The sequence below is a fragment of the Equus caballus genome, chromosome 1 (genome assembly GCF_041296265.1).
Source record: "Equus caballus isolate H_3958 breed thoroughbred chromosome 1, TB-T2T, whole genome shotgun sequence".
NCBI lineage: Eukaryota > Metazoa > Chordata > Mammalia > Perissodactyla > Equidae > Equus > Equus caballus.
This window is the reverse complement of record NC_091684.1, coordinates 187,607,154-187,895,511: the sequence shown is the minus strand read 5'-3', so window position 1 is coordinate 187,895,511 and position 288,358 is coordinate 187,607,154. Positions and strand designations below refer to the sequence as shown.

The 288,358-nt window shown below is 40.2% G+C and overlaps 2 protein-coding genes and 2 long non-coding RNA genes across 7 annotated transcripts; 1 reads left to right on the top strand and 3 right to left on the bottom strand.

Annotated features, from left to right (window-relative positions):
* Nucleotides 1-55,063: 55,063 nt before the first annotated feature.
* Nucleotides 55,064-243,557, bottom strand: TTC6 (tetratricopeptide repeat domain 6). Its single transcript, XM_023622813.2, has 32 exons — nt 243,439-243,557; nt 232,793-233,716; nt 182,431-182,499; nt 177,615-177,836; nt 172,256-172,389; nt 167,858-168,052; nt 154,856-154,997; nt 144,182-144,286; nt 136,554-136,646; nt 133,827-133,901; nt 128,256-128,629; nt 121,991-122,453; nt 121,550-121,679; nt 120,490-120,662; nt 118,686-118,822; nt 101,273-101,442; nt 98,660-98,780; nt 97,095-97,245; nt 94,077-94,159; nt 93,065-93,141; nt 92,466-92,626; nt 89,413-89,547; nt 87,785-87,934; nt 86,797-86,937; nt 85,405-85,518; nt 82,226-82,345; nt 76,834-76,907; nt 69,150-69,360; nt 66,151-66,303; nt 65,130-65,300; nt 56,072-56,297; nt 55,064-55,626 (listed from the first exon to the last, which is right to left on the bottom strand). The coding sequence occupies exons 2-32, from the start codon at nt 233,699-233,701 to the stop codon at nt 55,490-55,492; spliced, it is 5,616 nt and encodes a 1,871-aa protein (XP_023478581.2). The 5' UTR covers nt 233,702-233,716; nt 243,439-243,557; the 3' UTR covers nt 55,064-55,489.
* Nucleotides 243,558-255,936: 12,379 nt separating this feature from the next.
* On the bottom strand, nt 255,937-258,248 carry LOC138925181 (uncharacterized). Its single transcript, XR_011441057.1, has 2 exons — nt 258,032-258,248; nt 255,937-256,493 (listed from the first exon to the last, which is right to left on the bottom strand). It is a non-coding gene; the product is annotated as an uncharacterized lncRNA (long non-coding RNA).
* A 296-nt stretch (nt 258,249-258,544) lies between these two features.
* FOXA1 (forkhead box A1) lies at nt 258,545-264,691 on the top strand. Of its 2 annotated transcripts, none has more exons than XM_023624206.2 (2): nt 258,545-259,172; nt 261,507-264,691. In XM_023624206.2, exons 1-2 carry the CDS (start codon nt 259,101-259,103, stop codon nt 262,836-262,838), a joined length of 1,404 nt encoding a protein of 467 aa, XP_023479974.1. In that variant the 5' UTR covers nt 258,545-259,100; the 3' UTR covers nt 262,839-264,691. The 2 variants fall into 2 exon arrangements, with proteins under 2 accessions (XP_023479974.1, XP_023479965.1); XM_023624197.2 differs by lacking the exon at nt 258,545-259,172 and adding an exon at nt 259,243-261,098.
* Nucleotides 264,692-270,921: 6,230 nt separating this feature from the next.
* Nucleotides 270,922-288,015, bottom strand: LOC106782232 (uncharacterized). 3 transcript variants are annotated; one of them, XR_011441044.1, is made up of 3 exons: nt 287,670-287,917; nt 274,662-275,580; nt 270,922-274,372 (listed from the first exon to the last, which is right to left on the bottom strand). It is a non-coding gene; the product is annotated as an uncharacterized lncRNA (long non-coding RNA). The 3 variants fall into 3 exon arrangements; XR_011441048.1 differs by having other exon boundaries at nt 271,689-274,372; nt 275,386-275,580; nt 287,670-288,015; XR_011441043.1 differs by lacking the exon at nt 270,922-274,372 and having other exon boundaries at nt 274,474-275,580.
* Nucleotides 288,016-288,358: the final 343 nt, after the last annotated feature.

Sequence of the window (288,358 nt, the reverse complement as noted above, 5' to 3'; positions counted from 1 at the left end):
CCTAGAATATTTTCCTCAATCTATAGTCTCAGGTATTTTTTTTTTCAGATCCAGAAACGTTTCTTTATATATCTTTGACTACACACTAATTATAGTTTCTACTTTATTCATTTAGTCTCATTCTCAAGAGTACTAATTATTCATAGCTTCATATTCTGTCCCCTAAATCTATCACTTTCTTTCTTACAATTTTTTTTCCTGCATTATATAAAAGATTCGGCATTAATTATCCCCAATGCGGATTTTAATTCTGCAATGCAGTTTTAATTTCTATGGCTTCTTTTCTCAACACAGTCAGTTCTTTTCTGAGCTTTATCAACTCTGCCTTTGAATACTCTTTCATAGACATCTTTTTGCCTTTTAATAACTGAAAGCAGGTGCATTCTAAATTTTCTTCTTTTACGAGAATAATCTTTCACACATACTTTTTTAATAGTACTTTGTAGCAGTGAGTACTTTCTATGCTATATAGGGCTTTTAAAAAGATTCTGTCTGGTGTTTTTGCCCCTTATTTGTACATCTTTGAATGAGGAGAAATTTTAACCATGTCTGGTGGTGACCGAGAAGCAGCTCAGTCTTCTCTTTGTTCCCACTGATGTTCCCAGCTCTGACGGCGTCCCCCTCTCAGGCCTTCCCCTGAATATGGATGAGCACAGTATTCCACTGTATGAATCTACTACGACTTATTTACCTCACCTTCTATGATATACATTCGAGTTGTTTCCAGTTTAGAGCTAGAAATATGTCTTCTAGGGTACATATGCTTAGCCATAAGCTATATGTATATGCAGCTTTTGCAGATCCTGTCAAATAGTTTTATAAGCAATGTATGAGTGTTTCAGTTTCTCCAAATCCTTTCTAATTTTTAGTATTGTCAACTTATTTTCTATTTTATCCATTCTTATAGGTGCATAGTGATATTTCACTATTTCATTTGCTTATTGGCCATTTAAATATCCTCTTTTGTGAAGTATCTGCTCAAGGACTTCCCTGTTTTCAATTGGATTGCTTGTCTTTTTCTCATTGATTTGTAGATGCTCTTTATATATGAAGGATACTAGTCCATTGTCAGATATATTTATTGCAAATTTTCCCACTCCAGAGCTTATTTTTTTTTTTTTTTGCTCTCTTATTGGAGATTTAAAAATTTTTTGTATTGAAATAATTTCAGATTCAAAACAATGGCAAAAATAGTAGAGAGCTTCTGTATACTCTTCATCCAGCATCCCCTAATGTTAACATTAATATTTAAATAGTTCAATTATTGAAACCAGAAAATTGACATTTAGACAATACTACTAACTAATCACAAACTTTTATTAAAGTTTACCAATTGTTCCAGTAATGTCGTCTTCTGTTCCAGGATCCACTGCAGAAATGAACATTGTAGTTGGCTGCCATGTCTCCTTAGTCTTCCCCAATCTGTAACAGTTCCTCAGTCTGTCTCTGTCTTTCATGACTTTGAAACTTTTGGGGAGAGTACTGCTAGTTGTTTTGTTGAACTTTCCTCAACCTGAGTTTGTCTGATGATTTCCAACAATTAGATTAAGAGTATGCATTTTTGGCAAGAATACCACAGAAATCATGTTGTGGCCTCTCCGAGAATTATATCAGGAGGTACAGAATGTTACTATCTTGTCACTGATGATGTTAACTTGATCACTCTGTTAAGGAGGTGCTTGCCAGATTATTCCTTTATAAAGTTATTACTTCCCACTCTGTAATTAACAAGTATCTTCTGGAGAGATGCTTTGAAACTATACAAATATCTTGTTTTGCATCATACTTTCACTCATTAATTTTAGCACTCATCATTATTCTTTTCTGCAACAATTATTATTGTATTGTATGCCTAATAGTGATTTTCTGTTTCTATCATTCCTTTTTCACTACTAATTGAATTTCTATAGTAGTGAAGAGCTGTCTTTTCTCCCCATTTACTTACTTATCCAATTATTTATTGATATAACTATGGTTCATTGGTATTTACTTTATTCTATGAGCTCTAATCCATTACTATCATACTATTTGCTTCTCAACGTGTCCCGGATTTGACCATTGGAAGATCCTTTTGACATGTCTTCATCTTCTTTTTAGCACTTCATTTACTTTTGGTGCCATAAGATGTTCCAAGTTCTTTTTGTATTTTTCTTGCCCTAGAACCAGAATCAACAATTTCTCCAAAAAGCCCTATCCCCTTTTTATTGAATAATGGTATTTAGAAACCAATATCTGGGTCCTAGGTATGCTCATTGCTATGGGATTGCACTGGTTCTAGGCGCTCTCTGAAGACAAAGCTAGAAAATACACATATATATACATTCACACATCTATATTTATTTCTGGATTTGTCTGAATTTATGTGTACACATATATATTAAAAATCGTTAAGTTCATATTAATACCTCAGTCCACAATCTCTTTAGCTCTCTCAGATAGGCGTGTGGCACAGCCCTCTCCCTGAGTGGTCCCCTTGAAGAGCCCTCATTAGGACTGGGTTTAGAAGATGGCAAAGTGCCCACCCATCCCAGATTAGGGCAGGAATTTATACCATTCTTACACACTACTTCAGACAAAACTTCAGTACTCTCCTTGCAAAATCTTCTCTGAGGCGTCCAGGAGATGCGGAACTCCTTCTTAGGTCCACTTCCCTTGAAAACCTGCCTCTGAAGAGGCTCCCTCTCACATTTCCTGTCAGTGTCTGGCATATTGGCACATAATCCAAACTGAGGAACATAAAGCCATGGACTAGCGGTTTATATACATGCTATAGATTTTCTCAAGGATCTGGTTGGGGACAAAGAAGTAGCTTCGGCTAAATTAGAAAGCACTTGTGGTCCAGGATGGGAGGAATCTCCTGACTCTGGTAACTGGTTAAGATGGGACATACCAACGGGCACCGGTGGTTAGCTTTCCTACAGCTTCCCAGTTGGTGATGCACAGATCAAGCTTCTTGATCCCCTCACAACAGTTAGAGGCAGCTCTTCCACTGTTGGCAAATCAGAAAATCATTTCTGCATTTCCCTGACACAGCCTCTGCAATTGCATGTACTTTGACGAATATCTCAATGGAGAGGTTACGGGGTAAATTAGACGTAATGAGTTGGTCATCATCACACATTAGAAATTTCTGTATGTGTTTGGGTTTTTTTAAGATTGTTTTAGGTCATTTTTTAGAAACATCTTCAAGATGGAGGAGTATAAAGGGAGATGAAAATAATATCAGAAGCATGCATAATTAGTTAAATTTTAGTCTCTCTTGGGTAATTTCTCAATCAAAATGTATAGCTGTTCAAACTCTATAAGTGGTTTCTTGTAATTTTTAGAATAAGAATAATAGCCGGTTCACTCAATACTGCACGGGAAGTTAGTGGACAAGTCCCATTGAGCATGGGCAGTCAGTTCTTCAACGTTTGGGGCTGTCAGTAGTCATAGAATTTCTGCTTACGGGGACGGTTTACCAACCTTTGGGCTGTGACTGAAGAAGCCCCTTCCCCATAAGCAATGAGACAGGGTGGCAGCTGAGGTTTCCAATAATGATGACAAAGGCCAACCGTGATGGGAACAACTGCTGTCGATGCAGCTTGATGTTCACCTTTCCCTGGCAGAGTGGGTTGCTAAAGGATGAGCTGGAACTTCTGTCTCCTTAATTTTTACCTTGATAGGCTTTCCATCTTCCCCCTAAGCATCCCATCTCTCATTCCATCATGAATATGGTGGATGAAGGAAAAACATTTCCTAAATTGAATATAGACAGAGTGCATCCATATTTCTAACTGTATACTTGCTTACACACAAGAGCATGGCTAACAAGCAGGAAGTTCTAAATAGAGATGCTGAGGCATCAATGAGCTGTTTACTTTCTCATGTCATCAATTATCGTGGCCAATAAATCAATTGTTCTGATTGGCTCCCTACAGCACTGTGTAGGACACATTTCTTCATACATTGATATACTGCCATTTATCATTACTCTTTAATTATCATCGTAGGGCCAGTTTCTAGTACCCAGTGAAATGCCAGTGCTTCCGAAGTCAACTAGAACCAAATCTTCCTGTATCCATTTTTTATTAGCAATTCATTCACTTAACTAACATCACTACCATTTACTAACTTTTATTCTAAGCACCATTCTAGGTTTTGTAGTGATTATATTATAGTCCTTGCTTTCATAATAATACAGGAATAATTATTATTTGAGCTAGCATTTACAAAATACTGCACAAGAAGCACAATAAAATGGCACAGAGATACAGAAGTAGGAACAAGTGCTTCCATCTGAGAAGATGAGATTGGGAAATGAAAGAAGGTCACTCCTAGTAAATGGAATAGCATAGAAAAATACATGAATATCCAAAGAATGGCAAGTAGCACAATTTGAGTGATGGGTGGGGCATTTAACACTTAGAAGAAGATGCAATTTTGGAAATGTAAGTTTGAAATAAATCAGGGGAAGCTTTGAATACCAGCCTAAAAGGTATGAATTTTCTTTTGAAATCTCTGCAGTAAATAAACTTCGAAATTTTATTTACTTAAAAAATCCTGACCAAAGATTTCTCAATTATTCTCTATGAAAGAATTTCTTATTTGCAAAAACGAAATTGTTTTCAAAATCTACAGAGTTAATTTCCTGTAATATCAATTGGGTGACTTTAAATACATTGAAATCTTTCATTGTCAGTAAGTACATTATGTGTTAGACAGCGACACCTAATGGTAGTATGCTATTTTACAGCCAATTCTATGACTCGGGAAGAACGCAGACAAAAGGTGAAGAATAGTGTTAGGAGAGGCTTCCGGGCAGGGAGCCTGCCCAGTACTGCGGAAAGCGGCGCGATGGACTTAGCCGAGGGCGGTGAGAAGAGATGGCAGGTGATGGGGAAGGGCCCAAATTTCCTGAATTACTAAGTTCCAACACAGCACCAAGTATCAGTCAGCATTTGGGGCCCTCCATATCCATGTTCCCTGCATCTGCCAGCTGACAAGTCTAAAGTATTTCTAACTAAGGATAGTATGAGTGTAAATGCACATCTCTCTAATATTAGGTTCTTCCAGGTCCCCAGGTATGAATGCAGGCGCACCAACCCAACAAACCCCAAATGTCCAAACATTGTCCACCACCACACATAAACAATGAGAATTTATAAGAACTATTTTACATTCTACTACTGAGAAAAGAGACAATATGACAAAGCGTTATCAAATGTTTTGCCACCTCCAGTTCAAAGGCCACTGCAGTACCTGCCTACAGAGGTCGCGGCTTTGTGCTGGAGGATCTTGTCTTCTGATGACATCTTGTGACTACAGCGGGGGAGGATCCCTGCTGGGATAACCGTCCCGAGCACAGGTCGGGACAATCTCAACCTACTAGAAAGGACGAGAGTCTCTGTAGACTCACACAGTGACCAAGATAATGTTCAAAGTCCACATTCTCCTGGCCGCCCTCTGACACCGGCAAACTCAGAAAGAAACCGTGCAGTCATTCGAACGATAGGAGCTTAGTTCTCACTCCTCTCTGCCCGCGTGTAGTATGAAGACCTGCCATTCCTCCAACTGGCTGGACTCCAGGCTGCTATCCAGTGTCTCCTGGACTTGAGGAGAAAAAGTAAAAGTTCATGCAAAAAGCCTGGGTCATTTTAGGTTCTCAGTTTGTCAACAGCACAGCTTTCCACTCACATCTTCAAGTCCTACAAAAAAGCAAAAGAATTAATCCTATGTGCTTAGATGATTCTAAGTGGGTACACTTCATTTCAGCTTTGAGCTCAGGTTTTACAATTTTAGCTCACATGATGACTTTGAATTTTATTTCTGTTGAGATACAAGTTTGTGGATATAATTCATTTTCCTAAATGGCATTAATTTAATGGCATGTATTGAATGTCTGCTATGTGCCACCACAGAGTTAGGTAAAAGGAAAAGGCTGACAAAGTCCAAGTATTCTTTGTTTCCAACACCAAGTGTTTGTTTTTCCTCTACATTTGCATCCTAGGAAAGTACTCATGTGCACATCACATTAAATCTATTAGCTTGACATGCTAGATTCACACTATAAAATGGCTAAAATATACTTCCAAATCTTTCAATTTCTATTCCTGAACATATGAAAGCAAGGGAAACATCAGAGGGAGAGAAGGACGTTCAAATATACAGGCATTATCCTAAGACATGTGGCCTGATCATTGACCGGCAATGCAAACAGAAATATTATCGTTGGATCTGGAGGGATCTGATGAGAGCAATCAGGGTATATGGGCCTCAACTGCTTTTCGCAGGCCCCAGAGGGACGGAACTAGGTAGAGGGAAAGACTTGATGTTTCCCAAGGTGGCCCTGCCTGCTAATGGCCCTGCCAGGACAAGCTCCTTGGTGGGTTGTACAGAGAATGGCAAGCGGGATCAGTGCTCCCAAGAGGATGCCTACCAGCCACCCCACCACAGGGTTCCTTCCAGCTGGTCAGAAGCCTACCTCCTCCCTGACACCACATATCCTAAAGGGACTGATTCTCCCTCCATCTCTCCTGCTCCCTGACCTCCAGCAGAATAATGTTCCCAGGGAGAGTCACAGAAAGATAGTGATACCTTTGTTCACAAGTTTGTTAATTTCCTTTAGCGTGAACCCCAAGCCCAATTTGCCTTCTTCTCTACAACCACAGCTTGACAATATCCCTTATAAAATTAGATAATAAACAGCCACATGAAGTCCATACCACATGACTATCACACATCAACAAGAACTTTTCAACCTTTCTCGGCCACTTTGTAGTGCATGAATTTCTTACGAAAGACATATAGTATGTTTCTAAACGCAATCTGTATTTTTCTGTCCTTTGACTATGAATTTAGCCCATTTGCATCTTACATGAAGGGAAATATACATACCTAGACCCTTTTGACTAGTTTTAGGCTTACTATTTATTATTCTTTATTATTGTAGATCCATCTGTCTATGGAGCCTTCCAGACACACTCACTCTAGACCAGCACCGTCCAATGGAACATTCTGTGATGATGAAAATGTTCTCTATCTGTGCCGCCCGATTCAAGAGCCCCTAACCACAATGGCTATTGAGCACTTGAAATGTGGCTGGTGCAACTGAGGAACTGGAATTTTTATTTTATTTATTCTTAATTTGAATTTAAATGGTCACGCTACCACATTGGAAGAGTACCTAGAAGCTTTTGTCCAGCTGGGCTACTGGGAGAGGAGGGGCCCCACTTGAGAGGCAGAGGCCAGGAGCCTGGGGCTGCCACGACTAAGTCCAGCCTGCTTTGCGACCAGCCAGCGAGCAGAGGAGGCTCCAGGTGGCAGAGAGGAGAAGAGAGCTGCCAGTTCGAGTGGGCTCTGGGCCAGCTCTCCAAGTGTCTTTTGCCTCTTTGCAGATTCCTGGCATCAAGGGCTTTGAAATGCCTCATCTCCAAGACTCTGAAGGTTTCCACAGCACCGAGAGTCCTCTCAGGTTTCTTGGGATCCCGACTTGATGTCCTATTGCAGATCATGGGGAGCCAGCCCCCTCCCTCATGCATCCTGGGCTTCCTGCTCTGGCTCCTGGCCTTAAACTCGAGCTGTGGCTCTCAAATTTCAGGAGACAGTAGAATCAGGCCATTCATCAGAACCACACATGGCAAGTAGACAGGCGAGCTCCTTTTCAAGAGGATCCAGACGCTTCCACTGGCTGGCCCTGAAGAAGCCACAAAACCCTGTGATCTCACCCCAGGCTTCGAGGAGAGAGAGCCCTCTCCATTTCTCAGTTGCTCAGCTCTTGCCCAGCACCACCGGGGACGGCAGCCTTGGGCGCTCTTCCGAGGTTCTTCCTTTAGTTGTTATGATGTTCCGGAGGAAGTGGGAATGGGGGGCAGTTAAGCCTGTTGTATTCCAAGAACCACCTCCAGCAAATTCTCTGAGAAACTGTCCCATTGTAGCCCTAACTGCCTGCCCAGGGAATGACTCAGGGGTACTAAACGAAACACTGGGCCGTTTAGCCTAGGTTCCGGTGCCTGTTCACCCAGTTGGGAAGGGACCCTTCTGAAACTTTGCTTTTCTTACATTCCACTTACGGCCATCTTCTCAGCTCTAAGGACAGAACCACAGGGGACCTTACTCTGCCCCTCTGGCAGCTCCCTTTCTGCCCTTCTTCGTTTTATCTTTTGGAATATGCCCTGTTTCTGATTAACGTTTTAGAACCACAAGGAGGAGAAAGATCTTCTAGTCCTGGGAAAAAGAATCCCAGGACGGACAAATAGAAGCCGGGCGTGCTGCCGCTGTCCCATCCCACATGGCACAGAGCACTAATCAAAGAAATCTTGTCAACTGAACCTGGACGTGGCCTTAAAATCTTTCTCGACAGAATGCTTCAGGCAGCCTCTTCACATTCAATCATAAACACGGTTGGTGTCACACCTTAAGCTTGTTTGCTGATCCAACGTTAAATGATGTCAAAGTAATTTGTGGCAAAACTAAAACTGAGACCTGAACTCACGTCCCCTGTTTCTCAGGCCATTGACCTTTCCCCTACGTCACAGTGCTGTGTTTATGTTCAAATGTCATGCTTTACCTTTTCCCAACAAATATCCCATTTGGGTTAAGTTTTCCAAAAAACATCTAATCATATTTTTGTCTTCTAACCTTTTTTTTCTTGAATAATACATTTACAGGGTTTCAAAATAAAGCAATATAAAGGTATACCCTGAGAAGTCACGCTCCCACCCAGTCCCCAGCCACGCCATCCCTCCACTTTTATTAGTTTCTTGTTTATCCTTCCAGGGTTTCTTTGTGCAAATACAAGCAAATCAAATATATATTTTCATTTTCTTGTCCTGGTTCCACACAAAAGGTAGCATATTATATACAATTTTAGCACCATGCTTTTTTTTTTTAATCTTAATAATATATTCTGGAAATGGATCCTCCTTACTTTTCAGCAGGTACATAACCACATTACCTTTGACATTCAGGTCACTCAAATAAGACCCACTCTGTATGACATGTTTTCTTCAACCCTGCATTTGTCCTCGAAGAGATTTGATGCCAGAATAGAAGGCTCCCATTTTTTGATGTCCCGCCCCCACAGTGAGGAGTGTACTAGTTTTTAATTCATGTTGATTCCTGTAAGCCACTGACTGTCTCCATCAAGTATTTCCCCCAGAACTTTTTCAGAAAGCAAATCTCATTTGGCTGATATTTTCTTCGTGACTCCAGGCTGCTTGATTTATTGGACAGAGATAGTAATTTATTTTGAAAATAAAGTGATAGAATGGGGAAATTTGTAGAGCTAAATATCACATATTTTGTTTTTCATACAAGTTTGAAGTGCAAATCCGTGGAAATTCCATTTGTAGGACTAAACCAACAAGCCCAACGTAACATTGTACAAGAACTCTTATGATGGTGGTATTTTGATTAAAGTGCACTGGAAGATGGAAGAAAATGGTAGATGAAAAAAAAGATGGGCAGTTCACATCTAAGTGGCCCTTTTTGCATAAATTTAAAGATCATCATGATCCTCCTCACAATGTAGGTGAAGTTTTTCTATTACCCAGCAGATATGGCCAACATTGTTATTTAGAAATAAATCTTATTAAAACCAGCACTCTTTTGAGAAACATTTTTTTTAAAGCACAGAAATACATAGAAAGTATCCTAATGGCCTTGAGAAAAGATTGATATTTTGGAGTTGCCAAGTACAAACCTGAAGGCTTCAGAAGCGATTTTAAGGCCGGAGCCTGGTAATTAGCAGACACACATCTGCTCCTGAAAGTGCTGTCGGTTCCACTGTTAGAACCCGAGGATGTTCTTGCCTTTAGGGGCTTGTTGGAGCCCCTTTGGATCTGCTCCTGAGTTGACCCACTGGACCTGGCTCTGATGGGAGGGACCCGAAGTGCCCGCCCTTACTCTTCTATCAATTGCCGTGAGTGGGCGTGCCTGGTCCATCACAGGGAAGGGTGGAGTCTTTGGTCCAGGCAGCATCCTGGCACTTTCTGATCTTCATTCTCTTCTATACAGGTACCAAGTACTGCTGCATTTTTCAGCTCCTTTTCATTGCCCTGATAATAAACAATGCCCTTCTCTCTAAGAAAGCCAGCATCCGCATGTGAAAAGAAAGACTGCGGACATTATACAAAGCAAAGAAACAGATATATATCCTATTTCCTTCACAAGACATCTTTAGATGGCCATTTTCTTAGAAGAAAGGCTAACAAACCCCACCGAGACACAGTGTGGATGCAGAGAAAGAATAGCAAGGCCTTATAGCTTAGATTATTGATGCCAGAGAAGTGGAGACACCACAGGGAGATTATTTTTGCCTCCTTCCTGTCACTGCTCCCCAGAGAGAGACAGCTGGGCCCCTGAGAGGAAACACAGCAGGCAGTGCAGCTGTGTTTGCCCCTGCAGGGCCCCGGAAAGGGCGGGAACCAGTCAGTCACTCTAAATACTAGCCAAGAATATTAGCCTTAACAGCACTGATCGGTCATTTATTCTTCCTCATGTACCTGAGCGCTTAGTGATCTGAACCTTGGGAGGGAGCTGAGTAACAGTTCACTGCTGGACCACCCATCTTGACTTTCGAAGTTGCTATTGTTTTTACATTACCTTCAAGTGTTGTCATTAGGTTGTGAGCAAAACCAGTTTTCTTAATCATCGCCAATCTCCCCAACCCTTCTTCACTAGAATAAGATCATCAACAGGCTGCCCAAATCGGCCATCTGAGATTTAGTTGAATAAACAACACCTCAAAGATCATTTATGGCTGCAGCAGTCAGCCTCCAATTTCATCTAATTAGAAAGCGAGATTATTTCCCTAAATCCTCACTAATATTCCGAGTTGACAAACAATGAAGCAATCCTGATAAGGAGAAGAAATGAGTCTCATAAAGCCACCACTTTTTTGCGCCCCCTTCAATAATCTGACCACTATGCCCCGCGTGCAGATTTGAGTGTCAAGAACAGAATCCATAAGCATCCGTCACAACAGTCATTAGCCAAGAAACTCCCCTTAATCTTCTGAAGCATCTTAACTCTGGGGCCACCATCGACCAGGAACATTGCTACGCTTTTATGCTGGAATTCTTAAACACTCAGGAACAGAGACAAATCCTGCTTGGTCGCTTACCATGAGAGTACTTAAGTGTTTATTAAAGTTAATTTCTCCCAATAAATTATAGCTGACTTCCCAAAGATGGTATTTCTCAAAGACAGCTACGAAGCATTCAAAAAGAGCAATCAATAAGATTTCACGGGGAAACGGCAATCTGACAAAGCCCGCTCTAGCTTGGTAACTGGCAACTCTTTTCATCCCTGACATCTGTAGATATGCCTATTTTGAGCACACACAAGGATATTAAAATAAACGTAAAATGGTGGACACAACGTTGTCAAGTGTGCTACACAAGAAACAGGATGGGAAAAGACATGTATAAGAAATGCACAGACCATGGGGTAAAGAATGGAGACAAAAATTGAGTGAAAAGAAGAGAGGGAAATGAATAGAAAGAAGTCAGAAACGAGGAGGAAGTTTAAAGGGGGAGAGAAACCCTGCCGGGGCGGCTTCACAAATGGTGTGTGACCACTTACATACTCCACGAGGGGCCCTAGGAAGTGATTGATGGACTTTTGTCCCAAAGATCTTATGCCCAGGGACCCTGGCAAGGCCATTCTACACTTCGACTTACTTGGCAGGATTATTCTGGAAGGGAAAGGGAAAGGCCCTACTGGGGAAGCAATAAGAAAAGTGATGTCCAGGGGGATATTGGGAAGTTCTGGGCTTCCTCTCCCTCAACAGAAGAAGTTCAGGTAAGGTCCCTTAACATTTGTCCTCAGCAAAATTAAATGTGTCACCCTCTCCTGCTGTTTGCAATGAAAGGAGTACAATGGGAAGAGTTTGCAGGCTGCTTTCTGGAAACTTAAAAGTGTCTAGCAATTTATTTTAAAGTTAATTACTCACTTTGAGGTGTGCAAACATACATTTTCTAGAAATCTAGGAGAACAGCTAAACCCTTGATTCTCTCAGGACCAATAGTACAACTTACTAAGGCAAATGTCAGCAAAGCACAGAGGGCCTGTCTGCTGTTTTCCCTCTCTCCAGAGTGCAAAGGGCACCCCAGCAGGGGTGTGGAGACCTGTTTATTTTTCAGCTAACACAGGTGAAGCTATCCGGGGTGGGGTCAGATCTGAGCTCCACTGTATAAGATCCACTGTGGCCCACACCTGTTTCCTGTCCTCTAACCTCATGTCAGGCAGGCGTTTGTGCTCTAATTACCAAACGTGCATTTGTCAACTTTGCCAGACACCTGAGAAGAGCCCCAAGATGCTAAAGAGCAGGTCAAGGGGCCCACCTTGTGCTGGGGGGCAGCCCGCCTTGTGAGGAGCCATCCCTAACTTGCCAGAACTGAGGACCTTTTTCATAGCCAACGGTGATTAAGCACTCCACGTGCCAGGGTTCTGAACGCTGCATGTGTATCAACTCGTTTATTTCTGACAACTGCTCTGAGAAGTAGTTACCCATTTTACAGGTGACGAAATGGACCCCCAGAGAGGTTAGGTGGCCCCAGGCCTCACCACAAGTGGGTGAGGGGTGCGGTGTGTGAACCATGGCTCCAAACTGGGCTTCCCTCTGTGACACTGAGCTACCGTCTGCCTGCCTCTCTCTCTCCTTTTTGAAGCCTGCTGGTATTTTTCCTTAAGGTTGTCCCCCAAGGGCTTGGTTAAAAAAATGTTTTAATATGTTTTACCATTGTCATCTTCTACTAAACTTGTAACTTTTCCAAATGTTTTTGTGTCTTTCCAGTATTTTGCTTTTTACTTAAAAAAAAGTACTCAGGTAGTAACTATATAGTCCCCCTCCTTCCTGCCTCAGCCTGTGCAATCAGACTTAATTCCAGAAAGAACCAGGGGTAAAAGTTTGGCGGGGGGCGGGGGTGGGGGTGTCTGTGTGTACCCTTCACAGACACACACACACACATCCCTTTATAACATAAAGGCGTTAAGTCCAAGATCTTGCTATTTTCAAGAAATAATACGTCTGGAAGCTCTTTCAACACCTACGCAGACGGACACGGACGTCATTCTTCTAAGTGATGCAAATAGTCAGAGCTCACCTTATCTGAGGGCGTCCCTGGCCTTCCCAGATATAACAGCACCCCCTCCAGGCTCGGCCCTAACTTTGCTCTATTTCCTTCCTTCTCAGCCTTTCTCAACCCCAGGCGTATACTTATTTGTTTATTGTATATCATCCACCACTAAAAGCTAAGCTCTAGGAGAGCAGAATTGTGTTTCTTCACGGGTATATTCCCAGCCCATAGAGCAGTGCTGGCCCTCAAGACTCCATTTTTGAATGACTGCTGTGACATTACCCTTCAAAGAGACTTTATATAATCACAACAGTATATGCGTGCCCATTGACCCACATCCTTGCTGAGGTTTTGTGTTCTAAGACTTTCACATTTTTGTTAATCCAGTAGCTCATTTTAATCAACGTTCCCTGAAAACTTCCTGAGTAAATTAGCAGTTCAAATACTTTCTCCTTTGGCAATTGGATTTGATTTCTCCTCACCTATATGAAGGAGCTCTTCATAAATGCTGGGCGTCAATCCTTGGTATCTTCTTATGTGCTGAAAACATCTTGTCCTACTTTGTGGCTTGGCTGCCACTGGTTAGGCACGGAAGCTTTGGCTGGTCCTCAGGGAGCCCCGCTCCTGGGTGGAGACCAGAATTCTATGGACTCAACGTCACACAAACTGTCTTGTTCTGGATGACCTGGGCCTTCCCCAACCACTCACTGACCCACCCTCAATAAGGAGGACTCCCAGGACTGTGCCTCCTCCAAGGCCTTGTGAGAGCCCCATGCTGAATTAGCTGCTGGCCAGCACCAGTCAAGTCAAGAGAAAACATTGAAGGAATATTGGAGGACAGGCTGCCCAGCCGCCCTTTAAATATTCTATCCAGCCTCATTCCCCAAGAACTGCTTTCTCCACCTCTGCTCTCTCGGAGTCGCACGAGCTGACCCCCACTTATCCACCTTGCTGGTTAACAGATGTTGCCCGTGCCCTTGGCCAATGCACCAAGAAAGCCCCTGGCCCACTGAGTGTCAGCAGCTAGCAAATCTGGGCATTTCTCTCTCCCTAGTTGTGAGCTTGCCAAGACTCAATTGCGTTTTTTTCTCAAATCTATTTATACTAGTTAATTTTGTTATTATAATTTATAATTTGGTTAAATATTATATGAAGTGATCAAAATGCGGGTGAAAAGAGATTAGCTGCTTCTGTGGAAATTTAGTTGATTGCTTTGGATACGCTCAGTAAATTAGATGCTAAAATTGCTGTCACACTAGATTTATATTAGACAACTGTAAAAAATTGGGAAATTTCCAAAAATGCAGAAATTTAGAATCATTTCTCATTCAGAAGGCATTAAAAAGAAAAGGCCCTGGCTCTACATCAAAAGATAGCTAAATGACTGCCCCTTTAGTTATAATAAAATGAATATCGCATGCATCATTTTTTAATGATTTCCTGCTTTAATGCACTTTTCTAGTAGCTGACCCTACTCAAATTATACTCTGCAGACGGCAGCCGCAGCAGCAGGGGAAGCAAGGTATCAGGCCCGCCCCAGACCTACTCACTCAGGATCTGCATTTTAACAAGCTCCTCAGGTGACTGCGTGCACATGGCACTTTGAAAAGAACCAATCTACAGTGTTTTCCTCTGTTTTGATAAGGGACATTAAATAAATCTGTGTGGTTGAGGCATTTTCTGCATATTACTCAGCCTATGTCAAAAATTTCTTTTCAACTTTGTATTAAGAAAAGCTTTGCTTTTTAAATTGACCATTCTTTTTCACCATTCACCAAAATAAACTCGAAATGGATTAAAGACCTAAAGGTGAGACCTGAAACCATAAGCCTTCTGGAAGAAAATGTAGGCAGTACACTCTTTGACATCAGCATTAAAAGGATCTTTTCGGACACCATGCCTTCTCAGAGAAGGAAAACAATAGAAAGAATAAACAAATGGGACTTCATCAGATTAAAGAGCTTCTTCAAGGCAAATGAAAACAGGATTGAAACAAAAAAACAACCCACTAACTAGGAAAAAATATTTGCAAGTCATATATCTGACAAAGGCTTAATATCCGTAATATATAAAGAACTCTCGCAACTCAACAACAAAACATCAAACAACCCAATCAAAAAATGGGCTGGAGACATGAACAGACATTTCTCCAAAGAAGATATACTGATGGCCAATAGGCACATGAAAAGATGCTCATCATCGCTGATCATCAGGGAAATGCAAATCAAAACTACACTAAGATATCACCTTACACCCGTTAGGATGACAAAAATATCTAAAACTAATAGCAACAAATGTTGGAGAGGTTGCGGAGAAAAAGGAACCCTCATACACTGCTGGTGGGAATGCAAACTGGTGCAGCCACTATGGAAAACAGTATGGAGATTCCTCAAAAAATTAAAAATAGAACTACCATAGGATCCAGCCATCCCACTACTGGGTATTTATCCAAAGAGCTTGAAGTCAGCAATCCCAAAAGTCCTATGCACCCCAATGTTTATTGCAGCACTGTTTACAATAGCCAAGACATGGAAGCAACCTAAGTGTCCAGCAACAGACGAATGGATAAAGAAGATGTGGTACATATATACAATGGAATACTACTCAGCTGCAAAACAGAACAAAATCATTCCATTTGCAATAACATGGATGGACCTTGAGAGAATTATGTTAAGTGAAATAAGCCAGCGAGAGAAAGATAATCTGTGTATGACTCCACTCATATGAGGAATTTAAAATTATGGACTAAGAACAGTTTAGTGGATACCAGGGGAAAGGTGGGGTGGGGGGTGGGCACAAAGGGTGAAGTGGTGCACCTACAACATGACTGACAAACATTAATGTACAATTGAAATTTCACAAGATTGTAACCTATCAATAACTCAATAAAAAAAAAAAAAGAAAAGCTTTGCTTTTTAGAACTGACAGTAATAATTATCATAATTATCATATCAATCTTACTTTCCTTTTTGATTTGGCCACAAGGAAGCTCATAAACAGAGTTTTTACTTGGCTGGGTCATCTATCCTTGTCTTCCTATTTTAATTTGTATTTTCCCTAGAGTGATAGTAGTTTTTATTTGTTTTATTATTTCATTGTATATGTTTATGTTTCGTGAAATTTACTTACTTTGTTATTTTCCCTAACATGGAGTATGGAGAAGAGCAGGGAGATGAAGAGACAGACACTTCTCAGCCTAGCACTGAAAATTGAACTGAATGTGATCCCACCCGCCTTCCTGAGCTCAGCTCCTGCCCCCCGCCCCCATCTACAAACATCATATTCTAGCCTGACTTCCATCACCCAAACATCCTCTTCCTTTTTTCTTGAACTCTCTTTGATCTCTGAAAGTTCAGTCCAAATTAGACCTCCTTTTTTAAAGGTTTTCCCTGGTCATCCCAAAGCAAAGGTTCTCTCCCCTCTAAACTCCAGAAAGCACTGTGTTGGTGCTCCTGGAATACAAATCCACATTTAGCCAAATATTGTGTCCAGTTGCATACGTGGCTTGAAGTGTACTTTGAGGGGCGGGAACACATACCATTTGGGTACCCTGAAGTGCCTACTGAACAGTAAATGCTCTATTAATGAGTGAATAAATAAGTGGGTAATAAAATGAATTAAGTACATATGATGAGAGTTTCATTTGGCTTAAATTGTAAACAAAAACACAATTGACGCAGGTCACCAGTCTGGTCAGTAAAACAGCCCGCTATTTTTACATTTTCTGCTTTACTTATCATTCAAAGGAATTCCTAACCCAGGATTTGCTTGGGCATCTGAAAACTTTACTCAAAATCTATCAGACAACAAGCACGGATGAGGCGAACTTTCAGCCAAGCCAAGGGGGTGCTGGGATGTGCGGCAGGGTGGCTCAGGTGTCTGTGGATAGCATTTGCACGGGCAATAGAACATATCTCCATTTTTACCCAAACCACACTGCTCATCTGGGGCTTCTGGAACCATTTCTCAAGACCCACAAGCCTTTAGCCAAGACTTTTAGGGTCAAAAGCTCCCCACAGACTGTCTCACAGGAATCTGCAGGGGGACAAGGTGACACTGACTTTGGTGGCTGAGAGATGGTGCAGCACAGAAGCAGACAGACAGCCTGGCACACAGCCAGCCAAGAAAATGGGACATCTGCGTGTGAGCCAAAACGTCCTGCTGACCTTGAGCTGGAGGAACGACCTTCTGGAAGAGACCATTAAAGGGCTCAGACTCCCTAAGCAGAGAAGGAACTTCACATCCAAGTGCAGCAGAGGGGCCCATGCCAGTCACCAGCCTGGGACGCAGCAGGAATTAACAAAGTCAACTTTGTGAATTAGGGACACCGAGGACAATAAAGTTCATCAATTCTCTTACCTCCTATTGAGATCAATACTGTCTGACAGAAATATAATGCAAGCTACAATTGTAATTTTAAATTTTCCAATAATCACATAAAAAAGTTAAAAAGAAACAGGTAAAATTAATTTTAATAATATGCTTAAAATAATAATACTAAGCAGCTATATTTAATCCAATATACCTAAACTATTAGCATTTCAATATGTAATCAATATCTTAAAAATCATTAAGATATGTTACACCCATTTGACCCACTAAGTCTTTGAAATCCACGTCTCAATTGGACTAGCCACATTTCAAGTGCTCAGTAGGCACACCTGGCTAGTGGTCACCATATTGGACAGTGCAGACTTTTAATAGTGAAAATATGAAAGTGGTAAATTAAGCATCTATAAATAATAGGAATGGTGCTGGCTTTGTAGACCAGGGCATCCCACCTGTATTTCTCCTCCTTGGCTAGCTCCTCACTAGGAAAATGTTGGTAAGTAGTCTCCATCTTACAAGTGTGTTGGGATGAATGTATGCAGTTCCTAGCATGACATGGGGCCCGCAGGACACTCAATAGGCGACAACGTACTGATACCATGCCGGAGAGAGGAAGGACCCCAGTGCCAGCTGCAGTGAGAGAGAGACACCCGCTGAAGGGAATCAGATCCTCTCACTTTTCCCGGTTTAAAGTCACAATAATAGAAGACAAAGAAGACAGTTTCATTCTGATTTTCTCTAACCTTACAGGATGTTATTCCATTAGCTTGTATTCCTTTTATGAGAATACACTGATGAGAGGAATCCATATGTCACGTTATCATCTTCAAATCAAGGAGTCCAAACATTTTGAGCGTGCACCAAATCAATATTTGGAGAAGGCGGAGGATAAATACCTTTCACTGAGGAATGTTTCACCTCATACGCCCACGCACAAAATGATGTCATGATCAAGAAATTTAAAAGAAAGTGGCTCGTGTCAAAGAGCTGAATAGAATACTGGCAAAAGTTCAGGCTTCTTGGGGCCAGGTCGCTACTGAATTTAACATCTCGAGTCCTTAAGTGTCCTTTTCTCTTCTGTCATTGGTGGGTGTAGCTGGGTTCTTGGGAATCCAATCCACATTTTTGCTGTATTAAAAAGTAGTACTGGAAAATATCTCAGAAGAGGGGAAAATGAGATTAGGCATTCAGGAAGCAGGAAGTTGTTCTAGAAGCAGAGAGTTGCTTTACATAAATTTTAAAAGATTGGCAACAGATGTTAGCTCAGGTGCCAATCTTTTTTTTTTTTCAAGATTTTATTTTTCCTTTTTCTCCCCAAAGGCCCCACCCACCCGGTACATAGTTGTGTATTTTTAGTTGTGGGTCCTTCTAGTTGTGGCATGTGGGACACGACCTCAGAATGGCTTGATGAGTGGTGCCATGTCGGTGCCCAGGATTCAAACTGGAGAAACCCTGGGCCACTGAAGCAGAGTGCTCAAACTCAACCACTCGGCCATTGGGCCGGCCCTGCTTTACGTCAATTTTAATGAAAAAAAAAAAAAAGAACAAAACCAAATTGTCAAGAGATGATTGTGAAGAGAAATTTCCTGGCCTTAAGCAAAAGGAGAATGGAATCAATTAGATCAGTGAAAGTGGGTTTTGGGAAATATAGGAATTCACTGTCCTCCAGACAAAAATCTAACTCAAAACAATTACTAGAGAGCCTGGGGAAGCATTTACATTATGAAGTAAAGACACAGGATGCAGGGGGGCAATTTCTCAAATCACTGTGCTAGAAGGAAAAGGGAATGGGTTTCAACGCACAAGCAGAGCAGGCAGGTAAGAGTATGAAACTGGAGAGGAGATACCAGAATGTCTTCCTGGAGGACAAAATTGATTAGAAGACAACAATAGTCTCTCCTTTCGGAACAGCAATGTAACTTTGGGGATGCACCAATAAGAAGCTGGTGGAAGTCACCAAAGTCCTCAGAGAGGTCAGATGTGAACTATGGCTAACTGCCTGCATATGGATCGAGGAAGAAGGGCTGGCGGATGCTGGAGGATGCTGGAGGATGCTGGAGGCTGAAGGAACAGAATGATGCCCTCCGTGGTAGAGCGCAAAGAGGAATCTCACCTACGGAAACATTTAGGACAGGATTCTTTTTGGGTTGACCTTGTTAACTGGTAATTATTAAACATCTTTCACATTCCCTTCTCCAACTTTCCACCTTTCACCTTTTCTTTTTTCTCTCATGGTTGCCGTTGACAACAATTCAAGAAGAACCAGCTCTTGCATCCTAAGAATGAGGAAATTCTACAGACCCAACATGTCAAATGGTTAGAAGGTGTAGCTGGTGGGGGAAAAAAGACACTTTGGGAAAAATTCCTTCTATTTAGCAAAATTAAAAATAATGTTTCTGTAAGAATGATTATTTCCTACATGTTGTTTTTTCTTTAGGAATTTCTGAACTGACACGAATTTTCCAAAAGACTTGTAAAAGTTGTTAGCCAGGTTTACAACAAGTTTCACCACATGGCTCCTTGAGGTCAAAAGCAGTAAAACAGAGCTCTTACAGAGAAACTGCTCTCCCCTCATGTTGTTTGGCACAGCCACGGTTTTGTGCCTCTGCAGCCCCACAGGATAAAGCCGAGATGGACTCCCCAGACAATCTCAGTTTCCCATGGTTTATCATTTACACCTACTACAATGTCACGCATTTCAAAAATGCTCTGGGTCTTGCTGGCAAGTTATCATATCGGGACATCTGGAATTAGTAGGGGAAGTCATTCCCCAAAGCAATAGCTTTTAAACCTTTTTTTAACTTCCGCCTACAATGCAAAATAGCTTTTATATTGTGACCCCCGCACACACATATATAAAATACAAGAGAATCATGAAATAATACTTTATTACTTTATTACTCCAGATGCATGCTGAAATTTCAATCCCAGCTCTATTTCGTTAAAAAATGAATAAAGCAAACTTGTTGCTGCCCACGATATGGGTCACTGCCCATTAATGGGTCATAATCCCGTTTGAAAAAACACTGGCCTAAATGCTGTGATTTCACTTCCCAAGCTGCTCTCATGACATGTCTATTTGCAAGGCTTCCACCATCTCGTCTCATCTCCCTATCTTGTGTGAGTTCCCACCTCTCCTAATATAGCTTTCAAAATAATATAACAGCTTCCTTTTATTGGGCACCTACAATGCAACAGTTTCCGCACTAGAGACTACATGTATAGTATCTCTTACTAACAACCCTGTGATGAGAGTATTGATTTCCTTCCAATGGACAGATGAAGAAACTGAGGCTCTGGGCAGCTGATCCAGTGAGTAAGTGACTGAGCTAGAACTTGAACTAAAATGGGTCTGACCCTGGAGCCCTTGCTCTTTCCACTGGAACACACTGGCCTCCAAGTGCGTGTCTCCTTACTGCCCCTCCACTCACTCTGCCTGAAGCCCGTCCCTGTCCACACTGTTCCCCTACCTGGAAGTCTCTTCCAGCCTCTTCTCCCAGCAGTTCACATCTGTCTACTTGTATCTCTGGCCCCAACTCAAACCCTGCTTTTTCCAAGAAACCACCCAGGCGATGTTGGCCCTTGTTCTCCTCGCTTTTAACTCTGGGAGGCAGTAAATCTCAGAGGTTAAGCTCGAGCACTGGAACCAGACTGCCAGTTCTGATGCCAGTTCAGCCACATAGAGTCTGGCGATGGTGTTCACCTTCTGCGCCTCCACTTCCTCTTCTGCAAATGGAGACAATAATTGCTCTCATCCCATTGGATTATTGTCAGGATAAGTGAGTTAATGGGCATAGAGTGATTATACAGAAGCTGTACATAGTAGGTGCTTAATAAATATTACTATTATTCAGTTGTACCACAATGAGACTTCCTTATACCCTGTCCTATCCCTTGATTATTTGCTCAATATGTATAGATCGTATTTCTTTAACTAGAATGTAAGCTTTTCCTGGACAGGGCTGTACCACATTTATATTACAGCTGTACCCCAGAGTTACATAGGACCAGGCATGGCATATGCATTTAGCAAATAATCAGATTTAGGCACCACAAAACTGGCCAATGCCAGATGAAGAAGTTCTGCTTTTTGGCAAAGGAACGGCCGGTGAGGACCTGCTGGCCTTCACATTTCTGAAGGTAACCACCGGTCACCTGTGGAGATGGTTTCCCTAGGAAGACTCACCAGGACGGTTTTAAGTTCCACACGGCCACGTGCTCTTGGGGAACTCTGCGGTGCGGATGCTGCCCTGCGCTCTGTTCGGTGACTGAGCTGATATAAAAGTCACAGATTATGTACTGAGACTCGGATGTGCAAAATTAACATCTCTTTGTTTTTCCAAAACCGATGTTATTTTAGCTGTTGAGCCTTTATTTCCACTTAAGTTTACTCAATCTCTTCAGATTTAAAGCTTTCGTTCTAAAGGCGATTCTCTCCGCTCACTTCCTTTCCTCTCTTTCTTCACCAGGTTCCTGCGCCCGGAGCCAGGCAAAGATGGAAAGAGAAACAGGCCGATAAACTCCGGACGCTTCTTGCAGCTCCGGGCTTTTAATGAGCCCTTGAACGTGGCTCTCAGAGGTTGGTTTGTTGTATGGGCAGAAACTAGGACGTTTTAAACTCACTCCATGTAGCCACTTTCTTTACTCCTGGCTTTCTTTTTTAGCTTCACCCGGTTTTGTTCATTCTGCAAACCCCTGCCCCCACAAGGAGCACCTTTCTGTAAAGACGTGCCGGTCCCCCGCCTGCCTGACTTCGGCCACCCATCCTAGTGGAAACACATTTTTCTTTTCTTGTACACAGACACACAAAATAGCATACACAAAAAGACACAAAGAGAAATCTCAGAGGGAGAAGCACCCAGAACATCTGAAGAAAATCACATATTTTACTGGATTTATTACCTTTTCTGAGAAGTGGAAGTGTGAGATGTCTGAGCTATCTGCCGGCAGGGGACATGTTTCTGTTCCACCAGGAATGCCCTTACTGACTTTGATGGCACCCAAATGCTGGCCTCTCTTCTAGAATTTCACCTGTTAAATGCTGAGCCTCAGAACGAGGTTCTGCTGTCTTGCTCCCGTATTTGCTAATCTGGAAGGAAAATTGGCGGGAAAGAGGAAATATGGAGAGAAATGACTGCTCCCTGGGGAGCAGCAATTTTTTATTTAGAAAGTGACTTGAATAGGCTTCAGCTGAGGGATAAATCATCCTCACACACTACCTGCCCTATTGACAGCTCACAGAAAGTTCTGGAAAAGACTGGACCCTCACTGGTTGCTAAGAATTCTTGGAATTACAACCTGTCATTGTGTGATTTCATTCCAGAATCCCTCAGTGTGTTATATGGCATGTGCTTATTTGGCACAAATAGAAATGTATGAATCAGTGGACAATCAGCCAGGTCTGAGGATTTCACAGCATCCTTGGAAATATTGGTAGCAGGCTAAAATTGCCAAATCAGACTCCTGGCTTTAGCCCAAAGCAATAGGTACTGGTGTGGTCAAGGTAGTTCTAAATACGAATGCTTTTAGGAACTACACACCCACTTTGGGTTTTGTCCTGAGACTGGTTCTCCCCGGCTTCTTGAGACATCTCTGAAGACCATATCTTACCTCCAGCCACGAACTCAAGTGGCCAATCAGTGTGGCTCATTGCAGCCGGGGCTTGGCTGTCCACAGGGCTTATGACAAAGACAGACGTTTAAGTACCACATGTCAGTGTTATTAATGTCAAATAAATAGTTACATATGTTAAGAAATCTTAAATAATGTACTTCTCTAAATTAACAACTTTTCAGTAATAACAGAATACAGAATCAAAGAAAATAAAACTTAGGTACAGAGTAAAATCTTTCTGACTCATACCAATTTTATTTGCCTCCTCTCTCTCACAGTCTCTGCAAAGTATTTTAGAAGCAAATTCCATTTCTAATAATAGATTAATATTCTTTCTTCCATTCTGCTGAAAGTTAGAGAATTACAAATGCCTGCTAGTCAATTTTCAGAGTTTCTAAATAATTCACCTGCTCCTTCTAGAATAGTGTGAGTACTTCCTCCTGAAGTAAATCTCTTTTGAGCAAAATCATACTTTTGAGATCCTTCTTGTCAAGACAGAACTCTCCCTATGAACTTCCCTTCCCAGTAATTCTATCCAGGGTTGAACCGGCACCAGTGTCTGCTTTAAGCCAAGAGAAAACTATGCTTAACCTTTATATACCAGAGGCTTCTTTTCAAAGAATAAGCATCATTTGACAGGGAGTCAGAATACATTATGGGAAAAACTTCAGAGAGACTACATCAAATCCATTCACTGAAGCTTTGGAGCAGGGAACTGGCTGTGGGGACAAAAGGACCTATTCCAGGGAATTGTCACAATATGGGTGGCCACAGTCTGCAGTCCTGTGCTGATGAGGGTGGTGAAGGATGAGAACTGGGTGTCTTCCCATCTCACTGGGTGCAGCAGCATGCAGTCGGTCCCAGAACCTGGGTCTGAGCAGTCGAGCTCCCGAGAGAGGTCACCACTGAGATGAGGAGAAGGAAAGAGCGAGAGAGGGATGAGGCACCCCAAGGGCTCAGAGCCAACACTCGAACCAGACACATACTCCCCAAAATGGTGCCAGGCCAGGAGACTCAGGGTCAGCTTCAACCTGCACAAACAGCGTGCTGGTGAGAATGAAAAGATCGGTTCACCTCATTCCCCTGCGTTTAACTCTCCGGCGGCTCCCGTGGTTCTTATGATAAATCACCAAGACGGTCCAAGTCCTATTAAACCCACAGATTTGACCTTGACATACCTCCCAGGCCCCACTCATGGACTCTCTCTCTTCACCTTTGCGCTGCACCCACGGTCACCTGCCTGGTCCTCCCACTCAGCACCTGCTCCTCTCTGGACCCTCTCTACCTAAAATGCTCTTCCCCCCACAATTCCCCAACTCCGATATCCTTTAAGCATCATTTCTTTGTGGAAGACAACCTGCTCTTCCATAACCCTACACGTCCTCTTTAGGCGCCCAATACAACGGTTATTAAGTCAGAGTCTGTTTAATGGCTGTCTTCCGCATTGGACAGGAAGATCAATCAAAGCAGGAGCTACATCCGCCCTGAATTCCCAGCACCTGTGCCTGGCTCATAGTGGGTGCTCAGTAAACCTTTGCTGACCGACTGCCTGAGAATGAATGAAGTCATGCAGAAAACATGGGGGACACTTCGGTTAGTGATATATTCCATTTCTAGCAAACCCCAGACTAACGTTTCCTAAGCACTCATTGTAGTTATATATAGAGATTTTCAACAAATTAGATCTTTTAAACAAAACAGATCTTTTAAAAACTTATAGAATAATTTTAGTCTATCTTTGAAGCCAAAATATGACATTTCTATTAATAATTATAGGAGGAAAAGAGAAAATATGCAGAAGGATTAAAATACTGTCACACAATTTATGTGCTCTGCCTTCCCCCCACTTAGTTTAGTGGACGAAGTTAATGTTAATTGTGAATTTTTTTAATTTGGAATTCCGTGTGTGCTACTTCCTTCTCTCTGTTATTGTAGGCAGCCGTCCTGGCAGAAAGGGAGCAGCATAAAGCATCTGGGCCAGAATTCGTCATTCCCAGGTGACAGGGCTGGACAGGTATTCGAGAGATCAGAGACAATTATCAAGTGGACGAGATTGATCTGGATTCTTTCCTGACGTGTATTTGAATTTGATCTAGAGCAGCGCTTCTCCAACCTTCATGTGCCTATGAATCACTCGGGGGCCTGGTTGAATTGCAGATTCTGGTTCAGTAAATGCAGAGTGAGGCCCAAGATTCTGCACTTCTAACAACCTCCCCAGTAAAGTCTATACTGAGGCTTCAAGGATCACAGTTTAAGTGGCAAGCAAGAGCCTAGAACAAACAGGACTAGACAACACAGATTGGCACAGGTCAGAGGGCGATCATGTCTTGAAGCAAATAATTTTTTTCACTGAGAGAGAGTGTCAAAAGTGCCAAATGTAACATATGTTAGTGGCTGGTGGGGCCAGGACCTGAAGGGTAAACAGCAAAGACCATCTGTTGCCAGCAGAGGGCAGCAGAGGGCAGGGTAAATTGCACAGGACTTTCCCCGCCCCCCCCCCCCCCCCCCCCCACCGGTCAAACACCCTGGTGGCAATTACAATAAAGCTCAAAATAGAGTGCGGGTAAGAGGGCAGCTGGAAAAGCAGGACCCTGGAAGGAGATGTTCACACGAACTCACAGGAGGGAGCACTTTGTAGGAGAGGAAAGAACCACTCATGGAGTTAGGAGACCCAAGATCTAAAACGCTGAAACCAATGAGCAGAGCCTCTGGGCCAGCCACTCACCTGCCATCAGCCTTGATTCCTGCACCAGTAAAACCGGAAGTGCAAAGGGCGATCTCTGATGGGCCTTTCCAACCTTCGCATTCTGTGATCAGTGCTTCTTGTTCAGGCTTTGAGGAAACTGGAAGGGTCCCTGTCCTACAGGCAAAGGATGGGGAGTCTGAGAGAGGATGGAGGCCATGGAGAGGTGGCCGGTCACCAGGAGAGGCTCCGGGGCACGTGGACGGGCAGTGACTCAGTTTGGCCTGAAAGCCAGGCTCTGTGGAGGCTTTGGGTTTTTCTCCTTGTTGTTTATTTTTTATTTTTATTTATCAAAGATTACATACAACTTGCAAAGAAGACTAAGAGGCTTGCAACCGGAACAGTCCCCCTTGTCTTCCTCATCCTTTTCCCCAGAAGCAACGTCTCTCATCTCTTTTACTGTTTCTTCTCCGTATTGGCCTCCACATTTCCAAATAATATGTACATCGCAATCCTATACTCAAATCATTAGCTATTGCCTTTTTTGACTATGGTGATTAGGACATTATTGCAATTATACCATCTCTTCCTCTTCTTTATTTTCCAAATATAGCTTATTTGGGGAGTCATATCTATATTCACTATTTCCATTATTATGACTATAGAAATATCATTCAAGTAACACACTATGTCAAGCAGTGTACTGTGACTGTATTCAATCTCCTATACAACTTTTGTTTATCCTGGAATTAATAATTGTCTTGTCTTTGTATTTGCTTAGTTCACTTTGACCGTCTGACTAAATTTCCCGCACCCTCCAATACCCCTGTACAATGTCTCTTCCGAGGACAGCTTTTCACGTAGAGGAATTTGTCAGATTATTCTCAGCTTCACATTTTTTGTGTTGGATCCCATGTTTCCTGGATCCCACCCTTCCTCCTCGCTTTTTCCCTCATTTGAGTGGAGCAAGTCCTTCCGTGACGCCCACCAACCCTTCTACCGGGGCCTCTCCCAGCGTTGCGGTTCGGCGGCGCGCTCTCTAGTACCGTCCTCCAGTTCTTCCCTCGGGAAGAACTCATGGGACCAATGCTTCCTAGGTTTTGGCATGATCCTGACAGCGGGTCTGAACTCTTTGTATCTGGAGGTAAGGTTGGCTAAACTGCTTAGCTTTAATTTTCTTTCCTTGTTTATCTTAATTATGTTATTCTGTTGTTTTCTGGCAATACTCATTTTTCTTGAATGGTCTGATGAAAATCGATTTCCTTTCCCTGACACATGAATTGTGATTTAGCCTGGATACCCCCCCGGGATTTTTTTTCTTTCTCTCTTTCAAGTCCAATATGCTTACTAGACTGTGTCTCAGTGTTGACCTTTTTTGGATCAGTTTTACCAAGTATTTTCCCTTTTAATCTGAAGATTGAAATCTTCTTTTATATCAGGAAAGTTCTCCTGAATTGTAGATTTCAGCATTTGTCGTGCTCCATTTATTTGGTTTTCTTCTTTGGGGATTCCTGTCATGTGTATATTGGATGTTCTTTGCTTATCCATGTGTCCATCCCTTTCTCTCAACTCCTGTTTCTCTCCTTCATTTCTTACTGATTTTTAAAATTTTTCCTTTTTCACTCTTGTATTTCTTTAAAGCAATATCCACTGTGTTTAATTTGCTTTTGTTTTCCTCCTGGTTTTGTCATTTCCGAAATTTTTTTGTGAATTCTGCTATTTCTCATTTAAATGCTCCTTTTCTCCAATTGTCTTATTTCTGAGTTTTCCTAATTCTGTTGTTCTCTCAAGGTATCTATAAATTTCTCTTAGCTTGTTTTGAAGTATCAGTTTACAATTGTATCTGCTTTGTGGGTACATTTTTCTGGAATCTTTCATTAAGTGGGGACATTATTCTACTTCTTAGTCGCCTTTTTTGAATAACTTTGTGTTGATCCGCTCACAATCCTTTCGTGTTGCTCATTTTTCCAACAGATGAATTTCCTGTTCTTTTAAAGAAGGAAGGATGAGTTGGCTCTTCCAGTTTCAAAGCACTAGAATCCCCTTTTCTATTATTTTTGAAGAGAGAAATATATGTCCTTGAGCTTTCTGCAGTGTGCCTCCTCTGTTCCCCTCTCCTGTTTTCCAGCACTTCTCATTCCTTTGCCATTATTATTTCTACTCTCAGCAGTTTCCCCTCAAGGCAGAACTTTGCCTCTGAAGGGAGCTTTGGGTTTTTAGTTTCTAGAGTTGGTAGAACCCCGACTACCCCAGATAGTCTCCCGTTAATTGTGATCTCCAGCTCAAGTCACCGTGCAACTCAGACTCTGGTACGGGAGCTCCAAACGCTGTGGTCTCCGCACCGCATCTTGCCATAAGCCCGGAAAGCGTGGAGCTGGATTCACACTAATTGTCTCACCTGCCGCTCCCAGGGTTTCTGGAGAATGTGTCACTTTCAGGGGCCAAGTCAGAAAGGATTCAGGGAGACTGACAATAGCATGATTTATAAAGCTCCTTGACTTTCCCTCCACGCAATAACTGACAGAATAACCTGAGTTTTTAAGTTTTTGCCAGTATTATTTCAATAGTTTGCCACTCGTCAGATCTGTGGTTTTGGCTTTGCTCTCCTAGCTGTTCTGTCAGAGTACCTGGGTTTGCGGTGTGTCTGTTATCTTACATAATCCACTCTTTCACCATTTGTAAATAGGGTAAAGAATAACACCACAGAGTTATCAAAATGATGAGGTGATGTGGACAGTGAAACTAATGAAATTCCTATGACTTAACTTGATATGTAAAAAATTTATAGACTGTAAAATGATATGCCATTGTTAGTTATTTCAAAATAGATTTATGAAATAGGTGAAAACCTATAATTTTATGTTTAGTGGCATTGTTTTCACCTAATATGCTATTTTTTTTCTGCCTTTTCCCACCAGGATGTAAACTTTATAAGAGCAAAGATTTCTCCCTCGCCGTACCTTCACCACCCGTACAGTGCCTGGCTGACCGTAGGCGCTCAGTGAGCACTTGATGAATGAATGAATGATTTGTGCTAACTTTGCCTTAAAGCGTATTATGCAAAGGATAAAACAAATGTGCAAAAATTAAATTATGAGGCCATTGTTGAATTGGGCCCGTGTAACATGCCCTGCCAACCCATTTCCTCCAGCATTTCAGTTTGCTTTGCATTGATGCCTAAAAATGACATTGGCTCCCTGACGGTAGGGTAGGGACTCGGCAGCACAGTGCCAGCAACGGCGGCGGCAGCATTGCACTCCACGTCTCCACCCGCCAGTCCAAACTAGAAAGGGCTTGAAACAACGTGGAGAAGAGCTGGGCCGAGAACAAGGAGCCGCACTGTCCTTCTCTCGCCGGTGTTTATAGAAGCCTGGAGGTCTGTTTTTAAGTAAATAGACTTGCTTTAATGGAGCAATCTGTCAAAATAAGCCAGGCTGCTCGGAGGGGGCTGAGAAGGCACAGGAGGGCTCCCCTCTCCCGTGGGAGCTATTTATTTGAGGAGGATGACAAATGAGAGCAAGGCAGAGGCTGCGGTAATGACCCTCAAAGCGAGAAAAATAATAGCGTGTGGCTTAGGATGGGCTCATCTTGACTCGATGTCTGGATGGGTTTTGTGTGTTTAAATAGCCACCCTTTCCATTTGCATCTCAAACGCTCTCGAGAAGGAGCAGACAAATGCAGAACCCTCACCAGGTGGCTTCTCCTTAGTGGGTTTTGCAAGAGCAGGGGAGCTGCGATTAACAGATTAAAGAGCAAAAGTTTAGTCTCTACAGGTTTTCTCCCTCCTAACTAATGGAGGGGTGGCAAAAACCACCAATTTGCTTCTTCACCACACCAGTGCTTGATAAATGAGTAACGTTTTTACATGGTGAGGAAGATGGGGTGGGGCGCGGGTGTAGAGAGGCGTGGGGGAGAAATTAGCAAATACTCACAGAAGACTCATATTTTGGACTCTACTCATGATATTTGCTGCTTGTGAAACTACACAATGAAGGACCAGGTGTAGTTGGACCCTTTTAGTTGATGCCAGAACCTTGAATTCTTTGGAAAGAAGAAAAGGATTTAGCGTCAACTACAAACGCTTTAATCAAGTGGCTTTCTTCACATACCATGAAAGCATTTTGAAACAGTCAAGTAAAAAAAAAAAATCCTTATTTTCTGAAAATATAACCTGTTAAACACCAAGGACGCTGCCAGACCAAGTCCCATCAAGTAACAAGGCACAATAAGAAGCTTAAAAAGGGTAAGGATTAAGTTACGTTTGTACAAATAAGCTCATTTCTGTTGTTCGGGTCTCAACCCTTAAGTGATCCTACCTCGTGCAGTGCAGGGAAGGTGTACCCTCATTCAATTATACGTTTAAATTCTCAGTGTGGGTCCCAGTGGGACCCGGAATGTTCCCAGGGCTCACCACCCTTGGGAGACAAACAGCAATACAAAGTTTGCCCGCCCATTGTCCCCACCTGCAGGGACTCCCTCACCCCACCAGCTGCTCCTGAGCCACCCTGGACCGGCTCCCACATGCAGATGAGAAGGCTGCACCTGCTCCCTCTGCATGAGCACAGGTCCTGCCCCGCTGCTGGCGCCTTCTGAAGGATGCCATTGCCAAATGCCACTCTTGCCCCCGTGCTATCCCCAGGCTTCAAATCTGCAAAACACACCAGTGGCCAAAAGATGCACATCCCCTTCCAGCCTCAAGGTGAGAGCAGTGCTGGTTCTACACCAGAAGAGGCAAGAGGGCCTCCTTCCAGCACAGGGCCCACATTGTTTCTGGAGCCTCAAAGCAGCCTGGCTTGTGCCCCACATCGCACAAAATCTCTCGTGGAAACATCTGCATCCGCTTCTGCCTTCTGCTCCTCTCTCTGCCCGTCTCAGATCTAGACTGAGACCCCAGGAATGGAATAAACCCCCCTCCTCCATCACCCAAAGGGTACAGATACCCTTCTTCCAAGAAAACTTAAAGTCCCCATGCAAATGAACTCTGTGTCTTCCCTCCCATTTGACAGACATGCCAAGATAGACCTGCGTCTTAACGGGAGAGTGTCTATCCTGCCTCACCCTGACTCTCACACCCAAGTCACCCAAGTGCCAGGTCCTGTACATTTTTCCTTTGTAAAACGTCACCCTGACCCTTCCTTTCCTGCATCATCTGCCACGGTCTTCATTCAAGCTTCTTATCTCTCTGATCCTGGCTTGCCTCGGAAGTTCACCAATTAGAATCATTGCTCTGCTAATTCATCCTGAAAACTGCCGCCCAAACAACGACCCTTCACTATTGCCTTGCACACATAGGCTTTTTGCTGTAGTTTCTGTCGATTGGCAGTATGAATCAGGAATATTAAGCGGAGAGAACGCTGGGCTTGGAATCGGTCGCCTTGGGTTCAAATCATAGCTCTATGCTTGAATAGCTTTTGTAACTTTAGTCAATCACTTAATTACTTTGAGCCTAGATTTCACCATCTGTAAAATGTGACATTAATATCTGCATCATAGGGCTATTATAAGGAAAAATTAAATAATGAGTATGAAGTGTTTTTTTAAATGTGAAAATACAAATATGAAGAATAAGGTTACGGAAATCCAGACACTTCCCTTGGGAACCAGAGTCCTCCCCAAGCTTTTCCGACCTTTTCTCCAGTTCCTCCCATTTCCGGCCCTCCTCCTGAGCTCATCGATCTGTTTCTTGCCCTTTAAATGTGTCTTTCACTTCCAGATAATGCTAGTTGCTGGAATAGATAAACCAAAATGTCAGTGGCTTAACGCAAGAGAAGTTTATGTCTCACTCACTTAAAATCCCAAACAGGTGTTCCTACTTGCGAGGTAGTTCTCCTCCAAGTGAGGATTCAGGGACCCAGGATCTTCCATCTGGTTGTTATGGGCCAGGCCTGGAGGTGGCACATGTCAGAGCTGAGTCACACGACAGCTCAATAGAGTCCAATAGAGTCCAGGGGAGTGTCCAGCAGAGGGTCCAGTAAGAAGAGGACACAGGTTTGGTGAACAGCCATTTACTGTGTGCCACCACCCCAGACACACAATTAGAATCTATTTCCCAGAATTTATTCTCCAGATACATCCTCAAAGACCAGCTCAGGCCTTGCTTGGTTCATGAAGTCCTTTTGGAGCAAACTAGCTGATGATCTTCTTCTCTAAACTCAAACTCCTTGCAAATATTAATTACACTATCCTTTGACTCATTAGCTTCATTTTTGTTAAATCACAAAGACTTGTATTGGATCTCTTTGTTCTCAAACCATTTAAATCTGACAGCACCCTGTCTGATGAAATACTTCCCTCCATCGATAGCCATGATTTCGGACTTTCGCCTGCCTACCCAGCTCTATTGCTGGCAGAGGTTTTTTTCCCCTGAATAACTGTGAGGGTCCCCCGGAGGAGAAGGATTCTTCTGGGGAAAGTGGCTGGGAGGCTTTAGTCAGGGCTCAAACCTCAAGGCCAGGGCGCACTGGCTGGGGAAGAAGGCAGCCTTAGCCCTGAGGTGTCCCGAGTAACTGAAGCCTCTTCAGCTGTTAATTTAGACACAAAACTTAATAGAGTTTATACTTGTTCGTGGCCAATGATCCATGGTAGGAAGTGGTAGTATTGGCTATAGAAATAGTAGTAATAATAAATAGTAGTAATAATAGCAATTAAATATTTAAAGCACTAAGGTTGGGAATAGTGGAGGATGTAAAAAATGTCTCTGTTCACTTTTTATAGTGTTCATTACTTCATGTAATCTGTTTTCTCCCTAAAAGTGGCAACATGTATAGTATTCACTCATCTGTTCTTCATTGCTGTGGGGAACAAATGAGACTCTGTGAGATGAAAATAAGAGTATAATTTGGAGATGAAAGAAAATTAAGAAACTGAATTCAGCAGTAATTGCTTACAGAATTGCTTACAGAAATTCAAAATATGAAAAAAATTTACCAGAATTCCGAAAACCCAACTGCAATTGTAAAATAGCCCCCTTTCCCTTTCCTCTCCTTTCCTCCACCCTGGAGCTTCTCAGAAGCCTGGCTGTCACAGGACAGTTTGGAAATCCCTGCTTTGAAATCTCTAGAGAAGCCCAGGGGGTCGAGCTCATTGCAGCCAGGTAGAGAAGCATGCCTGTGCTCCAGGCAGAGAAGCTGGCTCAGCCCATCCTTTTGAAGAGGCACCAACCTCCCTTCTCGTTCCGCTGCTGACAGCATGGAACGGTGTAAACAAGAGGCTCCTTCACACGTATTCATGCGGCTCAGCAGCTGCCGTGCTGACGTTCCTCAGCAGATGTGCAAGTGCCCGGAGACAATTAACCGATGAGTCACGCTCCACGCCTCCTGCTAAGGCAGGCTGCCTGGATGTGCGTGAAAACATATTTTAGAGGTAGCTGATCTTCCCCTTTGGTTGAGCACCAAGTCAGAAGAGGCATGGCTTTGAAGTGCTTTCTGTCTCAGTGGATTAGAGGTATCAAAAGCAGCAGCTCCACAAACCTTTTAACAAATATTTACAATGCTGCACTAAATAGCCTCCACCGTACCTTAACCTTTGCAGTCTTGTGAAATGCTTGCCAACCTCCCTGCCAAACTCAGGCACTTGCCAGCGTGGGAGAGAGGGCAGCAGCTCAAAGGAAATAAGGTACAAAACAGGCAGGCAACCACGCTCTTGGCTGGGAAGGAGAACGAGGCCTTTTCTGCTGACCCACCTGTGGCCAGGGACTCCTTCTCCAGTCCCCAGGCCACCGAGGGGCACCTGAGGGATAGTCCACTTTCTCAACTGGGGTGTTGGAAGGACGTGTTCTCTATGCACCACAGTGAAGTCGTGGGACTGCACTGAAGCCAACGTTTCCAAATGTACCCACAGGTGGCCGTGGCCAGCACGAGAAGGACACAAAACAATAGGCTAAACTGCAGAGAAGAGTGGCTTACGAGGCTGTCGGTATTTTCCTCGGAAGACTGTGACACTTGCGTGGTTTATGATAAGCCTCCCTCATTGGAATTCTTTGGTTGCTTCTAAAATGTATGTTAAATAGATGACACTGATGTATTTTTTATTTTTAAGACTTCTCACTGTGAGCACAAAGATCTCATAACACAAATAGACAGAGAAGAAAAGGATAAATGAAAGAAGCCCGCCCAAGGGATACCATGGTGATGCAGCCCCTGGCTTCTCTCCGTCCCAACTTCTCCGGGCTGTTGCACCTCACCTGTTGAGTCAAGCCCAAAGGAGATAGAAAGGACACTCAGAGCAGGGGTCAGCTTTGGCGAGGTGCCCCTGGTGGCTTTCATCAGCAACAGAGGCCTCCAGCAGAGAAGTTACCAAAGGAACAGATGACACGGCCATTTGTTCATGAAGCCCCATGACATCGTACCTAGGGATCCCCAGAACTTACTGTGAGACTCTGAGGGGACCTAGACGGAAGCCCCACAGCAGTGATAGAGGCAAGAGCCCAAAGGATGCACTAGACCATTCACGGGACCACCAGCTCTTACCTCCAGCTGCCGTGGCTCAGGAAACGCAAATCGAAGCAGGTGAGCTCAGAGATTTAGTGGCTAGGGTTGTGGTCAGGCATTTCACTCGTTCATTCATTCATTCAGCAAATGTTTAGATTTCAAGGCACTGGGTTAAGTACTTTGCAAAAGAAAATAAGTTCCTCATAGGTCTTGCCATTTGAAAGCTTGCACTAATCCCTCTGTAAGTACACAAATATCTATACTATGGGTTAGAAATGGGTCATTACATAGTCACAGATAAAGTCTGCATTGGCTCCAGCGGTGGAGAGACACGATCTCCGTACAGTATTGGGGGAATTAGGAAGGATTTGTGTAGGAGCTAACGGGTAGGGTAAAATTAGTGCATGCGAAGGTGGTGTGGAATGTTCTCAAGGAGAACAGTGTGAGTGCTGGTATTGAGAAGGGAAAGTTTGCACATGCTTAAAAATAAAAGCAGGCAGTTCCATTTGACTGGGCAATGGTGTATAGGAAAAGAAATAGTGTGAAACATGGAAGAGAAGCAGGATAGTCAGGAAACGGAGGGCTCAGTGTGCAGCCCGAGGAGTCTGATTCTCAGTATAAAGTAATGGGAAGTTGAAACCGAGGATGAAGCACTTGAAGATTCCCTGGGTTAGGATGAAACCATGCCTGTAGCCACAAGGTTAACGTGGGAAATAAGGTAACCAAAGTTTCTGAGCTTGCCCTGCAGAACAGCAGAGGGACCTCTGCTAAGAGAGTAGCTTGAGGACAGCCCCCGCCTGACTAAGCATCATGCAGGAGCACTGAGAAGCTAAAATGACCACCTGTAAGCTTCACGGTGTAAAGATCCACCACATGCAACACGTAGACCCCCCCCCCCCCGAGTTTGCGCGTGCGGCCCATGAAGACATATGAAAGACAATCACCACCGCGCAGAGGACTCAGAACTTCAGCTCCCAAGGCCAAATGTTCTCCTCCCCGTCTTATTCTCATGATATGCTTTGGAAAAACGCTTAGAACTACATGTAGGCAAGCTAATCTGTAACCGGTAGAAAGAAGGACTTGTTAGCAGAAAATTTTTGTCCTCTGCCCAAACTGCTCCTTCTGTCCCAGATAAGGAAGTAACTGAGGGTTTCTTACATTCCTCAGGAATGTCTCCTTCAGCAGATCCACTACAGAGAGGCGCCCAGCGTTCTGTGGTCATCCATCTCCTGACGCTCCTGAGCCCCCTCCCCAGCCCCGTTTGCCTTATATAAGTCATTTCCAAATCAGTTCCCTTAAGGTGGGATTTTTAGGGTAACAGTGCACCATCTTCTGATTTGCTAGCTTATTGCTTATTAAAGTTCTTTCTCCAGCGCCACCTGCTTGGCCTTTTATCTTGCAGCAAGCAGATCCAGCCCTTGCTCCGTAGCAAAGGCACTCAAGATTCCTTAGCAGAAGAGTGACTTCATAAGATGGTTCCTTCAGGAAGATTTATCTTTGTTTAATAGCCAAGAAAACTCTTGTCTACAGGGCCAGGTTCATGACCACACTTTATAGTAGCTCCTGTTACAATAATATTCAGTAGCATGAACAAGCAAGAAGATAGCTTTTAATCCCAAACTTATGTCTTCCTACTAACCAGAACACTTGCTCAAGCTACTGGCGTTTCTGTGTGCTCAGGGAGTGAAAACTAACATAAACAACAGCCTATGTCAATCACAATTAGGAAGGTGTGCCCACTGGAGGGAGGGGCAGATCAGAACACACCAATAGCTAATTGCGATATATAAAATGATTCCCACCCAGGCTTACCAACAAGGGGGACATCCTCCGGGAGGCCTTTGTGGATGCCCCACATCCTCTCCTCACCTCAGATGGATGAGGGGGCCTTCTTCCATAGTCCACAACCCCTGGGCGTATATTCTTAACTTACTCAAACAACTTACAAAGGCATCAATGCACAACCTCATTCCTGAAAATATCTTTTTCTACAGGGGCATTTTTCTTGCTAAATATATAAAAATAATAGTAATAGCACATAGACATTGTGAGTCTTATTTTAAGGCCTTAAATATATGATAAACTCAATATACTTTATTTCATACATTCTAAGATAATGAAATGGAAACAATGGCCCTCATTCTGTGAAATCTAGCCAAAACCTGTTAGTTGTACTCAAAGATAATAATCTCTATTTAAAGAAAATGCTCCCATGACTCCTACGGCAGTTCATGAATATTTTTTTGTAATTTCAGACTTACTTTATAGTTTAAAAATAAAAAGGACTTAAAAGTTAAATGTAAAGTTGTTTCTCTTTTCAGAAAAATAGAAAATACACCTTTATTTTAGCAAAATTAGAAAAAATATATAAGCAAAGCAAAGAAAAATCTTTAATCCCGTAATCCCACCATTCAAAGATAATGACTAATCATACATACTGTACGAATTCTCTTAGATACATATGGAAACAATAGCATACTTGCACATTATTTTGTAGTTATATTTTGAACAATATATTGCGAACATTGTTCTATGGAAATATATTTAGCTACTATATACAGTACTTTGTATAGAGAAGTAACATTTTACTGTATAAATATAACATGATTCATTTAACCTATGTTTTTGTACGTTTAGGTTGTTTCCGGTTTTTCCACTTTAAAAGCAGAACTTTTATGTGCATGCCGTCTAAATATTTGCTTACATTTGTAATCATTTCCTTAGAACAAATTTAAAGAAGTCTAATTTCTAGGTCAAAAGATAGGTATTTTTTAAAGGGTTTTGGTGAGTATTGACGAATCTTTTAGAAATCTTAGACCAATTTAATTTTTCTTCTGCAATGACTGAAAGTGGCCATTTTCTTGAATGCTGTATATTATGATTATATTTCATTATTTGCTTATTTGAACATATTGTAATGCATACTATGCATATGATTTATTCCTATTTGTGTTATGTTCTTCGCCCATTTTAAAATTTGTATATTTAGGATTTTTCATGCTTATGTTTAACAACGCTTCATATTATTTTACCATTTTTGTGCTGTTTTTGATATAGAGCAGTTTAAATTTGTACATGGCCAAATTTATACATCATTCTCTTTTGATGATTTGTGGATTTGTTGTCAGGTTTAGAAAATCTAGCACACTCAGAATTATACAAATATTCATAAAAATTTTTTGTACTATTCTTAAAACTTTTTGACATTTAAATTTCTTTAGTCCATTTTATTTTGGCATGTGGTGGCGAAGTAGTGGTTTGTGACTATGTGTTTTGCAAGTGGATAGCCAGTTGTTCCAACACTATTTGATAAAGATTCCATCCCTTTTCACCATTGCCTCCCCGTTATTTTTACCACCCATAGACTAATTACCATCCATCACCACACACGTGCCCCAATCACCCCTATCACCCTCCTCCCTCCCTGCTTCCCTTTGGTAACCATGAATCTAATCTCGTCTCTATGTGTTTGTTTGTTTGTTGTCGTTTTTATCCTCCACTTATGAGTGTGTGGAATACAGTATTTGACTTTCTCCATCTGACTTATTTTGCTTAGCATAATACCCTCAAGTTCCATCCATGTTGTCACAAACAGCAAGAGTTCATCTTTTTATGGCTGAGTAGTATTCCATTGTGTGTATATACCACATCTTCCTTATCCATTCATCCCTTAATGGGCACTTTAATTACATACCAAATTTTTATAGATAAATTGGCCAGTTTGAGGATTTTCTATTTTTTCTTTTAACCAATATTCCATTCCTCAGGCAACACTATGCACTTTATTTTAGCTTTATAATACCTTGTAATATTTAGTATGGTATGGTGAGGTCCTTGTGATTGGTTTGTTTTGTTTTGTTCAAATAGAAATTGTGCTAATCTCACCCATTTATCCTTTAACATTTTTCAGTAAGTTATGAAATTTTCAACCATTTAAAAAGGCACATAGAATAATAAAATACCCACGTACCCACCATGCCTGTTAAGGTTCTTTTGAATTTATTTATACCCTAACTATGTATGTAAATATATACATTTATGCAGCATTTTTTTAACTTTTAATAAAAATTATGCTTTGAATATCATGTTACTATTTTTTGTTGATGTTGTTCAATATTATGTTTGTGAAGCTTGTGCAACTAACACATGTAGCTCCAGTCTTTCTTTTTCATTGCTTCGTAATATTCCATTGTATGAATGGAATGTATCATTTAAATTATCTATCCATTGCCTTGTAGATGAAGTTTTATGTAGTTTCTTTTGCTGTGAACGTTCTTGTCCCTGTGTCTGTATATACGCGTAGGAATTTCTGAAGGAGATATACTTATGAGTAGAATTGTTGAGTTGTGGGATGTACACCTCTTCAACTTTATTCTAAGGGTTGTCCCAGTGCTCCCCAGGGTGGTTGTACATTTACTTTGCTACTATTGATATATAAGAGTTTCGTCACTCCACAGCCTCACCAGAGTTTAATGTTTTCAAGCTTTTAAACTTTCGCCAATCTAATCAATTTATTCTTCCAGATGAACTTTAGAATTGTGCTGTCAGTTTCCAAAAAAATAACTCTTTGAGATTTTTAATAGAATTTGTAACTTCATATATTTATTTGGGAAAATTTGCACCTATGTATATAATATGAACCCTTCCCATCTCAGAACATGATTTTTCTTTCCAATGTTTTCTTTTGACTCTTTCTAAAGTTTTGTGCTTTTTCATAGTTGTTAACATTGTTTAAGTTAATTCATATGCATTGCATATTTTGCCACTATTGTGAATGAACTCCTTTTTCCAAAAGTTGATCTTTTAAAAGCCAAAAATTTACTTTATTCTTTTATTGGCTTTGAACTTAAGTAGATTAGTGCCCCTAAAAGATGGAAAATATGTTAAGAACAAATAGCTGAGCATATCCATAGCATTATCTAAAATGTCAAATAAAAGGTCAGCACTGAAATTAAATTTCAGTACTATTAGAAACACTGCTAGTCCCCTTCATTTGATCTGCCCCACTCTCCAGAAACCCTATTTTTTTTTTAAGTCACTTTCAATGGCTCCTCCTCCTAACAGGCTGGTAACCTCAAGTGATCTAGAATTCATCACATGGAGGGGTGTGCAGAGGGTGGGCTATTTCTTTGGGAGCCTCCTCTCTGGGGCACTTTGCACCGTCTCACAACACCTTACTGAGTTTCCCTAGCAGTTGTAAGGGCAGCTTAATCCTTAGGTTTAACCATATGCTCAAAACTCAAGGATATAAGAGAGGGTAGGAGTGAGAATGGAATCTCCTACATCAAATTTCCTCCCTTTCTCTCTGAGCATCCACCTCTTCACCAATAGGAGTTATCTACCACTTACTATGGACCAAGGGCTTGATCCGATGCTGTTGGGCTAAAGGAGAGAATATGGAAAGAGCCCAAGACATGCTTCCTATCCTCAAGGATCATGCAGTTTAGCTGGCAAGAGGACAAATGTGCATGCAGAATTAGAGAACAAGTCAGTACCTCTGAAGGGTACTCTTATTTTTTCTGTACTACTCTTAGCTGCATCCAGTTATAGATAGATAGGCAGACAGATGATAGATACATAGATACATAGATAAATGAGATAGAGATATATAAAATATTTGGGGTATTTTAGTTTCTGTGTCACTCTGTGAATTGGAGCAATGTAAAATATTCTTCTAATACCACAACTGGATAGAGAACCTAATTTAAGGCTGCTGTGTCTCATAGCCAGTACAAAGGACGCCATGATTCCCTTTGGGTTCTGAGTGTGTTGCTCCTGTCATCGCCACACACTGGCCCTCAGCGGTGGGCGGTTCTGGACTACAGCACATTCCTCCCCGGAGATATTATGTTGAGTCCCCAGCTCTGTTTAAGCAATCTCTGGTGTGAAACAGTAAACTAACCAGCTTTTCAGTACTTTGAAAGGAGTAGAAAAAAAAGTCCAGAACCCTGTGTACCTGGGATTAATTTTACCTCTGTTTAAAAAAAAAATTCTTCCCTCCAGCCCATTGCTTTAGAATGACACTTGGAGTAGCATCTAGTGAGAGAGAGATTAGCCTGTTCATTCGTCTTGCATTGTGGTGTACATCATTAAAGATCTAAATACAAAAGACATATACACAGTCTTGAAAATTAAAAGTAAATTGCAAGCGATTTTGCTTCTTCAGAGGGAGTTAATAGTATCACATTCCTTAATCTTTTGTAGAGGATTTACAAAGTAGTTTCATAAATATGATCTCCGTGAATTCCCACAACAACCCAGTCGGGTAGGCTGAGCAGGTAATATTATTCCATCAAATCCATCAATCTTAAGGCTAGAAGGGGGGGCCTTGAAGACCAATGCTGCAGATAAGAACACAAGTTCAGAGCAGCTGAGTTAACACAACTGGTAGAGTTGGGACTAGAAAACCTAGTGCTGACAACCAGACCCACTGACTTTCTACTCACCGTGATGCCTCATCTGTCTCAAGTAGGGAAAGCTGAAAGTGGTCATTTAGTCTGCAGATGACCACAAGGGAAGGAAAGAGGGTGAGGTGCTCGAGGGTTTTAATGGTAGAACGTCTCTGTTTCATGACCACATCAACTGAGACCCCCACGTTCGAGGTACAGAACTTCTTAAACCTGCTGTGCCTCACATGCCAATGTTACAGCTGACAGAAGCGATAAGCCCCACCTTCAGCCTCTCTAACTCCAAGGGAACATCGTCTCCCAGTCAATGCATCCTACCTGGCTTTCTCGGGGGAATCCCTAGGTCTGGAATTTCAGAATCTCTGAGAAGAAAGGTCATTTCTAAGACTGACTGTGAAGCATAGGAACCAAACTTAGTCCGAAATCTTGAAAGCCCATTAAAACAAATGCCACCTAGAATGGGACCAAATTTTACAGTATTCCCCCAGAATCAAAGCCAGGGAATATCTCCACAGGAAGGATAAGTTTCCAGCCCCTGCCTCCTTGGACTAACCCTTGTGTGAGCCCATAGATGTACTAACAAGACTAGACAACATGACAACCAAGCAGGGAAGGGGGTGAGAGACACTTTATTTTATCAAGAGACCTCTGTGTCTACCTTCACGTTAAACAGCTGACCTGAGAAACGCGAAGGTGAGAGGTTGCCCAAGGACTGTCCCACAGCCTCCCTCCCGCCATGAGGCGGGGGACTGCGTGGCTGCCTAGCTAAGCTCTTTACCTGGCAAGTCATCAGGCATCTGGGACAGACAACTGGGTCACCATGCCCCCATGACATCAACACTGTTCAGACACCAGAGCAAGTAAGACAGGAATTTGATCCAAAGATTGGTTTTGGAGAACCATACTCAGACTGGAAGGCTGAGCCCCTGAAAAAGATCTGTCTCGCCAGCTGGCCAAAATAAATATGCTCAAAAATAAAAGAAAGGGGGAGAAAAGCAGATTATGAATAGTTTTTCCAGACATGCAATTCTAACCCTAAGTCCAGATATGCACTTTAGAAAAAAACAAACTACCCTAGTCATTTGAACTATTTCATCTCTGGGAACAGCTTTATTTTACTTTAAATTTGCTTTGATTCAGAAAACTGATGCAGAGTGAGATCAAGGAACTTATATGCATTTATGGTGAAGTTTATTATTCTGCACACTGAAGCACATTAATGCCAGACTGAAGGGCATGGCGTCTGATCATTACCGATAGCAAACACACAGACAGCCTTCTGCATCCCGGCAGTTAGCGCTGACGTTTTATTGTGAATTACTGAGATCCATGCTCACATTTTAAATTCTGTTTCTTGTTTGAGAGGTCAAATATTTTTACCCAAATATTAAGTTTAGTTGTTTCAACAAACACGCATCAAATGCCTACTCTGTGCTGTACAATCCATTACCGAATCCAGGACTTCGTGGTTTTTACGTTGAGAGGAAGAAGAGGAAAAAAGTGAAATTCCCCATGTAAAAATAAAGCTTATAAGAGACTTGACTGTTTACATGCTAATCTTCATGTAACTCAGAAAAGTGCATATAGAATTCAGAAAGGTTTTAATCCTCCCATTAAGAAGAGATGGGTATTATTTTATTTCTGTTCATAATGAACATGGCTATCTTATTGTATTTTGAAATGGTAGCATGCATTGGTTGTTTTCAATCCCACAGTCTCAAATAAAGGCAACATCAGTGAAACAAAATTATTATGAATAATGTATTATTATGTGCTAGAAGTTTAACAGAAATGGTATAACTGGTAAGTAGACCATTTAAAAGTAAAGTCTTCAACAGTAAAGAAATAATTCACCCAAATACTATAATGTTATGTAAAATGGAAAAAGATATTCTCATAATTAACTGCTCTATTCCCTTGTTCTAATACTCCCGGGCATCAGAGAGCAGAATGTTTACATCTGATGCTACCATCTGTATCCTAAATAGCCTTTTAATGACACTGTTCTTCTTTGGTTAAATTATGTCACATAAAACCTCCCAAAGAAATGACAAAGGGCACAGTAACGAACAAGACACATAAAGTTCCCAAAGTCCTTCCATAGCCTCGCTGACACCCTCGTCCATTACTGAGCACACTCTCAAAGCAGCCACTCTGACCTTTCTAATGAACATCTTTTGAGAACCACAACTGTCATAAAAGGAAAAAGATCTTATTAACCAAGAAAGTTCAGATCCCATGTAAGCCTCACACATTAAATATTGCATAATCCATTCACTAGGGAGCAAGATAGGTCAATATTCTAAGTACGGTAATCTCACATAAGCTTAAATGAATGTTTTTCTATTTGAATAATCATGACATACTTTGAACCCTAAATTATGAGTAAATACTTTAATACAAAGCACATAAATACTTTCCCTTATCTTTGACACTTTATTTAAAACTATTAACTATGCCTTTGATGCCTGACCCATTTACACATGTTCTATTATACACGAAATTGAAGAAGAGACGCCTTCACTCAGGTACCACAGAGCATAACTAATTTTCTGTATCAAAGGATATTTATTCTCCTTCGTTACAAATTGAGATAGATTGGCAAGGAACTCAGGAATATCAGTCTTTATACAACCTGCCCAGTTTAATACCAAATTTCTGTATTTAAAGAGCCAAAAATATCTTGTTTTGAAAAGTCTCAAATCAAAGAAATGTGGATTATATGGGGTGAATAATAACAAAAACTTTGAAAAACAAAGCCACTCACGTTGTATTGATGTTGCATCCATATACTTCATGTGTTTAATTATGTCTTAATACATGCTTTACACACATCAGTGATGTCTGGTTTTGTGGTAAAGCTCAGATTCATTATGTTTCTTTAATAGTGTCAAGCACAAAATGATGCTGATTTAGTAGGAGCCTTTGATGACGGTTGCAAACACACAGCAGAACTCTCAGTTACCACAAGAGCATCTTGCAAAAAAAATTTTTTTAACAAAATAAGCACCAATAACAAAGATTTCAGCGGTGTCTTGTCACTATTTTTAAGAACTATTTCAGTCAGAAGGAAACTCTTCTGAGTAATGCAGTACTTCTCAAACTTGAGTGCACGGACAAAGCACCTGCAGATTCTAACTCTGGTTCTAGGGTGAGGCCCAAGATTCCATGTTTCTAACATTATACCCAGGTGAGGCCAGTGCTGTGGGTCCAGGAACCACACTTGGTGTAGCCAGAGGAGAGAATTATTTCTAAGAAACCAGTAAAAAGCCTCAGCACCTTACTGGAGTGTTTCTTGGATTTTAATAAGTTTTACTCTAGAGATAGTCATCCCAGACTCTACCTACCCTGTCAGCTAGATTAAAGAATGACCATCATTGCTGTGAAGATAGATCCTTCAAATGGAAAATACAAAGCAGTAACAGGCTAGCTCTAATTTAAGGGAATTAAATTCATCCTTCTCCCATGGAAACATTCATTCATTAATCAGACACCTGCTGAGCATCAGTGAGGCGCCACTGTCAGACAAGACAGAATGAAAAAGGGCACGAACCTGGTATTTAAAGAGTTTGCAGTATGGTAGAAAAGATGAAACATCTTCCCTCAAACACAAATAACTGCCCCTGGATGTAGAAAGGGATCCTGTCCTAGGGCGAGCGAGAAGCAGGGCTGCTGGGAGGGCAGGAGGGGAGACCCACAGTTGTGTGAATCAAGGCTTCCTGAAGGGCGTGGGCGTCACCTCTGGAGGAAGAGCTGAGTTGTATGTGCAGAAACGGAGAGGGAGGAATGGGCCACGCAGGTACAGAGAGAAATTTTGGTGTTTTGATTAACATTTTTATTTCTACAACCAAAATGTTTAACATTTAACATTTTGGGGCATGTTTTATTGAAAAGTCATTCAGGACTTCAAAGATCAGAGATTCTCAAAGCTCTAGGGTTCTCAAAGTGGGGTTTCCGAACCAGCAACATTAGCATCACCCAGAAACTCCCTAGAAATGCAAGTTCTTGGTCCCCATCCAGGACCTACTGAATCAGAAACTGGACCAGGGCCTAGAATTCTGTTGAAACAAGCCTTCCACAAGGAAATTGGAAAATCACTAGACCAGACCTTCTCTGCTTCAGCATAGACAGGAATCTCCCTGGGAGCTAATTGAAATGCAGAGTCCTGGGCTCCACCCAAGAGAATCTGATTTAGTACAGTTAAGGTAAGGCCTGAAACATGCCTTGGCTTTTTGTTTGTTTGTTTTTTTTTTTTGCTGAGGAAGATTGGCTCTGAGCTAACATCTGTTGCCAATCTTCCTCTTTTTGGTTGAGGAAAATTCACTCTGAGTTAACATCTGTGCCAATCTTCCTCTATTTTGTATGTGGGTTGCCACCACAGCATGGCCACCAACAGGTGGTGTAGGTCTGTGCCTGGGAACTGAACCTGGACTGCCAAAGGGAAGCAGGCAGAACTTAGCCACCAGGCCATGGGGCCAGACCCATGAAGCATGCATTTTTAATAAGCATCCCAGCCTATTCTGACACAGGTGGAGCACAGACCCCATTTTGAGAAACAGAGTTAGAATATAGTTTCGGGGGGGTGAAGGAAAGAAAAAAGGATGTGAAGAGAGAGTCAACCAAAACAGGAAGGAAAGGAAGAAAGAGAAAGTAAAGCAGCTTTATGTGGATCACTATGAAATCAGCCAGTAAGGAAAGAGTTGGATTCTAAACGCTCTGGAAAGAAAATTAGATCCAGAAAGCTGATACGGAAATAACTCACACATTTCATAAGTTTGATGGACAGTTCTGTGAAGGGTTTTCAATAGCCGTAAACAATTCCTCTTTCATAACAGAGGTCTCTGAGTATGACTCCTCTTGACATTACAAGTGTAGAGAAATCACTTCACTTCTCCCCCGCTTGATGCCCAAGAATTTGATAAGCCATCATCATTTCTAAAAGACTGTCACTTATGGGTTGTGGGTCACAGGAGAGACAAATGGCAGAAATTACTCTTAAAGCCTGGTCCTGTTTAGAGAGCTGGGTCAGCATTAGCCATTTCCTCTCAGAGGGTCTTTTCTCTTTCCTATAAACTTTCAGGGATAAATCTCAGAGAGACCTAGTATCCAGAAAATAAAATTCTGGCTCAGTAGAAACTACAACTCTATAGCATAGTGAGGTTAATTGCTAGGTTTTAGGGTTGAGTTTTATCCTCTAAGCTTCCTCATTTTTAAAACAAAAGTGAATCACCGATTTTGTCTAGGTTATTCCAAACAGAAGAGAAAACGTGGAGTTCCTGAAATTCTCAAGGAACCGTATAATTCCTGGGATGCCAAAAGAGAGAGTCTCCAGGGCACAGACCTCTCTGGACCTGCAGGCTGCAGACAGCAGCTCTCCTGCAGGACGGGGCCACGGGGTCTGTCCCCCATTAGGCAGCTTAGAATCGGGGTAAAGAGCAAAGGCCCTGCAGCCAGATGGCCCAACTCCTTAATTCATGTGTGACTTTCAGCAGACGACATAATCTCTCTCTGCTTCAGTGTTCTCATCTACAAAATGGGCATGAGGGTCATAATAAGTTCTGGTCTGTTTGCAATAATCAAAGAGATGATGCATATAGAGCATTTAGAAAAGGTCTTGACAGTTAATGTTTTTATTGACACAGCTTAATGTTGACACTTAGCTTAAATGTTTTTATTTCACATATTTGATGCATAGAATGGATCTAAGTAGACATGAAGATGGCATTTAAAATATTAAATAAAAACACATGTATCATTGAAAGTACTTTGAGAAATGAATTATTTTACGCCTAGTTAGATCAGAATCCAAAAGAACCTCAGAGAGAGAGGCTTCAGCCTTCTTTATCCAGCTTTGTTGATATTTCCATCCCAAAGTATTCCTGAAACAATGAGTTTCTCAGACTTCTCGGGTAGCCTGGGTTTGTAATATGGCTCCTCCATTAAATGTGGGACTTCAATAGCCACCTACTCTCTCAGCATCCAAGTTTCCACCTCTGTAAGATGGGCTCATGAGCACCTGCTGTGGACGCAGCCTCCGGAGCAATGTTGCTGCGGTGGTGGAGGCGGCTGCCGTCTCATGGTACCCGGCCACGGAGGAGAGAGAACGCCGGCCCCTGTGGATGGTGGCACATCCCAAAGCAGCCAACCAAAAGGGAGAGAAGTGGCCAAGTCTTGCGTATTTCCATTAAGATTCCTGCGAATTTTTAAAATTTTATTCCATGACACAGCTGTCTTTTTATGTAAAAATGTTTAAATTGCTTTCCAGTTAAATTACTTAAATTTCTCCCTCCTCTGCCCCTCTAACACTCCTCAAGTAAAACTGACACTCCTTGGCTACCCACTTCTTTCCCTCGTGACAAGGACATCCCAGGTTCAGAAAGGCAAGAGGAAAGTTCTATTCAAAAATCACATCTTCACAATCAAGCTACAGTGAGAAATCCAGCGTGTTAAGCTATTTTCTGGATTGCCAAGGATTTCCATTTCTCATACATTCTTCCCTCACCTTGTCTCTTCATCACCAAAGAGCCAATATAGTAAATACACGGCATAGGAATGGAAAGCAGGAGAAGCAATATGAGGGAAGGCAGGCTTCCGCGGAGAGGAGAATGCGCTGCAGGGCTATTAAACAACTCATCCATTATTCAGGGTAAATGACACCCAGAAAAACTGTGTGGAGATGTCTCCCACACTTCAAAGGCACAGAGCTGCACTATAGAATTTGTAAATTTTCTGAATAGGACTCTAAGACTTTAATAAAGTCATTGCTCTAGAATTTTTAAGGAAAAGAGAGCTCATCTTTAGTTTTTGTGTAATAAAGCACCTTAACTTAGACACTAAAATTCTTATTTTGGTCTTCAAATTCAAAGGAGAGATTTGTTCCTACCTGATAAAGCAAACATACCTAGGTGGCTGTCTCCCAGTCTAATGAAATCAGAAGATTGTGATTTATATCAAGCTTTTTTAAAAAACTTACAATTGTCTAACAGTCATAATGCCATAAATATTAAGTTAAATTCCCAATTACTTTTTCTTTATTTAAATGTAAGTCGAGCTAAGTTGATTTATAGACTTACGTGGGTCTCCTATGGGAAGGTTATATAAAAAAAGAAATGTTTCATGCAACATAATTAGGGACCCATTCCTTAGGTCTTAGAACCACGTAAGTAAAAACAATAAAGTGCCAAATAACAAAATATATATATAGTAACAATAAATGGAATTTAACCTGTGAACCAATTGAGGTGAGATGAAGGAGTATTTTTCTATTTGGAATGTAAATGATGCTTTTTCCACTTAGTGATTGGTTTCTTTTAAGCGATGGTTACAAAATTGCAACCATTCTCAGCATAAACCAGTAGTCTCTTAAGATTCCTTTCTCCGTTAAAATCTGTGTCATAAAGTTGGTAGACCCGTTGAGGCCAAGTTTTCGGTGATTAACTTTGTTTCTTTTCCTCAGGCTTCGCAGAGCTTTACTCTTCCAGAGCTGTACAGCACAGCAGAATCACCACACGAGTGCATGCAAGTGAATACCTTCTCCTTCTGCAAATCAATTAAAATTGTAGTGCTGGGAAGATAAAAGGTCTCAATTGGTTCACAGGTTTAGACAGCAAATTTTATATTTTCCTTGGAAATTTAAGTGACTATGATCGTTACTCTACGTATTTTAGAGATTTGTTTAAGGCTAAGGTTTTTCAAAGAGATGGTTGTGATGCAGACATGGACCTGGGATGCTTTGTGGGCAGGACCTGCCTGAACCAGCTGGGCCTCTGAAGGGGCCTGTTGGCCAGCTCTAGCTCAGAGTCCACTGGAGGCGCCCGGGGGAAAGGGCACCGTGCACCTTTTATGGTCTTAAAAGTTGCCTCCAATAAGCTACTTAACTTAGGGGGCAGGAGACATAAGTGTATATTTTTCCTGTTATAAAACCAAGACAGGGGCCAGCCCCATGGCCAAGTGGTTAAGTTCACGTGCTCCACTTTGGTGGCCCAGGGTTTCGCCGGTTCGGATCCTGGGTGCAGACATGGCACTGCTCATTAGGCCACGCTGAGGTGGCGTCCCACGTGCCACAACTAGAAGGACCCACAACTAAGAACACACAACTATGTACCGGGGGGCTTTGGGGAGAAAAAGCAGGAAAAAAAAAAGATTGGCAACAGTTTGTTAGCTCAGATGCCAATCTTTCAAAACAAAAACCAAGACATGCTCGATGATTAGAAAATAAAGAAATCAGAGACTGCAGAAATGTCAAGTCAAAAATCCAACTGAGGTTCTCTTAAACGTCTCACACCCTCTCTACTAACAAACTCTATGCCAGCAATCCCATCCTCCCAGGTGTTCACAGTTAAAGGCTGGTGTATAAAAATCACTTAAGACTTTTTATGAAATATAATAAGTATATTCTACATATGCATAGTTTTAGCATAAAATGGAATTATACCATAAATATTGTTCTATATGTCCATATGGAAAGCCAAACTACCACTAGAAGGTGTCTTCGCTAGAATAGAGTCAGAAGGAAAAGAAGTACACAGAGTTGAATTGCCTTAATGGTTTAGCAGATTGAAGCTAAGACAATGGGATGCTCCATTTACTCTACGGGAATTTGCCAACTAATAAGAAGTCAAAAGATCAAAATGTTCTTGTCTACTCTTTAAACCACCAGTTCTGCAGACAGAGCCAGGAACGTGCATGTAAATGTTTGCATTCTGACCATTCCCTATCCCCATTCTGGGTTCAGGACACACTATGCCCCCTGGATTAGTGCAAACTTTCTTAGTAAAAGGTAGTAATTAAAAATTTGTTATAGTCTCTTATTCACTCTACTTGATTGGGTTATAGCTTGATGATGTCATCGCATCATCCATTTATACAAATGACAATGATTAGCTTGAGAGGTTGATGCATCACGACTGCAGACATTTCCCCCTGGTCACCTTGACAGAGTTGTTTTTCAGCGACCTTCTTGTTGTTTTTACAGCAGGCTGATCTCATTCATTACATCTTGATTTTTCCTAATTTCATTTTCTAAGGTTATTCATCTTATCTTGTAGCCCTAAGGGTGCCCTGTGTGTGTGTGCGTATGTGTATGTGTGTTTGTGTGTGTGTGTGTGTGTGTGTGTGTGTTAGGCATTGTGAAATTCAAAGAAGATACTGAGGCCTCTCTACCCACAGGAAATGTTGAATAAAAACAGCACTGACAGTGCATGTTGTTATTGCTTTGACCTTAGAAGATTCTGGGCTTGCCTAGAATCTCACAGGATCCTCACTTTATCATAGAAATGAATAGTAAAACATACATCTGCAGTGTGTCTGGTCATAATGTCCGGCATTATGCATGTCCAGACCTGCATTTTATTTAAGTAAATTCATCAAATATTTATGAAGTACCTGCTATGTGCCAGGAGCTGTTACAAGCATTAGTGATACAACGGTGAACAAGACACACCTAATCCTTGCCTTCGTTGAGTTTCTGGTCTAGTGGGGAAGACAGCGGTTAAACAAGGCTATATAGATGTAAAGGGTGTTCCAACAGAGCAGGCAGCAGTGCTGAGGAAGCGGAGAGCAGACGGATCTAGCCACACTCCCGGTTAGGGAAGGAGTTTGTTCCCGAGAATAGATTAGCCAGGCAAAGATGGGTGAGGAAAAGAAGAGTTGGTGAACATCGGGACCTCATACTAGACGGTCATCAGTGCCTGTTATTTTTGGAAATCAATGGTTCTCAGACATTGACTAACAAAATATTTTTTATGCCATTGGAGAACTTCTGGGAGCAAGACCTTGCTACAACAGGCTACGAATGTAGACTGAGGCTCTCAAAACAAGACTGTTACTTCTGGCTCTGATGTGCCCAGCCAGGCAACAGCCAACCTCTGCTTCTTGCTCATTCTCTCTCCCTCACCCGTCTCAACAGGTGTGACGTGATTTCCTCTCCCTCACTCTGATTGCTCTTCCAGCTGCACCCATCAAGCAACAACACCATGGAGCAAAATGTTTCCCAAAGTGTAATACAAGTAACACTGGCATAAAAAGAGATTAATTTAAGTAGAACAAGGACAAACTCTTTAACAGCTATACATTTATTTTTGCAAATTCCTTCTTTTTAAATAAATTCAATTCAATTTTATTTAAACTCAAATTTAAATAAATTCGCTAGTCAATTTAAAGGAATATATTGAGTAAATAAAAGTGAAACAAAGTTTGGGTAACATCATTATACTAAGGGTGCTCTAAACTGATCCTTTCACCTTGCTGTACCTCACATTTTTCTTCTGCAAAATGGGAATAGTAAGACGTGCCTCACCGATAGCGGTGAAATGAAAATACCCTTAAGCCATAGCTGCATTTCTGGTCATGGTAGATTTTTAACAATGACAATTGCCTCTTTCTTCCCTTTTTTACTGCCTACATACTGACCTTTCTACTGTCATTCCTATCTGGCCTTTACTATTAAAGATAAAATGTAGGATATTGTACACTGACTGCACTTCAAATGAAAAGCTCAAGATAATCTACTTCTATTAAGCGCTCATCTAAGGCAAGGTTAGATACGTAGATACGTGGACATAGACATAGACATAAATTGCACATATATATGCCAGAACAAAAGAAGTGTTAAAGACTGGAAATCCTTTTTCTGCCCTAATGATCATCAGGCAGACAAAGAGCTTTAATGTCATCATGGTAAAGGTTGTTTAGTAGTCTATGAGTTTATCTTGTTTTAATTTTCTCTAGGTGAAAAGGAGCAGCAGGAGCAGAGGCTTTTAAATAGAAAGAGGGTTGATTCTCAGCCCGTTTACTAGCTGTGTGACCCTGACCATACAACTCGATCCTCCTCAGACTCAGTTTCCTCACCTAACGACCCCTACTGTTACAGGCTGTTGAGAAAGTAGAGACAATGGACGTGAAGCATGGGACACTCTGCCTTGATTAAAGTACGCGCTAAAAATCATGATTATCACAGTTCTTATTTTCAAGTTTATCTACTGCCCATGACCAAACACATAAATAGCTCATTGCAGAAAAGATGCTATTACTCTTAGTCCATTCATGAGAGAAGAAAACCCCTGATTTTTTTTAAAAATGTTGGAAATGCTATCATTCAGAGTTCAATTCTAGATAACAGAAGCCATTCTTGTAATTTTAAGCAGAAAGAGATTTCACGTAAAGAAAGGGGTGCTCACATCATTGTTGGAAGGTCTAGAGCAGTGGGTTCTAGGTGGGGCCATCAGAACAGCAACGCAAAAATGGCCAAACCTGGGGAGACGCTGCTCTGCCATTAAAAGAAAGGTGGGAAATCAAGAAATGGGCACGGAAGCTACGGGCTCCCGGAAAATGTACAATCCATCCAGGGTCAGGAAGCCAGGCCATGACGGTCAGCTGCAGAGTGGGGTTGCTAGATGCAACAAAGGACGCCCATTTAAATTTGAATTTCAGATCAACAACAGAATTTCTGTTAGAAGTGTGTTGTATACAATAGACAGGACACACTTGTTCTAAAAAAATTGTTGTTGATCTGAAATTAAAATTTAACTGGGTGCCATGTGTTTAACTAGGAGTCATGAATTACTCCTCCTTTATCTCAAATTCAAATTTAACCAGGTGTCCTGTATTTTATTTGCTAAATCTGACAGCTCTACTCTGGAGCCACCCAGCCTACCAGCAGAAGGCACACAAGGAGCTGGAAGGAACATGAGACGGGCAATCACTCTACCACGATAGCTACAGAATAACATTGATTCATCACAGTGGAAACTTGGTTGATATTTAACAAATACATCTTGAGCATCTGTTATTTGCCAGGCAGTATAGGCACTGGGGATACGGCACTGAACAAAAAAGACAAAGTCCCTGTCCTCATAGAGCTTATGATCTAGCAGAGAAAAAAATACAATTAACAAAAAGCCCTGCGCATTACGGAAACCCATAAAATTGAAAGCAAAGACCATCTATAATCCTAGCACTCTTCTTCTGTCTTGACGTGGAAAAAAAAGTCTCCCTATCCTTTCTCCCTCCAGTTTTACCTCCCAGAGATAACCATCAGTAAGCCGCGTGTGCGCCTGTACGTGTATTGTAAATAAACAAAGCCTGATCACCAAGTCCTGCAGCGGTGGAAGGATAGAGGCTCGGGCATCTGCCTAAGGGGTCCCACCGTGCAAATTAGAAAAGGACGGAATCCAGACCCCTCACTCCTCTTCCCTCAGGTCCACAGTCCCTGATTCAGCTCCCATGACCTTCCGGAAGTCACTTTCTCCCTTGATCTCCATCCTGCTGTTTCTCCTTCACCTGCCTTGGATCTTCTCAGTCAGAGAAGAAGTAACTCAATCGGAATCAGAGTGGAGCACATACAGGGCAGAGGAACCTCTCTCTGGAGAGTATTGATCAGTTTTCATAAGCACAACTTTTATTTGGTGATACGAGAACACCCCAAGTCCACTGATGTGAGGATGGAGGGAGACAAAGGGAGTGAAGGGGATACGCTCCCCGCCCCACCCCTACTTTCTCTCACACACACAGTTAAGTCTTAACTCCTTGTGTTGTTTTAACTCTTTTAGCCAGCATTAAGGATTCTCCATGTCTGACTCTGACTACGTGACCATGTTTTCCTCCCACCATTTCCTCAAGACAACTCTGCTCCAGCCACTCTCCAAACCTGCTTTTTTGTCTTCCCACTTTTGCATCTCTGTCCTGACATTGCATCTGTACGGAGGACCTTACTATTCCACGCCTCTGCCCGTGAGCACTTACCCCACAGGGATCCAGCTTCAGCCCCTCCTCCTCGGTGATGCTGTTTCAGACTCCGTTCCTCCAGAAGCAGATCTTGAGACAGGGATTTGAGTGCAAGGGCTTTATTTGGGAGGAGGTCCCAGCAAGCTGGTGTCGGGGAGGAAGAAGTAAGGCAGGGAAGGGAAAAGCTAACAAACGGTGTGTATCGAGGAGGTTATATGGTGGGCAACTGGGGGGCTCAGCCGACCAGGAAAGTTAGGGACAGGTATCCCCCAAAAGTGAAGAAAGCTGAAGTGTTTGTCCTCCAGGTCCCACCTGTCACTTGCTGAAGGCTGCTCCTGTGACCGGAACTCCCCTGCAGTTCTGGCTTGGCCCACGTGTGGACTGAGAAACACCTCTGGTGGAAAACAGCAGGTGCACGCAGTAGGATGCTGTCAGTGCACACAGAACCTGGGGGTGCCCAGGACACACGGACCTGGGACACATAGCATTTGGCAAGTTAGACGTGGTTTGCTCCATTATGCTCTCACCACCCTTGGTTTGTATCGTTCCTGCCTCACGTTATAAGCATTTGTGTGTAATCAGAAAAAAATATTAAATTTCTCAGTGTCTCAGCCTAGGTTGCCCCAGAAAGCAGAGCCAGAGGCAAGTGCTTCTGTGCTAGGACTTTATCAAGAAGTGCAACCCAGGAGGGCAGGAGAGGTGACAAAAGGGAGTGAGGCAGGGAAGACAGAAGCGCCCATACAGGTTCAGGGACAGCTACGTTTTGTATTGGGCCACCAGTAAGTGCACCCTGACGGCTTTCTCTCCCAGGACCGCCCTCCAGGATGCTGTGGGAACTGAGTGTCTAGGACACTCCACCAAGCAATGGAGGGGCGAAGAATCCATCTCCCAGTTCCTTTCTCCCATCGTCGCAGGTTCACTGGACTGGGACTTAGGTCCTGCATATCTGCGGTGCATGGGTAGCGGGTGCACTGAGGGAATCCCACAGCCCCCGGCACCTCAGCATTAACAGAGACGCCCCAGGGTGGCGGGCAGGTGACGTGCAGCTGTGGCAGGAGGCAAGGGGCTGTCTGTGGGTGCATGAGGTTAGTCTGAATCTCATCAGCGGCTGGAGCTGGGACTAAATGGTCTGCAGACAAGTGAAGGCAAGAGCATCTGAAGTGGCTTATTAAATGTGGCTGACTCCCAGCTGAAATAACTCACTAGGGAGGACCCAGTCCTCACGTGGACCCACATAGCATGTCAAGAAAATTATGCTGAAAGAACGTGAAGCATCCCCATAGCAGCCTACAAATTACAATCAACTTCCTATTGCGAAAATCTGGTGAAGCAAACTAAAAACAAAGAAGCTGAGTGGACAGAGGTCTTCTTTCCAAAATGTCCGATCGTGGTGTAAAGAGGTCTCTGAGGAGCTGGAGATGGACAGGAAGATGGAAAGAAAGAAGGAAAATAAACCGAGTGGAGCAAATTGTGTGAAACCTCATTGTTCTCAATGAGATAAAGGAACGGAGTTTTGCTGTTCACCTAAGGATCCATCAGAGACATTCTGTGAAGAATTTTTAGCTGTTTTATTTTTACTTGCTAACTTCTACGAAGCACTAATTTTAAGTGTGTACAGATTTTTTATATATGTTTATGAAATTTGCATTGAAGCGGCGGAGGGAACTATCTCAAGGAAGCGGGATGCTCGAAATGTTCCTGGATGCTGTCCTGGAAGGGAGGCACCACGTGAAAGAGGCACGTTTATCTGATGGAAGAATACAGGCCTGTAGAGATATTGTTTAGAGGAAGAGAGAGGAAATGTACTTGACTTCGATCTTTCTATAGCCATGGGCTCCATATTTATTGTTTTTAATCTGGAGACTGTTAAATATGTTATGAGTAGGTATTGATGAAAAGGTCGATGCCACATCTTCTACAACCATGCAGTAGTATTTCAAAAGGAGTTATTTTACTTTAAAGAAAATGTTTAAAGTGTTGATATTCCTTAAGAAATACTCACTTAAATTCTGCAGCTTATGAAGAAATTCATTTTTTAGTTATTCCAAATATGCAGAAAATGATCTGAAAGTTTTATAATTTATATAGAACATAAATGTATTGTTAAAATGTATTAAAGGGTTACACAGATAACAAAATATAATGAATACGACAATGAAGATAGTGTCATCTTTTAAACAACAAATGAGTCTCGATTTCTGGAAGAAGAGCTGTGTGAACCACGCCAGAAGCCAGTCTATGCAATCATATCACTGAGCCATATTCTTGCAGATCGAGCGCTCGGGTATAGTCAGCCATAGCGTCCTCGATCAGCCCGATTTTGCCACGAACTTCTGCTCTAAGATTATACACCAGAGCATCGTTAGGCTTCAAAGACAGGGCTGTAAAAGAAAAACATTTCAAGACATGTTTTATGCTGGCACTGGAAAATAGTCTCATTTTTTAAAAAATAAAATTTCGTAAGAACTTTAGTATCACTTATTTGAAAACATCTTTCTTCAAATGTGCATAATTATTTAGTCAAATTAAATACATCGAATCTCAGAAAACTAAGTTGGGGAAACACAACACAACGTCTTTCTTTGAAAGGCTGGCATTGCTTGTGGATGGTTTCCCCAATAATTTTTTATATCTCAGCTCACCCATGCTTTAAGTTATGGCATAAAGGAATTTATATTGATTACATTAAAGATATGATCTATAAAAACATTAATTCCTATGTAAGTTTATCCAGACCAATAGACCTGATCATTTTCATCTTTTGTTATCTAAAATAAGCCCCTCAAGCACTGTATTCCTACCCAAACAATTACAAAAAGCACACACCTTCAGTTAGGTCTCCCTCAGCCAGCTCGTACTGCTTTAAGCAACAGTGCAAGTGTGCTCTGTTAAAATATACTGCAGCCCAAGAGGGGCAGTTTTTAACTACATTTGCAAAATCTTCTTCTGCTTCTTTGTATTTCTTTAATATTGTATTTGCAATAGCTCGATTCATGGTAGCATATTCATTTTCTGGATCAAATTTTAAAGCCTTTGAGAAGTAGTCACTGGCCTGTAAATGTGAAGATAAGATAATTTGAATGTATTTTAATTGGCAGCTGTATAGCAATTTGAAGTACTTTTACTCTTAATTTAAAATTAAGGCCAGCGAGGTACCAAGGGGGCGGCGGAAGCATGTCATCCCGGCAAATGACGACAAGGAACACAAAATATGATATTAAAACTTGCCAAGAGTTGGTCTGCTTCTCGTTATCACCGTGTGTCAGCAAATCTAGATACTGTGAGTGATAGGGCGCTCCTCCCTGCTGCGGTGACACGCTCCACTCCCCGCCCCTCCAATCCCACATCCCGCACTGCACCAGAAAAAGGTAGATTATGGATTAGAAAAGGTCCCAACAAGAAGATAAAATATGCTAGAAAATTAAATTTTTTTCATGTAAAAGCAGAGTATCTAAGTGCTAGCAAGAGAAATAAATTTTAAAAATAAGGTTCTAAACAATACCGAAAAGGGATAAAAACTCAGTTACACTATGAAAAGTTATGAAGAAGGAAGAGAGAGAAAAAAAATAGCTTGTCAAGAAGACCAAAGACTCTAGATTATTCGTTACTCATCACTGAGCTGGAAGGGACCCTTCAAAGTGTGGTCTGTAGACCAGTACTGGGGTCTTGGTTGGAGAATCATTTGCTTACAGGTCAGCCCAGAGGTAAGTACAGAAACTGAGAGTGAACTATCAGTAACTTCTACAGCATTTTGACGTGGCTGTGACATGGCAGCACATGAACATACTTCTAGTAACTCATTTTTATTGTTTTAGCAATGTATTAATCAACAACTTATCGGAAATTTTTTTTAAAAAACTGACCCTTCACCACAAACAGCAGCAGGTGCTGATTCGACATCTACTACTCAAGGCAGCAATCTCTCCTCTAACTCCACGATGGATGAAAATTTGGCTCCTACTTTAAAACTTACCTTAAAGGAAAGGTCATTTTTAATAATATGGCTTGTTCTCTCCAAGTCCCTCCCACTCGGTTTTTTCCAACACACCACAGTGTTGCTTCCACCTGCCTCCCCCTGTTCTGTGAGTTCTGCTCTTGTTAAGTCTGCAGATGTCATCAAGCCCCGTGGACATTTCCTAGTTCTTTTCTTTCATGACGTCTCTGTGGCATGGACACTCTTGATCTCTCCTTCCTTTTTAAAACTCTCTCTGTTCTTGGGACAGGGTGTCTCCCTGGCTTTTCTCCGACCTCTCTGATCATTTTCTCTCGGTCTCCTCCACTGAACTACTTTTCTCTATGTTTCCCAGGGATTTGCCTTCAATTCACTTCCGTCATGGGTGAAATGAAACACAGATAGCATGGTGGCCAGGAGCCCAGACCAAGAAGCCAGATTTCCGGGTTCAAATCCTGGCTCTACCACTTAATATCTGTCTTTAGGTGAGTAACTAAAGCTCCTTTTGCCTCAGTTTTCTCATCTGTAGAATGGAGGTAACAAATAGAACTCTACTTCCAGTGTTGCTTTGAGGACAAGTGAGGTAATATGTAAAGTACTGAGAACGATATCCAGAATACAGTAGGACTCAATCAATTATTATTAAGTCATTCTTTCTCAGTGTCTACAGATGAAGACACAACATAGCCCCCAGTTAACACTCCATGAACTTTGCTGCCTCTGCCTTTTGAGAGGCAATTAGATCGAGATTGTATAACCCATCTCTCCCCTGATAGAACTACTCTATGCTGCAGATAAGTGCAGTTTAAGGATCTGTTAAGGCGGCAGCAGAATTGACATCCTTCTGTGAAGAGCTCAAAGAGAATTTACTCCTGAACAGAAGGCTGGACTCACAATCGTCAGAAATGAGGCAAGGGAGTAACTCAAAGCAGGGCCAAGGCTTTCTTCAAAAAGTAATTTAGGCTTCATTTTAATTCGCCAATAAATGATCGATCAATAAAGGCCACGCTATTCTACATCAGAGAAGCATGACTTCAATCAGGTAGGAGCAAATGCCTGCTTCAGCTAAGAGAAGAGCACTCAGTGAAACACAATAATGTGCTTAACTCTGAACATTAACTGTCTATCATAGCTTCCAAAGTACGTGACTTAGAAGATGAACGCCTATAAATGTAACGGGGTTCCTTGCAGTATAGGAGTATTAATGGTGACGCGACTAGAGGCCAGAGACACCTGCCACAATGGAGGGCCCTGATTTTTTAACACTTGATCTAATACTCTCATATCCATACTTAATTAGAAAGCAGATCCAGTTATTTTTTAAAAGTCACCTGTAGTTCAAGATGCATGCACGTAGCCCGTCCAAAGGTGGTTAAAAATCATTAAGTCACTAACTAACGCTATAAGAAGCCAGAACACATACATGTTTTCACCCTCTAGAGATTACGGGATCTGCTGAGGGACCCTAGAGCACCCTCACACAGCTGAATGACTGTTCTCGAAGTCTGCTTGTCTCTGGAGGAAGGGTGCTCTGTGAATCCTACACATCCAGGATATCAAGACAGAGGAGTGGACACTTTTTAGGTAAAATATTTGCCCAGCTTATGTGTCCCCAGTTTGGAGGAAATAGACCCATACTAAAAAAAAAAAAATTAAAGATCAAACTACCTTTGGATCTAACCAAAAAGTTTTGCACACGATGCCCACAGAGTTATTAAAGACAAGTTTAGAAGGCGAGGGTCTCCCCCTCATGAGGATCTCAGACATTCATGGAAACAGAAAATTGCCCTGGGCATTGCATTTGTCTTAATCTCATTAACTAACTCTGTGATGTGGAGAAACCTTGCTAGGACCTAGCCAGAGAGTGCTCTGAGCTTGATGAAGTTGAAGGCAATAGACCCAATTGTCAGCCTGGGAAAATAGTAACCTCCCAGCTGTTCACTGAGATCTGAGCTACGACAATCTCCTTCACGCCTAACAGAATCAAACCTTTGATAACTCTCTGTCCCGCCATCTAGCTTCACCACTGAAGTCAACCAGGCTCATCACAGGGGTCAGCAAGCTGTTAGGGTTATGATCTAACTTTGGGAAGAAAAAAGCCAAGCCAAGGCAACAGCAGTAGAAACAGAATAGAGCGGACATATTTGAGAAAAAATGAAGAAGCAAAACTGATAAGATGAGATGACGGATTAGATGAAGGAGGGTGATGAAGAGAAAGTTATAGCTGACACTGATTTTTTACTCAGGTGACTTTATGGAAGATGACATCTTGAATTGGGGAAGGGTTTATACCAAGAAGAGCTGGACTAGGGGTAGAGGTTATAAAGATCAACTCAGTTTGGGCTCTAATGCACTTATAAAATATCCAATTTTAGTGACTGGTGGTATACATGAGTTACGAGCTCAGAAGAAAGGTGCAGGCTGACATGGAGTAAGCCATGGGTATAGTTGGGTGTTCTGAGTAAGGAAATGTAGGGAGAAGAAGGAAGAGCATAACTCCTGGCCCTAAAGAGCTTACAGTCTCATTGGAGTGAGGAGATAAGAGATCGACACAGAGAAACAGTTGTAGAGCGACCCAAGGCAGTACTCAACCGGTAGGGAAAGAATTATGCACAAAGCAGCATAGAGTCAAGATCTCACTTTAAATTCCTACCCACAAACCTAAAATGAGAACTTAATGCTGTCTGGTAATCCTACGACCCTTCCCTAGTGTGTTCACCCTACCACTCTCTAAAAACATTATTTCACATTTTCTCTTTTCTCTTCAAAACTCCTAGCCACCCTGTCCCCCTTTTCAACTGCCCACGCTCACTCTTAACTGATAACTGATACTTGTTTGCCATGGAGAAAATATGTCCATAGCAAAGCCCACCATCAAAATCTACCAATCTCCATACGATTGTGCCCCAACTCTCTGCCTTCCCTCGTGACATAATGGACAGAGTGTCCTGCTCCCTGCAGAGGCCACCCCTGCAACTTCCACACTTCAACCTCATCAAACTCTCAGAGATCTTGATCCTAATTATCCCCGCCACTCTCTCCTACACCAACAATTTCTCTCTTTCTTCTAGATCCTTTCATTAACACAGGAGTATGAATCAATATTCCTCATATTTAAAAAAATAAAAAATAAGAACTTCTTACCTCACTCTGGCTATTACTCCCATTTCACTAATTCTCTTCACAGAAGAATTTGTTTTTTGTTTTTTGTTTTTTTTAAAGATTGGCCCTGAGCTAACAGCTGTTGCCAATCTTCCTCTTTTTTCTTTTCTTCTCCCCAAACCTCCCCAGTACATAGTTGCATATTCTAGGTCCCTCTGGTTGTGCTATGTGGGACGCCGTCTCAGCATGGCCTGATGAGCGGAGCCATGTCCTTGCCCAGGATCCGAACCAGCAAAACCCTGGGCCACTGAAGTGGAGCATGCAAATTTAACCACTCGGCCACAGGCCCGCCCCTGAAGAATTTCTTGAAACATTTGAACAGTCCAATTCTTTGCCTCACATTTTCTCCACAACCCTTTCCCTTCAAAGCTCTGCCTCCACTGCTACTCCAACGATGTTCCTGCCAGAGTCATCAACGACCTCCTCCCCACTCCTCTTCCTCGCCTTCTCAGCAGCATTTGACACAGGACACTTTTCCCCCCTTAGAGCCCTTATTTTGGAGGTGAAACCATTCTCTCCTGCTTTCCTTCCCATCATCCAGGCTGTATGCTCCCTTCTCAGTCTACGTTCTGGGGCCTCCTCTCTGCTTCACTTCTGAACATCAGCCTTACCTCTGGGCTCACTCCTTAAACCCCTTCTCTCCACCTGTACCATCCCTCAGGTGATCTCACATGGTCCCACACAGATGCTAATCCTGAGATAATCGTGCTTCCATGAGACTGTATTAGACGTTTATCACTACTACTATTTTCTTGTTCATTTCCTATTTCTTCCTCCAATAAAATGTGACTCACATCAGAAAAGGAGCCTTCCTTATCTCGTTCAGCTCTGTATCCTCAGGGTCTTTGGTACTGCCTAGCACTTGGCAGGGATATCACAAACATGTGGAGATTGAAAGAAGGATGAGCTAAGACGAATCAGGAAAGGTTTGTGGAACTTTTCCAGCAAAATATGGACAAGAAACATAGCCTCTTGGCACATAAAGGTGCCCCAAAGATCATTTTATTAAGGGGTGTGGTGACATCATTGGGTGATAGAGAAGAATACAGAGGGGACAGGTCTCAGAAAACACAAGCGACAGAAACAACTTTGTAAAATGAGTACGTTGTCTTGGAGGCAAGGGCTGTGAAAAGTTCTGAGAAAGACAGAGGCTGTGGGAGAGGCCTTCCCGAAGCAGGCTAAGCTGGAGGAGATACACTGTAAAGTCCTTTGCTACAGCAACAGAGGGAGCCCAACTTGGAAGGCTACCACGGCATGTCCTCCCCGTTCCCGCAGGACTCTCTGCTATCTGTCCAGCAAAAAATTTATCTCATACAGACGTGAGTAAAAGAAAAGTAATTTGCCTGCTTTCATTGTAAAAACAAGGATGAAAAATAACAGCTTAATTTCTAGAAAGATTATAAAAATTCCCCCAGGAAAAACTATTGCCACAATGTAGATTAAAAATTATTACATAACATTTCAAAATGAGCTAAGAAAAAAAATGTTGGGGAAGCAATTGCATTTAAGAAAACAATAAGTCAGAATTAAAGGATCTCAGAAAAGAGATGGCCAGGAAGATACGACATGGAAATAGATAGAACTGAAAAAAAAAAAAATTAAAAAGAAACCTGAATTATAAAGTCCATGAGGGGATAAAAGATATCTCAGAAAACACAGTAAAGATTTAGAAGAGACTTGAGGAAAAGGCAAAGAAAATGAAACAGAAATCAAGAGATAAAAGCATTTGAGAAAAAATATTTGGTATACAGAACTCAAAGGACATCCAATATATATAGTAATTGGTATTTATTCCCAATGAAGAAAATCAAAACAATGAAACAGAAAAGAATTTTTACACTGAATTCAACAAAAATTTTCTGAAATCTACATATTGCAAATGTACACTGTGTACTTCATAACTTTGATCCCAAATGGTCAACTCTAAGGCATACCTTAGCAAAACTTTTTGTTTAAAAAAAAAAATCTGTGGTTATCTTGACAAAAAGAAGTCACTGATAAAGGAAAAAAAAATCAGGTTTGATGAGGCTTTTTGACCCCTACATACAACAGCAGAAAATAGTGAAAAAATACCTACAAGACACTCCAGGAAAGAAAAAGTGAGGCAAGGATTTTAAACCCAGCCATGCTGTTACAAGATGTAAAGGACACAGGCAAACTGCTATGAACATGAAAACATTCACAGACCATTGTTCTCATGAGCCCTTTCTCTGGACTCTACTAGGGGACTAATTTCAGACAACCAAGAAGTGATTGGCTGGGAGGGAAACTGGCAAAAAGCCTGGTGATGAGGATTGAATATACTTAACTGGAGAACTAAGACAAAAATGTGAAATAAGACTAACAAAATAGTAGGCAAATATTCAATCCTCTGGCAGTGTAGGAATCATGAAACTCACAACAAAATGGGAGAAGAGAGACAGTAGGAAGTAAGCGGACACAGTAAGCTCAAGCATATTTAAGAATAGAAATATAAACATTTTTTTAAAAGAGAATTCTATTAACTAAAATTGCGTAAGAGATGAGAGGGAGGAGCAATGGAGGAAGAGATTAAAAGGTAACTTTACCGTTGTTCATAGTAAAGAAATTAAAGAAATAAGGAACTAAGGGTATAGTTATTTTTATAAAGGTAATCACTAGAGCAAAACTCTAAACTTTCCTAAATATCAGAAAAACTGTGAAAAAAATTAAATAAAATAGACCACAGGATAAAATATTTTAAATATATATAAACAGGAAATATGACATAAAACAACAGAACTGAGACCAAACATATTGATCATGCCAAAATGTAAATGGGCTTAACCCAGCTATTAAAAGGTGAATGTTCTTAAATCAGCATCTAAAGCAAAACCCAACTCTATGCCATATAAAAAGAAGACCTAAAACAAAGGATTCTCAACACGAAAATAAAAGGAAGAGCAAGGTAAGATCAGCACGAGCAAACCTGTGAAAGCAGAGGACTTCTCAGATAAAGCAGGACCTCTGCCAAAGAACACTGAAAGAAACCGAGAAGGGCATTTGTAAGGCTGAAGGCTACAGTTCACACTGCGTATGCAATATGTATGAATATCTATATATGAAATAATGTAGCAGCAATTTTCATAAAGCAGAAATTACAAGAGATGTAAAGAAAACAATATAGGGCCACACTAATTCTGGGATACTAGAATAAAGCTTTCCCAGACCAAGATAAACCAAGTGGATAAAAAGTATGGATATAGGCTAATTAAAAACATAATTAAGGGGTGGCCTGGTGGCATAGAGGGTAAGTTCATGAGTGCCACTTCAGTGGCTTGGGGTTCATGGGTTCAGATCCCAGGTGTGGACCTACATACTGCTCATCAAGCCAGGCTGTGGCAGCATCCCACATATAAAATAGAGGAAGACTGGCACAGATGTTAGCTCAGGGACAATCTTCCTCGAGGAAAAAGAGGAAGATTGGCAACAGATGTTAGCTCAGGGCCAGCCTTCCTCACCAAAAAAAGAAATAATAATAAGGTATATTTTAGACATATACTTTTAGCTCTACAGCCTGATACTAGAAACACTTCTTTGGAAAGGCCCCTAGAATATTAAAAAAAAAGTTGCCATGTATTAGATCACATTAAAATTCAATAACTCCCCAAATTAGAAAATATAAAAGCCCTTACATCTGGACATTTTAAATACCCTAACACTTTTTATTCTTTAGTCAAAGGGAAATAAAATTTCAGGTGCAACATTTTGGGATAGCAAACAAAAATAAAATCATTACAGACCAAAATATGTGGGATATTGCTAACAGCACCACTTGGGAAAATGCATGACTTCAACAACTTATCACCAGACATGAAAGGGAGAAATAAATGAATTAAGCTTTGTACTCAAAAAGATAGACCAAAGAAAAGCTAAATTGAAGAAAAAGAACGAAAGAGTGACCATAGATTAAAAAATGAAAATTCAACTTAAAGTTTGAATTCTGTAAATGTATTACATGTTACAGTTCAAATAAAATAAATTCAAAATATTTCTTAAAAAATCTAATAACCCCCTACTTTTATTTCAGACATTATGAATTGAGGTCCAGAGAGATTAAGAAGTCACAAAACCAGAACATCCGTATCTCCTTAGTCCCAAACAAGTGCTCACAGGACTGAAATTTAGAAAAGGGAGAAACTGAGACGAGTTAGATAATCACATCATGAAAGAGGGTCCTGAAGGAAGTCTGAGATTTGGCTAAATGGCGGCAAAGAGCAGAGGATTCCAGGCGGGGGCTGGCGAAGATGGATAAGAAGGCAATTGCTGACTTTGGGGATGTCCCAAACAACGTTACCTGGACAAGTGTTGAATGGTTGGTGATAATGAGGAGAATAAATCCAAAGAGGTATAACATTTAATAAATAACTATAAACATTTTTATGAAAGGAACATTTTTTTTGGAAAAAAAAAGAAGAACTAGGGGCTGGCCCAGTGGTGTCATGGTTAAGTTCGTGCACTCAGCTTCAGCAGCCCAGGGTTTGCAGGTTCGGGTCCCGGGTGCTGTGATACACACGGCTCATCAAGCCATGCTGTGGCCACATCCCATACACAAAATAAAGGAAGATTGGCATAGACGTTAGCTCAGGGCCAATCTTCCTCACAAAAATAAATTAATTAATTAATTTAATTAAATAAAAAGAAGAGCTAATGAATGATTAGCCTGAGATGTAAGGATTGCATTTTGAAACTATATATGACAAAGAAAGCATTTAGTGTCAAAAAGAAACTCTTAAGGGAAACTCACATTACCTGGGAAAACTGCCTGTGATGAAAGTAGATATTTCCCGCGTTAAAGTAAGCCAGCGAGTACTCAGGGTTTAGAGAAATTGCCGCTTGATAGTCTTTCATTGCGTTCTGTTGTTGACCCATAAACTGATGAATCACACCACGGTTTGTTAAGAATTCTGCCGTTGTATTGATCTGCAGTATAATAGTAGGAGTATTTAGCATCTGGGAATAGTATTTATCTCCGATTTCATGTCTGCAAAAATGAACGTTATGAAATCTACTTGTGGGAAACTAGTAATTTTATAGTGCAGGTGAAACCCCATTAGAACAAATATTTTGAGAAAGGACTTGATATGAAGTTGGTTTAGTGTCAACACTTTGTTGAGTTGGTTGCAATAAAACAAACAGGCTTAGTGCTTTACTCAGCTCCTTTCCAACGCACAGACACAGAGAGAAAAGCTTTACTGTTTAGCTCTGTTAAGCTGGAGGAGAAATTAAGTAACTAACATGTTTATCTGTCCTATGTAATAGCAGTTATCTTTCAGTTCTTTCCTTTTTCTTGTCTCAAAGATTACAATATCTACGCAAATCTACAGAAACAAAACCCAAAATCTAGGGAAAAAAAAAAAAGGAAGATTTTCTATCACTGTAAACAAACCCTAAGATTTTTATTTGCCATTTCACTACAAAATAATCTTGGGATATACTTTATTCTTTTTTCAGTTCCTTCAAACACAGAATATTATGTATTGCATTCTTTTTTTATTACAAAATAATATTGATGTCCCATGAAACTACAAATGGCATTTAGTGAGAGGAATCAACATTTATCAGGAATTTGTTTTTTGAACTTTAAATACATTTAGGTTATAAAATTGGCAAGCCATAACTCTACTCCAGGAACCTCCTGGAAAAAAAAAAATAGAAGTATTATATTCTCTACAAGTCACTTGAAAAAAGTATCAGAGAACATCTCACTTGAAGTAAGCTATTGATGGTGTTAATTTATGCTAACGACACTAGAATCTAAGTGGATGTTTACCTTTATGGCAGCATTAATATCCTGAATTGCAGCAGAATTGTCGCCCATCTGAAGACAGACCACAGCTCTCCCTTCATAGGCCAGGTGGCTCTTTGGATCAACTTCTATGGCAACGGTAAAGTGGTTCCAAGCTTTCTGGAATTTTTCTTGGGCCTAAAATAATTTTCCATTTACATGAAGCAGCAAATAGTCCGTAACATGACAAGTGTCTATAATTCTAACTTAATCAAATAAAACCTTTACTAAAGATATATAGTGCTATATCTAAGATACGCTAAACAAGGAAGTAGGCAGTTCTGTGAAGTACATTCAATTGACCTCTGAATAATTTAAGCTGAATTTTAATTAATTAAAAGAAATCTAATTGTCAGAGTCATCTCTTATACCAATCTTGGACAACATAAACTCACAGCCACCATGTGAAACACCAGTGCTTCTGACAATCATCACAAAACGTACATTGAGCTCCACACGCACAGGCAAGGATTGTATTTACTTGCTTGGCATTGAATCTCCAATTACACATAATGAATACATAATAAAACAAATATGTGTTCAATCAATAGATGAATAAACAAATGGTGTTATATCTATTTTGATAAATTATACAAGCGTCTGGAATTTTAGGATCACTATACATACTCCATGGAAAATGCATGTAAATCTACCAGGCATCCATTTATACCAACCTTAGCACCAACCAGAAAACCAGACAAAAGGTCAGAAGAGGGAGACTGTTCATCGAACGATGTCAGAGTGTTTCCTAGAGAAGACCAGTTGGTGACCAAATACCTCGTCACAGGACGGCAGCACGTTGATAAACTCAGCCCGGTCCAGGGTCCGTCCTTTACTCTCGTGGGCTCAAAATCTCAACCTGTCAGAATCTCAGAAGCTGACTCACATAAACCAAGCTGAGCCCAGTGACTTTTGCAAAAACTAATAAGCAATGTAACTAATAAGATAACTAGACACAGTTCTTTAGCCAGCAAATCTTTTCCCTCAGGGTAAATTACCTGGAACTCAACATTGTGATCACGAATTCGTTTGATAAACAAGGAACCAGGCAAATTGAGATTAGGTTGTTACACTATTAAACAGCAAACAACCTCACAATAAGATTTCTGTCTTCTCTTCCTGACGACGTCTGTTTGGCTCACTTCTAGATCCCGAGTGCTAGACACATGGTGGGGGAATCTGTACGTATTTGTTGAACAAATCGTCACTCCTTCCCCTGAACAGGGCTTGGATGGGCCCTCTAACTCAGCTTTTCCAGGCTTTCCCTTCCTGATTCCACCCTTCCTCATACTGCTGTGCTTTTCGATCCTCCTTCAGGTTGCTATCTACCTGGTGAGATCTTCATAAAAACACAAATCCGATGTCACTGCTCTCGTGAATGATACTCACATTTTTAACTGGTCTGCAAGGCCTTCACCTCTAGTCATCGTTCAATTCTCTAGCCTTATCCCACATCACTCTCCCCCTGTGCATAGCGCTCCATCCACTTGGGCCCTCTGTCTCTTTCTCAGAAGAGTTTCTGGTGGGCTGTTCCCTCTGTCTGGAACTCTGTGTCCTAGCCCCAACTCCTGCCTCTGACCAACGACTAGTCTTTCAAACCTCAATTGGAACGTTAATTTCTCAAAAAGCCTTCTCTTACCCCTTAAACAAAGCTAGGTTCCCTTGTTACACGTTATCCTAAAACCCATCCTTTTCCTTTGTTGCACTTATCACGAGCAGTTAAATAATTATTCACATGGTTGCTTGACGTTCATCTCTCCACCAAATGAACCAAGTACATTCCATTCACTGCTGTATCCCCAGGCCTGGGGCGGTTCCTGTCCTATATTAGGCATTCAGTGCGCCTTCGGAACGCAATGAATGCTGAAGTTAATGCATTTTATTGGATTGCAAGCCCTGGCTGCTTTGGGAGTCATCATCCTGTCTCTTTAAATTGACTTTGCAAATTTCTACGGCGTTCCAATAATGGCTAATAATTTTATGTTTAACTCTCAGAAGGCAATCTTATTTCCCTTATTAATAAGTTCTTGGGCATACCTCACTGCAACCACCAATCCCAAAAATCACCTCCAATGTTATTAGTCTCAGATCAGCCAAACTCACTTATTTTTAAATGAAAAAAAACAAAAATCAACTTTAATGGCAAATTATTAACAGGAATTTCTGCAAGTTACAAAAATTCAAACATACTTTTTGCCCATTGTTTAACATTTTGGGTATTAAAAGAAGATTTAAGATTACTCAGTTCCTTTTCATGAATATAGTACTTTAAGCACTTTATTCCAAAAATGTCACTACATCTTTTATTAGTGTAAATTAGTGTGAATAGGTTGGTGGGTGCATGGGTCCCGTCAGAGTGTCCCAGAAATCACTCAGAGACTGACTTGGCCCTGCAGAGAGGGCCACGCTTGCATCTTGCTGGGAGGACAAATGCTGGTTGGTCTCCTGCCCTCCCAGTGTGTTCTAATTCACTGCCTTTTGGGAAGATGAGCTGAATTCAGAAGTCCCCATACAGTGCTTGTCTGACCCATCGCATGGCTGGAGTCCACTTCAAAACTTTCATACATTGTTTATTCTCTCTAGCTTTTCACTAATTCGACAGGACAAAACCTAGGGAGCGCAGGTGAAGCTAGTGAAACAAAGGTTAGCCAGATTCTTGTATGTGAAACTCATCAGGCAAATTCAACAGCTGTCTGTAAGTGTCAGGGGGAAGGAAGGAGGGGTTCAGGCATTAAGGAAACAGGTTCCAAGATCCTCATCTCACTACACAGCAGGGCCCCAGGCCTGCTCCCCAGGGAGGCTCCTGTACCCAGGAATGAGACCCCTGCTTCCCGCTGCTGCTCTGGATACTCACAGCAGGGGAAAGGTCAAGTGTTCATAACCAAAGGGATAACACTACCCCCATCGCCAGTGAGGGCCAAATCCATTCTCTCTCTTGTCCAAAAGGTGCTTTCACGGCCCAAAATCAAACTATATAATATTACCTGCAAGTTATAGCCTAAACTAATTCTGGCTTTTGTGTACGCTGGATTGAAATGCAACACTTTCAGGAAGTCCTTCTGTGCTTGTTTGGTGGCTTCATCACGGCCATACTCCATGTAAGAATTTCCCCGTCCAACGTAAGCATCCAGAAAATGTGGATTAATTTTAAGAGCCCAAGTGAAGAAATCGACAGCTTCTTCAAATTCTTTATTCCTGAAAATAAATGAGAATATCGATGCTTTCGGGTGAGTTTTCTAAGTGCTTTCCTGTAGATAACTTTTTCATAAAGATTTGCATTGACCCTAATAGAAAACCTTTCCTTTTTCTTGTCCATCATAGGAAGGAAGTATGTAAGTTCATGTGACGTAAGGAAGTCTGATAGGGTCTCTGAAGATTTTAGTAAAAGGGGAGAGGAGGGTAAGAGCCGTTTTTATAGCAGAATATGCTGGGATGATAGTCTGGAGTTCTTTTTTCAGAATTACAAAAGTCTGAATGGCAATCCTGAACCAGTTTTTTACAGCTATCAGTGGCCAATGTAGAAAAACATGTGCTCTTATTGACAAAATACACTACTTAAATCAGACTAAAATAAATTTATTGATGTGTACTTAATATTGCCCTATGCAATGAAAGGAGCCAAATTTTCCTTACATGGAAGTCCTTACTTCAGATTTCTGTGAAAGCAGGCCCTTTCTTTGTGGAGAGGAGGGAGAAAAAGAAGTAAGATGCATTTTATTTATTAACTTGTGAATACATGCGACTAAATGATAACTCTGCCTCTCCCCTAATGACTCTCTTGTGGTGGGGTGAGGGCTGTTGAAGAGATCAAACATTCGTCCATGGGCAGAGAGTTGCATTTCCATCTCACATGCTTATTTAACAATTATAGTTAATCTCCATTAACATGGAGAAAGTCGAGACATTTTTTAAAAAACAGAATGCAGGAGCTAACATCGAGAAACTTGCCAGGTACTGTGCTAAGTGCTACGTAAATATGCTGTTCCACTGAATCCTTCCAACGACTCTAAGCTAGCTGTAATTTTCTACATTTTATAGATTAAAAGAAAATGGCTCAGAAAAGTCTGCACCTAGTAAAGAATATAGTAAAGAGCATGCTAAGGTTGCACAGAGTAAATGTCTGGGATTCAAACTCCGGTAAACCCTCCTCCAAACGCCGTGCTTTTCCGCACGGTCGTCTCTACGGCACCTTCCTCCCTTTAACGACACCTGCAGCTGGCGCACGAGCGCTGGCATCTCAGCAGAGAGGCGGGAGGAAGGCTCGGAGTCAGACCTAAGCCTGAACATGCAAGTTAATACTGAGCTTTCTAGGCTGTCACGGGGACCCAATGCGAGCATCTGAAAGACACGTAGCACAGGGACCTGCACCCAGTAAAGATGATTATCTTCCTTCCATTCCTTTCATTCCTTCTCCAGAAGATTTCAAAATCTAACAAGATGCATCACTTCTTCGCCAATTTTTCTTTTACAAAACACATGGAACCCAAGATAACTGTTGTAGAAACTATCACTTCCTGGCTGTTACCCAGCAGTATCTCTTGAAACACGTTTCCCAAACTTCAGCCCCTCCTTCGTGGCAGTGGCTCCACCTACAGTATCATTTACTGAACATTTTTCTTTAAGTCAAATCACTGTTTTATTTAACTAAATCTGTTTTAAGAGACAACTTAATTTCAATACCATAAATAAAAATCAGTGCCTCATGCCATAAATAGAAGGCAGTCACAAAAATAAATAAATTTTGGAGCTGGATACTGTAGTCTGCAGAACACTGAACCTGAGGGCTGCCCCATCTATCACCGTGTTGGAAAGATGTTTAAGACTAGCTCTTAGCTAAGGCTTTCTCCTTGATGTATTCAGAAGGTTTGTGAAGGAATTCAGTTTGAAACTGAAAAGCAATTAAGTTTCTCACAATGTAACTTAGTGTTTTTTAATGCTGTCAAGTGAAAGAGAGGAAGGATTAACTAACGATCATGGAACAACTGACAACTGGCATTCACAAAGAAATAAAGTTGGATTCTCACCTTACTCTTTACAAATTCCGGATGGATCCAAAAAAATTTTTTTTTTTTTTTTGGTGAGGAAGATTGGCCCTGAGCTAACATCTGTTACCAATCCTCCTCTTTTTCGCTTGAGGAAGATTGTTGCTGAGCTAACATTTGTGCCAATCTTCCTCAATTTTGTATGTGGGACACTGCCACAGCAAGGCTTGATGAGTGGTATGCAGGTCTATGCCCGGGATCCAAACCTCCAAACCCCAGGCCGATAAAGCCAAGTGAGTGAACTTAACCACTATGCCACTGGGCCGGCCCCGCAAAATTTTAACGTAAAAAATAAAACCATAAAAGTATCAGAAGAAAACATGCGTTTATGGGGGGAGAAGGCCTTGATTTTTACAGAGTCAAATGTATCAATATTTTCCTTTATGCCTTCTGGAGTTCATGATTAATTTGACTTAAAGCAAAAGTAAGAAATCCTGTAGGTTTAAAAAAGGAGTTACACCACAAACAAAACCAAACGCAAAGGACAACTGAGGAAGCACCACATAAGGGAGAATGACTAAGTTCCCAGCTTTGGGAAGAGGCCATGCAAATCAGTAGGAAGGAATGACAAGTGGCCCAACCAAACAGGACATTTTCCAGGAAGGAAGGAAAGGTCACACAGTCAGCAAGTACAGTAGTCCCCCCTTATCTGAGGTTTCATTTTCCATGGTTTCAGTTACCTGTGGTCATTAGCAGTCCAAAAATATTAAATGGAAAACTCCAGAAATAATTCATAAGTTTAAAATATATATATATATTTTAATGCTTGTGCACACCATGAAAAATAATTGAGGTACTCATGATATTTGCTCCATATTTTGGCAAACACTGCTCAAAAGTGGGGCATCAAGTGCTCTCATCACACAGGAATCAACAGGAAAGCTTGGCTTCCAACGTCCCAGACAGGCGAAGGTTAACATTCACGTACATGAGCCAGGTGGTAACTTCTGTGTTCTCTCTGTGGATTCTCACTAAGAAAACAGAAGCTCACTTCCCTCAAGTAGTTTACGAGACAATTGTGCTTCTCTCCTGATAACTGGCACCATTTCAGAAGTAAAAGTTCACTGAATATTGGGTCGCAATGCCTGTAGCTGCCTTCTCACTGTATTACAGAAATAATGCTAACATAGACAACAAACTCTTATCAAGAATAATTAAACAGGCCAAAGCAATGCTGGGAAAAAAGAACAAAGCTGGAGCTATCACACTCCCTGATTTCAAAATACACTACAAAGTTACAGTAACCAAAACAGCATGGGACTGACAGAAAAACGGACACATGCATTAATGGAACAGAATTGAAACCCCAGAAATAAACCCACACATCTATGGACAGCTTCCCTTTGGCAAAGGAGCCAAGAACATACAATGGAGAAAGGAAAGTCTCTTTGATAACCCTTGTTGGGAAAACTGGACAGCCACATGCAAAAGAATAAGAGTAGGCCATTATCTTACACTATCCACAAAAAATTTAACTCAAAATGAATCAAAGACTTGAATGTAAGATCTGAAACCATAAAACTCCTTTAGGAAAATATACGCAGTACACTCTTCGACATCAGTCTTAGCAGGATTGTTTTGAATATCGTGTCTCCCCAGGCAAGGGAAACAAAAGAAAAAATAAACAAATGGGACTACGTCCAACTAAAAAGCTTCTGCACAGCTTTTTTGGAAAAAAAGCTGGATAGAAAAGATGGAAAGGAAGTCATCCACAAAAGAAAAAGACAAGCCATCAACTGGGGAAAAATATTTCTAAATCATATATCTGATAAGGGGTTAATATCCAAAATACATAAATATATAAAGAACTTATACAACTTAACAACATAAAAACAAACAACCTGATCAAAACATGGGCAGAGGATACAAACAGACATTTTTCCAAAGAAGATATTCAGATGGTCAACAGGCACATGAAAAGATACTCAACATCACTAATTGTTAGGAAAATGAAAATCAAAATTACAATGAGATATCACCTCACATCCATCAGAATGGCTATAATTAATAAGACAGGAAATAACAAGTGTTGCAGAGGATGTGGAGAAAAAGGAACCCTTATACCCTGCTGGTGGGAATGCAAATTGGCACAGCCATTATGGAAAACAGTATGGAAATTTCTCAAAAAATTAAAAGTAGAAAAACCATATGATCCAACTATCCCACTTCTGGGTATTTATCCAAAGAACATGAAAACACTAATTCGAAAAGATATATGCATCCCTATGCTCATCACAGCATTATACACAATAGCCAAGACTTGGAAGCAACCTAACTGCGCACAAAAGGATGAATGGATAAAGAAGATATGGTCTATATATATATACAGTAGAATACTACTCAGCCATAAAAAAGATGAAATCTTGCCATCTGCAACAACATGGATGGACCTTGAGGGTATTATGCTAAGCAAAATAAGTCAGACAGAGAAAGACAATTACTGTATGACTTCACTCATACGTGGAAGATAAACAAACACACACATAGATAAGAAGGACAGATTTGTGGTTACCAGAGGGGGACAGGGTGGGGAAAGGGTGAAAGGAGTAAAAAGGCATGTGTGTATGGCTACAGATGGCAACTAGACTTTTTGGTGGTGAACAGGACGCAGTCCATACAGAAGCCAAATATAATGATGCATGTCTGAAATTTGTATAATGTCATAAGCCAACATCACTTCAATAAAAAGAAATAATAATTAGACTAGTAATTCTGTATAAAATGCATTTATTTGATGTTTTGTTGTGCTCAGGATTTCTATCTATGAGTAGTGAATTATTTACTTACGATGCATACCTATGGTGACCATGTAAACCTAAATTTCCATGGCAGTCCCAGTTCTCACATTTTTCCCATAAATCATTGAAATGCTCTTAGTATACTGACATCCAAATTGCATTAGATACACTGAAACCTCTTGCCCATAGGGAAATTAAAAATCCTTTGTGAGTACATATGCCAATATACAGTTTATAAAATATAATCTCACCCTTTGTATAGACTAACCAATTTAAAAAGAAAAAAAATGAGGCAATGAATTGAAGCTATTTTTCTATACCTATCTAGTTATCAGCACTAATGTTTAATGAGCTAGTCTGTTCAGAGTAAGTGAATAATCACTAAACCTTAAATCTGGAAAGGGACCTTGAAAGCCACCTTGCAAGCTCTTCAAAGCTGATAATGACTGAAAATGAAGACGTGTGTATCACAAAGTATCCTATAGGCTGAGGCTCTTGTTAATAATCACATGGTGCTTGGACAGTGGAAAAACATGGCAGAATATCTGTGTTGTATCTGGATACATGTTCACAGAGATAAATTGTTAAGCATCAACTCCACAAATATAAAAGTCTATCAAAATAGTTTTTCTAAAATAAAATGTGTTTGTATAAATCTAAAATAACGTAATCACTGACAGAAAGGGTGTGGTTCTCATTTCAGTGTCCGTTAACTCCGCATCGTGTGCTGAGCCCACAGGTGAGGCCACAGGCACAAAGGCCCACCGCATTTTCCACATTAACCACATACGCGACCAGATGTGCTCTACCGAGTTGTACAAATAAATCATAAATACCTCCCAAAACTAAAGAATGTAGCTTGCAGAGTCAAAGATTCAAAAGTATTTTATGCAAATGTAAGAATAGTAAAATAAACGTGCTGAAGTAAAAAGTGGGGTATATGTAACTGAGTCATCAGGCTCTCCTCTGTGACATATTTTAAATCTGAAGGTGGCTTTCTCAAAGATCTAAAATTTAACTCTAGCAGAACACTCTCAATGACCAAACTGGGCAACAAGCGGGATATTCAGCCTAAGGAATGTTGTCTCCTAGCAACCACAAGAGTGAGAACCAGAGATACACAAAGGCATCCTTCAAAAGTCTGCAACCCCATGAGTTCAAAGATCAAAGTCCTAAAATTTAAAGATTCCTTCTTTTAAAAGAATTTTCCAAATGGGAAAATCTTTACTTTCTCCACTCTAAGATGCCAATAGCGAATCTCAAAACTCACAGACCACGCCGCTGCGGTGTAAGCACATTACAGTTTACCTTGAAAAGCAAAAATATTTTCCTGAAATACATATAACCAATCCCTGAACATTCCTTACTGTTAAATTCAGATTTAAACTCTACTTTTATTAAAGGACAATAGAGATTCCAGTCGGCTGATGGAAGTTGGTTATTTGGAATTGCAAAGCAGTATCAGCTTAAGGAGGCTCTGCCATATATACCCAGTGATTACATTTCATAAAAGAGACCGGAAACCGGCACACAGAGAAATTTACTGACTCTAATAGCTGCTAAACACAGGACCGAGGTTGAGAGAAATTCTGGAATCTGTTTTCAGTTTTAAGAGAATGCAATGACCTCAGACATTTTCGGTCTGCACTCACCCACCAAAACAAACACATTAGTCATCATTATTGCATCTCTTTTTAAGAATGACGGTGACATAAAGACATGGATTGTACACAGGCTGCTGGTTTAAAATGGACAGTGGTGTGACTAGGTTTTGCTGTCTGTGCAAAATTAAAGGTCCGAGGGCAGTTTAGGCCTTAAAACCCAAAGACAACTTCACAAATTCCAGTTATTATATTACTATGTTCATAAAATTAAAAAATCTAACTCTCGTAGGGAAATATAGCTGTACTATCTATGCCTTAAAACAGGGAAAAAAAGAATGTCAATTTCCTAAATAATTCAAGCGATGTCCTATTGTCTAAATTGGATACTCACACAGCCTAGTCTCCCGTCCTAATTTCCTCCTCCAATTAACCGCTATTGCTCCTCTCACGAAAACTAGTGCTGTAAAATATCACTTAACCAAATACATTTTATCCCACATTAAAACCATCACATGCTGGATCTCTGCGCTTTTAAAGGTAAAATGACCAGAAATTAATATTTAGATGTCAGATGTACATGCAGAAATATAAACATTACCGTTATCCAAATGAATCTCCCGTACTCTAATCTCATCTCAGAGCAACTTTTAAACTGGTCACCTTCAGTGCCCAGCCTTACGTAACTGTCCTTTCTCCCCTTCTACAACTTACCTATTTTTACAGTAATCCCAAAAACAGGTAATAATGTTTTAAGTAATATGTCTTTGTAGATTTTTGTGTACTATGTAGATATTTACTGGCATTGTTTTAAATGGTTTTAGCTTTAGAATATCTTCTAAAAGACAAAATTTTCTCGGAAATAAAGTATTTTTTGAGACCACCCTCTCTTCCAGGAAAGAAACTTTTTAAAAGTTAGTTCCACTTTATGAACAAAATAAATTACTTGATTTTATTTGTGTATATTTCAAGCTATGTGTGATTTTATTCTGTATATTACCAAGGTCCTTTCCCAGTCAGTGGCCTTGAATCAGATGGACACCTCAGTGCCGGGATGCAGATGTTTACGAGCTGACTTGGCTAAAACAGTTTATTAGACGATAGAAGGGTACTGATGACACACTTGGGTGTGCCCCCACTCCTATACAGGGATTCTTTCTGTTTCTCCCCATTTTTTGTACTCTGTCACTTCCACAGCATTTTCCTCTGTTTTTCCTGTTCTTCTATGATAATTGTCAATTTGACAGTCCCGCTTGCTTTCACTTGAACATAAACTGCACTCCGTACCTGTGATGGCATATGGCAGTGGCTTGACAAAGGCTCACACTAGTCTTGCTTATCAGTGCAGCTTGCTTGAAATCCTGAAACAGTTTTATAAACTTTTGTTAATTTTGCAACATTATCTTTGGTGCTTTCTTAAACTTCCTTCTAACTTTGAGTCTGCCATGAATATACTTAACACAAGCATTAAAACATACATGTTCCTAAAACTTTTTTTTTTCCCTTTAGTATCACATCCAGTAAGAATGGACGGATCAGAGGAAACCCATAACTGGAAACTCACGCAGAATTGTGTGCTACTGGTCTCCACTTTTCCTGAGCTTTTGCCTGCTATGTGCAACAAGGTACTTCATTTAATTTCTTTTTATTGTTTTTTTTTTTCCAATCACCACCACCGGAGACTTCCCTATCCAGATGGAAATGGAAATTCACCTGGAGAGAACCTTTGGTGTGATATGACTAGAGGACAAATAGGTACCCTGGACCCAGGGAAAGGGCATAACTGGGCCTTTCAAGTGGATTAGCTAAGGCTGCTCCAACAATTGGAATCCATGCTTCCCAGGAAAAGTCCATCATTTTGTCCAGGGATCCCAGAGACCTACTAAGACGGAGTAATGGAAAGAAACTCTGACCCCCAGATTTAAAGTTAGGGAGGTCACCTGGGATGGACTCGAACACCCCTGGGGAAGAGGTTACTTAAGAGTATTAAAAGTGCTAAGTCTGCAAGAGTTCTTGCCTCTGTGGCTCCAAACACTGTCCTCTGTTAGGCACCAGAGACACACAGTCCGAAGCTCATAAGCTTTTCAAAGCCCTACAAAAATATTTGGAAACCTGAAGCAAAATAAGAACATCACTAGGCTGAAATTAATACAATATTTAAATAAATATCTACATATCAAAATGTCACGTCAACTGCAATGGTTCTGCTTTTTCCCAGAAGACAGCTTCGGCAGGAATATTCAGGGGTCATTTTGGCTGTAACCTCACTTGACCAAGCTAAACAGGGGGGAGCACTGTAACCTCCTCTGCAGGGGCAAAGGAAATCCCTCCAGATGCCCTTCCTGGAAGCTGGGACACTGGCACTCTACAGTCTCAAAGGGCAAGTGGCAGAGTTCTGCTTTCTACTCACCTGGAGAGGAGCTGACCATGCGAGCCAGTCTCCCTTTCCCTCCCCCAACCTCCTCCTTCCCCTCCTTGCTCCTTCCACAGACCTTCCCAGTTCTACCAGAGGGAGGAAGCTGGCTTTTTATGGGGTAGAACGAGTTTTCTGCAAATACTAGGGGTGGCAGAAGGAGTAGTGGGGTCAAACTGAGTGCTCTGGGATCCTACTGGAGGAAGAAGGTGTCAGTCACAGACCAATCTGTGAACGTGGACTCCCCACTTAGATTCCTGAAGCATATATTGATACTAAATGCAACTATTTGGAAGAAAATAAGAAACTTATTGCCTAATAAATATAATCTAATCAAACATGCTACCAGATAACTCCTTTAAGAGGATTGTTTAGCTAAAATGGAAGCAAACCAACGAGTATACGTGAGATTTATGACAAACGTTTCCATTAATTTCGGGAGTTGCGAGGAGTGATCACTAACTTAAAGGCCAAGAATTCAAGCTTAGTTTTGTCATCAGATACTTACAAAAGTCAACTTGTCTCTACACACATAGTCATTACTATACCACATGGTAATTAAGCCTTAATTATCAACAATAGACATAAATGATGACGATTAGCACTACTTAGAATAAAGCTAACCATAATTTTTATGATTTTTCTCTTCTGCATTAATTTTTCTCTAATATTAGGATCATAAATAACCACACAATGTCGCTCATATACAAAGCAAATTCCCTCCGCTGTCATTTCCTCAGCTGATGAGTTTACTTGTGAGGACCCTCACCCACACTGTCTGCCTTTCTGTGTCAGAGGGTGGGCCCCTGACAGCATTGCTTCCCATCCCCTCAGGAAACTCGTTCCATCATATTCCTGCTGTCTTCTGTGTCTTGTCTCACTGCCCGAACTAAGATGCCTTCCCTCAACCCTCCCTGCCTGCAAACCACACATGGCCATGTCTTTCTAGTGCCTGTCACCACCAATCTCGCGGAAAGCATGGTTAACACGCACTGTCTCCAAGTGCCCAAATTCCATCAACTTCTTATTCTTGTTTAATAAGGCCAGCTTTATTTTGTAATTTGTAAACTGCCTCTAAAGAAAATATTTCTTCTTATTATTATTAAAGTTTAACTCATATATATGGTGTATAGGTTCTAATAAAACGAGAAAACTTACAGTGCTTAGAGTGATCCCTGCTCCACCTTTTCTTTCTCCCGAGTCCCACTCCCCAAACGCAATTGCTTTTACATCTTCTTGTTATTTCTTCTGCTATTTACCTTCAAATTTCTAAATAACATGAGTATTATATTATGTTTAACTTCCAACATAGGAGAGCGTTTAGCTATCTAACACCATCACTCGACACACTTCCCCTCCTCCCACCATCCCTGCATATCTATGACAATTTGTTTGTTTTAGTTTCTGTTTTACCTTCCTCAAGCACAGGATCCTTGGCTACCCATTCATATTTAAGTTTGAGGCATTAAAATCTGGAAAGGTAGTTTTGAGCACCTGAACATCTCTTCTCCACTATCTTTGACCTTGTGGAATTACATCTTTTTTATTCCTTTACTATCTTCCGGGTAGGTTTCCAAGAGGACAAAGAGATAAACAAATGTTCTCAATCCAACGAGCTTAACCATTAACTTCGTGACCAACGCCAGTCTAAGTGCTGCACTCTGCTTCCTAGTCAAGGTGTTCCTGTGAAGGTCAGACAGCTGTCACTTAAGACACGAACTAAGATGTTTTCAGCTCGCAGCCTGCTTGGCCTCTCTGTTAATCAGTCATTCCCACTAAAAAGTTTTCCCTGGGCGAGTTTGAAGACCCTGCCCTCTCTTGGTTCTTCCTTTAGCTCTCTTACTATTCAGTCTTAGATTCCTTCATTAGTTCCTCCTCAGCTTGCATCTTTTTTTGTTCAATTTTTCAAATTAATTTTTTTACTTTACATAGAGAAAATTTCACTTTTTGGCTTTTAATTAGTGTTTGTAGGGCATATGTTTTTCCAGCCTTTTACTTTTACCTCTCTACATCATTATATTTAAAGCGCATTTCTTGTAGCCAGAATATAGTTGGGGCTTTTTAAAAATCCCAATCTGACATTCTCATTATCTTAATTGGCATATTTTGACCATTTCATTAAATGTAAGTACTGATATGGTTGGATTTAGGTCTACCATTTGTTTATTTATTTTCTGCTGGTCTCCTCTGTTTTCTGCAGCTTTGTTTTCCCTTCCCAGATTTATTTTGGATTATTGTAAAATTTTTTGTTCCATTTTAATTAATCCACCATCTTTCTGACTGAAGAAGGCACATTTGAGCAGGCATCTGAAATGAAAGGAGGACATGAGCCACACACAGATCAGTAGGAAGAGTGTTCTATGCATAGGGGATAGCTCGTGTGAGGACCCTGCGGCAGGAAGGAAGCCTGGCATTTCCGAGCAATAGCAAAAGAGCAGAGTGGAGTGACCTGAGAGGAGAAAAGAAGAACGTTTGATGGTGAAGTCAGATCAGTGAGCAGGAGTCAGATCACGGAGGGTCGTGATTGGCCACAGTCAAGAGCTCAGATTTTATTCTAAGAGTGATGGAAAGTCACTGGAGGGTTCTGAGCAGAGGAATGACTTGATGTGCTCTGTGTTTTGGAGAGGGCTCTGGCTGCTGTGTGGAGAACAGCATGTAGAGGGACAAAAGCAGAGGCCAGCGAGGAAGCTCCTGCTGTCGTCCAGGGAAGAGGTGGTGGAGGCTTGAACTAGGAGGACAGTCGTGGCGAAAACGAGAAATGACTGAATTCAGAATGTGCTTTGAGGGTAGAGCTGACTGGACTTGCTCATGAGTTAGATGTGAGGCGTGAGCAAAGAGAGGGCTCAAGAATGATTCCCGTTAGACCATGAGCTCCTCGAGGACTGGAAATCTGGCATATTTATCTTCACATCTTCAGTGCCAGTACCTTGCCTTGTCTGAAAGAACACAGGATTTGGAATCAAGTGAGACCTGAGTTCCAATATTGCCAGTACTTTCTGGCTGAAAGACTTTATTTAACCTCTTTTGAATGTCAGCATCCTCTTCTATAAGTTACAATCATAAATCACGCAGCATTGTTGAGAATCTGGTAGGTAGCAACTGTGCAACAAATAGAGTTAATGTTGTTGTGAAGGACTCAGGAAGTATTAGATAACACAGGTCTCACATTTAGCTCTCCAGCGGCTGAGGTCCTTTGCTCCCAGTCCCAATTTCCTCCCTTTCTTCACCCCAACACCGGTGCCCAGAGTGCCATAGCTTTCTTGCCTACTCCAAACAAAGTCCTTTAGCTCCCCTAGCAGAGGAAATTCCGAATGGTGTATCTCAAAATCAAAACCTAAAGAAGTGCAACTCTTGAAATTACATTTCAGCAGAGTGCAAACTGCCTAGAATAAAGTTTCTCAGGCACTCCTTAATAATAAGTCATTCTGTAGGGCAGAATTGCAAAAGAGGACTCCAGAAGCAGAAAATTCATACACGCCATCTTTGAAGGTGAGGAAAATAGGAAACACTCCATGACATAATGTTCTGCTGTGGCTCCTCAGAAACAACGAAGCCCAGCTACCATTATTTCACTGCAAACTTCAAATTGCTATTTAATTTTTGTCTTGTATTTCTTAATCTTAATTCCAAAGTTAACTTTAAAAAGACAATACAAATAAGATAAAATTAAATGAGAATGCAAATTTTGCTTAATTATTCTATAAAGAAATACTTTTTAAGCCACATGTTTCTTTTTGATATATTGCAGATGCTGTCTTCTACCGCAATTCTGAGTGCCGGTTCCTACTAACTTAAAAATCTATTCTGAGGAGCCTATTGTGAGCAGCTATTTTCTGCCCTGTGCAAAAAAAAATACATTTATTTTGATATATTTTTAATGAGTAATGAGGAAAATTGTGAATGAGAAAGACCACCGGCCAGCAAAGTAAACGATACATAAATTGATTTATTTGCCAAATAATAGAATTTTGTGTGTAAACAAGATACTCCCTTGGGGAGGTATAGTCTTGATATTTCATCAAATCAGACACATTTATTTTTTTTTTTACATATTGGCTATTTATCTGTAATCAAAACAGTAAAAATACACATTTTTTGCAAAGATTCTAGTAGTCGTTCAAAGTATTTCGATACAATTCTTGCTGAAGTTGAGTTATTGCTCATTAATATTGACATTTGATATCGAGAAAAACTTGCTCACTATTTTCAGCAGTGAACCTGCAAAATCAGGTGGGTTCATTTTTACAAGGAAACAGGAAGTATTACCTCTAACGCGAAACTGTACTGCTCGAGCTCTACGTAGATGAGTCCACGATTAATGAAGGTATTTAATGTCACCGTTTCTCCAGCATCAAGAAGCAGCACAATTCCATAATCCGTTAATGCCTAAAAATAAAATAATCACTGACAACCTAGATTCAACCCCTTACAGCCTTACTGTATTGGCCATAGACAAATGTGTTTACGCCCAAACTAGGACCTCATAGCTAGTTCTTTAATTTGACTTCTAACTTATGGCCAAAAATCATCATTTGTTACCTTTCAGGCATCCCCTAAACTAAACATTATGGATACTGCCGCGTTCTATGAAGTGGCGCGGACGGTGACTGCGCTTGCGCCTCACGTGTTATTTGTGACTCCTCCTAAGTATTTTCATTGTCTGTGGGTGGGAAGAGGGGACGTGACAACTTCCTCCACTCAGCGGTTTCACCAAATGACTGTCGACATTAACACAGAGCACTTGTTACATTTTGAAATTTAATTTCTTTTTAGTGTTTTACTGTTTTCCTCACTGAAACCTGAGTTCTACGGCGGCAGAGCCTGCCCGTTTTGTGCTCCACCGGAGAGCCAGTCACGAGCACCAGGCCTGCGCATAACAGGCGGTCCGTAACCTTTTGTTCAGTGAATAGATCGTGAATAGATGAAAATGAATCTTAGCAAAACTAACAAATAAGCTCTTGCTTGAAAATTACTTCAAAATATTTTGATAGGTATACTTGTTTTTTTTAAGCCATTAGTCTAAGCTGAGAATGAATCAACGAAGAGGATCTTTCTCTATTACTCTCAGCTTTTTTCTTCCTTCAGTGAATAAACAAGTTTTTACTGGTCATCTACTCTGCACCAAGTAAGAGGAGCACCCCGAATCTGAGTTGGAGCTGAATCTCTTAACTGGTTTTCCCACTGAACATTTTGTCCAAAAATGCCACATGGTTTCATCAGAAAAGGGCCAAATCTTACATGCCTATAACTCATGATAACTGAAAACGCAAATAAAGAGTATTTTACTGTACACTCATTGGTCCTGCTCTAGTGTTTCATGATTAGGCACTCAAGTGTCTAAAAGAATTGTACAATTAAAGATCCTATAACGTACACTGTGGCCTAACTATCAATAAACATTGCCAGGGCTGCGAAAATAACTCATAATACCTGTAAAAACAGAACAAAACTAGGATTTGGGTACTTTTTCTTTCACAGAATCACAGAATGTAAAACCTCTAAGATGCTTTAAAGATCCACTAAGCAGCTGAATAGTGGCACAAGAGGAAACAGAAGCTGGGAAATGAGACTCCATGAAGGTCAGCGAGCAGGATTTCTTCATGCCTCTGCTGTTATTACTAGCTTTTCAGTCTTGGGAAAGTTACTTAACACTAAGCCTCAATTTCCTCATCGGCAAAATTGGGATATTAACAACTCATCATACTGTTGTAAAGGTCCACTTAAAGATATTTAGATGGTATGTTGGTAACACATTCAGCCCCAGTGCCTATCACACAATAGCCCTAAGTAAGTGGCAATTGTTATTGTTTTTATTAATATAGGGTGGTAAGAATCAGAATTCACCTTTTCTTAATTTTTGTGAAGCCAGATCTTGGAAGAACGCCTAGGTTCCTTTTCTGCAGAAAGTTACTTGGGTTCTCAGTCTAATGATGGCAGGAATGCTGAGAAACAGGTGGAAGTAGATAAACAGGGAGGAGGCGATGCTGTTAAATGGCATCCGGTCCCCATGCTGGATGTCGGTTGGTTTTACAAAGTCACCTACAGACTGTTAACTAGAAGCAAACCAACCTGTGAACACCAATACACTCTCTACGCCCTGTGTGAAGTGGATGCGTTTCTAACCTCTCCCTACTTCCGTTTCCTCATCTGTAAAATGAGTTGTTTGGATGAAATGCGTTGAGTACGCAGCAGCTCTGAAATAGTAATACAGAATTATTCTACTCAGGTCTCTAACTAGAGAGGTAGTTGAGGTAGTTTTTCATTTTCCTTATTCATAGAGCACTGGCTCTGTTACATATCAGAGATAACAAAAATGGGAGTTCCCTGCCCCCACCAGCCCATTGTTTGCGGCCTCCAGTTACCCAGAAAAGGCAGGAGTGGGTGTGGGGAGGGAGTGGTCAAAGACACCTGCTGAGCAGGTTACTCTGATAAACGGTCCTTTAATTAGCTCCTAGAATCTTAACAACTCCTTTGTTAAAAACTAGTTATTCATTTGTCAGCATTTCTGGAGGAAACCTGATAGTCTGGTTACTAGGAATTCTACATCCTCTTAGGCAGAAACAGTGTTTCTCAACTTCTCTTCCATAGCAAATAAATGTCTAAATCTCTGAATGTCTTAAACAGACTGAACTGTGCCAGTTTCAAGGAGACCGAGGGAGTGCGTCCACACGGAAAGCGGGGACACGGTGTGCTGTTTGAAAGGAAGGCTTCATTGACTCCACGTGGACAGAAACGAGGAGGGGAGGCAAGTGGACAGCTGAGAAAGAGAGCAGGCCAGGGCACTGGGACCATGGGGCAACTGGCCAGTGAGCAGTCTTGACTGGAAAAGGACCAAACCGTCATGGGGAGGGGAGAGAGGGGCGAGATTAGCAAATAAAAAAGAGGCTTGCACAGGGAGAAGCTGGACGAGGACAAATAGAGAAAAAGGTGTGCTGCGGCCGTCCGTTAGGGCTTCGAGATGCACAGGCAATCCTGGTCCCTGTTCCTGGAGGTGGAAACCATCATTCAAACACCCTGCTGTGTCTGTGGTCTGAGCACTGTACAAAAAATACCTCAATAAACTGTTCGAGCTCACGTTGAGATTTCTCTGGGGATCACTGCTGAAAAATTCTGCAGGAGTGGGTATCAGCAGGAACGTTTACTCAAATGAGAATTATGTCATCTACTTTTATTTATATATGCCTCCAAATATTCCTATAAGCATTGCAAAATTAATTTTTCATTTGACATTGCAGGCATTGTTTAAGAAAATTTAGTGAGCACTAACAAAGAAATTAAGTATTCTTTGAAATGGTTCTTTGGTTTCTCAAGTTTTTTGTGTGTCTGTAATTCCACAGGGGTTATTTTTCAAAACTATAACAGAAATAGTAAGAAAATACTTTACACGTGCTTTACAAGTGTTTACAAACGCTTGAACGTGTTATTTACCAAAACGGTCATCTTACCATTTGAAGTTCACCTATCCTGGTGTAACATAACGCTCTGTTATAAAATGCTACATAACTGTTCTTGTCCATGTTGATGGCTGTAGTTAAATCTGTAATCGCTAGCTTGTAAGTCTACAAAGAAAAAAATAATTACGTGAGAAAGGTTAATGAGGGACTGAAATTCAAATGTAAAATAAATTCTTGATTCTCAGAGAGTTTTTGCCCACTCATTTAACCATTCTGTGTATCATCCATGAAATTAAGATAATCAAGCTAATTCTTCAGAGTTAATTAAGATCTCTTGGTAGGAATTACTATTAGAGTTTCTCTTACCTGTAAATAAAATTCAATATATAAACAGCTTTAATTTCGACGATTATATCATTGCCAATGTTGCTGTACAGCAAGGAGAAAATTATACGTGCTATTGGTAATGGAGCAGCAAGCCACATTCACCCAGCACACATTCACCAGCGCTTACTTGCTTCTGTCACTCGTCCTGTCACATCACATAATCGTCATGTTTTCTACCCACGTTCTCCTCTGCTTCCTCTCTGATGCTCCTCTGATACCCTAGATCATCCATTTCTATAGATAGTAATTTTCATGGAATTAACATGTAATGCAAGGACTTACCTTTGCTTTAAGGTATTATTTGCAAAATATTTCATATGAAATAGCTACAAAGAAAGGTCAGAAAAGAAAAGTAGAGAGAAACAAAGTATTCCAGGAAGTATCAGATATCAATGGTGCTCCTCACACCCTTGGATCCAGTCAGTTCTGTTTAGGAATCAATCATAAACTCAAGCAATGATTTTGTTCTCAGTGTGTATAACCATATTATTTAAAATAGAAAAGAATTTAAAAGAACTCAAATGTCCAACAATAAGGTAGTTAAAAATAAACTATGGTGAATATTATGCAGTCATTAAAACTGGTATCTTCAAATATTAAGTGTGAGAAGCAAGGCACGACAGAAATTATTTAAGTAGCGTAACCCCAATTTTGGAAAATACGTATCATATATTCTTAGAAGGAAAAAAAAAGACTGAATGCAAATGCACCAAAATGCTCTCAGGAATTGTCATTTGAGGGTGGCATGTGATTTTAATCTTCTTCTTTATTCCCCTCTGTATTTTCCAGATTCCCTACAATGAATATATACTACTTTCTTAATACAAATAAATTGTGTTATTTAAAATGTACATGTCAAAAATAAATATCACTATGTTGTGAGAAACTATGCGCTGAAATCCCTTGCAATGCGACAGTGTCAAGCAGCGTCTGTAGCTCAGCCATTCACACCCTGGTGATTCCCCTCAGAGAGAAGAAAAGGAAGGGAGTCCCCACTTGGCATCTGAGCACCTGCCCACTCACAGACTTCAGGAAACAGGCAGGACGTCGCCCCACCTTGTTGTAGTATTTCAGAACTCCTCGGGAGATATAGGCACGCACGCTCTGGGGATAAATCCTGATGGCTTCGTTACAGTTCAAGATTGCTTTGGAGTATCTGCCTTTCAAACCATAGAAGGCTACTCGGCTTAAATATGCCTTTTCAGAGAGAGAGAGGAGGGAAGCAGGAAAGGATGTTTTAGTAAAAGCATCAATTCTACCAAAATACATGGTAGTCTGAACAGATCTATGCCACCCAAAGACGGTTTAAAATACAGTCTTTTTTTCCACTCTCTTTTATTAGAAAAAATTTCAAACATACAGAATAATTGAAAGAATAGTCCAGTGAAGGTCCATATGCCTACCACCTGGATCTAGTCATTATTAACATTTGGTAATATTTGCTGTATCTATTTTTTTCTGAACTATTTGAAAATAAGTTGTAGACATCACTATACCTCACACCAGGTTTTCCAGTATGCATCCCCTGTGAATAAGACATTCTCCTACACAACCACACTACCACTACATAGCTAAGAGAATTAACTGTATTTCCCTAAAATCATCTAATATTTAGTCCATGTTCAACTTTCATAGACTTTTAAAATTGGGATCCAATCAAGCTTCACCCATTGAATTCTGTGTTGTCTCCACAGTCTCTTATAAGGCAGGAATAAACGTGTTAGCAAAACAAGAAATAAATAAATCAATAACGGTATATAAAATTATAATTACTAATAGGTTCATTAAAATATTAACAATATTTTAGATATATCACAATTCATAAAGCACTTTTACATATGTTAATATCCCTGCTGGAAATAATATTTTTAGTTCAAGGGGAAATACAGATATATGGATTACCAAAATGGATTATCATAGTTAGCTGAAAAGTAGGTATAAGTAATCAATTATCTCTAACTAATAACAGTGACATATAAAGGATGTAATAGCTGTAGCAAATTGAACTCACTCTCCAAATCACTGCAATTGTTCATTTAGATACCTGGTAATGTTTGGGATCGAGGGTAATTGCACGATTAAAATCCAGAATCGAGTTATCCTTGTGGAGTTTTACCTTACAAAGCCCACGTTGATAAAAGCATTCTGCAAAATCAGGATTTGCTTTCACAGCTTTAGTAAACGAATCTAAAGCCTAGAAGAGTATATTGTTAAAAAGTAAATCATTTAGTGAGTAGGGCATATTCATTTAAAATGTTAATAAATTACCGTATATAACTATTGTTGCAAAGTTTCACTCATTTTTGGTCATTTTAAATACATTTCTCCCAGTGACACTTGTAGAGCAAAGAAAAGTTATATTTATGCACAAATCAGGGTTATTATTAAAAATTTACAAGTCCTCTTACTCCCAGACTAATGTCTACATAATCCATGTTGTTAGATTACAATACTTTTGGAGGTGTAATTTTAATTGTTATTCTTCATATTGTATTTCTTCAAAGAAATCGCAACCAGCATATTTATTTTCCATGAGAGTCTAAGCACCATAGCAGGTACCATGAAATTTCAGAACAACAGAACTCCAGAATTTTTCCCAACATTGTAAAGCAAAACTGGGTTTGCTCTGTTCATCTAAAAGGGCTAAAAACTTGAAAAGATTTGTAATTAATCTTACATTTATTGGAATTTCTTAATGGAACAACTAATCAAATGTAACTCTTTTTTTTCCTCTGATGAGGAAGATTGGCCCTTAGTTAACATCTTTTGCCAATCTTCTTCTTTTTGCTTGAGGAAAATTGGCCCTCAGCTAACATTTGTGCCAACCTTCCTCTAATTTGTATGTGGGACGCTGCCACAGCATGGCTTGATGAGCAATATGTGGGTCTGCAGGCAGGATCCAAACCCATGAACCCTGGGCCACTGAAGTGGAGCATGAGAACCCAACCACTCCACCACCAGACCAGCCCCTCTTTTTTCAAGGCTATGGAGATGCAAGTGTTGGAACCTTTCCACCTCTAGACTCTAGGACTATAAGGACTGGAATGGTGTGTGTGTGTGTGTGTGTGCGTGCGTGTGTGTGTAGAGATGGCACTGTGGAATACTCCACGTGAGCCATTGGAAAATATCAGTTATTTTACATATTTATCATATCATCCACAATTTTGAAGTGGAGAATTGTGTAAGATAGCCTAATATTGGATAAATACATGACAATTGAATCAAGCGGTTTTCAATGGATCTGGCCATCTTAATAATTAATTTCAATCTGATTTGAATTGTTCAGTTGTCAATAGGAGAACTCAGTGTCCTAATCATTTTCCGTTTATTCTACGTTACATTGAAGCACTCAGTTTAAAGTACTTACAATTTAATAAGTAAATTCATATTAATGTGATGGAATTATTTTGCTATAATAATTTCCTACAGTTAGATTTATTGTTTCGGTAGGAAATACGTATTAGTGTTTAGAATGTTGTTAACAAACAAGCATCGAATAAAATGTGTTGAATAAATAAAACAACGTAGTAGATATTGCAGTGTGCAGATTGACTGTAATAAGCCAAGCTTTGCAAGAAGCTTGGGTCTAGTCATTCACTGTATAGAAAAAGACCTGAATACAAGCAATTTCTAAAATCACAAATAACCTATGTTCTTAAATAGAAAAAATACCATTTGTAAGTTGCCTTCGTCCATGTAACAAAGACCCAAGTTATACAGACAGTCTGCTGAAGCCGCTACGGCATTTGGTCCTTTATCTGAATGAGAAAAAACTTCCAACGCCTTTTTAAGCATTCTCATGGCTTCCTATAATGGTTAAAAAAAAAAAGGGGGGGGAAGAGAATGTTTCTTTTTCATATTTATTTAACACGGCAGCCTTAAATGTTGAAAGGAATCCTGAGCACGCTGCCCGACTCTCATTTCTCATGAGGGCACAGGCACAGATCTTGTTAGCGCACCGGGAGACGGGGACCCGGATGTGGAGTCTGACCGCAGCGAGTCGCACAGCGGGGCCCACCCTACAAGATAGTACCTAAGCAGGCTTACACAGGTGGACCTCTGGAACTGTAATTTCTAAATTCTAAAGGCTATTTTCTTATAGTCTTAAATCAGACAAATTTATAGACTCGTTTATGACCAATTTCCTAGTAATTTCCTGAAGGGAACACTGGGCAGCTATTAGTAAAAGATCTCCAATGACAACTTCTGATGGGGTTTTAATCAACCTTTATTTTGTCCTGCTGTGCTCCTAATGGGATTCCACTGACACTAGAAGATAAACTAACATCAAAAGTCACCCATTTAGGGGCCGCCCGGTGGCCGAGTGGTTAAGTTCGAGTACTCCACTTTGGCGGCCCAGGGTTTTACCAGTTCGGATGCCGGGCGCGGACAGGGCACCGCTGGTCAGGCCACGTTGAGGCAGCGTCCCACATGCCACAACTAGAAGGACCTGCAACTAAGATACACAACTATGGGGGCGGGGGGGGGGGGGCGTTGAGGAGATAAAGCGGGGGGGGGGGGGGGAGATGTCTCTTCATAAAAAAAAAAAAGTCACCCATTTAGACTACTTAGTCAAAACAGTTGAAACTCATTAATAAAAAAAAATTCAATTTTCCAGATAGAAATGTCTTTTCATAATTAATCAATGTATATATCTATATGGAAATACAAATACTTGTGACTCTTTAGCCCATTTTCTTGATCATATCAAATTGCTAGAGAAAGAATGCGATTTAGCCTGGATATGTTGTGTCCTCTGTGCATTTACTCCACATGTTTACAGCCCACCTCAGCACCCATCCTTCCATCCTCACTCTCAGCACATGACCTTGCCATAGAAAAAACCATCACCTTCTCACTTCTCCTTTTTACCTTTCAATGGGTCTCTATCTTCCTCCATTTCCATCTTTTTCTCTCCTGTCTTTAAATGGTCCCCTTTCTTCTCCTGTTCAGAGCTAACTCCTCAAGCTCTGTCCTTCACCCCAGCTCCTTCTGCCTCCCTGAGCACAACCTGTTACTTCCTTCCTTTTTTGGCTCTCTGTCCCTGTGCTGAAGTCCATAAAGTCTTCTGTCTCATTCAAAGTAAAATGAACACATCTTCACTTCCTCCTCTAGGGGATCTCCCACCTCCCTCTCAGGAGGGTCTGGAGGGTCTTCAGGTAAGGCAGGTATACATTCTGAAAACAGTACTGTGGCTGCTGTGTAGATAAAAGCTTGGAAGAGTGCAACATTGTTCTGGACTAGGATAACGACCACAGCAACAGAGAAAGGAAGTGGATTTGAGAGACATTTAGAAAGTAGAACCAAGAGAACATCACTACTGATTGGGTGGAAGGGGACAATCAAAGGAGACCCCAAGTTTCTAGCAGAGCAACGGGGGCGCGGGGGAAGATTAAGGTAAATATAAGAGTATTCTTAGAAGGAATGCACTATCAGAAAGGTGTCAGTTCTCCCTAAAATAATCTAGGGATTCAATACAATTCAATCACAATTCCAATAGGGTTTTTAATGGATCCTGACAAGCTGAATTTAAAATGTATATGGAAGAGTAAAGGCCCAAGACGAATCAGGAATTTCCTGGAGAAGAATATGGTGCAGGGACTTGCTCTACAAGATACCAAGAACCACGATAAAGCCAGAGTAATTCAGACATGGTACCACTGGGCCATGGATAGAAAAATTGACCAAAAGAACAGGATAGAGTGCCTACAATCAGATCCACACATACATGAAAACTTATGGTATGATAGATGTGACACTTCAAATCTTTGGGTTAAGGAGAACATTTCAATAAATGATGCTGGAACATCTGAATATCCATATGGGGAGAATTGAAATTTTATTGTCACACTCCAAAAAAACCAATTTAAAATAGAGCAAGTTCTTAAATGGAAAAAGTAAAACTTTAAAACCTTTAGAAAAAAATATGGGAGAATATCTTTATGACCTTGGCTAGGGTCGGGCTTCTTAAACAAGAATTTTTTTTTTAATTTTATGACAATAAAACAAAATGAGATATATTTGACTACATTAAAATTAAGAACCTCTGTTCATCAAAAGACACCATAAAGAAAATTAAAAGACCAGCCACAAATTGCAAGAAGACACATGGCACACACATAACCCACCAAGGATTAATGTACAGAATTTATTTTTTTAATGCCTAAAATTGATAAGAACAAAACAAATAAAAATGTGTATGGGAAATTTATAGAACAGGAAATATGAGTGGCTAACAAACATATAAAAATATGTACTCAAACTGAGAAATGTGAATTAAGACCATGATGAGACATCAGTTTTTACCCACCAAATTGACAAAAATAAAGTCTGACAACACCAATTATTGTAGAGGATCCAGATCAATAGGAACACTCACACACTGCAAGTGGGAGAATAAATTGGTGCAACCCAATGGAACAATGTGTCATTTTGTTGAAAATTCAACATTCACATTCTCTACATACCAGCAATTCTACTCCTAGGAATCTATCCTGGAAAACTACTCTCCCTATAAACAAAAGACATGAAAAAGAATATTTATAGCAGCCCTACTCTTAAGAAGAAAAAATAAATAAAAGGAAACAACTCAAATGTTAATTAACAGAAAAATCAATCAATAAATGCTATAATTTAGTTTTGTAAAAAAAAATGTAAGCAGTGATTCTAACACAAAATAAAATTTCCATTAAGTGGCTTAGTAAATGTTACTCAAGACTTCTCACCTTTCTTCTCTTGGCCTTCATTTGGGTTTTTGCTAAGAGAGTGTACGTGGTGATATCCGGCCTGTTCAAAATGAGCCCATCCAAGACCTGGATGGCCTTGTCGTGGTTCTCACAAAACGAATAAACGAGCGCTTGCTGTATAGGGCTCAACTTAATGAGACCTAGAAGGAAAGGAAACTCTATCAATACCTTTGCCAAGGATCTAGGATTTAGAATAGAATTATTTTAAGGAATTCCTTGATTCAATAGGAATTCAATAATCTATATTTATAGTATGAATTAACAAAGCAATATGACACTAAAATCTATTTGCTATCAACAGATAATAAGACTTCCCAATGACAAACAAAAAAAGTCAAAATGTAAACCTGGTGTTTCTGATAATAATCCCCCTCACAAAATTCACTGTGTTATGGAGCATTTTACTAACTGATTATGTACATGTGAAACTGAAATTTTACAGTTTCAGAATCTAACTTTGAATTTCAAGTGACCCCTTCACCTCATCTGTACACAGCTATCACAACAAGTATCAAAGTTTTAAAGAGGTATTACTTTTTAAACTAAGACAATTATAATTTTGCATTAATTATATTTACCTTTGTTCATTTCTGCTACTTGATAAATAGTGAACTTGGCAAGATCATAGCATTTCATCATAAGGAGATATTGTCCTCTGGAAGAAATAATACTTTTTAATTCTAAGTAGTTAAAAGTAATTTTTCTAAAACAAAGTTTCCTATAACCAGTTACTTAAAATTTTACAATTATAGTACATTCATTCATACTTACGTATGTATGATATAAACAATGTGAAAATTATATGCATTTTATAGAGTATAAATAGACCAATTAGCATGGAGATGTGATCAGAAAACAATTTAGGAAATGTGAAGCTGAAAGGAAAATACTCAAATCTTTTTGCAATGATCTGTATTTAAAATGTTTTACTCTGTTGCTGAGAAATTATTAAAAGATAAACATAGTTCAAGGAACATAACAGGGGGAAGTATTCACCTAAATTGATAAACTATGACTCAAGAGTTAAAAGACAAAGCAAGCTTTTCTCAGACAGCATTGTTCCAGTGCATTTTTCCATGTCTGTGAGTCTGTTTCTCATGTTAGAGACCAGAACGTTTTTGGGTAGTGATAACTCATAACTCGCAATGGGTTCCTTTACAGCAAGCTCGACTACATTTGAAACACAATTCAATGTGTCATTTTTCTTTCACTGAATTAGCTGAGGTTTATGTTTGATACCTCTGTGGACACAAACAACTGTTCAAAACATGTTACCTTACTTTCATGAGCTATGTGATAGCTATATAACCAGTAGTCTAAAACAGCCACAAAGAACTGAAAAACAAATCCGTTGTGTTTTGATATATGGATAGAGCAAAAGGAAAGACCTGGTTATCTTATATTATAAATTATCTTAAAGTTTAACAAAAACAATCACTACATCTAACTTGATGGTTGGGAGATGGCCATTGCTGGGAGATTAAATATAAAATGAGGAGACTGGAAAGACCAAGAGAGAACTAAGATCCCAACAGCTAGCTCAGAGGCTGAGTTATCCAAGGAGAATTCTGTCTATTTCTATGCTCATACCTGATTATGTATAATTGGATTCCATCTGGGTGAAGGTGGATCGCACGAGATAACTCTCTTACTGCCTTTTTCAGTTTATGCAGCTGTTGAGTGATAAACAGAAACTTAACTCATAATAATACTGCTTGCTTCCTTTCTGAGGTTTATCCCCTCCCATCTTTCAATACAGAAATTTTGCAGGAATATCTCCTAATACACATGCTTTTCTTAAGAATCATCAGAGCAAATGGAATTCAGAGAAGTAAAAAAAAAAAGTTGGCGATGCAAAGTCTTTCGGTTTTTTAAAACCATTTATCTTTAATTTTGAAGAATAATTACATATACCCACATATATATTATTTTACGTAAATGTGATTATATCATACATTCTAGTTTGTTTTCCTTTTTTGTTTAGCTTTTCAGTTTTTCTCTCTCGACCATAACACCTTTTTCACCAAACTTTATCCAGGTTAATAAACTAGCAAAGGAGGGTAAAATAAAAAGGAAACAATTCCACTTAAAAATAAGGAAAGTAAAACAAGCTTGCACTTAAATTAATAAGTAAATGAATGAATAAAACAAATACAGGATTGATGAAAAAACAGATCTGTTTAAAATCAATATATAATGAAAAGTAAACATTGATTCTTTCCTTAACACTGTCACAGAAGTACAATCTGGATTTGTACAAATTTGGGAACAAAAATCTATTATCATTCGGGATATTACAAAAGGAGGACTACTCAGATCCCAGCAAAATGAACCTGGGGCAACAAGGACTCCTCTTCGTATGCTGATATGGTGACACAAAGAGGAGAAGGCACGAAACTAGTGGGTGCAAGGAAGTAGGCAGTATCTGTTGAAATGGTACAAACTGTTTAGAGAAAATAGTGGATGGAGTCAAAAGACAGAACCCAAAAGGAGAGAGTCTGAGACGTGTTTAAATAAATTTGAGAATTTCTGGGGAACTTCAGGTCTGCTCTTCTCAAACTGACCTGCTCAGGTTGGTGTAATTAACAAACCATCTAGTCATATGTCAGCACTGCTCCACCTGTTCCAGCTATACATATCTGTGCATTGAGGAAACCTTGGTTGGGAAAGATGGAGGCTCACTCTCTGATCTTTACAAGCTGTCCTGGGGTTGGACTTCTCCAGGTGGCCTTAGATTGGGTTCACTATGGAGGCTGAACCCACACAGTAGGCATATGTATTCTTCTCTATATATACAGAGGGTTTCATTTGTAATTGTCTTATTTACATGGGATCATATTGTACATACCTTATACTCTTCTGAATCTTGCTTTTCTTACTCAACAATATCTCATGGAAATCCCTCTAAGTCAGCTGATATAGTTCTAATCACTCTTTTTATTGATTACATAATAGTCTATGGTGTGAACACAACACAATTTATTCAACCATTATTGTGTAGAGATTTTTGCCTCTCAGAACAATGAGTCTTTGAATATATGTCCTTACGCTCTGCTATTACGCTGGTGCTTTGCTTCCTAAGTATGCTCAGAGGAAATTCTAACTTCCACAGGAGGCCTCAACTCCATCAACAGGGAGTTAAGCAAAAAGACCACACATCCTTCCCATCCCTTCCCCAACAGAGGTAAAGAGCAAATTTTCACTGGGGACAATACTAAACCTTCCCTGAATCTTCTACCACCATCATCAGGAAGGTAAGGACTTTGAATGGGACTCTGGTCACACTGGGTCCCAAGATGTAGACAATGGAGAACAGAGCCTCCAGCCAACTCTCGGTGGACATGCAGCTTTTGCAGGAAATAACCTCTGTTATTTTAAGATGGTGATTTTAAAGTTTTGTTTGTTGTTGTTGTTGTTTTTCCACAGCATAACCTAGCCTATTCTGGCTGAAACCAGTGTGAGTAAAGGACTGTAGGGGAAGAGGGCAGAAAGGTGAGGAGGAGCCAGTTCACGTGGGCTCTAGGAGACCTCGGGATTTTGTAGGATTTAGCTTTTATTCTGAGCGCAAAAGGAAGCTGTTGAAAGGTTTGGGTCAAAGAAGTGAAATAATCTGACATGTTTTAACAAGATCACTATGGCTGCTCTTTTGAAAATCCATCCAAAAGGAGTGAAAACAGAAGCAAGAAGACCAGGAGGTCACCAACATAATCCTTGTGAGAATGACAGTGTCCTGGAAGGGGTTGTTAGCGGTGGCGTCATGGAAAGGAACAGCTCTTTTGAAAGGTGGAGACAGCAGTTAACAGTGTCTGTCTCTGGAGAGTCAGATTTGATTGGAGTCAGGAAGACCTTTTACTATTCATTGTATTCATTTGACTTTGTTAGACTAAGGATATATTACATTCTTTTACTTAAATAAGTTGTAAAATTTGAACAAAATTTAAAGGAAAGTATGAATGAGTAGGATCCCATTCTATGCAAGGATCCCGTTTTATGAGCCCACCCACTTACACACGCACACACACAAACACATGCAAACACACATATACACAAACACAAACAAAAACCAACACAGTCCAAAATGTTAATAGTAGTTCTCTCTAGAGAATGAAATTATGGATCACTTTTAATTTATTCTTATTTGCATACATATATTACATTCAATAAGTATATATTGCTTTTGTAATAAGGAAAAAACAGGTATTACTTAAAAAAATGAAAGGGCCAGCCCCATGGCGTAGTGGTTAAGTTCACGCACTCTGCTCCAGTGGCCTGGAGTTCACAGATTGATATCCTGGGTGCAGACATACACACCACTCATCAAGCCATGCTGTGGTGGCATCCTACATACAAAGTAGAGGAATATTGGCAACAGATGTTAGCTCAGGGACAATCTTCCTCACCAAAAAATAAAAAAGACAAAACTTCACACCTCATCATAGAGGCGTCATAAGCGGATAATTATAGTTAACTATATCTACTTGATATTTATTGCTTACAAATGCATTAGCCTGTGTAATTAGCTGAAAAAGAATACATTAATATATTTTAAATTGTATTGAACAAATATCTAGAAAATTAAAACCTTTAAAAAAATCAAACTTTAAATACCTTATGATAGGTTTCTGCTCGACAAATATAGCTTTGAATATATAAAGGATCAAGTTTAATAGCCTCAGAAAAATGCCAAATGGCTTCAATGTAGTTATCCAAGTGTAGCAGATATATGAGGCCAATATTTATATAAGCCAAACTAACAGTTCTAAAAAAACAAGAAAGCAAAATCTTGTTAGACATTTTAATTATTCCACATGTTCTCCAATTACAAATGAACCTCATGAAATATATACATCAATATATATCAGGTTTTTTTTTTAATGTTTTACTAAAGCAAAGTAAAACTCTCTCTATTAAAAATGATAAACACCTTTATAAAATCCTTAGGAGGGAATCAACATTTGCAGAGTTTGTGCTAGGAAGAGAATTCCTGAAGTCTCCTAGACTCTCAGCTATACTTTACTCCTCCTTGACTTAATCTGGACTTATCCTGAATTACAAACATAGTTTCCCTTAACTCAAAAGTCTTCGCCTCAGGCTATGTTAAATTCACCATGAGTAACAGTGAGAAACAGTAATATTCTCAGGCTTGGGGTTAAAAATCCTCTCCACATAGGTATTAACCCAGTCTCTTTTCTATATCAAATAAATGGTGTTTTTCTCTCTCAAAATCAAACAATTTTCAATACAGAAATGGCCTTAGAAATTACTTTGTTCCATGCCTCTATTTCAAAATACACGTCGTACAGCCTGACTTGATCGGAGCCCAGACCCTGTGCCTCAAAGACAGCAAAGTTCCTACTACCCATTTTTTGGATTTTTTGTAACTGAAACTCTTTTCTTTCCCTTCCTAGCTCAAAAATACCCGAAAGAAAACCACTGTGGCCATTATGGAGCCATGCTCCATGACTTTCCTGAGCCATGCGGGAAGTTTACCTTAGATAAGCTTAGTAAACAGTAGGCTGCTTGGCATGGAATTGGCATGGTTTGTTATTCTTTCTGACACCTTCTGTTTTAAGGAATGCTTCATGGAAAAGAAGGGGAATTATTTAATTAAATTCCGTGTTTTACAGCTTAGCTTTCTGACTAGCGTGTGTAAATTTCAGTCAGGGTTTCTTCCTGAACCTGCGTTCTAATGTTACTGGCTTTTTTCTTTTGCTTTACTAAGCAAAATGCAGTCAGATGATCTAAATAGAGGGTTCCCTCCTCTTGAGCCATAGGCTGTGCACAGCAGTGATATATCCAAGCAGAAGAGTCTGCCATTTTAAAACTGGAAGACAGTTTTGCATAAAGTTAACTTCCAAAAGCTCTAACCTGGGCATCCCCGAGCTGCTCTTAACAACTTGCTGATTCTGTTATTCACAGACTTAACTCCTCTCAAGCCCAGTCAATGTGTAAAATTTGCAAAAGCATCTGAGGCAAACAGATGTTGAGAACAGGTCTTATTTTAGAAGCAACCTTGCTCTTAGAAGCAGTATTCCACTTCTGGGATGACGTTATAATTGTCTCATTTTTACAAGGTTATTAATAATGAGAAGGAAAAGCATTTTCCTTTCATTCTGTTTTTTTCTTAATTTTATCCAAAAGTAAAACGAGTAAGGATGAAAAGAAAAACGTACCTGTCTAGAGAAATAACAGTTTCGAAGTCACAGATTGCCAGCAACCAAAGTTTTTGATCAGCATAGAGTATGCCCCGATGCAGAAAACAACTCAGATTCTCATAGCTGTCATTTATGAGAGCTTAAAAATAGAAGGGTATCTCTTAGTCAGGTTCTGAATGAACATATCTGAGTTATGTTTTAGTAAATACCCTTCCTACTGCTTATTCTTATTTTTTTAACATTACATAAAATAAAGCATCTACAATGAATGTGCTTACTTGGAAAGTGAAAAACAGTATTCACATACAAATGTATTTGTTTATAAGTAACAACGTGGCTATTGTGGTCCACAAAGTCATTAGAACTGGAAGCCATGCGGGTGGTAATCGAGGACAGTCCACTCACTTTACAGATGAAGACACTAAGGTCCGAAGTGGCTGGGTACATTGACCATGGTGGTGCTGTAAGTCAACGGAAAGATGGGCCTAGAAACTTCTGACTCACTTCAGTGAATTGCAGTCAGAAGGGCCCCAGAAAGACAGGAAGGCATTGCTGCTACTGGCCAAAGAACAGGCTCTGGTACAAGGCCAGATGGGCAGACGGCAGAGGTCAGGTTTACACAGACAAACCAGGACAGGCAGCCCAAGGAGGCCACGCCAAGACAAGCAGAACTCGGAGTTAAGGCAGGTAGCTTGACTACGCATGTCCCGACTAACAGAAGCACGGGGCAAAAAGAAGCTCCCCTCAGTACTCCAGGTGTGTAGCTCTCATCAGCAACCAGTCTAGAATCATCTAATGTCTCCTCGCTTACCCATTCCCCCTTCGCTTTCAAGAACGTGCCAGTGGCTTAGATGGGCTTTCCACAACATTTGATCCATGCCTTCTAAGCTTCTTAAGCCCATTCTGGCTAAGAAGGGAAAGTTTTGCCAAAAATATGCATAATGCTCACAGTCTGGCACACAAATAGTCACAGCACTAGATGTGGGGAAGTTTCTCTAGTAGATGCAATAATCATACAGATTAGGTAAATAATCACGTGAAGGCAGTCTGACTGCTCAGTTCACAGTAAACTATTAGAATTACTTAAACTCTCTGTGACTCAGTTTTCTCATCAGTAAAATGGGGATGATAATAGCACCTACTTCATAACATTATTCTGAACCTTAATTGAGACACTCCATATATAGCATTTCGAATAGTGCTTGGCAAGTAGTAAAATGCCCAATAAATGTTAGATGTTAATCTTAGCTTAGAAAAACATCAAAGGTCCTTTTTGATTGTGGAAGGTAAAACTCCTTGGGCTACCCTACGGGAAAAGATTGAAGCCAAAATCCAGCTGGTCTGCTCCGAATAATTAAATAACTGGGATTTTGTATTATTGTGATAGCCTAGAAAAGACGGGGTGAGGAGCCCAAAACGTGGAGAAGAGGGAACTAGGAGAAAGAGGCCCTTAGAGAAGACCAGGGAACAAGGCGTTCAGCCAGATGGCAGATGGACAGAGCTAACAGAGTGAGATATGCTTCCAGAAATAAGGTGTGTGACCTTCAATTTTAAATTGTCTGTGCTCACTTTACCCTTTGAACCCTAAATCGTTCAGTAATGGACAGGAGCCACAAGAAGTGAGTGGGTGAGCAAAAGTGGAGAGGCCATCAGAAAGCAAAAATTAGATGCAAAGATTGCAAGAGAACTCAACAGGAATCCTCAGCTTTCTCCTCCAAGACTCCTTGGAAATAGAAGGGAGGGCACTAGACTCTTCTGGGCACAAACGATAGGATTTGAGTGATTTTATTTGAAAATTCATGGGAAGGGGACTTCAGACGGCAAGTGGACTTAGAGATAAGTCACAGTCATCTTGGATCCCTCCCTGCGGAGCGACGCATTCTCTCTGGAGAGTCTGATTGTCCCCTAACTCTAGATATTGTCTTGTCCAGAATGAGGAAGTGCTAGCACTTTGCTCCCAGGTGAATACAGCTCTGTTGGAGCGTTGGGCTCTGGCTGGAATTTGCCAGTCCGAATGGGCTAATTTATTCAGCTGAGGACTGTTTACTGAGCACTTACTCTATGCCCACAATTGTGCTGTGCATATTCATATGCCAGGAATGCACCGATAGAAGGTCAAGCGGAAATGGCCACTTTCAGCTGTTGGCGTCCTCTACCTACTGAGGATTCTCAAAGTCTATTTTCAGTTTAAGGGTTAAAAAATTCTGAATTCGACTAATCCATGGGCTGGGCCTATGGAGTAGGACACAGCCCACCAGGACAATTTATTGCCATTTTAGCAAGCTGACTAGGAAATAGACGTGGATTTCCGGAAATATCCTCCGAACTCAATATATGGAGATTTCATTGATATTATATTCTCCCTTTGCCACAGTTACACACACATGTAAATACGCACACTCACACACACTAAAAGCATGTATTCGAAACACTTAGCTAAACCATTGTTGCTTATAAGTATATATGCATATATGTACTATATAAACAGATATTAATATATAAGAATATATATTTACTATATAATAATACACATATTACATTAGTCATCCCACGTTAATATTCCACTCCCTGGAAGTGAGGTGCTGAACCTCAGATCAAATTCCCATCTCTGTGCAGTCGAAGGGAAAGCACCTGAAACGCTGAAATCCTGGAGCGCTCTGAAAGGGTTGCACTTTCTCAATAAGCAGGCCCTGTTGTAGAAGGCTACCCAGTTGTTAGGATCCAAGTGAATGGCAACAGAAAGATCCTGAATTGCTTGCTTATATAAGCGCCGTTTAAAATACGCTCTCCCTCGGCATGTCCTAGAAAAAGAAAAAAAATCATTTTAACAGGTATTGCAAAAAACATGTATTTTCTTTTTTTGGCAAACATATACAACTAGTCTTATATTTGAATAACAATTTGTGATTATTTCTCCTTGCTTCCCAAGAGTGTTTGGTCATGATGTTAATAGCAAAAAGGATATGAACTTTTTATAAATAAATCAATTATACTTTATCATATATATAATTATATGTTTATTAGTTATATGCTTACTAATTTTATTATATTTCTTACTTTTACCTTACAATAAAATAGAGATGAGATTTATTTTTATTACTTGTTGAGTACCCAAAATGTTAGACTCTAATTTATAGAAGATTGTTCTCTAGAAAAAACAGATAATCCATTTTGAAGGAAACGGGCCTCAGCGAGTAGAGTTCTTATGGGATTTTTCTCTGGCACTGAAGATCCACCCAAATAAACGGGAGGCTGCTCTATTATGGATAAAACTATTGTATCAGTTGTGTGAATTGGATTCTGTCTCCATTAACTTCTGACTTCAATTTTGAAATTATCATTGACCTATATAAATTCCTGGAAATCTCATTTTTAATCATTTAATAATGTAAAGGAAATTAGCTTTTAGAAATAAAATAAAGAAGACATTTAAGAAAAAAAACAAGAGGAATAAGCTAGTAGGTTGCCTGCTCTGAAGAAGTTAAAATAAATCCAGGAGAAGGATAAATAGAGGTTCAAGAAAGTTAGATTATGAAAGCAATGGTAATCTGGAGAAAAGCATGCAGCCAGTATGTTAGCAGACAGGTAACAGTCTTTCAAAAGCACTAAGCATCCTGAGACCCAGGACATTTTATCCTGGAGCAAAATATTTTTTACCCTATTATTTTTTTTTAAAGATTGGCACCTGAACTAACATCTGTCGCTAATCTTCTTTTCTTTGTTGGTTTTTTCCCCTTCTTCTTCTTCTCCCCAAAGCCCCCCAGCACATAGTTGTATATTCTAGTTGTGGGTCCTTCTGGTTATGCTATGTGAGATGCTGCCTCAACATGGCTTGATGAGCAGTGCCATGTCCACACCCAGGATCCAAACCGGCGAAACCCTAGGCCACTGAAGCGGAGCATGCGAGCTTTACGACTCTGCCATGGGGCTGGCCCCTACCCTATCTTTAAGAAATGTCTTATGTATTTTCTATTGAATACGAGAAATTTATATTTATTTTTAATTATTTCTGATTGCTAAAGAATATTACTAATTATTTTTCAGCATATATATGATTCTGAACTTAAAATCTTACAGAATAAACCTTTAGTAATATTTAGTAATAACCTTTAGTAATTGACCATTAAAGTCATGGCAATTCTTCAAACACACTGACTTTTGCATCTGTTCCTTCTCTCGTTTCTACTGCTTTCATACTTCCCTCTCATCAACTCACACCTGGGCTAGTAGTTTTACTCCATTCCTAGCTGTAGAGTGATCAGATTTGATCATCACATAATAAAGATCTTTTTTCTCAAAAACTTTCAACAGCCCCTATTGACAATGGGATAAGGTCAAATTCTTTAAAATGGCACATAAGGCCCTCCATAAGATAGCACTGTCTTATAATACCTTGAATTGACCTTTTTGCTCTTCTTCAATTAATTCGATGCCTTCCTACCTAAAGGTAATACCCCTTTAACTCAAGAAGACGTAGACAACCAGAATAGACCAACAACTAGGAAAGAATTTTGAGCGTTTCAAAAAAGTTTGCCTTCCCTTCAAAAGGCTACAAGCTGGGATAATTTTAGAAGTAAGTTATTTTAAACTTTCAAAGAACAAAAATTGTCCAATCCTAAAGGACATATTTCTAAGAAAAGAAATAAATGGAAGGGTTAATTTATCTTGAGAAAGTAGTGAAATCCTAAAATCAAAATCTGACTACAAAAATAGTGAACACTCTTACAATGAATATAGATGAAGATTCTTAAAGAAAGTTAAGACAAAAAGAATTCAGTATAGTTCAATAATATTCCCTCTAAACATATATGATGGCCAAGAGGCATTTACCCTTCAAAATTAGAAAGCCTATAAACATGAGCATCTTATAAGTAGATCACAAGAAAAAAATTAAATAAGAAGAAAAGGATAAAAGGATACTCTCTTGAAATAATTAAAAAACGAATGGCTCCAAAATTACAACTATTATATTTTCTGGTAAAAAAAAAAAAAGCATTTTCATTAAATTCAAAAGATGAAGATTCCTATTATCACTAACATTATTTTTAAGTTAAAGTCAATGCAACAATAAAATGAGTTGGGGGATTAGGGGAGAGCAAAAATGGTAGAATAGAGAACTCCAGAACACCATCCTTCCAAAAAGGCAATGAATAAGCTGGCAAAAACTGTCATAATCAACTTTTTTGGAACTCTGAAGTCTAATTAAAACTTACGACAACCAGGGGAAAGCTTAATAAAGGGGAAAGAACTGCTGAATTTTGGTAAGAGAGCTCTATAGTGTTCTAACTTACCCTATTACCCTCCCCCACTTCCCAGCTCCACGGTGGCCTTGAGGACGGCAAGCTGCATTCCTGGTGCAGGTTGCTAGTACAAAAGGGAGCAATACAAATCTCGTTCTCAAAGAACTGTGGTTATGTGTTTTGACCTGTCTGGTGGATCACTGAAAGCCTGGTTCAATGGTTTCCCTCTGTTTTGTCTGCCTTGGAGCTTCCTTGACGGTATTGATCAAAAGCATTTAAAGGTAAATGCATTGACTGCTGCCACCTGGGGCACAGGATAACAGCTGGGGCAAGCAATAGACAGACCAAAAAGCCTGGGAAGGAAGAAGCTAAAGAAGGAGATACCTGGGGGAATGAGGGTTTTGGAAAGTTTCCACATATTCCAGGGACTCTAGAAGGCCACCTGCAAGCCCAAGGCTGGAAGCATGCACAGAAAAGACCTAAGAAGAATGTAAGCTCTCACCTGAATCTGGCTGATTCAGACTCCATGAAAGCAGGAAATGAAAGCTAAGGCATTGAAGTTGTAACTGCCTGGGTAAACACTGAAGGAGTGCCCCAACACAAAGTCAATCTGCAAAGACTGAGAGAAGCATTGTTGTTGTTGTTGTCTGGCTACAGGAGTTTAAGGAAACCTTGGTCAAATCACTAGCTGACAAGTAAGCTAACAGAACAGAGACTTCAGTGGCCACACACGACAAAGAATATTGACTTTACAAAATCAGTTCAGAAAAGTCACTAAACAAACAACATGAATGACAAGAAGCAGTGACAACAAATCCTGGAAGGGGAGAGGGTGAATCCAATATCCCAAGTCACCACATTATAATATTCAAAGTGTCTACTTTTCAACAAAAAATTACAAGTAATGCAAAGGACCAAGAAAGTATGGCACATTCACAGGACAAAAAGAAATTAATAGAAACTGTCCCTGCGGAAGCCCAGACATTGGACATACTAAACAAAGACTTTAAATTAACTGTCTTAAATATGCTCAAAGAGCTAAAGACAACCATAGACAAAGAACTAAAGGAAACTAAGAGAATGATATCTCAACACATAGAAAACATCAATAAAGATAGGGATAGATAGAAATTGAATGATAGATAAGCTATAAAAAAAGGAACCAAATTGAAATTCTGGAGTTGAAAAGCACAAAAACTGAAATGAAAAATTCACTATCAAGTTTTAACAACAGATTTGAGTAGGCAAAAAAAGACTCAGTGAACTTGAAGTAGGTCAATTCAGATTGTCCAGTCGGAGAAGTAAAAAGAGCGAAAAAGTAAATAAACAAGGCCTGGGGGACCTAAGGAACACCATCAAACATACGAACACATGCATATGTTGCAAGTTGCAGAGGAAAAGGAGATAGCAAAAGGGTCAGAAATAACATTTTAAAAAGTAATGAGTGAAAACTTCCTAAATTTGATGAAACAAATAAGTCTATGCATCCAAGAAGCTCAAAGATTCCATGTAGGATAAACTCCGAAAGATTCACACAAAGATGCCTTATAATTAACCTGTCAAAAGACAAAGACAAAAAGAGAATCTTAAAGCAAGAGAAAAGCAACTCATCATGTACCTGTGATCCTCAATAAGATTAACAGTTGATTTCTCATCAGAAATCTTGGAGGCCAGAAGACAGTGGGATGGCATATTCAAAGTGCTTAAAGAAAAAATTACCAACCAAGAATTCCACATCTGGCAAGCTATCCCTCAAAACTGAAGAATTTAAAACATTCCCAAATAAATAAAAACTGAGGGAGTTCATTGCTGGTAGACCTGCATTACTAGAAATGCTAAAAGCAGTCCCTAAGCCTGAAATGAAAGACATCAGGCAATAACTTGAAGCCATAAGAAGAAATAAAGAACACCAGTAAAGGTAACAAAGAGGTAAATACAAAAGCCAGTATTATAATATTTTTGTTTTTAACTTCTCCTTTTTTCCTATGTTACTTAAAAAGCGAATGCATATAGCAATGATTACAAATCTATGTCAAGGTATATACAATGTATAAAGATATAATTCACGACAATAACAACATGAAGCTGGGGGTGGAGCTACATATAGGACAGTAACATTTTAGTATACAATTGAAACCAAATTGCTATTAAATTCTAACTAGATTGTTGTAAATTATCATTTTAATTGTAATCTCAGGGTAACCACTAAGAAAATAGCAATAATATAGAATAAATAAAAGAAGTGAGAAGGGACTCAAAATGGTACACTAGAAAAGAAATGAATTAAACACCAAAAAAGGCAGTAATAAAGAAATTGAGGAAAAAAAATTATACAATACATACAGAAAACATATAGAAAAATATGGTATATAGCAGTTAGTTTTTCCTTACCAGTAATTACATTAAATGTAAATGTATCAAACTCTCCAATTAAAAGGTAGATATCACCAGACTGAATTTTTAAAATAACATAATCAGCTATATGCTGTGTAAAAGAAACCCAATTTAGAACCAAAGACACAAATAGGATGGAAAAAGGTATTCCATATAAATAGTAAACAAAAGAGTGCAGGAGAGGCATTACTCTGATACCAAAGCCAGACAAAGACATCACGGGAAAAGAAACCCACAGACAAATATCTCTTGTGAATACAGATACAAAATCCTCAACAAAATACTGGTAAACTGAATGCAAAAGCATATTAAAAGGACTATATACTATGACCAAGTGGAATTTATCCTAGTAACAGAGGGGTGATTCAACCTATGTAAATAATCAATGTAATACACTACATAAATAGAATGAAGGGGGGAAAGAACCACATGATAAAGGACATTTTTGGAAAACTCACAGTTAACATCATACTCAATGGTGAAAGACTGAAAGATTTTTCCCTAAGATCAGGAATAAGACAAAGATATCTGCTTTCCCAACTTTTATTCAACATTGTACTGGAAGCTTTAGAAAAGAGTAATTAAGCAAGAAAAATAAATAAATAAAAGGCCCCCAAATTAGAAGATGAGAAGTGAAACTATCTCTATTCATAGATGATATAATCTTACATATAAAACTCCTAAAGAACTCACAAAAAAACTATTAAAGTTAATAAATGAATTCAGTAAAATTGCAAGATACAAGATCAACATATAAAAATCAGGTGTACTTAAATGAAACTAAGAAAACAGTTGCATTTACAATAGCATCAAAAAGAATTAAATATTTAGGAATAAATTTATCCAAAGAGGGATAGGACTTGTACACTGAAAAATGTAAAACATTGCTGAAAGAAATTAAAGGTGACATAAAAAAAGACACCTCACGTTCCTGAATGGAAGACTTAATGTTGTTGAGATGGCAACGGTCCCCAAAGTGATTTATAGAATCAAAAATGTAATTCCCATCAAAACCCCAACTGCCCTTTTTGAACAATGGAAAAACTGAGACTAAAATTCATAGCAAATTCATAGAAATTGCAAAGAATGCCAAATAGCCAAAACAATCCTGAAAGGAAACTAAGTTTAAGGACTCACACGCCCCAATTTCAAAATTTAGTACAAAACTACTATAATCAAAACAATGTGGTACTGGCACAAGGATAGACATACAGGTCAATGGAATAGAATTGAGAGTCCAGAAATAAACCTATCCATCTATGATCAATTGATTTCCACAAAGGTGCCAAGACCATACAATGGAAAAAGAATAATCTCTTCAACAAATGGTTCTGGGACAACCATGTAGAAGAATGAAGTTGGACATGTACCTCACAACATATACAGAAATTAACTCAAAATGCACCAAGGTACTAAATGTAAAAGCTGAAACTACAAAACTCTTAGAAGAAAACTAAGGGCAAATCTTCACAACCTTAGATTTGGCAATGCTTTCTTAGATATGACACCAAAAAGCACAAGCAACAAAAGAAAAAAAATAGACAAATTGGACTTCACCAAAATTTTAAGCTTTTGAGCATCAAGAAAATTAAAAGACAATCCACTGAATGGAAGAAAATATTTGCAAATGATATCTCTGATAAGAGTCTAGTGTCCAGAATATATAAAGAACTCTTACAACTTAACAGCAAAAGGCCAAACAACTCAATTCAAAAAATGGACAAAGGAATTGAATAGACATTTCTCCAAAGAAGATACACAAATGACCAATAAGCACATGAAAAAATGTTTAACATAATTATTGGGAAAATGTAAATCAAACCCACAATGAGATACCACTTTATACCCACTAGGGTGGTTATATTCAGAAAAATGGGAAATAACAAATGTTGATTAGAATGTGGAGAACTGGAACCCTCATACATTCCTGGTGATAATGTAAAACAGTGCAGCCAGACACTTTGGAAAACAACCTGGTAGTTCCTCAAAAAGTTAAACATAGAATTACCATATGACCCACCATTCCACTGCTGAGTATATACCCAAGAGAATTGAAAACAAGTATTCAAATAAAAATTTTTACAGCTATGTTCATCACAGCATTATTCACAATTACCAAAAGGTGGAAACAATACAAATGTCCATCAACTAATGAATAGATAAACAAAATGTGAAATATGCATATAATGGAATATTATTCAGCCATAAAAAATGAAGTACTGATTCATGCTACAGCATGAACGAGCTTTAAAAACATCATGCTAAGTGAAAGAATTCAGACACAAAAGGTCATATATTATATGATTCCATTTATATGAAATATCCATAATAGGCAAATCCAGAAAAACTGAAAGTGAGTTGGTATTGCCAGGGGCTGGGCAGAGGGAGTTATAGGGGTGACTATTTAAATGAGTAGGAAGTCTCCTTTTGGGGAGATGAACATATCCTGTAACTAGGTGCAAGAAAAGCATTTGACAAAATCCAGTACCCACTCATGATAAAAACTCAGTAAACTAGGAGTAGAGGGGAACTTTCTCAATTTCATAAACTATCTATAAAAAACCTAGAGCTAACACATTTAACAGAGATAAATTCAAAGCTTTCCCATGAAGATCAGGTACAAGACAAGTGAGTCCCCTCACGCTTTCAACATCATACTGTAGAAGTCTTTGCTAATGCAATAAGGCAGGTAAAGAAAATAAAATGTATACAGATTGGAAAGGAAGACATAAAATTGTCTTTGTTCACAGGTGACATGATTATCTATGTAGAAATTCCAAAAGATTCAACAAAAAAACTCCTGAAGCTAATAACTTATAGCAATGTTGCAGGATACAAGGTTAATATAGAAAAGTCAATTGCTTTCATATGTACCAACAACAAACAAGTGGAAATTGAAATTAGAAACACCATATCATGTATATTAGCACATTATACATAGGTATAAATCTAACAAAATATGTACAAGATTATGTACAAGATCTATATGAGGAAAGCTACAAAACTCTGATGAATGAAAACAAAAAATTAAATAAATGGAGAAATATTCCATATTCATAGATAGGAAGACTCAATATCGTCAAGATGTCAGTTCTTCCCAACTTGATCTATAAATTTGTCACCAGTCATGGATTCTGAACTATTTCTCTTGTCTTGTCTGACCTATTTCTCTTGTCTCACTGAAAAGTGCATGAGTTTCTTTCTCTAATGCCCTTGAGGTTGTTGGTTTCAGCTATGTTCCAGGAAGAAGATCTGAACACCAACTGCCCTGAACTGGTTCAAACTCCAAACATAAGAGTGATGCCTGTGCAGATGGGCAAAATGCACAAGAGTAGCCACGGCTTTGTGAAATTATTCCCTGTGGTCTCCTTTGGTTGATGCATGCTGCAAATAAAATTTTACTTTGTGTGACAACTAATTCTGGTGAAGACTATGATTTCAACTCACCAAGAAGCAGACCCACTCTGGTCCTTAAACAGATTCGATGCAATCCAAATAAAAATTCAGCAAGGTATTTTATGGATATTGACAGACTTATTCTAAAATTTATATGGAGAAGCAAAAGAACCAGAATAATCAACACAATATTGAAGGAGAAGAACAAAGTTGGAGGACTGATTCTGCCCTACTTCAAGAATTACTATAAAGCTACAGTAATCATGACACTGTGGTACTGGTGAAAGAAAAGATCTATACAAATAGATCAATGAAACAGAACAGAGAGCCCAGAAATAGACCCACATAAACATAGTCAACTGATCTTTGACAAAGGAACAAAGACGATACAATGGAGCAAAGATAGTCTCTTCAACATATGGTGCTAGAACAACCAGACATTCATGTGCAAAAAAATTTAATCTAGATGGACTTTATATTCTTCATGAAAATTAACTAAAATGGATAATAGCTCTAAATGAAAAATACAAAACTATAAAACTCTCAGAAGATAACCTCTTCTTGATGACCTTGGGCAGGGTGATGCCTTATTAGATATAACACCAAGGACACAACTCATGAAAGAAATAATTGATAAGCTGGAATTCATTAAAATTAAAAACTTCTGCTTCATGATAGACAACATCAAGAGAATTAGGAGACAAGCCACAGAATTGGAGAAAATCTTTGCAAAAAAAAATATGATGCAGGACTGTTACTGAAAACATACAAAGAACACTTAAAACTCAAGAATAAGAAAACAAACAACCAGGTTAAGAAATAGGTCAAAGACCTTGACAGACACCTAACCAAAGAAGATAACAAATAGCAAATAAGCAAAGATGCCGTACATCATATGTAATCAGGGAAATGCAAATTAAAACAACAATGATATCTCACTATATACCTATTAGGATGGCCAAAATCTAGAACTTTGACAACACCAAATGCTGGTGAGGATGTGGAGCAACAAGAACTCTCATACATTGCTGATGGGAATGCAAAATGGTACAGCCACTTTGGTGGTTTCTGACAAAACTAAACATAGTCTTACCACACAATCCAGCAATCACACTCTTTTGGTATTTACCCAAAGGAGCTGAAATTTATGTTCACACAAAAACTTGCACACAAATGTTTATAGCAGCTTTACCAATACTTGACAATACTTGGAAGCAACCAAGATGTCCTTTGGTAGGTGAATGAATAAATAAACTGTGGTACATCCAGACAATGGATTATTCAGTGTTAAAACTAAATGAGCTATAAAGCCATGAAAAGACATGGAGGAAACTTAAATGCATATTACTAAGTAAAAGAAGCCAATATGAGAAGGCTACATACTGGATGATTCCAATTATATGACATTCTGGAAAAGCCAAAACTCTGGAAAAAATAAAAAGATCAGTAGTTGCCAAAGATGGCAGCGGTGGAGGAGACAGAGGAAAAAGCAGAGCACAGAGGATTTTTAGGGCAGTGAAAATACTCTGTGTGATATTATAATGATGGATATATGTCATTATACATTTGTCCTAACCCAAAGAATATACAACACCAAGAGTGAACCCTTAGGTAAACTATGGATGATGGGTGATTATGATGTATCAATGTAGGTTCATCTTTGGTAAAAAGTGTGACATTCTGTTAAATGATGTTGATAATGGGAAAGGCTATGCACATATAGAGCCAGGGGATATCTGGGAAATCTTTCTACCTTCCTCTGAATTTTGTCTTAAACCTAAAACTGCTCGAAAAAATTAAGTCTAAAGAAAGAAAGAACAAAAATTTTCTGGAATGAGATACAATGTGTTGTAAATGTACCAATAGCCACTGAGTTGTACACTTTTAAATGGCAAGTGGTGAATTTTACTTCAAAATAAAAAGTTTGGAAGTATAAATTTTGAAATTTCAGAGACAAAATTAACAGTACTTGAATTTAATTGGCTTGTCTACATATAAAATCTATTAGTATCAGCAAAAAATATTTCAGCACAGATAAGGGAGTTAATTAAGGTGGTCAATTACAATTCAAGATTCAAAAAAGCATTACTCTCTTAATTAACAGAAATAAGTACTTATAAAATGCTATGAAAAACTACCTCATTCATACAAGAAAAAATATATTTAAAAAAACTGGGACTGAAATTTACTCTAAAATGTACAGGACCTATATGAACAAAACCACTAAAGTTTATTGTAAATTTATAAATATTTGGTTTAAATTTTTTTAATGTTTTAAAATATTTTTAAGAAAGTGATTCTAAAGTTCACCTGGAAGGGAAAGAAATATACGTAATCCAGGAAAATATAGACAAAAAAAGAATAATGAAGGTACATTCCCTGAAACAACAATTAAAATGATATATTAATATAAGAATAGGAAGATAGATCAATGGAAAAGAAAAATATATCACCATATATGTATGCAATTAATGTGAAAAATTAGCATGTCCAATCAATAGTGAAAGGATTGTGCAACAAATAATATTGGATAATTGATTCTCTATTTGGAAAAAAGTTATCCCTACCTCACAATATATATAAAACAAAGTGTATATGGATTAAAGTTTGAAATTTTTTTAAATTAAACTCTTATACAATTAGATACAACTGTAGGTGAACTGTTATCTGATCCCAAAATAGAGAATGAATTTCTAAACATAAGAGCAAAGGAAGAAACTGATAGAAAAAGACTAATAAATTTGGCCAAACACAATTTTTAAATTCTTTATATTAAAAACAATACACAAATTTTAATGAGGCAAATGACAAACATTGTACACAGAAAAATGCACACATAAAGTGCACAATTTGATGATATCTAAATTTAAAAAGTATATAGACAAGACTAATAAAGGAAAAATTATTCAAAATGTCAATAAATATATTTTTGGTTCAGCCTTACAGAAATGTAAATAGTGAAATATTATTTTAATTTATCAGACTGGCTGAAACTTTAAATGATTATAAAAATAGAACACTCAGTATTGGTGAAGGCATGGGGAAATGGACCTCCTCCTTAACGATAGTGACAGTGTAGATGGGGACATTTCAGATGTCAACTTGGTAATAATTATTAAGAATATTAAAAATATCCATACCCTTTAACTCAGTAATTCTAAAGCTAAGAACTTAATCTAAAGAAGTAATCAATGACATAGATGAAAGTTTATGACCAGATGATCATCAATACATTATTTCTATCAGGAATAAATGCAAGCGATCTAAATATCTGGCAGTGATGAAATAAATTACGGTGCACCCACAAGAAAAAATCATAAATCCATTAAAATCATAGTCTGAAGCGTATTTAATGCCTTGAGAAAATTCTCACAATATACATCCAACTAAAAAGCTTCTTTCTGCACAGCTCAGGAAATCATCAGCAAAATGAAAAGACCAACCCACTGGATGGAAGAAAATATTTACAAATCATATATCTGATAAGGAGTTAATATCCAAAGTATGTAAGGAACTCATACAACTCAATAGCAAAAAAAAAAAAAATCCAACAAAAAATGGGCAGAGGATCTGAATAGACATTTTCCCAAAGACACACAGATGCCAACAGGCACATGGAAAGATCCTCAACATCACTAATCATCAGGGAACTGCAAATCAAAACCACAGTGAGATATCACCTTGTGCCCATCAGAATGACTGTTATCAAAAAGACAAGAAATAATAAGTCTCGGTAAGATGTGGAGAAAAGGGAACCCTCATGCACTGTTGGTGAGAACGTAAATTGGTGCATCCAGTATGGAAAACAGTACGGAGTTTTCTCAAAAAATTAAAAATAGGGGGCCAGCCCAGTGGCTGAGTGGTTAAGTTTGCATGCTCCACTTCAGCAGCCCAGGGCTCACAGGTTCAGGTCCCAGGTGCAGACCTACACACAGCACATCAAGTACACATAGCACAAGGATGTGGTGGCATTCCACATACAAAATAGAGGCAGACTGGCACAGACGTTAGCTCAGCAACAATCTTCCTCAAGCAAAAATAGAGGAAGATTGGCAACAGATGTTAGCTCAGGGCCAATCTTCCTCACACACACACACACACACACAAATTAAAAATAGAATTACCATACGATTTAGCACTTCCACTTCTGGGTATTTATCTGAAAAAAACAAAAGCACTAATTTGAAAAGATATATGAATGCTATGTTCATTGCAGTGTTATTTACAGTAGCCAAGATCTGGAAACAACCTAAGTGTCTATCAATGGATAAATGGATAAAAAAGATGTGGTATATATACAATGGAATACTACTCAGCCATAAAAAAGGATGAAGTCTTGCCATTTGCAACAACATGGTTGGAACTTGAGGGAATTATGCTAAGGAAAATAAGTCAGACAGAGAAAGATAAATACCATATGATTTGACTTACATGTGGAATCTATAAAACAAAACAAATGAACAAACAAAACCAAAATCATAGATACAGAGAACAGAACAGTGGTTGCCAGAGGGGAAGGAGCTTGGGGACTGGGTAAAATGGGTAAAGTGGGTCAAGAGACACAAACTTTCACTTATAAAATAAACAAGTCATGGGACTATAATGTACAGCTTGGTGACTGTAGTCAATAACATCGTAGAGCATCCTTGAAGCTTGCCAATAGAGTAAATCCTGAAAGCTAACTTTGTATGATGATGGACGGTAACTAGACTATTTGAGGGATTGTTTCTCAATGTATACAGATATCAAGTCATTATGTCATACACCTGAAGCCAATATAATGTTCCATGTCAATTATTCCTCAATAAAAAATTTTTTTAAAAAAATGAGAGATAATAGAAATAAGCCTATTGGAGCCATAGATATGTAGGAGTTGCCACACACATTTTTAAATAACTGCACCTATAATGTTCAAGAACATACAAGACAAAATTGAGAATTTTGGCCAAGAACTGGAACCTTTAAAAAAGAACAAAATGAAAAACCTAGAACCGAAAAGTATGATTGGAATTAAGAAACTAATGGAGGAGCTAAATCACATATTAGACACAGCTGGAGAGAATTAGTGACCTAGAAGAGAGGTCAGAAGAAAATATCCAAAATGAATCAGAAAGAGACCAAAAAAAATGGAAGATACAGAAGGGATGGTATGAAACCAAAGGATATAGTGAGAAGGCTTAACACACATATAATTAGAATCACAGAAGAAAAGGAAAGAATGTGTCAGAAGCAATATTAGACAAGACAATGGCTGAGAATTTTTCAATACTCCTGAAGACTTTAAACCACAAATTCATGAAATTCTATGAACCATAAACACAGTAAGAAAAAAGAAAAGCACTCCTACGCACAACACAGCAAAACTGTTGAAACCCAAAGATAATGAGGAAAGTTTAGAAGCAACCAAGGAAAAAGATACACGACCTTCAAAGGCACTGATTGACCACTGATTTCTTTGCTAAAAAAATCTCGATGACACTGAATTGAAATACATTTAAAGTGCTAAAAGAAAATAACTGCCAATCTAGGATTCCATACTGAGCAGAAAGGCAGAGACAATCTTTAAGAACAAAGGTAATAGGGGCCGGCCCCGTGGCTGAGTGGTTAAGTTTGCGCACTCTGCTGCAGGCAGCCCAGGGTTTCGTCGGTTGGAATCCTGGGTGCGGACATGGCACTGCTCATCGAGCCATGCTAGGGCGGCATCCCACATGCCACAACTCGGAGGACCCACAACTGAGAATATGCAACTATGTACCGGGGGGCTTTGGGGAGAAAAAGGAAAAAAATAAAATCTTTAAAAAAAAAAAAAAAGAGCAAAGGTAATAAAGATATTTTCAAACAAAAGTTCAAATGACTTGTTACTAGAAGATTGGCCCTAAAGTAAAGGGAAATACGGAAGGAAAATTCTTCTAGATAGAAGATGATAGATGCAGAGGAAAGTACAAATGGACCAAACACGACAAACATTGTCAACCTGGTTAAAAAACAATATTCCATTACATACCGTCTTCCAGAGACATTTTTAAAACAAAAGTAATATAAAAAGTTTAAAAATAAAAGATTGAAGAAACATATAACACGCATATATTAGCCATAATATCTGAGAGTAAAATGTTGACATCTTTCTCTTTGAGACTGGGAACAAGATAAGGATGCCTCCTATCACATTTCTGTTCAAGAATACGATAAGGAAAGAATGGGGTGGAAGGTGTAAAAGGTATAAAGATTGCAAAATAAAACTAGTCTGTTTTACAGATGATGTGTTTGCATATGGAGCAAATCCAACAGAATCTACAGATAAACTATTAGATTTCATACGTTTAACAAGAATGCTATATATGTTACAAGGTCAATATACATTTATCAATTGTATTTCTATATATCAGTAACAAAAAGTTAAAAATAAAATTACACTAAATTAGTACCTAAAATAACACAAAGCAATACCAAATATCCAGGAACAAATCAAGCAAAAGATGTATATAAGTCTTCTTTACAGAAACTATGAAATATTATTGAGTAAAAGGACTTAAGATCTAAAGAAATGGAAGAATGTACCACATGCATAGATGAAAAGACTCAATATTGTTAGGATGTCAATTTTCCACTGTAGGTCTATAAATTCACTGCAACCCCAATCAAAACACAAAGGAGTTAACATGGAAGTTGACATGCTGATTCTATTGGGTTAAACCATATGAAATTGTGAAATTTGACTATCTTGATCTATAAAGAAGTCAATTTTCATATATTTCAACCCAAACCAATATATTTGGAAATGGAAAAAGTCGAGGAAATCTCTGACAATTTTCAAAGATCAAAAGAATTGTTCTACTGGACTTCAAGACGTATTATGAAACTATAGTATTTAAGACAATATAGTACTGATGCAAGGATAGACAAAAAGGCAAAAAAGTGGAAAAAGGGACTCAGAAACAGATGCGTCCATATGTGGATCCTCATTTCTTACAAAGTTAATGCTGCAAAGTAATGAGGAAGGGATAGCCTTTCTATTAAATGTTTCTGGGAAAATCAGATATGCAAATGGAAAAAGTGAAATCTGGTCCCTGCTTCACAGTATATACAAAAATTGACTCCAGGTATATTGTAAATCTAATTTTAAAAACAAACAATAAACCTTCTGGAAGATCATATAGAATATCTACATGACATAGGAGTAGGAAAAACTTTCTTATAGAATACAAAGAGCACTAACCTTAAAGAAAAACATTGATAAATCAGACTATATTACATTTAAGAACTCTGTTGACCAAAGACAATATTTAAGGAGTGTAATAACAATCCAGAATGGGGGGGGAAATTGCCGCAAATATAACCAACAAAGGGCCCATATCAAGAATATATAAGAATTCATGTAAATTAATAAGAAAAAAAAGAAACCCAAGAGACCTGAATGACAAAAAAGGAAATCCAAATGGTTAATAAATATATGAAGAAGGCACAATCATGTTAGTAACTAGGAAAATGAAAATTCAAACAATGAGATAATACTACACTCCCACTAGCATGCTAAAATTTGAGTCATAATAATACCTAGTGCTGCGTGGAACCCACACACACTGCTGTTAGTACAATCACTTTGGAAAATTAGTTTGGCCCTACTGCTGAACACTCGCATCCCCTATGAACCAGACGTTCCACTCCTAGTTGTACATCCAACAGAAACACATATGTGTGTTTACCAAGAGATAGGTACAAGAATGTTGAAGGAAACAGTATTCATAATCACCAAAAACTAGAAACACTCAAATGTCCATCAACAGTAGGCTGGATAAGCAAATTGTAACATGTTCATGTAACTGATTATACAAAATATAAAATGAGCAAACTAGAGCCAAATGTAATAGGATGTAATATTCAGGGAAAGAAGCTAGAAGTGAAAGAATACTGCCTTATGATTCTATTTACAGAAAGTTCAAAAAAACAGGCAAAACTAAACTATTAAGGTTTAGGGACACATACTTATGTGAAGAAAAAACAGAGAACTACAGGGAAGCAGTTAAAATAAAAGTCAGGGGGCCGGCCCGGTGGCGCAGCGGTTAAGTGCATACGTTCCGCTTCTCGGCGGCCCGGGGTTCACTGGTTCGGATCCCGGGTGTGGACATGGCACTGCTTGGCACGCCATGCTGTGGTAGGCGTCCCACATATAAAGTGGAGGAAGATGGGCACGGATGTTAGCTCAGGGCCAGGCTTCCTCAGCAAAAACAAGAGGAGGACTGGCAGTAGTTAACTCAGGGCTAATCTTCCTCAAAAAAAAAAAAAGAGAGAGAGAGAAAAAAAATAAATAAAATAAAATAAAAGTCAGCACAGTGGCTACCTTCGGGGAGGAGGCAAAGGCACAAGGGGCTCTCCAGGGGGCTGGAAACGTTTCCTGACCTGGTGATGGTTACACGGGTATTTGCATTGTCCTAAGTCATTAATCTGTACATTTGTATTTTGTACACTTTTCTTGATGCATGCTTTATTTTACTATAAAAAATTTTAACACTGAAAAAAACTTGTGAGTGAAAAGAAGAGCAAGAATGAATACACATCCATTTTTAAACTTCTTCGAAACAAAACTTAGATTAAAAGAAAAGCAACAAAATAAGAGTTTTAGTATGCACAATAAGGGTGGAAGAATAAAGTTTAACATCCAAGTTACAACAAGATGTCACAGAACCCTATGTGAACAGCTCTCGGTACTCAATGAATACAAAGAATATGAAAAAGAAATTCAAGAAAAACATACAGGCCAATAGTTTAAAAATTGATAATGTAACTAATATTCAGGAAATGCAAATGAAACAACTCTAAATTGTCATTTTATGCCTATTAAATTAAATTACCCACTCCTGTTAGGGTGTAGGTAAAGGTTTTCACTCACAGGTTGCACTAAAATTGATTCACTATTTTTCAAGGGCTGTCTGATGTATTTCAGGCAATATTCTTTCCTGAGAATGTATTTCAAAAATAATAATAATTTCAAAAACTACATCTAACATAATTCTCACCTTGCTTGAGAATTTTGGGGATCTATATCTAACAAGGCTGTGAAATCCTGTGTGGCTGCAATCCAGTTTTCATTTTCGTAGTAAAACATCCCACGTTTCATTAAGGCATCTGTTCTTTTGGGATCATAAAAAATACACTACATGGGGTGTGAGGGTAGAGGGGAGACACAAAAACATATCACACAATGAAAAAAAAACCATGAAGTATATAATCCCATAGCAAATTAAGTGTACTACAACCACATTTTTAACTTCAGATTACAAAAGAGCAAACTACTTTAGGATACCAAAACTTTCAGATTTGTATTTAAAGACCATGTCTTTAGAAAGTCTATTTATCATCAAATTCTAGAAAGGGGAGGTTTTCTGAAAGAAAAAAAACCTAACAGCATATACAAGAAGCCAAGGCTTTGTCCACTAAAATTTTTACTGATAAAACTTCATAAGTGAATTGTTCAACTAGAGTAGGGTTACGTTGGATCTATCACAGCATTTTATCCCAATTAAAGATGATACATATTAGACCACATCACAGCTGAGTCAATCAAATCAAATATGGATTAACCTAGTCCCTAAAACGTGGAAAGAAAGAATTGGTGTTGGCATGGCTCATTCATTGCACGTTGACGTACAAAGCAACAGAGTGAACACGTTAAATCCCTGTTTATGCAGTTGTAAAGCTCCGTGCCTTTTGATAGCGGGGGAAAAAATTGAAGCACAAAGATTACCAAATATTTTAAAACAGGAAAAAAAAAAAGCTTGTTTGACCTCAAGTTGCTGCATTAATTTTAAACCATTAGTGCCAGATGGAGGAAATGAACAGAATAGATAATCTAAAATTTCAATATCTTCAAAAGAGATTTTTGGCCACTTTTAGACCAGAAGTTACCAAAACTTAAAATATTCTCTGGAACCAAAAGAATGTCAAGTATGGGCTATCACAGATTAAGAAACAGGGTGGCTAGTAACATGGAAAGCTAAATTATTTAAATAACTTCTAAATTCTCAATTGTACTAAGAATTTAGAGATAAAAGGCAAGAGATCAAGGTTACTATTCTGCTGCAACGAGGGGAATATTTTGCCTGACTCTAGCTTCCAAGTACAATTTAGCTATAAATTCACCTCCCCAAGGGAATTCCCTGATATCGCCCAACCAAATATAAATTACCTCCCCCATCATCTTTATCTCCTTCATAGCACTCATCATAATTTGTAATTATATATTTATGTATGTATTTCTTTCTTAAATATCAGTCCTTTAAACTATAGCCTCCACGTAAGCAGGAAACATGTCTGTTTTATTCACCAAGATTTATCCACTACAGTATACAGTGTCTTAGTCAAGAAATATTTGTGAATTAATGAATGAATGAACGAGCAAGTGAGCACAGCTCTTTGAGAGCAGACAGTTCGCTGCAGAAGAGAATCAGCTATATCTCAAGAGTCAAGAAGTGGAAGATCATTTTCTCTATTGTTTGAAGGGAAGAAACAATTTTCAAAGGTTTCTTTAACCACTGTTTCACTGTTCAAGAGGAGACAGCTGGAAAAGTCAAGTCCCGCTCCGAGTTGTCTCGATGCTCCCACACCCAACCCTTTGACATAAATCCATTCATCCACTAATAATAAAAAACATCATTGACATGGTGTTAATATCAATTCCAATAAGGAATGCTGTAGGTCGTAATCTATAGTAAATAAACTTTGATTATATAACCTATATGAAAGAATCAACAATTTCTGTATTAAGATGAGAAGCTTATGATTTAAAATACATCGATGGTAGCTTTATGTGATACAGCTTACTTTAGAAAAGTCATCAATGGCCAACACCTTGTTTGCTATTTCATGCATCTCACCCCTCCTGAAATACATATCAGCATCCATGGGCTTACACTTAATTGCCTGGGTATAGTTTAGAATTGCCAAAGTAATGTCTTCTTTTCTCCTGAAAATTTCTGCCTTTGACAAATATGCCCCTAATAAAAATTAAAAAGGTAAAATTTAGTGTCACAGTCCTTCCATTAACTACAATAATTTTAAAAGATTAATCCCTGTCTATCCAAAAGTATAGTCTTAGGATAATCTTTATCTATTATACCTTCTTAACCATTTAAGTTTTTTTTTTTAATTTCAATGATGCAAAATTTATTCTCAAGGGCAAGATAAATACTCATTTATTGTTAGAAGCACTTTCAATTTCAATTTGAAGTGACAAAAATTACCTGTTACCTTTTCGTATGTCTGAAACATTTCATAATCTTTTAATGTTCACAATAAAAAGTAAGATTTTGATACCACAAAATTTTATGGACTTTTACAGAGATCGGCATAGATCAAAACACATTTATTAAGCTCATGTTATATTCTAGGGGTATGTTTGGGGTGCTGGGGACAAAAAGATGACTATGACCTTTTCTCATTCCCCAAAAGTTCCATGTTCAGTCATTGAAGTCGGTGAGAGGACGGTACATCAGGGTAAATGTATAGATTTCAACCAACCGAGAAGTCTTAGGAACACTACAACTCTAATTCAGAGATTCATGGTCAGGAAAAGCTTTGTGAATCACTTCTATAACTAAAATTTTTAAGTTCGTATTCTTCTTGTGGGATGAGCAGTAAGGAACCAATTTACTGTAATGTATACCAAGTACATTAGCATTTCAAATCATGATGAATATTTTGAAAACGATATAGGATCATAGAAGTCCTAAGTTTACAATATCAAGAATACAGTTAACTTAGGAAACTCACAACCATTTTTGGAGACTTATATCTATTGATTTATGTATCTTTATAATATCACTAAATGGTCAAAGCTTAAGTAAAGATGTAAGTAATAAAACCATCTGCAAAGATAACCCACCTGCATTATTTTTATTATGTTTGTTTATATAATTCAAGTCATCCAAAGCATCGTTAATTTTGTCTTGGAAAAGATAAATGAAATGTCGGTGCCAATAGGCATTGAGAAACAATGGCTCCAAGAGTATAGCCTAGAAAATATATGTATAAATTCAACTAAAGTTGATTTATTAAAGGAAGATATTCTATCAAATAAATTTTTCAAACACTATTGATCCCAAAGTCTTTGTGTGTGTATAGCATAAAATAGTAACTCCCAATCTGACAAACAAAATCCAGGGTTTCTAACATAAATTATTTGAAAATGCCAATAATTATAATTTCACAATCCCCACATGTATACTACAAATATTTATTGTTCAAAATTCTAGTAAAAATTATCTATATAACTATAAGGAAGCATAAATTGTTAATATTGTTATTTTGATTAAATAAAACTTACTGCCTGTAGATCATTCATGGCACTCTGTAACTTTCCCAGTTTCCTGTAAATAGCTCCACGCCTACAATATGAAAATGCAGGATATTTTGTCTTATCATTTATTTCTTTAGTCAAGATCTCCACTTCGGATTCGTAATGTTTAATGACCTCTAGAGGAAGATCAGACTTCAAAGAATCGCTCAATTCTAGTTTCAGTGGTCCTTTCACTCCTTCAGCTAGCTCCTTATGAGCAGATATTTTAACAGCTTTCTCTGCGGTAGCTGTCTTCTGACGTTTATGCTGAGAGAACATCCCAAGAGCCCATGTTCGAGGGTTGCTATTTTCTGGAATTCCTCCCTTACTTTGGGCAAATTTGTCAAAATTTAAACACATAGGTAGGCTGGGACACTGATACAGACGTTCATGTACTGGGACTTTGAGCGAATGTTTCTTCTGTCCAGGAAGGACTCCATGAGACGTTGATCTAGGTTTTAAGAGAGTGATTTTTAAATTACAGAAATATAATTATTTTTATAATCAATAAATCAACTCACCCACAAACAAAAGCACTATATTCCTGTTATTGAAATAAAATTACATGCTACTTTTATGCAACCCAAGTACTCCTGTTCATTTATTAAAATTGTAACACCATATGAAGAATCTCCGTAGAGTCTACGGAAGCAAAGACTGTTACTAAGGATGAATTCTCCCTAGAGTACCGAAACAAGGGATCAGAACTCCTTTCGAGGTTAATTTACACCCGCACCCCCAACCAGAGGAATTACAATGGAGAATGCAGGTGATAAAACTCAATATGAGAAAGGAAACACCATCCAAGAGGTTGGATAGGACATGAAGTTGAGGAAGCAAGAAGGAAAGATTGAACTCCACAGCAGCCAACCAAGAGAACATCCCAGTCTTCACCCTTCTTTAGCAGGCTATCAAATTAGACTACACGTAATATGCTTTCAAATGCTACATTTCTAGAATTATCCTCCTCAAATTCTCCATTTCCCACACAGATTTCATTCAGTAACATTTACCATATGACCGGTACTGTACTAGACACAGGAGATAGAATAAACACATTCTTTTGGAAGAAAACAAATCTAAACCCCATCGTTTCAATAATATTTACTGGGTGTGTATTATAAGAAAGACCTAGTGCTAAACAGTCAGAGAATAAAAGTGAGAAAAGTCAGCATCCTTCTCTTCCCTAACTTTATGACACTCTCCACTCCTCCCCACATTCTAGTGCAAGCTGCCATCTCTCTTCTGCCTAGAGTACAATAACTTCTTAATTCCCCGCTTCTGCTCCTGTTCGTCGTCTCATCCATCCTCTACACGGCAGCTGGCATGTTTTTGTTTTTAGCAACTGTAAATCAGATCATGTCACTCCCTCTAAAAATGCAAATTAAGCTTTTCTCCATGGTCTAAAAGACTCTACATGATGTGGCCACAGCATATATCTCTGGTAACACTACTCTCCTCTCCTAGTTTCCCAGCCATATCATCCAAGAGTAAGCCTCAAGGCTATTGCACTTTCCAGCTCTTGTGACTGGCTGGCTCCTTCTCATGGCTCCTTCTCAATACATATTTCTGATTAAACATCACTTTAGAAAAGGTTTTTATGCCAGATACATTTTGTTTCCACTTCCACATTCATCTCTACCCTTCTCTGCCTCGCTCTCTGCCCTGGGGCACTAATATGTCCACAGGATTGCTCGCTCTCTGTCTTCCAAGTATGTCCAATCAGGAACCCTGAAGAGGGAAGGAGGAGAGTGATGTCAAGGTATTTATTCCTCTGGCTCCTTGCTGAAGGGTTGCTTCAAACTGGCTATGATCTTTGACCAAAGACCAAGTGACCAAAGATCACTGCTTCTTGCAAGGAAACCCTTTCTATACAACTCTTTTCTTGCGGAGTCGAGTAATCACTCCCTCTTTTTGTCCTCTCAGACTTAGGGGTAGAAAATGGCTCTATTGTTTCTAGCCCCAGGATACTACATTATCATTTGTGGTTTCCCTGTGCCCTGCCATCTTCATAAATTGCCCCTTTATTATGCTTTCTTAGAATTATCCTAAATTGAGAGTACTATCTGCTTACTAACCAGACCCTGACTGATCAAGTAGTTGGTACCAGAGGTGGACCCAAGAAATACACACACAAAACGAGCCTGGGATAAACTTCTTGCTGGGATGAAACAGGACACAAGTAATCCATGGTATGTTGTGGTATCAAAACTTCTCAAATTATCACCAGTGTTAGCAGGTGATGTTCAGGTGGAGGGCAAGGCAGCGGGAGATCAAGCAGCTACCACTTAGTCACTAGGACAACATTAATGATTATAAAAATTGTAGACTCATTTGACTTCTTTCAGACCAAAAGAGAAGGTCCAGTACCTACTAAATTCCCAAATCTCCCAACTTTTGAGCACCCAGGTAATGAAGCTACTAGGAAAGGAAGAGGAAACTGAAATAGGGGAAGCCAACATTTGAGCAGGGACGAATGAGGCTGAGAATTTTGAATCTCCAAATTCCACTCATCTCCCCTTGACAGAGGAGACTGGCTGAGAGACTGTGAGATTCCCGAGTCTGAGAAACTCAACTCTCTCCTGCATAAATATCCTTCAATGACGACACTGTGACATTGCCGCATACGCTGTATCAGATCTGACTGAAGCACTTCCCCAAATCACTCAGCTGTGACTTCCTGAACCCTCTCGTGGAGCTACATCCACTAGAGTCCCTCACTCTCCCACATACCTCCTCCGTGAAGCTGGCCTTGGATCGGTGGCTGCCAGCCCTTGCCAGTGCAGCCTTGGCTAGAACTTCCCTGGCATACTCTGAGTGATTCTCAAACTTTAGAAAGCATCAGAGTCACCTGGAAGACTTGTTAAACACAGATTTCTGGTGTATCAGCTGGATATGGTAGACACAATTACCACACTAAACCACAGGGACAGAATGCTAATCAGAGAATTTTAACCCACAGGGATCTGTGGCAATAACTAAATGACTACAGGTCCTTAGACATGAGCTAGATGGGCAGCCTGCTAAGGTGTTCTTTGACTTACATAGGTGAAAAACTTCTAGGTCTGGGCGTAAGCCTAACCAGCTATAGTGGGGGTTCACAACCTCCTACTCAGCTCTCAGACCTAAGCCAGTTCACAGCCCCAAATCTCTCACTTGACAGGAAGGCCAGGCCTGGTCCCACTGAGAAAAGATCCTGCAACATGGCGTGGCGTATTCAGTGAATTTTTCCCAAAACCTTCCAAAGGTCTGGGAAGGAGGAAATGCCCAAATCTTCTGGGGGGTACTAGATACTGACTCTAAACTTATGCTGATCCACAGATACCCACTGTGGATGCCACTGAAGTCCATCAATCAAATCAGGGAATTATGAAGGTCAAGTGAAATAAATAATTCTGACCTGAAACCATCTAAGAGTGGATCTAGTGAGACATGGACTTATCCCACAATAATTTCCCTAGTCCAAGACTGTGTGATGGGAATGAATCCACTTAACAACATAAATTATATGGTGAAGGAGAGAATGGCAGTAAGGGTCAAGTGGAAATCTCTGGCACTGCCTCCATTCCATTCGATACCACCACCCATCAAGACAGTACACCAGAAAGACCATCAGGGAAATTACAGATGAGTGGCACTAAAGAAAGGATGTAACCTCCTGCTTGGGAGAAAATAAATTCTGCCTCTCTTGGAAATGTAGTGGCAGAAAAACGGGCCAAGAAAACCAGGACTGAGACGATAGATTTGTTTTCAGGAGTTGGTTGAATTTGGAAGTTTTGATAGTGGAAGTTAGGACTAAGGTCAGTTATTCTAGAAAAGGGCCCAAGGAGACGCATTCACAGGGATGGACAGCCATTTGCAAAAGGGCTAGCCTGGATCTCAGAGCAGGCATGCTACTCAGTCCTGGAAGGCAGGATGCTTGCGGAGATCCAAGAGTCCAGCAATTCACAGAAGTCCAGGTAAGAGAGAAGGCAGTGGGTATAAGGGAGCCAAGGCGGGCCAGGAGCCACCAATAAGCACGGCTTCCTGCTGCGTCACTGAGCTGCTGAGGAAGGTCTCCAATAGTCCCTCACTGGCTGGTCCATCAGTATTGGGCTCAGAGACCAAAGCCAAGGGAAACTTCCAGAGAAACGGTGAAGCTGCAAAGTTGTTGCAGACACATGGCATCCTGCTATGACCTAGCTGAGGGGGGAGGCAGGAGGGGTAACCTATTGTAAAGGGACTGAAGGGAAGTGTATGGGTCTGGGTCTTGAACCAGCCCAAAGGGCCTGCACCGGGAGTTACTTTCCACAGTCAAGATTTGACTTGATATATGAGTATGTACACCGTCTGCTCCTAACCAGGAAAGGGAGCCAGCCAGAATGAGTGTGATTAAACAAGCTTAAAGGTGGGGTAGAAAATGGTAAAAAGGATATTTCTGTGTGAACCAAGTTAAGATTAGTGAAAAAAGATCTCAAACTGTAGGAATAAAACCATTTTTAAAGTTGCTCCATAAACTTGTTTTAAAATAGCAATTATTTCATAGCTACACTTTTGTGGTAAATTAATTTAAGTTCAGATTTTTGAAAAAAAGGAGTTAGGAATGCCGTACTAACGTGTTATCTTAGATAAATACTCCCACAGTTTGTTTTACTTCCTCCACCAGAAGTCTCATCCTATGGCCCCTGTTCCACCTGTTGGCAGTATATACAAATTTCAAATTCAGTTGTCAAAAGGCAAAAACCTCTTTAAATGGTGAAACTGCATGATCAAAATGATAAAGGGTCAGAAAGCAGTAAAAGACCCCACCAAAGTACTGTTTCATTTGCTTACATCCTTTCTAGAAATAGAAGCCACTTTAGTCATGGCCAAAAATGGTGCTCTGGGATGGTGAAGATGCATAGTACTTTGAAGTCAGAAAATGTATCGAAACTGTATAAGCAACCTTCTAGTTCTGATCTGAAGCATTTGTCAACTTAGGAAAACCTACCCCAAGTCTTCTAAAGACAAGCTAACAAAAAAGGTTTTAGATATTACATTTGTTGCAGGGGAAACAAGCACAAGCAGAGTGCAGAGAATTCAGGACTTGCACGGCATCCCCTCTAGGGCTGGTCTCTGTTCTACTCTGTCACTCACACTTACATAGAGTTATTCCCCCGTCTTTCAAGGGACAGTGTCACCCCACCAAAATACAATTAACCCTTTTTAAGAATCAGTAAATCTTTATAACAATAAAGAGAACAAAACATTTATGATTCTCATCACCAGCAAAGTCTTTACTTTTCAAAAGGGCTTGAGTTTAATAAAATGTTTTGTCATCTGAGGATATCTAAAAAGAAATAAAGCCCAGAGCTTTTTGGAAACTGTTTTGCACCACACTTGGGTTATAAGAAAATTATGTTCTGAACACTTAAATATGAACATTTCTGGAATTTCAGTTATTGTTATTTTAGGTACTCCACATTTTTAAATATGCTAGATACGATTACCTCCAAGTAAGGAGAAAAACTATTTCTGTATGTTGAACCCTCAGTAAGGGCTCATAACATACAAAAAACAGTTTGTCTATCTAGATTTATTACTCAATTCAATAGTTTAAAATATGAAAACAGTTACATTCCAACAATTCATTTCAACTTTTGAATGGGTGGTATTTGTTTGGAGCAGCAGTTTGCTCTTTGGTGCCAAATCCCTTCAGAAAAATAACTTGGTAGTTTTTTTCTTTTTTCTTTTCTTTTCTTTTCTTTTCTATGGTGAGGAAGATTGGCCCTGAGCTAAAAAATCTGTTGCCAATCATCCTCTTTTTGCTTGAGGAAGATTGTCGCTCAGCTGACATCTGTACCAATCTTCCTCTACTTTGTATGTGGGATGCCACCACAGCATGGATTGATGAGTGGTGTGTAGATCCGCACCCCAGATCTGAACCCACAAACTCCAGACTGCCAAAGCATAGCATGTGAACTCAACTGCTGTGCCCCAGGCCAGCTCCAGGTAGATTTTATTTCTTCCCATTGAAAGATTTCATTTAGCCATCAAATTAACTTAGTCTCACTTCATGTCCTTAAATCAGCCCCACTTCTAAATTATAGTTTGAATCATTCACATATTTATATTATTAAATATCTATATATCGAAATATAAGGAGTTGTCCTTTAAGAATTCGGCATATTTTCAGTGCAGAATAAAATAATAACTCAAATGGGTGAAATTATAAAGTTAAGGTGAAAACCATGATGTATTTCTTAAACTAAAACAATTACTGATGAAACGAGACCTTGTAATAGTTTTTGGAGGCTTGGACAACTCATCATACACCATCGTAAGTTTACTGAGTTTCAATCCTTTCTTCTGTTTCAACTTCTTTTTCTTGGGATAAACAATGTAAGTAATGCCAGCTTTCCTAGATGCTTCAATGAGAGAGTGAGAGAGCTCTTTCACACTGCGCTTGGTCTGCAGGTTGTCTAAGATGGTATCTATATTTTCTTTCACAGAGGTGCGTTCTTCAGTCTCGCTGTGTGCAGTCATCTGACGCTCCAGCTCCCTTGCTTTCTGAAACATCACCTGCTTTATATTGCTCTGCATGTCATCCTTAATCTCTAACGGGGCTGTGGTCTCCTCCTTCCTCAGTTCAACTGCTGACTTTACTCTCTTATTAATGAGGATACAAAGAGGCAGAAAAAACACAAAATCAATTCAGTTGCTACATTTAAAATAATCTAGTTTTGATTACTATTAATGTAGTTTAGTCACTATTGAAAAATTTAAAATCACGTATCCCTGAAATTTTTCAAAAGTCAGCTTATAAACAATACTGGGTTAGTTAAAGCAAAGTACAATAATTTGATTGGTCATATGACATTTTGTTAGCTACATAAAAATAATAGTATAAAGTAGACATGCATTAATTGTGATTTTATATATTCTTAATTAAAAGAGAATGCTTTTTACATATCCAAATAAAGTACAGGCTCTGCTTTTACTCTCAATGCAAAAAAAAAAATTGATAGAATGGGCAAAAATTATCAAAATGCCTTATCCTATAAAATCAATTTGTGAGTCTACTTTCAAAAGCTCTTTAACAACATTGAATTTATATATTATAGCATTCAAAGATTCTTTACAATAATTTTCAAATCAATATTTACAAGTTTAAGTAACAGAATTCCAGCCTAATATTTATTTTATCTAGTCATTAGAGAATCAACTTAATTTTAATAATGATATTAATAGAATGATACATTAGTAACTGTTAATAGTTTGCAATAATTATGCATTAGCACTTGAAACTCTAACAACACTCATTACTAATAAAAGAGAGACTAGTTCCAATCTTTTGATACAGCATTTCCTGACTACTGAGCCATTATCAATAAATTAACAGCATTGAATTTTGCTAATAAATAATCTGTTATAGAGATGTTTTTCTTTATAGCGACTTCAGGTCCAAATTCCAAACATAACAACTTCATACAAGCTAGTTATATACTTTAAGATTTACTAAAGTACAATAGACATATTGCCCCTTCGTGACTTACGGTCCTTTCCTCTATCTCAAGAAACTATATGTAACTCAATATGTAATTAGAATAGAGAATAGAGAGATACATAGACTACATACTATATGTATGTGTGTATGTCAAGAAATATAAACACATATTATATGTCAAAAAAACATGTGCCTGAAAGAAAGTAGAACATAAGACACTCATTCCCCACTTGCTGACTAGATATGGATTACGCAGAGAGGCTATATGCAGCTCTGTGGAATACTTGGGAAGGAATCGTTGACAAAATCTACAACTCTAAAGCAGGGCTGCCAGAATGAGTTTGGGTTTTTTCCCAGCTTTATTGAGATATTATTGACACATAACATACGTCAGTTTGAGATGTACAATGTGATGATATGACACACGTATGTATTGTGAAATGACTACCACAGTAAGGTTAGTTAACACCTCCATCCTCTCACATAATTACCATTGTTCCTGTGTGGTGATGACATTTATGATCTACTCTCTTAACAACTTTCAAGTATATTTTACAGTATTGCCAATTATAGTCACCATGCTGTACATTAGATCCCCATAATTTACCTCATAACAGGAAGTTTGTACCCTTTGACTAACATCTCCCCATTCCTCCCCTCCCCCACCAGCCCTAGCAACCACTATTCTATACTCTATGTTTCTATAAGTTCAGCTTTTCTAGATTCCTCATATAAGTGAGAACAGACAGTGTTTATCTTTCTCTGTCACTTAGCATAATGCCGCAAGTTCCATCCATCTTGTCACAAAAGGCAAGACTTCCTTCTTTTTTACAGTTACTAGAAGAAAAGAAAACTACAGGCCAATATCCCTGATGAATATAGATGCAAAAATTCTCAAGACAATACTAGCAAACTGAATTCAACAGCACATTAAAAGGAGCATCCGACATGATCATGGGGGTTTATCCCTTGGATGCATGGATGGTTCAACATACACAAATCAATAAATCTGATATATCACATTAATAGAATGAAAGATAAAGATGATATGATTACCTCAATAGATGCAGAAAAAGCATCTGACAAAATTCAATATCCTTTCATGATAAAAACTCAATAGATTTGGTATAGAAGGAATGTACCTCAACATAATAAAGGTCATGTAACAATTACGTTGAAAGGTTGAAACTATCCTCCTAAGATCAAGAATAAGACAAGAGTGTTTACTCTTCCACTTTTATTCAATATAATGCTGGAAGTCCTAGCCAAAGCAATTAGAAAACAAAAAGGAAGAACAGCATTCAAATCAGAAAGGAAGAAGTAAAACTGTCTCTGTTTACAGAAGATACGATCTTATAAAGAGAAAACTCTAAAGATTATACCAAAAAACTATTAGAGCTAATCAATGAATTCAGTAAAATTTTATGGTACATAAATCAACATACAAAAATCACTTGTTTCTTTACGCTAACAATGAAGTATCTGAAAAAGAAATAAAAAGTAATCCCATTTACAATAGCATCAAAAAAAGTAAAATACTTAGGAATAAATTTAATCAAGAAGGTGAAGTATTTGTACACTGAAAATTACATTGATGAAAGAAATTGAAGACACAAATAAATAGAAAGATATCTCATATTCATGAGTCAGAAGAATTAATATTTTAAAATGTGCATTCTACCCAAAGACATCTATAGATTCGATACAATCCCTATCAAAATTCCAATGGTATTTTTCACAGAAACAGAAAAAACAATCCTAAAATTTGTATGGAACCATGAAAGACCCCAAATAGTCAAAGCAATCCTGAGAAAGAAAAACAAAGGTGGAGGCATCACGATTCCTGATTTCAAGCTTTATTTTGAAGCTATAATAATCAAAACAGCATGGTACTGGCATAAAAACAGACACATAGACCAACAAAACTGAATCAAGAGCACAGAAATTATCCCATGCATACATGGTCAACTAATATTCCACAAGGGACCCAAGAATACTCAATGCAGAAAGGATAGTTTCTTCAATAAATTGTGCTGGGAAAAACTGAATATTCACATGCAAAAGAAGGAAATTGAGCCCCTATCTTACACTACTCACAAAACTAACTTGAAATGGATTAAATGAAAGGCCTGAAACTGTAAAACTACTAGAAGAAAACATAGAGAAAACCTCCTTGATATTTGTTTTGGTGATGAACTTCTGGCTATGACACAAACAGTGCAAGCAACAAAAGCAAAAACAGACAAGTGGGACTACATCAAACTAAAAAGCTCTGCACAGCAAAATAAACAGTCAGTGAAACGAAAAGGCAACCTATGGAATGGCAGAAAACATTTGCAAACCATCTATTTGATAAAGGGTTAGTATTCAAAATATATAAGGAACTCTTACAACTCAATAGCAAAAAAAAAAAACAAACAAACAATATGATTTAAAAATGGGCAGAGGACCTGAATAGAGATTTTTCCAAAGAAGAAATACAAATGGCCAACAGATTCATGAAAAATATTCAACATCACTAATCATCAGGAAAATGCAAATCAAAACCACAATGAGGTATCACCTCACATCTGTTAGAATGGCTATCACCAAAAAGACAAGAGACATCACATGTTGGCAACACTGTGGAGAAAAGGGAACCCTTGTGCATTGTTGATGGGTATGTAAATTGGTGCAGCCATTATGGAAAACAGTATGGAGGATCCTCAAAAAAGTAAAAAATGAAAAATAGAACTACTATATGATCAATCAATCTTACATCTGAGTATATATACAGAGGAAATGAAATAAGGATCTCAAAGAGATATCTGCACCCCTATGTTCATTGCAGCATTATTCACAATAGCCAAGATATGGAAACCACTTAAGTGCCCATCAATGGATGAATGGATAAAGAAAATGTGATATATATTATATATAGATGCAAAAATTCTCAAGACAATACTAGCAAACTGAATTCAACAGCACATTAAAAGGAGCATCCGACATGATCATGGGGGTTTATCCCTTGGATGCAAGGATGGTTCAACATACACAAATCAATAAATCACACAATGTTACATACACACACACAATGTTACATATATAAGTTATATATATGCACAATGTTATATATGTTATGTGTACACAATGTTATATATATGTTATATATGTATGTTATATATATACATACATACACAATGTTATACACACACACACACATATAACAATGGAATATTATTCAGCCACAAAAAAGAAGGAAATCCTGCCATTTGTGACAACATGGATGGGCTTTGAGAACATTATTCTAAGTGAAATAAATAATTCAGACAGAGAAAGACAGATTGGTGGTTGCTAGAGGTGGGGGGTGGGGGATGGGTGAAATTGGTGATGGTGGTCAAAAGACACAAGCTTCCAGTTATAAAATAAATAAGTCCTGGGGATGTAATGTGCAGCATGATGACTATAACTAAAATAGTTTATTGTATATTTGAAAGTTGCTAAAAGAATAGATCTTAGAAGTTCTCATCACAAGACACAAAATGTGTAACTATTTGTGGTGATGGATGTTAACTAGACTTATTGTGGTGATCATTTCACAATCTATACAAATATCGAATTATTATGTTGTACACCTGAAGCTAATATAATGTTATATGTCGATTATATGTCAATAAAAAAGATCTTAAGGATAGTGTCAATGTACAGGGATACAAAACAGAGGAATCAAAAAGTCGATAAGAAAGGAGAATGTCAGAAATGAAATAGGAAGTAGGCTAAAGTTAAGCTGGTTAAAAGCAAGTTAGAAGCAAGTAATATGGAGAATCAAGGAAGTTGTAATATTTCAGAGGGAAAAATAAAAGCTGGGAGCTAGAAGATAAGAACCAGCCCTTCAAGAAGGCCTATGGATTCTTGGTGCAGAGGAAAGTCCTTGCATTTGCTAGGAGGAGGTGCGGGTTTAGGTTCCAGCTCTGCCATTTATCACTTTCTGACCTTTGCTTTTTCATGTATAAAACAAGGATAATAAGATTGTGAAGCTCAAGACCAAACTGGAATAGTGTCCATGAAAATGCTTTAGAACTGCTAGCCCGATGCAAATGCAGGTCAATATCATAAGCGACTTCCTTTAAAACATACCAGGTAAAGTCAAATGATGAATAGGAGACACCTTCAAGAGCAACTGGAAATCTTAAATTGGCACCACAACCACAACTTTACAGGGTCTACCAAATACCCACTCCAACCCAAACTTTCAATCAACTCTGGATGAATCAACTGACTGCGTGATTTCAGGAAAGCCAACAAAAAAACACAGGTGGTGCTTGTTACCAGAAATATGAACATTTCTTTTGAATAACAAAAACTGAAAATTTATCCTACCTTTAATTGTGGAGATCGTGTGTCGAAACACTTTTGGATATTTTCAAATGATGCAGATTTTGTTAGGGAAAAAAACTGAAATAATCAAATGATAAGTATACATTGACTATAGATACTATTTGATAAACTAAAATATCACATGACAGTTGGCTAATGATAACCGTTTAGGTAAATTACTGAAATGCAGAAATACTAATTAAAGTACAGGTTCTTACTCATTTCACTGACTTGACAGAGAGGAACAGAACTTAAAATCCATCAATTAATTTAGAAAAGTGTATAATAATCGAAACGTTTTTTTCAAAATTTGGAAACTTATAGCTTCTAAAGCTTAAATTTTTAACTTGTTTTTTTGGAAGATTTGCCCTGAGCTAACATCTGTTGCCAATATTCCTCTCTTTTTCTTTTTTTCTCCCCAAAGCCTCCCAGTACATAGTTGCATATCTTAGTTGTGGGTCCTTCTGGTTGTGCTATGTGGGACGCTGCCTCAGCACAGCCTGATGAGCAGTGACATATCCACATCCAGGATCCGAACCAGTGAAACCCTGGGCCGCAGAAGCGGGATGCATGAACTTAACCACTCAGCCACGGGGCCGGCCCTGAAACTCTTATTTTTAAAAATGCAGCTTGATATAACAAACACTTACCAAAGCTTTCCGGTTGGTGCAAGTGGCACAGGTGTGTGTGAACGTGCCATAGATATGCTGAGCCATTACTCTCCTAGCCCTGGGGCTGCACCAGTGGGAGCAGCTCCTCTCCCCTGAATAGTCACCTCTAATCATGAGCCACCTCAACTTTTTCAATGGGACCACACCAATATTATCATATCACTTATTATGAGAGCTATTAAATTAAAAGAGTTGGGAGGTACTACTATCTACTAGATAGAGTAGAAAGTACAAAAAAAAAATGACATGTTCTATGTCCTCCACCAGTATAATGGTGGAAACAGACATAAAGAAATAACTGTAATCCAAAGCAGCTGTGATGACGACTAAAGGCGACGTGAATCAGGCATAAAGGGAGCACGGAGAGGGAGAGGGCAGCTCTGAATGGGAAGGAAGCTGGACAGACAGGCTTGACAAGGCAGCATCAGGACTGGCTGAGAAGGGGTTGAGAACACCCCAGGCCGACGGAAGAGCCTAAGCAAGACCAGGGAAGTGTCCAAGTGCAGGGGATTTTAGCCCCCAGGACTCTGGTGCAGGCAAAGAACAGGGTATGTGGAGGTTGCATGGAAGCAGAGGTATAATGGGAGGTAAGATAGAAAATACAGTTGAGGCCAGGTTATGAGGCTTAGTTAAGCTCTCTGACTTTATTTGGTAGGTGGAGTTCATTTTGTTGAGCCATGAGTGCCATCATTCTCATGTTTTAAGAATACAGCAGGAGGTGGTAAGGAGGATGGATTGGAAGAAGCAGGTACTAAAAATGGGACTATCTGGGGCCGGCCCTGTGGCTGAGTGGTTAAGTTCGTGCGCTCGGCTTCAGTGGCCCAGGGTTTCCCCTGCTCAGATCCTAGATGTGGACATGGCACTGCTCGTCAGGCCATGCTGAGGTGGCGTCCCACATAGCACAACCAGAGGCACTCACAACTAGAATATACAACTAGGTACTGAGGGGCTTTGGGGAGAAGGAAAAAAAGAAGAAGAAGATTGACAACTGTTGTTAGCTCAGGTGTCAATCTTTAAAAAAAAAAAAAGGGACTATCTGACAGGTAGGTGTAAATAGTGCTAATACAATAGTCTGGAAAGTGCGAATGGCATTCCAAAGTAGAAAGTGCCACTCGTTGGTTCAGTTATTTTTACAGGATGCTCACTGCTCTAGCTGCTATGGATAAAACGGTTGAACCAGAAGGACATGACCCCAGGCTGGTAAGGAATAAAAAGATGAAACTTACATAAGGACAAACATTTAGTACGTGCTACAAGAAAAATAGAAAAGAGTGATCTAGATGAAATAGAAACATTATCCTCTCCAAAAAAGAAAAAGGTTTCACCTCACTGTATGGGGTACAAAAGAGGGGGCATGGACACATATTTAATCTAATTAACTGACTAGAACAGGGATTCAATTGTCCCAAAGCACTGAGACTCTACTGTCTGGCACTCAGCATCCCAAGACATCAAGGGAAGTAGAGGGCTGAAGGCACTAAGGGGAGAAAAATAAACTGTTGCTTGTTTGTCTCCCATAAAGTTCAGGGCCTTTAGTAAAGCACTTATATGAATTTCATACCTTTCTTCTTGTCTCAATCACTATCTCTTTTCTCTCTGATTGTGTTTATTGTTTAAGCAGCTTATTTGGATACACTGCAGTGATAATAAAGTCATGAGCATGAGATAATCACCATTTAGAGAATTCTGTTTTACGCTGCTTCATGGCCATAAACAATTTCCCTATTTGGTCAAAAGATTCATTAGCATGTTCCTTTGATCATTTAAGACCTAAGCAAGAAGTGATAAATGAGTGCAAAACCAGAAATTTTAGAAATTTCAGGAAAACTCACAGTAGATATCCTGCTATTGATTAGTAAATAACATCTTCTGAACGTCATAAAGACAAAATATTTGAAAAAAAGGATGTGTCCTCAGCAAAGACACCAGGGAGCATCTTGAGGTACTTCCCGGAATGAGGAAGCACCAAGAAATTATTTCCAGAATTACTAGAAACAGTATTTGAGCTGTAGGCAGATAAAGCAACCAACCCATAATTCAGAATAAAAATTATACATACCCTGGAACTTTTGCTATACTGATCTAAAATAATCACATTTTCCTTGTTTTCAGATGAAAATTTCTCAGTTAAAATTCTGCTTGCTTGAACACTCTGCGATAAAAAGATAACAGTTTTAAATTGTATAGTGGAATACTTTAAAAATTCTATTATCACTGTGGCTTCATAGTACAATATTATTACCAAAAGAGAAATGTATGGAAAGGTAGAACTGCAGAAAACCAGAGATGCATCAAAGTCCAGCTACAACCTTAGTATTTGGCTAACACCCACAATTTGCCTTCAGAGTTGGCCTTTAGCCAAATGGATGCTTCCACATTATTTCTGGCATCCCGAATCTTAGGAGCAGTCAACGATCTGTGATCTCATAGGTTAGCATTGAATCTATTTAGCATATAAACATCAGGATTACAAATAAGGCATATCGTTTGGATTTATTATCAATACATGACTATTCACTACCAATTATAGGTAAGCATTCTAAATGTTAATTGGAATGTAAATCTCCTTAAGTGATTTATAATTCAAACTGTATCAGTCAATTAAGTTATATGTGTATATTTATTGTTGTAAGGGTAAACTGCTGCAATGATTAGGATTATTATTAAATGTGCTACTTCTCTATCTTGTAATCAGTGATTTGGGTATGTGGAAACAACTAGAAGATCTAAGTTTGACAGCCTGGTGGATTCATGATGTATTCAGTCATACCACTGCTTCGTTTGCTGAAATTTTCAGTTCTCAAGCAACTAATAGTTCAAATTCAAAAAATATTTATTCAATAGGAAATCAGATTCTAAAAGTATCATGTAATTATCACTGAGAATGGAACAGATACAGAGAAGCCTATGGGTAATTTAGGAATCACCAACACTGAATTTTTGTTCTTCCTCTTCTGTTGTAGTTTTATAAAGTAGCTACAGCACAATGTAAGGTAAGAGATTTACTGCTCATAGCAGAAAGACACTTGGTCACTTTCACCATTATTCTTCAGACAAACTATGTGATACACAAGAGATTTTGGAACTATTTTTTCATATGCCTACACAAAACATTCAAATATGATGGAATAGCAGCTGTTAAAAATTTAAAAGAAAGCTTTTAACAACAACAAGGATAAAAACCTTAATACTGTATTTTACAGATATCAAAACAGGAGAACTTACTAACAATCAATGGTTGTTTTTTAAAAAAAGAACATGATTCATATGTTGGAACCTGCCAAGATCTTGCCCAAACTAATGTGCCTTGAAAGGGCAAGTATCGCTTACACGATATCTAAAGTAAAAATCCTCCTTCTCTTCTCCAGGGATTTTGCTGAAACTGGTATGCGTGCAATAAAAGCTGCAATGCAGATGGAACTGGAAACAGTTTTGCTACTTTAAAAGTCAATTAAATTAAAACTTCTGCTTCTAATTATGGCAGGCTAAGTAATTCTGCTGAGGACAACTAAGAAAACCACATGTGATATGAAAAACATAATCTTCAAAGCATCAAAGAGCTAACAAGACGATGAAGAGATATTGGGCCAAAATCTAAGAAAAGGCAAGAACCTGGAAAGGTAAGCCCAGTATTCAAAGATGCTTTTGTTCTCAAGATGTTTGCCAAAGCAGCTGCAAAACTGAGCTGCAGATTGGCAACTTCTTGGAGCAAGGGTGATAGAATTTGAAGCCCAGAATCTACCTGAGTTGTGTACCCTGATTTATTTATTTACATACATAATATTGTATATGTACAAAATACAAGTATCCAAGTCTACAGGATGCTACACACTCAGGGCTGCAGCCTCAGATTAAGAGTGAACAGAAGTAAATCAACCTTTGGGTAAACTTTCAGCCTTAGATTAAGGCTGCCTCTGAGTGGTAAAGAAACCAGGTTCAGACAAAAAAATTTCTCTGGAGAAAGGAACTGTCATTCTAGGTCTCAAATGTTTGATAATAATAATGTTTTCCTAATAATGTTTTAAATATAATGATAAACATTTAAAGACAGACAGGTACGCAAAGAAATAAAACACCAGAATGTAATAGATTAGGGAGAAAAAAATAGAAATTCTAAAAAGAAAAATACAAAAGCAAATTTAAAAATACAGTGAGCAAGTTTAACAGTGTATTAGACACAACTGAAGAAAGAATTTCTGAACCTGAACTACAAGAAGAATCGAAAGAAATTGTCCTGAATCCAGTTTCAAGAGAAAAAAGAAACACATGTGATTAAAGTCCCAGAAAACAAAAGAGAGAATGGACAGAGGTAAAATTTGAAGAGATAATGACTAAAAATTTTCTATAGCTGATGAAAGACATTATACCACAGATGCAAAATTCCCAGTGATTCCAAAGCATGATCAATTAAAAGCAACCTGCAAAGAGACACACAGTGAAACTGTAGCAAAGAAAGAGAAAAATTTCAAAGTAGCCAGCTTGAAGGGAAGCAGAGAATTAACTAACTTCAAAGGATTCACACTTAAGACACACTTCTCAGCAGCAATAGCGGACACCAGAAAATAGTGGAACATCATTAGTATGCTAAAAGAAAATATTTACAATATATATTACACCCAGGTAAAATATTCCTCAAGAATGAGGTAACATAAAGATATTTGTAACAAAGAAAACCCAGGGTTTTCACAAATTACAGACCTCCTGCTTCCCTTAAAGAAAATTCTAAAGGATATACTTTAGGCAAAGGGTAAAACGATTTCAGACAAAAAGGTCTGAAATGCTAAAATAAAAAAGGAGAGGGAGAGATAAATACATGGGTACAATATAAGGAATATTTCATAAAATGGTAATAATGTTCTGGGGTTTTAAAATATAAGAATCCAAAAATATATCTAAGTAAGAACACATTAAATCAAGAAGGGGAAAATGGAATTAAAAGATTTTAAAGTCATTGCATTTTCCTAGAAGAGTATAAAAGTATTGATTATCATTAGATATTGATTAAAGATATTGATTGAAGTTAAAGGTGAATATTCTAGGGAAACCAACATAGGAATAAGAAACAACATACATAACTTCCAAAATAGAGATAATAAAACACAATTTATCCAGATAGTTGAAAAAATAAAAATAAAATCATAATATTTTCTATCCAGCCCACTGAATATTTTTAAAAAGGAACAACAAAAAATATATATTTAAGAAAAGGAATAAAAAGAGAATATAAAACAAACAAAAGGCAGAGTCTATAAAAACATAAATTAAATGGCAAGATAAAACAAAAAATATCAACAATCATATATAAATAGGTTAAAATTGCTTTTAAAAAATGGGATACACAGATCTTTGTATCTAAATACCAATTCCCATTCAAAGGAACCAGGAGTCTTTGAACAAAGGTCTGATTCCAGTTCTGGTGCACGGGAAGTGTCCTGAGCCCTCTTTTTGTGCCAGAAAATCCTGTTGGATCCTTTTTCGTCTGTTCATTGGGTACTGATTTAATTTGGAACACCTTTCTAATGGGTTACTCCATCATCGCCAGTTCTAACCAATCCTTCTTATTCTTGCATTCAGACTTTTGTTCAGACAGCTCTGCCCACTCTCAATTCCCCATATTCACACTTTCCTATATACAAAGATAGAAAAATACATACCCATACTTTATAAACATATACAGTAGTTTGGAAAACATTGCACTCATACTATGGACTCCCCTACTGTGTCAGTTCAGTTAGAAGCAGATGCATAAAAAAGAGGCAGCAGTAGGCAGAGGGAGCCTTCAGACCACGATCCAGGTCTGACACCTGTGAAAGGGGAAGAGAAAGGAAGGAGTGGGTAGGAAGAGCTTCAGACAACAGAGCAGTTCTGAGAAAGAGTCAGTGAGGCAGATGGAAAGTCTCTAACCAAAGCTGCCTGTTAAAACAAAGCCACATCAAGCAGGAATGGGTCACGTCTAGCAAGCCCCCTGTGCTCAGGCACTGGCTGGGAGCAGCCCAGAGGAAGAATGGCCTTGGAGTGAATGCCATGGTGGAGCTACAGGACAGCGGTTGGAGGCTAGCAGTCAAGTATGCTCCTCTCAACATATTCTCTTGAAGGAGATGTGAGCATCACAATTTCATGGGTGCTATACTTACACAAATTAATAGTCACCAATCTTTTACATTAGGGCAATCTTTTTATATACCTTATGTTATCAACCTTCTCATTTTAGCTCATGGTATCTTTTTCTAAAAGGATAATTATTATTTTCTCAAGTAAATGAAAACTCTAGACTACACTAAAAAAAAAAACAAATATACGCAATAACCTGCCAAGATTTAAATTACACATGTACTTTGGCCAGGAATTCCAAATAGAAAAATACACATATGTATGCAAAGATATATGTTCAAGTACATTTTAAGGGGAAAAAATCAAGATGCAGAACAACGTAGATTACATGATTCCACGTACGTAAAAACATTAATTTGCGTACACCTATATTACATAAATGAAAATGAAAATGTCTGAAAGGTTACACACAACGCATTTAACAATGGTCAACTTCAGGGAGAAGAGAACAGGGGAGGGGCAGCATCCAGGGTGGGGCGCACTCTTTATACTATACACGTCTTTATTGTTTGAATTTTTTCCACAAGAAAGCATTCATACACTATTTGTGCAAGTTCTTAAGTAATTTTAACAGGCCTTGCCACTCTGAAAACAGCACAGACAATAATATTGCTAAAGAAAATAATGGTGGTTTAACAAAAGACAGAATAGAAAGAAAATTTTTAAAAGATAGAAACCACAAAATAAAATAATATGAGTAAGACCAAATTAACCATATGCTACTCATACGGCTTTTCTAAAACAAACAAACAAAAAACACAATGGAGAAAGGGCTAAAATGAAAATATTCCTGAACACAAACAGAAAAGCACACAGGGTTGGCCATATTAGAGCAGAATTCTAGCATTAAATAGGCCAAAGTAGGTCATCTAAAATTGATAGAGACAGAATTCATAACAAAGATGAAAGAGTACTGAATTCATAATAAGATGAAACAGCTCCTGCTCACATAAAGAAAGAACTATCAGTAACACCAAGAAAAATGGACAAAACGTAACTGCACCGAAAAATCCCAAACAATGTTTTTTAGATCATAGGAAAGAAATATGCCACAGAAAAATGGAATATAACTATACAACAGCTATATCTATTGTTAATTGAGCACCTACCATTCATCTGGCAAAACATATCGTCTCTCATTAAATCCTCAGAACACCCACTCTACACACAAAAAAACTGAGACTGTCAGTGGCTAAGATCCTAGTACAAGGTTATCAGCGAAGTAAGTGAGATTCAAATCCAAGAGTGTATAATGCAAAGCCTGTGCTCTCCTTGGTGCTGCCACAATGTAAAAATGGTCACTACACATAATACCACTGAATTAATAAAGATTGATGGGACATCCAGGACACCACAAAACAAATATCAATAAATTCCAAGAAACTGGTATTCTAAAGGAAGTATTTCCTTATGTTAATAAAGGTTAAGAATAAAATTTAAACAAAATAATTCCAACAAGTCAAAAAAGTTTTAAAAAACTTTCCCATATAAGGCGTATGTGAAAAAGATAACGAAAACTACAATAGAAATTATTTAGAAATAAATGAACACACTATAAAAATGTATGAAATAAGATTAAAGGCTTACACAGAAGAAAATTCATGAAGTACTTATATTACTTAAAAAGAACAAAGATAAAGAAATTAATTAAATTTTCAACACAAGAAATTAGAAAAATACCAAATATAAATGTCAACCTTTTATGGAATGCAGGAAGCCAGTAACCAAAAATTTTCAAAGACAGAAGTAACTAAAACTCAGAGGGGCAAAAACTGAGTTAATAACTAATCTGAAAGTTTGTTGGTCAAAGATATTTTTCCGTTTTTCTGGCTGACTGGCCATAATCTCAAAAACTAGGGATCTTAACTTTGCTAAAAGTAATTAAAGGGATGGTTTTATAGCGGTGTGAAAATAGTAGTTTGACAAGCAGAGACTAAAGCATTGTAATTAAAAACAAAAGAGAAAAGGCAAAAAAATTAAACCAATTTCTAAAAAATGTATTCTAGGGAAGGAAAACAAATTTCAAAAATATCATTAGAAATGGGAAAGAAAATGACGTAATATTAGAAATGGAGATTAAAACTGAAGAGTAGATATATACGAACTCTGCGTGTAACAGACATTTCAATTGAATAGATGGCTTTCCATAAGAATACATGTTACCAATTAACTCAAGAAAAAATACTAAATACGAATAACCCAAGAATTAGATAGGAAAAATTTTTAATAGTCAAACAATTACCTTCCCAAATGGCTCAGATGTTTCCAGTGATTTCTTCCAAATTTTCAAGATTATTCCTACGCTATATCAATTCCAGAATATTCAAAAAGATGACATGCTACTCAGTTAATGTTATGAAGCAAGAATACCCCTGAGAGTGGAGTCCACCAGAGGGATAAAAAATCCTACATGCGTAGTTCACCACGAGTATATATTAAAAATAAAAATAAAATATTGCCTATCAGAATTCAACATGCTATTGAAGAACAATACATCATGATCAAGCAATCCAAGAAATATAAAGATTTTTCAATATTCACATTCTAAACATATAGTATCAGTAGGTCAAATATGAATGTGATGCCATCCCTATCTTGGTTGCAGGGAAGCTAAAAGGTAAATTAATGACCCCGTTTCAAGCAATAGCATATATATGGACAGAATTTCTTTGATTTAATCTTATCTCTGAGCTTATTAGGTTATTTTCCTTGTTATGTTTTTCCCATGATTTCTTTAACTTTTTTGTTTTATCCTTTTCTGATATATGTGTTTTAGTAAGCTGCCTAAAATCCTGTGCAAATAAAATAATCCTAAATATCATTAAAAATGTATGCACAATGATGTTCAGCACAGAATTATTTCAAGAAGAAAAAAATGACAAGGAAGAAGAAAAGGGGGGGGGGAAGAGAGAAAATAAGAGAAGGAGGAGGAAGAAGAATTTTAAGAATGAAAGAAAATGGACAAAAAAGTGGACCATAGTTGTCTTGAAAGAGAAGAAGCATAGAGGATTTGGGTTTTCTTCTCTTGATCTTTCTCATTTTTAAAATAATCAGTATAACATAAAATGAGAGCAAGTAAACCTTTTTAAGGGAAAAAGATTAATAATTGTATTGGGTAGTGTTAAACTTTGTTAAACATTAAATTAACTAAAAATACACTATTAAAAGCAAATGAAAATACCATGAAGATCTTCTAAGCAACCTAAGTAGCTTCATATCTTGGAAGCTCAGTCAAATAAAATATCCTTTCAAAAATAAAACAGAATATTCTTCTTGACTGGCTAAAGTAACATGGATAAGTACAACATTTTTTAGAAATATATACAATATATAAGTACATGTACATAAGATTGGGCTTATAAGTATATGTGTATATATGTACATACATATAATACACACATATAGTAATTACTTATTATATATAATTTCTATAGTGCCATCCACTCATTCTTAATGATGGCAATAGTTGTCTGACAATTTACATAACTGTCCAGTAAAATTTAAAGTCATAATCAAATATAATCAAATATTTAGTTATTAGCAACAACAACAGAGAAAAGTCACTCAGTATGTTACCTCATATTTTGGATATAGGGTTTCCCTCATGACAGATACCGGAACAGAGAACTTGGGTGAAGCGAGATTCCAAAACAACTTCGTAAATCCTGGGTAAGCAGACACCTTTGAAAACAACATAAAACGCTATTAGAAACTAACAAGTGGTCCCTAGGGTAAAAACCCAAGCTCCTGTCAAAATTGTTTCTAGCTGCCCAGAAAGTGAGATGATTGGTTCCAAAGCCTCTGAAAGTCTTGGAAAGACAAATTTCATACCCATCAGATTAGCAAAAATGTAAAGTTGGCAATTCCAAGTGATGCCAAGGATGTGGGGAAATTAGTTGAACCACACTGGAGGCAACTTGGCCATTTTTAGTAAAATAGAAAATGTGCCTGCCACATGATCCAGAAATTTCACTTCCAGCTGTATGGTCTAAGGAAATTCTTACACACATGCATGAAGAGATATGTACAAGCATATTCATACAGCACATGAAATAGCAAAAAACAAAGCCCAATCTAAATGTCCATTGATAGAGAAACAGATGAAGAAAATGTAGTATATTCACATAACTAAACACTGTAAAGCCATTCACGCACGAAAGCTACATACCATAGACGGATCTTAGAAGCACAGCACTGACAGCAAAATGAGCAAGTTTTAGAAAGGTACATACAAAATAGTGTCATTTACATAAATGTGTCTATAGTATTTATCGTTTAAGGTGACAGATAGATCTAGTAAACCATAAAATCATGGACTAGAAAGACCACAGTTTTAACAGCAACTGGCCTTGGGTAAGGAGGAAGAGAAATGGAATTAGGAAGAAGTACAAGAAGACTTAGTTAAATTACTTTTAAATTTTCTTTTACTTTAAAAAATCTGAAACAAGTATGACAAAACCTTAACACATAAATTCTTGACATTTCCTCAAGTGTTTGTTAGTTTCTATATTTATTTGTTTCTTTAAACTTTTTCCAAATGAAAATTAATCAGGTACAAGGGAATTTTTAGGGAGATGAAACTATTCTCCCTAAATTGTGGAATTGTGGCTATATGACATTAAGCATTTGTCAAAACCTATCGAAATTTACAGCACAAAGAGTGAACCTTAATGCATGCAAATTTTTAAAAATCACTTAGGAGATCAAGAGGATGGAATGCAGAATGTAACAAAGCAATCTAACTGTATTATAATTGTATGAAACAACCTCACTGAAGGGAGCGGGGGAAAAGTTGTTGACCTTAGGAACTTTGGAAATGAATGGAGTATACAAAAAGAAACTGTACACAGCACTGAACTTTAGTTACGAAAGTTGTATCCCACTGGAATATAGGCTAATAATTCCGATACTTCTATGCATGTATACCTCTATACTGGAATTGAACAATTCAGTAAATGAATGGAGGACGGTAGGAGCCAGGTTTGTCACTGGTAGAGCGGGAGTTTAAAAATAAGCAAAGGAGGAGGCTAGAATGATGCACGTGGTAATGGATTAGAGTTGAAGACATCAAAGGGAAGTCATGCTTAGATTAATTTAGACCCAGATGGTTACATATAGAAATATTTTTAAATATGTGTAAATGCAGGAGTTAATATACACACGTAAATTTCCTTGCTGTGTCAGCTGAGAAGACCCCAGTAGCAACTAGCACACCTAAATGCCCAGATCTTGGTTTCTAGTTACATTTTCTAGTAAAGGGAACCAGGGCTTCTTGTAGAAATGGCTGATTCTATGGACTGGGGCAGGAAATACACAAGATGAGTCTGGAACATCTTGTAGTGCCAGAAATTAAGAAAGTCTTTGGAAAACTCCCACAATGATGGGGTATGTCAAAGGGACATAAGAGCCAACTGAAGGAGCTCTCAATGACCAAAGGTCAAACAGTTTTAGAAAAATAATAATAATAATAAAATACTATTGGATTACAACTCAAAGTATAACATAAATATCCATGAGTCACATTGATACAAATAAGTAATAAATAAATGGGAAGAATAGACAAATCTCCTGCACAGACGAATTCAAATTAATTTTTGTATATACTCTAGCCTCAAGGAGGTGGAGCATAACTCCACATTCCTTAAGTGTAAGCTTCACACTTAGTGACTTCCTTCCAAAGAGAGGAGTACGGAAAGGGAGGAAAAAAGAGAAACTTTGCAAAGAAGAAAGCTGGCAAACACTGCCTTAGCCAGGTGATCAAGATTAACATCAACAGTGATAAGTCATGTTGAGAAGATGTACCCTTGATACATGTGATGAAAACTGTAGTCTTCCTCCCGAAACCACATCAGGTAAATCCCAATTGGGGGATATTCTACAAAATAGCTGACCAGTATTCCCCCAAAACTGTCCAGGCCATCTAAAGCAAGGAAAGTCTCAGAGACTGTCACAGCCAAGAGAAGCCTAAGGAGACAACAAAATGCCATGTGATATCTAGGATGGGATCCTGGAACAGAAAATGGACGTTACACAAAAACTAAGGAAATCTGAATAAAGTACGGACCTTCGTTAATAATGATGTATAAATATGGGTTCATTGCTTTTTACAAACGTACCATACAACTGTAAGATGTATTCACTTCCTAGGGCTGCCATAACAAATTACCACTGTGTGGCCTGGAACAACAGAAATGTGTCCTTTCACAGTCCTGAAGACTAGAAGTCCAAAATCAAGCTGGAGGGGGGTCCATTCTCCCTCTGAAGGCACTAGCTAAGAATCCTTCCTTGCCTTTGCCTAGCTTCTAGTGATTGCCAGCTATCCTTCGCCTTCCTTGGCTTGCAGCTGCATCATTCCCATCTCTGTCTCCATTGTCACATGGCCTTCTTCCTTGTGAGTCTGTGTGCTCACGTGGCATTCTCCTCTTAAAAGGACACCAGTCCTATTGGATTTAGGGCCCACCCCAAGATTCTTAATTACATCTGCAGAATGTCTGCTTCCAAATAAGGTCACATCCTCAGGTACTGTGGACTAGGATTTGAACACATCTTTTTGGGGCTACTATTCAACCTACTATTACATTAGTAACAGGGGAAACAGAGTGTGTGATATATGGGAAACCTCCACACTGTCTTTGCAATTTTTCTGTAAGTTTAAAACTATTCTAAAAAATGAACTTTATTTCAATAAAATAGTAGTAACTATAAAAAAGCAAACAATAAAAGAAAAATAATTTTTAAAAATAGTTGGAGGCAAAAGATTAATCAGGCACTCATGACAAGATCTTGAAGAAAATGTAGCAAGATTTTTAAAATAATAACTGTTTGAATCCATGGTATTATTAGCAATTATATTTTCTTTAAAATTTTCATTGACTTTTAATAATATTTAATTGGACTACGCATTTTCCCCAAAAAAGATTTCTTTCACCAGAAAAATGAGCTCAAATGATTTTAGAGCATTAGCTTGCAAGTATTATTCTAGCATTAACTATGAAACCTTAACAGTGACACCTCCTGGAGTGTGGGTGTTACACAGACTTTTGAGAGTAAAATACAAAGACCCAAACCAATAAATAAAGGTTCACTATTATAAGGTGACACTGAGTCTTGACCACTTTTATTTCTAGTCCAATATACTTCGACTATTCCATACACTTGATCATGTTTTTCCCATCTACCAGCAGGGTATTTAGAGAAAGGCAGATTTTGCAGTTGCCAGGTTAATTTGTCCAACACAGGAATTCAAAATTACGTTTCCTTCTCACTCGTCCTCTGTTTTGCTGGGCACACTGCATCCCTTTGTGCTGTAAGGACCTAGAGCCAAGAAGTCCTTGCTAAAAGATGAATAAACTCTTCCAAAATCAGCTGACAACTCTTCTTCCAAAGATCACCTGGAAATTAAGAAGATTTCAGGTATTCAAATGATATGTCACACACAACACAATAATTCCTTCCGTGTAGTAGCTAGACTTCCAGCAGCTTAAGCATCTGGAATAAAATCATTCCCCTGGAAGCAAGCAGGATACAAGCCTCCACGTGGGAAGAGAGGAAAGTCTATCACTAAACAACAGCGCTCTTCTCTCAAGGAGAAACATAGATGCACCTTTAGGAGAGAATTTATCAAATTAAACTAGTGAATAAACACTCCTCATGGTAAATTGCTTCCCCAGCAATGCTCAGAAGTTTCGAAGAGGAGACCGAGGAAAATGGTTAGAAACAGCAGGGTTGGCGCCTGCTAGAACCTGACAGGAGGGTAGAGACTCCACAGCAAAATGAATTGTTCACTATAAAGCAAACTTGGTTAATTTAGTATAATGGCACCTCACAGTCCCTACAGATACTATGTGTATTCCAACCCAATATAATAACTCAAGTTCAGACTGAAGACCAAGGTCAGAATATTCTGTTCACTAAAGGAGAGAGACACACAAATTAGTTTCAGGGGTAAGTTAAGCTTCATAGAAATGAAACATAAGGATGAACAATAGTTTTTAACATGTGGTCTGAGACTCTGGAGAGCCTCAAGACTTTTCAAGGGTCTTTCTGAGACCTTTCTACCCTTGAAAACTATTTCTTTAATAATGCTAAGAGGTTATTTACCTTTCTCATTGTGTTCAAATTTGCATTGATAGTGTAAAAACAAAAATATGAGGTAAAACTGATTTTGCCTCAGCATGAATCAAGGCAACGGCATTTTAAAACTGGCCACCAGGAAGCAATAAAAATTGTTAATTTTATTAAATCCCAACTTTTAAGTACACATCTTGTTAATATTCAATGTGACTAAGTGAGGAGTACACATAAAGTACTGTGGCGACAGTGAGGTAGGCTGGTGGTTCTGAGGGAAAACATGGTGCTATCGTTTGAGTTGTGAACTGAATTAGCCACCATTTTCATGTGAAAGGACAAACATCAAACTGTGGTTATTCAGACTTGGGTACATGGCAAGCATTTTCTTGAAAAATGAATGAAGCAAACTTGTCATTTCAAATAAAACACTCAAGAGCATTTGTGGCAATGAAAAGACTTAAGCTTTTAGCAAAAATTAGAATTTGGGAAATTTTGTGGCCCTCATCATCTCCTAGTCAGGTTCCCAATGCTAAAACATTATTCTAATAATATTAAAAATAAGATATTTTGATATTATATATATACTGAAATGTGTCAACATTTGAAGATCTACATAACTTGATGAACAATATTTCCAAATAACCAAGGCACAATGTTACAAAATCATGAATGGGTAAAAAACCCATTCAAAGTATAAAATAAACCAATAGATTTTAATGTATTCAGGTGTGAAAAAGTCATTGATATGGTTTCAGATTTCCACTACGACAAGCATCTTTAGCTGTACAAATCATCCTTTAAGAATTCTCTTTTAGCTATACAAATTATCATTTAACATTCTCTTTTTAACTAAGTTTAATTTCTCATTTTCTCTTTTTTTTTTATTTGGTCCAATGACCACAATTTTTCATTCAACTTTTTATTTTGAGATAATTGTAGATTCACGTGCAGTGTTAGGAAATAATACAAAGAGAGCCCATCTATCCTTTACTAGTTTACCTCAAAGGTAACATTTTGCCAAATTATAGTAAAATATCACATACAAAATATTGATATTGATACAGTCAAGAGAACAATTCCAACACCACAAGGATCCCTCAGACTGTCCTTTTACACTCATTCCCACCCCCATCCTGAAACCCTAGAAACTACTCATCTGTTCTCCATTTCTATAATTTTGTCATTTTAAGCACGTTGTATAATGAAATCATATAGTATGTAATCTTTTAGAATTGGCTTTTTTCAGCATAATTCTCTGAAGATTCACCCTTGTAAGTGGCATGTATCAATAGTTCATTCTTTTTTTTATTGATGAGTAGTAGTCACATGTTCAGTTTAAAAAATAAATAAAAAGTAAGTAAACCTGCCAAACTGCCTTCCAGAGGGCTGAGAGGAGGTTTTTAAATTAAGAATTCAATTTCTGGGGCTGGCCTGGTGCTGTAGTGGTTAAGTTCACGCCCTCCGCTTAGGCAGCCCGGGGTTTGCAGGTTCGGATCCCGGGTGTGGACCTACACACCATTCGTCAAGCCATGCTGTGGCAGCACGCCACATACAAAATAGAGGAAGATTGGAACAGATGTTAGCTCAGCAACAACCTTCGTCAAGCAAAAAGAGGAAGATTGGCAACAGATATTAACTAAGGCCAATCTTCCTCACCAAAAAAAAAAAAAAGAGAGCTCAATTTCTTTAATAGTTATAGGGCTATTCAAATATCTATTTCATATTGAGTTAGTTGTGGTAGTCAGTGTTCTTTGAGGAACTGCTCCATTTCATCTAAGTTGTCCAGTTTGCATGTGTAAAGCTGTTCATAGGATTCCTTATTATCCTTTTGATGTCTGCAGAATCTGTGGTGACAGCTCCTGTTTCATTTCTAATATTGGTAATTCGGGTCTTTTTAAATCCTTTTCAGTCTTGCTAGAGATAATTTTATTAATCTTTTCAAAGAACTATCTCTTTGTTTCATTGATTTTCTCTACTGTTTTTCTGTTTTCAATGTCATTGATTTCTGCTCTTTATTATTCTTTCCTTCTGCTTGCTTTGGGTTTGTTTTGCTCTTCTTTTTCTAGCTTCCTGAGGTGGGGGCTCAAATTATTGATTTGATACTTTCTCTTTTCTACTATAAGAATTTAGTGCCATCAACTTCCCTCTCAGCACTGCCTTAGCTGGGTTCCACAAATTTGGATACGTTGTATTTCTATTTTAATTCCATTGTAATCCATTTTAATTCAAATGGATTTAAAATTGAAATCCATTTTCAACTCAGTTTTTACAAATCCCTTGAGATTTCCTTTTTAACCCATGGATTACTTATAACTGTATGGTTTTGACTCCAATCATATGGAGATTTTTCTATCTTTGATATTGAACTCTAATTTGATTTCATTATGAATTTGCTCTATCTTGGCATACATCCTGTGGGAACTTGAAAAGAATGTGTATTCTCCTCTTGTTGGCTGTAGCGTTCTATAAATTGCAATTAAATTCTGTTGGTTGATGGAGTTGTTGACTTCTCCTATATCCTTGCTCATTTTCTAAGTGTTCTATCAATTACTTAGAGACAGGGGTTAAAGTCTCTGACTCTAATTGTAAAGTTGCCTATTTCTCCTTTCAGTTCTATCAGTTTTTGCTTCAGATATTTTGTAGTTCTATTGTTTGGTGCACACACTTTTTAACATTGTTATTTCTTCCTGGTGGATTGACATTTTTATCATAATTTAATGCCCCTTTCTGTCTCTGACAACTTTCTTTGCTTGGAAGTCTACTTTATCTGATATTAATATAGCCACTCCTGCTTTTCTTTGATTAATGTTTGCACAACTTTTTTTTACCCTTTTACTTTCAGCATCCCTATATCATTACATTTGGAGTCAGTTTCTTGTACACACTATATAGTTAGGTGATGTCTTTTAATCCACTCTGCAATCTCTGGTATACATAGACCATTTACATCTAAGTCAGAGATTCAGTCTGCCATTTCATTTCTTGTTTGTTGTTTATTCCCTCTGGTTTGTTCTGTTTCTCTGTTTTCTTTTTCCTGTCTTCCCGTTACCTGGACATATTTTAGAATTCCACTTTTATTTATCTATGATGTTTTTGAGTGTATCTCTTCATATAGATTTTTAGTTTTGCTCTAGGTATTACATTATATAAACATAACTTATCAAAGTCTACTGATGTCATCATTTTACCAGTTCAAGTGACGTGTAGATATCTTACCTCCCTTTATGTCTCTCTACTCTTCTCCATTTATAATATAATTGTCTTAAACATTTCCTCAACTGCATTTAACAGTATGATCATTTTTGCTTCAGTTGACAAACAAAACTTAGAAAACTCAAAAGGAGAAGGAAACTCTATTGCGTTTACCCGTATTTTTGCTTTACCTGTTTTCATTCCTTCTAGATATTCCAAAATGCCTTCTTTCATCATTTTATTCCTGTTTAGGGAATTCTGTAGCCATTCTTTTAGGGTAGGTCTGCTGGAGATAAATTCACTTAGTTTCCTTTCATCTGACAATGTCTTGATTCCCCTTCATTCCTAAAGGATATTTTCTCTGGATATAGGACTCTGAGCTCACAGTTCTTTTCTTTCAGCACTTGAAAAACGTCCTGCCACTGACTTCTGGCTTCCACAGTTTCTGATGAGAAATCTACTGCCATTCAAATTGTTTTTCTCCTATAGGTAACATATTGTTTCTCTCTTGCTGCTTTCAAGGTTTTTTCTCTGGCATTAGTTTTCAGAAGTTTGACTATTCTGTAGCTTGGTACAGATTTCTTTGGGTTTTTCCTGCCTGGGGTTTGCTCAACTTCCTGAATATGTTTAAATCTTTTGCTTAATTGGGGACGTTTTCAGCCATTATTTCTTCCAATATTTTTTCAGTCACTTCCCTTCTTTTTCCTCTCGTTCTGGGATTGCAATACCAAAAATGTTAGACCTTTTGTTATACTCCCACACATCCTTGAGGCTCTGTTAATTTTCATTTTAGTCTTTTTGTCTTTGTTGTTCAGACTGGATAAATTCTATTGTTCTATCTTCAAGTTCACGGATTCTTTCCTGTCTCTTCCATTCTCCTTTTGAGCCCATTCATTGAGCTTTTTATTTCAGTTACTATATTTTTCAATTCTAAAATTTCTTCTCTATATCTTAAATTTCTTTAAGACTTTCTATTTCCTTTCTGAATATTTTTTTAATTTGTTTCAAGTGTGTTCCTAATTTCTCATTGAAGCATTTCTATGACGGCGGCTTTAAAGTCTTTGTCAGATAATTCTCACATCTCTGTCATCTCAACGTTGGCGTCTGTTGATTGTCCTTTTACATTCAGTTTGAGATTTTCCTAGTTCTTGATCTGATTAGTGATTTCCAATTGAAGGTTGGATATTTAGGGTATTATTCTATGAGACTCTGGATCTTATTTAAACTTGTTTTAGCTGACACTCCACTAGGCCTCCTCTGGTACCACCAGAGTGGGGAGTGGCTCACTACTACTAGGTGGGAATGGAAATCCAGGATCCCCAGATGGTCTCGGCTGACACCATGGAGGGGAAATCTCATTACCAACCTGTTAAGATGAAGACCCAGCTCCACACTCAGCCTTCTTTGACACCACCCTGGCAGACGTGTTAGGGTGCCTTGTTACACTCTGGGAAGAGTAAAAGTCTAGATTTCCCACTCGGCCTATACTAGTGGAGGTGAGTGGGGGCACAGTTTTTTCTCTGGTATTTGTCTAGAGCAGAGCGGTTATTGTCTAAAAGTTTTCTGTCTTACTAGGCTGCCTCTTCCCTGGTTCCTCGGCTAGAGAGAACAGGCTTTAATTGGGACTTTGATCTTTTTTTGTCTTTACCTATTTTTGTTTCTAGGTTACCAGTTTTTTCAGCTCCAAGTCTAAGTTATATGAAACAGAAAAGAAAACCGAAGGAACTAACTCACCACCCTGTCATTTCCTGGGTCCCAAAGTTCCTAGTTAGTGTGCCTCCTTCTCGCCTCCTTTCAGAGTCTTCTGATGTTTATAATGCCCAGGGGTTAGTTGTACTTAGCAGGAAGAATAGGGAAAAGTACTTCTACTCCATCTTCCCCAGAAGTGGAAGTCTGTACAGAGTTCACTGACCTCCCCACCTTCCGGGGACACTGGGATCTGGGGCCTACGTGAAAGAATGTGTCTGGGCTCGGAGCCGGAGATGGCCACTTCGACCTTGACCCCAAGGCACAAGTTACTAAGACAACGTCCTGCATCATGTTCCTTGTCTGGGCTGGCCACCTCAACGGGCACCTGACCAGACTATAGAAACATCCCATCCATGAGAACTAGAAGATAAAAACATCCCCTCTGTGGAACAAGAAGAAATAACTCAAAGTATCCAATTGTCTAAAACCCCAAGTTAGAGCTTAGATAACCTCAAAGTAAAAGGAAGTCACAAGCATAGGACATTTGGGAGTCTCACTGAGGAAAGGACGCTTTGCTTCAGACCCGGACAATCAATACTCCTGCCCGCCGTACAAACTATTGGGACTTCCCGGCTGATTGTGGTGTGGATGTTGTAAGTACTGATTTGTTGTTCCCCTGTATCCTTGCTCCTCCTTCTGTTTCCCTTTCTCAATAAACTTCAATTGCTTAAACAACCAAATAGCCTTGGCGGTCCCTGCCATTCCTTGCCCTTCGCAGCTGTGGACAACAAAGTCTCACAACTAACTTTCAAGAAACTACCACTGGTTGAGTTTTGGTATATTATCAGAGAATATCCATAATTATGTTAAAAGGCTATTAAAATAATCTTTCCTTTTCCAACTACATATTTGTGTGAGACCAGAATTTTCCTTATATATTTCAACCAAAACAACCCACCACAAAATAGAATGCAGAAGCAGAAATAAGAATCTAGCTGCCACTAAAAAGATTTGTAAAAAAAGAAATCCTAGTTTTCACATCAAATTTTTTGTTTAAAAAAATAATTTTTTATAAAAATACATTATGTATGTTAACATATATGACTTAATTTTAAAATTAAAAATAAATATCTCGGCATTTTCTCAGTTTTAATTTTCAAAATTGTAAATGTCAATAGATATAACCCACATAAATAATTATTGAGGTCCTCAATAATTTTTAAGAGTGTAAAAAGTGTCCTGAAACCAAAAGTTTTGAGAACTTGTGAGGTAGAGAAAACTAATACAGGAAATTCTTACTTCCTCTCCCAAGAGTTGTAGGTCTGGTTTGTGAGCGCGCTGTCTAGTTCCTGGTGCCAATTCAGGTCGAACCCCTGATGCTGTTGGAAGGACGGCAACATATTCTTGATTATTTTCCGTAACAGGAACTCCTTGCAGGATTCTGCAGTGTGATAAAAACAATAAATTTGTTTTTTAAGTCATTGATAAAGCAAAAGACGTTTGTTCTCATTTCATATCTCTGCCCAAATAAACATATTGACGTTTGATATCTGTACCAAACAGAGATTGTGCAGAAGTCAGATAATCCAAAATAGGAAATAATTCAAAAATAATTTATGTTTGGTTCTGAAGACATTTTAGTAGTAAGCTTTTTGATGGTTTTGGTTTTGTTTTATGATATTGGAATCATAAATTCACTCTATGGAAGCTTGATTATGAAACAGGTAAAAGTTCTCTCCCTTCTGATCACTGACCCGCCCCCGGCTCCAAGCTCACAGGAAATGGTTTCACGTCTTAGACTGAGGAAAGCGGAACTGCCTCCTCACATGAGCGTTTTCTCTTCCGGATTTGTATCTTGCCAGGGGGAGCGGAGAACTGCTACGGCCTCAGGTCTTCCCTTCTAGGCTACAAACTACATATACACCAGGATAGACACAGAAGGTTCAAAGCTTAGCAACATAAGCTTTAATTAAACCAAGGAGATGAGGTAAATCAAAATTCGGAGGTAAAATGTGTCATTAATGACTGACTTACAGACTGTTGAAAATACATTAACTTTTGTGCTGCAGCACTTTCTATAAACGAAATATAAATGAGTATGAAGAGGGCTCACACAGACTGTATAGCTGTATCAGCTTCACACGGAAGTATGTAGAGCCACTGTTCCCTCCACCTTTTTAGTATACCGTTACATAAGCAGACAATCACTTTATGAGCCACCAAATGCGGAGACTAAGCACACACAAACCCAACTGATTTCAGCTACTTAATAATATGCTGAAACCCACAGATCCTGTCATACAAGCTCTTAAAAAATCAGGTCCACCCAGAGCTCAGTTGGAGAAGGTAGGGTTGTGCCAAAGCAGAGTCATGGAAAAAAGCCCCCTATCTTATCCTGTCAAATATTTGAATTCAAGGAGAAGACAAAGCTCAACTCCCAGCTCAGTGAATATAGTGGACTGCTGCTCAAAATACTATCCATCCTCCTTCTAACGTGCTTTCCTGAACTGCTGAGGATGGAGACGTAAAACTCTCCTGCAGCCAGTGTCCTCAATGTGATTTAGGATCCAGTAAGCAGATGCACTCACAGACAATCTGGAAGGAAGAAGGTTATGATGTTTCTGTTGGCAAGCAGTCATGGCAATGTTGAGTTCTTCTGTAGCAATGTAGCTCCAGAGTCGAAAGCTGTGACAGTAGAGGCCACGTGATCCCTGAATCTCAGCTAAGGTGCTATGTTGCCAATGTTGGGTTCCAGAATTCCTGTCAGAAGCAGCAGCAACCTCGGCAGCCAGTTAAGCATGCTGCATGAGTCATCTCTCTGAGCCCTCCCTGCCTAGAGCCCAATCTTCCTACTGACTTTATAAGCATTCAGTTCCCATTACTAAATTCCCATTACCTTTTTCCCTAAAATAGCCCAAAATATTTCTGTTTTCTGCAACTGAATCTTGACTGATATATCCAGGAAAAACAAAAGAACAGGGTAAAGTTTATCGGCTAGAACAAGAAGCCAGGAGAGTATATACATCAAGGTCAGTAAAGTATTTCCAAAATCAGGGAGGACAGAGGGACTTAAGAAGCTACCTTGAGGCACTGTTACATTTTTACCTGACCCTAAGCCAAAAACAAGGTAGTAACAGTCATTCACATCTTATTATCTTTTGCCCTTTCATGTTCCAAAAGCTCACTAGAGAAACAGGAATTGTGGTTGGTTGGAGGGAAAGTGAAAGGAGTCACTGGACATTTTAGAGCACATAGCTCTGATAAACATAAATGGGGGACCCCAGTGGGAAGTCTCCCCAACGGTAGCAACTGTTCCTTCATGACAAAGATGAGTCAATGACTTTGACATTTTTCTCCAGATTTTTATTTCCAGAGAAAAGAACCAAACCTTTCTAGAGTTATCCCCTTTGGAAACACCACCATCTCAGTAGTTTAGACTGAAATCTCTTCATCTCCAGCCTCTCTCTGACTCCCGACAATAATCTCTAGTCCTGTTCCTTCTGCCTCCAAAATGTCTCTCCTGTCCATTGCATTTTCTCTCATGTGAGTCCCATGATGACATCTTTGCTCATCCCTTACCTCCAGGCTCTCCCTCCTCCAATCCATCCTATATACCCCTGCCAGAGTTGTCATCAGTCACCCCCTCTCCAAATACTTTAATGACTACACACACTGTATAAAACCCAAGCGCCTGAGCCTGGCAGTCAGGGGCCTCCACAGTCTGGGCACCATCTACATTACCACTCCTACTTCCTTCCCCTAATACCCAGTCCAACCTACATTCACTTTGCAAAAGGTGCCCTAGGTGCTGAGATTACTAAGGGGCAATAGGAGAGACAGACAAACCAAGTTACAGTACAGTGCGACTACAGAAGTGATAAAAACAGGCTTTCAGATCTCAACTCCTCCATGAGACCTTTACAAATGCCCCTCTGCCCGGTCAAAATCCATCTTTGCCTCCCTAGTTTTCCTGCCGCGTTTGATCGGTTCTTTCATTATAAAATATACTATACTTTATTCTATCTTTTCCATAGTAGATCATAGGCTAGTTTAGGGAGAAAAGTGATTCTTATTCATTTTCTGTCTCCCATGGGTCCAAATGTAGTAGGTACTGACTAAGTATTGTTGAGCTTTGGCTGACAGAGAAAAGTACCACAGCTAAAGCTAGTCCCAGACCCGTCCTGAGGGACTGAGAACATAGGGTCAGCAAGATGTACTGCATTGGTTCTTAAAGCATGTTCCCTAACCAGCATCATCAGCACCACACAGGAACTTGCTGGAAACGCAGGTTCTTGAGCCCCATCACACCTGATGAATCAGAACCTCTGGCGGTAGAGCCCAGCTCCACCTGTGTTTTACGCAGCCCTGCAGGTGATTCAGATGCACGCTGAAGTTCCAGAATCACTGAGGTACTACAATCTTTCCTAAAACAACCTGATCATAAGAATATCCTGGGTTGCTCGTCAAATCTACAGCTTTCCAGATCCCTCCTCTGGAGATTCTAATTCTGTAGGTTCTGAGAATTGATACACCTATCAAACACTCCAGGTGGTCCTTAGCCTCTGGGGAAGCCTGGAAATCACTGATATATGGGAAGAGCTAGTTGTTGGAATGAAGTTAAAAACCCCAGTTGTACTTTAGCCCCAGTTTGGCCAATTGGTGTGCTATGTCGGGCAGGTCACTTTTGCCTCCTAAGGCTCAGTTTCCTCATCTATAAATGGCAACAATGATTGGGTCTTTCAGGGTCTATTGCTTAGGAATAATATACGTGAAGAGCTTGAACATAGTACATGCCCAGTAAGTTGCTGATATTACAATCACTATTGTTATTATCACTGAGGGGACTGAATAAGGAAACAAGCCACCTCTCTCCTAGTGACTCAAACATCCTTCCCAGTCAACATCCGTCTCCCATGGGGCCAGAGACATAAAGTGTACTTCTTCTTGTAGGTTGCCATCAAAGAAGTTTGGAAAGCCTTTGCTCTAAGCTTTATGGACACTCATAAAAAATCTCTGCACACATCTTCTGTGAGTTCCACAAAAGTGCCCATGAGCTCCACACTGAGAAGCGTGGAGAAGGGCTCTCCCTCCTTCGTGTGACTCTAACGGAGAACCTTCCCCCATCACATCTCCCCATCTATTCCTTAGCAAAGCTATCTTGCTCCTTGGGGTACAAAACCTGGGTGCAGCTTCACAGGGAAATTTTAAGAGTGCTCATGTATAAAAGTTTCACCAAAGTAATACTATTCCGGACATTTTCTTTTAGATTTTTTTTAATTTTTCCTTTCTCCCCAAAGCCCCCTGGTAAATAGTTGTATATTTTTAGTTGTGGGTCCTTCTAGTCATGGCATGTGGGATGCCTCCTCAGCATGGCTTGATGAGCGGTGCCATATCCACATCCAGTATCCGAACTGGCGAAACCCTGGGCCGCTGAAGCGGAGTGCGCAAACTTAACCACTCGGCCACGGCCACGGGGCCCTCCCTCAGACATTTCTTTGAAGAGTTTGCAGCAAGCTACTAAATTGATTTCACAACCCACTTACTGGGTCACAATCCACAATTTAGAAAACAGTAACTTACAAAAACTGTTGTTTGGAAAGCGAACTCCTAAGTCTAGAAAAGACTTTAGAAGCTCATCTTCTTGAAGAAGCTAATCTACAAATAATTTTCTTTAGTATAATCTTTAAAAATCTGCAGCAGAGGTAAAGAATACTTTCAAAAATTCAGGGAACACAGTCTTAATAAAATAGTAAATCTAAAGGAGAATAAGAGTATAACTATCTAGAAATTTTTCTTACAAAACATGATTAGGGAGGGGGAATTTTATATTTAATCATTGTAACTCCACTGCTACATGCAAACAGTGACATCTGGTGGAATGACATTGCTTTGCTTTACAAAAAATATTCCAGCTTTCATATATTGGCAGTTATGAAATCAGACAAATTTCCAAATAATTCCTTTCTGGGTATTTCCATATAAAAATAAAAATGCACTAATCTAATATATTAGCAAACATTGCTGGTGCATACTGAAATAGTTTTTTGTCATTCCAATCTGTATTTTTTAAAATATGCTTAAGTCTTACTTAGGTATAGGGACTACTTGCTGAAAATAGATGTAATAGAAATCTAATTGAGGGTGCTACTGATTCTAGTTCTAACTCTGCCACCAACTGTGATTTGGGGTGCAAAGTTTTGCCTCAGTTTCCTCCTCCATAATGTGAGAGGGCTAGCCTAGGGGAAGGTTGAGGCCTCGTACAGCTCTAACCCACATGCTTCTGTCACACCTATCACCAGCCAGACCTCAAAAAGGGATTAAGTCTTTGGCTCTTTGGCATAATGTCTTGGGTCATTGCCTGGATTATGCAGCAAGGAACAAGGCCAAGTAAGGGATGGGAGTGGGGCTAGGATTAGACTTGACCATGGAGGAATGGCACACAATGCAGGAGATGGGGATGGTGGGGGCAAGTCAGTCCCAGATACCCACCCTGCAAGGGAATGTAGACAAGAAGACAGAACATGATATTTCAAATGCAGGTGGTGGTGCACTGCACGTGGCATCAGAAAGGTCTAGCATGGGACAACGGCACATTCTAGTGGGGGCAACCAGTGATGGGGAATACAAAACCATGCAGTATTCAGCAAAAGCTTTCAATAGTTAAGTAATTAACACCAGGAAAGTCTTCCACAGGCCCCAGGCAAGGCCCTAGACCTGGCTGAGGACTCAGAAACAGGATTTCAATTTCTAAAAGGGAACAAGCAATATAAAATAGAACCCCCACCTTAATAGAAGTAGAAACTCTGCTTCCAAAACTGGGTCACAATGGATCAAATATGAACCACCAAGGGTGAGGAAAATGTGCTTATCTCAGATTATTCAACTAGAGCTCCTCAGCTACTTCTTAGTTTAAATCAGGATTGGTTCTGAAAATAAAATGAGAATGAGTATTCAGAATAAAGCATAAAGAGAAGAAAATGAGAGGGTCCTTTACAAGGTCACGAAACAGTGGGATATAATGGAAACCACATTAAGAATCAGAGAGAGCTGGGCTGAATCCCAGCTTTTACCAGCTGTACATATATGGACTTCTGTAAGGACTACTCACTTAATCTCTGAACTGCATATTCTTCATTTGGGGAATTGGGAAGATTTTATCTACTACATAGAGTTGTTTTTAATGCTAAATTATACAATAAATGCACCTCAATGCATTTTCTACTAGGTAATTTTCTGTTTTCCTATTCAAATATCACTATTCTATTTGGAGAATTTGGATAAAATCTTTCAAAAAAAGCACACCTTATATAGTTGATTTGCAAACTATAAGTAGTAGAGATAGTAAGTCAAAACAATTACTCATGTGCCTGTCTTCCAGTTAAAAAAAATCCTTACAGGAATGTCAACTGTCAAAACAATATCTTTAATGTCATTTTTGTAAGATGTATGTATATGTAATACATGTGCATGCACAGAAGAAAAGCCTATAATAATCTTTATCATGTAGAAAAACCAATAGGAAAAGATCAGCCTCTAGTACAATAGTTTTAATAATCATGGATAAAAATCGTAGAGACAAAATGTTTGGATCTTACCCCATCCCACTCCCAACACCTTTCAGGATTCTGAATAACTAAATTAGTAATATAAACCTTCATCCTCTGGTTCTCCAACTTAAGACCTAAAAGTAGTATTATAATCCCTCCAAGATGGTCAAGAAATGCCAGGTAAATCTATTTGATATTAGCTTTGGGCAGCCAGAAATGACCTATCTTCATTCAAAGACGAGTACACAGAAAAATCCAATATGAGTTCTATGAAGAGTCTGAAAAGTATAAGAAAAATATATAGCAGTCAAAAAATAATATGAAGAACATCCTTCTGAAAAAGATTTATCATAGAAATAAAAAAATATTTTAGAAAGGATTTGCTTTGTTTTGTCAAGAAAATTTTTTAAATACTTTCATAAAACAGGTAACAAAAGTTCAGATAAGACAAAAGACTTACATTTTTCTTAAGAGATTGATAGAATTGAGAAGGAATAAGAAAAATGCCACAGTAGGATTAAAATTGCAATCAGAAGGAATTTTTAAAATTTAAACCTCAGAAGAAAAAACACACTGATGTGGAACAGAGGTTTGAGAGAGAAATATAACCAAAGAGATGATAAATGTAAGGATAGATAATGAAGATCCAACACATGGCTAATTGATATTCCTGAAGATATGCACCAATAAATAGAATGGAAACACAACTCAAAATAAAACAGAAAAAGTGATGTCGGATAAAGATACAACCAAACAAAAAAGACAGACAAATGTTGACCAATACGTCAGATTACAGGTAATAGAATAGCAAAGGAGCAAAAAAGTGAGAAAGAATACAAAATAAGATGACAAGAATAATACTAAGTACATCTGACAGGACATGAAATGACTATGGGGTGATCCACCCTGTTACCACAAAATAAATTTCTAATAGGCTTAAAAAATATTCAAGTCTATGCAATCTACAAGGGACACAACTAAGAAAGATTAAAAATAAAAGAAACCTTTGGGGCTGGCCTGATGGCCCAGTAGTTAAGTTCATGCACCCGGCTTCAGGGACCTGGGGTTTGCAGGTTCGGATCCTCGTGGTGGACCTAGCACCACTCATCAAGCCACACTGTGGCAGCATCCCAATAAAATAAAGGAAAATTGGCACAGATGTTAGCTCAGTGACAATCTTTCCCAAGAAAAACGGGGAGGATTGGCCACGGATGTTAACTCAGGGCCAATCTTCCTCACAAAAAATAAAGAAAGAAAGAAAGAAAAGGGCAAACGTATACCATATAAATAAAGCAAAAAGTAAGACAAAGTAGAGTTTCACTTTTTATGGATTTAATATACAATCTACAATGAAAACAGACCACAGTTAACAGTTTCTTGAATTTCTTTCCACATACAAAAAAATTTGTTTGTATATAGTCACACACCTATTTATATATTTAGTTCTACCTCCTTTTACACAGAGCTCTACTCATTCTTTACCTTGATTGCAATGCATTCCGTCATCGGATGCCCCATAAAATGCCTTCCATTGATGGACACTTGTTTCTAGTTTATAGTTATTATGCAAAGTGACACAATGGACATCCTTATGCGTTTCTCTTAGTAAATGATAGTCACCAGCACATAGATGGTATTTAAAGCCATGGTCCTGGATTAGATCACCTTGAGAGTATAAGTAGGGAGCAAAGCAGTCCCAGGACAAGCCCTGGGAACTCCAATGTTTTGAAATCAAAAGATGAGAAGACACCAGTAAGGGAGACTGAGAAGGAATAGGTTGCGAGGCAGGAAGAGAACCGACAGAGTGAGGTCCCGAAACACAAGGGTAAAAGTGTTTTAAGGAAAAGCCAGTGATCGACTGAGTTAAATGCGACCGAGAAGTCAAGACGAGGACTGTGAAATTGTAAAGCAAATCTGCTTATGTCCTTCGTCCTCATAAAACCCTGTCAGTGGCTTCCCAATACACCGTGAAGAGGAATCTCTCCCCCAACCTCACACGCACGCCCTCACGTACACATTGCAGGGCACCTGTGAGATCCTACATGATGTGACTCTTGCCTCCTCTCCAGCCTCAACTGTATCACTGCTCCTGCTACTCTCTTACGCTGGACTTCTTTCCAATTCTCAGATGGGGTCCAACTGTCCGCAGGAGGGACTCTCAATCTTCAACGTGCGTACAAATCATCTGCCTTTCTAACACATTCCCAGCTGAAGCTGACATTGCTAGTCTGTGGAACATACTTTTGAGCAGCAAGAACCTAAAAAATATTTCTTTCCCCTCCTCCTCACTATCTTCCATTCATTCTTCAGGTTTCAATTTAAAGGTGAGTGCCTTAAACCGCCCCAGATAATCAGGAACTCTTCTTACATGTTTCCACAGCACCTTGCACATCTCCATATTAATCGTCACATTCACAATAATTAATTCACCACCTTTCTTCTCTGCTAGACTCCAAGTTCCCTGAGGGTAGGGATTATGTTTCTCTTGTTTGCAGATGCTTCCTGGTGCCTAATTCTACACCTGCCACATAGTAGGTACACAAAAAATATTTGTTCATTGATTTAAGTAATTATTCAGATCTGTATTTCTTGACATGGAAAGATATTTATGACATAATGAGTTTTAAAAATAGGGTTACAAAACAATACGTACATAGCATTATCTCAGTTTCATTCTTTATGATTTATTTACATACTGAAAAGTCTGGAATAGTAAATTTAAGAGTATAAACAATATTATCTCTGGATGGCAAGATTTTGAGTAATTGAGGGGTTTCTGGCATTTTTTTTTTTTTTGCATTTTTGCTGAAATAATGTAGTTTTACTATTATTTTGTAACAAAATAATACATGAAGTTAAACACTGAATTCTGACACTTAAGCTTTGGTTTTCCAATTGTTGTTGTTGTAGTTGCTGCTGTCTTAATGTATAGAACTAAAAGTCTGTCCACGTTTTTTTAAAAATGTGACTAGAAATTTCCCTCATCGTTTGAAGTCGAGTTGAGGGTTAGGTGTAAACCTATAGCTTAAGCGCCGCTCACCACCAGGAAGCCAGCCATCAGGGGCATCTGACTTGAGAAGGGCAGCCAAGGTTTGTAGGCTAGTATTTTTGCCAACCCTCTCTTTATAGATGGTAGATCAACAAAATACACAAGCAGTTTTACTCAGACAAATCAGGGAAATAGAATATAAGTTCATAAATAGACTCAGTAACACACTGGAATTTAAGGTATGAAAAGCTGGCATTTCAAATTAGTGATGAAAAGAGCATTTATTGAATAAATGATACTGTGCAACTGGCTAGTCATTTAGGGGAAAAAAACAGTGCTTAATCTTCTTATTAAATTAATTACAGGTGAGTCAAAGATTTGTTCTTTTAAAAGAAAGCCATAAAGTTACCAGAAGAAAATATGAGAAAATACATTTAAATTTAAATGTAGAAAAGTCCACTCTAAGAATGACACCAAGACTAGAATACACGAAGAAAATGATTGCTAGTTTTTACCACATAAAATTAAAACTTCTGTATGGCACAAAAACACCATAAACAAAAGTGAAAAGCAAGCAACAAGGTAAAAATAAAGTCTACAATATATATTATACATAATTAAAATCTTTAATATAAAAACATCACTTATAAATCAAAAAAAAGATAAATGATGACACAGAATATGAATTGGTAATTCTCAAAAGGAGAAAAACAGATAGCCAAGAGATATCAAAAAATATGCTCAATCCTACTAGAAACGAATAAAAAATAATAACATAAAGATATTTTCCTCATAAGATTAGAAAAAAATTAAGAAGATTGGCAATTAGTAGTTTGGCAAGGGTGAAAGGAAATGAACAGTGCCATAAATTGTTGATATGAGCATAAGTTGATATAATTTTTATGGAGATAAATCCAGGAATATGTATCAAAATTTTTAAGCCTGAAAGTTTAATAATTCCACACCTAGGAATTTTCTTACATTGCAGCTTGGTTAAGTTAGTGAATATTATGAAATAATTTAAATGTTCACACATAACCTTGACTGAAAAGTTCCGTCTATAGAACGCCACACCTCGTTCAAAGACGTGCGTATACGAGAGATGTTCAGATGGCTGTTCACAACTTTCAGCACTAATCTAAGCATTTAAACACTTTCAATGATTTTTCTTATTTTAGAAACCCAAAATCTAAAATTCCATGCTAAGAATTCTGACTAAATGTCTATAAACTTCTCTTTACAACACAGGAATTTTAAAAGTAAAACTATGATCATATGGAATATTTGTGTAGTTCTCATCAAAACTGCCGTTTAGCAAAATAGACATAAGTTTGAGCAGTACATTGCTATTTTAAATAAACTTGAGTATGTACCCATGCTATTCTACCAAAATATCCATGGTGTTTGGCACAAATAACAATTACTATACACAGAATTAGGAAAGCATTAAACTAATAACCACAAGTATTACTATGCTTTGTAGGTAACTGTTCATTGCAGAGAAAAACCAAAAAGCTGCCAAGAAAAAGGGTATTCATTTTGTGTTTACAATTACTTTTCTTGAGAACACTTATTAGAGAAGAAAGAATTATACGTTTCTCCAAACTTGAAGGCTCAGCAGACAGATATATTTTGCAAAGGTTACGCTATGTTTAGCAAGGCAATCCTCAAGAGATGGATGCTGGGGAAGTAAATATTCAGTGCTTAAATGAACTTCTTATTTAGTACTTAGGAACAAATTGCCAAGACTTATCACCATTGAATAGAATATTTATTGACTCTCTTGGAAAAAGAAAGTGAGATCCACTTGAAGAAAAAAAAAATTTAGAATTGGAAGGAAAACCGTATTTTTTAACACTTTGCATGAATAATAGAAGCTGGGAGTCCTCGAAATGATGCGCGGCTTGCAGAGTGCTAATGGAAATGACTCAGAATAGTAGTTTCATGACTACTAGATTATGTTTGTCTTAATTTTCCACTCTCAGCTTTAGGCTTTTAAAAGACATTCCAAAGAACGTCACACGGAACTGCTATTTTCTACCAGAGATACTGCAACAGTTTTGAAATTTCTAACATTCTTCATGCATAATTTTTTTCAAAAACTTAGCAAACATTGACTTGATAAATTAAAACTAAAGTCTTAGATGTATAAAGTCTTAGACGAATAACAAACCCTAAAAAAATCCTTTTGCCTAAGTGGAAAATAAACATGAAAATGACCTTCTTTTACGGATTCAAACTGAATCTCATTGTGATTACTGAACACAGGGAAATCAGATGGTTTTTTTGTTTTTTTGGTGAGGAAGATTGGCCCTGAGCTAACATCTGTAGCCAATCTTCCTCTATTTTCTGTGTGGGATGCCGCCACAGCATGGCTGGATGAGCAGTGTGTAGATCCACACCCAGGATCCAAACCCCAGCACCCTGGGCTACTGAAGCGCAGCATGGGAACTTAACCACCAGGCTACCGGGTGGATTCCAGAAACCAAATGATTTTAAACCGTGAAAGAATGCAGTCAAGTATTAGAAATTTTACTAAAAGTCAAGTTTGAGGAAATGGGCTCAAAATATGCCATGAAAAGAATGGTAATTTACTAATAATTTTTGACAGCATAAGTAAATGTGATCTTTTAAAATATTATCCTCATATATCTAGAATAGTTAAAAGAAAATACTGAAAATATTTCCATTTAAATTTAACTTAATATTTAACACTTTTACTATTCTTAAAATGCGTAGTAGATGGTTTTTCAGGATTTTCACCAGCTCTGCTGAAAGGCAGGAGACTTTAGAGTATACCTTCTCGCTGGGCGGGTGATATTACCCCCAGGGGGCTGAAAATTGGTGCCTTGGGGGCAGCAATAAAAGCTTAGACTTTTTATGTAGAAAGCACAGATACAGTGCCATAAACAGATATGCAGTATATCTGGGGTATTACAATTTAATGGGGAGGGTGATTAGGAAAAAAAAAGTCTAAAAAAGACTTCCTAAAGGGGGTGATAATGAAAAAAGTTTGAGAAAAACTAAGACAGACACATCTGGATTCCAATCACTATTCAGAGATAAGAACTTGAGCAGGTATCCTAATATTATGGAGCCTAAGTTTCTTCATGAACATAATAAATAGAAATTATGACTTCTCCCTTACAGTTGAAGATTTAAATAAGAAAGATGCAAAGCTCACTTCTACATAAATGTTAGCGCCTTCCTTTTTCTCCTCTCTTTTGAGGACACTATAAATTATATACCCTCCACAAAAGAATACTCAGATTTCAAAGGAAAGTGAGACATGAGGAGAAATGGAAGAAATTCCACAGGCACTGACTTTTGTACATGATCACTGGACCCAAGTATGCCCAATGGTGGTGAAATCTAAAAGATGGGCTCCAACTCCCAAATCTGTAATTTCCTTAGTTGTATAAGCCTGGTGAAGTTGCTTGATTTTTATGAGCCTCAATTTCCACATCTGTACTCCACAGTGCTGTTCTGAAGAACAAACGAGATAATGTATGTGACACTCTTTGGAAACCATAAACCGGCAAACTAAAGTTACCTTATGACAGGGCATTGTTCCTGTTATAATGGCAGGAAATGAAGACACTGACTTGGACTGTGTCCGTCCTGGGAAGGGGTGGAAAAGGACAAAAACCGCTCCTCTTTAGTGTCCAAGAACAGAATCAAGTCTCCAAAATCTAAACCTCAAAAGCAGAACGTCTCTCACAGTTTAAGTCAAGTTTAAAACAAAATTACCAGTGGAACTCTTACCTGTCTCTTTGCTCTTCATCTGTCGAGGGATCACCTGAGAAAGAGGTTCCAAATAGCCCCAGCAGAGGACTGTGGCCTTTCTTGCTGGCTGTATGATACACTCGAGAAGCCAGGCGCAGGTCAATGGGCAGCTCCCGGGCTGGGACAGTGGCGCACAGATCGTGAAGGGTAGGAGTAGAGTAGTCTGGTGGAATTCTGCAACAGAGAAAAGAGGGCTTCTTTTAACAGTTTGGAGTCTTTAGATATAAAATACCATTTACCATTGAGAGTTGAGTTCAGGCTCTAAAAAGGAGTAGAAATGTAGGAGAATAGATTTAAAACTGTAATAATCTTTTATAACAAATTTAATATCACAATTTCAGACCACTGGCCAGATCTTCAAAGTCGTATATCCACCTGCCTGCTGAGGAGTTCAACCTACATGTCTTAGAATCAACAGGTCTAAAAGCAAACTCATTATCATTCCACCCCAAATCTCTCCTCTCCTGAGTTCTGTAACTCAGCAAGTGACCCCATATCCAGCGGTCATGCATTACTGCTCTGCTACTCTGCTCAAATGCTAATGTTCCTGAGGAAGGAGAGCAATACGGTGCATCATCCAATAACTAGCATCAGTGGAACTCTGGATCTCTCTAAGTTGATGTGGCATCTTCCTTCCCACTGTACTAGAACTTGCCTCTCTTCTGCCTTTCCAAACTGGAGAAGAGAGCATGAAGATTTGCTTTCCTAATCCCCAGTGTCACTTGCCATCCAACCAACAAAGACTAACTGAGAACCTACTATGTACCAGACTCTGGCTAGGTGATTTATACACATTTTCTCTGACTCCCACAATAAACCTACATGAGGGGTATTCTTATCGTTATTTTGGAGAGGACTTATTTTGGATATGTTGCAAAATTAGTGAGTGGCTACTAGGATCTAAACACAACACTCCCGACTGTAAACCAAATTGTTTTCCTATTAATGCCTATTGATGCCCCCTGAGGTGGAACTGGCCCTTATCCAGCACTACTCTGCCCCCACCTCCCTACTAAAGTTACACTCTTACACCAACCTCATGATGACCTTCTCATCAAATCAAATCAAATCAACTTTAGATCCTGTTCTCTCTGACCTCCAACCCACAGCTGACAGTATTGATGATCCTTATTGAAATCGCTCTTTCCATGAGCTTATTTAAGTCTGCACTACTCCAGTTCTCCATTAACCTCTCAAATTCCTCATAGTTTGACTTAGTCACTGTCTTTTCCTCATCTTCCAAACTGAGTATGGCTTCCAAGGGGCGAACTTCTCTTTCCACACAGAAAAACCATCTTCAGCGTTTCAGCTAGTTCCTCTGTGCTGAGCTGCCAAATCTCATCTCAGGTATCACTATCTCACCTAGATTCTTCATCTTCAAGATACAGAACACTGGAGCCATCTTCAACTCCTCTTTCCTTCCCCTGCATGTCCAATGGAAAACAGAGCTTCTCGCCCTCACGGAGTTGCTCAGGTGTGCTCCTTCTCCCGCCTCACTTCCAACCCACTCCAGTCAAGGTCTTCAGCACCTCAGCCTGCACTAGCAAGGGTCTGCCACTTGGGTTGAGCACTGCACCCTGTGTGTCCTCCGTTCTTCATGACATTCCTGTAGAAATCTACCACACTGATCTTCTTTAAACACTCCTTTACCCAGCACAATGGTTCTTTGTTGCTTGCTGCATCTTCCTAACTTGCTCTCTCCTAAGTTCCTAGGCTCCTGTCATCTGGCCCTACTTCTAGCAGAGTGGTTAAGAGTGTAGAATCTGGAGTCAGACTGCCTATGTTCCAATTCTGTTTAAAATGATCACTTGGTCATCAGCAAGTCAATCTCTCCATGCCTCAGTAAGTTGGGAATAACAACATTTGTGCATCCTGGATAAAGTTGCTTTAAGAAAGAGAGGACTGAGTGAGTTTAGAACAGTTTCTTTTACATGGCAGATGTTAGGTATTATCAGTCTCCAGGAAAAATCACAGGGCCAGCAAAACCTGTCCGTTCCTTCAGTTATGGATAGAATGATGCCTATCTTTTTGTTCTTTTGTCCATGTCTAAACATCCTTCAAACAATAGCTCCAGAACAAACTTCCCTGCAAAATTTACTTCTTTTTTCTTTTTTACAAATATCTCCTTTTATACAATGTGCTATTCTTGTGCTGCCCATTCTGACCCTTTATCTAAGGGGTTAATGCAAGTCTCTACTGACTGCTCCATGTGTCTGAAGAGTAGCATTACATAAAGAGTATAGACTTCGGAGTTGGCTGAGCCTGGATCAGAATCTCAATTCTAACTCTTGCAAATTGTATCATGGCATCTCTGAAGGTCTTCTGTAAAATAAGAATAGAAATCCCTAACTCTTGCATTTGTAAGAATTGATCACAATAACAGTTCCTGGTCTGTAGGACTCTCAAGAAATGCTTGTTTTAATTTTATTACTGTTGTTACTAATTTGCTCTGCACAGCAGCTAACCAATTGCTAGGTATGATATGTACATTATTGAATCACTAATAGAGAACAGTTTATGTCATTTCCAAAACAAGACCAGGACATGAAATTTGTATGTGTTTGAGTGGGGAAAGAAAAGAGAAGTAAATCTAAAGAATCTGGAAATGCTTGAGACAGAGAACTAACTGGAGGAGTGAAAATGGGTGTCCAGAAAGCCAGCGAGCCAGGCACTCTGGATTCCTAAGAAAGGACTGAAAAAAGAGGGGAGAAAAAGGTGAGCTCTGATGTCAAGCTCACCTACATCATCATTCTGTCTGGAACAGGTCCTGGCTAGTGGAATGTACTGGAGATTACATTACAGGGTTTTTTTTTTCCTTAAAAAAAGCATTACAACTTATCTGAATTCCTATGCTCCCATCATTCTCTAATAACATAGATCTGCAAGTGACTATCCCTTGGTTATTGAGCTAAATAAGACTACATTTTCAAGAGATGGCTCAATTCCCAAGAAAATAATTTAATTTGGGGGCTAGTCACTGGTGAGAAAAGTTAGGCAAAAAATTGATTAAGGAAAAAGGAGCAGTGAACAAAAGATTTCAGACACATTTTTCCAAAATTCTCTTTTACTATACAATTTTTTTAAATATCAGATTTTTATTCCTCTGTGTCTCATTCTTATTTCTCTCTAATGGAAATTTATGACTTCAGTTTTAATGAATTAACACAGTACTATACATATCAAAAAGATCTACAGATATTTTTGGCATGCTTAGGAAAGCTGTGTGTTTTTATAGCACACTCTCCTTAAACAGAACTATCTGTCATCCTTTGAAACTCTAAGACATAAAAAAGAAAAGACTCTGACTCTGTGTGTGGCCAAGCTACTTTGCTTAATGCACTGAATGCAAGGTTTTTAGAAAAAAAAATCAAGAAGTTTCTGCTTCATTGATAATCTGACAGTAACTATTTATTGAAGGTAAAATACTTGTTGTCTGCTGTCACTATTTGTTTTAATACATAATCTTGCTAACTAAATGAGCTTAAAGCAATGCAGATAAGCAATGGCATGTACAGGGTCACTTAAATGCCAATTTGACTCTTTCATAAACTTTGGAATTCTTTTCCCATGAGTCTATTCTCAGCTACTAAATTGTGAGTAATATCCATTTACAAAGTTTAGGCTGGCCATAAAAAGGTTGTCTTCCGTGTCCAGCACACCTTTCAGTGCCCTAAGCAACAACAAAAGCTAATAATTAAAGCTTCTTTAAGGCCCCATAAAGAGTTAAATGAAGGAGAATCTAGAATAAACCAACCCATAAAAACCTAGTGGTGAAATAAGGAGAAAATCAGTTTCAACAAGGTGAATGGCAAAAGATAAACCATAAATCTAAATTGCATTTACACACCATTTTTCAAAATTGTGGTTGTACCCCTGTGTAATAAGAAACCCTATTAAAAATATGGGCGGGGGATGAAACATAATACGATAGTAGAGAAAAATAAGGCCATCTAAATTACCAAATCAATTGGCCTATGGACATTTTGTGTTGAGTTGTCTTTTATTTTATTTTATCATAGCAAAATTAAGCAATATAAGAAAGAGTTAATCCAAACTAGTCATTACAATGACCAAAAATGTCAAATCTAACATGTTAACTTTTAATTTTCTTTTGTCTCACAAAGAGGTATTTTTATTCTAGGTATTGTTATATCATTAAGCTAGTACATTTCAAAGACAAGAATGGAAAGAAGTGTAGAGTATAGCATGTACATCCTACAGCACTATCTGCCACCAACTCTTCCTGTGAGATTTAACTTAGATCTCATATACAAATTTCTAAAACACTTGATTTTCCTTTAAAAATGCATTTTCAGGTATCAATGCTACTGAATAAGTTCTCTTCAGACAGTAAATTTGTAAAGTTAAGGAAGTTACTTTTGTTTAGGTAGTTTTTGATCCCTCGGGAGTTTTGAAGACTTTTTTTGTCTCTGTTGTGGAAGTCCTAATATACTTTTTCGTGTTCGCTTAACTTCTTTTCCTCTGATTTGCAACAATTCTGATGATTTCACCTTTAAAAAAATATAAAATGTGCTGTTAAGGGAAGTTGTAATAACGAGTTAGAGCTTTCTCCCATTTTTAATGGTCCGTCTTATGTTCAAACTCCTAATTTCTATATATATTTTAAAACAGAATAGAAATCCTAAAGGTGAGTTGATATTTTCCTCTAAATTCATTCCTAAACTTTTACATATACACGTTCACGGCAATAAAAATATTTGTACCATATTTACTTATAAATTTTATTTATTGCCTTAAAACTATGAAGAAGAAATATAAGATTTTGTCCTTCCATAAATCTACTCTTCTTGATTGGCATTTTTAATAGAACTTACCCTTAGTCTCTTAAAATTTGCCATGACTAGTGGTTGCAAGCACAAGCCGAAATGAGCTTTAATGCTTTATGTAAGCACCCTCAGCAACGTTCATCCGTTTGTACTTCTTACGGTTGTACTGTTTTCTATTTCTACTGCTTGGGAAAGATAATGCATTCCTGGTCTCTTAAATAATTGCCTTTCAATCATAGACTTTGGGAGTATTGTTTTCCTAGATTTCTTAGAAAATTTGCAGTATTCACGGCAATAGTTCATCCAAAGATGCTTTTCTCTGTGCATTGCTCTGCATTTTTTTGAGACTGGATTTAAGAAAGAAAGCAGAGAGGCTTTCCTTGGGGAAAGCAGAGAGATTGGTTGAATAAGTAAAAGGAGGCCAGATAAAGGGAGGTTCCTATAAATTTAGGCAGAGCGTTTGGACTAGGTGCAGTAGTAAGGAGAGGGTTACTGCGATGTCCCGGGTAAGGAAGTGACGACAAATAAGGAAAGCTCAGAGTACAGAGCATTCCATCTCAGCATCCAGTTAACGTTTGAACTTCCTCTACACTGTCTCCATCAAATTGTCATCCATCCTGACATGAACAAGACCAGGAACGGAGGACTTGGATACATCCAAAGGCAGCCACTTTCTCTTTGAAACTCTTCCAGTTGTTAGAATTTTTGTTTGTTTTTTTCTTTATTATTGAACCTAACAACTTTCATCCACTAATCTCAGTTCAAACCTCAGGATCATAAAGGCATAATATGGCTCTCTCCCATTTGACAGACAAATATTTGAATATACTTGACTCCCTTGGGCCTGCTTTTCCCCCCATATAAACATCCCCAGTCCCTTCAACTCTACCTTACATTGACACTGTTTTGAAGTACTGTGCTTTGTCACCTTGAATGCTCTCCTCCAAACAGTCTCCAATTTGTCAGTGCCTCTCCTGGGTTTGGACACCCACATCTGAACACAGCATTTGAGGTGTGATATGATCAGATCAAGCAGGAGAAAGATGATCCTCTTTTATGGTATTTGTCAGTCAACACAAACTATGATTGCACTTGTCTTCTTATTGCAAAACTAAACTGTAGCCTAAAACCCTGAAGTCTTTTTCACATTTGCTCTAAGTCATGTCATCCCCTATCTATGCACTTAGTTTGTGGACCCAAGGGCCATGCGTACATTTATCCCAATTAAGTTTCATCTGAGGTTTGACAAACCAAACCTTACTAGTCACATTTGGATGTTATCTGCAAATCTAATCAGCAAATCTTCCATATTCTCATCCAAATTATTAGGAAATCTGCCAAACTGGGCACAGTCCTATTGCAGTCCACTAGAGACTGTCATGATTAATTGTGCATCCTTTGCATAACTAATTAAAAATCCATCTAGCTCTTACCCTGACCACAGTCTTGTCTACAAAACTGTCATTGGGAGGCTTCCATAAATGGATTGCTGAAACCCAAAGGATAATAACAATACCTAAAGTTTATTGAGTTTTCTTGTATGCTGGGCTCTTCACCATGGTACTCTTGTGTTGAACTCCGTGTCTAACACTTTTCTAATGTTCAATATAGTGATTCAAAAAAAACAAACAAGGTTGGTCTTCCATGGCCTGTCCTTAGGGAACTCTGCTGGTTCCAGAAGATTTCTGCTTCCTCTTATAAAGGTTCAAACAAAATTCTTTTAACAATTCATTTAATCATTGCGGAGTTTTGTCCAAGACCAATGCATAGATTACAGAAACCATAACCCTTACCCTTAAAAGAAATAAAATTCAGATTTGCAGTTGCCTCTGGGCTTCCAGCACCGCTCCTCAAAGCTGCTGCCGACAGGGGCACAGCCGGGCTGAAACCCATCTATCCAAGCCAATGGGATGGGGCATCTTTTACCAATCTTGGGCTTCAAGTTTCTTTTATCAATTCTTTTTTTCTTCTTTCGAAACTGAAGCTCATTCTCCTTGTCAGATTTGAGAGAAGAAAAGTATGAGTTTATCAGCTTCCTCTTCTCTTTGTCATCTTTCTATTTAAAACCTCAACATTTTTCCAAAAGTAAATTAAGGCCACTCTGTCATCTGTTGTCATCACACTCTTCATCCATAAAGACAGGGTTATCCTTTCTTTTTTCTCTCTTTGCTCCAAAACTAACATGAAAAAAATACTTTTTTATTCTTAGCATTATTCACAGACCTCAACCCATTCTGGATGTTAACCTTCTTGGTATAATTTTTATAGCCACATGCAACTTTTATATTTACCTATGGATATGTATTTCTTCTTTCATCTTTTGTATATTTTTAAAACTCTGAATGCAATAGATCACTCATAATTGTTTTGTGAAAATTTGAGGGAATTTAGGGCACCCCACATTTCTTAAACTTCTTTCCATTTAGAATCTCAGGACACATGATATCTATATTTTTTACACACTTTTGAGCGTTAGCCCTCCTAAGATGCTCAACAATCTGCTCATGGGCTCTTGTGTCAGTCATTTCTTCATAGAGTCACCATTATCTAATTTCTCTTCTTTTTGGTCATGACTTAGACTAAAGTCCTAATAACATTTATTATACTAATGGGCTTCTAAGAGTAGAAATGGTCAGTAAAGTAAGGATTGATCAAATTCTCTACTTTTTTGCTGAATGAGACTTTCTGGCACATATCTGAGCAGTGGAAGTCCCGCATTGCTCCTTTATCACACCTCTGTGCTAGCCCTATTAGCTATGTCAAAAGCGGTCTTCTTGTCCCCCTAGTCTGGCCTGGCTTGCTGGAGTATATTGATCCTCATTCCTGTGCCAGAGATGCTAGAGACTAACTTTATAGCCTCAAATATCCAAACATGGTAAAGTTCATGGATAATAACTGATCTTAAGATGTTAACACAATAAGTAAATACAAAATACTTGGTGAAGACTTGGTGGGATGAGTCACAGGGACACTTCCAGTGCTGTTTTCTACGGCATTTCTGATGTGTTCCACAGCATCCCACAACAATAAACCATAAAGTCTTATTAGGTATTCTCTTCTCCACCACTAGAAACACTCTGGTTTCAGTTTAGAATTTAGAACCCTCTTAACCCATTCTCCAAGTCTCTCTCATCAAACCATCCCTCCTAGTTTTGTGAGGGACACTCCCTCCCTAGGCATTTTTTCAGCCTATCTTTGCATATCTTCTCTATGACTCAGTTTTTTCAACTATAAAATGAGGGTGATAATAGGGTTGTTATTAGGAAAAAATAAGATTACATGCAAAACACTTAGCAAAGTGGCTGGTACATGGTAAACACTCAATATATTCTAGCTACCTTAGGAAAGGACTGCCTCTTTTTACCAAAAATAAATAATTTTGCATAACTTCTTAGTAATATTTAATAGCTGCCATACAAACCAAAAGAATTAACATTATGGGACTTTTCTAATGTGGGATTTAAGTTTCTGACAGGCCGTGGTGGTTAAACCCCTGTCCAGAAAGTCCGTTTCATTCGTTGACACATTTAGTACCCAACCATTTGTCTCTCATGCACACATTTTATTTCCATAATTCCAACGTTTATGTAGAAGAATAGATTAAAACCCTACCTGTGCCCACTAGCCTAGCAATTTCTCATCAAGATGCCATCGTCTTTAAAGATGCTTTCTAAGGTGTCTACATCCATAAGGTGTCGGCTTAACACACAGTATTCACCTAGAGTAGTTAGCAATGAGAGGATTCACTTAGCCTTGACGTACTTCACTTCCCCAAGTTCATGCCTTAGAAAGACAATGTGAGTTCTGAAAAGCTGATCACCAATCATGGCATAAGTCCCTTCTCCCTGATGGCAGTGGTGGATTTCCTCTGAACAGCTATGACTTGCAGAACTTCCTTTTTACCTATATCTTCAGAAGATCAATATGCTAGTGCCATGCAAGATGAGCCTAAGAAAGCAGGGCTTGAGAAATGAAGAAAAACCAGGAGCCAACTCACTAATACAGACATAATGTCACCAGGACCCAGACTATGATGGGGACAACTGGAAAAGAGAAGAGAAAAATTACAAGCAATAATGTTTAGGAGGAATCTAGGCCTTGGAGACTGATTATATGTAGAAGGCAAGGGAAGGGGAAGGCCACAGATAAACGCAAGCTTTCAGATTAGAGAGTTTGGGGCAAAAGTTGAAGAACTGGTAATGGCCAGTTGACTTGGGTGAAGCACAGTAGGAATCTGGTCACTGGTGGGGAGAGGGGGACCCAAAAGGAGAGGGACCGACCAGGAAGGTTGTCTAGGCAAGAAGTGGTATCCATGTGAATCAGTCAGAGGCAAAGATCCCTGGTGATAATCAGGATAATATGTTGTATTTCAGGGGAAAATGGCTTTTTTAAAATCCTAATAATAATGTGCCTATTTTTAAATAAACTCATTTAAATCAAAAGGTGACTCAAATTAAAGAAAAGTACTAGGCAAATAGTAATCAGGTGATACGCAAATATGGTAAAAATTATTTAAATGATACATAAGTAAAATGAACCTGGGAAACATTCTCAGCATAGGAAAAGACCCAGGGGTTAGGATAAACCCAAATCGGGCCGAGTTCTAAAAACTACAAGGTTCACTGCGTCCTGGTCCCTGGACTGCAGTTCCCGATTCCCTCAACGCTAACGGGAAAACTCTTGGGTCAATTTCTGAAAGCACTGAGGTTCCATCCCTCTTCAAGAAGCTGTCTTCTCACCTCAGAGTTGCGAATAGGTTTGCGACTAAAAGCCCTCACAAAAAAAAAAGGATGTCCCCTTTTGCCAAATAAGCAATTGGCATATTTAAGGTCCTTTCCAGGGTGAACTCCCACCCCCACCCCCTGCATCGGCCCTTGCCTGACCCACTTCTTCACACCTGCGCATCCTCAACTCTCATAACTCCGTTTCCAACATAAATAGTGTTTTACCTTTAAAGATACCCGTTTGGCTGCTTTTGAGTCACCTGCAGGTGCCTCATCTTCCAAAGGTTTACTTGATTCATCTGCTGGCTGGACTTCCAAAGTTTCCTGAGGTTTAAATAGCAGGCTTTCTGCTTCTGAGACTCCCCATTCAAATATATCCTCTTGTTCAATCTGCAAAACACTTGGTACACCCTCAGGAAGTTCCTCAAGCACCTTCTGCTGGAAAACGTAAAGGTACAAGAATGCTCTTTTTATTGGTCCTTCCAAAGTTTTTAAGACATACAGCATTTTCTGACAACAAAATGATTCCCAAAATGCATGACTGAAATTAAGCAGAGGTAGGAAGTTTCCTCAGAAGATTGAGAAAAAGTAACTCAAACTGACTTAAGAAAAATGCAACACTGGCAAATTATCTTCCTCAGCCCTTGTCTTGGAAAATATAGCTACCCCACAGTTATCATGCACCAACTCTGAAGAAATAACAAAACTCCAGTCTGACCCTGACTCCATCCCACATTCACAGAGCCAAGGCCGACGGAAACAGCTGACCCCTGCCCCACCTGAGGTTCTTCGGTCCTGAGAAACAGACTCCTGCTGGCCAGATTCTCTTCCAGGAGCCTGCCTTCAGGTCCTCAGAGAAGAGCTGACCCAGAAGCCTCAAGAAGACCTCCCAGACAACCCCAGCTCCATCCCAAACCCAAATGAAAAATTCTCACAAAATATCACTCTTAGACCTGTTTCGTGTTCCTTAAAAATGTCTCACTGATTTAATCTGTATCTCACCAAGTCTTAAAGAAAGTATGTTTACAGCCATATTTGGATATTATTCATTTTTAAACCAAGATTATTTGGGATTATGGAGCATAGCAGGGAAAACTTCACTGCCTCAAATTAGTGGGTGATAAAACCAGTCTGACTAATAAAACCAGCTTGACTTCCGTAAAAGTCTGAATTCTAGAAAACGACTTGAAAATGCAGTTGTATCACTTTGTTCTTGGATACACTTACTTGCTAATAAGTAAAATAAAGGGTAAAGATGGCACACAGTACCAAATACTATGTTTCTTTGTTCACAACAGAGAAGGGATGGCCAAACCAAGAAATTTAAGTTTGTAAAACAAAACTTTAATCTGGAGCTGACGCTTTTATAAAGCTACTGGATGGTGCTGGGGAAAGAGTAAGAGCTTTGTAATCAAATAGGACTTAATTCAAATCCTGGATCTCTCAATTAATAGACATCTGATCTTGGTCAATGTACTTAGCCCTTTTTAGCCTTATTTTCCTCATTGGTTAAAAGGGGTTAATGAAATCCTTTTCATAAAATGGCAGAATAGATCCACTGGGGTAATGTGTGTTATGAGCCCTATACTGTCCACCTATGACAAACTCATTCATTTTACATTCCATAGCTTTGGGCACTGTTAGTCACTCTCTTTCTTCTGAATTTCTCTGCTCCCGGCTTCCTCAACACACTCTCCCAGGGTTCTGGTTTGGGAGATTCAATAGATGAAGGTACCACCCTCCAAAATAGAAAATGGAGGAAGAAAAGCTTAAGGATAGGGAAATGTAGTCCTCCAGCTGCAAATGATCCTCTTCAGGACTCTGCCCAGCCTCACCTCCTCCACAAAGCCTTCTCTGATCCTGTCACTATTCTGTGCCTGCCTCTATTTTAGCATAGATCACACTATGTTACAATCGTCTAAGTAATCATTATCATAATCATAATCATTAACATATATGAGCATTATCTCCTCTAATTTTAATCCTCATCACAACTCCATGAAGTAGGAACTGTTTGTAGCCCCATATTATGAATGAAGAAGCTGAAGCTTGGAGATATTAAGCAACCCGTGCGAGGTCACACTGAAAGTAGCAGAGCTGTGTTTGAACCTGCTGCCCTCCTCCTCCTCCATTCAATAGCCTAGTGGTCCTCAAAGTGTAGTCCGCGAACTCTGACAGTCTTCAAGAACTTCTCAGGGGATCTGCAACAGCAAAACTATTTTCCTAATAGTACTAAGGCTTATTTGCCCTTTTCACTGTGTTGACATTTGCACTGATGATGGAAAAGTAGTGCCGGGTAAAACAGTGAACTAATACTTTTCAAACGATTAATGCATGAGATTACAAAATCATGCAGGAGTAAAAGATCCATTCAAAGAACAAGGCAGATGAATGAATTTTAATGTAATAATATACAATAAATTTATTTATCTGGTTTTAGATTCCCCATCACCACCAATCTTTAAGAAACTACCAGTTGTGGACTTTTGCTGTATTAACAAAGAAGAGTATCCCTAACTATGTAAAAAGCCTACTAAAATATGAGTCTTTCTCTAATCTGTATGAGACAAGACTTCAATCAAAAGAGCACATACAATAGATTGGATGCAGAGCAGATATGAGAATCTAGCTCTCTATTAAACCAGATATTAAAGAGATTTGCAAAAAATGTGAGATAATCCTACCCTTCTCACTAAATTCTTTTGTTGTGGATACTATTTTTTCCTTAAAAAAAAGTTTTATGTTAATATGTATTGGCTTATTATTATTTTAAATGGATGAATATTATATTTTTATATATTTTATATTTTTCTCAGTTTTAATTTTTAGTATGCTAAACATTGGTTGATATAATCCACACAAACAGAAGCTCCTTTGGGTCCTTAAAATATTCTTTAAGAGTTTAAAGGCATTCTGAGACCAAAAAGTTTGAGTACCTTAAAGCTTTAAAGCGAAAAAACAAATTGTGCCCCACCTATCTTGTATATCTCAAGCACTTAGTGCATTGTAGGTGCTCTGCAATTCTTGGTGAATGAATAGATAAATGAAAAGAAATCATATCAATGCTTTCTCTACTATGTAATTAGTCTCCATTAGAATATTTATTAAACAGTATTGTACTTTGTCTCTTTATATAGTGGCCTGTTCCATACAATAAGCTCCTCAAGGGCAAGCACTGCCTTTTCTGTCTGTGCCAACCACGTCTAAAACAATGCCTGCCACATAATAGGAAAAACAATGAATGAATTCCTTGATTTTTTTGATAAGTATGTGAGGAAATAATCCTCTGTGATATTCAAAAACTATTACATTTAAAATGGTGGGTATCCAAGAAGAAAAGTCATTCCACTAAGAATGCTCTTTTTAAAAAAGAAAGTAAATTGCATCAAAGAACTAAGAGACCTCTGGCATGTGGCATTGAGATGTTCACAACTGAAGCCCCCACCATCTGTGGGTAGGGTGCCGGTGCCGCTTAGAAAGAGCAGGCCCTCTTGGAATGGGAGCATGCTGGCCAGTACCACCCAGATAAATCTCAGCCCAGGAAGCTTCTAGAAGTCTAAGGAATGGGTAGGATGGAAAGATAGAGTTCTAATCTCTGGCACAGAGTAGGCACCCAAAAACGTGTCTGGAATGAAAGATACCACGGAGGAGCCTTTCTACCACCACCACACATCAAGTTAACAGGTGCTTCACCTCTAAAAGAGCTGTAAGCTTCTCATCAAAAGCCAGTGGCCAGAAGAGGTCCAGTGATTGCTCGTAAATGTCAAAGCTGAGGCTGTGCTTCCCACAGAATGTCAAAGAAATCAATATTTTTGTTTAAATTTTTATTTTAAATAATTACGATGATATCTAAGCTAGGTACCTGATAATTGGCATTTTTCATAGTTTCCTTCAACATGGTATTTTTTCTTATACTTTACATGAATATGTAGTGAATGGTATTAAGTCAAATTTATTCTATTAATGAAAATTTTTATTTATCTAAAACTAACTGATCTTGTATTTGTTTACTATACCTCTCAGAAGCTTAGAGGCCAGAGGTTTTGATATCTATCTGTAAATGGTGTCAACCAGACACAGCTACCCTAGATGTCAGCTTTAAGCCCATAGGATATGTGGTAAGGCTTCAAAATTGATTTATCCACTACCTTTACCGAATGGCTATTAGTGCCATGCCTGCTGGGTCCTGAAGTGGGTGATAAGAATACAAAGGGGAAAAAGACATGGCCTCAACCCAGAAGCATCCAAAACTCTGGTAGTTCAAATGTTTGTAGTAACTCTAAAGGATCTGTGGCTTTTGTGAAAAGAAAAGATTCTGTATGTTTTCTAACCATAATATGTTATCCTTAAAATGAAGTATGATCTGAATTTTTACGTATGTGGCATCATATTTTCAGGAACTAAAGAAGCTTGCTATTTAATGATATCATTTTACAAATTCTTAGTAAAGGAATTGATCATCGTGCCATCATTTGTTTTACATAAACGTAGATTTATATACAGGCAGACACGTCCCATCCCCAGGGACAATGTTCCAGATTGCTTTGAATCCCACAAGAATTTTGCCAATGATGGATGAAAAGGAAGCTTTCTTTCTGAAACAAACTTCTGTCACCCATTGTCCATGTTTCTCTACAAAATTCTCCCCTTGTCAATGCTTTTCACAATTCTTCTAGCTAAATAAAGAATAAGGTGATGCTTTCTTATAAACTCATAACTATTAATAATTCTCCAACTACCTTCTAGATCTGAATGTCTCTGGACCAGAAGAATTGTTAAAATCTTTCCCTTCTGAAAAGAGTTTCAGACCTTAGCTCAGAAAGTCTATGATAGGCAGCAACGGTGAGCCAAAATAGCCAAGACTACCAATGTGGTAGTCAATTAGATGTGCTTACAGCCAAACACATCTCTAGAATAAATCAGAGGAGATTTTTTTGACTCCCCAGATAAAGATTCAAGCAACAGGAGGCAGACTATTACTTCAATATAAGCAAGGAGGATTTCTGTTAAAGATTATCATTTGAGGTTCCTGAATACTTATCTGTAATCCTTGATCTGCTTGCGCTTGAGATGCTTTATGCCAGTGCATTTTTCCCATTGAAGAAATTTCCTTGAAAGAGGAAAAGAAAAAATTAGAACCATTTTTTAGACAATTTAAAAAATCATTGAGGCATATTATTCAATGCAGTAAAATGTGAGTCAATATAAGGCAGTAAATGAGGAATATATGAATGGGAAAAATAAGCTTTTCAATATTGTGCAGTAAATAAGAAATACAGACAAAATATACAATAAAAATATTTCATCTATTATTCCAATTTCATGGTTTTTTAAATTATCAATCTCTATAGATATATCATCAGATTTAATAGGACAATTAGGTAAAATTAAATCAGATGTAAAACACTGCTATTCATGATGCACAAGAAAGATAAAATCAAAACTAAAATTTAGTTTAAGAGCAAGAAATATGAATATACTTAAATTTTTAATGGGTGTAACTGTTGGTGTCATTTTTATCATTGCTAATGCTAACTGCTATGATACACTCTCTACTCAGTTGAAGTGGCAAGAAGATAGCACAATGCAATGTCTAACAACGGATAGGAATAAAGAGACTCAGGTTCTGCCCAAGCTGTAAAGTCACAGACCAGGCTTCAACAGGCAAGTTATTCTGCTTCCCTTCACCTCAGTTTTATCATCCTTGAAACAGGCATTCAGCTACATGACTCTTTGGGGCTCTTTCTCCTCTAGCCTGTAAGTAATGTCTGCAGCAAGATATGAACATTCATTGTGCTTTCAAACTCTGCTTTTCTACCTTTTCTTTGCTTCATTAAAAAGATCCAACTGAGGCCACTGACTTCTACATTTGTCCTCTTGTCATAAATAATGAGAAAACTGAACAAAATATAAGAACAACTCTTTTAGGATTGGATAACAGGTAGTGCAAGGATATAATGACTAAGAGAATGGGGAAAAGAAAGGTTAAGAGCTAAATCTCCCCAGATTTCTGCCTCACAGAATTTCCAGACCACAACACAAAGAGGGGGAAACCACACAGAGCCCGGGAATCTCACTAGTTGAAGAGAGAGAAATCAGAGCGAGGAGAAACCAAAGATTTTGTAAGGCACACTATGGAGAAGAGAGAGCCGATTAGAGAAAGCTCCAGAAATCTGCATTGGGTTCTTGAGTCTTTGGCTGAATACCGATCGGCTCCAGCAATGATGAAACCCATGAGGCCAGACAAACAAAAACTGCCAGAGAAAAAAATTACCAAATTGTGGTAAGCCACAATTCCCAGAGCTCAGACATACTGGGAGTCATTAGATCTCCCACCAGACATGCTGAATGCATTCATTATAAACCTCAAAAAGATCACACATTAGTAGTAGTGCTAAACCAGCCTTGGAGTAGAGGCTTCTCTGAACTTTAACACCACTTTAAAACAATACTTGAAAAGATCAAGCTGATCTATTAGGAAAAACTCCAACACTTTTTAAAGAAAGACAACAAAATCAAGTACTCTACAATGTAAAATCCACATTGCTCAGCACCCAGTCAAAAGTTACTAGTCATATGAAGAAGCACGAATATGTGACACGTAACCAGGAGAAAAATCAATAGAAAAAGACCCAGAAATGACAGAGATGCTGGAATCAGCAGATAAAGATCTTGAAACTTCTAATAGAAGTATTATAAATGTTCAAAGATGTAAACATAATCAGGAGCAAATGTAAAATATAAAAACAGAATCAAATGGGACATCTAGATAGGATATACATTATGGAGCTCCATTCATGATGGCGAGGTAGGAACATCCTGAACTCACCTCCACCCTTGGATAAACCAAGTCTACAGCTATGTACCAAACAATTTCCTCTGAAACAAACCTAAACAGTGGCAGAGTGACCCCTTGGCGCTGTGAGAAACCACACTGGACTAAGAAGGAAAGGCTGAGACACAATCTCACCACAAACCCTACCCCGTGCTCAGAGGCCCAGCACTGCGAGGGCACTCAAAACCTAGGGCTTCCCCCAGAGGAGGGAAGAAGGGTTTATACTCCACATTGGGCACCCCGACTTTTAAGACCAGCACCTAAGAGACAAGCCCCCCAAACATCTGACTTTGAGGACCAATGCAGCTCATGCCCACAAGACCGCTGGGGGCTGTTGGGCTCTTAAAGGGCTGGCACTCAGACTCACCTGCCCTTGGGCCCAGCACAGAGGCAGCCCTTTGAAAAGCGCCCGGACTTTAAGTGAAAGAAACTCATTACCTAATTTGGTCCGAGGGCAGCTGCCTGCCGGGATACTCTCTAAGGATGCAGGTGGTGGGCACCATCTTTTTTGTTTTTTAATTTCTTTTCTTTTTCTTCTTTTTATTTTTTCAGCCAGAGCCATCTGTGCACTCCCCCTCTGCCTCAAGCCAGCCAGTGGGTGCCATCTTCGTGCTCTCCCTCAGCCATTCTCCAGAGTGGCAGTATCTCCCAGAGCGGAGCTTCTACATGCATCTGGTGCTCTGGTTTTTCTATCTGGTGACCCAGTTTTTGCAGCTGCCACCCAGGGGATGCCCCTAGATTGCCTGGCACTGGAGGCCAGAGGGCTCACGTTCCTGGGTCCTGTGGGACTGTCACAACCAGAGAGACAGTTCTTGGCAGACTGCCACCCCCAGGGCACTGCACAGACAGCAGACTGAAGCACACCCCAGTCTTCCTAGGAAACAGGCCTACTTGCTAGTCCAGGAGCTTCGGCCTGAGGGGCAGGCTTCTGGTTTGGCACACTTATAGAGGTCTATGGACAGAGGCGCTCTCAGGGAGCAGAGACTTGTCGACACAGTTTTTGCTCTCTCTCTCTGCCTCACTCCAGCTGGCTGGTATTTTCCAGAAATGAACTCATACCTTTGTCTGGTGCCCAGATACCTCTACACTGCCTGGCTCTTGTGGCCAGTGGGGCTTATGCTTGTGGTCCCACAGGACTGTGTACATTTGCATTATTTAAAAGCTACTGCCTGAGGGTCTGTCTTCCAATCAGCCTGAATCTAGGTGCTGCCTGAGATCCTCTCCTTTGGACAATGACTGGTCTTGGCCCACCCCCAAATACCGGGAGCTATTAAAAATAAAACAGGCTGCTTGGACAGTCACAAAAGCATGAGAGGCAACCAAGAGCTGGAGGAGGGTGGAACAACAAGGTTCATCTCCTACATGAGGCCATTCCCTCAAGTTTGGGAGAGGCGGCTCTTTTCCCTAATGCATAGAAACCAACAGAGAGAGTCAAGCAAAATGAAGAAACAGGGGAACATGTTCCAAACAAAAGAACAAGGTAAAACCTCAGATAAAACATACATTATCTGAGGGGCTGGCCCCGTGGCCGAGTGGTTAAGTTCACACGCTCCGCTGCAGGCGGCCCAGTGTTTTGTTGGTTCGAATCCTGGGTGCGGACATGGCACTGCTCATCAAGCCACGCTGAGGCAGTGTCCCACATACCACAACTAGAAGGACCCACAATGAAGAATATACAACTATGTACTGGGGGGTTTTGGGGAGAAAAAAGGAAAAGAATAAAATCTTTAAAACATCCTTTAAAAAAAAAAATACATTATCTGAAATAAAAATTTCACTGAGTGGGATTAATAGTAGAGAAGACACTGCAGAAGAAAATACCAGTTAACTTGAAGACATAGCAGTAGAAACCATACAAAATAAATCACAGAGAGAAATAAAAACTGAAACAAAATGAACAAATACTCAATCTATTTTTTTTTAATTTCTTTTTTTTTTTGAGGAAGATTAGCCCTGAGCTAACTACTGACAATCCTCCTCTTTTTGCTGAGGAAGACTGACCATGAGCTAACATCCATGCCCTTCTTCCTCTATTTTAAGCATGGGACCACAGCATGGCTTTTGCCAAGTGGTGCCATGTCCGCACCCAGGATCTGAACCAGCGAACCCCGGGCCTCAGAGAAGCGAAACATGCGAACTTAACTGCTGCACCACCAAGCCGGCCCTAATATATATTTAATTAGAGTCCCAGAAAGCGGGGTGTGGAGGAAGCAGAAAATATCTGTACAAAAAAATGGTCAAAAATGTTCCAAATTTCATGACAACTATAAGAACCCTGATGCAAGAAGCTCCATGAACTACAAGCAACAAAGGACAGTGTGCCAAGTACATTATAACTGAAATAATAAAAACCAGTAACAAAGGAAAAATCTTATAAGCATTCAGAGAAACATCAAGCACAAAGAAACAAAGAACTACTGGTGACTAATTACCACAAACTAATACTGCAGGCTTCTTGCCAGAACTAAGCAAGCGAGAAGACAATGAAGCAACATATTTAGTGTATTTGTGCTGAAAGAAAACAACTGTCCACAGAGAATTCTATATCCAGCAAAAATATCTTTCAAAATCAAAGGTGAAATACTGTTTCAGCAAACAAAAGGTGAAAAAAATTCATTGCTATCAAACCTGCATCACAAGAAATGTTAAAGGAAATTCTTCAAGAAGAAGGAAATGATATAAAAACACGATAATAATGAACACCAAATTCAAGATATTGTTCACATTGGAGGAGGGAGGGAATTATTGGAAAGAGGTACTAAGGAGGCCTCTACTTTAATTGTAACTTTTCATTTATTTAAACAGTCTTAAGTGAATATGACAAAATATTAAATTTTGAAAAATCTGAGTGGTGAGTACTTGTTCTATAATTGAAATATTTCATAATAAAAATACCTTAAAGAAATTTTTCAATACACTTTATGTGGGTAACAAAACAATGTCAAGGGTGAATAAAAATATCTCAGTAAAGAAACCTATAGTTTACCTCTCTTGAACATAAATGCAAGAATCCCAATTAAAATATTTGCAAATGAAATTACTCAGACTATTTAGAAACAATACATCTTGACCACAGAAATTTTTCCCAAAACTGCATGGATAATTCATTGCTAGTTTATGAGATTAACAGATTAAAATGGAGATTCATATGATCATGTAAATAACTGCTGAGGAAAATCATCAATAAAATTCAACACTTAGGGGGCCAGCCCCATGGCTGATCAGTTAAGTTCATACATTCCGCTTCGGAGGCCCAGGGTTTCGCTGGTTTGGATCCTGGTCGTGGACATGGCATCACTCATCAGGCCATGCTGAGGTGGCATCCCACATGCCACAACTAGGAGGACCCGCAACTAAAATATACAACTATGTACTGGGGGGATTTGGGGAGAAAAACCAGAAAAAATTTATTGGCAACAGTTGTTAGCTCAGGGGCCAATCGTTAAAAAAAAAAATTCAACACTTATTTCTAAGTAAAAGTTAACTAGAAATAGAAGAAAATTTACTCAACCCCACAAGAGCTATTTGCAGATTCCTGCACCAAATATTGTATTTCATAATAAAACATTAAACAGGTCAGACTCAATGCAACAAGAAAAAAAATAATAAGTTGTAAAAGTAACATAAGAGAGAAGACAAAAATGTCAGTATTAATAGAGTACATGACCACATATTGGAGGAAGAAAGAAAACAACTGAGAGTCAGCCTGGTGGCCCAGTGGTTTTCACATTCTGCTTCGGTGGCCCGGGGTTCACTGGTTCAGATCCCAGGTGTGGACCTACACACTGCTTGTGAAGCTATGCTGTGGCAGACATCCCACATACAAAGTAGAGGAAGATGAGCATGAATGTTAGCTCAGGGCCAGTCTTCCTCAGCAAAAACAGAAGGATTGGCAGCAGATGTTAGCTCAGGGCTAATCTTCCTCAAAAAAAAAAAGAAAAGAAAAGAAAACAGCTGAAAAAGTATCAGACCAAAATAGAAGTAATAAATATATCTAACAAATTCAATAAATAAAATTTCACACCAGCAATAATCAGTTAAGATCCCATTCTCGGGGGCCAGCCCAGTGGCTGAGTCTGAGTGGTTAAGTTCACGCACTCCACTTTGGCAGCTCAGAGTTTCACCAGTTTGGATCCTGGGCACGGACCTAGCAGCACTCATCAAGCCATGCTGAGGTGGCGTCCCACATAGCAGAACTAGAAGAACCTACAGCTAGAGTATGCAACTATGTGCTAGGGGGCTTTGCAGAGAAAGAGAAGGAAAAAAAAGATTGGCAACGGATGTTAGCTCAAGTGCCAATCTTTAAAAAAAAAAAGATCCCATTCTCAAAATGAAAATGAGCTGCTAATATAAGCAATGAAATGAATGAATCTCAAAAACATTATGTTGAACAGAAAAAGTCAATAAAATGGCATCAGAATGGCCAAAAACAGACCCTCTAACCCACCCAATAAGACAAGTATACAGACAAAAGTATATGAAAACTTAAGTGTTTGTAATCTAGTAAGTCCAATGCCTAGGCTTCTTCAAGGACAGTTTCATTTAATTGCTTTTTTTCTGTGTATGGGCCAAATTTTCCTGTTTATTTTCACGTCTCATATTGTTGAAAAGTTTATAGCAAGCCAGGGAGCACTTATTCAATAAAGACTAATGGATCTCAGTAGGAAGAGTGAGTACTTTAGTGTTTTAACTTGCCCTACCCCCATGTTCTGCTGTCTAGCTAAGCAGTAGCCTTGAAAAATAAAGGTGAAAATAAAATAAATATTTTAGTGACTTTAAGGCCTGTGAATGTGTAGACTGATTGTTTTGGGTTAATCTCAGCCTACCAAGTAATACTGTCAGCCAGAAATGTCTGTGGGCATTCACCTGGGCCCATACTATTTGCGGCAAGCCCCCACAGACATTTCCCCAACCAGAGCCAATGTTGTGGCTGGACTAGCCCTTGTGCTTCTTATTATGATCACAAGATACACCTCAGCAACAACAATCAGGGAACTTTGAAAAGACAAAGTTTATTACTTACAGGTCCTAGAGGGTACATGGCATGCCCTGGGCCACACAGCAAGGTTGCAGGGAGACACAGAGAATGAGAGAGAGATAAAGAGCACAGACCCAGAATTCTGCTTCTATTGGGGTTGAGAAGGTGGGCCAGGTTCACTATTGGTGAATTTAAAAAGTAAGAGCAGGAATTAAAGTGCAGGAAGGGAAAAGCAAGCAGTCATTCAAACAGTCAGGTATCCAGGTCAACCAAAGCTTTCCAAAAGGAGGAACTTCATGAGTGGGGCAGCCTAGATCTTTCCCTAGTTTGTAGCTGGCAATGCATTTATTCAAGATGGATGTGTGCGAAGTGGATACCTCAGCAATCAAAAGCTTAATGTCAGGCACTTACATTAAAATCAAAAAAGCTAACTGTCAGGTGCTTACAATACATTGATGTGCATGCCAAAGGCTGTGGAATGCTCAGAAAAGACCTAGAAACTCTAAGTTTTCACCTCTAGCTCACCTTGAGGGTCTAGGCAGTCTAAAAGTGAGGGCTAACACAGAATGGTAAACTGCCTGCCTGAGCACTGAAGGTGTGCCCCAACACACAAAAGAACTCCTCAGCAAAAGCTGAGCGACATTGGTTGCAGGCATTCAAGGAAATCTATGTTCAGTCATTACCTGAACACTAAGCTAACCAAGTAGAGACTTCAGAGGCCACACACAACAAAGAATATAGACTTTACAAAATTGATTCTAGCAAGTCACTAAATTTTTGTAAAAGACAACAAGAACAGCAACAACAAACAGCAATAATAACAAGCCCTGGGGGAAAAGGAGCCTCTGATTTCCACAAACATCACATTATATTATTTTATATGTCCAGTTTACAACAAAAAAGTATATAAGACATGCAAAGAAACAAGAAAGTATGGTTCAATACAGGAAACAATGTAATCAATAGAAACGATCCTTGAGGAAGCCCTAACATTGGATCTACTACTTTAAATTTCCTATTTTAAATATGTCCAAAGAGGTAAAGGAAACCATGTCTAAACAACTGAAGGAAAGTATGACAATAATGCCTCTTTAAATATATAATATCAATAAAGAAATAGAAATTATAAAAACAAACCAAATAGATATTCTGGAGTTGAAAAATACATTAGCTGAAATGAAAAATTCAATAAAGGTGCTCAGTAGCAAGTTTGAGCAGACTTTGAAGAAAGAATCAGTGAACTGAAGATAGTTCAATTGAGATTATTCAGCCTGAGGAACTAAAAGAAAAAAGAATAAAGAAAATTGAACAGAGCCTTAGAGATCTATGGGACACCATCAAGCAAAATGGGAGTCCCAGGAGTGGGGAGGACAGAAAGGATATTGGAAGAAATAATGGCAGGAAACTCCCCAAAGTTGATGAAATATATTAATCTACATATCCTAGAAGCTAACTACACCATAAGCAAACTGTCAAACTATTGAAAAACAAAGAATCTTGAAAGTAGCAAGAGCAAAGGAACTCATCACACACAAGGGATCCTCAATAAGAGTAACAACTCATTTCTCATCAGAAACCATGGAGGCCAAAAGGCAGTGGGATGACATATTCAGAATATTAAAAGAAAAAAACATCAACTAATAATTCTTAAATCCAGCAAAACTATCCTTCAAAAATGAAGGAGGAATTAAGACATTACCAGATAAACAAAACTAAAAGATTTTGTCACTAGCATAATTGCCTTACAAGAAATACTAAACGGAGTCCTTCAAACTAAAATGAAAGAACACTAGACAATAACACAAATACACATGAAAAATAAAGAACATTGGTAAAAGTAACTAGATAGGCAAATATAAAATATTAATGAATTTTTGTTTATAATTCTTTTTTCTCCTATCTGATTTAAAAGACAAATGCATAAAGTAATAATTATAAATATGTCGATGGATACATAATGTATAAACATGTAATTTGTATGACAATAGAATCACAAAGAGAGGGGAAACAGAGCTACACAGAAGCAAAATTTTTGTCCATTATTGAAATTAAGTTGATATGAATCTGTACCAGATTGTTACGTTAAGATGTTAATTGTAATCCCAAAGGTAGTCACTAAGAAAATAAGTAAAAAATATATAGTAAAATAAATAAGGGAATCAAAATGGTACAAAAAGAAACCTACAGCTTTTCATGCTTTTCATTAGTTCAACATTTCTGAGAAACATGCCATGGCTGTTGAAGAAGATTCCACCACAGTGAAATTGAGATTCCATGGTGAAAGCTCGCTGGAAGCAGGGAATAAGCTAGACAGGTCAACCCACCCAATAGATGGGGCTCCAGGAAACAGCACAGGGTAAAAGGTGTCCACAAACACATTCAGTTCATAAACATCTAGACTTTACAGAACATACTCAGCTCATGAATAAAGAGAAAAAGGCAACTGAAGGCCTACGAGAAAACCATTGAAAGGTAAGGAAAAGGAAACAACACCTGAAATCTCAAAGGAATTAGTTTTAAATAAATTGTGTGATGTGCTCAAAAGATCCAAGAAGATATGAATTCTATCGAAACATGCAGAAATGTATGTAAAGAGAATGAGTTGAAAAAGCAGCAAGATGAAAATAAAACTTAGAATGACATAAGAAGATTTAAAGGAAAATAAACAATAATAGTATTGAAATATTTAAATATATATTAAAAAGCAGAGTTTAACATTTTTTAATGAAGGAAATTAAATCATAAGGTAGAAGACAAATGATTAGATTTTCCAAAATGTAGAGGAAAATGACCAAAGGGGAGGGGGGATGCAATGTCAAGATAGTGACAAAATCAGAGAAAGAAAATTGAGACACACATGGGGAGAATTGATGTTCCTGAAGACAAAAGTAAATGAAATACAAGCAAAAGTCAGTAGCTTGATAGAAAAAGATTTAACTGATTCCAAAGAGTGTGGGGTGGGGGGCTGCGTAGGTAGTTAAAAAGGTTTGTATTGTCATGTTCCAGGAAAAAAATCAGTGAAAATAAAAGCACACCTAAACACATTTTGTAAAATACTAGAAATATAGTAGACGTGTGAGTTTGTGCCCAAAAAACGGTATTCTGACATATTCCAGAAGCAAATGATGACCTGCTGGGCAGAGCTCCCAAATGGCCAATTTGGGCAGGAAATACAGAGAGCGTTTCAGACAGACAACAGTGGGAAGGTGGGCTGGATTAGGAAGACAGTGCAATCTGTCTCAGACACTGGCCCTTGGTCCTAAGAAGTTGCTACAGGCAAGAGCTGAAGGAACACTTTTCACAGGTGACTCTAGGAGGCTGAGAGACACAAAGAACTCCTTGACAATGAGGCTACAGCAAGTAGAGACAGGGACATCCTCCCTTCTTGGCTCAGAACTCTGCATGTCTCCTTTTCAGTGGGGATCACAGATATACTCAGCTCAGAAAATACCACACATGAACTGAACTTTTGGAAAAATTATTTGAAGATGCAGTTATAGTCAAACACTGCATAACGAGGTTTCAGTCAACATGAAACCACATATATGACAGTGGTCCCATAAGATAAGTACCATATAGCCTAGGTGTGTAGAAGGCTATACCATCTAGGTTGTGTAAGTATTGTAGGAGAGGAAGAAATTTTTCTCTACTCTTCTACGTTCTTCTGGCTGGTCTAAGAATTAAATTGACATAAAACAGATGAACAGGAGAAAAACAAACAAAAGTTTAATAACCTGTATACACAGAAGAAACCCAGGAAAACTGAGTAACTCACCAAAATGGATGAAGCCCTCGCTTTAAAAGTCATCCTTAGTTAAAGACAAATATGATGTTTGGGGTGGGGGGGAGGAGTTGGGCAATTCAAGAGAAGGAAGGCAGTTCCTAAGTATGTGAAAAGGAGCAAATGTTTGGAAAACAGTATTTGGCCACACAGAAACAGAAGAACACAGAAAGGAGCCCAGCAAACAGGCTTTTCTAGGTTTCTCCCTGTCTACCACCTAGTTCATGTTATGCTAAGGTGATATCTTGCTTCCTGAGACAGGGTTTTTAATCCAATTTCTTTTAGACAGTTAAGGAGGAGGTAACAAAAAAGACTTTCTGAGCCTTTTGTTTCTTAAAAGTAATCATCCTAAAATAATCCTCACGTTAAAGAAACACATTTTGGGGTGGCAAATTTTGTTCCCCTTGAGTACATCTATGATGTTCACACAACAACCAAATTGCCTCATGATGCATTTCTCAAAACACATCCACATCAGTAAGCAATACATGACTGTAAGGGCTCAAAAATGGGAAGCTAAAGTATAAAAAGAGATAAGTAACAGTGGTATGCAATGAAACCATTTATTTGTTTTTGTTTTTGTTTCTGTTTTTTTTTTTTTTTTTTTGGAGGAAGATTAGCCCTGAGCCAACATCTGCTGCCAATCCTCCTGTTTTTGCTAAGGAAGATTGACCCTGAGCTAACATCTGTGCCCATCTTCCTCTACTTTACATGTGGGACGCCTGCCACAGCATGGCTTGATAAGTGGTACATGGGTCCATGCCTGAGATCTGAACTGGCGACCCCCGGGCCACCAAAGTGGAGCACGTGAACTTACCCACTGTGCCACTGGCCTGGGCCCTGTTTTTGTTTTTTATTTAAAGCTTTTCTTTGCTTTGCTTTGCTTTGCTTTTTAGTAAGATTGGCCCTGAGCTAACATCTTTTGCCAAACTCCGTCGTTTTTTTCTTTTCTCCTCAAACCCCCAGTACATAGTTGTATAGCCTAGCTGTAGTCATTCTAGTGCATCTATGTAAGATGCTGCCACAGCATGGCCTGATTAGCAGTGCTAGGTCCGTGCCCAGGATCCAAACCAGCAAACCCCAGGCTGCCAGAGCAGAACACACAAACTTAACCACTCAACCACAGCAACAGCCCCTGAGACCACTTAAATATAAGTAATAGTCTAAAAATTTTAAAATGGCTCACAAAACTGAGTATAAATGTCAGGAATTACATTTTGAAAGATATGTAGGGGCCAGCCCCATGGTCAAGTGGTTAAGTTCACACACTCTGCTTAGGCAGCCCAGGGCTTTGCTGGTTCAGATCCTGGGCCCAGAAATGGCGCCACTCATCAAACCATGCTGAGGCAGCATCCCACATAGCACAACCAGAAGGACCTACAACTAGAATATACAACTATGTACTCGGGGGCTTTGGAGAGAAGAAGAAAAGAAAAGATCGGCAACAGATGTTAGCCTAGGTGCCAACCTTAAAAAAAAATTTAATTCATTAAATTAAATTAAAGACATGTAAACTACTAAAACTGACCCAAGAAAAAAACAGAAAAGTTGATCAGACCTATAATAAACAAATAGATTGAATCAGCCATTGAAAACATCTCAACAAAGAAAAGTCTAAGACTAGATAAATGGCTTCAAAGGTGAATTCTACCAAACATTTAAAGAGGAATTAACATTAATCTCTCTCAAACTCTTCCAAAAAATAGAAGAGAAGGGAACACTCCCTAACTCATTCTGTGAGGCCAGCATAACTCTGATAACAAAGCCAGATAAAGACATTACAAGAAAAGAAAACTATAGACTATTTTCCTTATAAATATAGATGCAAAAATCCTCAAAAAATTACTAACAAACTGAACCAGCAGCAAATTATAATGATTATAGGACACAATCAAACAGGATTTATCCCAGGAATGCAAGGATGGTTTAGTATACAAAAATCAATCAGTGTAATACACCCCATTAATAGAATGAAGAGGAAAAAAACAACATGATCATCTCAATAGATGCAGAAAAAGGATTTAACAAAATCCAATACCCTTTCATGATTTAAAAACAAAAACTCAAAAAACTAGGACTAGAAGGGAACTTCCTCAACCTGATAAAGGATATTGATGGAAAACCCCGAGCTAACACTATACTCAATGTTGAAAGACTGAAAGCCTTCTCCCAAAATTAAGAATAAGACAAGGATGCCAGATTTCACCACTTCTATTCAACATAGTACTGAAAGTTGTAGTTAGAACAATTAGGCAAAAAAAAAAAAAAAAAAAAAAATGCCATCCAAATTGGAAAAGAAGAAGTAGAATTATCTTTATTCACAGATGATATGATCTTATCTACAGAAAACCACAAAGAATACCAAATTTTTTTTTTTTCTTAAAGATCGGCACCTGAGCTAACAACTGTTGCCAATCTTGTTTTCTTTTTTTTCCTGCTTTATCTCCCCAATCCCCCCTGGTACATAGTTGTATATCCTAGATGTAGGTCCTTCTAGTTGTGGCATGTGGGATGCCGCCTCAACTTGGCTTGACGAGCGGTGCCGTGTCTGCGCCCAGGATCCGAACCAGTGAAACCCCGGGCCACCGTAGCAGAGCGCCAAACTTAACCACTCAGCCACCGGGCCAGCCCCCCAAAATTTTTTTAAAACTGTCAGAGCTAATAAGCAAATCCACCAAAGTTGCAAGTACAAGATAAATATATGTTTTAAAGTACTGAATTTCTAACCACTATCAATGAACAATCTAAAAATGAAATTAAGAAGGCAATTTCATTTACAATAGCATCAAGGAGAATAAAATAGTGAATTAAAAAACTTAACCAAGGAGGTACAAGACTTGTACAAAACTGTGCTGAAAGAAATTAACGAAGATGCAAATAAAAGGAAAGAAATTCCATGCTCATAGATTGGAAGACTTAATCTTGTTGAGGTGGCAAGGCTCTCCAAAGGAATCTACAAATTTGATGCAATCCCTATCAAAATCCCAAAGGCCTTTTTTTTTGCAGAAATAGAAAAGCTGATCCTAAAAGTCATATGGAATTGAAAGGGAACCTGAATGGGCAAAACAATATTGACAGGGGCTGGCCCAGTGGCACAGTGGTTAAGTGCGCATGTTCCACTTTGGCAGCTCAGGATTCGTCAGTTCGGATCCCAGGTGCACACATGGCACTGCTTGGCATGCCATGCTGTGGTAGCCATCCCACATATAAAGTAGAGGAAGATGGGCACGGATGTTAGCTCAGGGCGAGTCTTCCTCAGCAAAAAGAGGAGGATTGGCAGCAGTTAGCCCAGGGCTAATCTTCCTCAAAAATATATATATATATATTGATAAAGAAAAACAAAGTTGGCAAACTCCCACCTCCCTATTTCAAAATTTACTATATTTAGCTACAGTAATCAAAACTTTGATACTAGCATAAGGATAGACATCTAAATCAATGGAACAGAATTGAAAGTCCTGAAATAAACTCACCCAACTATGGTCGATTGATTTTTTTGACAAAGGTGCCAAGATCATTCCATAAAGAATAAATAAATAGTCTCTTTAAATAGTGCTTAGGACAACTGGACATGAAAATGCAAAAAATTAAATTAGCCCCCTATCTCACATGATTTACAAAAATTAATTCAAAATAGATCAAACACCTAAATGTAAGAGCTATAAAACTCTTAGAAGAAAACATAAGGGTAAATCTTCATGACCTTGAATTTGTCAATAGATTTTCATAAGTGACACCATAAGTATGGGCAACAAAAGAAAAAATAGATAAATTGTACTTCATCAAGGTTAAAAATTTTTGTGCATCAGAAAGTGAAAAGACAACCTATAGAATGTGAGAAAATATTTGCAAATCATTTATCTGATAAGGGTTTAGCATCCAGAATACAAAAAGAACTCTTAGAACTCAACAAAAACAAAAAACTCAAAAAATGAACAGAGGACTCCTGACTTTGAAGCTAATAATACTCTTCCTCAACAACACTAGTAGTTTTTAAGGTGGGAAAAGCAGGAGGAGGGAATCAAGGAAGCTGTCGTGGTTATTCAGTTTCAGAATCTCCCTCCCTCCCTCTTCCTACCCGTTGTAACTGTCTTAACCACCCCAGTCTCTCGGACCTCGACCCTGTTATCAATCATTGTTTAGTGTCAATGACTTCAGCACTTTTCAAACAAGCATGTATTTCCTCTCAGAATCATTTGTTCATCATTAACATCACCACGCAACAGAGAATTGTCTAGTACTCTTTCCTTCTGCACAGCTTTGACAGTAACATGCAACAAGAATATTCTGGGAGTTGCAGCACTCTGCTTTGGAAAACTCTGTGATTTACTTGGTGAAAGTGAGACGGGAATCACAGGGGAGAAAATAGACAATAAATTTTCATTTCTACACAGTCTGAAAAAAATGGGCAGAGGACTTGAATAGACGTTTCTCCACAGAAGATATGCAAATAGCCAACAAGCACATGGAAAGATGTTCAACATCTTTAGTCCTTAGGGAAACACAAATCAAAATCACAATGAAACACCACTTCACACCCACTAGGATGGCTATAATAGAAAATTAACAGACAAAAACCAGAGTTAACAAGGATGTGGAGAAATTGGAACCCTTGTATATTGCTGATGGGAAGGTAAATGGTGCGGCGACTGGGGAAAAGTTTGGTGGTTACTCAAAAACTTAGACATAGAATTACCGTATGACCCAGCATTTCCACTTTTGGGAATATGCCTAAAAAGAACTGAAAGCAGGTATTCAAACAGATATTTGTACATCGATGTTCATAGTAACACTATTCACAATAGCCAAAAGGTGGAAACAACCCAAATGTCCATCAGTTGATGAGTGGATAAACAAAATGTGGCAAACGCATACAATGGAATATTATTTGGCCAAAAAGAGAGATAAAGTATTGATACATGCTACAACATGGATGAACCTCAAAAACATTATGCTAATTGAAAGAAGTCAGACACAAAATGTCGTATATTGCATGATTACATTTATATGAAACATCCAGAATAGGTAAATCCATAGAGAAAGAAAGTCAACTAGTGGTTTCCAAGGGCTGGAGCAGGGGTGGTGGATGAGGAGTGACTGCTTAATGTGTATGGGGTCTCCTTTTGGGGTGAGGAAATCACTTTGGAACCAGATGGAGGTGATGGTTGGTCACCATTGCAAACGTACTAGATGCCACTGAATTGTGCACTTTAAGATGGTTAATTTTACGTTATATGAACTCTACCTCAATGTAAAAAAAGAAAGTGATTACATGTGATGAGCACTTGGAAATATTTCCTGCTCTTTTGACATTTTCACTAAAATAGCAGTAAAATTTATACTTGATAGTTATAAGTCATTGCCCAATAACAAAAGGACTTATTTTTGTTTGTCTGTAGTCTAGAAAATTCATAGAAATAAAAATTTACATTTGACATTTAAAAAAGACATGTAATGTAAAAAATAATGATTTGTTGACAATAATTTTGTTAGCGTTGAAGCTAAATTTTAGTAACAAAGACTCATAAATGGATGTGGAGGTAACAGGTAAAAGTTGAAAAAAATGCTTCATCTAACACTAGGAAATTCACTAATTTATCAGTCAAATAAAAAAACATAGACTTGGGGGCTGGCCCCGTGGCCGAGTGGTTAAGTTCGCGCGCTCCGCTGCAGGCGGCCCAGTGTTTCCTTGGTTCGAATCCTGGGCGCGGACATGGCACTGCTCATCAAACCACACTGTGGCAGCGTCCCACATACCACAACTAGAAGGACCCACAACGAAGAATATACAACTATGTACCGGGGGGCTTTGGGGAGGAAAAGGAAAAAATAAAATCTTTAAAAAAATAAAAACAAAAACGTAGACTCATCTCCATGGTAGTCTCAAGTGAAAGTCACAAGGAAGGCAGTGTGATAAATCAGTTGAGCGCACACTCTATAGTCGGACTGCTTGGATTCCAGTCTTGACTCAGTCACTTTAGGGCAGACTTGAACAAGCTACTTAATCTCTCTGGACCTCAGTTTTGGAAAATGGGGATAATAATAGTATATACTTCATATATTTATTGTGAGGAATAAATGAGATAATACGTGAAAACAGAAAATATATATAATAATAGCTATTACTATTCACATTAAAATAAAAAGCAAAATAAGGATGCCTATTGTCACCATCATCATTTTACATTATACTGGGAAGTCTAGATATGCAACAGAAATAAAACATATAATTATAAGAAACGATTTAACCAAATGAAAGAGGCTATGATTATATGCCTGGAAAACACAAAATAACCTATCTCAAAAGTATTAGAAATAAGTTTATTTAGACAGAAAATCAATTCACAAAAACCAAATTTAAAGGAATAAAATTACGAAAGCGACAAAAAATGTAATTTACCAAAACAGTGCCTTAAGAAATGTAAGGAAGACTAAAAGACTTTACTGAGATATAAAAATTACCTTGGATCAGAAATCTTGGATTTGAGACTAAGAAGAAAATCAAAGAGAATTTTTTTAAAGAAATATAAGTAATATTTTGCCTAACATGTATTAATTCTATCTTGTCTCCCTAACTGAGTCAGAAACTGTAATGAGTAGAATTTCTGCACCTTTCACAGCATCTGGCACAGTGTTGAACAAATTTTTAAATACTTGAAAATATCTAAAGCCGTGAGCAGTTCAGCTTCACAATCCTGGAGACGTTCTTCGTGTGTCCCACAGGGCAGTCTCTACCCGCAGCATCTAACCTAGAATCCAAAATGTCAGAGCTGGAAGGAACTTGAAAAATCCATAAAGTCTGAAGGAAGCTCAAATTTCATAGACACTGAAACCAGAGCTTTGAGCCCCAAAGTGTGCTGTGCAGTATTCAAAACAAACAGAGTCTATGGACTTTCCCCTCAATGCCTTCAAGCAGATGGACCAGCAAGGGAAGCAGCGGGGTTCCTCTGGCCTGCTAGGCAGGCCCAGTATTTTTTCAATCATCTTTAACAGAAGAAGTTGGGAAAGCAACTTTCCCTCACTGTTCCTCACGCAATCCACGTTCTCCCCAAACGACGCTGGCTGTGAAGATAAGACCCAAACAGGATTTCTAACACGCCTCCTGTTATGGTTTCAGTAGCACTTATTCAAGGGGCACTGCCTTTAAATAACTGACTATGAAGTTCAAGTTTCAGAAAGAAGGAAAGAAAAGACATTTTTACGGCCCTAAACAAATACTTGTCCACACAGGTTGCTTCTTGGGAAACTGCCCTGATTTGCCTTGACTTTCTCTTGCTTCCTGCAGGCAAAACCCTGCTGGCATTGGCCTGTAGAGTCCTGCCTACAGGCACAAGAATGTGCCAGGGCTGCTTTGCATTCATTCTTAACCACATTTGACCTTTTTCTAAATTAAACATTTTATATGTTGTTCTGGATGGCTGGACCTTGTATTCAGTAAACTGTCTGTTCTAAAAACTACAATTTAAAAAAAAAGAGAACTTAAATGGCTGCCTTAGAAATTTAAACATCAAAATTGCTACAGACACTATCTATAACTAAATATGAAAGGTACCTTTTCCACAAAGTCCTAACAGAATATAGTCCATCATTTAAGCCTGTTCAAAAAAATCAAAGTATTTCCAGAATCACTGTATTTCAAGTAGATTTCCTCTTTTTATACCACTTTTCTGATAAGTGCCCTATACTGTAAAACTATGTAGTGCTTTTAGAAAAAAATGATGGAAGCATTCATGAAAAACTTATTTAATCCAGGTCATCTAAAACAGATGCAATCAGAAAAATATTTCCAGAATATGATCAGGCCTATGGTCAGACAACGCACTACCCTTTACTCCTTGACATTTATACCAGAGAAGACAACACAAAATTTGGGCTTTTCTTTTCAGAAGCCTATGGGTAAATTTGAGTTAATATGCCTGCTTCTAGGTTATAGTATCTGCCATATCTTTACACACATATACAAATGGATATGGCATTGCTTTGAAGTAAGCACCAACTATTTAGTGAGTTATGACCAGCTACACCGTGAGCACACCGTGCCACAGCACTTCAGGGCTAGGAACCCAAGAGAAATATAAGGCAAAATACTTTTCCTCAAGAAGTTTACAATCTAGTTAGAGAGACAAAAGCAACAGACTAGAAATATTGTTTTTTCAATACAAAGCAATGTATTCAATTAAGAATAGTTATTAGGGACAGGCTCTGAGTTCAATAGGAATTCAGTTTACATAGAGAGATGAGGATAAGAGTATAAATATCAGAAAATGCACCAGTTCCAATTACGCCAATGAAAAATAAATTTGGTTAAGAGCTGGGTTCTTGGCCTGGAGGGCAGGAGAGAGAGAAGAGAGAATGGTGGCTCTCGTTTCGTATCTTAATATAGACCACTGAACATCATTATGTGCTTGAGTCGATTCATTTAGAAAGTTCTTATATCTCTTTTGTTTATTTAGTCAACAGGAATCTATAAAACTAAAACTTTTCAGACACAAATGGAAGAAGGGTGAAAACATATTTGTTATGGTTTCTCAAATGACAATAAATCTAAAAAACTCTTTCAGGTGTTGCTGTCCATAAATCAAATAAGAAGTTCAATTAATTTTCTTAAATGTTTCCTATAGTAAAATCATTCAAAAAATTTTAGCTAAAATAAAACTCAGCATGTTAATACACAGCTAACCTATCCAAATATTCAGCAAAAATATTCGTAGTGCCATTTGCAGATCTTATACAAAAAGGCTCTGGTAGCCAATGTCCCAGATGATCCCCAGTGATTTCCACCTCCTGGTATTCATAGCCCTGAGTATGAATTCACTGAGTCCCCTCCTCAGAATAGGGCTGACCTGTGTAATCAATAAAATATAGTGGAAATCACAGTATGTGACTATGTTATAAAACATACTGAGGCGTCTACCTTGCTCTCTCTTAGATCCCTCACTCCATGGGAAGCCACTCAACATGTCGTGACTCCCAAGCAGTCCTATGGAGAGGTCCACATGGTAAGGAATTGAGGTCTCCTAGCAACAGTCTAAATTGCCAGTCTTGTGATTGAGGTATCCTGGAAGCAGATCCTCCAGTCCCAATCAAGTCTTCAAATAACAGCAGCCCCTGAGCCAGCCCTGATGGCCTAGTGGTTAAAGCTCCATGCTTTAACCCACTTCTGCAGCTGGGGTTCACTTCCTGAGCATGTAATACCACTCGTCCATCAGTAGCCATGCTGTGGCGGTGGCTCACATAGAAGAACCAGAAGAACTTACAACCATACACAACTACGTACATACTGAGGCTCTGTGGGAGGGAGAAGGAGGAAGACTGGCAACAGATGTCAGGTTAGGGAGAATCTTCCCCTGCAAAAAATAATAATAATAATAATAACAGTATCCCCTGACAAGATCTTGACCACGTCCCACGAGAGACCTCAAGCTAGAATCATACAGCTAAGCTGCTCCAGCATTCCTGACCCTCAGAAAATACGTGGAGTCATAAATGTTCACTGTTTTAAACTGCTAAGTTTTGGGGCGATTTGTCACAAAGAAATAAACAACTAAAAGAGACTCTGAAGGTAAAACTCGAGCTCTTCAGATATTTCATGGCATTTCCTAGAGAACCTATCATCTCAAAATCACATAATTATTATTTATTTAGGTAAGTATGTTGTCTTTCTTATTACCTGACAGTACATAATTTTCTTAGCCTTTTTAAAAGATATATTGTTTAAGAAAATCAATTAAAAAGTGAAGTATTTTTGCCAGATCTCTAAGCAAAACAAAAGTGTGTTAGCACTATATATTGAGTGATACTTAAGATACCCTTCTTTGTCTCATACAATTATCCCATACATCATGAAATATTATCATCTCACATTTCATTACATATGTCAGCAAGCTTAAAAGACACATCCCATGCACCATTGCTACAGCTTTTGTGAAAACTACAGAATCACAAGGAATTAAAGAGCTTACTAGAAGCAGGACATGTTATAAACCCACACCCAGAACATGATTCTTTTTCCTCTTATTCAAGCCAGTGAGGGAAATTCTCTAAGTCCCCTGAGTAACACAAATCTGTAAATAACAACGTCTAATCTATGTTTATATTTTAGGCAATGTATACACCTTCCTTAGTTAAGATGAAGAATGATTGATTAATAGCATCCATAAAGGAGCATTAATAATCAGCTTTCAGTTATCTCTTCTCCAGACTAAATTCTAGCTCCTCCAAACTTTTCTTTTCTGGACCTTGGAGTGGAAACGATAAATTTGCAGAAGAATCCACATGACTAGTCTTGAAGCTCCCAATCTCATACTTGATTTGTTGACATAAATAAATACTTCAATAATAAAATTCAGATCTCCAAGAGTAAGCATACTTTTATTTACATCATTCAATAAATATTTACTTATAGAGTGACTACTAAATCCAAGGACTTATGCGGGATGATGCAAGGGATAAAAAGGCAAAAGATAAATAATCTTGCCTCCAGGTAGTTTACGGTCAGATAAGACTGATTCAGCATTCATTTGATCCATCCTACTAAAAACAGAAAGATGAGTAAGACTCAATTCTGATCACTTATGTATTCACAGCCTACACAAACATATATATTGGTGTGTACATAAACAACAACAATACATGTCATAAGAGAGGCAGAAAGTAAACTTGTACCACAGAGTTGGGGCAAAGAGGGGTCAGATTAAATAGATTTAGAATAGAAGGCAGTATTCCTTAAAATGGGCCATAAGAGAAAGGTAGAAACTAAATGTATCTGATGGATACAAACAGGATTCCAAGTGGAGAAAGCTTCCTTGAGATTTTCAGGTCCTGTCTCTTTCCTGGGGCAGACGCACACACTCCACTTACTACAGATAGCAGGGTGAGGATGGAAGGTATCTTCATGTTGGCTCCCTACCCCCAGGTCTATTTCCAAGGGTTCGAGATAAACGTTATGGTTGTATGTGCTTATTGGATTCTATAAAATGACTTTGCTGACAGTTAAGTTCCAATTCAAAAGAAAAAATCACTTATTAATTTGGTTTATAGGAAGTTGTGAGAACTTGTACCACATTATCTATGTCTTTCATTTCCCTCCTACTTTGCTAACTTCTGAAGCAAAAATGTTCATCTCTGGGCAGAAGCAAGGTGCTTATTCAAGTCATCAAGGTATTCAATCAAGGTTCTCAGCTGAGAGCATCAGAAACAGACGCTTTTCATGTAGGAGGCATTGAAAGGCTGGCAAGACACATAATCAGTGGGAGAGAGACCAAAGGGGTCACAGGATCAAGAAGCAAGAAGCATCATAATAGTGTTTTAGCAAGAACAGACTTTCCAGGCTTCCTCATGACAATGGCTCAGAATGAATCCTTACCATCCCTTTCCTAAGCAGACATGGTGTGTTCAGGAAGCGTTAAAAGTACAGTGGATGGGTGGGGTGGTAAATCACATTAATGGCCTCAATTCTTTACCCCTCATTTTATCCACACCTTTTGCTATATGACCTTTCAGTTTTCCCATCAAGAGGCAAAGCATATTTTCCTACCTCTTGCTCTTAATTCACCTATGTGACGTGTTTTGAGGCAGGAGTAATCATGTGCCAATTCCAAGCCTAGGGCTCAAGAGGTCTTGCATGTTGCTCTCTTGAGCTTCTGCTGTCACCATGAGAAAGGCATGCCTGGTCAAACCATTGGTTCCAGCATAAAAACATGCATGGATATGCCTGGTTTAGATGTTGGTCCCAGAGGTGAGACACATGGAGCAGAGCTAAAGTCTTCAGCTGATTCACTGATGCATGGAAAAGCCAACTGATCCACAGACACATGTGCAAGCCCACCGTTGAGCAGCTGACTCCAGCCAATCCATAGATGTAAGAGCTATAGTATTTTTTTAAGCCACAGGGTTTAGGGAGTTGTTTGTTACACAGCATAAGCTGATTGACACAACTGGTGAATGATATTAGATGGCAAGAGAAAAGTATGAAGCTAGTAAGTTCAAATCATGAAGGACAGTCTATGCTATCCATGCTTTGGAGTTGGACTCCCTCCTGTGGTCAGTAAGGGTCCAGACAAATTTTTAGTGAGAAAATAACATAATATACGTGTCTGGAGAATAAACTTTAGTGGGGTAAAAACTGGAAGTTGGTTCTGAAGCTGTTACAAGGATCCAGGTGGAAGCGCTGATGAGGGCCTAACTTAAGGCAGAGTCAGTGGAAATAGGAGAAGGTTTAAAAGAATATTCACTATTAATTCTCACTCTCCATTCCTACTCTTATAGATCAAAGGAAAAGATTAATAAAAATAACCCTCAAGTTTTCGAAATATAGGGGGAGCCCCAAATTGAGTCTAAATGGGATTCAGATATGTGTGGGCATGTCTGGCAAAGCCTGATGGGACAGACTTCTGAAAATCTCATTTGCATGAATATGGAGAGTCACTTGGAAAAAAAAAACCCAAAGAATGAAGGAGCTAGGCATGATGAGCAGAACCCTATAAGAAAGCCTTGGTCTTCTGAGAGAGGTGTCAGTTCTGTCTCTCAGATTTGTCCCAGTGGGACTCATGTCTGATACACAGTAGGCATGTGACCAGGGGGAGAGGGATGGGAACCCACAACAGAAAACACGGATGGGTGCTATAAGTAAACAATGAGAGAATTAACACTGTCCCACTAGGAGATGAAGAGCCCCCTTCCCCCAACTCAGTCCCCCTGCTCTGAGCAGAGTTGACTGATCCAGTAGACTCAGCAGGTTCAGCACCTGGGGCCCATGATACCTTAAGGACCTACAAAAATGCTTCCATTTTAATTTCTTTTAAAATCAGAAGAAAAAAATAAATATAATAACAATGAACACGTAATAATGACTCCAGCCTGGATGACATTTATCTTTATACAAACACAGTCATAAAATATAATTTTTTAATATTTTTTATGGCAAAAGGGGCCCCAAGAGCAAAAGTGCCTAGGCCCTTGAAAGTCATAATGCAGCCCAGGTGCCACCACCGTGTACCTTTGAACCCCGAGAGCCGTGAGCTGCGGTGGATGATTCCAGCACAGGGGCTGGGTCCCAGCCTTCCCCTACACCCCTCAGAAGATAGAAGTGGTAGACTACAAGGCCTGCAGTGGGGAGGGGATTTATCAGATTGAGAACAAGCAAGTTTTGGGGGTGTCTTTCCTTCCTTCCTCTCCTCTTCCCTCCTAAGGGAGCCGCTGCCCCCTAACAAGGCATCTCAAGAGCAGTATGACAAAAAAGCCACTGCCTAAGAGAAGCAAGAAGTCTCCCCAGGGGCCTGAACAGGCACTCTGCCCGCACTGCTGGAGAAAACTGCTATATGTGGTCAGGGGCACTGGAGAATTAAGAGTATTGAAAATAAACTTTAAATCAGTGGTTTTCAACTTTTTTTACTTAGGATCCTTTTTTCAAACAGATTCATACTTGGAAGCCCACCATATAAAGCAGATCAACAGAGAAAGCTGAAGTTAGGTGAGGGCTGATGGAGAGTGCTGGAAGGGCCAGGGCCCTGCCCACTCAGTCCTCTCCCAACCTCTGCAGAACCCGAGGACCCTCTGGGACACTGGAAACCACTGCTCTTGTTAAGTTACAGTAGAATATAGATGGGCCAATCTAAAAACAAATTTGCATTTAGAATTCATTTGATTTGTAAATTGCTTTGTAATCATAGATTCATTTATCTACCATAGATCCAACTATATATGCTCAGAGTAGAGGAAGGCAAAGAAGTAACCTATTTAAATCGAGGCTCCAGTGTGTGCACAAGATGACAAGCTTGACTCGGCCGCTGCCTAGGTCAGTCCCAGCTCCTGGTGTAGCCTCGGAGTATGAGCATCTCACCAAAGGAGTGTGATTCTGGCTTTAAGGAGATGTACAGCCCCAGGACATTAACAGCCAGTCATCTTGGGCTCAGCCCCGCTCCCCTGGACTTTCCAGAAGACTGCAATCCATCTCATATGGCCCCTTTTCCTTCGAGATGTTCAAGGGTAATTTTGACTGTTCTCCATTTTCAATCTAAGTGCTGACTTGGGAAGCTGACCCCTCATAAGGTAAAACTCCACGTTAAATTTTATCATGGCAATTCTCTGATTTTTCAGACAGTCAACAGTGGCACAAATGCCACTGTTTTCTCAAACCTTTATCTATGTTAATACCAGAAACATCATGTCTGAAATAACTGGCATGACTAATAAAGTAAAAAAGTTTCGATATGATAACACAAGTAAGAGAAATAAGGATTCAGATTAACACTTGAAATCAACCTATACTTACTGGTAATTAATCATCATATAATTTATATTTCAAAGAAAAATAGACTCTGTGCCACACAATGACTACAGTTTTCTGAGACCCGGATCTAAATTTTAGAGTGGAAGCATAGACATACTCTCAAAACGTCATGAGTTTCCATAATCATTTCATTTTACATACATTTCAAAAGCGAGGGTGAAATAAAGACTTTTTCAGACATTTACTTATTCAGGGATTTTTCTAAAAACAGACTAGACAAAAATGCCCCCACCAGAGGGCCCCCCACACACCCACTTTCAAGTAACAATGGCCAATGTCCTCACCTTCTCTCTTTTGTGCAAAAGAGGAAACCATGATTACACAGAATGACTGACAAGCTCTTTCACAACATAAGACAAATCAAGAGTTGGCAAAGGACGGCCCATTGACCAAATGGAGCCAGCCACCTGCTTCTCTTGGGCCCTTGACCTAAGAATGGCTTTTACATTTTTAAATGGTTAAAAAAAACAACAGAAGAAAAATATTTCATGACAAGTGAAAATCAGATTAATTCAAATATCAGTGTCCATTAATAATATTGCAAATTTCATCAATAAATATTTGTGGGAATTTGTTTCCTCTCATTATATAAGTATCTACATACTACCTTTGATTTTGCCTCTTGGCCCACCAAGCTAAAACGATTTATTATCTGATCCTTTACAGAAAAGTTTGGTGACCCCTGATGTAAATGACCAATAGGTAATAAGAAATCACCACACTGTAGGAAAAATGCATCTGTAAAGAGGACCAAAGGAATGAATTTTTCACTCTGGAATTTCAGACAAAACAAATACTGTTAAGAGTTGGTACATGTCAAAAAAAGAAATCACACTATCTCCTTGTGTAGAGTTACACGGGTTACACTGATTTTTATCAACTCATTACATACCATATTGTCTGAAAAACAAGATAAATCAGGATCTCCCCTCAAAATTAATGTCACCCAGAGTGTGAGCCTGAGAATTAAGCAGCCACTCTACTTTTCCCTTCCCCTTTAACTTGACAAGATTTTTATTAATCAAAATAATACTTTACAAAATTCATATCTGTGAAAAAATCTACTTAATGACAATGTATTAAATAATTTTCAATTCATGAAGTATATCAATAAACTTTTTATTTTTCTTTATAGATCATTCAAACCATTCATACTGAAATACTTAGTTCCCCAGATATACTGGGTCCTTTCTTGGCTCAGCATCCTAGCTTATGCTTGTCCCTCAGACAGAAATTCTCTTCCCAAATACCCTCCTGCAGTGGTTTCTTCCAGGTAGCATAAGTAGATAAGTAAGATATTTGAGGGGGCTTGAGGGGAGAAAAGGGGGTTTCTTTTTTTATTAGAAAGCTTCCAAACCTTTTGAAAACAATTTTTTTTATTGAAATGCCTCTCCTCTTTGAACATTCACTCAGAATTCATTGTTCTCACAACATGTTGTTTGTACTTCTATTTAGCATTTATGTCATTCTTTCCAATTAGAAGGTGATTTTTATAATCAACCACCTCTAGTTCTTTACAGCTGTCAAGAAGCTGATTGTCTTCTAGTTTTCCTTATCTCCAGAATGCACACCCGAGGTGCAAATGCCAGAAAGGAGGAGCCATACTTGACATCTGTCCTCTCCCTTACCTCTCAAATCCATTTATCACCAAGTCATTAAATTGCTGCCTACGTGTCTCGGGAATCCCCACTGTAATTTCTTCACACACAACCAATCTAACTACCCCCCACCACAGCCATTCATCCCTCACACTACGGTCAGGGTAATCCTCTCAAATCAAGCCGCATCAATATGCTCACACACTGACATCCCTGACTAGTTCATCAACCGGGGCACAGGCGATCAGCACCATGCGGATTGCAAAACTGTGTTGCAGTTTGAAGCAGTCTCTCCCCTCAGATCAGAAGGGCAGGGGCTGCATCACAGCACCTGGCATACAGAAGCTGCTCAAAGATGTTTCACGATTAGATTAACGCTGGGCAACATCTCAGTCTTCTTTGATTCCTTGAGGTGGCCAACTTCTCTAAAGGAGTCCATTTTGGAAGTTCTATACATACTTCTGTAATTTTTGGAACTGCCTCCAGAGACAGTTTGCCATCCACAAAAAAAAAAAAAAATTTGTTTTTTTCTTTATTGCTACACCTGGATTTTTGACACAGAGTGGCTTTACTCCAGTCAAAGTGTTCACCCAATGCCACCAAGATATTGCTTTAAATGGTATTTGGTTGTTGCCAAAAAACCCAACACACCCCCGAAGACTAGATACTTGACAAGAGATGAGCAAGAGACTGTGCATGGACAATTACCAAGCGCTAACAGTGTGCCCGGCGTTGCCGAACACTTTACAAACATTATTTCATCTAGTTCTCACCACACACTCATGTGGTAGTTGCTATTATCATTCCAACTTTACAGATTTTAAAAGACCAACAAGCCGAAGTCAAGAAAGGTGGTTAAGGGTCTGAAGATGTCCAGCCTTCAACTGTGGCCCCCAAGAGGAATGATTTTGTAGCAAAGTCCCTTATGAATGCCCGTGAATGAAATATTCAGTGGTGGTAGTATCAGATTAATGTTTGTCTTTGCATTTCCTGGGAAACTGTCTTATTTCATTACTTCATTATCTTTTGTTGGTCCCTGTTCAAATGCTTGGGGCCCCTTCACGGTGCTGAGTCATGCTGAACAAGCCTGGGAGGAGCTGTGAGGAAAATAAGTCTAGAACAGGAATATCACATGCCTTCATTACAGATACAGCAAAAAGTTCAAGGGAAAGGAAAGTTCCTTCCAACTGACACAAAGGTAGTTCTGGAAGGTAGTTCTCTACCAAGTCAAGATATCATGACTCATATTAGAAGCACGTAGCTAAGTAGCAATATAGAAATTGAAACATGAGGTTTTATTTTAAAACTGTTGGAAACAGCTTAAAATGCAGAAAGTTAAAGTGAAAATAGAAGAATTAATATGAAAAGCCATTTTGTACTTTGCCTTTTTTTCTCTTTTAGTCTTTGCACTTCTGGGTATCATTCAGTTTCTCTATTTAGATAAATACATTTGTCAATTTATATTTTATCATAAATATTCATCTTTACATATCAAAATTCAAGGGTGATATTTTTCCATGATTCTTGCTTTTTCCACTCTTTATGTTAAAACCTTTGGGCCTGCTACACTAGACAAGTAAGTGGTTTAAGAGCTGAGGGGACGGAGGGGAGCTTCAGTGGCAGTAACTGTAACATACACCCTAAGAGGAGCCAAAACAGCTCACCCACAGCCTTCCCAAGCCCATCACAGGGTAATGAAGTCGTACACTTCGTATAAATTTGGGAATTACTTAAGGAACAATTGGTAAATGGGATAGTATAATCTCCAGATTAACATTAGTTGATTACAGTCAACTATAAAATCTAGCATCATTCCTTATGGATTAGAAAACAAAGTTTTCCAGTGACTCAAGTACCTGACTTACCCATATTTCTGGGAGTACTATTATTTAAACCACCATAACTTTGGCCAGATACCAACTATATATTTTCTCTTAAATTCATGAGACTAGATAAAAAGGAGAAAAATTATTTATCCCTGAGCTGCTTTACTCTTTGAGTGACAGTTCTGTAGCTCTATTTTCTTAAAGTTATATTTAAAATCTTCTTAAAAATAAGAGGATTTGGGCCAGCCCAGTGGCTGAGTGGCTAAAGTGGCCCAGGATTCACGGGTCGGATCAAGGGTGCGGACCTACCCCACTCATCAGCCAAGGTGTGGAGGCATCCCACATACAAAATAGAGGAGGATCGGCACAGGTGTTAGCTCAGGACTAATCTTCCTCAAACAAAACAAAAGAGGAAGACTGGCAATGGGTGTTAGCTCAGTGAGACTCTTCCTCACCAAAAAAAAAAGAGGATTTCTAAAAAGCATCTACAGAAAGAATTGTCTTAGACAAACTTTAAGAAGACACTGCTTTAGGGCCGGCCCCGTGGTGCGGCAGTTAAGTTCACGAGTTCTGCTTTGGAGGACCAGGGTATGCTAGTTCGGATCCCAGATGAGGACCTATGCACCACTTGGCAAGCCATGCTGTGGCAGGCATCCCACATATCAAGTAGAGGAAGATGGGCACAGATGTTAGCTCAGGGCCCGTCTTCCTTAGCGAAAAAGAGGAGGATTGGTGGCAGATGTTAGTTCAGGGCTAACCGTCGTCAAAAAAAAAAAAAGGCACTGCTCTAAATAAACATTCTTCTAATTGGGAACAAATATATTAAAGGCAGTTTACTTTGGACATGACTTGATAGACAGTACGAACCTCAAAATGTGTTCTGCAAGACAGTTATTTATTCTTGTGCTTTATTACTGTAATGCATAGAGCAAGTTGCCAGTATATAAACAAATAAATAAAGGTGCACATTAAAAACAATAGACATTGATAAGCTGACAAAGACTGTCTTATAAATATTTTCCTATTATTTTATCAAAAACTCTCCATGAAATGTAACTACATTTTACAAAAATGCAAGCCCAGAAGCAGAACAAGTCACACTATAGAACCTCACAAAGATTTAGGAAATTGGGGTACCAACCTCCAAAAGTGAGGGTGCAGTGGGGCTGAAAACAGGCTCCCTCGATCCCCCTCCGTGATGTCAGATAACTCCCTCTCCCAAACCAGAGCAGAAGACAGAAAGCGCTGAAAATAAAATCTGCTGGCAGGAAGGAATACTTGAATACAAAGAAAGAAGCTAAAATTGAGTAAATTCTCCCAGAACAAAGAGGAGACAATAAGGAGGAAAATGGGAGAGAAATATACAAAAATAAGAGAACCACTCCAGGGGACCAACAGCCAAATAACAGGCATTCCAGGAAGAGAGAATTAAGAAAGCAGAGGGGAAGATATTTTGAAAGAAATAGTAAAGGGGAATTTCGCAGAACTGGAAGATGTGAGTTCTTAGGATGAAAGTGCTGCTGAGGGCCCACCACAAATGAATGAAAAAGAACCACATGGAGTCATTTCATTGTGAAATTCCAGAAAACCTGGAGCAAAAAGCTTTCAGAGAGGGAAAAGAAGGGTCACTAAAACCGAACGGAAATGAGAACATCATTGGATTTCACACCTGCAAGCAGAGGTTAGAAGAAGATGGAATGAGGCTTCCAAAATTCTGACTAAAATGGTCTCCAAGCTAGTATTCTACGACCAGCCAAACTATTATTTTAAGTGAAGGTAAAATAAAAAAATTTTCAGAGGTGAGATCTTAAAAAAAAGTATGTTCCGTGTATCCTTTCCTGAGTTAATAAATCAAGAAAGAGGAAAATACGGGATCCAATCAACAGATGATGAAGGCAAATGCCAGGGCCACAAAAAAGTAGTGGCCCAGAGAGCAACTGACCCTTACGGTCCCAGGAAATCAAAGAGCTCCAAGAAGAAGTTCTCAGAAGAAGAACATGAGAGATTATCCGATGTGTCTGAACGTGTCAGGAGGACATTTACGCTTGTATCAAAGAGCTTAAGGATAAATTAATGACATCTACATAGAAAATTTAGTAATTGGGGAGAAAAATAAAACTTTGTGATCATCAATTCTAGGAAAAGCAGTTACTCAAGAAAGGAAATGTTACCTGTGATATCTCCCTAAATATAATATTGCAAACATCAAAAATTATGATTGACTATATTGAGAAGGTAGCACTAAATGGTCACATTCCATAGTAGGAAATCAAGAGATGCTATCGAATATGGAGAAAAACCAGAAACTAGCAGCATTAAAATATGATTCAAGAATATACAGATATATATAAGACGATATAGCTAAAAGGTTGTAAAGTGGTTGTCTCTTGGGAGGAGGGGTGGCAGTTAGGGAGAGGTTGACAAGGAAATGTTGTTATAAGACTAGTAGTACTATATGACTTTTTAAATTGTTGATGTATTACTTTGAGCAAATTAAAAATTAAAAATAAAACAAAAAATAAAGCAATAAAATAAACAATAAGAACATTAAATCCATATTTTCTTGTATCTTCAATCTCTCTCTCTCCCCTAGTCCTTTCCCCTCTGTATATAAACACCCTTTCGAAGAAAATCCTTACATAACCTCTTACTATAGCTGTAGCCCAATTAATTTCTTTTCTTTCTATCACAGCCAATCTTACTGCAAATCATTTTGTAACCAGGTCTTGACCACCCCTCCTCAATCTGCTGCAATGGATTAAATTGAATTGAACCATATGAAATTGCTGATTGGATCATTTTTTACCTGGAAAAATATCAATTTCATACGGTTCAACCTAACGGCCTACTGTCATCACCACCGACAACTTGTGAGTCTGTCACCTGACTATCTCTTGCTGTCTGTTTCATTTGTGCCTTGTTTTCCAGCCACTCCACCCTGCTTTAATTCACTCTTCATTTCTTTCTGGATTAAGGCTTCAGCCTCCTAACTCTTGCTGCCCACCAATCCATGTTGGCACTGCCACCAGAATGATCTTTCTAAAACACTCATTGTATCACACCATTACCCTACTTAAAATCCTTCAGTGGCAACCCAGTGCCATCAGAATCAAACATAAATTCCTTCCTATGGCCACAAGCTGACCTCTCCAGCTTCATCTCGCTCCAGTCTCTGCGTCCACCCTAGCGTGACCCCAACCTTGCACTCTATACTTGAGTCATACTAAACAAGTCACACGCGGAAATATTCCTTTTATGCTTATATATTTATATAAATAAATATATATATATATGTACTTAATATTTGGTGCCTTGAAGTCACTTGATAAATATTTATGAAAGGAAAATTGGGTATTTTCATAAATGACCCAAAAATGAATCATGGATGAAAAAATATATAAAGATTCAATTTCTTCTACGGGCCAAAGTGAATATTGAAAAGGCTGACTATATTAACTTAAATGTTCAAACACATACTGACAGGAAATGAAGAATTTATAAATTGTCTTGAGTAGGGGAGATAACGCAGGAAAGAATGAGGAGGAAAAAGGAAAGAGGAGCATGGAAAGGAGAGAGGAGAGGAGTCTAGAAAAAATAGCTTCACCTCAAGTTTACAAAGAAACTACTATGTGAAGAAAATCTGTAAATATGGGGGCTGGCCCCGTGGCCGAGCGGTTAAGTTCGCGCGCTCCGCTGCAGGCGGCCCAGTGTTTCGTCGGTTCGAATCCTGGGCGCGGACATGGCACTGCTCATCAGACCACGCTGAGGCAGCGTCCCACATGCCACAACTAGAGGAACCCACAACGAAGAATGCACAACTATGTACCGGGGGGCTTTGGGGAGAAAAAGGAAAAAATAAATAAAAAAAAAAAAAAGAAAATCTGTAAATGTGACAATTAGTCTGTGGGCAGGAAATTCTACTCTTTCCAGAAAGCGATAAAACTAAGACTTCATGGTTAGCCTTAAAGAATATACTAAGCATTAGGACTTCTATGTGTTTTCTGGTGAAGAAGTACATCTCAAGTCTTAAAAGCTGTCCAACCAGTTCTCAAACTAGTGCCCCATCCAACAAAAGTTTAATTAGGTTTGGAGTTTTGTTTAAACTGACAGCCGAGGTTCAAAAAGCCCCGAAGGTCAGCGGGATAGTTTGCATCTTAAATAATCAAATTGCCCAAAGGTATTCTGTGGTTCTATGTTTGTTATTTTTTATTCTGATTTGCAACATACCTACTTAATAGCACTATGCTAAGCATACGGCTTATTCAAATGCAAAATATTTCTACGGTATCTCTGAATCAATAAAAAAAGGGGAGATAAAAAGCAGTTATTTGTCATCTATTCAATGTGCAGACATCCTGCAACCTCACGGATCTAGCCGAGACAGGAAGCAGGATGTAAGCGAAAAAGGCCTTAGAGCAGGCAAAGATGTCAGCAGAGCCGGGCAGAGGAAGCTCACACGCTTTCCCATAGGAAAGCTTCTGGGCCCTCCCCCAAAGGCTATTTACTCTCACTTTACAAACAATATTACCAGGCTTATTTATCCAGTTTCGAAGCCTAGGGCAGAATAGAAATAAGATATTAGGAAGAGAGCTGTGGGAGAGGGGCTCCTTACTGCCCACTGAAACACTGACTGCACACCAGAGACAGCTGTCAGCCCAATGGGAAGGAGGAAGCAAAATTAGAAAAAGAAAACAAAAGAGCTCAGAGCACGGCTGAATCTAGGGTGTGGGGCAAGCACTTCGCCACCCAATAAGACCTTGAGCATCACTATATTATACCAGGGTATGAGGAACCGACATCCAAAACGCGTCCTTTGTCCTCAAGAAAAGGATCGACTTGGCGCCTCTGCCAGGGCATATCCGAGCTAGGTATGGGAATGCAAGGAGCAACAAGTCACACCAGCTTTTACAAAGAGGAAAAAGTATAACAGATTTTAGAAAATGTTTCTACTGAAAGAGTAAACATTAAAAAGGGCACATTTGTCCTTAAAGGACTGTACCCATACTTATTAAGAAAATTCAGCATCTAAAATGATTCATTTGCTAAGAGACTCTCTTGATGGCAGTTACAATGTATTTAAAAATCGAGGTGAAATATACATTGGGTTGTAGAACCTAAACTCCGTGTGTGTTTCAAATAACTGTTAGGCAATACATAACTCAAAGAACACGAGTAGCAAGCACAGCATTTGAAGTCTGGTCTCTCTGCCCCAACCTCACTGCACATGGCCTCGGCAAATCAGTTGCTTCTCTGAGACTCTCTCTCCTCATCTGTCAAATGAAGGGTCTGAAGAGATAGTTTTGAAGCATCCACTGATGTTTCCCTCCAACCCACACATCCAATATTCTCCCTTTACTCAGCTTGGCCATTCCAGGCCCATTGCCTCAGGTAAATGGTGCTAGCACAGAACATAAAGTAATAAAACAAGAGTCTTTTTCTGGTTTTCAAGTTTCAAAAATCTTGGAATCTTGTGGAACAGAAGAACATAGGACGATTTGGGAGAAAACAAGTTGAATTTGTTTGAGTAATATTTCCTCTCTCTGCAGCTAGAAAAGAATAGAATTCCTGGGCCTGAGGACACTGGTGGGGAGGTGAGGAAAACATAGATGCTGCTGGGTCCCTGGGATAGGTGCTTGCACCCAGCTCCCCAGGGCTAAGCCCAAAGAAAACAAGAGGGAGACGTGTTTGTGGATATGGAGAGCAAAACAGATCTGGGACTTCTTCCCATGGAGAATCCAAGAAGCAGCAAGATCCCAGAGAAGAAATGGCCATGTGGGAATGTTGAGGAAGATGGAGCGTTATATAATCTCGCAGATTTTACCAGGCCCCAGCATGGCTTGAGAACTCCAAAATGACTTCTGTATGCCTAAGAGTGGCAAACACGATGAGAGAGCTGGGGAAACTGAAGGAGCCTGAGAGATGGGAACAAGGGGCAACTGAGCAGGGACCTGTGTGGACTGACAACGCAGTGTCGAGCAAGTGGCATCTGTTGCCTACCACAAGTAGTAGAAGTCCAAACACTTCTGCCCTCTGCATCTTGGTATTGGAGTCACCAACGAAAACACAACACAGTCAAGCACTGGATGGAACAATTTTATATAAAGAAGAGAAAGATCAGAAAGAAGAGCGAGATCAGCTTCAGTAGTGGCCGTCGGTCCACTGTGGCCATTGGTTCACCATGGCCAGCGGGTCCCTCCAGACAGCTGACGCAGCACCATTGGCCTTCACACACCCCTCTTCTGCTGCAGAATGAAGGACCCTGTCCCCTCCCTGCAGGGGACAGATATAGTAGTGGGGCTGGCCAGGTGCCATATGACACACACGCACAAGCAGAACAAGGAAGCACACAGTGAGTCTGAAACAGGTAAAGATATTCCCACACAAGGCTACAAGCCCAGCACAAGGTGTGAGGACTCTTTAGCTCTTGGGAAGGAAGTGCTCAAGGCTTAAGACCCATTCTCTCAGGGCAAGTGGGGGTCAAACACGGCATGCACGAGACTCCCTTTCCCAACAAGACCTAAGTGGACCACCAGACAGACATACGGATGTCTCAGCAGAGGTCAGCAAGGCACGTGACCTTAAGGAACTCTGTAAATATCCCAGAGATGGGGAGGGGAAACCCCAAATTTCCTAAGACTAAATTTCTGTGGTCCTGCTGGAAAGGGAACTCCAAATGAAGACTAAATTGAGTTCTAGAGAAATAAACATATTTCTTGCACATCTGTGTTTGGAGACTGAGATTCCTACCCACTACATGCTGAGACAGACTCCACAGCTATAAAATCAAAAGACTAAGCCTCAGAATAAGAAGAAATAATCTATGAATAACTTCATGCCAATAAATGCAGGGAAACTTGGATAAAAAGAATTATTGTCTAGAAATAAAATGTCACAAAATTGACCTAGGGGGAGGAAGGGAAATGAAAGCCTGAATAAATTAATAATCATTAAAGAAACTGAGATAATAAAAAAAAAATCTCTCCTTACCCAAGACTCCAGCCTAGATAACTTTACAGGTGAAAATTACCAAACTTTCCAGGAACAAGTAATCCCTCTCTTATACAAACTGTTTTTAGAGAAAAGAAAAAGATAAAAAGCATCCAACTTATGCAGCTAGTACAACCTTTATACCAAAAATAAACAAGAACAGTCTAAGAAAAAAAAATTGTACACCAATCTCACATGAACACAAATGCAAAAACCCTAACAGAAATCCACTGTGTATTAAAACTTATTGTAACATAACCAAGAACGTTTTTCCCAGAATGGAAGGATAGTTCAGAAGGACTAATACATCATGATAATAGATTAAGGAGAAAAACTATGATAATCTCCATAGAAGCAGAAAAAGTAGTCAACAAAATTCAGCACTCTTTCATGATTAAAATTCTTAGCAAACTGAGAAAGGAAGTGAATCTAATCAAGAATATCTATCAAAAAACTACTGCAAAAATCATACTTTGTGGTGAAGCTAAGAACCAAGCCTTTGCTTTAAAGTCAGGGATAAAAAGCAATGCTCACTATCACTAGTTTCATTAAACATCAATTTTATTAAACAAGAAATTCTACAGGTAAACTATTAGAACCAATAAGAGAGTTCAGAGAGGCTATGGGATACATAATCAATATATTAAAACCAATACGGTAATAAACAATTGGAAAATTTAAATAGAAAAGACATCCCATTCACCAGAGCAATAAAATCTGTAAGGTAGGTATTGTGTATGTTAAATGTTATAGTTACGACGTTACAGTTAAAGCTTACAGTCTTCGTCTTATTTGACGTAGCAGGATTTGACGTAGCTATTGCATCCTTCTGGAAATACTTTCTTCACTTGGTTTCCAAGACACCACACACCTTCTCCTGCTTTGCCTCCTGCATCTGGCTCTCCTCAGTTTCTTTCTTTCTTTCTAACCTCTTCTCTCTGCCTCTAAACAATAACGTGCCCCCAGGCTCTTAGTTCTCAGGTTTCTTCTCCTTTCCAGCTATACTCTTCCCCTTGGTCGTCTCTTCCTGTTTAATGAATTTAGATACCATCTGATCACTGACGATTCCCAACCTTTCTAACCCTAACCTCCCCCAGAACCCTAAAATTATAACTAACTGTCTATTCACATCTCTACTTGGAAGTACATTAGGCACTTCAAACTTAGTATGTCCAAAGTCAGCCCCCCACCTGGCTCACTGTTGGTCTTCACCATCTCAAAAAATTAAAACCATATTCTACCAGTTAGCTTCACCCACCAAAAATCATGGAGTCCTCCTTGACTCTTCTGTCTCCACACATTCAACCCATAAGCAACCTTCAAAATGTATGCTAAATCAGACCACTTCTCACCTCCTTTCCACCACTATCACCATAGCTGGCCCAAGCCACCATCATCTCTCATCTGGGTTACTGCAATAGGCACGTTATGGGTGTTCCTTCCTCCTCTGTTCCTCCCCCTATAATCTACTGTCCACAGAGTAGTCCCATCATCATTTTAAAACAAGGCCAGATCATGTCATACCCTGTTCAAAACTCCCCAATGCCATCCCATGTTGCTCAGAGTGAAATCCCAAATTCTTAGCTTGGCCTACAAGACTCTGCACATCAGCGATTCTCAGCAGGGACGGTACGGCTCCCGAGGGGACGTTTATAAGTTGCATGAGAGGTGGGGACAGCATTTTTGGTTGTCACAACGGGAAAGTGCTATTGGCATGTAGTGGGCAAGGAAGGACGAGGGATATAGTAGACATCTTTCAATTCACAGGACAGTCCCACAAAACAAAGAAATGTCCCACATCCTGCATAAATATCAAATATCTGGAAAGGCTTTCATGTGGGTGAAAACATTTTATAAATTTCTAAGACCAGAATCTAACTCCATTTTATACATCTAAACACAAAATATTCCCCTCATTTAACCCACACTATATTTTCCAGGAATGCAACTACTGTGTAAATCTATGAAGGAAGATCGTACCTTGTTTTCGCAGGAACTTCAACAAAAGTTCCTTACAATTTTAGAATATCAGGTCAACTAAAGGCAGCCCTGCCTGTAGGAGTTTATTGACCAAACAACACACCTGTTTCATTCTTCATTGGCAGCAGGTGCATACAAATACGTGCAGGGGTTATATGAAGTTCACATCGTAAACTTAGAACCAAACACAATTAATTTAGCAAAGATGTGTGAAACATAGAAATAACAAATGTTTAACTAATCAAGGCAAGGTTTTAAGTACAGATATTATTGCCAATTTATATAATTTTTAAATACTTTTAGCAAAATAATAAATTTGTCATGAAAATTACACTTTGAAGTTATGTATTTGCTTTTTGAATGCCCTGTTATTTTTGTTTTACTCTCAAACTGTCCACAGAGGCTCTTTCTCCATGCTTTCTTGTATTTCTCTTTCTTTTTTCCAGTCCATCCTGTAGTCTCATCATCTATCAAAAGAGACGGCTTCTAGGGTCTTTTTAAGTTCCAGAGACTGAATGTGTCCTGACATATGTTGAGATTACAAGTTGGGAGACATGGCGGGGGGGAGGGGGGGGTCGACACTCTGTCACTTTGTCCCATGTCACAACAGGGATTTATTCTGACACTACACTTATAAAGAGGGTTAGCACATTTTCTCCATTTCAGAAGTCTTTAATTGGTCGTAGCAGACATCCCTACTTCGCTTAAGGTTGCTTCCCATTTTCTCTCATCCTATACGCTTCAGTCTAGTCTGCTGTTATTTATCTTAGCATGTATTCTAGCGCCCCCTGTACTGCTTTTGCATTTTCTGGTCATTCGTTTACATGATGGCTGCTCAGTCATTATCAGTAGGCAAAAGCAGCTACAACTTCATGATGTCTTCTGGTGTAGTCATTTACAATTATAATTTAACTATAAATTACTCTCACTTTTCCTTTACTTAAAATAGGGCATTATATTAATTTTTGACATTGTATGGATAGGCAGATGATAATTATCTATTAATTTTATTTCAGGATTGTAAAAGGGGCAAAGTATATGCAATAAGAAGGGAGCGCTGGGTCTGATCATATTGAGAACAACTGCCGTGCTGGTCTGGCTCTTGGCTCCCTCTCTGACTCTATCGCCTACCATACTCCCCATTCAAAGCCCCCCACCTTGCTCTTCCTCAAACACCACAGGAACATTCCTGCTTTGGAGGTTTGCAATGTTTCTTCCCTCTGCGTGGAATGATCTTCCCCCATACATGAACTGCAGGGCTTGCTCCATTCCTTCCTGCAAATCTCTGTTCAAATGCCATGCTCTCCTCCTACAGTCCTTTCTGACCATCTGATTTAAATATCTCTCCACCACATCGTGCTCTCTCTCTTTTGTCCTGCGTTATTCTTCTTTAGTCACTTATTGCAACCCGAGACATTGCTGATTTGTTTTCTTTTGCCTCCTCTCTCTAGAACGTAAGCCCCAAGAAAGCAGAGACTTCATTTGTTCGTTGCTGTTTCCCAGTGTCTGGTACAGTGCCAGACACAACGGGCAACCAATAAAACTGAATGGATAGATGAATGTCTTAAAGGCCAAAGGAAGTGCTGGTAGGAGCCTGAATCCAGCAGGCAGCTTCCAGGTCCCTCATTCCCAACTCAGACAGTGCTACCATGCTATTAAATGTTTGGGATATTGAACATTCATTGAATATTTCTTTTGAAGATAGGTTTCCACAACTGAAAAGTATTGGTGAGGATGTAGGAAAACAGATTTGCACTCACTATTCGTGAGAATGTAGGTGGTTCAGCTTTACTGGGGGGCAATGTGGAAGTATGTGCTAAGAGCCTTTAAAAAATGCGGTATATTTGACACGTGTTACTTTGCTTAAGATCATTTTACTCTCACGTAATTGTAAGGTAAATATTATTAACTCCCCTGCACAGATCAACAAAGTGAGGCACCAACAATTTTAAGGAACAAATAAATTACAAGTCAAGGACCCATATCTAGGTTGTCATATGCAATCCTAGGGCTTTCTCCACCATTTTCCATTGTCTGCTATTTCTGTGTTATGCTACCTAACTCCGTAAAGCTAAAAATTGTGTGACATACAAAATCTTTCAATTCTTAGTGCCTAGTACAATGATAAATATTGCAGGTGCTCAATAAACCTTTGCTAGAAGAGGGAATAACTCTCTGAGCCACGAAAGTCTCCATAGATGGTGCATGACCCATGGAGACAATGACAGAAACTGCCCCAGTATCTCTTCTGCCGTGTTCCATAGTAATAGAAGGTGAACCTTGGCACTCAGCTGCCCAGAATAGTGACTTTCTTTTCATCCTCTTTTATAGCTAGATGCGGTCACATGACTAAATTCCAGCTCATGAAATCCAAGCAGAAGTGGTGGGCAAGTTCAGACACATGCTTTTCTTGTTTAGAGCCTTCCCGCTGGCTGGAATACAGATGTGATAGCCGGACCAGTCATACTAGACCTTGAGATGACCTTGGTAATGAGTGTCACAGTCAATGAAGCAATAAGATGGCAGGATCCTGGATTCCTAACTCTGCAAAACACCCTATCAGTCCTGCACTACCTTTTACATGACCTTTGTACAAAAGGAAAATAAACTTCCATCTCGTCTAAGTCTCAGTTATTTTGGGTTTTCTGATTATCTGCACCCATTAGCTACCCAGAACTAGTTCTATTAGGGCTGCCACTTACTCTCATTTCCTTGTTACCTGATATTTGGTTAAACCGATTTGGCATTGTACTAGTGACAGCCTATATGAATTATGCATTCCATCTGGCATTTTTAAAGATTCTTTTGTAAATGGATATTTAATAAGCTTTTTCACTTAACCCTAAAGAGCAATAGAACAGAGTCATGCATAAAAAGCCATAATTCAGTGAACTGTTTAATAATCACTTTCCAGAGTAATAACTGATTGTCAAAGACTGTACATCTAAGCAGGTCTCAACAGCATAATGAAATCAGAACAATGACAGTGTCTCAGCTGTCTCAATCTTTCATTTCTTCTGAACTCTATTTCTGATGATTAAGAGATGAAGAGCTCGAGTTGGAGATGTTCTTAAGGGGAAATCTGGCTGAAATGATGAGGTCTGGATTTATTATAATCTTCTCATGTGTGCCTAATAAATTTTTGTAAGCCAAGCAAAGGACAGGAATTTTATTTACTGTATTATCTGTGAGATCTGAAGAGAAGACAGACTACCAATCTAAAAGGTGAGGAAGGAGAAGAAGATGCAGAGGATGTTACTTATGATCAAGACTGGTCAAACTGGATGACTAGTAGGCTGATTAGCAGTTAACCACGTGATCGTGGCAATCCTGCAGACTGACTTAGATAATATCCAAAACATTGGCTCTTCCTCCTGGCTTTTGGGAATTCTTGATAAGGCCACCGACACACTCTATTCTCTCAAGTCAAGGATTCTCAACAGGACCCCAACCCACCATAGATAATACGATTTCAAGCATGTCAAAAGTAGCTCCTCTTCCTCAAAAGGATGGGGACTCATAACCCTTATGTGTTGGGCTAAGAAGAGAAAGTACTTGTGGGTATTTCTTCACTTTGAGAATAGCTCAAAGATTTCAGAATAAAATAAAACTAATAAGGTGAAGTAGAAGTGGGTCAGTCTGTTATTCTGCCTTTATTTGACATGAGAGATGGCAGATAATGGAGATTTTATCTTTAATTCATATTAACAGCAACCTAAGTTGGCAGAATCAGTGATACGTGGCTGAATGTAACTGGTTAGTGATCATATAACCAACTCCTAATATCATCACTACCTATAATTCGTCTCACCTGCATCCTTTCACTTTATGACACAATGTGGTATCTTAGGTGCCCAGCCCGGGTCCCATTCCACACCCACCATTTCTACCACCACCACCAGGCTCTGTGAGCAGCAACTTCCTGTTTCTTGCTGACTTTCCCCAGGCCTAAGTGTGCCAGGCTCAGAAGTCATCATCAAGAGGCCATGGGTGGCCATTCCAGGACAGACAGTGTGATGGTCCTCCCACCATTGCAGAGTCATCACAGAGATCTGAGAGGGGAGAAGTCACAGTGAGAAATAATTCTGGATACCTTGGGTCTAGATCTTAAGACAGTGAAGGAAAAAAGGAAGGGAAGATGGAGGGAAAGAGAGAGAAAGTGCCACCAACATGACGTAATAACAAGAGAAACACTTCTCATCTGGCTGCCAGAAGAACTAAATGGGTTCTGGTCCCAACTACACTAATTAGCTGAATGGCCTCACAAGAGTCACTTTCTCTCACTAGGTCTCCATTTTGTTTCTATAATACAAAGTTAGTTAGGTTACCTCCCAGCTCCAGAAACTATTTTAATGAAAAGTGAGGGTTAGAAAACGCTACAGGAAAATTCATCACCAGGACTCTGAAAGTTCTCTTCCGTATAATAAGAACACAAAGTAAAATATGTCAAAGAAAATTTATTAAATGAGAATTTATTATTTTTAGTTTTAATGCAATAGCCTAAGAATTTAACCTTTTTTCTACCATGCTCATAAAAACTCATAAAGATAATAAATACAGCTGATTTTGTCAAGCCATCATCCCTTGCCACCAAGGTGAGACCAAGATTCAATGCACTTTGCAGTGGACTAAGGACACCGGGTACTTGTAAAAGAATATTACCCCAAAATGAAATATATATCCAGCACAACTAGAAAATGTGCTGCACAGTCTGTTAGACTGCTTTTGTTTGGATGAGAGATGCTCAAACATGATTGTGGTTGGCTTGTTCTCAAGATTTTGATTTTACTGTCAAAACTGTTTATCTATCCATCCTTAAAACCCACATGTTTACCTATTATGCTTTAAAACAAGCATTGTAAAGAATACAGCTGCCTAGCTTCGGGCTGTTTACAGCTACAGAATGAATGACTTAAACTGCAACCAAATACTGTTCTTTGCAGTAATAAAAAATAAACAGCTTCTCGTGTACAATAAGTCACCGTGTAACCTAACTGGGATATTCAGTTGGTTCAATATGCTGTCAAGGTAGCCATATTATCCTGAGCCCCAATACCAACTTTACATTTTAAGAAACTCTTTTAAATTGGATGCACTCTTTCCTCTCATTTTACACAAAATAGATGAAAATCATGGCTTGAAGATATTACAAAAATTACCCTTAACGTGGACTAAAACTCTACGATGTGAAGTTGGCAATTAGTGCTGGATTTTAAATATCCAGTTTATCAGCCAGTGCCTATCTCACCTCCCAGTGAAGGAGATTCTAAGCCCTTACACTAGTCCTGAAAATTTAAAAGCATGAAAAAGGTCTACATTAGGAAATCAAAGCTGAAATTGAGTTACGTATCGAAATAACAATCCAGGGAGGGGAAATGCTTTTATTCTAAAATCCCAATAATTGTACCTGAAGTAGCCAGAAAAAGCATTTATTTTGCTAACATTCAAAAACTCTTCACTTTACCTCACATGTACTTAAAGCCCCGGTATATGTGAAAATGGATCACTTTCAAGATCCAAATGCATTTGTCCTTTACAGTCCAAATTAAGGGACTTTATTACACAAACAGGCAAAAGAAAAAAATCACTGCTGGGCAGCATCTGTGCTAAGAATCAGAAAAAAAATACATCTGAATTCTATAATAAATTAGCATTTCATTTTTTAAGTATCTCTGTATTTCAATCTTGAAAAAAAAAATTCTCATGGAAAACAAATTGCACTTGTATCCAACAAAGAATGCTTATTTTGAAGGAACAATCTCTAGCTTGGTTCAAAATCATCACTACAATCAAATCAGCTAAAGGAATAGGAATTTTCCTTCAAGAACTAATACAAAAATCTTATTTTCCACCTTTTAAAAATGAATGAAACCTAAATACATAAACATTTTGTATTTGTTGAAAGCATCCAAATGTTGTCTGAGAGATTTTAAAATTTCGCAGAAGGGGCTGGCCCCGTGGCCGAGTGGTTAAGTTCACGCGCTCGGCTTTGGGGGCCCAGCGTTTCTCGGATTCGGATCCTGGTGCAGACGTAGCACCGTTCATCAGGCCATGTTGAGGCGCCGTCTCACATGCCACAATTAGAAGGACCCACAACTAAAGAATATACAACTATGAACTGGGGGGATTTGGGGAGAAAAAGCAGGGAAAAAAAACTTGACAGAAAAGAAAACTAAATCCAGTAACTTCTTAACCATTACATCTTTTGTACTAGCTGAAGCACTTATGTCTATGAGGACAATAAAGTACCATACAAAAGGAATTTGTGAGAGAAAAGTGTAATAAAGGTGTCTGTCATTTTCTCTAGAAAAGATTTGCCCAAACTAGTCCCTCCCAATTATACTGGTGTCACTCAAACGACAGAGATTGCTTGTCTTCGCCCAGATCCTGGTGGGTTCCCTGATTTAGACCTCTAATGAGCAAAAATTTGTTCCTAGGACAGAGAAAGGTGAAATGTGAAAAGCTAAAAGCCAAGGAAATGTTTAAATACTATGGAATAATATGCAGCTATTTCAAAGAATAAATTAGAAGTCATAAATATTGATACATGCCCATGGATATGTGTCAAAAAGTTGCAGAGTAATGTGTACCATATGTTCTTATTTTTGTAAAGAAAAAAACCCTATGGATGTGTGTACATATGTGTACACATTTGCACTAAAGAATTAAGATAAGTGTAGAAGGATAAACAACAAGAAGTACAGATTACTGTTGGCGAGTTAAGGAGGCTTTCATTGTCGGTGCCATCAAGTGGATTCCGACTCCTAGCAACCCTGTGGACAGCAGAGTGGAACCCTGCCGGGTCTTTATGTGTCATCCTCTCCCCTTCTGGTGCTCTGCCAGACAATGCCCACCGCTATTCATCCAAGTTATTGCAGGTATCAGCACTTGATTTCTTTTTATTGCTGAGTAAGATATCAATTTACCCTTTGAAGGACATCTGGGTTGTTTCCCGTTTTTGGTTATTAAGTAATAAAAGCTGCTATGAACATTCATCTCAGGGTTTTGTTTGAACATAAATTTTCATTTCTCTAGGATAAATTCACTGCCTTACCTGTGTCCTATAAATTTTGACATATTGTATTTTTATTTTAATTTAGTTCAATTTTTTTATTTCCCTAAGACCTCCTCATTGACCCGTGAATTATTTAGAACTGTATTGTTTAGTTTCCAAATGTTTGGAGATTTTCCTATAATTGTTCCGTTATTAATTTCTAGTTTGATTTTATTATGATCAGAGAACACATTCTCTATGATTTTCTCTTAGATTTATTGAAGTCCTTTTTATGACGCAGATATGGTCTTAGTATATATTCCATGGACAGCTGACAAGAATGTGTATTCTGTTCTGGTTCAGTGCAGTGTTCCAGAAATGTAGATTAGACCTTGATGGTTGATGGTGTTGTTGAGTTCTATATCCTGGGGGAATTTCTGTCCAGTTTTCTATCAATTATTGAAAGAAGGGTGTTGAAGTCTTCAATTTAAATTGTAGATTTGTCTATTTCTCCTTTCAGTTTTTATTTCGCATACTCTCCAGCTCTGTTGTTTGGTGCACACACATTTAGGATTGCTTTGTCTTCTTGGTGGATTGACCCTTTCATCCTGTTATAATGCCCTCTGTGTCTCTGGTAATTTTCTTTGTTCTGAAGTCCACTTTATCTGAAACTAATATAGCCACTCCTGCTTTCTTTTGATTAATGTATGCCGGCTATATTTTTTCATCCTGTACTTTCAACCTGCCCATATAGTTATATTAGAAGTAATTTTCTTCCAATATATATAACATATATATAATTGGGTTACATATATATAACCCAATTGGGTTATACATTTAATCTGTTTGCCAATCTCTTTTGATTGGTATATTTAGACCACTTACATTTAATATAGTTATTGATATGTTAGCGTTTGAGGGTGTCACTTTATTTTTTGTTTTCTTTTTGTTCTCTCTTTTTTGTTTCTCTGTTTACTTTCACCTGTCTTCCTATGGGTTACATAATGCTTTTTAGAATTCTACTTTGACTCATCTGTAGTATTTTTTGAGTGAATCTCTTTGTATGCTTTCTTAGTCATCACTCCAAGTATTACATTATATACACATAACTTATCACAGTCAACCGGTATTATCATTTTTCAATTATAGTGAAGCATAGAAACCTTACCCCCCTTTATGTCTGTTTACCTTCCCCTATCTATAATTGTCTTAAATATTTCTTCCACGTACATTTAGAATAACATGAGACAGTGTCATAATTTTAGCATCAACCATCAAACACAATTTAGAAAGCTCAAGAGGAGAAAGGAAGTCTACTGTATTTAGCCATAGTCTTTGTTTATTGTCTTCTTTCTTCCTTCCCAGTGTTCCAAGAGTCCTTTTCCCAATTGTTCCTTTCTGTTTAGAGAACTTCCTTTAGCCATCCTTTTAGGGTAGGACTGTGAGTGACAGATTCTCTTAGCTTTCCTTTATCTGAGAATGTCTTGATTTCCCCTTCATTCCTGAAGAATAATTTCACTGAGTATAGAATTCTGGAAGGACAGTTCTTTTCTTTCAGCACTTGAAAACCATTGTGCCCTTCTTTCTGGCCTCTCTGCTTTCTGACAAGAAAGCCACGTCATTCAAGTTGTTCTCCCCTGTAGTCAACATATTGTTTCTCTCTCACTGTTCTCTAGATTTTTTCTTTTTCTTTAGTTTTCAAAAGTTTGACTATTATGTGTTTTGGTGTGGGTTTCTTTGGGTTTCCTTGGTTTGGGGTTCCCTCAGTTTCCAGGACTTCGATGACATGAAGGTTAGATCTTTTGTTATAGTCCCATAAGTCCCTGAGGCTCTATCCATTTTTTTCCCTGTCTATTGTCTCTCTGTTGTACAGATTGAGTAAGTTGCATTGTTCCATCTTCAAGATCACTGATTCTTTCCACTGTCCTCTCCATTCAGCTGTTGAGCCATCCATTGAGATTTTGTGTGTGTGTGTGTGTGAGGAAGATTGGCCCTGAGCTAACATCCGTGCCAATCTTCCTCCATTTTACATGGAATGCCACCACAGTGTGGCTTGATGAACAGTGCTGGGTCCACACCCAGGATCCAAAACTGCAAATCCCGGGCTGCAGAAGCAGACCATGCAAACATAACCATTATGCACCAGGCAAGCCCCCATCCACTGAGTTTTTTTTAAGTTACTGTATTTTTCAGTTCTAAAAATTTCCATTATTTCTCTTTATATGTTTTGTTTCTTTACTGAGACTATTTCTCTGCTAAGACTTTCATTGTTTCAAGTGTGCCCATTGAAGCTTTTTTTTTTTTTTTGAGGGCCACTTTAAAATCCTTGTCAGATAATTTTAACACCTCTGTCCTCTCAATGTTGGTATCAATTGTCCTTTTTTCTTTCAAGTCTAAGTGTTCTGGTTCTTGGTATGACAAGTGATTTATTATTGAAACGTGGACATTTTGGGTTTTATGTTATGAGAGCCTGGATCTTATTTAAACTTCCTGTTTTAGCTGGCTTTCTCTGATGCTGCTCCAGTAGGGGTAGTACAGGGAGGGCAGGAGCTGCCTTATTATCACCAGCTAGGGGTAGTAGTTTGAGTTCCCAACTCAGTTGCTGTTGACACCAGGGGTGGGGGCCTCTTTATTATTTCTGGGTGGGAATAGGAATTCTGGCTCCCACTAGGCCTCTACTGATGCCATCCTGGTTAGGAGGGATACGAGTGTCTCATTGCTCTTCCCCATATGGCCTCCAGTGACACCACAGAGACACCACTAAAGCTTCTTTGCTGCTGGGCAGTGTTGAAAAGTCCTGACTCTCCACTGATACCACCTCAGTGGGGAGGGGATTGGGGTACCTTGTTACAGCCTAGTGAGATTAGAAATCTAGGCTTCTCACTCAGCCTTGGCTGGTGGGGGTGGGGATAGGGCCATAGATTTTGCTTCCATGTTCGACTAGAACAGTGCAGTTATTGTCCAAAAGTTTTGTCTCGCTAAGCTGCCCCTTTCTTGATCCTTTGGCTAAAGAGAGCAGGTTTTTCTTGGGACTTTTTCTGTCTGCAACCATTGCATTCTTAGGTTTCCAGCTTCGTTAGCTCCAAGTCTGGGACATATGAGGCAAAAAGAAAACCTGAGGACTCATCACTGTGTGCATCCTTGGATTCTGAAGTCCCTAGCCAGTCTGTCTTCTTCTCTCCACCTTTTGGAATCTTCTCATCTTTGTCTTATATATAATGTCCAGGGTTTGCACTTTGTTGTAGTTAGCAGGCAGAACAGAGAAAAGTACATCTATTTCATCTTCCCTGAAGTGGAAGTAGGTATAAGTCTTATGATGTAACATATTCTAGTGAGCTAAACATTATTTGTTTATAAGAGACCTTGGAACATGAATTTCCTCTTACCCAGGTCATGTCAAGCCATTTTTCTTTTGAGCTGTATGGCCAAAAACAACTCTACATGAAAGAGTAAGGATGGGCTGACTCCTTAATTCTCAGTTAACATCTGGAAGGTAGTCTCTGAGCTCCAGTCTCATGTAATTAGGATATATTTTGTGATGGATAATACTGAACTCCTCAGTAAAACAAACATAGGACCTTATAACATTTCTACCCTTCCTGCCATAGTGTATGCATTCTGTTTAGGCCAGTGGTTCTCAGATGGTGGAGGGTAGTGGGTGGAGTGATTTGGCCCTTCTCCCCAGGGTCTCATTTGGAAACATCTAGAGATATTTCGATTGTCATGACTTAGGATCGGGGGGAGGTGAGAAAATCATGCTACTGACATCTAGTGGGTAGAGGCCAAGGATAATTCTAAACATCCTACGATTCACAGGACAGCTACCCACAACAAAGAATTAGCCAACCCAAAGTGTCAACAGTGCCAAGGCTGGGAAACCCTGGTTTCAATGGTTGACCTACATCTGATAGCTAAGTTTAATCTTCAGATATTCTGTGCACCCATTGGCCTGTGTAATGGAACTCTGAACGGCGGGTCTGGAATGGCCTTGTCCAAGCTCTAAACAGAGGCAACACTCCCTGACGAGACTGTCTTATCCTTTGCCTTTCCCTGTAGGGACTGCTGTGTGGCTCCAGGTTAAGATGTCTAAAGTGAAGTATTTCTTGCTCATCCTGGAGAGAATGTTGTTTATATAAAAGGTTTAAAACAAACATCCTTATTCCATTCTTAAGAATTTTTAAAATCATAATTTAGACACCACTTTTACATTTGCATTTTATTGTGCTCTCTCACCTATCCAGCCACCTATCTCACCTATCCAGCTATTTAAACAAATTCTCCATTGTTCCCTAATAAAACTTCTGAAACCACTTTTCTTCAAAATAATGCAAAGCTCTGTCTTCTGGAATTGTTGGAGCAGGGGGAGGCAAAATTTAAAGAGCAAGAACAAAATCTAGGCTGCACTAAACATCAATATCACGTAAGGCAGGGATGGGACTGAAGCATTTGGTACCTGCCAAGTCTTATAACACAGGGCTAGGCCCCCTGGCTCCTGACTCAGATGCTCCAGGCCGCTCTCCTACATAAAACAATTCAGGTCACCAAAAAAGGATACACAAGAGAAATGGAATGCCAGAAAGAATAGAATTCACTGTCCCAGTGTTCGTTCGTCATTTGATACGCTCCCTTCTTATATCCTACTCTATTTGAACTCCTCATAATGTACTCTCCCTTCTGGGCCTTTGCTCTGAAAATGTGACTTCCCCCAAATGTACGGGACCTCAGAGTTGGTTTCTAATGCAGTTGCCTCTTCATGTCAAGTACCTGACTATGTCATCGAGTTCCTTCTCACAGGGGCAGACACCGAGGCCTTTGTTCTGTTAAGGCTCTCCAATGCGCGTCCTGATTCCTTTTTGTATTAGACCCAGAGACCTAATTAGAAATACCCATTTTGAAACGGCCCGAGCAGTCACACTGATCTTGTTCAGTAACTGTGGGGAGGTGTGGGTCTTAACTGAAAACATCTGTCCTACTCCACTGACAAACGTTAGGTCAAAGGCGACACTGGGGACTCTTGTCCTTACATGTTTTTGTTTCTGTAATGGGTTTTATGATCACATTCCTTAAATCACAGCCAAGAGTGTATTCTGGGGTTGAAACTATTTTAAAGACATAATGTGGCAGCAGTATTCTGTGTAGTAACAAGAGGTTTGGCGCTGCAGCCAAGAACAGTAACAGAATCTTTTTCCCCCTGTCATTCTCATTGCCATTCTCAAAAAAGACTATGTCACTTTTTTTCTCTTTCTCTCTCTCTCTCTTTCTGTACAGGACTCAGATTCCCTTCTTATTATTTTTGCTTTGAATGTCCCCGCCAGAGCAAAGTCTATATAATGGACAAAATATCTTAAACTATGATCCTATGCAGTTTTGCTTGCTGCCAGGGACATATCACAATCAACAGAGGGACGGTCCTGGCAAGGGTCCAGTCATCTCTGGGGTGTGAACGCCTGGGGGGAATCCCAGATCTGCCCTGCCTTCATTGTGGGACACTGAGCCAACCCCTTAACCTCAGTGAAGCTAGAGAGCCTCCTATGTCAAATGGGGCTCTTACAGGTATCCACCTGATGGGATTGTCCTTGGGACAAAAATGCACATAAACTGTGTCCATGGCTCTTGGTACATAAGCATCACTTATAATCTCTATAATTGGGAATGTCTAGGAAGTAAATTTTTTAAAAATATTTTAAGAGAATGGTTTTCACTGAAAATAGAACTCTTTCAACTTCTTGATAGTAACACATTGATCTTCTTCTTAAGATATAAATTTACTGTTAATAATGCTAAGCTGTAACAGAAAAAAACAGTTTTTCATATGAAACATCTGTTATTTCGATACTAAATAATCACAAAGACTTTGAAAGGAAAGGTTACCAGTGATGTATTACTCAGGTCTGCAACTAATGTTCTTTGAACGAGTTTTTGAAATAACTTCTTGATTTCTTTCACTTTGAAAAGAGGATACAGCCCCTCGATGGAATACTCAGTAATTCAAATTCAAAAGTCAAAGGACTCGAATAACGCCCCAGTGTTTTGTCTAGCTCATCACACACCAGAGGCACGGAAATGTCTTACGCTACGTCTCCTAAAGGTGCATTTACCCAGGAGCAGTATTACTCTCCTTCTGGTTCACCTACTTCCGTCTTAAGGTCGTAGTTGGGCCCGAGGACGCTCTGGATGAGCTCTCTGACGGTCTGGTCGGAGGCCAGCTGGGCCTCGGACTCCAGGGAGGCGATGACCTCCTCGATGGTGGTGGGCATGGCCCGCGAGGGCCACGGGGTCCGCAGGCCGGCCTCCCGCGCCGCGCCGGACAGCGCCCTCTCGCGGAAGCCCTCGCGGACCGTTCTGCAGGTCGAGGCGGCCGAGCCCTCGCGCAGGAAGCGCCTGCGAATCCACATTCTCTGCGGCCAGCCCGCCGCCTCCACGCCGCTCTCCTCGCTGGCAATCGAGCTGCCCAGCCGCCCGGCCTCTGCGGGCGGGGCCGCCTCCTGAGTCGCGCGGTGGCCGCGGGCCGAGTCGAAAGCCGGCTTGGAGCCCGCGGGCAGGGGGCTCCGCGGGCCCGGGCGCGCCCTGGACGTGACCCTGTCCGCATGCGCCGGCGGCGGCGGCCTCAGGACCACCGGCCTGGACGTGCCGGCCCCGGAGGCGATGGCCGGCGGCCTGTGGGGGGGACGCGGCCGCAGGAACGCTGAGCTCCGCAGGTAGAAGGCCTGGGGCCGAAAGGGCCGCGTCCTCCCGGGAGCCGCCGCCTGGCTCGGGCTCGGGGGGCGCGCCCGCTGCAGGGGGGCCGTAGCGCCTTTAGCCCGAGGGGACCCCGATGGCTTTTGGGGTCCAGCCTGAGCAGCGCCGCCCTGCGCCCCAGGCCGGGCCGGGTCGGGCGCCTGGAGGCCGCAGACGGGGCCTCCATCCACGGCCGCCTTGGAGACCAAATTCTGCTTGAATCGGAGGAAATCCTTTCTAGTCTCCTGGCGAACCTTCTCAAGCTCTTTAAAGATGTACGATTCTTCTTTGTATTTCAGTCCAAAGTGCTTCGAAATCGTGGACATCTCGACTAATTTGTCCTGTGAAATAACAGCAATATATTAATATGTATATATTTAAAATAAAACTGTTAATAAATAAAATTCCAGCTCCAAAAAAGCTTCTCAGGGTAGAATGCTCCCCGTGCTTCCTGAGGGAGGAGTGGGAGGATTAGTTTATAGTAAGCATTTTAAATCCAACCATTGGCCTTTTCTGCCAGCCCTGGTGGTCAGCGGTTAAGAGCCAGCGCTCTCACCAGGGTGCCTCGGGCTCATTTCCTGGTCAGGGACCCACACCACCTGTCTGTCAGTTGTCACACTGTGGCAAGGCTGCATGTTACTGTGATGCTGAAAGCTATGCGACGGCATTTCAAATACTAGCAGGGTCACCCGCGGTGGGCAGTTTTCAGCAGAGCTTCTAGGCTAAGACAGACTAGGAAGAAGGACCTGTCCACCCTCTTCTGAAACAATTGGCCGTGAAAACCCTATGAATAGCATTCACTGATAGAGCACCAGAAGGTGAGAGGATGGTGGAAAAGACCAGTTCCACTCTGCCGTCCACAGGGTCCTAGGAGTTGAAATCCACTGATGGCACTAACAACAACTGGCCGTTTCACAGGAACCTTGGAAACCCTTTAAAGCAGTTTACAGTAGGAACTTCCAAAACTCCTACTGGCTTTATTTTAACGTTTCTTTAGACTATAATGTAGTGTCCCACTTCCAGGCAAGAGAGACCACAGAACGCACAGGCATAGAAAATCTAAAGTCACCCTGTTATGAGAGAATAGAGGTCATCAGCTGTGACCTGGATCCAGCCCACAAAGATATCTTTCAATTGCTTCGTTTTTCAAAAGTATTAATTCATACCCAACAATTTTAAATTGAGATATTTTCACATAAAAATCCAAATTTAAAGTTTCTCTGGAAAAAAATAAGTGAGGGCTCTGACAATGCAAGGGCCGAATCCCTGCTCTTATAGGAGGGTAGCAGTTTCCCCTTCCGCCTCCAGCTGGTCCTGGGCTCTCCATCCCTCACCCAGCCCACTTCCCTCAACGTGTCACCTGAGCTAGAGCAGAATGTATGAAGGGAGAGAGGTGATCAGCCACAGGGTGGGCCGCAGCGAGACCATGAGGCCTTGAATGCCGTGTTTGTACTTTTTCTGTGGGCTACTGGAAAGCACTTAAAAACTTTTAACAGAAAAGTGAATTGATAAGATCTGGTGTTTGGAGGAGATTAATACTGAGTGGGAGAAAGAATAAAGGGGTGTGGGGGCAAATAAGAGTCTCTGCCCTTGGTAACAAAGCAGAGTGAAAATATAGACAGAACAAGGTAAAAGTGATAGGATCTGGCCAATGATTAGGAATAAATGGGAGCAATTAATGCCCCCTCATAAAATAGGAACTTTGAATCACCCTGATGAAGTCTTGGTCATAACCAAGTCCATCACAAAGCTATTCACTGAACTGTACAGTTAAAAATGGTTAAGATGGTACATTTTATGTGTATTATCACAATTTAAAAAAAAAACAAACTCCTGCCTTTCATCAGGGCCAGCTATGATCATAAGTGGATTCTGAGATCTTGAGAGCTCTAAGGTCACTACCAAAAGCCAGGCTAACAGGAGATATAAACAGAGAAGGGCCAATGACAGATCCTTTGGCTCCTCAAGTGTGGGAGGTGGGAGAAGCAAGAACAATCAGAGTGTTCGGGAAAAGAGAACAGAGTTCCAGAGAACCCAAGAAGAGGACAGTTTCAAGAAATAAGGGTAAAACAATGAAAATAAACCAGAAAATAATAAATTAGAACAACTAATTTATTTTTTAGAAAACCCAAGGCCAAGATTCTCTGAAAATAAAATGAAATAATAAAGCAGAAACATCTCTGGAATATCATCATTATTTGCAAATATGATTATCTACCCAGAAAACATAAGCACTAAAGAACTATTTAGAATTATAATAGTGTTCTACAAGGCATTTAAGTTAAAAAAAATGTATACAAAAAAGTAACTTCCTTTACACAAACATGATCCATTGAAAAGCATAATGGTAAAATTCCAGTTATAATTTATTTAAAAGAGTATCTAGGAATGAACATAACAAGAAATGTGCTGAAACCACAAGAATAAAATTTATTAATTTTACTGAAGGAGATAAAAAGAAGACTCAACTAAATAGAGAGACAGTTAATGTTTTTTGGTGAGAAAACCAAATATTTTAATTATATCAGGTCTTCCCAAAATATTGCACTGGTTTAATGTCATTATAATCAAAATCTAAAAATGATATTTTGGACTTTGAAAAATAATTCTGAATTCATTTGAAATAACAAACAAGGTGGTTTAGCCAAAATTTTGAAAAAGGGAAACAAAGAAGCATTTGTCCTGTGAGATAATTAAAACTTACACAGATATAAGAACTAAAACTGAACACTGCTGCTAGAATCACTGGGTAGACTGAGTGAGCGAAAGAATTAAGAATAATATGGGTTATATTACAAAGACAACATTAAATTGATGATAAAAGAATTATTCAATAAGTTGTGCTGAGGCAATTGGTGGACTATTTGGGGGGAAATCACACCTCATTTTATGCCATGCACCAAAATATGATGGATTTAAGACAAATGTGGAAAATATTTTCTTATTTTACTTTGCATTTCTTTGCTTATCACCTATTCACATTTCTTTATTGTGTTGAATTTCTTTATATCAACTCATAAAAGAGTTATTTTAACAATCACATTTCTTCATCTATCATGTAATATGAGCAATAAGAAGAAAATATCCTTTTTAGCCTGTAAATATACATAGTCACATTGCTTTTAATCTCTAAAATATCCACTGCTGGTTCTCAAACCCAAGAGCCTGCTACCTGGCAACTCTCACCTGAGAACCGATAGGCTTTCTTTCTCTCCCCAGCTCTACCAATGACTAGACCTCGGACAATTCAATTCTATCCATAACAAGATTTCATATTAAAAAGTGAAAATAATAATCCATTGCCTCTTTTCCAGGCCAGAGTATATGAACATTAGAAATGATTTCTAAAGCCCTTAAGGAAGTTTTCCTGTTTAAAAAATGCTGTCTAATCCTCCTCCTAGTGTTGTGGCCGTTATTGTTTGCACAGGTGGTAATATGTTCTTACTGACACCGTCTGCAAGTCTTCCTACAGAAGGCTGAAAGGTAGTGACTGGGACAGAGCCCGGACCAGAAACACACTGATACCTGAGGAGAACCTGACTTGATTCTCCCAACTGCCTTCCCTTTGTTGCTTAGTTCCCGCTTGGTGTTCCCTTCCCAACTTCCCCCAGACCCTTGCTTTGCTATTGCAGTTTAACAAGCGTTCGTTGTTTAACGTTTCTCAGTACATTCCTCTGAGTTCTTCACAGGAAAGTTGTTCCTTACATGTAAAAATAAACCAAAAGAAAATAGAACTTCTAAATTTCACGGGAACTTCTATTGTGTTTTTCAAAGTAGGTGGTATCCCAATGCTAAATGGGCCAGTCCATCAAAGCTTGATGCCTTTATAGCCCCCACCCACCCCTCAACGCTACAAAATATGTAAAATGATTTTTAAATATCCAGTCTCATGGGAAAATAATATGTTCTCTTTTTCTTAGTAGCAATTTATTAAAAGAAAGAGACTAGTTCTGGCTTGGAGATACCCAAGGGAAAACAATGTAGCTGTCCTGAAAGGGGAAAGTATTAATCTACATAAGAGGTCAAGCCTGCTGCTCACAAGCTAGGTTGATTAGCTTTACCCTACACTTTAAAATAGGACAGAAGGTGCTTGAAATCTTTGCAACCCAAGCAGTAATTTCACTCTTCTCTTCTTTCCCAGTTATTGGAACTCTGCCTCTTCCTTCCTCCTCTACCAAGAGGCTCAGTGCCTGAGCAGTGAGGTAGTCCCAAAAGCCAAGAGCCAGCCTTCTCTCCTCTCCCACAAGGTCTGGGCAGACATAAGGAGGAAGCTTTGCCAAAAACGGTTAAAGCCCCAGGAGGGTTGCTTGTGTGAATTCTCTAGACTCTGGGATAGGTTGCTCTCTGCTTCATGCAGTTTTGGCTGCTCCCCCTATTGGAACAGAAGATCAGAAACTCTGCTCTAGATTCTAACTAAAGTAGAAATAAATAGAGCAGACCACCAGATGACTTAGTTCCAAGCTACATGAACACCTCACAGAGGGAAAGGAGTTCTTCATGTCAGGCCTAGCCCATCAGAGTATTACACTGGGAATGGACCCAAAGCCACAGCTGGTTCTATGGATTACCTGGCCTTGACCTCCTCCTGTATATTGTCCCCTCAGTGGGAAGGGTGACCCATTGAGGACAAAATTTGCGTTCTCTTGGGTCCATCGCCAAATATCACCTCAATCCACTTCCTAAATTTCACACCACATCAACTTCCAATACACAACACTAAAGTTCCAAAAGAAACACCAAAGCCCAAGGATAGTCCATCTCATCACATAAAATCTTTAGCACTGCAAGGAAAGTGAAAATATTCTGGAAAGCAATATTTGCTTTTGAAATATCAGCAGTAGAAAGGAGATCTGTTGTGCACTGATTATAATTTATGAGAAAGTCTGAAAGGAAATATACAAACATTTTAACAATTTTGCTAAGAAAATGGAAGAATAGTAATTTTTTCTATTTTTCCACACTTTCTATAATACTTGTTTTTGCTGCCTTTAATCCTAGTAATATCAATAATAGTAACTAACATTTATATTGTGCTGGTTAAAAATGATATAGAAAATAGAGAAAAGCTATTTTCAAGCTCAGAAAAGACTTTTTTCTAAACTATTCAGAAGCCCATAGAAATTTCAATGACTGCAAAAACTTAACTTATTCAACTCTTTATAACCAGTACCTAGAGTATGCACATATCTCTTGTGAATATACCTACACACATACAAAAATACATACATACTTGCAAACATAATGGGTAGTGGAACAAGAAAACATTTTCCCTGCCTTTTTCTTTTTCCCATGTTCTATTTTTCCTTCTTGGACTTTCTTCATCTAAGTGCTTAAACAGCCAAAATAGGAAAATGAAAGAATTTTTTTAAATTATTAACATCATGCTTTTGAGATGTTAAATGTTGCATGCTCTCAATTTCAAAAGCAATTTGTTGTATTCCACATCTTACAGATTAATCCCCCACTAATAACAATTTATAAACTCTAGATAAAACATAAAAAACAACTACCTGAGGATTCTTAGAAATAAACAAAAGCAGGCAGATTGTGAAAGAAAGTCAAAATTTATGGAAACCCTATCCTGGAGGTGAGTTTCCAGGCTTATTGTGGCTTTTCCCTAAATGCCATCCATACTGCAGAACGGCATAGTGCAAGTAGCAAAAACTTTAATAGAAAGCCCTTCATCATTCCAGTCAGAGAAAAGAACGAAGGCAATTACCACCACTGAGGCGTGAGAGAGAAACCCCAGAGGCAAGGGAGCCAGAGAAAGTAATCCCCTAGTTCTGTGTCTAAACCCCCACACAAGTCTAGACTGACCTCTGAAGCATGAAGATGTGGAAGAAACTCAAGGCAACACAGCAAATGCTTAAAAGAGCTGAACAGAGATTTAGCTGAACTTAACCTCCAACCACAGACAGTGAGACAGAGCTTAAAGTGAGTCAAACCTGGTGAATTGCCTGCTGAATGAAAAAAATCAATATTCTTCAGAGGGATATAATAGAACCCAGAGTCTACACAGCAAATCATTCACAATGTCCAGGAAATAACCAAAATACACTTGGCATTAAAAGAGCTGGGAAATGTGACCCATTCTCAAGGGCAAAGACAATTAATAGGGGCCCGTCGAGAGATGACCTAGATGTTGAAATTATTAAACAAGGACTTTACGGCAGCTATTATAACTCTGCTCAATGAAGTAAAAGAAAATACGCTAAAGATGAATAAAAAATAGAAAATCTTAGCAGAGAAATAAAAAATAAACAGAAATTTTACATCTGAAAAAAACAGTATTTTAAATAAAAATTGACTAGCAGAATGGAGATATCAGAGAAAAGAGTCAGTGAACTGGAAGATAAATCAACAAAAATTACACAATATTTAAAAGATAGAGCAAAAATCTTTAAGAAATAAAAAGAAGCCTCAGAGTCCTGTGAGACAATATCAAAAGCTCTCACATATGGGTAATCGGAAGCACAAAAGGAGAGGGGAGAATGGAGTGGAAAAAATATTTGAACAAATGATATCTGAGAACATTCCAAATTTAGAGAAATACATAAATTTATAGGTTCAAAAAGCTCAGTACATTCCAAGCAGGATAAAGTCAAAGGAAATCCCATGTAAGCTGCTGGAAACCAAAGACAAAGATAAAATACTGAAAGCAGACAGAGAAAAACAACACATTATTTATAGTATAACAATTCAAACGACCACAGACTTCCCATCAAACACCACTGAGGCCAAAAGACAGTAAAACAAGATTTGTAATGTGCTAAAGGACAAAAGACTGTCAACACAGAATTCTATATCGAGCAAGCATATTCTTTAAGAAAAATGAAGGGAAAATGAAGACATATTCAGGGGCTGGCCCCGTGGCCGAGTGGTTAAGTTCGCGTGCTCCGCTGCAGGCGGCCCAGTGTTTCGTTGGTTCGAATCCTGGGCGCGGACATGGCACTGCTCATCAAACCATGATGAGGCAGCGTCCCACATGCCACAACTAGAAGGACCCACAATGAAGAATATACAACTATGTACCGGGGGGCTTTGGGGAGAAAAAGGAAAAAATAAAATCTTTAAAAAAGAAAAATGAAGACATATTCAGATACAAGAAAACTAAGAGAAGGACTAAAATCAATAAATGAATTTTCCACGTTGCAAATCTAGAAAAAGAGGAGTTAAGTATACCCAGAGTAAATAGAAAGAGGTAAGTATAAGGACATGAATTAATTCATAGAAAACAGACAAACAATTGAGAAAATTAACAAAGCCAAGAGCTGGTTCTTTAAAAAAAAAATCAACAAGTTTCTAAAAAGTCCTAGCTAGACTGTGAAGAATAAAAGAGAAAGAACAAAAATCACCTCTATCAAGAATAAAAAGAGGATTTTCACGAGAGATCCTAAAGATATTAAAGGATAATAAAAGAATATGATAAACAACTTTATGCCAACAAATCCAACAATTCAGACAAACTGGGAAACTCTCTGAAAATTTCAACTTACCAAAGTTAACAGAAGAAACAGAAAATCTGAATAGTTCTATATTAAATAAACTTATTTATTACCATAAATCTTACCACAAAGAAACTTCCAGGCCCAGATGGTTCTCTCAAACACTCAAGAAAGAAATAAGATCAGTCTTACAGATTGGTTTCAGACAATAGAGGAGGAAGGAACTCATTTTCTGAGACTCGCACACCCTAATACCAAACCTGAGAAAATCATTTTTTTAAAAGAGAAAATTTATGCATCAATATCTCTCATGAACATAGATGCAAAAATCTTTAATAAAATATTAGCACATCAAATCCAAAAATATATTTTTAAAAAGGATAATATATCCTGATCATATAGAGTTTATCCCAGGGTTGAAAAATTCATTTAGCATTTGAAAATTAATATAATTCACAATATAAACAGAATATAGTGGGGGGGAAAATGATCATTTCAATAGTGGACAATCATTTGACAAAATCTAATACCCATTCATGATAAAAATAAATAAATACATCTGGGCATACTATGACTCATGGAGAACATCCTCAATCTGATTAAGAGAACTTACAAAGAAACTTACAGGTAACATTATATTTTTGCTTTCCCCCAAAAGTGACAACTAGGCAAAAATGTCTCAGCTCTTACCACATCTATTCAACATTGTACTAGAGGTCCTGGCCATTGCAATATAGCAAGGAAAAGAAATAAGAGGGATAAAGATTGAAAAGGAAAAAGTAAAACTATCCCCATTTGCAGATGACATAAATTTTAGGTTAAAAATTCCAAGGAATCTGCAAAACAATTACTAGTGCTGAGTGAATTATCAAGGTTATACAACACAAGGTTAACATACAAAATCAAGTGTATTTTTATACACTAGCATCAAACAATTGGAAAATAATGCCCCCCCCAAAAGAACATAAAATATGTAGGAATTAATCCAACAAAAGATGTCCAAAATCTCCACACTGAAAATTACAAAATATTGCTAAGAGAAATGGAATACCACCATAAATTTATGAACCATTTTTGTAAACTCGATGACTCAATATTGTTAAAATGACAATTCTCCACAAATAGATCTATAGATTCTATACAATCCCAAACAAAATTCCAGCAAGCTTTTCTATAGAAATTACAAACTGATTCTAAAATGTATACACAAATTCGATTGACTTAAAGTAGCTAAAGTGACTTTTTTTTTTAGGAAGATTAGCCCTGAGCTAACATCTGTTGCCAATTCTCCTCTTTTTTGCTGAGGAAGACTGGCCCTGAGCTAACATCTGTGCCCATCTTCCTCTACTTTATATGTGGGATGCCTATCACAGCATGGCGTGCCAAGCGGTGCCATGTCCGCAGCACCTGGGATCCGAGCCAGCCAACCCCGGGCTGCCGAAGTGGAACTTGAGAACTTAACCGCTGCACCACTGCCGGCCCCTAAAGTGACTTTTTAAAAGAAAAAAAAAAAAAAAGCTAGAGGACTTACACTACCCTATTTCCAAACACACTCTAAAGCTACAGCAATGGAGACAAAGGTCCTGGCCAATCACAATGCTGAATAAAGGAAGCCAGACACAAAAGAGTATATATTGCATGCTTCCACTTACATAAAATTCTAGAAAATGCAACCTATTCTATAGTGTCACCCAACAGATCAGTAGTTGGTCCAGCGCCTGAGAAGCGGGTGGACAGCGAAGGGGGCAGAGGAATTCTCCTGATTGCAGTAACTCTTTTAAAGGTGTATACGTCTGTCAACACTCAAGTTGTACACCAGTACGTTATACAAACCGGACATTCTGTACAGTTCATTGAATAGAAATTACATCTCTCTAACGTTGTAAACAGGAAAAAACAATTCGTTACACTTTTATATTTGCATGTTAAAAATAAGAACTCTTGAACTTTAAACTCCTGCAGTGGTAGTCCCCAGTCCTTTCATTGCGGATCTGTGGCCTCCAAGGGCAAATACTCCTAGCCCTAAGCCTGCACGGTCCCACTGCCCCCCAAAGGGCTGTAGGGCCGCTCTCAAGAAACAGCGTCCGATTCTGAAATTAGACACACTGACGGTGCGGGGCGGGGGGGGACGGACACACGACGATGGTGAGTGGGGGAGGGGCACCTAGTGGTGTTTAAGGTTTGCCCCAAACAACCAGCTCCTGACAAGGGAGGGCAGAAAAGGTCAGCGAGTTGGAAATTAAATTCCCTCCACCGTGACCTTTCACCCTCCCCACAACCGCCTGATTCCTCGCCCTCTTTGGCCTTCCTAACGCCTTCTCCCTTCCCCACAGCCCGGTCGTCACAGTCTACCTGTCCTTCCCTTCCACCAGCTTTTCACTCCTCCCCGCTCCGCGTCACCCGGGCTCTCCAGCCGCAATCCCAAAGCAGCCCAGCCCCTACTCCAGCCCCAATCCCTTCTCCACCCCGAGCCCTACGTTGCCCCCTGACGTTCGCGGAGATCGGAGCGGGTTAGAGAGGTGGCACGAGGCGACCACTGCTCCGCCCCAATATCGCAGCCTCTCCTTCCCACGCCTCCCAGACGAAGTCACCGCGCCCCGGCAGCATCCTCCTCTCACCCTCCTCCGGGGACGGCCCTGCTCCCATTCAGGCGGCGGGAAGGTTGGCACCGCCGCCGCCCGGCAGAGTACCCAACCGGCCTTTCGGGGGCGGAGCGGCCGGGTGGGCTCGGACCCGGTGGGTGGGAAGGAAGAACGCGCTTCGTTGCCCAGCAACAAGCCGCGCCCGCCCCCTGCTCCCGCTCATCCCTCCGCGCAGTGGGCGCCCACCCCGCGCGTGCCCACCCCGCGCGTTTCCGCGCCGCGGAAGCAGCTCCGGGGCGGCCTCGGACTGGGGGTGCAAACCCAGGGCGAGCGGGCTCCGCTCTCTCGGCGGTGACGACGCTGGTCCCAAAGAGCCTCTTGCGCTGGAGACGCCTAGATCCGCCGCTTTTGCCCAACTTGACCAATTGCTTACTTGGCATTCTTGTTCTTTCTACATTTAAACGAATAATGCTGGACCAAGAGATTTAAAGCCTTTTTTTTGGAGGAGGAGTATGTTTTTAAACTATATGTCTGCACTACATGCCAATTAAAGGTACATTTCATAAAGAGAATCTTGAAATCAAAGGCATGAGATTCACTTCTGGAGAGTTTCTGTTAGAATCCCGGATTCGGCCGTATTCAGAGTTTTTGACGTCTGAGGTAAGAAAGGTTATAAAAAGCAATAATTGGCAATATCTATTCAAGTTGAATATACACACTCTATGCCCCAGTGATTGCACCCCCAATAGAAATGCATATACACATGCACTGAGAAACATGTACCCCAATATTGATAGTTTCATAATAGCTAAAAAGTGGTAACAATCCAAATGTCCATGAAAAGTAGGATGCATAAATTAATTGTGGTATATTGATAAAATGCAATATTATACATGAAGGAAATGAGGAAACTTCATCTGTGGAGAACATAGACGAATCTCTCACAATTGTAATGTTGAGCTGAGAAACCAGACACAAAGGAGTACATGCTGTACTTTAAAACCCAAGCCAGCAAAAACTATAGTGCTTATGAGCGCATGCTCAGCTGAAGTACTACAAAGAAACACAAGAGAGTAATCACCGTAAGAAATGGATGGTAGTCCTCTTGGGAGGGGAAGGTGATGGTGAGTGGGTGACCACTACAGAGTCTTAGGGTGCTAGCACTGATCCATTTTTTAACCTTGGTGATGGCTGCTTGAGTTTTTCCTTTGTGATAAGCCATTGTTTTCTGTTTTGTTCATTTTCCTGTGTTATCTTTCACCATTGTTTAAAAGGGCAAAAAAGAAAACCAATTAGACAAAATCGTGTAGATGGCAATGCTTTGCTCAGTGCCCAGTACTTAGCAGGACCTCAAACATCTAGTTTATATGCCTCTACTCTCCACCAACCTCTCTCTCTCCGAATAGTCAGGCAACTAATCAGTGAGATCAGGTAAGTGGCAGATAAAACCTTCTAGAACTCCTCCATGAGACTTCAGATGCTGGAAGGGGCAACATGCATCCCAGAAGCTCAAGACGAAAGGATGCTCCTGTGCTGGGCCTCCAAGCAGCCCACCCGTGGAGGTGGAGGCACTCAGGCACCCTCAGGCATCTGTGAGGAAAGCCCCCATTGTAGAGGCACACAGCCAGGTAGGGACATCTAAAGTTGCCACTTGGGCAAGTGGCTTCCCTCTCTGTGTTTCTGCAACCTCACCTGTAAAGTGGAGATACAACTCTTACCTCGAAGGTTTGTTGCTTTGCTCCATAACATAATGAATTCAAAGATGGTTGCTGAATGCGCACAAGATGAGAAAGACCTGCCTTCTCTGAGGTTTCATTGCACCCACATCACATCCCACTGCCCAGGGGGTGCTCCATGAGGGGGCTTCACTGTAAGCATGGGAGTAACCTGCTCAGACAATAAGTAAATTACTTTTCTTTGCTAATTAAAATAAGCAAATAATCAAACTGCATAGGAAGTGACTAATTATTCTTGGTACCATCCTAGACACTGCACAAAGGTAACATATAGACCATGTTCCCGAAATGGAAAAATTTAAAAATTAATGTACCCTTGAAATATGTCTATAATATGGTAAGGAAACAGTTTAAATGATAAATAAATATTGTTCCCTAATACTTTTTATAATCAAAAACAGTAGCTAAGTATTCAGATATCCTTATCATAGTGTAATACAATCCATGAGCTAGATACTGTTAACTTCATTTTATAGATAAGGTACTGATGGTCAAAGAGATTAAGGATTTACTTTGGGTCTCCAAGGTGGAAATTAATACCGTGTTAGGAACTCTATTCTAGGCCTACTGGAAAGGAAGGAAGGAAAGAAGGGAGGGAGGGAGGGAAGAAGGGAGAGAGAGAGAAAGCAAGAGAGAGAGAAAGGAAGGAAGGAAGAGGGAAAGAAAGAAATAGGGATGGAGGGAAGGGAAGGAAAGAAGAAAGGAAGAAGAAGGAAGAGGAGGAGGAATAGTAGTTATTGATCTAAAGGCATTTCAAATTCATTGTTAATATTGTAATGCCTTCATATGACAATGTTAACACTTTTGGTGCCATCTTGAAGAAAAGGGAATTAGACTCAAAGAGAAGCATAAAATTACTCCAGCAATAATTGAAACACTATCACTTCATCTAGTTTTTTCACTCTCCAACCACCACCTGCCAGTCCTCTTGTCTAGTTTTGGAGCCCCCTATTGGCTCACCTCACAGCAAGTAAAGGAAGACCCAAGGTAACTCTAGCTTCCATACCTCCAGAGCATCCTCACAGAACAAATTCCAACAAAATCCTCCGAAGACAATTCAAGGCCCCTCCCAATTAGGGCCTGCCCAAAGGTCTAACTATTTGGAAAATAAATAATTAAAGTTATAGCTTCACTTCACATTATGCACCAAAATAAATTCCAGCTGCATGAAAGATTTTGTTATACAAGAGTAGCAGGTATAGATAAGACTTGTAAACATTAAACCACAAAAGGCAAAAATTATAAATAAAAATATTGATGAATTTTTTTAAACCTATGCATTTAAAAATAAACAAAATTATAATGCAAATGGAAACCGGTGAAAAACTGACAATATTTATGGCAGAATAGCATCAATATTCTTTAGATGAAAAATAGATAAGCCCTCAAAATTTTAAATTGGCTAAAGAATGTGTGAACAGGCAGTTTCCAAAAGAAGAAATATTTATGGCCAATAGAAATATAAAAATATTCAACTTCAGTAGTAATCTCAGAAACGCAAATTAAAACAATGGTATACAATTGTTGCCAATTAAATTACAAGGTTGGCAATGAAATCCATGCATGGGATTGAGGGAATAGGGCCACTCATGGATTTCTGTTGCCGCTTTGCTAGATATTATGTAGCAAAATGTCCCAAAAGCCTTAAACACTTGCATGTTTTTTGACTTAGAAGTTCCACTTTTGCTAACTTTTCCTAATTATAGGGGTATGCAAAATTTAACAGTAATGATATCAAAGCATTGTTTTAATAGTTGGAAGGCAAGCATCTTGGCTCAAATTTAGTGTCTTCTGTGTTTAGCACCATGCCTGGCACATAGAGAGAGCTCACTGATGTACACACAAATGATGTCACTGGTGTAGTTATCAGTCAAGGCTGAGTTGTTGCCACAACACAGGTATGGAGAGAACTGTGCTCTCGACTTAATGTTCTAGAGATGAGGAAGCCAAAGATGGTCAGGCTTTGGGGAATGCACAGGAACATCTCCCAGGAGACCCTTGGTCACTGGACAAACTTCAGTGCCTGGTTATATTAACACAATTCACCACTAACAAAAGTCTCAGTCCTTGGCTTATAGCAAATGTCAGTTTACAGGAGGTCAGAAAAAACCTCGGATACTATCAATATTTGGTTTTAACCTCAATTACCTTAACAATGATATCAAATGCAAATAAGCAAATTAAAGTGGCAAACTCGGAGTTTGCTCCCGTGCTAGACCCAAAGGCAGCCTTCCTGCAGAAAGCTAGCAATGGCAGAAACCCTAGAGCCTTCACAGCTTCACTCCAGGGTGGTGACAGGAAGGAGTAGAGCCTTTCGGTGAATTATAGCTTGAAGATGACACTGGAAAGAATTGAAGACACCATATTTCACTTCCATGAGTCTTCATGCCTCTCCTCATCAGTCAGGTCCCCATGGGAAACAGATGACACCACTCAAAAGGGTCTAACTGGGGGACGGGGAGGAAACCAGAGAGAATTCAAGAACTATTTACATGGGTATGGGTGGGGTTAAAGAGAACTGACATTCAAGGTCTTGCAGCAGCAGGAAGGTGTTACCATCTTTGATCTGAAGGGGAAGAGGGAAAAAAGGAGGTATTCGCAGAGCCTATTGAGAGTTGAAGCTGGGAAGAGGGGCTGCCGGACAGGAGCTGCAGGCACAGACAGGCAGGAAAGGACAAAGCCCCAGTGAGGGGAGAAAGCAGGAGGAGTGAGTCCTCCTGCCCTCCACACCTGCACCATTGCCCCTACATTGGCCAAACCTAATTGGAAGCCGAAAAGCAAGGAAAACTGGGTGATGTGGCCCATAGAGATTGGCCTCTGGGGCAGAGAACAGGGCAGAGGAGGGAGCTCAGAAACATAACAGAATAACCAGCAGAGTCCACCACCAACGTTCCCTCTACTGCTTTAATCCACAGAAACAAATGTACTGAGACAGCTTCCCCTGTCTTAAGGTCCTCCCCTGGCATTGCTTAAAGCCAGCCTGCTCACCGGACTTCCCCCATGCTGATCTAACTAACACACGCCAGGCTTCCCTCCGGACCGTGAGGGAACGCTAATGTGATTCTAACATAGGAGCCTACGGAATTCAGGAATGGACCCCTGAGAAGCTAGTCACCACCCGTCCCGGGGGTGCCTCAGAAGTCTGGCGCCTGGCCTGGTCTCAGGGTTTTTAAGGTAAGATAAAAATAGCAAGCACTGAGCAGAAAAACTCTGTGAGTAAAACTATCCGTTTGAAAAGAAAAGATACAAATAACACTAATAATCCTATCCAAAGCAGGTGTATCTGGCTGAGAATTAAGGATTTATTTTTCTTGGGGGTAGTGGCTGGTGCTTAGCATTCCAGGTACTCTGCACAATTCCAAAGAGATTTGCTTAGGTGTTCTCCGAGTATGGTAATGCACTCGAGATTTTGCTGAGTTTGAGGTCGGAACCATTCCTTTTCTGAAGGTAAGCATGTACGACGGGTGGATGTGCTTTGTAGCCTAAACATTGAGCTTAAAGAACCAATGCCCGGTTTATGCTTAGAAAAACTAACAGCTCTCCCTCAGTAAGCTGTAAAAACAGAAGCTGCATTTAGCCAGAGATCCCTCCCTGCCTGAGACTTCTGTGTACCATCCCACTTCCCATGAATGTACCTCCCCCCCCCCCACCCCCGTACCGATCCAAGGAAAATGAGCAAGTTTTGATGATGTGTTGTTTTCCTATTCTCCAGTGAAGGAAATTCTTTATTTTATCCACCTGGTTCTGACTACCAAGTGAAGCAGAATTCGAAAACTTGTTAGAGCCGGGTACCCAGGACTTTCTTAGGGCATCGAAGCCCTCTCTGAAATTTGTAGGTAGTTGTTCTTGTGAACCCCAGGGATTCACCCCAAAACTCCAGCTCTTCCAAGCCTCCTCAGTAGAAGAGGTTAATTAAGTCATGAATCTTCTCCTCAGCAGATGGATCTACATTTGGGGAAACCCTTTTGTGATTTGGTGTTCTCATATACTGTATTGCTTGTCTTCATTAAGCCTTGGCACCCCATTAAGCTTTCTTGTATCTGCAAGGTAACATTTAGGGTCTTTAATACTGAAGGATCCACCATAAGCTCAGCATGCTTGCTTCATCTCAGATGGACCTGGACTCCCAGGAAGAAACACTGTTCTAGGGAATCTATATTAAATAATTCTAAAAGACAGCAACTAAAGCTTCCTTGCGGTAATATCGTCTTGGGTTTTGAGGATTTTAGAAAATCTCTTAAGTAATACTTCTCCAAATGAGCCCTAAGTGGTTTCTTCTAACTCTGTCCAGGAAAGAGGAAGCTGAGAAGGGGATCCGAGGGCGAAAGGAGAAAGTGTCTGGGGAATCAGGGGTCCAGCTTTCTCATCTGTGTTCCCAGGTTCAGGCACTGAGCGGAGAACGACCTCCTGCAAGCTCAGACTCTCTCCTTTCACCTCTCCTACAGGGACGCTTCCTGCATCCAGGCCCCGGGGGGTGGGCTGAGGTCGCCACAGCCAGGGCGATGGTGCAAGTCCGCCTAGTGCGCCTGGGCCTGATCGACTGTCTTGGGCGCCCCTGGGGAGCCACACACGGACCTCCCTTCTCTCACGCAAGGGTAAGGGAAGGACAATTTGTCTTGCTGCCCTGGGCGGGTGATGCGCAGCCTGGGGGCACGAGACGTCTTCTCTCTTCACTTTTTGAGCCTCCTCCTCCCAGAAGGTCCTTAACGTGTGCCTGACGCTGTTCTTCTGCCTTCTCCGACTCCCCAGAGAGCAGCCCCGCGAGTCGGGGAGATTGACAGGATTCCAGGCAGGGTCCCGATGGACGCAGAGAGGCGGCGCGGCCAGCCTCCACGCGCACAGTCCCCACCCGGGAGCTCCCTCCCTCTCGCCGCCGACCGCGAGGTCCAGGGTGCGGGGCTGCTGACAAACTGCAAAAGACCTGTAAAGCAGGGGGAGGGAGGGCAGGGCTCCTAGATTGTTGGGCCGGGTTACCTGCCACTACTTGTTCCAGCATCCAGCACCGGACGGTCTTCCAGAGTTCCGCGAAGGCTGTCTTTGCTACCATTTATTGCACCTCCGCCGCACTCCACTGGTGTGAGGTAGGTACTAACGTGCCCATTTTACAGTTGAGAAACGGAAGCTCAGAGACAGCAAGTCTCTGGCAGAGTACAGATTGGAAGCCAGATCTGATTGCAAATCCTGTGTTCTTAAAGATAAACCCTGTTGTCCTCGTCAGTTGCATGAACGAGCCAGGCTGGAACTTGTATCAGGAGAGAGACTAAGGCTTAGAGCCCCTCAGCCTCAGCGGGGCCAGCGCTGCCCGGGAGAGTGTGCCGAGCGCTGAGCCGCCTGGTAGCCTGGAGGCTTTGCCTGGGCTGGGAAATTGGAAGACACGCTCTGGTTTCTCTCCTGCTGTTTGCTGTCTTTGAAGATGCTGGAAAGTGAAAAATGGCAAGTCTTTTGCCCAAAATTGACCATGAAACATAGGCCACAAAACGAGAGCAAAAGGGTGGAGACTCTGCTTCGCGGTACCTGTTCTCCCAGCGTCTTCGACCCCTCATGGAGAAATGCTTCGCTGCTCCCGGAGCTGAGCCGCCCCCTCACCACCATCACCATAACGCTTCCCCTCCTAGGTTCACACAGGTCCTGGTTCCCCTGGGCGGAGTCCTCAGGCCTCACTGCCTCCCCAGGCAATCCAGGCTTCGTTCCTACAACTGACGACTGCCCGGACCTGAGCATGGAGTCCAAGCTCCTCGTTTGGAAAAGGAAGAAACTGAGGCCGGAAGGCCTAAGGTTCCCCAGCAAATTCGAGGTCGGTTGGACCGCGGCCAAGCTTCTGATCATGCCCCGCATCCCCTCCAACACCCTGTCCGCGTCTTCTCACATCCTCTCTAGTCCTGCTTCCTCCCTCTCGCATCTCTTGGGACCACAGCCTGGGTTATCCCCATTCCAGCACCTGCAGGGGTTTTAGAAGCTTCTGCCCCAGTGTAAACTGACCTTCAACCCGAGCCCTGTGCTTTATTTATTGAAACCACTTCTCTTGGCGGGGTGTGAGGGAGGGTCATGAGGAGGTCAGAGGAGACCAGAGATTCACAATGGAAGGCATTTTGGCGGGAGGAGGCCGCTGGGCTGAGGAGAGCGGGATCTACCCCGCTGCCTGCATCACCGAAAGCATTTGAAAGAAAACAAACCTCCCCCAGATCTGCTAGAACCCTTAGTCTCCAAGGCGGATCAGGCTCAACCCGAGTTCTGAGCTCCTCTCCCCGGCCTCAGGGACGGGATTCCTGGTGGGAAGCCGCCGTGGTAAGAAAGCGTGGTCTGAAAGCAGGGAGTTTGCGGCGCAGATTCCTGACGGCGTCCGAGCCACGGCCCAAGCCCCGCATCGTCCGGTGCGGGTGGGGGTTAGGGGCATGGGACGTCAAGGACACCAGATGCAGCTGCGGTATTGCGCTGCCTAGTGGCTTCCCGAGTGACAGCAGCCCAGAAGAGAAGATGGACGTGTTCCTCTCTCAAGGATTCCCACGCATGCTTTTATAACAAATGAAACTTCAGGAGGAGAAGATGATACGAGGGGTCTCCCGTTAAGACCTGGAAACAACATGGAGGGTTCTGAGAGGTTTGGTGGTCTTTCCTTTAAGAAAACCATTGCATCACACGGGGAAGGCGTGTGGAATAAAAAGCTTTGGATCCGAAAGACAGGGAGGCTATTAAAGAAAAGGCTTGATAAGTTGGAGCGCGCTGCCACCTCCATGGCTGGCCGAGAAGCCAGCCCCTGGGAGGATCGTGCCTGCGACTCTAGTTGCGCAAACCCAGCCCAGCTGGCGCCCAGAGCCCGAGGCGCCCCCCAGCGCCAGGGCGGGAACACAGAGCGCCTCGTGCTGGAGGCCCGCGCGCGCGCGCGACCCTGGGCTAACAAGAGAGCTCGGCCCCGAGGCTTTTCCTTCTCACTGCGTGGGCTCAGCTTCATCTGTTTGCCAATTTCAACATGTTATTTAAACACGGACGTTTCCTTTACAGCTCTGAGTGAAACGTTTTGCTTGATGGAAACTTGATGGGGTTCTTTAACTTTTAATCAATAATTGCTATAAAGGCGCGGCTGCTGCCTTTTCACAGCGGGGATAAGTGTAATATTTGCCTTGGGTCACGCGTTGACGACCCTAAATGGGCAAGAGCGGCCGCTGATCCTGCCCGAGTTCAGCTACCGCTGAGGTGTGGGCATTTCCGATTTGATCATGTAACCCTGATGATTTTGATGAAAATCAAGCATCGATGCCAGGGGAAGGGTCATGCCCACTGGGCCTGGAAACCCAGTGATCCCAGGGCTCTGAGACCCTGGCCATTCTGCCAGAAGCGTCCGTGTATCAGTCTGTTCACTCCACAAGCCCACCGTGCTGAGCCGCGTCCTCTTGCTGCTTGGAGACTTTGGCATTGGTCGATGCGGTTTCTAGCCTCCAGCCATCCTTTCCCGCCCAACGCCAGCCTGGCCAATCTCTGGATTGGCACAGTTAATTGACTGAGTCAACAAATCCTTCTTGAAACTCTACCATGCTCTAGGCTCTGCTCTGGCAGAGGGGATCACTGTGGTCCCCACCCTCAGAGAACTTCCAATCCAGAGGGGAAGACAAAACAAATGAAAAAGATGCAAATGGAATTTGCTGTCAGGGAGTGATAGTGCCTGGCAGGAATCTAGAGCCAGGTGGACCTAGGGAGGGCAGGGTTCAGTGGATTGGGGAGGTCTACGAAGTCCTCGCCACACACCCAGGGAAGGCTGCCCTGGACTTGCCACCAGAGGTAATGCCCAATGTTGGCAGCTGCATTTTCTTTGATCCATTGGTAGTAGGCAACCAGGCCGGCAGCATTCAGATGGTGGCCAAAGGTCCTGCAAATCTTGCTAGGATCCCAGTGAAAGGGAAAGCTGCCAAGGAGGCCTCTTCCTAGTGTTTCTGTTTGGAAGCAAGCTCACTGCAATGTGAGGTAAGTCCTGGTTTTGCTCTGTGGCCCACAGGACAGGGAAAATCAAACAACTTCAAACAAATGCACTACTTTTAAAACAAAACCTTCCTCTGATGTTAGCTCTGGGATAGCTGCTGGAAGTCCCAGAAGCAGCCACTCAATAGTGTCCTCTAGTCAAATTTTAATTTTAAATAATGAATGCGACCTCCCTCCAGGCATACCAATAAATTAGTCTTTTTGCCAGTCCAAAGCTCAATTTCAAAATTAGGGAAATTTGGGGGGGGGGGGGGAAACAGGAAGTCAATAGAATGGAAAAAAGTCTAGCTGAAAAGGACTTTTACCTTTTTTCCCCCATGTGTAGGAGATGATTTATATGATTGTTAGAAAAGCATCTGTTAAAGGGAACTATGTAAATTTGGGTAATCATATTTGAATAGCCAAAATTAAACTACCAGGGCCGCCTGAGGGGCCGTGGGAAAGCTTCTGTTTGTGTTGGGTGGGGGCGTGGGGAGGGAGGGGGTGGTTCAGGGACTGCGAAGCTAAATACTCGTCGACGTTCAGGAAGGATTTAGGTTTAAGCGGGCAGCCTCGAGGGAAGAGATGACATTCGCTGAGCTTTCTGAGGCCCTCAGTTTCCATCACTGCTCCCCATTAGCGCGAGCTTCTGCCCTGGGAGGAATGGAGGTTCTGACCCACCCTCGCACAGGCTTCCAGCCTCCCAGAGCAGCAGGTGGGGGGACGCTGGGATCTCAAGGCGCCCTGCCTGGTCTGTGGCACACAGTCGGGCCTCAGCCGCTCTGGGCCCTTTCTGCTTTCAGACCTAAAGTTTGTCACGTTTCTCACTAATTTTCCAGCTCCGTGTCTGAAGCGTGCACTTCCAGTCCCTCCCCTAGGACCGCAACCCTCGTGGTTTTCAAGGAGCCAGAGGAAGGTGGGGGCACCACTGAGCAGAGACAGCGCTCCAGGGCGCGCGGGGGCGGGGAGAGACTGGCTGGCACGGGGCGCTTCGCCAAGCTGCCTGCTGACCATTGTGAATGAGGCAGTCGGTAACTGGGGAACGCAGCTGCCTGGAGACGCGCGACGGCCGCGGGGACCCAGGCGGCGACCGTGGGGGGCGCAGGGGGGGGGCTGCCAGGTCCGCAGCCCAGGCCACGAGGGAGAGAGGCTCCTGTTCTCTGTGGGACCGACTTTTTCCTTCGTTCCAAGGCTAGTGATTTCCCAGGAGGGCCGGTCGCCCTTCCCAACCTTTCTCATTTGAATACATGAAAATGCGAGTTGATTTTGGCAAGGCGATGCTCTCGCTCACGGCCAGACGGACAGTTTCGTCGCTCGCGGGCGAGGCCGGGCGGGGAGCAGCTCCGGCTCCGACATCCGGCTGCGGGCGAGCCAGGCCTGCGCCCTGGGCAGCTCAGAAACCCGGCGGCGGCCCCAGGAGCAGTAGGGAAAGGAACAAACCCAGTGTTGAAGAATTGGGATTAAAATGTTACATTAACGTTTTTCCAGTAGAATGAAAGCCCTGGATGTGTCTCTGTGCTGGCCCACCCACGGGTGCGGCCGGGAACCTTAGACTTCTCCGCACCGAGCTGCCCCGCCAGGCCGGTTGGGTGGTCCCAGGGCCCTACCTACTGCTGCTTGTGAGTCGTGAATTAATTTAACTAATGACTTAATGACAGAAGGAATGGCGGAGGAAGGAAGGTCTGAGTTTCAGTGCTTCTCCTCTCCCGGCCCCCTGCGCCCCAGACTGGTGGGAAAGCTGGGGCCCCGAGGGCCTGGCCGCCGCCTCCCGCTGTTGAGGACCGGGGGCTGCTGCGGGAAGGCGCCGGCCCTTCCCCTGCTCGGGCACACACCTCGGCCGGCTAAGGCCAGGCACAAGCAAGTGCAAACAGTTGCTTCCAGCGTCCCAGGCCTTCCTCGGTCCTAAATCGATCTGCGTCCCAGACCGGGTCGGCTTTGAACCGCATTAAAGACAGCAGGTCTCAGTCTCCTTGCTTCTGGTTCTCCCCGCAGGCTGAGGGTTTAAGCTTCTTCTCTGGGTGGCGGGTGGGGGCCTGCGGAGGGGCTCGGACTAGCCTGCCTGAAGCGTGGCTGGGCCTGGGGCAGCCAAGACCTGGCCACAGCCCCGTCGGGGGTATGGTCAGCGGGGGCAGGGGACAGACTAGGGAGAACTAGAGACAGAGAAGTCGTCAGGAGGCTCCAGGGTCACCGCAGATGCCCGGCACCCCGGGCCCTGCTCTCTGCCCGCCCTGCGGTCCCGCTAAACGCGAAGGACTCCAGCGCCGCCTCAGGCAGCCTGCTGGGACCGAGGCATGAGCCCTTGGCCTTTCCTTCCGTCTCTTGCCGTCCTCACCCTTTGCTTCTTCTAGTCCCAGTGAAGATGGGCTGAAGGGGCTTGCAGCCAGGTAATGCAGGGAAAGGGAAGTGGAGGTGGCCGAGATGGCCCCGTGGGCCGTGGGCCGCCCGCTCCCGCGGAAAGCTTCTGGGAAGGGCGGGGACGCTTCCAAGGCCCTCTGCCCCCTGGGGTACTCGCGCACCCCACCATCCTGACCGCCCCGGCTTCCTCCAGAGGAGCCTGTCCGCCCCGCTACCTGGGCTTCCCCAGGCTCGTGCAGACCTGTCCTCCCCGGGCCAGTTTGGCACGGGACGCCCCAGAAGCCGCCACGTGGCGGCCCTCGTGGCTCCCCTGCCTCGAGTCCACCCAGCCTCCCCGAGGCTGAAGATGGGTCAGTTCCCCAGAAGGCACAGCACCACCTTCCCAAACCGTCAAGACAGGGCCAGTTTGGGAGAAGAGGTTGGAAACCGGCAGGCTGCAGCAGCCAGGCACGTCACCTGGCTGCCTGCTGGCCAGCAACCCGGGGGTAGCAGCTTTGTTTTATTTATTTGTTGTTTATTTTCAAAATCAAAGATCCTGCATGGCCCTGATGATTCGCTTTTAAACCTCGGGGAAATGACCGGCTGGCATCTGGGTACACCAGAACTTCACCTCCGAAATTTCTTAGGTGTCTTGGAACGTCATTGCCACCGAGATGGAGAGAGGCTGGGAGCTGACGGAGCTGCCACTTTTTCTTCTTCTTGGCCTCTGGCGGTCACCTCTCTGAACCCAAATCTCTGGCTGAGCGAGGCATGCGGAGTTCTAGGCTCGCCTGGCGTTGCTCGCCGGGGGCGCCTGTGGGCGGACTCAACATTCCCTCCCCACGACAGGAGGCGCTGTGCTCACAGGAACTCCTGGGGCCGCGGACCCGGGACCCCCCAAGCTGGGTCGAGGCTAAAGCTGGCAGAGTCCACTCTTCACTACCGGTCTTGGACTTTGAAGAAGCCGTGGAGAAACTTCGCTTTGGCCATTCCGCTATGAACATGAGCTTTTTTTTTTTCAAGTTGACTTTTTTTTCCTTAAGATGAGGCCTAGTAGGTTTGGGAAGCGGGCTAAAAGAGGAAGAATATTTGATTTTTTAATTGATCCCCTTTAAAGTGAAAGCAGGTTTTCCCCCCTTAAGGCACCGGCTTTTTGTGCACCATAAAAGCGATTTCTAAGTTGCTACTACCCATAGAAAATACCCTAGTCATGCTCGACGTTGTTGAAGAGCCAAGAGGGCGTTGGAGAATCACTGCGGGAAGGAACAAGGAAGCTCATTAGCACTGAAATTCTCCCCCCCCCCCCCCCCCCCCACTCAGGCTGAGGAAGCTAAGCATCCGTGTACTTCACAAGTGGAACTAAGGTCCTGCAGCTGATGGGAACTTTGCACAGAAGAATTAGTTTCTGACTGTCGCCCGAGAAATATGTGCAGACCTACACATTTGCAGGTACAGTTACACAAACTGAGGGGACTAACTGGCGGTCACCGGGGCAGGCGGGGGAGGAGCGCGCCTGTGCACTGAGTTCCAGGTGGGTTTAACTTCCCCCTCATTCCTTTCCTTACAATGTGACATTCCCCAGCCCCCTTTTAGTTAAAAAAAAAAAAAAAAGGAATTGTAATCCAATGCTTTTATCTTTTTTATTTCCTTAACTGCACATCTTCACTCTCCCGTGCTCCCCTGCTGATTTGAGAGATTTGTTTGGTTCAAGGATTTAACGTGATTCTGTTGCCAGATTTCAAGGAAGAAAGATTTAAAAGAACAAAGCACAGGGAGAAAAAAAAAAGATATCTGGAAGACAAGTTAAAACGTATTTCGTAAAATGAGATTAATAATATTTTTAAAACTTTGCCAAACAAGAACATTTTGCGATTCTTAGTCATTTTAGAAAGATATTTTATTGCTACTTAAAGAACCTCGTGGTTTCACAGGGAGGACAACACACACACGGGCGCACACACACTCAGAAACACACATGGTCACACTCAGAAACTCACGCACACACTCAGAAACACACACGCACCTTCGTGCAACGTATCACCAACTCAGTGTCTATTACGCAGTCACTTCAGTTGGTCCTCCCCAGGACATGTGGGCAATTCACTACCCACCGCCTCATAGGAGTCGAGAGGTTTGGCTTGGGGAAGAACTTCCCACCGATGCCCAGGACCGAACAGAAACCCAGCGAGCGCCTGGGGTCCTAGCCCAGCCCCTCTAGGTCAGAGATGGGACCACGCACCGCCGGAGACCACCTCTGGCTTCGCCCTGGCACCTCTCTAGCCGAGGAAATGCATTCCCGCGCCCGCTCCAAGGCTCTCCCAGCTAACGCGCGTATTTAGGGAGATGTCCCCTCCCCCTGACCTTTCCCTATCGGAAACCAGACGGTTGCCTCTAGCTCAGTCCCCGAGGCTGCGGAAGGGGGGCAGGAGGAGGAGCCGGGCAGAGGGAGGACGGCCCGACTCGGTCCGCCTGCCCTATCACACAGACATCTGTTCTCAGTTTCTTCCTCTTTATGATCGCTACAGATGACAAGGGGAGTAGAGCGGACCGAGGCGGAAAAAAAAAAAAAAAGTTATGTCATAAAGATATAAAACGGTGCCGTGACTCACCTGCTCTTAGCCGCAGGTATGGGTTTCGTGGCAGCGTCTCCACTCTGCTAGCCAGGAGCCCGGATCGGCCTAACGTCACTCGGCTCGGCTGACTCAGATGGCCAAGTTTCTAGTGACGGGGCAAAAGTGGGGCTTTTTCCTTTTTCAAGCCTGAAGTCAGGAGAGGGGCGAGGCGGGGGTGGGGGGGGTGAGTTATGGGGAGGATCCATATACTCCAGTCTCCCGGGGTTGAACTTTAGGTCAGGAGTCAGGAGGGTGGGGGCTGGAAGCGGCCAGAACAGAAGGAGGGGTGCGGGCCGAGCCCGCAGCCCGGGCCTCGGGAGGGCGGTGGGTACCCCTGGGGAGAGACGCTGGGGTCATTCAGCCGGCACTGCCCCGCGAGCCGGGCTCCAACACCACCGCCCCTAGCCCTTCTCCGGCTGCGCGGTTCCCATCCAGAACCCTCGCCAGCCCGCCCGGCCCCGCCTATTTTTCTTTTTTCCTCTTCCAAGGGGGGTTACACCCCCCCACCCCATTTCCCTCTTCCCCCAACCTCCGGGCTTAAACCAATTACGCTGCTTTGCAAACAGAGTGAGGGCCGGGTCTGGGGGAGGGGGCGCGGCGGGAGGGGCGCGGGGGGCGCGCGCGGCGGCGGGGCGGGAGGCGCGGCGGCGGCACTGGCGGGCGGCCGCCTCGCAGGTGCACCTCGGGCTTTGTAGGTGCGAGCGTCTTTGTGCGGCGGACAAATGGGGAGAGGACGAGGAGGTGGGCACTCGAGCGACGTAAGATCCACATCAGCTCAACTGCACTCGCCTCGCAGAGGCCGCCCGCTCACTTCCCGCGGAGGCGCTCCCGGGCGCCGCGCTCCGCGGCCGCCGCCTGCCCCCGCCCGCCGCGCCCCCGCCGCCGCCGCCGCCGCCGCGCACGCCGCGCCCCGCAGCGCCCGGCTTCCTCCTCGCTAGGGTGGCGTTGGGGCGGCGCGGGCGCTCGGTGACTCCGGCGGCCCGGCTCCCCTCCCCCGCCCCGCGCCGCGGGCCGCCCGTCGCTCCGCACAGGGCTGGATGGTTGCATCGGGCAGGGTGGCTCCAGGATGTTAGGGACTGTGAAGATGGAAGGGCATGAGAGCAGCGACTGGAACAGCTACTACGCGGACACACAGGAGGTAAGAGGCGGGCAGCGGGCGGGACGCTCCCGGAGCCCGTGCCGGGGGAGGCCAGGCGAGGCGGGCGCCGGGCAGGGCGGGAGGCTGGCGGGCTGGGGGCGCCTCCTCGGTGCCACCGCTGCCCGCCCTCCCGCTGTGGCCCCGGCCCGGCCTTGGCCCGGCCTCGGAGCCGGATCGGCTGCCCCGCGGGGAGACTGGGTCCCGGCGCTCGCGCTCGGGCCGGCGAGAAGGTGTTAGGAAACTCTGGGCTTTCAAAGGACCGGCTGTGGGAAGCACTCGCCTCTTGCCTGCGGAGAGCGGGAGCCGGGGCCGTGCCGGGGCCGGGTGTCGGGTTGGCGGGCGGGCGCCAGCACCAGTTGGAGGCAACTCTAAGAAAGCCACAGTTCGCCGCAAAGAGAGCGGCCCCTTCCTCCCGCGGTTGAATTTGCAGATGTCTTCTGATGAAAGCGCGCTGCAGCTAAGTTGAGCGTGTTAATAATGAAACGATTCCGAAATTTTATAAAACTTCTTCAAAAGCCATGTTTAGGGAGAAGGGTCCTCATTCTTCTCTAGAACCGCTGGGTGGCGCTGGTGCGAGCTGACTTTTCCTCCAGCACTCTGGGCGGAGAACCTGTTTCTCTTCATTGTCCCCTTGGTGGCACGTTCATGTGGTTTATTTTACAATGTGCACAAAGGGATTGCGAGGACAGCCAGGTACAGGCAGGACCACCACCTACTAAAAGTACTTCTCTAGAAACGGCTGGCGATTACCCCCCAAAAGTTTACCATTATAGACAATGCTTCTTGAAACTGCCTTGGATAATCTTGGGGAAAGAAAAAAAAAAAGTAAAAATACTTTAAGACATTAATTTAAGATATAGAAATTTAGAATCAGGAAATATTTTCATGGTAATTTATTTAGATTTGTGTATATATATCTCTCCACAAACTTACCTCGAGTTTATTTGCACACCATAGCAGAGTGTGTGCCTAGTTAAATCTTTGTTCATCTTTTATGTTTTCAAGTGAAATAATATTTGCTGATGAAAATAAATGTAAGGATATCATTTTTATTAAATTATCAGAGAGATAGTCTTTATATTTCTGGACTCTGCGTTTTTAACATAGCCAGTGCATTCCCAAATTGCCGTTGATAAGGCTTTTCTCTTACTGCTGATTTTAAAAGGAGCTCAGAACTCACCCTCAGGTTTAGTTCAGATGCAGTCGTCTCTCCCCACTCGTCAGTTAAGCCCCCTGTGGAAAGAGCTTCCTCACATGTTACAGCTGAGAAATAGGGAGGAGAATAGCATTAAGGGAAAGTAGGTAGACTTTGATTTTGGAATTTTAAAGTACTTGAAACTATTCATGTAGTTTCGAAAGCCAGGCTTTGAAATGATCAGTGTCTACTTATCAGTGTGGGGAAAAAATAGAGATTTTTATCTACAAATTGTGTTACCAAAATTTTCAAACGTTAGGGGGCTGGAACTAGGCAATGAAACTAGTGCAAGTTTCTGAGTGGCTTAAAGAGGTTACATGTTAGTTAACTGTATGCAGTGCGTTGATATTATAATGCGCTCTTTCCAGCCCCTTCTCCTGTGGTAGATCTGTTTTTAATTTTTTTCCAAAACATTTAACTTCTGAGTTTCTTTCCCTCTTAATATTACAGTTGCTACAAGTAGATGGAAAACACTACTTCTAAATAAAATAAACAACAAAAAATCACCATTGAGCGAAAACTGCTAAGACAGTGAAGCCAGTTGTTGGGAAATGGCTGGTCACATAGCCATGAATGCTTTGCTCTGTCAGGGAGAGGGGAACAGCCGCCCCGCACAGCCGAGGCCGCTCCGCCGTCAGCAGGGCCTAGCAGGCTTAGGCGAGATGGACTCAGAGCTGGTCCCTGTTGCCCGCCCTGGGGGGCTGCACCAGGGAACCCACCTCACCCTTAAGGTAGAGTGAATAAGCAGAGAGTCAGAGATTAATTCTATTTTCGGAGTTTCAACTCCTTTCAACCAAAAGGGCGCTTTGCCGAGGCCCGCCTGGGGTGGAGAGCCGGGTGCCGCCTGGCGTGGATGGAGGCGGCAATGGAGGGTCCCAGAAGCCGGCCCGAGCCTGGCGTGTGGGGCGATTACGCGGTCTTCCCGGGGGCATGTTTTCTGCAGCGCTCGTCTTTCCTGCCCGCCGCGCTAGCGGTTTGCGCCCGCCTGCGAGCCCTCTCTGCGCGCGCGTCCCGGGGAGGGCGCTGCCGCTTTGCCGGGCGGGGTCCTGGGTTTGCAGAGGTGCTCGCCGCCGTGGCCGGGCCGCCCGCGCCCTGCTAACCCGCCCTTCGGGGCCTCTCCCCTCGCTGTCTCGCTGCAGGCCTACTCCTCGGTCCCGGGCGGCAACATGAACTCGGGCCTGGGCGCCATGAACTCCATGAACAGCTACATGACCATGAACACCATGACCACGAGCGGCAACATGACCCCCGCCTCGTTCAACATGTCCTACGCCAACCCGGGCCTGGGCGCCGGCCTGAGCCCTGGCGCCGTGGCCGGCATGCCGGGCGGCTCGGCGGGCGCCATGAACAGCATGACGGCGGCGGGCGTGACGGCCATGGGGACGACGCTGAGCCCGGGCGGCATGGGCGGCATGGGCGCGCAGCCGGCGCCCTCCATGAACGGCCTGGGCCCCTACGCGGCCGCCATGAACCCGTGCATGAGCCCCATGGCGTACGCGCCGTCCAACCTGGGCCGCAGCCGGGCTGCGGGCGGCGGCGACGCCAAGACTTTCAAGCGCAGCTACCCGCACGCCAAGCCGCCCTACTCGTACATCTCGCTCATCACCATGGCCATCCAGCAGGCGCCCAGCAAGATGCTGACGCTGAGCGAGATCTACCAGTGGATCATGGACCTCTTCCCCTACTACCGGCAGAACCAGCAGCGCTGGCAGAACTCCATCCGCCACTCGCTCTCCTTCAACGACTGCTTCGTCAAGGTGGCGCGCTCCCCGGACAAGCCGGGCAAGGGCTCCTACTGGACGCTGCACCCGGACTCCGGCAACATGTTCGAGAACGGCTGTTACTTGCGCCGCCAGAAGCGCTTCAAGTGCGAGAAGCAGCCGGGAACCGGGACCGGGGGCGGCGGCGGTGCCAAGGGCGGCCCCGAGAGCCGCAAGGACCCCTCGAGTGCGGCCACCGCCGGCGCCGACTCGCCCCTCCACCGGGGCGTGCACGGTAAGGCGGGCCAGCTAGAGGGCGCGCCGGCCCCCGGGCCCGCCGCCAGCCCCCAGACTCTGGACCACAGCGGGGCGACGGCGACAGGGGGCGCCTCGGAGTTGAAGACTCCAGCATCCTCGGCTGCACCCCCGATCAGCTCCGGGCCTGGGGCGCTGGTATCTGTGCCCCCCTCCCACCCGGCGCATGGCCTGGCGCCCCACGAGTCCCAGCTGCACTTGAAAGGGGACCCCCACTACTCCTTCAACCACCCCTTCTCCATCAACAACCTCATGTCCTCCTCGGAGCAGCAGCACAAGCTGGACTTCAAAGCCTACGAGCAGGCGCTACAGTACTCGCCCTACGGCGCCGCGTTGCCCGCCAGCCTGCCGCTCGGCAGCGCCTCGGTGGCCACTAGGAGCCCCATCGAGCCCTCAGCCCTGGAGCCGGCCTACTACCAAGGTGTGTATTCCAGACCCGTCCTAAATACTTCCTAGCTCCCGGGACTGGGGGTTTGTCTGGCATGGGCCATGCTGGTAATAGGAGAGAGAGAGAAAAAAAAAAATCAACAGCAACCAAACCACACATATCAACCTGACAACAGCATAATAAAATCCCCAATTATTTTTATTTCATTTCTTTTTTGTGCACAATCTTTTCCCCAGTGCAAAGGACTGTTACTTTGTTATTGTTATTCATAACGCCTTGTGTATATTATTACAAAGAAAACCAACCCCAAACCGACAAAAAATTTTTTTCCTGCAAAGTTTTAATGATCCACAAGTGTGTATATAGTCCCCCTACTTCCTTGTCCCTGTCCCTTTCTTCCCTCTTTCCCCTCCAGACACATTCTGGTCTGTGCAGGGTTTATTTAAAAAAAAAGGAAAGTTGGTCAAGCTTGTAAAATATTCGTTTGTGCTCCCCCACCCCCCAACTCCCCTCCCACCCCTGCACCTGACCCCCAACACCCGCCACGAGTTTACAGGTCTATGGCAGTACTCTAAACCATAAGAACTGAAAGGCTGAAGAAACAAGTAGACACTAGGGGCTGTTAACAGTACGAGGGACAACACCACTGTGATGCAGCAAAACAAACAGATTATAAACACCAGAGCCATTTGTTTTCCAGCTTACATTCCCCATACATTCAGACAGCAGATGTCTTAAAATGAAACACATATATATTATGTATGGACTTATTTATGCACATGCTCAAATATGTAGACATCCTCCATATATTTATGTGACATACAGAGGTAACAGATAAGTGACATACATCTACATTTTCGAGAGTTGCCTGACCGAGAAGTTACAAAGACACCCCCCCACCACCACCACCTTGTCCTCTCCACCCACATACAGCCCTGGGAATCAATTCCTCAAAATTGCCCTCCTCAGTAACTCTGCTCCTTGCCTTGCAGAGTGCCATGGTCATGTTATTCTGAGGTCACATAACGTGTAAAATTAGCTTCTATGTTATCTATACCATTTAAAGAATTTTTTTTTCCAGAAAAAAGGGAATATTACAGTGTTGGAGGAGAGATAAGTCATAGGGAGCTGTATTTCAAAATTTGGTCCAAGATTCCAAAATCCAATTGATTTAGGCCATTTTAATTATTGCCATCGTGTGCTTGTTTCATTCAGTGTTAATGCACTTTTCACAGTTGGACATGGTGTTAGTATAGCCAGACGGGTTTCATTATTATTCCTCTTTGCTTTCTCAATGTTAATTTATTGCATGGTTTATTTTTTTTTCTTTACAGCTGAAATTGCTTTAAATGATGGTTAAAATTACAAATTAAAATGTTAATTTTTATCAATGTGATTGTAATTAAAATATTTTGATTTAAATAACAAAAATGATAAATTTTAAGCCGTGGAATATGTTCTTGATCAATTGCAGTTAAGGACTTTAAATAAATCAAATGTTAACAAAAAAGATTTCTGTTATTTTCCTTAATTAAATCCAAAATACATATTCTGAATGTGATATTTTTCAAAGTCCTGGCACTGAATATAAATGACAAAAAGGAAAATAATCTAAAACAGAATTGTTTTGTTTATGTTTAATATATGAACATGTAGCTAGTAAAAAGCAGTTAAAGAAATTCAATAAAAGTAGGTAGATAAATTGATTTCATATCCCAAGAATTGAGATTTTGAAGACTGTTTTTTCCCAGTAATATTTACTTCAATTTTTTGACAGGAGCTTAAGTTCTCTGTGTTTCCTTTGAATCTTCCCACAATGAAATCAAATATTAATTTAACCACCTTCCCCAATGTATCATTTTCCTTTTTCTGAGAAGTATTGGAGTGAGAATAAAGTATCAGATGTGGCTGATAAAATTAAGTTGTCTACAACAGAGAATCCTGAACCCTCTTTTCATGAAAAGGGAAACAAAATGTAACCATCACAGTAGCTTTGGAGGCGACCGGGGGAGGCAAGTTAATTCACTCCGGCAGGGGAAGTTTTGCGCCGCCAGGACATTTCAGGATAGCTGCTGTTTTATATTTTGTGAAGATATTTTTTAAAACATTGTTTCTAAAAGTATTTTTTCCTGAGAACGCAAAGCTGGCGATTTGTTTGCCTTCTAAGAAGCTTTTAAATGCAACTTCACACCCCCACGGTTGCTTGAGATCACAAAATCATTAATCTCCTTTGATAGTAGGCTCACTTTCCAGTCCACCTATTTCTTTGTAAGTCTTGTTCGGATTGACATCAACAATAAGAACACCAGCCCCAGCAAAGGCTGGCCTGCCTGAGCCCTTGGGTGTGAACTCCATCCTCGCCAGCGCTTGAACTTGGACAGCCGTTACTTTGATCGCCCCACTCCACGCCGCGGACAAGATACAAAGGGCTGTGTGAGTCCCTTAATGATCGCGTAATTGCCTCCCCAGATGAGAGAAGGGGTGCCATGCAGCCCTTGAGAGAAATCCAGAAATCCCAAACTCCCGCTCTCACTTCAGCTAATGAAAGAGAGGGGAATGACTGGTTTGAGTAATTTCAAAACCTAATTTGGAGGCCTCGAAGGACGTTAGCGTGCCAAAGAGAGGAAAAAGCGTCCAATCCCAACAGTTATTTATATTTGTATAGCGGGTAAACAAACGTCGGCAAATTCGAATTCTGAATGTAACGTAAAGGCGTGAGCTCTGGGCCTCGGAATTTTCCCCGGCCCTACTCAACCTAAATCGTCTAACTTTCGTGTGTTTCCCTCCGTGATGTCCCCGTCCCTCTCTTTAAACATGTTGACAGTATCGATGTCTTGCCTTCACCCATCAGGCTGAAGTTGGCCTTAGCTCTTGCTCTCTTACTTGGTGGCAGAGACTTTTTCTGGGCTTCCGGCCGCGGCCCCTTTGGAGACCTGCCTGGGCAGCTAGAATGGGGTTTGGGCGAGCGGGGCTGGCCTCGTGGGCTTCGCCCGCGATTTTCTGATCGCGCCTCTGCCACCTCTGGGCGCGCGATCTGCGCCAGGGAGGCCGGTTGCCGGGAAGGCGGGCAGAGCAAGGACCGCCAGAATCTCGAGGTGACAAGTGCAGTTAGTTCTTCATTGTTCGGGCATTTTCCCCTCCCAGCGAATAAATCTGTTGAGCCCGAGACCTAAAAGTCAACAAAGAAGGCCAGGCGCCTCGTCACCGTTCCTGCGGCCCCCAAGGCCCGCGCGGCGCGGCTGCTCCTGCTGCGTAATCCCTTCCTCGGAAACCCCGACACACAAACGCCCGGGCGCCCGGGGCCGGGGCGCCGCGCCCGGGGCCAGGAGGAAAACAGCTGTAGGTCGCAGGGCTGCCGGACCCTCCTGGAGCGCGCCGCCTTCCCGAGGCGCGCCCCCCCACCCCCCCGCCCCGGCCCCCTTTGCATCTCTGAGTTTCTAAATTTCTTCACCTCGGATGCTCCTGCAGACAGGGACCGGAAAGGGGATGCTGACCGCCCAGCCGCGGTCCACCGGGCTCGCTTTATTTAGGAATTTCGCCCGAGGTGGGGGAGGGGTCTCCGGAGGGGGAGGGAGGGAGCGAGAAGGGAAAACCTTCCTACAGACCCGAGCGTGCAAAGCTCTGGAGGCCCTCCGATCCACTGACGACACCACCGAGCAAAAATTTTACAAAAAAAGAAAAATGTGTCGGGAGTGAGTATAGCGCTGGAAAGCAGAACTTCAAATGTTACTTTTACCTTGTTCCAGGCCTGAAACATTTTTAAAATTGATAAAAAGAGAAGACAATTAAACATAGGAAAGAAGAACAGCTCGCTAGTTCTACTCAGCAGAAACTATACAACTTAGAAGTGTTCCCAACTAGAAAGCAGCTCAGTGTTTTCCACGCTGTGGATAACATAGTATTTAAACCCAAAGATAAAATTTAATTTGCATTGTCCCTTGGTGTTCCCCTCATAGCAGAATAAATGGGTGAGAATTATTATGGGAGGAGGGATTAAACAAACAAAATCCTATTAAAGTTGTTAACTTCTGTTTCTATTTTCTGAAGGCTAGATACCCGATTGATTTCACCGAAAGTATAAAAAACATTATTTTTTTCTCAGGAGTCTGACAGATTTGAATGAACCGAAGAGGGAAAGAATTCCTGGAGTGATAAAATTTAAAAACCTCCTTGCTTTGGCAGTATAAAAAATTGATCTCAATTCCACAAAAATGCTTATTAAATTTCTTCTCAAAAAAATTTTGCAAAAAACGATCGATACAAATTACTTTCAATGCAGACTAAAGAAGGAGACCTGTGGTCCAAATTAATTAACCTTTCCTCAAGATCAATTGGTTTTCTGTCGATTTAGCAGTAATATTGTAGAACATTTAGCTATAACATATTTTAATGTGATACCTCAATATGGCAAGAGGAAAAACTCGATGAACAGATAAAATTGCTTACATTATTTAACAGATGTTTAATACATTTGTAAAAATATTTTACTTTCAAAGATTAAATTTTAGTTGCTTATTTGAATTGTAATGTATTTTGCAACTAAATGGAATTAAGATAATGTCTAATTACTTCAAGATAAATGTGTGCAAAAAGATGATTATTTGTAAGCTACCTTGGGCTAAATAGGTAATTAAATTATGCTGAAATTTAGAAATAGGGTTTTCCCAAGCTGTGAAAGAATCATTGGCATCAATAGAAACCCATGAAAGTAAGAATGTAATAAAATGAAACAACTTGGAAGATTTTACAACCTTCCTATTTAGAAATAGAATCCATTTGGGGAGATGGAAGGTTTTTTAACAGTAGTCATTTATCAAGTTTTATTTTCTACCGATGATCCTATTTGGTGTATCCAAGCTACATTTAATTACAGGGTACTTCAAATATTGGGCTTTTTCTTTCAAACAGTTAAATTTGAGGCCATATGGTTCCACTGGGGTTTCTCTTTTTTAGCTCTGGGTCTAGTTCTGTTCACTGAACTTTGGACAGCTCAGACTGCAGTCCTCACCTGTTTTTTTCTCCAGCCATCACTCTGGCAAGCAATATGGGGCTGGAAAATACCCATGCAGTTCAACTTTAACTTGCAAGACACATGCGTTTTCCTGCTGTAAACATTGTAAAGAATCTGACAAGGGGGAAATCCTCACTTGCTACCTTCCTTTTTCTATCCTACTTCTTCATTTCTCCAATTATGTTAGCTGTGGCAACACAGTGTAAGTTCAAGGTGAGTGTGAGCTCCCCTCTGCAGTCCCGGAAAGTGAGGAACATCCTTCCTTTAGATGCCACGTCCTGATATTTTCTAGTCAGTTTAGAGTATAAAAGCAGAATATTCTCCCTCAAAATCCAGGAAGGAAAGGGCTTAAATGGCACGAGTGCTAGAGGACCTGAGAACGCAGGTGCGATGCTTGTCAAGTCACATGGAGATCAAGTTGAGAACCTGGCCAGTGCCACGGCAGGCCTGACTCAGAGTTCTAATCACCAGGCTGCCTGCGGTTGACTTCCTACTTCTCTGCTCAACTCCTCTCAAGATTACACATCAGGGGCTTTTTTCCCCCCCTAATTCCTGAAACCAAGAAAAACCACCTGGAAATACCCCCCAAAGCATTGCCTGGAAATAGGGAACAATGCATTCAACTGGAAACCTCCTTAGTTGCTTTGCCCTCTCTCCCATGAAATTTTAGCTACTCCTTTGCTTGTCTAATCATGTCCCAGGTCAGTTTTTTTTCTCTCACACCAAGGAGTTGTTATTTTAAAACACAAGCAATTTAATGAGAAGAATGTCAGGGGCTTTGTGGTGGTTTGTTTCGTTTACATAATTTTAAGGACCCATTATGTATGAGGGAGGAAGGAGGCTGCAGTCCTGGAGAGCTGATTTTCTTCGGGTGATTCAGGTGATTGGGAGCGTTTTGGGAACGTTCGCCTAGCTCTGAGTCCCACCTGGCAGCCTCTTGCTTCACTCTCAGCTACAAACGCCTAACCCAACAGCTGCTGAACGCCGAGCGCCAGCTCCCGCCACGTTCTCGCCGGCTCTTTCCTTGGGGGAGGCGGCTTCGCGAGCTCAGACTGCAACGAGCCGTGCTGCAGCGCAGGGCACCGGCCAGGTTTCCTCGCCTCTCCCTGGAGTCGCACTGCCTTCTGCTGACACGCGCTTCCTTTGTGTCATGCCTGGCTAATATATTAATGGGGCGGATAACCCGGATCCTTTGAGGAGGGGTGGAGGGGTTGGAGACGGAGAAGGGAGGGAAGGGAACCAAGCAGCTCTAGCTTCTGACCCTTGTGCCGAAGAGTTCGGAGGCAGGGGGGCGGATGGGGTGGGGGTGGGGGTGGGGGTGGGGGTGGGGGTGGGGGCGGGGAAGCGGGGCGCGGGAGGAGAATCCAGGTGGGGAAAGTTCACATTGAGGGCGCTGAAAGCTAACTGAGATGCCTGCAACAAGTTTTTGGAACAGGTGATCGGATGCTGAAGTGCTGTCCTGGTTCAGAAGCGCGAGGCCAGGGCCAGATGCCGCGGACGCTGGAGAAACTGTCCCACTAGCCGCGCGGGCCGCGCGTCGGCTGCCCGGTCTGCCCACCCGGCCCCGGCCCTGCCGCCGCCCGGGGCCTGGTGGCGCTGCGCTGTGTCCTCGCGTCCGCGGTGAAAATCCTCACTGCGTGTCGTGCGGATGCCCATCCCCGAGGGGTACACCTTCGCAGACTCATCAGGCTCTAGCTAAGCCGACCACCTTGGACTCTGGGTCCCAATGGTTAAAAATAAAGGCTTCCAATCGCCCTGGCCCGCGGCTCTCCTCGAGACCCCCGCTTCCCCCACCCCCACCTCTCAAGGAGGCGGAGTGGGGGGGGGGGGCTGGCCTGTCTTTGGAGGGCCCAACAGATTAAGCACGGGGGCAGCCCTTGCGCTCCGCCACGCAGCGGGCGGGAGGACCCGCCACCCCGAGCCGCTGCCGCTGGGTGCGGGCCTTGCCTGCTGTCCGGGCCCCGGCCGAGCGCGGGCCGAGCCCTCCAGCCAGGCCTGCGGCTCCACCCGCCAGCCGGTGCTCGGGCGCCCCGGACCCATGCTGCCCGCAGGCCGCGCGGCCCGGCGTGGCGCTCATTGCCGAGGCTGTTCTCAGCGCATCAAAAGCCCGGGCTTTCTTCGGCCGTATGGGCCGCGAGGTGAACAACAATGCCCGGGCCCCTTCACTTCAAAAGCGGCGATCAGGGGAAAGGCTCCCCCAGTGAATTTTTTTTTCCTCCGCCTTTCATTCCTGGTTTAAAAAAAAAAAAAAAGGCATCAGCGACTCCAGGGCCCGGGCGAGCCTAATGCCCTTTGATGGGGATTGAATTCATTATCTCCAATAACGCAATTGTGCTTGGCCAACGAAAAGAGCAAAGCAGGCTCTCTCCCGCCCGAGGGGCGGGCGGGCGGGCAAGAGCGCTCCGGGACCCGATCGCGGCGCAGTCCCGGCCCGCCGGCCACGGCGGCGGCTCCCCCTGGACGCGGGGGCTCGGGACCGCCCCGGCTGCTGGACCCGGGCGCCGGCGCCGAGGCCGCCGGGGAGGGCGGGGCGGCGCTCTCGTGGGGTTTATTTTCCGTGTCTCCCTTTGCAACCATTCCCCGAGGGCGCCCGCGCAGGCTGGGTGTTTACTCTCCTCCCTCCCGGGCTCCAGCTGCCACGGAGGCCGCGCCGCCCAGCCCCGCGCCCTCGGCCTGGAGCCGGCTTGACTCGCAGCCCAGCACCGATGCACGCGGCTTCCAACCGCCCCTGCCCTGGACCCCTCGGCTCAGGCTCCCCGACTCGCTTTCACGCCGGCCCTCCGCCCTGATCGCCCCACAGCGCGCGCTCCGGGAGCCTGGGCAGCACCGGCCGGGCCCCACGTCCCGCACCCGGGAACGGGCCCCTGGCGCCGGGCGTGCAGCGCCGCCCCCTTCGCTTCCGGCCGCGGGGACCCGGCCGGGACCGCGACCTCCACGCGAGCGCCTGCTCCCGAGTCCCACTGCCATCCCCGCCCTTTCAGCATCCTCCAGCCCCCGCTTCTTCACTCTCCTGAGTGTATGGAGGTGGAAACAGACAAACGGGCACTATCACGTGCCCTCACCTCGTGTGTATGTGTGTGTGTGCGTTTTGTGTGAGAGAGACAGAGACAGAGAGACAGAAAAGAGAGAGAAAAATTCTCTAAGATTCATGACCAAAGAAGACTTTATAGCTTGGTGTGTAAAATAGGAGTTTAGTCGTTTCATCACTGGGCATACTTCTTACACAACACTATTTTTCCCCTTACCCAGTGCTGAAGAAAGCATGTATTGCAGTTTTATTTCAATCATAAAAAGAATAATCATAAACAGAATTAAAGTACTTTTTTTGCAAGAACACTTACAGAATGCTCTATGGTAGTAACCATGGGTTAGAATTAGTCGTTCCCTACCAGTTAGTCATGACTATCCCAATCAGCAAGCTCTCCAGTTTCCCCTTTTTCTTCAGGGAATTAGAGCCAGCACTCAGGCACTATGGGATATATGTACATATATTATATATATATCACAGATATACACCAGCATGCACATACTATGGGATCGTCTGTGTGTGTACACACACACAATTAGATATGCTGACTTAGAGAAGCACCCACAAGACCTTCTCATCCACAAGGCTGTCCTCAAAGCAGAAAACAATAAATTAAGTAATCTGCTGATTTAGGGTAAACCAAGTAAAGCATTTCAGATTTAAGACTTCCGGCTAGGCATTCTTCTCATCATGAGATATGGGAAGTCAGTTCGTTAATTCCCTCCAGCATTAAGTGGAGCAACCTTTACAAATTCAGCCTCTGGAGCTCTGTCCACTCCCTTCAATTCTGAGGCCTAGGCACTTGAGGGAGGGGGAGGAGACAAAATTCCATGGTGATAGGTAAGATTAAAGAGAAGATTTCAGTTCTTTCTTCCTTCCTTTTTCTTTTCTTTTTCCTTTCTTTTTGTCTTATAGAACAGCATCCTGAATATAACTTTCATTAAAGCATACATTTACTTTTGTGAAGCCTTTATGGTTTTCCTTTACACCAAAAAAGATGTAAAACATTTACCTTGCAGATATCTGAGTCTCTAGTAAAGAAGCCTATGGAAATGCTATTCTTTAGAAGAGTTATTAAACTCCAAATACTTATTACAAGTTATCAAAGAATGAGTGACTTCTCTTCTGGACCCTTACCCCACTTTTTATTAACTTACTAAAGAATAAGTTTGAATTATGGTGACTGGTACATTGACAGTGTGGTGTCACTTCAGTCACCTTTTACAAAACTCTTTTTGTAACATCAAGTGAAGGTGTAATCTTCATCCTCAGTTTGACTCACTGTCCCACACCTGGGGGACTGCTGGGCTTCCTTAGCCTACACATCATCATACGTTTAGAAATCCTGGGGAGAGAAAGGCATTTTTACAGGGTGAAGATGGCAGTGACTTAAATTCTACAGATTCACAATTTGAGTAAGAGTTTAACATAACCTGTATGACCCGAATAAGTGATACGTAGGTATAGCTATTCGGGAATTAATTTGAATGATATTTTGAGGATTTCAGAGGAATCAAATTCTGAACTCAGAGTAAGAATCATTCCATGAATAACAATACATTCAAAACAACTACCAAAAAAGCTTTAATTCTGATATATATCCACCAGAGCACAGAAGCTACAGGAGAGTCCTGTGGTTTATCACATAAACAATTTGCCTAGTGCCAGAGCACACATAAAGGATTATGTGACTTCATGTGAGCAGGGCACCATAGGATGGATGAATTACTAAAGAAAAGATACCCTAATGTTCACGTGGATGTGTTTGGCCATGAAACAAAATTAGGAGGGGAGGAAATGTAAAGTATTTAACTAGAAATGAAAATTCAGTGTTATCTAAAGTGCAACCCCGAAGCACACTTCAGCTGTGAGAGTCACTGAATCATGGGACCATAGACTATCGTGATGGAAGAGGCTTTATTATGTTTTCTAGTCCACTAACCTGCAAGATGACTCCCCTCAGAGTTTTCCCAAGGCAGGTCCAGATTAGATTTAAATGTCAAGAATTGGAGGACTCCCACTTCTTGAGTTTATCAGTGTAATAGAGAAATACTATATTCGCAGTGGAAAACGTTTACCAATGGAATATTTTCTCTGATATTTAGGTAAAATCAACTTACATTTTAAGTATGTCTCTTCGAGGATCCATTTTTATTAGGTCTCAAACCTGTTTCAGATAACTGAATGCCTGTCTAACTATTTATTTAGCCAACCTATACATATTTACTTTCTTTAGTTCCCACCTAAGATTGATCCAAATAAAGTGCCCCACGTGGGAAAACACCTCTAACGTGTATAAGCATTTGACTTTCCATTCTCAATACTTAGAGGGGAAAAATAAAGTTAAACCTCAACAATTCCTTTGAATTACACCAGCATTATAAACAGGAGACTTGCTCCATTTGTGAGACGTCACCTAAACACTAGGTCATGCAACCTCTTCACCATTTAAGTATGACTATGGTAAGAAGTCAAAAGAATTCAGCTTCTCAAAATGTGGTAAGTTCTTAAATTATAAGAACAGGAACCTAGAAACCAACCTAGGGTTTGGTTCATTTAGAAGAAATACTGTTCCTCATACTAGAGAGAATTTAGAGTATTTGTTAACTGTGGCCCATTGATTTACATGTGGCTTATCAAGAAAATATTATGTTCGAGTTTTATATGGTAAAGAGTTCGAGGAAGTTCATTATAAAATTTCTAAAGAGAAGTTCAACTTTTAAATTTCAACTGCACAGATGCAGCAGCTAGAGCTTCAGAGCTGCATTGTGGTTTGGCATCTCAGACTCAAAAACCAGACTCTGGGCTCCCAGGGCTCCAAAGGATTCACCCACTTTCTCTGTGGTGACCACTGGGCCATGCTATGCCAAGGATTAACACTCCAGACTACACCTGTCTCTTAAGTTACAACGTCTTTGCTGAGTCAGGCAATTAGAAAGGAAATGCTTATTGAGTCTGACAAATAATTCACATTGGAAGTATAATCATAGTAAGAGTAGACTATGAGTTAAGTAGGGAGAACAAACGAGAAATGAGAAATGATCTCCATTGCATTTCACTCAGCTTGTAAAATAGACTAGGTGAAAAGGAAAATTGGAATTGTAATTAAAATGAAAGGTTGTAAGGCCCCTGATGACTCAAAGGGTAGCACTAAGCAGTTGCGTAATAATATTATAGTCTATATAAATGCATTGAATACAAGATTGCAAAGATATCCTCTTTTCCCAAGTTGGCTGTTGGATTCTGAGATGAGCAGGTTCTCCCCAATTCTTGTTTCACAGGGCAGAACAAATGATACTGTTGGGTTACTATTTAATTCTCTGTATAATGAATACAACTTTAAAAATATTCAAAAAGCCTTCTTAAATGAAGTGCGGTGTGCACTTTTTCAGGACTTATTTTCAAGTCTCACATTCACTTACAGTTATTACCAGATGATACTGTTGGGAATAACCTGGGATTTTAACAATAGGCACAAATGAACTTTAATGGACTAAAACATGGCCTTTTTTGTTTTAGCCTTAAATTCGGCAACAGAAGGAGTCGTGTAGCCAGTGTTCAACCTGAAAAATAAAAATATAAAACATAGTGAGATCCTTCTGGACTATGCTCAAGACCCCTAAAAATGGAGTTATTGTGAGGGGTAATAACGATTACCAGGCTGTGACTAAAAAAAGAAAAAAAAATTTCTTTAGTGTTTTCAACTTAGGGGGTAAACTTGTTTTCAAAAGAAACAAGGAAATACAGAAGGCCAAGGAGATGTGAGGGCTGAAAAGACGAGGGGAAGGGAAGAAGAGGTACCATAGCAGAAAAAGCAGAAAGCACAGTATTGGGTCTTATATATAGACTCACAGTCCAGGGGACTGAGGGAGCGAGAGATGGGACGGGGGCAGATTAATGGCTGGAGAGAGCCAGACAGCGCGCGCTGAGGAAGGGCCGGCGTGAAAAGATTTGGCGTCGTCATGGCAACGGGCTCAGCCCTGCTCCCCCTGAAGCCCATTCAGCTCTGAGCTGCCGGAACACGTTTTTAATTAAAGCGTATAAAAGTTGTTTTGTAAGGACTTCTCCTCATCCGATAGATTTCCAAATGGTTAATCAGGCTTCATCTCCTTTTGATGCTCACAAGAGCATGGGCTACTGCTGCACAGAAACCGCCGCCGCCGCTGCTGCAGCCGAGTGAGTTATCTCTCAATCACATCTAAGAGCGGGAAGGAGCGGGGGCGTCTCGTTGTGTAGACACGTATAAACAGAGAACTCAAGCAGGAGTGCGGGCTCCGTTCTTATGACTGTAAGTGCAAGCGTTCATTCTCTTTGCTCTAGATACTGTGGAATTCGTCCTTCTAGATGGCTATTGTCTCTGGTTGATGTTCTATTCAGCCTTTGAAAACAGCAAGGTTTTTTTTTTTTTCCTTTGAGAGACATAGCCCAAAAGCCAAAATAAAAGATAGACGTTATTTGTTCCAAACAGTATTTAATCTAGCCTAAGTACCCCAAGAAAAAGATTTGCACTACTCATGTAAAAAGATGGCAACCCATCCCCCTCCTTTTTTTTGAGAGAGAGTAAAAGGGATCTCACTCCTAAATCCTTGTAAATTCACTGCATACAGCAACAGTTGCATTTTCTTCTTTAATAAAATGGATAACTTAATAGAAAATGGCAGTTTATTGTCGAGTCACTAAACAACTTCATGACAGATGACTGGAACCTTCCTCAGGCTTTTTCATCTCCTTTCTCCTAAATCTTGACAGATGATCTTCGTTTCTAACTTCACTGAAAAGGAAACCAAAAAAAAGGATTGTACCTGCTATCCATCCCTTCTTCTACTCCATATTCCAACTCCACATTTCCGTTTCTGAGCCAATACCTCCTCTCCTAGGGCCAGGAGGAGGGGTCCTGCCTCCCCCCAGGGCAAACATACCCACCGAAGTTTGAGTCCCAGATGCTCTTTTCTGGATTTCACTGCCTCACCAGCATCTTTACTGTTTTTGTTCCCAATGGCTTCTTCTCCTCAGCTTTAAACATGTAATAGCCATCTCCATTTTAGGGGGGAAAATTCCTTAAACTGGTTTCACAAAATCATCTAGTTAACTTTCCCTTGCCCTCCTTTTCACCGCTAGACTTTTCAAATGCATGGTGTTCCCCCACGGGCTCTGCTTCTCCACAGCCCTGCAGTCTGATCTGTGGCCCCTAAACCCTCTTTCTTGAAGATCATCTGTGATCCCTTGGTTCAATGATGTTTTTACTCCATTTTTTTTTTCCTGAGTCTTAAATAGTCCTAACAGTTCTGAATATTCTTAGCAACGTTGAACACTTTCCCACCAAGGACCCCCTGGTGCCAGCCCGTCTTCATTCTCTGCCTCTTCTTGACTGCTTCTCTGTCTCTATAACTGTCTTCCCCGTCTAGTCCAACCTCCACCATAGCTCGCCAAGGCCAAGGCCAAGTCCATTGGCTTGAGAGAGAAAAAAATAGCCCCTCGCCTTCAGAAACTGGCTTGACACTCCAGTGAGGCTGTGGTGTATTAGGAATTGGTCTGACACTCACAGTTAGGCCAAGGTGTTTTCCTGTCAAACACAAACAATTCTTCTGAACACTAAACAAGCCCAATCTATAACGATAGAGAAGCGACACAAATGCAGGACCACTTTGTGTGTGTGTTTTACAAATTACAGCTTTAGCTTTGTTCTGGCCTTCCCTCCTCCTAGATAAGATTTCTTAACATACCCACCTAATCACAGAATTACGCCCACATCCCGACAGCATCCGATCCAAAGTCCCACTTTCTTGAACCCTCCCCCAAATCACCTCACACAAGCCCCAATCCTATAAGTCCTTTCTAACACCCTCTTCCTGAAATGCCATACAGTTCCCTAAGATGCATGGTCTCCCTTATTTGCAACAAGCAGTAAATCCAATGTGTTCAACTACAGATATGTCCCTGATGGTCTTTGGCTGGAGGACATTGATAGGTCCTTTGTTCCTTTGTTTCATGGCCTGAGCTGTCACGTATGCTAAGCTAAAAGTCCATCCCAGTCCTCCCACAAAACTCCCATCTTATTTCTATACCTGTCTATAAGGTATTTCCACGAATTTTCAATAAACTTAACTTACAGCAACACAGTTCTCTCAGTAACAAGGCATGACTCCTGACTTCCATATTTTTCTCATTCTTTTAGTCACTCAGGCTTGAAAAGCCATAGTTGTCATTGACTCACCCCTCTTAGTGCCCATACACCTGCAATTAATTAATGTGCCTTATCAATACCCCCATTACCCAAAGCTTTCTTTCCTTGAGATTCCAAAGGTCATAATTTTAGTCCATACTACTTTCTACCATCTGTTGAAATAGCCTCCAGAATCTTTTTAGCCAATTCTTGTCTGTACACCATTTCTAGCCTAATATTCCTGATCAATAGGTTTCAGTGAACACAAATACGTCCTAACCTCTTGAGGCCAGAGTTTTCACAGAGGTAAAATTAGGAATTACATATGAATAAATAGTATGATTTGCCCCCCTTATAAAAGATAAATGTCATTGCTGCACACATGGAACGGGGAGAGCAAGAATGCCCTGGTCACCACAGGACTGGGTTCATGTGTTGGGATCTATTCTTTGAGAAATATAGAGAAAGTGAGGTGCATTTAGAAGATTCTGGATATAGATAAGAACTGAACATGCCTCCCGAAGGATGGTTTAGCCTGGGGGTGTTTGGCCATAGAATAAAAGATTTCTGTTACATTTGAAGGACATTACAGTTATTTCAAGCATGTGTGAGAAAGATTAGGATAATTTATGGCACGTGATTGCAGAGGGCAGAATTAGGGCCAGAAGTAGAAACTGGAGAGGATTACAGCTCCACATAAGGCCATTTGCAGCAGTATAGACAGAGTAGGCCATCTCAGCAAAGAGTGAGCTTCCCAGCATTGAGCATTCCAGTGTAGACTAGATGACCACTTGGGTATACGTTTCCCTTGAATTCGTGCTTTATTTATTTAGCTGTGATCTTTAGACTTTCAACTACAATAGATTTGTTTCTTTCGAACAAGATAAACTATTTATTTCATGTATTTTATTTTCCCTTAAATGGTCACTATTCACTGATCTCATCTCACATATTGACCTTTCCTGGTGCTCTCACTCTTTCCTCTGTGATCACATTCCATTTGCCTAATCAACTCCCCTTAGTGGAGTTCTGCTTGTGATATCTTCTCATGTTTTGCTGGGCATTTAACTCTAGGTTGTTGACTTTTTTACTTTTAGTACTTTAAAAATGCTGTTTCATTTTATTCTGGTTTCTGTCTCTCTCAGAAGTCAATCGCCAGTCTTATTGTTACTATTTAGAAAGTAATATGTCTTTTTTTTCTCTTTTTAAAGTCTCTGTCTGGTAATTTCAACACTTGGGTCATCTCTGGGTCTGATTCTGTTAACTATTTTGTCTTTTCATATGGGTGTTTTTTCTTTCTTTTTAATGTGTCTTGTATTTTCTTAAAAACTAAATGCCAGATATTGTGTACAAAAGAACAGTAAAGGGGCCGGCCTCATGGTGCAGTGGTTAAGTTTGCACATTCCGCTTTGGCAGCCCAGGGTTCACTGGTTCGGATCCTAGGTGTGGACTTACACATCGCTTATCAAGCCATGTTGTGGCAGGCATCCCACATATAAAGTAGAGGAAGATGGGCATGGATGTTAGCTCAGGGCCAATCTTCCTCAGCAAAAAAAGAGGAGGATTGGCATCAGATGTTAGCTCAGGGCTAATCTTCCTCCAAAAAAAAAAAAAAAGGAACAGTAGAAACTGAGGTCATGTCCAAAATGGGAATACCTCTGTCAGGCTGTTAGTTTGGGGATCTGAGTGAATTTAGTCAGCCTTCAAGGTGAGTTGGGTTTGTGGTTGCTGTGGTTGTCTTTAGTGGACCCACACACTTCAGATTCCTCCAGGGGTGGGCTTGACTGCCACGACCTTGTAGTTTGTGTGAGGTCTGGAGCTCTCAGTCTCTCTGCTCCACCCTCAGATTTCAGCAGGTGCTCTATGCCTGAGCATGGAGGGAGCTATTTCCATGGTTTTGCTCCTCCTCCAGCAGTACATGGCTGTTAGCTGTACTAGATTCAAGGCTCCCCGTGGGGCAGGGGAGGGGTTTCTCAGCTCTCCTGCTCCCGTCTGAGTCTTAGGCAGGCCCTGTGCACCTGTTCCAGTGGCAGACAGTCTCTGCCTCCTGCTCAGTGCAGGGTCTAGGGCACAGGCAGGTTCCATGTCCCTTTCTCCAAATTCTGCTTGTGTTGGTGGGTGTCTTAGATGTGAGCGAGTTTGGGAAGATCACCTTGGTCTTATGAAGCCAGTCTATTTACAATTTTTCCTTACTCCATGGCACAGCTTCCCAGGATCTGAATCAAAAGCTGAGTCTCTCCTTTTTGGTGAGACTTGCAGTACAATTTTTGTCTTCCCAGCATCACGGGACTGGCAAATTCTCTCTTAGCTTTTCGTCTTCTTGTGTTTTTTACTCAGTTTCTCTGTTTCTTGTCCTGAAGCTAATCTCTTAGAAATCAGAAAATGCCTTTAGGGAAAATTATATATAGACCATTGGTCTCAGCTATCTATAGTTTTTTTCTCTTGATCTTGGCCCCTCATATCATAGCTGCTTAATTGAGCCCTGAACTCCATTTTTTGTTTCCCCAGCCCAGTTAAACTGCCACAAGCTCAAGAATGCTGCTTTGAACGTTCTCTTGAATCAGTGAATGCCCCAAGGGAAGAACACAGCTGAGAATGCAGGACTCCCCTCCACCCATCTCCTTCTCTCCAAGATCTTGGCCCTCGAGTCCTGGTTGCACTGTTGTTTCCCAGTGCCTTCAGATTTTGTTTTGTTTTCCTTAGTATTTCATTCAGGTTTTATAGTTATTCTCAGTGACTGAATTAATCTCCTTCTAGCACCTCTGTTACAGCCAGAAGACAACGTTGCCTTATTATATTCTAAACCCGAGCCCCTAACCATCAAGTCTTGGTGATTCTTATAAAATCCTCTTAATTACCTTGTGTTCAAGCCTCACATTCACTTTCTTCCCATAGTTTATGTATTGGCATATAATTGAGGTCATGTTATGGTAGCATTTATTTTTCCATAAACTTTGGTTGATTTGTCAATAAAGATCATCTGGTTATATATTATAATTTATAGAAGAGTTGAATATTTTGATACTACTTAGTCCAGTATGTTTTTTTTGCCTAAGAGGAGGAAAACTACAGATTAACATCATCATGAAGAGTAAACCTTCACACTTGGAAGACAGATCAGTGTACAGGATTTGTATTGGAGTTTACATAGTTTTGATTAGATAATGTCCTTAACAGAGGAATCTCATAGAGAGGCAAGTTGGATAAGTATATATTCGATTCAAATTAATATAGTAATTGAACAATACATAGAAAATAAATACTGTGATACATGAACCTAGGTTAAGCAAGTTAATCAAAAAATTCTCTTGCAAATGGATTTTAACCTGAGTTCTAGCTAGCTGGAGTGATAGTAAACTGTGCTGGTGGAAGTGAAGAGGTAGAATGTTCTAGAAGTGAAGGACATTTTTAAGCTAAAGATTGTTGATAAATAGCAAGAAGATGGAAGATTAGGGAAGAAATGGAAATACATTAGTATTAAACAGTTTTATAATATCTACAGAAAGGGGAGAAATTTGAAAAGGAATATAATCTGAGCTCATATTGAAAGCTAACACATGTAGGACTGGTTGAAAGAAGGAAGTGACTGGAGTTGAGTGATCCTTTTAAGAAGGAAGCTGTAGTATGGCCACCATCAGACTGAGGTAGCAATGAAGGTAAAGTGGAAGGATTTGATTAATACTATAACTTGCAGCATCTTTTGGTGGAATGAATGGAGATGAAGACAGGGGAGAGTTTAAGAGAATAAATACAAGGAAGCCAGATACCATTTTTTTCTCAATGTCATTTTAAGAAAGTTAAGCTGAGGAAGTGACAAATTGTATTCTTGCAGATCGTGGCAGGAGGGAACGTCACGGCAGGGAGGATAAAAGTTTTGGGTGCTGTCTTTGTCTAATTTAATTTCAGGAGATGAATCTCCATTTGAGATTAATTTATTCATTATTGCAATCAACACATTTGTTGAACAATTCCTACGTGTAAAGCATTATAATAGATACTTACAGATGATTCTTGATCTCAAAGAATTTACAGTCTGATAGGAGTGATGAGATAAAACAATTATTTAACTCTGGGGAAAAGTAGAAAATGGCAGTTTCAGTTCCTGGCTCAAGAAAGGTTTGTTGAATGAAAGAATGAAGGGCAGAGAGCCACACATAAAATACTAAGAGTTGAGACGAGAAGTTATTTATCCATGAGAAGATCAAGAGAGGCTTTCATAAGGAATATGACAACTGAGCAAGACCATAAATGTCAGATAGGACTTAGATGTGAGACTGCAGGGAGCGGGTAATGCCAGGTGGAGGTAACAGTGTCTGGAAGTGAAAGTTAGAAAGTTCAGGGTGCATAGAAGAAAAGGTGAAGTTGAAGCGTGAAAGAGGGTCCTCAGCGAGATCCAGCTGAGGGAGTAGGCTGGAACAAAAATCTGGAGGGCCCTGGATGCTCTAAGGAATGTGGAGTTTATTCAGAAAGTAATATTTAGCATTAGAAAGATAATGTATGGATAACAAAATATTTGAATCACTTGTGGATGTACAATTAGAAGTCTAAAGAGAAAGGAGGAACAGAAGAGTTGGGGCTCAAAGTCATTCATAATGCAAACGTGCAGATTCATCCCTCCTTCCAGTGCTCAGGCTCTTGTTCAAAGGATTCGTGTTACTGAGCTCATACAGGTAGAGTGCAATTCATTCACTAGCACTCAGCCAAAAAAAACTCCTTACTGTCATTAGCACTTAATTATGCTATGCGATGTGAAATTCCTTATTAAATCTTTTCAGAGGCAGCAAGTAAGAAGAGTTAGGAAGCAATTTCCTAGGAAAAGTAGTTTATATTTACTGTCTCCATTTCTACGTTTTTCATTCACTGCAATCTGGATTTTGTCTCTCATTATAATAGAAACTGCTCTCATTAAAGTCACCTTGGACTCCTGAATCACCAATCCCAATGGCACTTTGCTCAAACGCCGCCTCCTCTAAGAAGGTTTCCTTAATCTCATAGACAGGGAAGATACCCTTTCACCCGTTACGCTGAAGCCCTCTGAGCCCACCTCTGTGATGGTACCTATCGAACTGTATTACAATTATTGACAGCCGTGTCATTCCCTCTGGACTGTGACTTCCATGAGGGCAGAAAGTGTGTCTTATTCAACTTTGTATTCCCAGCACCTGGTATGATGCTGTCTGAATTATTGATAAATGCAAACAATAAACTCCCCTCTATTATCTCTCTCAATTCTCTCCTCAAGATACACTTTTAGAAAAATACTGAAGACTTCCAAATATAATCAGAATAGAAACTGTCCTGAAGACTTCCCAATGTCACTAGAATAGAAACATTTCCTCTGAGAACACTACTTTCACCTTCATTTGTACTGTAAATTATCTGTCATTAAATGATTAATATAGTAATAAAGCTTAGATGATTCACAATTGAGTCTCTTGCCCTCTAACCCTCATCCACTGCTACAGTCCCTTATCCACACTTCTTGTGACTCTACCGTGTTGGGGTTTCCTTGGGTAAGGACTATTTAGATTTAGCTAAATATTTTTAAATATCTGCTGTGCTCAATGTGTTCTAGTTAGTGCTGGAGATTCAAAGATAAATAATAACTAATAAAAATAAACACCTATGAAATTTATGGTATTGTTTATTATTTCTAATTTCATCTGACATAGTTTTTTCTAGTAATAAAGCTCATGGTCAATAAACATCTCAGTATTTTATTATTCTGATTGATTGTTTTGCTACATCCCTAGATCTTTGAAATTTAATATGCGAAGACCACTCTTGTCCACATTTTTATAAACACATACACGCACACAACCTCTTTTATGCAATTTTGCAAATACTTTGGGATTTACTAACATTGATACATCTGGCAACTTGGAATTCTCTTATCTTTGGTTTTCTCTCTCTCTTTTGCTCCTTTGTTTCAGTTTTTGCTAAATTGTCTCTTCCCATCATCTACAAAGTCCGCACTTTCATTCTTTTCTTTGATTCTGGTTACTATCTCCCTTTTCAATCTTCTACTTAACTATCATCACTTCTCCCATTATCTTGTTATCTATTATGTTGATCATTTTACTCCTAGGAAAGATCTTCCTAGGGCTATCTTATGGTAGGACCATGAATGAATGATATAACTATATAGGCATCTATATATGCCATGAAGGTAGTCATCCAAAATCATCCTTGGAAAAATTTGGAAAATGTGGGGGCAGCATTTAGCAAGGGAACAGAAGTATAGGGCAGCTATCTTTTAAGAAAGTTAGTATCATATTGGTATCTAATACAGTGCAAAGTCCAAGAGAACGAAGGAATTGAGTCTGAGAGGTAAATTAAAGTTTTTCAATTGTCAACTCGTTATTGTTCCATGTGAGTTTATAATTTCCATGAAAAAACGATACATATTATGAATTAAATGTCAATAACAGCATATTATCAAGCGTTAACAAGTGGTAGAGACTAAGCTTCGATGATTGTCATATGAGGGTTGGGTGAGGTGGAACCAATAAATGTAGGCGGGGCTGAGGTGGAGAACAGTGATGCCCTGATTTGATATCCCTTGTGATAAATATCCCAGTGTCCTAAATGTATGGTGTATATAGTCCATATTTTTAAAAAACATATCTATCCAACTAATTTCAACATTACAATGTATATGAAATATACTATGTGATAAGGAAATGTGTGACCAAAGGAATCTGTAAATGTTTTGCTATGGTTTTTTTTCGTTCTGCTAAGAAATTTTCAATTTAATAATACTGAAGATATTTTATAAAAATACTGAAGTTATTTTGAGTAGAGTAGTTGAGTACACCTCTATTTAAAGATCATATTCATATTTTTTAAAATAAATGAATATCTAAGCTTGTATTCAAATTTAGTTTGTGGTTTTTCCTCAGTGTAACGAAAGTCAATTTTGGATAATTACGAGTTTGTTGGTAGATGCTATTAAAGAAATTTTAAGTGTTCATATAACCACTACTTTTTTAAATGTCAACTTAAAAAATATTTTTGGAAATACTTTCCTCAATGCTTGTAAACACCTGGTCTGTATGACGGGGTAGGGGAGCAGCAGTGGAGTTTTGCTTTTGCTTTTAGAAAGAAACTTTGGAGCATCTGTGCATTTAGATCCATTGAAAGCATTACAAAGACTTTGAAAACAGACTGAAAGAAAGCAGAGGTCCAAAATCGGTCTTTCTAATATACCGCAACATCATTCCTGACGTAAACTTTTCTTACTTCTAATTATTCTTTACTTCTAATAAAGTATAAACTATGCATACATGACAAGGTTTGCTTGTAAGAGAATCTTAGAGCAGATTTTCAGGAAATAAAATTTTCAGGAAATGAAATATTTTTTACAATGTACTATTTGTTCAAACAACATAATGAACAATAAGATATATTGGTATAAGTTGGCTATACATTTATTTAATTTTAAAGATATCAGAATTAATATATTACATAAAACCACTCCTCCTTGAAGCAAAGCGTAACTGTTTGTCACAATTATTTTAATATACTTCTCTTCTAAGATCTATTTTAAACTCAGGGAAGCAAGGTTTGGAATGGGAAGAGTTAAAAAGCACGAAGCAACAGTAACCCCATTTAGATAAGGGGATAGATGGGCGGAGCAAGGGAACAATACACTAAAGTGCTTTTTGCTCACAGATCTTGGTTCAAATTAAGGTTAAATTCCAAAGAAGGATGTGTTTTCCCCATGTGGAGTCTTAAAGGACATGCCTTTGTTTCCAGCTTCCCAGAGAAGATATATGTTAACACAAACAAACCATTTCATAATAAATTTACCTTTTATAGAGTGACTAATGCCCTGTGGAGATAAGGTGGACTCTCAGTCACCTGTGTTTAATCCAGGCTGAAGAAATTGTGCCAAGGGCACACTGACGAAACTTTATTCCTTTGGAGAGGATGGCAGGAACTTGGTAGAGAGCGGAAAGGGTCTTGGTTTTAAAAGTCTCATTGGGATGACTCTGCCTTCCCCACTGTGAACACAGTTCAGCATTTATGTACTTTGGAAGGACAAAGAGGTGAGGTAAGCCTGCCAAAATTTGACCTGTGTTTCTGGGAACCTGTTAGTAGGTCAACTGTTACAAATGGAAGAGAAATGCAAAGGAGTAGTGGGTCCTAGAAATTTGGGAGCTGGACTACAAATAGTTTTATTAAAGTCTGCATACTGTCTCTTCTAGATCTCAAGGGAGGTGACATGATATTTAAAACGCCACAGAGGATCACTATTATTCAACCAAATCAGGCTTTGGTGTGGAGTAGGGGTGGGACATGGAACAGCATAGAGAAAGATAACCCTTTTCTGCTAGAAATATTTACTTTACAGTTAACAGATAGAAAAAGATATTTTTGGAATTTTACCTGGGGTCTTTGTGTAACAACAGTTTATCAATCTCTTCCTTCTAAGACAGATTATTTCTATAAATAGTGTTTTTCTGTCCTTTCCCCTTTCTTTATCTTTATATTATTCTTTATTAACTAGAGGCCTAATTCTTAAGTTTCTATTCTTGCAAAATGTCTCTGAATTTGCGGCTGGGTAATTCACTCACTGAACATATAAATCCCTTTTCCATGTGCAAATCCTACTGACCTCAATTGAAGATGTAAAAATTAGTCGTGAGGCATGTGAAGGAATTCCTTTTTGAGAGAGGGAAATAAAACCCACTCATGTCAATTGTATCAGACATATCTAATTATACAGAATACAAGGTTTAGTTTATTTCTTATATTTATGAATTTATCCATGAGGGAAGGCTTAGGAAATCTATTTAAAATTGAAATAAAATAGAATAGCATCCTGCCCTCTTCCCCCACTCACTAAAAAAGGAGACGCTGACATAGAAGAAACTTGATTTTAAGTTGCCGTATGAGAATTTTTGAAACATCTCTAGTTTATCAATCTGCAGCTCACTAATATTGATTCTAGACAAAATGAAGTATCATGACTTATCCTGTGCTACTCATTTCTTTATAGTGCCAAATTTCCTTCTTGTGCTGTGAATTAAATAAAAAAAAAAATACTCCTTCCATGTTTTTATGTTAGCCAGTGACTAACAGGAGAAAACTCTCCTGACCCTAGACTGCTGGACAAGAGAGACGAGGTTTCTCTTCTCAGGCTTTGTAATAGCAAATCCAAATTTCAGAAATCCATTACCTATTCTGAGAGGAACACCACAAGGGGGCAGGTGAATCCAGGCAAGGTCCCAGGTGAGAGGGTCCCCATATTGGGATTTCTGGTCAAAGGAGGGGAGATGAAATGAAAATAGAAACCACTCTAAGGATAATATTTCTTCATGAGCATAAGCATTAGATCTGGATCGTTCACATGAAATCCTATTTAGAGTATATCCAAAGACATCATTAAATATACAAAGAAAATAAATGAAAGAAACCAAATCAATGTAGTCACACACTGAAAGTGTGCACTATATTTACAAAAGCCGATAGTATTGTTTTACCGAGAAGAGAAAGACTCCAGCTGAGCAGAAATGCAAAATTTACTACAGAGCAACTAAGGTGTGCTTTGAAAATAAATTACAACCAGATAGGCAGAGTACCAAATAATTAAAAAGACGTGTGAGAAGTCACCTGTGCTTCAAAGTGATCTCAATAACCAACAACTTCCTAACAGAAGAATAAACTTTGAATAATAGAGCTCAAACAGTTTTTTCTCCCTAACACCAAAAGTGAGAAATTTATTTCAGGCCTTGTAGGAAAGATAAAAGTTGCTGCTTAAAAAGGTAATTTGAAGAGTCTGCTTTGATTTTTACTAGAAATTAAACTTAGCCTAACAACAGGAGGCAGAAATTGATATTAAAAAATTAGTTCTTCTAAACAAATATTTTAAAATTGACACCAGGCATCCCCTGTGAGAATGTCAATGGCAGTATCTTCAATGGCCAACATATATACATACCTCCTATGCAAAGGAGCCAGGATTAATTCTCTCTGACAAAGCTGGAAATTATTGCCAGGGTCCCTTTTATATCTCACGAAGGAAACACATTTAAATATTTGATGTGGGTAGATAGTATATTATTTCATCTTTTATAGATTTATAAAATGAAATGCATATACTATTATAGCACAATATAGTATAATATATATAGTATAAAATAGTATAGTACAACAAAAATAGTATACGATATAATACAGTGTAATAAAGTGTGCAAGTTTTATTTCTTTCTGGTAGCTTTTGTTTAGTTTCTAATAATAATTAGAATTTCCAAAATGAGCTTTTAAGTGGCTTCTCTTATTTATGATAAAATTAATTTCTTTTTGGGCCCCTGTAACAATTTTCTATAGCAGTGACGTAGAAGTCCCTTCTTCTATTATAAATCTATTGATTGATGAGGTCTCTCATAGACGTCAGGGCAAGCTAGGTGTTAGAAGTTGGGGTGCCAAGATGAGTAATCCTTCTGTTCCATCATGACATATTTTGGTTTCACGGTGCCACAGGAGTCAACACTAGCCAAACTATTAAGCCTATTTTTAAAGCAAAGCTCTGGACTCAAATGTAAATACTCATTCTTATGTCACCTTAACAAAGTCTATTTTTCTCAAATTCACCCATTCTTCGTGTGTATATGTGTATGTAAATATACAGACACATACATAATATACACTCATACACATAAACTTATATACACATGTATACACATACTTACATACAGGATGCAATCCATCGGTGACATTTTAGGTTATTCTTTCTCCTGTTTTCAGTCTGTGAGTGAGCTTTCTCTTCCTTATCTTTCTTTATCCCAAGTAATTGCAGGGTCCTCATAAGCTTTGTCCCCTACAGGACATGGAGGCAGTTTCTGCAATGCTTGAGATAATAATGCTTTGATTTGTCAAAGTGAAAAGTTGGATGGCTTTTAAAAGCTGACCAGTCCAGGGTTATTTGCACATAGTAGACGTTCAATAAATATTTGTTGATTTGATTTATTCTAGGGTAAAGAACTGGGTAACAACCTTTGTTTTTCCTTCACTGATGTGCTGTGGTTGATCCTGTGTACAAATGCATTTGGGAGTAAATATTAACGGTCATGGTCATTGAAGACATTTTAGAGAAAAAAACTAGATCTACCGGCTGTTAGGAACAGTACGGACAACTACTCTAAGTAGTTATAAAATAATAGATGACAAACACCATAAAATAGGGGCTAACTGAAGAGCATTCTGATAGAGTATTCCGAAACCAAGTGCCTACCCCATAGTTTTTGAATCAATCACATGTTGAGAACTTAAACTTTTGACTGTATATGTTGAGGCAAAGGACGTTTTCATGCAAAAAAAATTAGGGATAATATTTTGGTTATAAAATTTATACATAAGCCACATAATATTTCCCTTGGTG

Excerpts from the sequence above, each read along its gene's own strand:
- TTC6 (XM_023622813.2), bottom strand. The coding sequence starts at position 233,701 with ATGTCCACGATTTCGAAGCACTTTGGACTGAAATACAAAGAAGAATCG. Across the intron at positions 120,663-121,549 it reads ACATAATAAAAATAATGCAG|GGGCATATTTGTCAAAGGCA; the intron begins GTGGGTTATCTT and ends AATTTTTATTAG. Across the intron at positions 118,823-120,489 it reads CCATTGATGACTTTTCTAAA|TGTATTTTTTATGATCCCAA; the intron begins GTAAGCTGTATC and ends CACCCCATGTAG.
- FOXA1 (XM_023624197.2), top strand. The coding sequence starts at position 260,919 with ATGGCTGGTCACATAGCCATGAATGCTTTGCTCTGTCAGGGAGAGGGG. Across the intron at positions 261,099-261,506 it reads GAACCCACCTCACCCTTAAG|GCCTACTCCTCGGTCCCGGG; the intron begins GTAGAGTGAATA and ends GTCTCGCTGCAG.